At 54.0% G+C, this 265,913-nt stretch overlaps 17 protein-coding genes and 3 non-coding genes across 38 annotated transcripts; 12 read left to right on the top strand and 8 right to left on the bottom strand.

Annotated features, from left to right (window-relative positions):
- Nucleotides 1–397: 397 nt before the first annotated feature.
- LOC119150062 (GPN-loop GTPase 1-like) lies at nucleotides 398–6,399 on the bottom strand. The gene is given in 10 exon segments (XM_037392167.1): nucleotides 398–417; nucleotides 503–548; nucleotides 2,343–2,437; nucleotides 2,541–2,556; nucleotides 2,558–2,617; nucleotides 3,175–3,212; nucleotides 3,933–3,999; nucleotides 5,147–5,186; nucleotides 6,085–6,178; nucleotides 6,279–6,399. Coding segments are annotated over 10 exon segments (492 nt in total). The 5' UTR covers nucleotides 6,312–6,399; the 3' UTR covers nucleotides 398–414.
- A 267-nt stretch (nucleotides 6,400–6,666) lies between these two features.
- LOC119149881 (zinc finger protein 512-like) lies at nucleotides 6,667–33,184 on the top strand. Its single transcript, XM_037391743.1, is given in 16 exon segments — nucleotides 6,667–7,218; nucleotides 8,121–8,168; nucleotides 10,542–10,600; nucleotides 11,929–12,137; nucleotides 14,122–14,211; nucleotides 18,999–19,082; nucleotides 20,976–21,100; nucleotides 21,475–21,561; nucleotides 23,007–23,105; nucleotides 26,229–26,396; nucleotides 27,029–27,223; nucleotides 27,888–27,989; nucleotides 29,303–29,365; nucleotides 29,843–29,941; nucleotides 30,407–30,697; nucleotides 30,699–33,184. Coding segments are annotated over 16 exon segments (2,307 nt in total). The 3' UTR covers nucleotides 30,735–33,184.
- Nucleotides 33,185–43,568: 10,384 nt separating this feature from the next.
- On the top strand, nucleotides 43,569–56,102 carry FNDC4 (fibronectin type III domain containing 4). 3 transcript variants are annotated; one of them, XM_037392601.1, is made up of 6 exons: nucleotides 43,569–43,799; nucleotides 49,026–49,141; nucleotides 49,668–49,872; nucleotides 50,791–50,880; nucleotides 52,163–52,296; nucleotides 54,347–56,102. In XM_037392601.1, the coding sequence occupies exons 1-6, from the start codon at nucleotides 43,727–43,729 to the stop codon at nucleotides 54,377–54,379; spliced, it is 651 nt and encodes a 216-aa protein (XP_037248498.1). In that variant the 5' UTR covers nucleotides 43,569–43,726; the 3' UTR covers nucleotides 54,380–56,102. The 3 variants fall into 3 exon arrangements, with proteins under 3 accessions (XP_037248498.1, XP_037248497.1, XP_037248499.1); XM_037392600.1 differs by having other exon boundaries at nucleotides 54,344–56,102; XM_037392602.1 differs by lacking the exon at nucleotides 54,347–56,102 and adding an exon at nucleotides 51,457–51,544 and having other exon boundaries at nucleotides 52,163–52,290.
- A 2,668-nt stretch (nucleotides 56,103–58,770) lies between these two features.
- Nucleotides 58,771–67,084, bottom strand: LOC119150229 (low density lipoprotein receptor adapter protein 1-like). 5 transcript variants are annotated; one of them, XM_037392576.1, is made up of 9 exons: nucleotides 66,885–67,084; nucleotides 64,374–64,516; nucleotides 63,742–63,854; nucleotides 62,681–62,795; nucleotides 62,236–62,308; nucleotides 61,706–61,818; nucleotides 60,652–60,701; nucleotides 59,669–59,754; nucleotides 58,771–59,507 (listed from the first exon to the last, which is right to left on the bottom strand). In XM_037392576.1, the coding sequence occupies exons 1-9, from the start codon at nucleotides 66,967–66,969 to the stop codon at nucleotides 59,350–59,352; spliced, it is 936 nt and encodes a 311-aa protein (XP_037248473.1). In that variant the 5' UTR covers nucleotides 66,970–67,084; the 3' UTR covers nucleotides 58,771–59,349. The 5 variants fall into 5 exon arrangements, with proteins under 5 accessions (XP_037248473.1, XP_037248474.1, XP_037248475.1 ...); XM_037392577.1 differs by having other exon boundaries at nucleotides 59,669–59,751; XM_037392578.1 differs by having other exon boundaries at nucleotides 59,669–59,709.
- On the top strand, nucleotides 67,067–105,567 carry IFT172 (intraflagellar transport 172). 2 transcript variants are annotated; one of them, XM_037392573.1, is made up of 48 exons: nucleotides 67,067–67,205; nucleotides 67,297–67,440; nucleotides 67,568–67,680; nucleotides 68,183–68,222; nucleotides 70,966–71,031; nucleotides 71,421–71,500; nucleotides 72,995–73,082; nucleotides 73,930–74,144; nucleotides 74,241–74,364; nucleotides 75,463–75,558; nucleotides 76,170–76,331; nucleotides 78,036–78,089; nucleotides 78,604–78,707; nucleotides 79,369–79,454; nucleotides 79,931–80,043; nucleotides 82,801–82,968; nucleotides 83,330–83,466; nucleotides 84,302–84,409; nucleotides 84,946–85,030; nucleotides 85,367–85,459; nucleotides 85,783–85,860; nucleotides 86,251–86,499; nucleotides 88,360–88,438; nucleotides 88,837–88,957; nucleotides 89,344–89,488; nucleotides 89,563–89,652; nucleotides 90,066–90,163; nucleotides 91,046–91,181; nucleotides 91,259–91,375; nucleotides 91,983–92,125; nucleotides 92,814–92,907; nucleotides 93,160–93,224; nucleotides 93,352–93,532; nucleotides 94,126–94,235; nucleotides 94,676–94,805; nucleotides 95,419–95,517; nucleotides 95,869–95,978; nucleotides 96,487–96,550; nucleotides 96,837–96,923; nucleotides 98,837–98,953; nucleotides 99,444–99,554; nucleotides 100,337–100,456; nucleotides 101,940–102,035; nucleotides 102,703–102,762; nucleotides 103,556–103,654; nucleotides 104,058–104,211; nucleotides 105,038–105,129; nucleotides 105,401–105,567. In XM_037392573.1, the coding sequence occupies exons 1-48, from the start codon at nucleotides 67,167–67,169 to the stop codon at nucleotides 105,488–105,490; spliced, it is 5,250 nt and encodes a 1,749-aa protein (XP_037248470.1). In that variant the 5' UTR covers nucleotides 67,067–67,166; the 3' UTR covers nucleotides 105,491–105,567. The 2 variants fall into 2 exon arrangements, with proteins under 2 accessions (XP_037248470.1, XP_037248469.1); XM_037392572.1 differs by having other exon boundaries at nucleotides 96,484–96,550.
- A 270-nt stretch (nucleotides 105,568–105,837) lies between these two features.
- KRTCAP3 (keratinocyte associated protein 3) lies at nucleotides 105,838–108,429 on the bottom strand. 2 transcript variants are annotated; one of them, XR_005105070.1, is made up of 6 exons: nucleotides 108,220–108,429; nucleotides 108,085–108,144; nucleotides 107,290–107,490; nucleotides 106,935–107,148; nucleotides 106,490–106,584; nucleotides 105,838–106,296 (listed from the first exon to the last, which is right to left on the bottom strand). XR_005105070.1 is itself a non-coding variant. In XM_037393059.1 (6 exons), the coding sequence occupies exons 1-5, from the start codon at nucleotides 108,418–108,420 to the stop codon at nucleotides 106,498–106,500; spliced, it is 684 nt and encodes a 227-aa protein (XP_037248956.1). In that variant the 5' UTR covers nucleotides 108,421–108,429; the 3' UTR covers nucleotides 105,838–106,296; nucleotides 106,490–106,497. The 2 variants fall into 2 exon arrangements, 1 of the variants encoding a protein (XP_037248956.1); XM_037393059.1 differs by having other exon boundaries at nucleotides 106,935–107,069.
- A 573-nt stretch (nucleotides 108,430–109,002) lies between these two features.
- NRBP1 (nuclear receptor binding protein 1) lies at nucleotides 109,003–152,305 on the bottom strand. Of its 3 annotated transcripts, XM_037392344.1 has the most exons (19): nucleotides 152,195–152,305; nucleotides 151,762–151,984; nucleotides 134,548–134,670; nucleotides 134,045–134,146; nucleotides 133,863–133,952; nucleotides 133,311–133,351; nucleotides 131,912–132,006; nucleotides 127,823–127,846; nucleotides 116,445–116,528; nucleotides 116,111–116,169; nucleotides 114,271–114,369; nucleotides 114,064–114,196; nucleotides 113,680–113,782; nucleotides 110,628–110,678; nucleotides 110,387–110,522; nucleotides 110,243–110,296; nucleotides 109,764–109,827; nucleotides 109,631–109,686; nucleotides 109,328–109,426 (listed from the first exon to the last, which is right to left on the bottom strand). In XM_037392344.1, exons 2-19 carry the CDS (start codon nucleotides 151,966–151,968, stop codon nucleotides 109,328–109,330), a joined length of 1,620 nt encoding a protein of 539 aa, XP_037248241.1. In that variant the 5' UTR covers nucleotides 151,969–151,984; nucleotides 152,195–152,305. The 3 variants fall into 3 exon arrangements, with proteins under 3 accessions (XP_037248240.1, XP_037248242.1, XP_037248241.1); XM_037392343.1 differs by lacking the exon at nucleotides 152,195–152,305 and having other exon boundaries at nucleotides 109,003–109,426; nucleotides 151,762–151,968; XM_037392345.1 differs by lacking the exons at nucleotides 127,823–127,846; nucleotides 152,195–152,305 and having other exon boundaries at nucleotides 109,003–109,426; nucleotides 151,762–151,968.
- An 827-nt stretch (nucleotides 152,306–153,132) lies between these two features.
- On the top strand, nucleotides 153,133–181,444 carry PPM1G (protein phosphatase, Mg2+/Mn2+ dependent 1G). Of its 2 annotated transcripts, none has more exons than XM_037392030.1 (10): nucleotides 153,133–153,425; nucleotides 158,599–158,668; nucleotides 172,304–172,389; nucleotides 174,861–174,993; nucleotides 176,409–176,878; nucleotides 177,311–177,448; nucleotides 178,240–178,474; nucleotides 179,889–180,018; nucleotides 180,177–180,279; nucleotides 180,721–181,444. In XM_037392030.1, the coding sequence occupies exons 1-10, from the start codon at nucleotides 153,306–153,308 to the stop codon at nucleotides 180,913–180,915; spliced, it is 1,680 nt and encodes a 559-aa protein (XP_037247927.1). In that variant the 5' UTR covers nucleotides 153,133–153,305; the 3' UTR covers nucleotides 180,916–181,444. The 2 variants fall into 2 exon arrangements, with proteins under 2 accessions (XP_037247927.1, XP_037247928.1); XM_037392031.1 differs by lacking the exon at nucleotides 153,133–153,425 and adding an exon at nucleotides 156,554–158,433.
- A 5,964-nt stretch (nucleotides 181,445–187,408) lies between these two features.
- LOC119150557 (E3 ubiquitin-protein ligase RNF19B-like) lies at nucleotides 187,409–195,749 on the bottom strand. Its single transcript, XM_037393155.1, has 9 exons — nucleotides 194,160–195,749; nucleotides 191,267–191,883; nucleotides 190,566–190,756; nucleotides 190,090–190,240; nucleotides 189,466–189,628; nucleotides 188,903–189,017; nucleotides 188,576–188,713; nucleotides 188,052–188,265; nucleotides 187,409–187,906 (listed from the first exon to the last, which is right to left on the bottom strand). Exons 2-9 carry the CDS (start codon nucleotides 191,713–191,715, stop codon nucleotides 187,747–187,749), a joined length of 1,581 nt encoding a protein of 526 aa, XP_037249052.1. The 5' UTR covers nucleotides 191,716–191,883; nucleotides 194,160–195,749; the 3' UTR covers nucleotides 187,409–187,746.
- Nucleotides 195,750–196,636: 887 nt separating this feature from the next.
- On the top strand, nucleotides 196,637–201,333 carry ZNF513 (zinc finger protein 513). 4 transcript variants are annotated; one of them, XM_037391663.1, is made up of 4 exons: nucleotides 196,665–196,753; nucleotides 196,823–196,924; nucleotides 199,332–199,925; nucleotides 200,170–201,333. In XM_037391663.1, the coding sequence occupies exons 1-4, from the start codon at nucleotides 196,714–196,716 to the stop codon at nucleotides 200,919–200,921; spliced, it is 1,488 nt and encodes a 495-aa protein (XP_037247560.1). In that variant the 5' UTR covers nucleotides 196,665–196,713; the 3' UTR covers nucleotides 200,922–201,333. The 4 variants fall into 4 exon arrangements, with proteins under 4 accessions (XP_037247558.1, XP_037247559.1, XP_037247560.1 ...); XM_037391660.1 differs by having other exon boundaries at nucleotides 196,666–196,753; nucleotides 199,335–199,925; XM_037391661.1 differs by lacking the exon at nucleotides 196,823–196,924 and having other exon boundaries at nucleotides 196,637–196,753.
- A 105-nt stretch (nucleotides 201,334–201,438) lies between these two features.
- Nucleotides 201,439–209,899, bottom strand: SNX17 (sorting nexin 17). The gene is made up of 15 exons (XM_037391665.1): nucleotides 209,732–209,899; nucleotides 206,708–206,782; nucleotides 206,213–206,330; nucleotides 205,748–205,812; nucleotides 205,458–205,568; nucleotides 204,941–205,031; nucleotides 204,652–204,739; nucleotides 204,193–204,262; nucleotides 203,989–204,081; nucleotides 203,638–203,841; nucleotides 203,155–203,277; nucleotides 202,942–203,019; nucleotides 202,678–202,752; nucleotides 202,301–202,342; nucleotides 201,439–202,212 (listed from the first exon to the last, which is right to left on the bottom strand). Exons 1-15 carry the CDS (start codon nucleotides 209,789–209,791, stop codon nucleotides 202,093–202,095), a joined length of 1,413 nt encoding a protein of 470 aa, XP_037247562.1. The 5' UTR covers nucleotides 209,792–209,899; the 3' UTR covers nucleotides 201,439–202,092.
- Nucleotides 209,900–209,967: 68 nt separating this feature from the next.
- On the top strand, nucleotides 209,968–216,493 carry EIF2B4 (eukaryotic translation initiation factor 2B subunit delta). Of its 2 annotated transcripts, none has more exons than XM_037391659.1 (13): nucleotides 209,968–210,240; nucleotides 210,349–210,392; nucleotides 210,478–210,616; nucleotides 211,078–211,284; nucleotides 211,506–211,588; nucleotides 211,805–211,896; nucleotides 212,293–212,407; nucleotides 212,756–212,832; nucleotides 213,050–213,152; nucleotides 213,617–213,744; nucleotides 215,580–215,760; nucleotides 215,860–216,040; nucleotides 216,250–216,493. In XM_037391659.1, the coding sequence occupies exons 1-13, from the start codon at nucleotides 210,216–210,218 to the stop codon at nucleotides 216,447–216,449; spliced, it is 1,575 nt and encodes a 524-aa protein (XP_037247556.1). In that variant the 5' UTR covers nucleotides 209,968–210,215; the 3' UTR covers nucleotides 216,450–216,493. The 2 variants fall into 2 exon arrangements, with proteins under 2 accessions (XP_037247556.1, XP_037247555.1); XM_037391658.1 differs by having other exon boundaries at nucleotides 211,075–211,284.
- A 1,260-nt stretch (nucleotides 216,494–217,753) lies between these two features.
- LOC119150607 lies at nucleotides 217,754–217,917 on the top strand. The gene has a single exon (XR_005105149.1). It is a non-coding gene; the product is annotated as a U1 spliceosomal RNA (small nuclear RNA).
- A 675-nt stretch (nucleotides 217,918–218,592) lies between these two features.
- On the bottom strand, nucleotides 218,593–218,756 carry LOC119150606. The gene has a single exon (XR_005105148.1). It is a non-coding gene; the product is annotated as a U1 spliceosomal RNA (small nuclear RNA).
- Nucleotides 218,757–221,041: 2,285 nt separating this feature from the next.
- On the top strand, nucleotides 221,042–221,205 carry LOC119150605. The gene has a single exon (XR_005105147.1). It is a non-coding gene; the product is annotated as a U1 spliceosomal RNA (small nuclear RNA).
- Nucleotides 221,206–221,610: 405 nt separating this feature from the next.
- Nucleotides 221,611–233,192, top strand: GTF3C2 (general transcription factor IIIC subunit 2). 3 transcript variants are annotated; one of them, XM_037392673.1, is made up of 18 exons: nucleotides 221,611–221,832; nucleotides 222,104–222,485; nucleotides 223,372–223,678; nucleotides 224,240–224,334; nucleotides 224,597–224,674; nucleotides 225,089–225,187; nucleotides 225,487–225,714; nucleotides 225,963–226,074; nucleotides 226,222–226,339; nucleotides 228,295–228,326; nucleotides 228,560–228,689; nucleotides 229,281–229,425; nucleotides 229,707–229,868; nucleotides 230,366–230,453; nucleotides 230,789–230,917; nucleotides 231,366–231,497; nucleotides 232,189–232,296; nucleotides 232,472–233,192. In XM_037392673.1, exons 1-18 carry the CDS (start codon nucleotides 221,700–221,702, stop codon nucleotides 232,676–232,678), a joined length of 2,685 nt encoding a protein of 894 aa, XP_037248570.1. In that variant the 5' UTR covers nucleotides 221,611–221,699; the 3' UTR covers nucleotides 232,679–233,192. The 3 variants fall into 3 exon arrangements, with proteins under 3 accessions (XP_037248570.1, XP_037248571.1, XP_037248572.1); XM_037392674.1 differs by lacking the exon at nucleotides 225,089–225,187; XM_037392675.1 differs by lacking the exons at nucleotides 231,366–231,497; nucleotides 232,189–232,296; nucleotides 232,472–233,192 and adding an exon at nucleotides 231,246–231,359.
- Nucleotides 233,193–233,752: 560 nt separating this feature from the next.
- Nucleotides 233,753–237,897, bottom strand: SLC30A3 (solute carrier family 30 member 3). The gene is made up of 9 exons (XM_037391742.1): nucleotides 237,340–237,897; nucleotides 236,768–236,933; nucleotides 236,300–236,461; nucleotides 236,078–236,224; nucleotides 235,854–236,007; nucleotides 235,091–235,295; nucleotides 234,823–234,928; nucleotides 234,379–234,513; nucleotides 233,753–234,271 (listed from the first exon to the last, which is right to left on the bottom strand). The coding sequence occupies exons 1-9, from the start codon at nucleotides 237,895–237,897 to the stop codon at nucleotides 234,126–234,128; spliced, it is 1,779 nt and encodes a 592-aa protein (XP_037247639.1). The 3' UTR covers nucleotides 233,753–234,125.
- A 1,908-nt stretch (nucleotides 237,898–239,805) lies between these two features.
- Nucleotides 239,806–251,649, top strand: LOC119150063 (uridine-cytidine kinase-like 1). Of its 2 annotated transcripts, none has more exons than XM_037392168.1 (14): nucleotides 239,806–240,090; nucleotides 240,493–240,599; nucleotides 240,691–240,861; nucleotides 241,431–241,502; nucleotides 241,826–242,015; nucleotides 242,126–242,187; nucleotides 242,716–242,732; nucleotides 243,472–243,570; nucleotides 249,549–249,642; nucleotides 249,754–249,816; nucleotides 250,028–250,150; nucleotides 250,229–250,336; nucleotides 250,413–250,569; nucleotides 250,737–251,649. In XM_037392168.1, exons 1-14 carry the CDS (start codon nucleotides 239,838–239,840, stop codon nucleotides 250,808–250,810), a joined length of 1,590 nt encoding a protein of 529 aa, XP_037248065.1. In that variant the 5' UTR covers nucleotides 239,806–239,837; the 3' UTR covers nucleotides 250,811–251,649. The 2 variants fall into 2 exon arrangements, with proteins under 2 accessions (XP_037248065.1, XP_037248067.1); XM_037392170.1 differs by having other exon boundaries at nucleotides 240,691–240,816; nucleotides 250,737–250,854.
- A 376-nt stretch (nucleotides 251,650–252,025) lies between these two features.
- Nucleotides 252,026–254,137, top strand: DNAJC5G (DnaJ heat shock protein family (Hsp40) member C5 gamma). Its single transcript, XM_037392171.1, has 4 exons — nucleotides 252,026–252,236; nucleotides 252,345–252,558; nucleotides 252,686–252,839; nucleotides 253,423–254,137. Exons 1-4 carry the CDS (start codon nucleotides 252,124–252,126, stop codon nucleotides 253,503–253,505), a joined length of 564 nt encoding a protein of 187 aa, XP_037248068.1. The 5' UTR covers nucleotides 252,026–252,123; the 3' UTR covers nucleotides 253,506–254,137.
- Nucleotides 254,138–255,627: 1,490 nt separating this feature from the next.
- TRIM54 (tripartite motif containing 54) lies at nucleotides 255,628–259,294 on the top strand. The gene is made up of 10 exons (XM_037392265.1): nucleotides 255,628–255,865; nucleotides 256,351–256,523; nucleotides 256,928–257,099; nucleotides 257,198–257,293; nucleotides 257,400–257,633; nucleotides 257,920–257,942; nucleotides 258,171–258,295; nucleotides 258,532–258,633; nucleotides 258,914–258,952; nucleotides 259,167–259,294. The coding sequence occupies exons 1-10, from the start codon at nucleotides 255,698–255,700 to the stop codon at nucleotides 259,175–259,177; spliced, it is 1,143 nt and encodes a 380-aa protein (XP_037248162.1). The 5' UTR covers nucleotides 255,628–255,697; the 3' UTR covers nucleotides 259,178–259,294.
- The last annotated feature ends 6,619 nt before the right edge of the window (nucleotides 259,295–265,913 follow it).

Raw genomic sequence — 265,913 nt, 5'->3', positions numbered from 1 at the left:
GCAAACACTGGCTATTTGTAGTGACACTGATCAGGACGCCTTTTGTGAATTTTGCCTGCTACAATGCATGGGCCTCCTTCCCAAAACAGGCAGGTGTTACACAGTTCCCACTGTGAGTCATCAGCCTGCTGCTGAGTAGAAAAATTAACGATGAAGGCGATTGTTCTGAGGAAGCAGGGGACTGTAAGAGCAGATTCAGTAATGAACTTACCCTTATGTTACAAAGTTAAGTGGCCTTATAGCCTAGGGTTAAGGTGCAAAACATTTTCAAACGGTTAGGCATCTCTAGCTTGAATGTTCGGGTGTAACTGCTCATCCCTGATCCTTCTTGTGCCTTTGTACACCAGACTGAAGACCCCCTTCAGACCCGGTTTCAGCCTGCAGCTCCCTCCCCCCTCTTTTCTGGAAAACCCATTACTGTAGTGAGACAAAGACGCTACAGCAAAGCAAGCTAAGCAGAACAGTGTTCCCCTAGGGCACGGAAACCATATTTTTAACTTACTTTGTTCATGACAACAATGAAAGGTAGCTTTGTCTTGTACAGGATGCTGGAAGAAGGGGCAGGGGGAAGGGGAAGACACACACAAAACATTAAAAATTAATTTAAATCTCACTAGAATAGAAAACAAGTTACGCGTTAAGGCAGACAAGACTTGTGCAAAACTGAACACATTTGACCTTCAAAAGATCATTATTTCCCCCGCACCAATTAGAATGGAATTTTCACCCAGATCCTGCTTACCGTAGTTGAACAAAATACGCCCCTCCCCCTGCCCCCAAGATGCAAGCGCACGCCTCTAAGATGCAAAATCTCCTTCTACACACCCAGTTGATTTTGATTACTATTTTCTATGACTCTCAGATCCCAGTATTTGACTCTGTTGGCATTTTCTAGTTATTCTGACCCAAACCTTAGCTTCTGAGGTACTACTTGTGAACTGAGCAATGAATTCAAAGAACTCAAAACATCTACAAAGCAAAACTATCTCGAAACATCGCTTACGTATTAATTTCACCGTGTACACATTCTATCATTTTCTGCTCGACACCCATGTCAGAAAACGCAGCGTGCAATAAGACACATTCTGCATATTCCTATCACAGTGATACCGCTTCTGACCTTGGTAATAGGATTGATAGGTTTTTTGACAACCTTTTACCAACATTTACCATGAATTATGACAGCTCTAGATACGCTGGTCTTTACACAGGTATTTAGTCCCCGGTTTAACACGAGAGAGAGCAGATAAATCCACGTACGAGGAGGGAGACAATAAATCAAGAACGCCATGCTATGCTGAGCTCTAAACAAACCTTGAAGAACCACTGAAAGGATCAACAACATTCAAAAAGCCCCTAGAATACAATATTATGTGTTTAGAATAAGAAGGAGCTGAAGCTAGCCTATCTTGATACATCTTAGATGGATGATGTTACAAGCAACAGACAATGTGTCAGATCGAATGTAACTAGCCTTCACCACACTAAGGTCTCCTCCATCATTTCATGCTTTTGGTGGGAGTTTTGACCCAATGACCTCCAGATGTCCACTGGCACCTAAATCATATTGCGTATCCAATGGGAAAATCACTAAGACGAAGAAGAACCAAAACAGCGGATTAAGAGGATATGAGGCATCAATGTGCAACATGCAGCCCAGAAAGCCAACCGTATCCCGGGCAGCATCAAAGGAAGCGTGGCCAGCAAGTTGAGTGAGGTGATTTGTCCCTTTCTGCTCCACTCTCCTGGTGCCCTGCCTGGAGCGCTGCGTCCAGCTCTGGGGCCCGCGGAACAAGGCAGACGCGGACCTGTTGGAGCACTGCGTCCGGAGGAGGGCCAGGGAAACGATCAGAAGGCCGGAACGCCTCTCCTAGGGGGACAGGCTGGGAGAGCTGGGGCTGCTCAGCCTGGAGAAGAGAAGGCCTCGAGGACACCTTACTGCGGCCTTTCAGTACATAAAAAGGGGCTTGTGAGAGAGAGAGAGAGAGACTTTTTGACAGGGCCTGTAGCGACGGGACAAGGGTCAAACCGGAAAAGGATGGGTTTAGACTGGACAAAAGGAAGAAATGTTACGCGATGGGGGACGGCGAGGCACTGGAGCGGGTTGCCCAGGGAAAGCTGCGGGTGCCCCATTGTTGGAGGTGCTCAAGAGCAGGCTGGCCAGGGCTTCGAGCAACCTGATCTAGTGAAAGATGTGCCCGCCCATGGAAGCGGCAAGGAGGGACCAGACGGTCTTTCAAGGTCCCTCCCAACCCAAATCATCCTGTGGTTCCCCTCCAAAATTAAGGATCACAGAGATGCAACCATCAAAGCAGACGGACTGCGTTTTCAGCTTTGCTTACCTGCAGGCATACAGCATGTTGGACATAAAGGTGACAGGGTTAGTACTGCGAGAGGTGTCCATCACATAAACCACCACTGAAGGAAAAGAGGAAGCCTGGAAACACAAAAGTAAAAGGTATTTCAGTTAGAAGCCCGTGCTGTTCAACAACCACTTCCTTCACACAGCCTCACTGTCAAGTCACACAGCAAACACTTACCAAGGCCTCAGTTATGGGTTCCTGATGCTGACCAGGTGAACACCTCAATTTGCCCCGGTGTGTCAATAATGACATACCTGGCAAGAAATCACCCCCAACAAACCGTAAGGGAAAATCAGTTAAGCACAAGGGCCCATTCTCACCAGATCGCCACAAGCACACAACGGCACATCACACGATGACTCTGTTACAGATCAGAAAAGTTTTTCCCAAACAGTGACAAGATTTACAGGCACACCTGTCTATCTCCTGTGTGAATCTTGTATCTAAGAAGCACATACTCTCTTCGGATTCTACTAAAGCTGAAGGCACCCACTTGACAGACACTTACTCCTGCAAACTCTTCAGAAGAATTAACTGTCGCCTGTTCGAACGGCGCCAGGAAAAAAAAAAAAAAAACCGTCTAACGGTAGCCGTGAATAGCAGAGCTGGAATCAGCAAACATTTCTTCAATGTAGCTGAAGAATGCCTGGTTTATCTATTCTAATTCTGTGCCCTTTTCTACAAAAAAAAAAAAAAAAATCTATACCAAGGGTGAAAAACAACTAGAAAACACACAGAGAATCTTCTTAGGATTTCACATGGTTTTCCCACACTGATCCCAGAAAAGCAGGACTTGGTAGAACATACTCACTTTGATGCGTTTTGCCTTTTTTCAATAAACTTCATCACCTGATTGAAAAAGGAGGAGTACGCTTTGTATTTAGGCTCACAACAGGAAACTTTCATCCTCATTTCCTAACAGAAACTACGTCAACTTGCACAGCTGCATGCACGTATTAAAAGAGCACAGTCTCTAAGCTCTGCAGTGTGCGAAAATGCCCTACAGAGGCGCGGTGGAAAATGCTCAGACACCGCACAGGTCAGAGACAACCTTGATTTGGTCTCTGTTCCAGGACCTGACTGAAGAAACAGGGTAACAAATGCAGTTGTTCCCAACCTTTTTTTTTTGCACTGTCTCAGCACCTCGCACAGGCTCCCACTTAGGGTTTAAGGGAGCAGTCAATTATCAAATAACCCTAGGAAAACTTAACCCTTTCCCACAAGTGAGCTTCCCGACTTCAGAATCAGGGCATTTGTATGAAAGACTCGATAGAGAACACAGTGCAACAGAACAGTTACGTACAAACCACTGAAGAACGTTCTGTACACGTGGCTTCTAAATTTTATTTTTAAAAAAGCTGAAAACCTGAAATCTCCCATATGAAAGCCAGGGCGCTTTGGCTGCTTTGTAAAATACATGGTTCTGTATGGAGAATACTCTAACTCCAAAGAAGTATTAGGAGGCTAATCACACACAGTGCTCCCAGGAGACTCCAAAATACACAAAACCTCCCGCAGCCTCCCAGCACAGTATTCGCAGCACAGCATCACAGAGGAACAGCCTCGTACCTGATCAAACCTTGTAGCAAAGAGATTGAGAGAGGTCACTATTCCACCATTTGGGCCCAGCCCGTATCTAGAGGCTTCGTTTAGGAAAGCAGATGATTACGCAGAGCTCAGAGGGCTTCTTTTTCAATCCTTCTAACAGCTGGCCGTGTACAATGCACACTGGACACCTTGCAGCAAAAGACAATACCCCTAACACGCAATTCAGTCTCCCAAGCGATGCAGCAGCATAACAAATCCTAAGCGGTCCTCTCTTGCCCAAACACGCGTGACTGACAAAAGGAAAAGGGGCTGTGCCGTGGCTTCCCCTCGCCATTATTCAGGCAATACCGCTCTGGACAGAGAAAACATACGTACGTATACACATCAAAGCCATCTTTGTCTTTCCAAAAAGATTTACAACACAGCGACTCATAATTTAACAATGCCCTGGATGCGCTTAATGTGAAGAATTTACACTTCAAAAGATAATTAAAAGATTTCTTGCACAAATGCATTTTTAGCACAACTTAAACGGTAACGGGAATGGATGTTGTAAAGATGCCCCAAGCGTCAGCTTAAAGACGAAGATTTCAAAATCCTTTTCCATGCATACAGATCTGTACGCTAATTATGTTGTTTAGGGCTGCTGGAGAAAGGGGGGGGGGGGGGGCGGGGGGAGGGCTCACAACCTTATTGCTCTCCACAACTACCTGAAAGAAGGCTGCAGACAGCAAGGGTTGGTCTCTTCTCCCAGGTAACAAGCAACAGAACAAGAGGGAACGGCCTCAAGTTATGCCAGGGCAGTTTTAGGTTGGATAGTAGGAAAACATTCTTCACTACAAGGGGGTCAAGCACTGCAGTGGGCTGCCCAGGGACGCGGTGGAATCACCATCGCGTTCAAAAAGCGTGTAGATGTCGTACTTCGAGGCGTGGGTTAGTGGTGGGCTTGGCAGTGCTGGCTTAATGGTTGGACTTGATGATCTTGAAGGTCTTTCCCAGCCTAAGTGATTCTATGAGTCTGTGTCCAAAGAAACAAAGGTTTGTTGTAGAACACACGTTTCTAATCTCACATGCAAGAAGTACATAGTCAAAACCTTCCGATCACCATGCAACATTCGGCATTACCGCAAGCCCCAGCACCTCCTGCCCTCTTCAGCATAGGCGTGCAGCAGCAACAGACTACTTTCACAAAACCTGGGACTTCCAATGTCATTATTCCAACAGAAAAAGGATACTGTCTCATGACTTCTTTGTACTTCACAGTGTCCCTGATATCTAGAGGAGGAAGACATAGGAGCCGTTTTAGGACATCACTTTTAAAGCACCCTCCTCCCTCCACGTGCGGAGAGGCGAAAGCCCTTCTTTTACCAGCAAGTCTCCTTTTGTCTCGGTAACAGATCTCGCGCCAACAGGAAAAATCTCCAGAGCAGAATTAATAAATTCTAGCAGATCTGCTACGCTCTCAACACTCTTAGGAAACCCCACGCAGTTTACAGGAAACACCGCCCATTTAGGTATTGAGCAGCAGCCGCTCCTGGGTGGCATTTTTCTTCCCAGCTGATCCATGTCAGTTAACAAGCTACAATTTGTATCGGCTGTATCGTAGAGACCCAACACCGGAGCAGACCACTCCAATTACTCACCCGAGAGCAGGGAAACCAGCTTTGGTATCCACGCTGCCTTTCGACCCTCCGGAGAGGCAGGCTGGGAAGCGTTAGGAAGCTGGAGACCCAGGACCCTCACCGACCTCGCGATCGCTAAGCCCCTTGGAACAGCCCAAACATACGGTCCGGTCTGCTGTCCGGGCACGTTCTGTAAAAACCCGCGTCCTGCGGAGCGCTGGCAGGCAGCGCTTTGGGAGCACTGCGGGCTACCGCTGTTCGGCGGCGGGGACCAGACCCAAGCCGTTCAGACGTTCGCGGCCGGCAAGGCAAGAGCCCACCGGGACGGCGGCACAGCGGGCCCCGCCAGCCGACGGCAGCGGCGGACGGCGCGGCGCCCGGGCCCTCAGCGCGCGCACCTGGAGCGGCGGCAGAGGAAGGGCTCAGCAGCAGCCCAGCCCCCGCCCGGCCGAGCGGCGCTTCGGGAAGGGCAGAGAAGGAGCCCGGCCGCGCGCCCCGCGTACCCCGCCCCCCCGCCCCTCCGCCGGGCTGGCCCGGGCGGCCGCGCTCACCGATGTTGGCGGGGAAGGGCAGCCCGGGCACGGCGGGGTCCAGGTTGATCAGGTACGGCGGGCGGCGCTGCCCGTGCAGCTGGGCCGCCAGGCGCTGAGGGGACACGAGGAGGCGTCAGGCCCCGCTGGCACGGGCGCGGCGCTGGGGGAAAGGGGCCGCTGCCCGCCGCCCGCCGCCCCGCGCCGCCCCCCACCTGCACGAAGGTTGTTTTCCCGGAGCCGGCCATACCCAGCACCAGCACGCACACCGGAGCGCCCGCTGCGCCGCCGCTGCCGCCGCCATCTTCCCGGCAGCCACTTGTCCTTCCGGGGCGCGGGCAGGACGGCGCGGGGGCGGCCCGGCAGCGCCCCGCCGTGGACGCGCGCGGGGCCCGGCGGCCGCGCCGCCGCCGCCGCCAGTGCCGCTGCCGGCCGGGTACGCGTTACGGCCCTCGCCGCGCCGGGCGGGGCCCGCGGGCCGCCGGCAGCGCTCACCCGCGGGGCCCGGGGCCGGCGGCCGCCGCCAGGAGGCGGCCGGAAGCGGGAGGGCGGGACCCCGCGGCCGTGCGGGGCGCGTGCTGACGTGGCGGCGACGGCGGCACCATGCGGAGCGGCGGCGGCCGGCGGCCCGGTGAGTGCCCGGGGTGCTGCTGGCCGCCGCCGGCGGGACTGGCGCTTCGCCCCGAGGGTCTCGCTGGGCTCGGGCGCAGAGTGGGCTCGGCGCGGCCCCGAGTAGCCGAGCGGCCCCGGTCTGCGCCGCTGCCGCCCGCGGGCCGCGCCCCGTCCCGTGGCCGGGCGGCGAGCGGGGCTCGCTGCGGGCTGCCGGAGAGCCGGCGGGCGGCGTTCAGGCCCGCTTTCCGCCCGGAGAGCCGCCCGCCGAGGCTGAAGCCGGGGGGCGGGTCCGGAGCGGGGCGGCAGCCGCACGTGCTGCCCCGCACGGTCTCCGTCGCGGGAGGCGGCAGCGCGTGGGGCCGCGGCCGGGAGCCCCGCGAAGGGCGCGAAGCCGTTCCCGTGTCCCGCGGGGTCGGGACAGGCGCGGCAGCGCGGAGCACCGGGGGCTGCCGTCGACGCCGCCGCCGGGGCCGGGCTCGGCAGCCGCGGCGGCCTCCCGGCCTCGGCCGGAGCCGCCGTGCGGGGCTCGGCGCCGCCTCCGCGGTTCGCTGCGGCGGGGCAGCCCGTCTCCAGCCGCCGCCCGCGCTCGGGCCGCAGCAGCGGCCGCTCGCCGAGCGCCTGCCTGCCTTCCTCCCGCCGCGGCGGGGCGCTTGGCCGCGCCGCCGCCCGTGCGCGTCGGGCCTCTGCGTGCTGCGTGGGCAGCGCGCCGTGCGGGTGGGAACCCCGCGGGCCTCGGCGGCGCTGTCTCTGGAGGCCCCTTCGGGATTGCGGCTGTCAGCTTCCCGGAGAGGGCGCCTCGGCGGCTCATCCCTGCTCTCCCTTTTTGATTGCCTCTCCTTAACCGGGAGCGAAACGTCGTCCGACAGGTCTCCGCTTTTATGCAAAGTCTTTTACTCCTAGAAAGAAAAATCCCCACAAAAGCACCTTAAAACATGTGCCGTGTCTGTCAGCCACCCGGGTCCCGCAGGTGGCAGGGGAGGCCGGCTCACGGCAGCGGGCTGCGCCTGCCCGTCTGCTCGGTTTTCTCATTACAGCTTCGCAGGCCTGGTCTGTTACTGTAGCTGCTCCTCAGCGAGGTTTCTCCATGGTTCCGATGTAGGGGTTTCCCAGCCGCCGCTCTTGGCTGCGCATAAACTGCCTCGAAGTAATACAGGCGCAAAGATCCCATTGCCTTTCCTTCCAGAGAAGACCAAGTAGGACCGTGAAGTCATTGATTGAGCAGTTGTGGCGTTCTCTCCTGCTCCTCCCGTGAGCAGAGACTCTGGGGCTGGAGACCCAAGGACCCTCTGACGCTCTGTAGTCACGGTTTAAGGATTCATCTAGTTGATGTCGCTGCAGTCTGCTGAGTTTCTTACCTGTTGGCTGGGCTGTCTCTCACTGACTGTGGTCCTGGGAAGAGTGAACTGCTACTTGTTCTGTGTACAGATGAGATGGCGAGAGCATAAAAGACAGATCAAAGTTACATTTTTCCCAGTGCCTTTGTTTTTTTAGTGGTGAGTTTCATTTGCCTGGAAGCTGCCCATTCCCTAGTTCTGCTGCAGCACCCGCAGTTTGTCAGCATCTCCTCCTGACGAGTCATCGCAGTTCTACGATTTCTTCCGATTCTGTCATATCCCGTGTGCTGTTTTCCCCAGAAAACATGTAGCGTTTCTTTCTAACAACTAACTTCATGGCATGGTCCAGTTGATAATGTGCATTACATTTTTCTGTAAAGACGATGGGTAGTTTAGCCATGTTCTCCCTGCTGACCCGCCTCCCCCCGAAGTTTCTTAGCCAGTTCCTGTATGTGGCAAAATACTCTCTGTTCCCAGGTTACGTTCTTTGGCATTTCATATACTTCTGCTGGGCATTGATTTTTTGTGCCATGTAAACAAGTGCCTGTGTAAAAGCTAGTCAGTTGAGATCTAAACCATTTGTCATCGTGTGTGTCACGTGAAGCGTGGGGGTATGGGGGAGATTTTTCTCGACCCCTAGTGTTAGGTCAGCACCCCAGGAAAGCTGAGACCCTTGTGCCTGACCAGTCCGTCAGCATCCCGTTACAGGGACCCTTCAGCAAAGAGTCCCACTGGATCGGAGGGTGATTTGAGTGACTTGCTCAGGGGAACACGCCAGCAACAGCAGGTGGGACCCCTTGGTGGGTCTGCCCACGAATATTTTACCCGCTGCCAGTTACTGCTAGCGTCCACAAAGGATTAACGCTAACAGCTTCCGGAATACGCTCTTTACTAATATCAGATGGTGACCAGTTGGGGTTTGTGATTGCTGGTGATAGAGACTGTCTGCAAAAGTGAGCTTGGAGTCGTACACAACCAAACTATAATCACTAATAACAGCTAGCATGAGTTAGTTATTTAGCACGCATAAGGTCAAGTTCTTACTTTGTCTTATTATTGGCGTCCGCGTGGGGGAGAAGACGGGTGCAGCCTGTTGACGGATGCCAGAAGTTAGGATGAAGTCTTCCCTAACTTCTCCCCTCATCTGCCCACCTGTTTTACTTCGTAGTGTATTGCGTATTCATTTATCGTACATAGGATTGGTTACAAGCTTCTCGCTTCTAATGCAAATTAGTACGCATCCGGAGATAGCACTGCTGAAGCTCTCTACTAACTGCGTGGGCTCCTCAGGTGGGGTTTTGCCCTCTTTTGGGGGGGGGCTATTTGAGTTGGAGGTGATGATCTCCCACTACCACAATTAGCTTTTATCTTATTTTCAGCTAATTTTCTGTTGGTGTCAGTGGACTGCAACACCTTCGGGTCCTGTTTTCTCTCCTAGCGAGTACTTCCCTCATGCGAAGGCTTCCTTCTGCGTAACTTAGGTGACGGTGTTCTTTGCACTGTCTGTTCTGTGTGTCTCTTCCTCCCCAAGGCTGACTGCCTTGGTTAGAAGTCCCTTCATTCGTACCAACTTTAGGGTGAGTCGGATTGACCTAGCTTTGTGGACACTGAATCGGAGTCGGGTAATCCAGGAGTTTAGACAGCAATCCCCCCTGCCCTCCTCCTCCCCGCCTGGACTGATTTCAGTCCAGGACTAGCCCTTTTCCGTCATATTTCGGTGGAGCTTGAGCAACTCCAGGCATACACTTTGTGGTTACTAACTTGTATCGGGTGCCCAGTGAGGTGTAGTAGTTCCTTGGAGGCCGGTAACTTTGAGATGGAGGTGTGCGTTAGTATTACGATGAGATTATTTCATCTGAAGAAAGTCATTTTGCCACAGTGGTTGACTGGCCGCGGACATCTCGTGGGTTCTTCATGCAACAACTGGTACGCAGCTTATCAACTGTGTGGTGCCATCAAGTTGCTGTTCCTGCGGGATAGCACAATAGAGCCTGGCCGCGGTGTCTCTGCTCCATCCTCCGTCACTCTTATCAGCATGTGCTGAGCTGGCAGGGTGTGTTGCTTGGGGAGCTGTGGTGATGTAGATTCCGTGCATGCCAAGCATCCTGCAAGCGACAGCTGTATTTTACCCTAAAAAAGCTTTCTGGAGTATGGCGCTTCTGTCAGGACCCCATTTTCTCTAATTGCCCCCCTCAAGGTGATTTTCCCACAGCGTGGTCAAGTCTGGGACAGAATGCAGGTACCACTGGACGCATTGGAGACAAAGAACACTCCCTCGTGCCCCGTTGCAAGGGGAAGGATGGGCTTTCGTGTGGGGAGCGTAGCGAGGCGCATCCCTCTTTTGATGCCAGTCGTAATTCATCTGCGAGTTGAACAGGTTAAACGCTTCCTGGTTGCAGAAAACAGTGGTTTCCTTTTCAAAGGATGGTATGCACGTCCTCAGAGTGCAGGTGACTGTGTTTAACTGAACGGCGAAACATGCATAAAGCAGAAAAATGATGCCACTAATGTAAATTGTTCTTACTTTGTTAGGACGGCAGGCCTGGACATCACAGGCAACAGAAGGTCAAGAGGTCTCTGGGAAACAAAAGGTATGTGAATGTTTCTTGCGTGGTTTGGTGGGAGGGCAAGAAATAAGCTGAGGGATTCCTCTTGGAAAACCGTATCTGGTCTGTGCACGATATTCTGAATTTTAAGAGCTGCGATGATTTTGGTTTGTGTGATGAGCGTCTCAACTGACTTTGCTCATTGGTTTGTAGGAAAAGTGCTTTTCTGACACTTCACAAAGGGGTATGAGCTTTCATTGATTGTTTTCAAAAGGGTTTTAGCACTGGGAAGATAAATACGTTATGTTTGAGACCAAGCGGTGTTCCAAAATCTATGTATTTGGAGCGTGATTGCAACTGTGAAAGGCTTTAGTTAAGAGAATTCCTCTCCCCGTCCTTCTGCGGTACCTTCTTAAACATAGTCTATACTGATCTGACCTGGTACCATCAACGCCTCCCACCTACTGATTTTAGTACGGATGCGTTCAAACGTGTGAACTCCACAACCCGGCACGTGGGAGAGTATTGCTGGGACACCCATCACTGTCATCGTTAAGCGATCTACTTATTTCAGTTTGTGAATTGTGGCAGCACTGGGATACGTTGGCAAGTGTTTCTGTTTTCTGTTCTCTCCTCTCGCCCGTTAATGGTATTTGCCCAGAGAATAGATACTCTCTGTGTTGCTTTGACGCCTAATGGTTTTGCTGTCGTGTTACGGTAGTGTAAATGTCCAGGCATTTCAGGGCTGTTGAGAAATACTTGAGACTAGCGAAGCCAAGTTCCGTCTGATCTTGAGGAAGAAAAATCGGGGCTGCTGGCTTGTCTATCTAAATTCATCTTCATGTAGTGCGATTTGTAGGATCTACTGTAAGGCTGTCTCCATTGCTGAAAGCCCTTGCTGGTTCAGATTCTTTCTAGCATTAAGTCTTTTAATTGTGTAGTGTCAGCTCTGGCTCTGAGAATAGGTACTGAAGGAGATCTTGCCCTTTGTGGGATGGAAGAGGTCTCTTTTGTAACGCTGGGCTGCAGAAGAAGTCCTATATTCTCCTCGGGTTGCTGAAGGACAACTGTGTATTTTTAAACGGGGTTTAACTTGTGCCTGCTTCCGAAGTTGGAGGTTTGAGGCAGGATGGATTTATTTATTTTTTCTGTTCCTGTCAAAAGCTTTTTAATGTCATTCTCTAAACAGACGTCCTGAAAGATAACATTTGGGGTGGCACTTTTCAGTTCAGGAAATCGAGGCGATTCGGGGAACTGCGCGATGAATTTTAGAGCACTTGGGAAGATGCGAGGGGTGTTGTCTGTCCGGTTATTGTGGTTGTGCGTGTATGTATGCATACCTGTACACAGGATTTTGAGTTGTTGTTTTCCAGGTCTAAGCACTTTGAGGAGGTGGAAACTACTGTCCTAGGACTGAGCAGTAACTGCGATGAGACAGGCAGCAGCGTGTCTTCCGCCTCACCACAGGGTCGAGTGAATGGAAGTGCAGAGTCCAGAAGCAAGCGGGCCATTCGCAGGCCTGCTTACTGGTTGGAAACGAGAGGAGTAAAAGCCAGCATTAACAAATCTTCAGAAAATAAAGGTACTCGTGGCTCTTGGCTCGATGCAAACCTGTTTTTCTCTGTGGTTCTTTGATGAGAGCTTAGATGACTTCTGAAAGACATGCCACAGATTCCCAGCTTGGTAATGCCACTCATGCATCAGGAGAAATAGATTTCCTCCACTGCAGAAATATAGGTGAAATTCTCTGAGGTTACACGGTTCCTTTTGAGTGACTTGTCTCTTGAAATCAATGACTCTGTGACTGAACCTAGTTTTATCTGTAGAAGAGGTGTGTATGAGGGTTCTGCCAGTCGTATCAGGAATATGCTTTGAGAGCTTCAAAACCAGAACAACCATCGCTAAAGATGTAGAAGAGGGTTCATTCAGCAGTATTCTGGATTAGGCATGGGTTTTGTGGTTGGTGGTAGGTTTTTGGTTTTTTTTTTATTAAGGATGCTTTCATTTCTTTTCTCACTTTTGTCACTGACTGTTTTTGGATTTGGAGTGGTTTGGGTCCTATGCTCAGATTTCCCAGCCTGGCAGCTGTTTTCCAACCTTCTCGTGTGGCGGAGAGCCAAATCTTTGCTCTTCTTTAGTGTACTTCCTTCTCGCCTCTAAGTCAGGATGTGTATCCCATCCTGTTGTGGGGAGAGCCGAATCTGGCGCCTTGATAGAACCAAGGCTGCTGCAGCCCCACACCCCCAGGTCCAACCAGTAAGGAGGCTAAGCGCGTATTGCTGTAGGTACAAACACAGGGCTGCCACCTGTACACGCAGCCAGCCACGCGGACCAGCGCAAAGAGGCGCGCTGAGCACTCGCACAAACAGCCCCAACAGCCTCCATCCTGTTTGCCTGTCTGGCTGATCAGGATGAAGATGTGTTGGTGGGAGAAGAGAAGCATATGCAAAACGTGCTTATAAAGAAGTGCGTGTATATAGGTATGTGTATGTTTGTGTGTGCACGCACAAGTGCAATGTGGATCTCTCCTGTAGCTGGACTTAAACAGTCGCTCTGCTCTGTATCTGGCCTTTGGATCCTGGCCTACTCAGTTGCTGGTACGTGGACATACTGGCCCCTGAGGCCTGCAGAGCCACGCCAGTCGCTGGTGTAGACCTCCTTACAGACAGGCTCACATGCTCAGACACTGCTGTCCCCTGGTCCCTCTGATTTGGTGTCAGGCATGAGCAGGCTTGTGTACAGACCAACCACCTGTACAAGCAAGTGGTCCTTTTTATCCTCTTACACCTCTGCTTTCCCGCACTTGATCCTCCCCAAATCAGCTAATCCTCACCCTTTCCCTTCCTTTGATCCCACTCCTAAACATCCCAGTCCTGTGTCACCCTGACTTGTTCTTTGCTGGCATCCCGTGTGTCACCTAACCGTAGGTGTTAACACCACACTCTGCCCCTCTCCCTGCTCCCTTCCCTTCCCGCTCCCAAAGGGTGCTGCAGAGGGTGGTTCCCAGGGACTCATCCTGGTGGGTCTCCTGGGACAGACCTGGGAAGAAGGTGTCTGTTTCTTTGAGACCATCATTTGTGTTCCCCTGCCTGCCGTCGTGCTTCTGTACTTGTCTGTGGTCGTGGAGATAAGCCTTTGGTAGGCCTGGAAAGGGTGAGGGGAGGCAGGATGTTCCCTGGGGTTCCCCACCTGCCGTTGTTTCTCTGTGCTACTTTGTGTGTGCGCGCAGACGAGCTTTTTATGACATAACCTCGCACCTTCTGGCTCGCTTCCCGAGGAGTGTTATTTTCCCAGGCCGTGCTGTGACACTGTTTCTTGCATATTTGCTGTGTCCGAGGATCGCAGGCTGTGGAGTACCTAGATGTTACTGAGTCCAAAGGCTGTCTCTAGCTCACTGGTGTCCAGGTGCCTTACAAAATCTACTTTCCCGCACACACACACACCCCACCCACCCCCTTTTTTTTGGAGTATTGAATACGAGGATAAGCTGAGGCAGCAGCAGGCTCAAAGCTGTTACCCAGAGTGAATGATGAAAGTGAAGCGTTTCTGTTCTTACTCGTTAGCAGGAGAAGTACTATTGAAAGGCAAGAGGAAGTCTGAGCAAGGGGAAGGCGAAGATCTTCCGGACTCTCCCAAGAAGAAGCAGAAGATTTCGGGTAATACAAATAACTTGTAATTCCTAGTTGCAAGCCTCCAGGCGCTTCAGATTTCCTCCATGCCCAAACGCTATCCTCTGCTGTCTTCCAACTCTATTTTGGATTCTAGGTGTTTTGCTACAGGAGCCAGTTGGCTAGTTTTGATTTTACAGTGGGAGATGATTGTTGTAATTTCAGTCTCTTCAAAGTCCAGCAAAGGAGGGAGGAAAGGAAGCAGGGGAAGTACAGGCTAGTGTGCTTCATTTCAGTTTCCCCAGAGATTCTGGACTAAATAATCAGAGAACTTAGTTGTAAAGCTCTGGAGATGAATGAGTAGATGATAACAGCAATACGGGTTTGTTGAGGAGAAACCAAAGCCGACCACTTTAATGCTCTTTTACCGCAGAGACAGATGCCGGGGCAGGGGTGGTGGTGGGGGAAAGCTGGACATCATAGGTCGTTCATGCCTTCAGAGGATTGATAATCAGTGGTGAGGTGCAAGAGGAAGTGTACGAGTGGTGAAAGCAGGAGCAGGTGACGCAGGAGAAGTATACATCTGCCGTTCAACCTTGCAAGGATGAGGTTAAGGAAGCCAAGGGCAACCTGTAGTTGAATCTGGACAGGAAAGGATTCTACAAGTATGTGAACAGCAGATGGAAGGCCAGGGAAAGCATGAGTGCATTGCTGAAGAGGGCAGGGGAACTGGTGACAAATGATGTTGAAAAGGCTGAGGTACTCGGGGCTTCCTGTGCCTCAGTCTTGATGAGTTACAGGAATCCTTCAGGAATGCCGGGTGCCCGAGACCAGAGGGAGGGTCTTGAGCAAGGGAGCCTTACACTCGGTGAAGGAGGGTGAAGTTAGAGTGCTTAAACAGATGGGACATACCTAATTATTTACCAGCCGTCATCGTGGCTAACCAGGGAGGTCGCAGCTGACTGGAAGTTAGCAAATACGATGCCTACCTAGAAGAAGGGCCGGAAGAAGGATCCTGGGAACTACAGGCCGGTCGGTCTGACCTCGGGTGCCGGGGAAGGTTATGGAGCAGATCATCTTGAGTGGCATCCTGCGGCACATGCAGGACAACCAGATGATCAGGCCCAGTCAGTGTGGGTTTATGAAAGGCAGGTCCTGCTTGGCTAGCCTAGCCTAATCTCCGTCTGTGACAAGGTGACCCGCTGTAGTGGATGGGGAAAGGCTGTGGGTGTCGTCTGCCTAGACTTCAGTAAGACCTTTGACAAGGTTTCCCACAGCATTCTCCTGGAGAAAGGGGCTGCTCATGGTTTGGACAGGTGTCCTGTTCACCGGGTAAAACCTGGCTGGGTGGCCGAGCCCAAGGAGCGGTGGTGAATGGAGTCACAACCCGCCGGTGGCCAGTCACGCGTGGTGTTCCCCGGGGCTTGGTGCTGGGACCAGTCCTGTTGAGTATCTTTGTCAGTGGTCTGGATGCGGGGCCCTAGTGCTGCCTCAGTCAGTTTGCAGACAACGCCAGGTTGGGCGGGAGCGTAGATCTGCTCGAGGGCTCTGCAGAGGGACCTGGCCCGATGGGCCGAGGCCAATGGTATGAGGCTGGACACGGCTCGGTGCCGGGTCCTGCCCTTGGGTCACAACAGCCCCACGCAGCGCTACAGGCTTGGGGGAGAGTGGCTGGGAAGCTGCCCGGCGCGAAGGGCCCTGGGGGTGTTGGTCGACAGCCGGCTGATTGTGAGCCGGCAGCGTGCCCAGGGGGCCGAGAGCATCCTGGCTTGTGCCTGAAATAGTGTGGCCAGCAGGACTAGGGACGTGATTGTCACGCCGCGCCCAGCACTGGCGAGGCCGCACCTCACGTCCTGGGCTCGGTTTTGGGCCCCTCACTCCCAGACAGACACTGAGGTGCCGGAGCGTGTCCAGAGCTGGGCAGGGGGCTGGGGAAGGGTCTGGAGCACCAGTCTGATGGGGAGCGGCTGCGGGTGTTTAGTCTGGAGAGGAGGAGACTCGGGGGCGGGGGACACACACGACACCGTACTGCTCTCCACAACTACCTGAGAGGAGGCTGTAGCCAGCGGGGGTCGGTCTCTTCTCCCAGGTAACAAGTGACAGGACAAGAGGAAAGGGCCTCAGGTTGCGCTGGGGGAGGTTTAGATTGGATATTGGGAAAAGTTTCCTCATCGAACGGGTGGTCAAGTATGGAACAGGCTGCCCAGGGAGGTGGTGGAGTCCCCACCGCTGGACGGATTTGAAAGACCTGTAGATGTGGCGCTTGGGGACGTGGTTTAGCGGTGGGCTTGGTGGTGCTGGGTTAACGGTTGGACTCGATGCATCTGACAGGTCTTTTCCAACCTAAATGAGTCTGTGATTGTATGATTCGAAGTTACATGGGGCCTGACGGGTTGTACTGAGTGCTGAGAGAGCTGGCTGATGTCATTGTGAGGCCACTCTTGATTATCTTTGAAAGGTCATGGCACCTGGGAGAGGTTCCTGAAGACTGGAAGAGAGCAAATATCACTCCTGTCTTCAAGGACAGAAAGAAGGAAGAGCTGGGGAGCTACAGGCCCGTCAATCTCACCTCAGTCCCTGGGAAGGCGATGGAGAGAATCGTCCCGGAAATCATTTCCAAACATATGAAGGACAAGGTGGTGATTGGGAGTAGTCAGCATAGATTTACGAAGGGCAAATCCTGCTTCGTCAGCCTGACAGGCTTCTACAACGAGGTCACTAGCTTGGCGGATGAGGGGAGAGTCGTGGATGTTGTTCACCTCAGCTTTAGTAAGGCTTTTGGTGCTGTTTCGCACGACATCCTCGGCGGTGAACTGGCCAAGTACAGGTTAGATAGATGAACAGTCCAGTGGTTTGAACACTGGCTTAAAATCCAGGCCCAGAGGGTCGTGGTCAGCAGCACAAAGTCGAGTTGGAGGCACATCACTAGCACTGTACGCCAGGGGTAGGTGCTGGGGCCAGTGCTGTTTAAGATTTTCACTAATGACCTGGGCAGTGGGACAGCGTGCACCCTCAGCACGTACACACGTGATACGAGCGGTGGTACATGAGAGGAGTGTACTGCTGTTCACAGGGACCTGGACAGGCCGGAGACTTAAGTAGAGAGGAATCTCTTGAGGTTCATCAAGGAGAAGTGTGAAGTCCTGCAGCTGGGCAGGAGTAACCCCACATAGCAGCATATGCTGGGGGCTAACTTTGTGGAAACCAGCTCTGCAGACAGGGATGTCGGGGTCCCGAAGGACAGCGAGCTGGCCTTGAGCCAGCAAGACGCGCTGTTGTGGCAAGGGCAGCCAACAGCATTCTGGGCTGCCTTAGGAAGAGCGTTGCCAGCAGGTCAGGGGAGGTGATCCTTCCTTTCTGCTCAGCACCAGAGTACCGTGTCCAGTTCTGGGCTACCTGATACAAAAGAGAGGTTGGTGCAGGGCTGCAAAGATGATCGAGGGACTGGAATATCTTTCCTATGAGGACAGGCTGAGAGAGCTGCGACTCTTCAGTCTGGAGAAGGCTCGGGGGGAATCTTACCAGTGTGTATCAAGGCTTGGTGGGAGGGAATGAAGAGAAGGGAGCCAGACTCTTCTCTGTAGGGCTCGCTGACAGAACAAGAGGCAGCGGGCACACATGAAGACACACAAAGTTCTGCCCAAAGGCAAGGATAGACTTTTTTACTGTGAGGGTGGTCAAACCCTGGCACAGGTTGCCCAGAGAGGTTGTGGAGTCTCCATCAGTGGAGGTACTCAAATCTTGACTGGACGTGTTGTTGGGCAGCCTGCTCTAGCTGACCCTGCGTGAACAGAGGGGTTGGACTAGGTGATCTCAGGAGGTCCCTTCCAGCCATAACATCGCTGTGATTGCTGTGAAACAGAAACAAGTATAGAATGATGGTTCGCAGTCTGTCTGTCCTAGGTTCGATTCTAACCATTGTTTTTGTCACCAAGGACCTGGAAGTATATGTAGACAGCACAAAGCCGAAAGGGATGGCAAGTGCGGTGGAGAAAAGGCTGAAATTGAAAGCGGTCTTGATGTTAGAGAAGCAGTCTGAAAAACAGAATGGAATATAATATAGTGTGTAAACTTAAAGATGCTGTAGTTGGGAAGAAGTATTAGTGCAGCTGAAAGACAAAGAGCGACATCCTAGGTGTCGGTTCTTCAGAAGAGGGTTTGAGATTTATAACAGCTCAAATGTTGAATAAGGACCAAGAGCGTCATACTTGTTCCTGAAAAGGCACATGTCGTGCTGAGGTGTTTGGGCAGAGATGCAGACTGTCAGGCATGTGAAGTAATTCTTGTGCTCTAATGCAGGGTCACACTTGGAGTGCTGCTTCAGCAGTGGACACTGCAGTTCAGGAAGTGTGTGGACCAGCTGAAGAGACCAGGGAGAAGAGAGCAAAAAAACATAACCCCGTGAGAAAATCCTGAAACAATAAGAGTTGTTTAGCCTAAAGAAGACAGGAATGAGTAGAGGAATGGGACTGTCCCATTTGGTTGCCAACAAGTCGTTAGATTGGCTCAGCCGTACTGTGAACAGGGGATGTTTCAGTGTGAAGAGTTCCCATCCCCTGAGCTGTGTGTATGCACAACGGTACAGATAGCAGATATCTGGATGGGGCTAATGCCTGCAGCTGTAAGTAGCTATGGATTTTGAGAGGGAGTAGGGAACATAATCTTGACGTTCCTTCAAAGGAAAAAAAACCACCAAAAAAACCATTGAACATTTCTGAATGAGTAGCTTTGAGACAGCAGGCTGAGTAGCAGCATCCTAGCAAAAAGACTCTGCTTTTTTGTAACAAGGCTCGCGAAATTAAGTCTTCCGGTCTTTCTTGTTTGTGTTCTAACAGGAAAAAACCAGCAAGCTGGAACGCAACAGAACTCCAGAGTGAAAGGCCCCTGTGTTCAGAAAGAACCAGAAACCTATGGCCCAGGTAAGAAGCAGCAGCAGTTGCTCAGAACTGTTAATGAAGCAGCGTGTCCTGGTTTCAGCTGGGATGGAGTCACTTACCCTCTTAGGAGCCAGTACAGCGCTGTGTTTTGGCTTTGGTGAGAGAGCAATGTTGATAATGCACTGATGTTTTCAGTGGTTGCTGGGTAGTGTTTATCCCAAAGTCAAGGCCTTTTCAGTTCCTCGGGCCCTGCCAGCCAGAGGGCTGGAGGGGCACAAGGAATTGGGAAGGGACACGGCCAGGACAGCTGGCCCGCACTAGCCAACGGGATATTCCACACCGCAGAATGTCGTGCTCGGTACATAAACTGGGGGGAGTTGGCCGGGGCCTGCTCAGTGCTGCTCGGGGGCTGGCTGGGCATTCGTCAGCGGGTGGTGAGCATCGCTTGTTTGGGGGTTGTTGAGAGCTATTTCTTACTTCCCTCCCTTTGGATTTTACTCCTCTCCGCTTCTCCCTCTTTTTCCTTCCAGTAGTTGTTATGCTTATTCTAGTTTTTATTCTAATTTCTTTCAGTTACTGACTTGTTCTTATCTCAGCCCTTGAGGTTTACCCTTTTCCCGATTCCCCTCCCCAGCCCTGGGTGGGGCCGGGGCGGAAGCGAGTGGCTTGGTGGTACTTTGTCGCCGGCTGGGGTTAAACCTCGAGGCATCCGAAAGATAAACGTGATTCTTTCTAGGATTTGAATCTGAGCAACAGCTGCGCTTCGGGTGTTTCCATCTTGTTGTTCACTGTACTGTTGACAAGGAAGAACTGGCTGCTGTCCTTCTGGCGCTGTGTCAGTACTGCAGAGCAAGACTGGAGGGACTGCATACTGCCTAATAGTGTAGTTCCAGGTGGTTTTACCCCTGCACAGTGGGACGGTGAAGGGGGAATTGCTTTCTGAAGAGAGCAAAAGCCCGTTGAAATAGTTTCAACTCTACAGCTTGCAAAAATATGTATACTTTTTTACTCAGCAGAGTATGTTTGCAGGAAAAACTCCGTCGCTGTTGCTGCCAAGTCACCTCTTGTGGTAACCTGGCAGGCAGAGACTCAAGCAGTCCGTGCTAGGAGAACAGCGTTAGCCTTGGCTCAGCAGGTGGAATGACGTGGGATGTGTTGCTCACAGCACTCGTGAAATAGCCCAGTTTTCTGCCCAGTGCTGTCTGATTCACAGGCTTTTCCCGCAGCCACCTGGGGAGGGGCAGCCCCTCCCTGATACTACTGGGCCAAGGGGAAAGCCTTTAGATCTTTTGATGATAAGACTTTGGGCAGATGGCTGCTAAGCCACTTTCTTCCCAGAACCCCTTTCAGTAATTTATAACCCTTGTGGCGTATGGCCCTTCACAAACAGGCCAGGAACTGAAGACTGTGCCACACAGGGTACTTTTCCCTGGCTGTTTCTTGAGGATCTTGGCCCGGTGGTGTAGCTCTGTTCACTTTTGGTGCCAAGGTGGCTGGCTAACGTAAGTGGCGTGCTAAAGATTTGGTTAGTAGAAGCGAACCGTGGACTTTGTCTGAAACTGTTTGGTCACACCTGTGGCTGCTTCTACTGTGGAAACCCTTTTGCCAGAAGGAGAGTTTACTCTGCACGCTGAAGTAATTGTGTAAAATACAAGTGAATGGATGAAAAATCTCTGCTGCACAAGTGGAAGAACACTCCTTGCAAGGAGATGGTAGGATTAAAGAGTTTTTATTGAACGATCTCCCAAAAGGAGTGACGTGTGCCTCGTCCCATGACACACTGGAAGCTGCAAATGAGCTAAAGCTATTGAAGTGTCGCTGGACACGAGTTTGGTAGCGTGTGACCTGTTTCCTTCCAGGATTCATTGTGCAAGTGGAAGGGGAAAAAAAAGATGCTGTGTTTGCAGTTCTGTTGCAAACCTTTTGTTTTGGCAGGTAGTATGGAAGAGCGGTGGTCTTTGGAAATTCAGGACAAAGGCCGAGTTACCTGCCCAACATGCCGGGCTGTGGTGAGGAAGACTGTAGAAGGACTGAAGAAACATATGGTAAATTGCAGGCAGGTAGGAACAGGAGAGATGAGCAACGTGTTCTTTAATCCTCTTCAGCTTGCTGCCTGCACGCTGTTTTGTGTTGCATTTAGAACCGGTTTCCTCTCATCATCGCGTCTCTAAGCGAGAGTCCTTTGTACACATGTAAGAGGCTGCGCTTGGTGCTTCTGGCTTAGCCTTTTGCTGGCGGTTTGGGGTAGTGAACAAAGGTGTAGCTATTTTATTGTTCCCCTGAATGTTAGGCTCCCTAAAATCTCTTCTGTTCTTGATGGGCAGTTACCAGGCACAAACAAAATGTTCTGCTCTCCTGCTCCTTTCCCCCAAAGCGTCTCCCACTGCTTTGGTTAGCTTACAGTTGCACGCACCGTGTCCTTGTTTGTTTCTAGGAAATGTTCACATGTCATCACTGTGGGAAGCAGCTGAAGTCTTTAGGAGGGATGAAATACCATGTCATGGCAGACCATAACAATCAGGTAACATGACTGCTGTGCATCTAAAAACCCTGCAGGCAAGAGAGTTTTGGGTTCCTTCCCCGGCACACACAGTATCAGAGCATGGTGGCTTTTTCCTGTGATGTAGCTGCTCCAGTCTTCTCTGCCTGTTATTTTTCCTGTGAGATTTAACATCTGAAAAAACAGTAGAGTGTTAGGAGAGATGGTAGCCGTCCTGCATCTTAGAAAGAGGGGGTGAATTTCTGTTTAGGCTGGTTATACGGTCACAGGTAAACGGCATTCTCAATGAGAAAAAAAATGATTGCTCATTAGGCTGCGAGTTTCAGTCCTGTGCTAGAAAGCCGTTTTTCTACATCCAGAGCAGACTAGAGTTCAGGGTTTTACAAGTTGAAAGGTAAAAAAGCAGAAACAGCAGTTTAGTTCTTGTCTGTGTTTACTGTAAAGATAGGAATGCTACAGTCTGCTTTTCCTCTTTGCTGTTACTTTAAAGAGGGCGATGTCTCCTGTTGCAGTTGTGAAGAATTAGAACTTTTGAAAAGGTCACTGGGAAGTTTGGGTAGGGTTTAGATCAGGGGTCCTCAAACTTTTTAACCAGGGGGCCGGCGCGTGGATGAAGTGGCAGGAAGCCATCTGCGGCTGCTTGGTTTCCCCCCCCAACCCCGGGCGGGGGAGTTCTGTAAATACCGGGGACTGGATTGAGGACCCTGGGGGGGCGTATCCGACCCACAGGCTGTAGTTTGAGGACCCCTGGGTTAGATAATTGGTTACTGTTCTTTTTTACGTGGTTCTCAGTACTGTGGTTTCTGAACCTACAGCTGTATTAGTAAACGTAATAGGCCAGGGATCACGCTCTGACCCTGAGGAATAGGTCTGTCACTCCGTTCTAACTTTCTCTTCAGTCCAAGTGTAATATTATTATTAGGTAGTGTAGGAAATAATAAACAGTAACCATTGGAGAGAGAACAGACAAGAACTTGAGCTATAGTTTCGCACAGGTGAATAACCGTTACAGGTAGTTAGTCGGCTTAGCTTTAGTTGGGCTAAGTGGAAATGGCAGGCCCAGGAAATGTTAAAGGTGCGTGACAGAGATGAGTAAGTACTTCCCACAGGCAGAAGAGGACCAAAGTAATTATGGAAATACATACCTTTGTCCTTCCCAGCAGCTGTGGCTTGGGACCATTTCTTAGCAAGGTTTTGTTCCTAGATAGCTATCTAAATGTTAGAATGCTTATCTGCAAAGTGGTTTTCAGGCAGTTTACTCCCTTTAAAGGTAATTCGGTTGTTCTGGGATATAGACAGACCGTGATCATTGTATTAGATACACTTTTGTAAAATCTTAAGTGGCAGAGATGTAATTGTTTTGGAAGCTTTCCTTCAGTTGTGTGTTGACTAGTGAATTCCCTGTGAGAAGAGCTGTAAATGCTGAGCACCCTATGTTTTTCTTTCATCTTTCTGCTGTGCTTTAGCCAGTTGTGAAGGAGGGAGGAGAACTGGATGAGCAGCTTGAGCGAGACCGCCTTCGGAAGGTTTTGAAGCGTATGGGAAAACTCAAGTGTACGAGGGAGGTAAGCTGCATTGTGCTAAGTATCCTGAATTAAACAGCGGCAGATGCATGAATATAAAACATTAAGAGAGTTCTGCTGGGTCTGCTGTGGGGCTGGCTAAAGCTGGATTTATTTCAAGATCCTAGGTATGTTTTAAGACAGAGTATTGTAGAATGATTTGGGTTCAAAGGGACCTTTAAAGGTCATCTAGTCCAGCCCTCCTGCAGTGAGCTTCTTCAGCTAGACCACGTTGCTCAGAGCCCTGTCCAACCTGGCCTTGAATGTTTCCAGGGATGGCACACCTACCAGGTCTTTGGGAAACTTCCGCCAGTGCTTCACCAGCCTTGTAAAATTATTTTTTCCCTTCAGTCTAGTCAGAGGGCACCCTCTGAGTTCAAAGCTGTTACCCCTTGTCCTGTCGCTACAGCCTCTACAGAAAAGTCTGTCCCCATCTTTCTTGTAAGCCCCCTTTCAGTATGGAGAGGCCGCAGTAAGGTCTCCCCGGGGCCTTCCCTTCTCCAGGTGAAACAGCCCCAACTCTCTCAGCCTTCCCTCCTAGGAGAGGTGTTCCAGCCCTCTGATCATTTTTCATGGACGTCCTGTGGACCCGCTGCACCAAGTCCATGCCTTTCCTATACTGAGGACTCCAGAGCTGGACGCAGCACGCCAGGTGGGGTCTCGCCAGAGTGGAGTAGAGGGACAGAATCCCCTCCCTCGACCTGCTGACCACCCTTCTTTTGATGGCATCCAGGATACGCTTGGCTTTCTGGTCTGCAAGCACACACTGCCAGCTCGTGTCCGGTTTTTCATCCACCAGTACCCCCAAGTCCGGCTCGGCAGGGCTGCTCTCAATCCCTTCATCCCCCAGCCTGTACTGATACCGTGGGTTGCCCCAACCCAGGCGCAGGACCTTGGTCTTGGCCTTGTTGAACCTCATGAGGTTCGCAAGGGCCCACTTCTTGAGCTTGTCCAGGTCCCTCTGAATGGCATCCCATCCCTCAGGCATGTCAGCCGCGCCACTCAGCTTGGTGTCGTCTGAAAACTTGCTGAGGGTGCACTCGATCCCACTGTCTGTGTCGCTGACAAAGACATTAAACAGTAGCGGACCCAGTGCGGACCCCTGAGGGACTCCGCTCGTCACTGATCTCCGCCCAGGCACTGAGCTGTTGACCACTGCTCTCTGGATGTGAGATTCCAGCCAGTTTCTTACCCACCGAGTAGTCCACCAAGTCCGTATCTCTCCAATCTAGAGAGAAGGATGTTGTGGGGGACCGTGTCAGAGGCCTTACGGAACTCCACAGAGGTAATATCCATAGCTCTTCCTTTGTCCACTGGTGTGGTCACTCCATCACAGAAGGCCACTAGGTTGGTCAGGCAGGACTGCCCTTTGGTGAAGCCGTGCTGGCTGTCTGGAATCACCTCCCTGTCCTCCATGTGCCTTAACATAGCTTCTAGGAGGATCAGTTCCGTGATCTTGCCAGGCACAGAGGTGAGGCTGACAGGTCGGTAGTTGCCAGGGTCCTCCTTTCTACCCTTTTTAAAAATGGGGGTTTTGCCCTTCTCCACTCACCAGGGACTTCACCTGACTGCCATGCCTTTTCCGGTGTCGGGGAGAGCAGCTTGGCAACTACATCAGCCAGTTCCCTCAGGACTCTGGGCTATGTCTCATCAGGTCCCGTAGACTTAGGTACGCCGAGGTGCCTCAGGTGGCCTCAGACCTGATCTTCTCTTCCAGCGGCAGGGACTTTGCTGCGCCAGTCCTCGCCTTGAGGTCCATCCGCTCGAGAGGTGCGGCAGGAGTGAAGACTGAGAGAGAACTTGCTGAGTACCTCCGCCTTCTTGTCTGTTGTTGCCAGTTTGCCGGTCATGTTCATCGCAGGGTTACGCTTTCTTTGACCTTTGTGTTCTGGCTGACATACCTAGAGTAGCCCTTCTTCTTTTTTGTGTCCTTTGCCAAGTTCAGCTCTGGCCACATCTTTGCTTTCCTGACCCTAACCCTACACAACCAGGCACCTTACACCTGGCGATCGAGAGCTCTTGCACTCTGTGGAAGGGGTCCTCAAAGACCTGGAGCTCTGTTCTGCTGCCTTGTCTGCTTGCCTGTAAATGTAGGTTCAGCAAAGGTATGACTTTATAAATGCATTCAGTGGAATGCATCAGGGAGGAAGAAGTTAAAGGAGAACCGTGTTAACTTGCAACAGTATTATAAACTGCTGACAGCATTACGTGATCGTTAAGGCTGCAAGGGAACCGGCTGAGGTCACCTAGTTCAACCCCTGTGCTCAAGCGTGGTCAGCCGGAGCTCTTTGGGTATCTCATGTGTTGGTGTCTTCAAGGGGGATCGAGAGGACACTGCATTGTTTCTCGTGTGCACCAAACACATTTTATGAATGTGTGCTTCTGCTCTTTCCTCAGTTGTTTGTGATGGCTGGGAAGATGGTTTTACACATAATTAACTGTGTGAGCGTGTCTCTGGTTTCTGAAAGTACTGAGACTGGCTACAGCTAGAGAAGGGGATGGAGGCCTCCCTTAGATGGATACATCTAAGAATATTAAAACCTGGCTGATGCACGTTTGATTTGTTCTGTTCCCAAGCTCAGTGTCAAGTTGATCACTGGATTCAGTGTCAGGAGATCCTCTAGTAAGTGACATCCGCTGGAGCCATTGGGGGTTTTTGTTGTCCTCCACTGCAGCAGGAGGCAATAGCTGTATCCTGGGAGGAGCTGAAAGTTTTATTTACCATTACCCGAGTGTTGCTATTGCTCTAGACAGTCTGGCCGGCCAAGCAAGTGTAAAAGCTCCCTCTTTTTCTGCCCACCTCCCGCATTTGTATCTGAATTCAATCTTCCCGTTTTGTGCATCCTCATTTTACACCTTGCTTCTTCAGTCCGCATCCTGACATTTTTTGTTGCGCACTACCTACAAAGAAGCTGTAAGAAACAGTTTCTCCCATCTGAGCCAATTCTTTCTCCCAGATTTTGTCTGTCTGAACAGGTGAACGTTAAGGTTTGCTACCTCATGGTCTCTGGTGTGGCAGGAAAAGTGCCAGTACTTTGGTGAGCAAGCTGTGGATCCTATGCACAGTGGGCATGTGATCACTTGGCGAGCATTTTTCTTCCATGCCTTTTTCTTCTGCATTGGCAGGGCTGCACAGGCAGCTTCACGACCATAATGGGATACCTGTATCATGTTAAAAAATGTGGGAAGGCTGCTTCTGAGCTGGAGAAAATGGCTATGAAGTGCCATCACTGTGGAAAAGCATACAAATCAAAGGCAGGACTTGTCTACCATCTGCGATCTAAGCATGGGCCGGTAAGTGCAAATGGCCATAGTTATCCCGATAGCCTGGTGGTGCTTGAGCCATCCCGACGTGCAGCACACATAGGCGTTTGTCTGCTGGTCGGGTGGGTACTTAGGCCTGGCAAATCTTTGTGGTTTTCTGTCTCTCTGGAGTATTGTGTCCTTGACGCTTTCCTTCTAGCAGCAGCTGTTGCTGTTCCGTGACTAGGATGAAGTTTTTGATAGTGAATCACCGTGGCAGCAGTAAACTTTCCCCAGCCTGACTGTTGCTCCATGGAAGAATGGCGCCAACATGTGTAACTTGTGAGGTGCTTTTCTTTTGCTCTTGGAAGACCCAACACTGGAGCGGAGCAGGCAGTACTCTGCTTGTTGTCCATGAGGGCGTTAGAGGGAACGGTGCGATCCTTTCAAGACCAGCGGCTGCATGAAACTGTCTGCTTGAGCCTTGGTGCTGTGACCCCTCTGAGTAGATCTGGGGTTCTGTCTCGCTAGAGGGGTGCACTTCTGTCCTGTGCCTGTGAGAGCGAACCACAGCCGCAGCAGCATTTTTGTGAGGGATTTGGCAGAATATTTCTTGGCAGTCTTTAGTGTAACTGAAGTGGGAACTACCGAAGGAGGCTCACCTTCTTTGGCCCTCATTGCAGGTCCCTTTCCTCCATGAGGAGAGAAGAACAGAGAGCCTGAAGGAAATCAAAGGTGAGCCAAACAACACGGGCAGAGTTCAGAGGAGATCTGCAAAGGCGGCAATCTACTATCTCCATGAGCTAGCTGGAGAAGAGCTGGCCAGAGAGTGGCCGAAGAGAAAAGTTCTGCAGGACTTGATTCCAGATGACCGGAAGGTAGAAATGCTGTCTGGGGTCTGAGTCTTTCTTCACATCAGATGAGTCTTGCGCTGGCATCTACCCAGTGTTGCCAGTGTTCAGTGGCCCACGGAAAGCAAGTATTGAAGAAGTACTGTCTTGTGGGAGGGATCAGGTGTTGCTGTCCCTGGTCTTAGATGACAGTGTGGCTACAGCAGCAGTTGCTGTGGTGTAAGTATTTCATCCAGGCAGGCTATAATGACTTCCCAGGCGTATCGCTGTCAGTTTCAGTGGGCACAAGTAATGAAGGCAGTTGTAGGCAGTATGTTGCTGGCAAGTCATAGGCTACAGGTCGCTGCTGCCCTGCAGTGATAGTTCGTAGTTTTTCAGGCAGCAGAGTTTCCAGGAGCGTCTTTTAGGCTGTAGGAGAAACCCAAGGGTAAAGGGTGGTTCATGATTTGGGCGGGGTACGTACAGTTAGAGGGATGGTTGTAGTCAAAGTCTGGGGATTCTGGCCTTGGTGTGGGGGGTGTTCCAGGTTCAGTTATGTTTGTGGAGAGTCAGTGAGACAGGAAAGGATTGGCTGTTAGCGCAGGACAAGAAATAGCACCTCTGTCTCACAGCCTGGGAGAGAAAGGGCCATACTTGGCACTCTGCGTAGCCAACGCTGCTTCCAGCTTTCAAGTCCATCTCTTTATCTCAGCTGAAATATACTCGTCCCGGACTGCCCACCTTTAGTCAAGACGTGCTGTGCAAATGGAAAACGGAGATAAAGATGTACCGAAGAGTCCACTGCCCAAATCAGGTAATCCTGAAGTGTTTCTGAAGCCTCCAAGGGGACAGATCTCAGGTCTGTGTGAGCCAACAGCTTTCCAGAACCCTGACATTGCAGTTTGTCTCGCTGTGGGCGACAAATTCTGCTCCACGGTTGGTTAGTGTCACCAAGACGCTGTCTGGACTGTTGCTGGGGGGGTGATGCCTCTGGGGATGTGTTTGTCTGCTTCAGGGCCAGTAACTTGGTGTCAGACTGGACAGCTTTCCCATCCAGCTGGGAGCCGGCCCCTTTGGAGGTTTGAGCAGTAGCAAAATGTCAGGCCCCTGCCTGCCTAGCAGGTGCACTAAACCTAAGTACGGAAGCAGGAAGGAGTAGAGATGGAAATGTAAGAGTAGAGGAGCTGTGTCTGGCACAGCAATTAAGTTTTCTTTTGAAAGCTGGAAACGAGCTACAGAAGACTCTTGCATGGCGCTGTTGTCCTGCTCTAGGGACGCTTATGCATGTGCACTTGGTCTCTTACAATCCCACGCGCCAGCCACCAGTCAGATCCACTGAGAAGAAAAGTCCCCATTGGTGGAGACGGTGGTAGATGTGATACAGGGGACACCCGCTGCCAGGTAGCCAAGTGGTGGCTTCCATCCAGGTTTGGATGTAGAAACAATGCCGTCCCCCTGCCCTACCCCATCGCCAGCACTCTCTCCCCAATTTTCAGCCTTGTGTCATTTCCAAGTGTAAGAATTGCAACATGGTGCTGTGTATGGAGCTGTCTCCAGAAAGCAGCTGTCCTGTTTCACCGGCGGGTAACGCAGAAGCATGTCTTGCACCTCCCTCCTGTTTCAGTGCCTGGGATGTCGGCTGCATGGGACCGAGTATCCCGAGGGTGATGCCCAACGCTCCACGCGGGGCAGGCCTGCAAAGCTGCCCTTTAGCTGAGACCGCTGATGCGGATGCAGTGCCCCCAGGGACGTGAGCAGGGCAGGAGAGGTTGAAGCGTCTTGTTCTTGCCCCTGTGCTCTGCCTGAAATTAATCTCTGCTGCACTTTAGGCAGAATGCAAACTCTGTCGTTGCACTCAGGCTTTAACAGAGGGCGAAAGTAACTGTGACAGGAGTCTCTTGGAGATGTCGAAATGCGCTCAGAAACACTTCACTTGCTGAAAGCTTATGTCTCTTTTGATGGTCCTTTTAGCAGAAACATCCTGGCTTTGTAGGACTCGGTGTCTCCCTCCCCCTGCCTCTCTTATCCCTTTTGGAATTGTCTTCTGGAGAACAAGACTTTGTTGTGTGGGAAGAAGTGATTTCTTAACTTGAGTTTTGCTGACGTGCCCTTTTTTTACCGTTTCAGGGTTGTGAGTCTGTATACGGCAGCGTCTCGGGACTCAAATCTCACCTCGGCACGTGCACCTTGGTTGGTAGCCTTCCTGTCCTCACTGTCTGTTATACCGATAGCCGGACTGTCCCTGTGCTTCAGCTGTCTCCTTGTTGAAGCTGTTGCCCAGCCATCTGCTGATCCGAGTTCCTCACAGTTTGAGGGCTTTGCTGTGTGCTAACGGGGTTGCCATTGCAAGCACTGCTTGAGGCAAGGAGGAGGCATCTTAATGGGCTGCCTTTTAGTGAAACCGCAGTCCTAGCTGTAGATTCACAGCTACAAGAGCATTTTTTCCAGGTACGGTGCCAGAGACCTTGTAACATCTCACAGAGCAGTCGTACGCTTTGTGGGCATAGCCGGCGCATAAGGTCAGCGCTCCTGTAGCTAAAGCATTGTCTGGTACGAGCAAGAGTTTCTTACTACTGGGTTGTATCTGAGCAAGAGTCAAATACAATATATAGGCGCGTCAGCCTTCTTGGCAGCAAGTGGTGATGGATTTTTTTGTTTTGGTGCCAGGGAGACTTTGTGGCTGGTAAATACAAGTGTCTCCTGTGTGAGAAGGAGTTCGTTTCAGAGAGTGGGGTCAAGTATCACATCAACTCTGTGCATGCTGAGGTAAGAGGCAGAATGGAAGTCTTCCGACCCCAGGCTGTCGGAGGGGGGGAGGGTGTCTTGGGAAGGAAATGCTGGATGCTTGCCCTGTTTTATTTTTTCCTTGCTCACTGCTAGGGACAGGGTCCTAGGCTGGCGGGGCCTTTGGTTTGCTTAAACACGCATTGGTCTGGGGAACAGGCGTGTTGCTTCGCGTGTCTTGTCCCAAGCTGCTGCTGCTCGGTTCAGCTCTTCAGCCTTTTCCATGCCTTTAGCCAGGCAGTTGCCAAATCAAGCCTGAATCCTCTGAGACAGGGCAACACCTGAGGAGGAACATCGGGAAGCAGATCTTTGTTAGGCAGCTGCCTTTCCAGATCTCAGGTTTCAGGAAGCCCTTGTCCCAGGAGGCAGCTTTTGTTATAAGCTCTGATAGGCTTTATACGGTATGTTCGCCATGGGTACCAACCTGTTGCCTTCTGAACCCTCCAGGACTGGTTTGATGTGAACACAACTACCACCAAAAGCTTTGAGAAGCTAATGAAAATCCGCCAGAGAGAAGAGCAGAGGAAGCAACGGAAGAAACGTCCTTTGACCCGGGGCAAAAAGAAGAGTACTGGGACCCTGGCTGCTAAGAAGCTCCCTGTTGCTGGAGTTGAAAAAACGAGAAGTAAGAGAGGTCGTCCCCGGCGGGTGGACAATGAGAGCGTGAGCAGTGAGGAGGGGCAGCCACAAGTTTCACGGAGAGCCAAATTTCCAAAAACCAGCCGCAAGCGAGGCCGGAAGTAAAGCCCTAGAAGAAGAGCAGGAGCAATCCTAAAGCTTCTCAGTGAGAAGCCCCACTTGTGTCACGCTCATAACCCACAGCGCTAATATGAGCAACTGAATGTCTTTGGGACTGTGACTCCGTTCTGCTCAGTGACCTTGATTCTGAAACTGTTGCCTCTGGTCAGTTGTGGGAGACTTCAAACCAAAGCTGCGGTAGGGAGGCTGCCTCTCCTGGTGCAGTTCCCTTGGACGGTGGCACTAGCAGGGCAGCCGGTGTAGTTCCTGCTCTGGTTACAGTCTCAGTTTGGCTCGCATTAGTTGCTTGTTTAGTGGTTTCCAGTACAGCAGCTGTCTGTTTTGTCGTCTTCCTCTGATGGGTGAGATGAGGGTTCTTTTCTAGCAGTTCTCCCTGTAAGGGACTGGCTAGCGCACCGTTTAGGTCTCAGTAAGTGGGGAACCCTTTCTTGCACAGTACATACACAAACGAAGCAGTGCTGTGCAGAACAGAAAGGCTTTAGCTTGCCCTGGCAGTGTCCTGGCTGCTGTCAGCAAGGCTGCCCCCGAAGAGCAAAGGCCTTCCTAGCGTGTGCTCCAGTCTGTTGCGCAAGGCACCTTCTCTCCTTCCGTCGCTGGTGTTTAGGCTCAGCACCAGACAGCAGCACGTGAGCTCTGGTCTGCTTGGAAGTAGTTACCCTCATCAGGAAACCAATATTCCCCTGGCATCTGTCTTCTGTAGCACTGGGCGTTGAATGTATGTCAGGGGTCTTCAGTTCAATGAGGAATAAATAAATGCTCAGTTCAAGCAGAGTCTGCAGGGCCCAGAGCCAGGTACCGCTGCAGTTTGGCTGGGTCCAGGTCCAACAAGGGCAGGGGCAGGGCACTCAGGCTCCACTGCTCGCTGCAGCTCACCTCATCCTACCTTGCCAGCCCTTCACTGTAATCAGTAATGCAGACAGTTAAATATTGAGCTGTTGCTGTCTCCCTGTGTTCACCTGCCACACTGGGCTGCCCCAGCTTATTTGCCCAGGTCTCCAGCTTGAGAAATCTGCAAAATGCCTGTGCGCTGCCCTGGGCCCATCTCCTGGTGGAAAGAAAGACACAAACAAGTGCAGCGGGAGACCTCAGGGCTCAGTATGAGAGTTTGGCAGGGAGGAAACATGGCATGATTTGATGCCACACCTGAGTACACTGGTAGGAAACAGACATTTTGTACAAAGAGAGCACGTGCAGTGGAGAAGTGTGTTTGCAATGTCCATCGCAGGGCTGAGCTGGAAAATGCAAAGCCAGATGAAGGCTGGTGGTTGGGAGTGACCCCAAGGCTAGAGAGGCAAGTTGTGTCTTCACACCCAGACGAGAACTCTTTGAAGTTCAGTCCTGCAGCTTCTCTGTTAGCCACCTCAGTGCCAGCACCCTAGTGAAGACAGGAACAGCACATGGAAGCAGTATGGCCACCTGTAATTATGTTCTGAGCAGGTTAGTGTGATACTTCAGCTCTCCTCACTAAAGATGCCAGTCTTCCATGCAAAAAAAAAAAAGGAGAGAGGAGAGGGGAGGGGAGGTCTCCTGTCCTCAAGATAGCACCTCTTCAGGGAGGTGGTGCATAGAGGACTGGTGACACCTGAGAACAGGAGCATCTTAGTCCACTCTGCCCTCCTCCTTAAGTTTTGCAAAGCAGGGACACAAAGGGCCCAGTCCTGTGCAGCACTTGCCGCTCAAGTTGCAGCTGTGCACAGCAAATGGCTCAGCCAGGCAGCATGGGAAGGTGCACCAAGTAACTGACCTCAGCTTGTCCTGATCCCCAGCAGCTGAAGGAGAAATGTGGTTTGTGCCCTCTACTTGAAAGGGTGGGTGAGCCTAAAAGGAGAAATATAATTTTCCTGGAAAAAAAAGATAGGGGCATTGTAACCATAAAAGAAAAGCATAAAGAAAGAAAAGGCAAACTGAAAGCACACCCAAGCTTGAGCTCTTCAAGCTGCCGTTAGATTTTTCTCAGAGGCTGGTAATTCATGCCAGGAAAGGCACAGGTGCCAGGAGCCCTACTGCCAGGAGTGCTCTCCCCTGCTGCTGGTGACCTCCAGTCCCTCTCTTGGGAAGCTGCAAGAACATCCCTGCACTTATATGCATTGTGCATGTGAAAGAGTGTCTCCCTAAGTCCTTCTGCAGCCTCTCCCCCACTTCTTTCATACTGAGTAATTTGGGAAAACTTCCCGTGTCAGGAACCCTAAGCAGTTCTCAGCATTTGTGAGCATGTAAATAAAGTTTTACTGATGTTTTTTTCTGGAGCCTGGAAACCTTGAGAGAGGTTTTTGCTGTGTTGACATTGCCTGCGAGGCTCCTGTCTAGGCATTCATGCAGACTGCGGTCCCTCTGATGTCTTTCAGACACTGTGGATTGTATTGGGAGCTATTCTAAGGAGCTGCAACTTTCAATACACCTACCATGTACACAACTGTATGTCAGCCTCACAGTTCAGTACGTAATACAGAGGGACAGTGATTTGGGTGCCTGCCTTCCTCCTCATCTTTCATGCGTTTATACATCTCAGAGTGAGAGGGGGAGGTTTGGTTCCTGCCAGGATTTGCAGGTAGGATGGCCATGGCGCTGATCTGCTTTGCTTCCCTTGAATCCCAGTTAATCAGTGAAGTCCATCAACCTGGTGAGCCTTGTGCCTGAAATAATGGCAAGTCATGTGGGTGAGATGTGGTTTTGGCAAGCCAAAATGAGTTGTAAATAGCTGAAGGCATCAGTCTTTTTTTTAGGGTGGTGGGTTTATTTTCAGCAAAAGAAACGGGGCCTCCTTGGAAATCACCTGGCAGCATCCTGGGAAGCACGCACAGGCCTGGTGCATGAGGCAATCCAAGGCACCTGGAGAGAGGCTGGAAACACTGTCATGGATGTTCCTACATTGTAACTTGCAGGAAGAGGGACTTGCAGGCAGATCTTGCTGCTTCTGCCCCAATCCATCCCTGCTGCTGCGGCACCTGCAGGGCAGCAGGTGGGGAATGCTGGGGCAGAGCCTTTGCCAGACCAAGACCCTTGTGCACAGACCTGGGTGGCAGGCTTCTGTGCAGGAACTGCTACCCCAGCCACAGGCACTGCCAGCCTCCAGCCACTTGCCAGGTGCAGGTTCACATTCATCTGCTTTCTGTGTTGACCTGCAGAAGGTCTCTGATGGGATCCGAGCAGTTCCCATGGCAGGGACCCAGGGGATGCTCATGCAGAGACCACTGCTGCAGGCACCAGGCTCTGTGCTGGGGAAAATCAGCATTAGGTGCACGAATCATAGAGTATCTCAAGTTGGAAGGAGCCCATAAGGATCACTGAGTCCAACTCCCTGTCCCTTGCAGGACTACTTAAAACCAAACCATGTGACTAATGTCGTCCAGATGCTCCTTGAACTTGGGCAGGCTTGGTGCTGTGACCACTTCCCTGGGAGCCTGTTCTAGTGGCCGGCTACCCTCTCAGTGAAGAACCTTTTCCTCATGTCCAGTCTGAACTTCCCCTGACACAGCTTCATTCCATTCCCTTGTGTCTTGTCACTGTCCACCAGAGAGAGGAGATCAGCACCCCTCCCTCTGCTGCTACACCCTTGAGGAAGTTGTAGGCTGCGATGAAGTCACCCCTCAACCTTCTCTCCAAGCTGAACAGACCAAGTGACCTTAGCCACTCCTTGTCAGTCTTGTCCTTGAGACCCTTCACCACCTTGGTCACCCTCCTCTGGACACATACAGTCTGATGTCCTTCTTACACTGAGGCGCCCAAAACTGCACACCGTACTGGAGTGCACGGTGTAGAGTGGGACTTTCACCTCCCTTGACTAGCTGGCTGGGCTGGGCTTGATGAAAAATACGGGAAATCACATAATTGTAAAGAAACACCATTTTCCTTCATGTCCAGTATTTTTTGAATGTGTGCTTTCTATATTGCCATTACAGATGCAACTAGAAACCTTGTTGCATTATTTGACATGATACTTACTAAGAGTTTTAACATGCTAAGATAGACTGTCGTGCTCAATGGGGCATTGATTCAAAGAACACTTCACATGTACATTTTCAAATACTTTTAAATCACAGTTTATCTGTTACAGAATGAATAATTAACAGATTTCTGCAACTGGCCTAAAAATATTCTTTCTACAGCTGCATTTGAGGCAGCATAAGACAAAATACATTGCGTACAATTTAGAATTTGAGAAAATTAGTATTCTAAGACACAGTGGGATCTAATGCTTTTATAAAAGTCTCCCAAAGTATGCGCCCACACTGAACTTCCTAATTTGTTATACATTATTCTTCATGCAGTAATTTGTATCCTCACCAGCTTATGTCAGCTTCATTCTTCCAGTGATATTTATGATCTCTTAAAAAAGCAAATATTTTTCTTCAAATCAGTTGCCTGAGTCTGGATGTGGCAATATTTTTTTCATAAAATCAAAGATTTGGGAGATCATGTATGCCAATGAATCAAATCTCCAGGTTTTCTGCTTTGCCATTGTGTTTTGAGATACAGAAAGATTTTCAATGAAGGAGTTTGTCACCGATGCACACAGGCTCACGCCCTACCCCCAGACACAGAACAGACCATTCCAGTCTCTGCAGCAGCCTCGTATATACTTGGCAGCTGTCAGGTATATAAAAAGAAGCAGTCAGCACATCCCCCTCAGTTTCATAGTTTCTAGGCTAAACAACTCAGGCTAACTTAGACTCACCATAAGCCGCTTTGGTGGGCACGTGGCATCCAGCCAGGGTAAACCACCACAGGCTCTCAGGTGATTTTTCTCCCTCCTTGGAGCCCAAGCCCTGGCTGGACGCCAAGCCCCAGAAGAGATAACAGCACTACCAGGCAAAAGATTAGGGATCTGAGCCACATCAGGCTTCTCGCAGGCTATATTCCCATTTATACAGCTGCATGACAGCTCCTTTTGCATGGCAGCTGGTCACTAAAAAGCAGTCTTCAGCTTCAGATGCAGCATTTGCTCCTCATTCATCTTCTCACTGGGGTTAGCTTCCCTGCCCCAGCAGTGCTTTCTACATTTCTCTGCTCATCTGCACCCTCATTTGTACAACAAGCAACAACAAATAAACTTCCCCAGAGGTACCACTTGGCTTTGATAGAGGCTGATTTTATTGGCCTTAATGACCATGGTAATACTGGATGCTTTTGCTATCAACACACCTGCCACATCCCTTTTTAGCTTTACTAGGCTCTTGGCTTCGATGCATTCATGTGTTATGAATGATCTGGGAAAGGGCTGTGTGGTAACGTTATTATCAACATATTAATACACCCACATCCCAAACACCATATGCTGTCTAGTTGTCCCATCTTAAAAGGGTAGAACAGATCACCAGATGGGAAAGATGATAAGGATCTGCAGTGTCACAAGTGGTGCAGTGCATATACATAGCAGACAATTATTAACTGTTTCTTACAATAGAAACTAGGAAGTGCCAGAAGAGATAATTGGGTAGCTGGTCTAAACCCAAAAGAATAAATTACTTTTCACATTGCACATAATTACATAGCAGAACTCCTGACTTCACAATAACCTGTGATAATCAAAAGTATAAATGTCTGTTCTTGGGCGGTACTGGATTCCTCAAAACCAGTTATGCAGCAGATGGTAAAAAAATGCCATCACCAAATGAACAAAAAAGGAGGATTGGTAATAATTAATGATTAGCAGAAGGGCTTTCCACATTTCATAGTGTTCATAAAGTCTCAAAGGGTTGATATCCACAACCCGGTGATGGATCTGAGCCCTTCCTTGGCTGAAGACAATGGGGGGATTTCTGTAGTAGCTTTACAGAAAATATCTGTGATTTGCTGTACCTTTGCCCTCCGTTGTTATTATCACAAGGGATCAATGAATTAATTCCACCTCATGGGAGGGAAGTAAGATACAGCAGCCAGCACATGGACATGGCTGAATGAACGTGAATGAACCCTCACAACATACCCTGGACATTATCTTCCAGTGAATGGGGCAAAACAACAGCCAATGCAGAACAGCAGCCACAGCAGCTTTGGTGAGAGCTCATGGTAGGCAGTCATGGGACCAGTTGTGACACAGAGTCTGGGAGTGCAGGGGTAGATCTACATTTGTGCCCTCCCAGCCCTCCTCTAGGCCAGCCTGCAGCTGGCTGAAGGGTGATGCTCACCTGGAAAAGGCCATCCCGGGTCACAGCAGCAGCTGCTGGCTGTTTCCATAGGCATAATCAGGTCACAGCTGGCCGTGGGAGGCTCTACAGCAGGGATCTGGAAGAGCCAGGACTGCGATCTGGGCAGCACTATGCTGCCACTCTCTGGAACCCGACACGGGCAGAATAGGACCCGCAAAGACTTGCTACATCAGAGGGAGGATGGAGGACATGGAGACTTGCACAGATGTTCATAAACTTGGTGTTTCTTGGGGAAATAATTGCACAAGCGTGGTGTCCCAGGAAGGGAATAGTCACAGAGGTCCAGGAGCCCCAGGTCAGGAGCCAGCTATTGGAGGTCATGTCATATTAATTCCTTTCATAAATCTGTGAATGCTCACCTTGTGCTAGTTAAAAGCTGACTAAGGCTTAGGTTAGACATGCATCCATTGTGTGTTTCATTTATCAGTAACATTTACATGCTACAAAGGATGGGCAGTTTCTGCACAGGTATATGATAAATGTAAAACTTTCCCAGCTCCCAAGGGTCATGGACATAAACACACAGAGGCAAATTCCTGATGCGCTAGGAACCCTTGCTGGTGTGTTCAGTATTGGGCAGAGAAAGACGACAGCAGGGTGATGCCATGCAGGTACAGGAGACTTCTGCACCATGGTCAGGGCATTCAATTGCTGCTAGCAACTCTCCTCACATTTGCCTCAGTGACTGCCAAAACTAAAGACTAGTAATGAGTGTATTTAAAGCCTTCCAGATACCGGCAGCCTCTGGGAAATTCTCTCTGCTGAAAGAGCCTCCTACAGCCTGCATGCCTGTGCGTGAGGCAGGGTGCATGGGACACAGGAGGGAGCCAGCACAGAGGCATTGAAGCCATCTGCACCACCGCACTGAGCAGCAGTCACAGCCAATGCGACACATTGCCATAATGTGGCACATGTGCTCCTTGCCCACAAGTGGCTTTTGCTCATGGGCCAGCTGGTACTAGTGGAGAGGAGAGCAGCACAACAGCACATGCCAAAATGCAGACAGGCAGGAGGGATGGTTGGTGAGCAGAGCACTCTGTGGGGGGTGGCCAGGGGTGAGTCAGCTGGTCCAGTGGGACTTACAATGCCTCCTCTGGCAGGCAGGGAGCGAAACTGAAGGGAACTGGGGCTGTGGTGTCTGCAGCCCAGGCTGCAGAGGTGAGGAGGATGGGATCTCAAGCCTGCTTCTGGATTTCCCCACTGAATTCCAAGTACAAGGCACTGCAAGGCATATAATACAATTTGGATGTATTAGGTCTTGATTTGTGATTGCAAATTTAATTTTGCCTGGCCAAAAACCCAAACACTGAAATGATAATAAAATATGTGTGGAGAGTTTGCACTCTAAGTATTTATAATTTATAGACTAAACCCACAGATACAAATGCTCTCCTCTGCTCCCAAAGCAAACTGTGCTTCTCCCCATGCACAGTCACAGAGCCCTTCCCCAGTGCAGCACACAAGGGGATGGTGTAGCTCTGGAGAGAGATGGTTGCTACGCTCACAGAATTGCCCTGAGAGGCACGGCATGTCCTTTCCTGTGTCCAGGACAACTGGTCTGGTGGGTGTATGAAGCCTGGGAATGCCGCTCAGCCAACAGTGGTGACCAAGGATGGTCAGATATAAATTTCCACTGACCACAGCATGATTCTCCTCCTGCATGAGCAATAGAGTTGCAGCCCGGAGCATGGGGAAAGGAGACAAGAAACCTAATGCCTTGAAAGTGGCTTGGGGGGGTGGGGGGTAGGGGATGGAGGATGCAGAATAAACTGTCCCACAGTGCTAATGGACACCTGGGTCTGCTATCAAAGAACAGCATTAGCCACAGCTACCTAATGCCTACGGTGCTGAGCTTTCCAAATAATGTCTTTTAAAAGTTGCCATGTCATCTTCACCTGACCACACATATGCAGGCTAGGGTAAAGTTGGGCAAGCCAGGGAGCAAATGAGTAACTACTGCAGCTCTGCAGTCTGAACTGAAGGGATTCAAACCATGCAACTGATAAGCAACTAGACAGCATGTCAGTGTTCAAGATTGTGCTCCAAAGGCTGTGAGACATGCTGCTTATGTGTAGCAAGAACATACTGAGAAATGTCCAGTAGAGCACGTGTAGCATGTGTAGCAGGGAGCTACATGGTGCTGGTAACAATGGGAGGGGCTGATGTAACAGCTTAGTATGCATGTAAAATAACTAATCCACTAAAATGCAAATAAAACAAATAAAAGAGGTCAATTACAAATAGAAAAAATCATGGTATGAAGTTAAGCCAATGATTCAGTGTACAGGAGGATACAGGAGGAAGAGCTTGACCTAGGTTATTTGGGTTACAGCTGCAGTATGACCAGAAGCTGTTTGACATCAGTGCACACATTTATTCCAGCTACTCTCTGAGCTGCCTGAACAGAGGAACCTATGCTACAGAATAGCCAGTGACAAAGAGTCCTTGGCTTTGGTGGCAAAGACAAGCTGTGGAGTGGTCAATATTAACACCAACCATCAGGTTAACAACCAGCTCTGCAATAGCCAAGTGTGGATCAAGCCACGATGACAGTGATCAAGTGAGAACTGGTCTTGCAGAGATGAGACAACTAATCTGTTCCTCTAAAACCTCGTGCAGTCACATTCTCACAGTTGCCAGCTCTACCCTTGGCTTTCATTGAAGTTCCCTCCCCAACATACATATCGAGAGAAAAGGAGCCTTCCAGCAGGACTGTGCTGGAAAAGCAAGATCAGACTCACTGTGGCAACGTATTTGGAAGAAAAGGGACATCTGGCCTATCAAAAGTCACTGGTGCTTTAGCAGCTTGATATGATTAAAAGCTTTATCTGCTCAGCAAGGCCACAAGGTTGAGTGAGAAAGCCACCTGGAACAAATTAAACAGGATCTTTGGCAGTTAAGCAGGCAGAAAAACAGGAGCTGAGCTGGGAACTGATGACCACAAGAATGTCAACAATTTTAATGATGGGACTAACCACTTGTATGCTTTTAACCAATTAGTATCTGTATAGCAGCATGTGAACAGTGTATGAAAACAATAGAATTAATGTGACGTGTGTATGAATATTAAAATTGTATATAAGCTTGCAGAAACTTAAGTAAAGGGGCTTCAACTAGGACCATATTGATATGTCGTTGAGTCCATGATTTTTGCTCCTGCAAGACTCACCTTTGTCCTAGCCACTGTTGACTGCAGCAACAATGAAGCTCAGCATGGGAAGGAGGTAATCTCCTGATCTATCCAGAGCACCTGAAAAACAGCACTGAACAACCTAGACAGGGCCAAAACACCACCCGATATGCCATACTGATGCCACTGTATAGCTACTACCATATATGCATTTATGTCAAAGTATTCTGTCAAGGGAAGGTTGCTGGCTCAGCAAAAGGCCTTAACCTTTTGATCTGTCCCAGACTATGTTGAAAGACTTTTGCCATATAAGGGACAAGATGTCTAAACTCCCAAATTACCAAACTCTGATTTAGTGTTTAACTGTACATTAAACAAATCTGTGCACAAAGTTTAGGCCAAGCTGACTCTCTAAAGTTGTTAAAAGTGACAAATGAAGGGATTTTTAATCAAGGGAGTCAGCCTTGGGAAAGATGGGAAACAAAGAATGGATGGTGAAAAGAACATCAATAAGTTATGCAGGAAGAAGCCTCTGAGTGAGGAAGTTCTGGCCACAAAAGGAGACGAGTTGATAATGTGCTGCAACCCACAGAAAGATGGTTGAAAGTAGGACAAAGGTAACTGTGGCCGTAGGAGACCGTGACCTCCGACTCAAATAGCCCCCTCCCCGTCTGCCAAAAGAGGGCAAACCCCCACTTGGGGAGCGTGAGTAGTCAGTAAAAAACTTCGGTAGTGCTGTCTGAGGATGCGTACTAGTTTGCATTAGAAGTGAGAAACTTGTAACCAAACCTGTACGTGAATGAAAATGAATGTGAAACACACTATGAGTGTGCAAGTGCTCTGCTGTATATAATGCATACCCTTGAGTAACTTGGTGAGCACACTTGGAGGAAACATTCCCCCGTGCTCTCAGCACTGTAATAAAGAATGTCCATCTTCTCAAACTTCAAATCAAGGCTTAGAGGGTTTTTCCCTGTGACCGACTTGACAGTATCAATACAGCTGCAAAGTTAACCTAGGTTCTGCCAGGCTTCAGTTTCCACTTGGCTGGAATTTGTCCCTTGCACACTGATACTGCAGATTAAATTCTTCCCATGGCAACAGCACTACCCTGATCTTCCATAGCTCCCCCCAAAGCACAGACCAGTTCTCCTATAACTAGGAAAGATCTTCTAAAGAGACCGGGAAGGAATTTCAGGGGCCCTAGTGCATTGAAGTATGCATGCATGTGCCCACAAGTGCACACACAAGCACACATACACATCAATGTACCTTTGAGGCAGGCTGACCACATCCAGGCCTTGGTCTAGTTGCTATGAAGCTCCAGCTGTGCTCCATAGCCAGGACAACACAGGCGGCAGCAAAGGACATCAGCTGGACAGCGAGGAGCCTCAGGAGTCCCCAAGTCTGCCCAAAGTCACAGCTAGGCTGAGCCATCTTAGCAGCCCCTTGGAACCAAGGGAGCTCATAGATTCCCACTTGGCTTGACTCCTCATTCTAGTCCCTCTTGCCCACAGAATACGGTACCTTACTGCCTGTAAGGCAGTAGAGGATGGTTTGGGTCCAATTCCTTGCCTGGTGCTGCAGCAGCAAGCACCAATACCTAGCACTGAAGCCTCCAGCAACTTCAACAGCCCCAGGCTTCTCTCTGGTCTTCCAGCAGCCCCGATGTCTTGCTTTTGCCTTCTGCTGAGCAGCTCTGGCAGCCTTCCATGCTGTGCTGTGTCCTGTCATGCCATGCCATGCTGCACTATGCCATCCCTTGCTGTGTTGTTTTGTGCCCTGCCATGCCACATCTTAAGGCCCTGTCCTGCAGCGCTGTGCCCTGCTGTACCGTGATATGCCCAGTGGCCTGTGCTGTGCCATGCCATATCATGCCACACACCACCACACTCTTCCCTCCTGCACCATGTCACACCGTGCTGTGCCCTTCTGTACCATACCACGCCATATCATCCCCTGCCATGCTGAGCTATCTGTGCTATGCAATGACGGGCCATGCCATGCCCTCCCCCTCCCCTGCTGTGCCTGGCTATGCCCTGCTGTGCCATGCTTTGCTGTGCATGTCAAGCCATGCTGTGCTCAGCCTTGGCAGTTCTTGGTCATAGTGCCCCAGCAGCTCTGCATGCCTGTCAGTTTGCCCCCAGCAGCAAAGTGCTAAAGGGCAGGGAAGGTCCCACAAGTAAAACCCATTTTGCCCAGCATCCTGCAGTCCCATGCCATACCTGTTTGGTCAGACTGAAGGCAAGAAGGGGCACCTGAACATAGGCATTTACAGTTAACCACTGCCTGTGGGCTGCAGTGCAGCGCGGCTGGCCCTGCAGAAAGGACTGCGCCTAAGCCTGAGGGAGCAACAGCCTAGACTATGACAGGAGAGGATGGAGTTACCTCCCCAATAGCCAGCATCCCACAAATTAGTGAAGATTGCTCTCAGCAATACTGCAAAGTGTCACTGCTTCTAGCAGGTGAGCAAGAGCCCGTGGTTGGGTGTAGCTCTGCAGCACGGTGGGGCGGAAGGGAGGCTGTCCCAATCATCAGATATTCAGTGCCATAATGCAGGTGCATCTCCAACTGTGCACCTGGCAAGAACCCTGAGCCCAGGCACAACCCCTGGGGAGCAAGCAGAGCTCTGCTGCGGCCAGCTCTTGCCAAAGGCCCGGATAAGCTCCTGGGTGGCCACGGGTCAGGGGAATTTTGCAAGCGTAAACTCGTTAATTGATGACAACACACACAAGCAGGGACCATTAGAGCTGCACTGCAAGGATCAGGTTGGTGAGCAATCGCTCTGCATCCGCAGCTCCATGGGTCAAGGTTTTGGCCAGCACCACCTCCACCTATGCTAAATGGGTCCATGCTACAGTGTCCACATCAAGGAGCAATGAAACCCGGGGAGGATGGGACAGGTTTCTCCCATGTGCCTTTTAGGAGCCTCCTGCAGCAGAACCAAGAGGTGCGCAAGAACCCTGTGCAGGGTACGAAGGTGACTGAGGGCCCCCTCGGCCTGTCACAGCCGTGTGCAGGAGCCTGGGCAGGGGCTGCGTGGGACGGCCCTGCCCTCCGCCACGAAGCCTTCTGCTGTGAGCACCGCAAGGTGACAGCCAGCGTTGGCCCTGCCCGAGGCCCGCCTGGCACAGAAGCCCTCCAGTATCCTGGAGACTGACGCTGTCGTCGTGCGCAGTGGCCGGCCACCCTTCCACGCGCGGGTGCCATCGCTGCCGCCAGCCCCCGCAGGACACCCGAGGGAGCGCCGGGCAGCCTGAGCCAACACCCGCGGGGCGGGAGCGTGCGACGCGCCACACCGGGACCGGGCGAGGGGGGCGGCTGAGCCGGGCACGACGCGTGAGCACAGTGCGTGGGGAGAGCCGGCACCGGCGGGGGCGCGGCATGCGGTGGGGCACCCGTGCTTACCGGGGGAGGGCACCGAGAGCAGCGCCGGCGGCTGCGGGGGTACGGCAGGGTGGGGCGGGGCCGGGTACGGCTCGGGGGCGGCACCGGGGCAGGTGGGAGGCGGCGCCGGAGCCGCTGCGGTGCCGCTCGGGGGGCGGAGCAGGGCGGAGCGGGGCCGGGGGAGGGCCGGGCGGCCGTTCCACCACACACCCCCCGCCCCGGGCGCTGCGGCCGGGGCTCGGCCCCGCTCCGTCCCGCGGCGCAGGGAGCCGGGCCGGTGCCAGGGCTGCCGCCCGGGCCGGGGCCGCAGTCCGGGGGCGCCCCTGCGCCGGCCCCGCCGCCATGTCCCGCTTCTCGGCGTTCCTCAACCCCGTCCTGCTGCTCTTCAGCTGCGACCTCTGCCTCGTGCGAGCCAGTAAGTGCGGCCAGGCCGGGACCGGGGGCCGCGGTGGCCCTGCTCGCTGCCGCGGGGCCCGGCGGGTCGGCCCGCGCTGCTGCCTGCGGCGGGACCGGGCGAGGGCGCGGGGCCGGCTCTCCCCAGGCGAGGGGGCGGCGTGCCCCGCCGTGCGCCGGCCTCTTCTGCGGGCCGGGCCTCCCCCGCCGGCCGCTCCCGCCGGCCTCGCCCCGTCCCCGGCGCGGCCTCGGCCGCTGCGACCTGGGGCCCGGCCCGGCCTCCTCGGGCCCCCGGGCACCCCCCGGGGGCTGCGCCCGGCCCCCAGGCCGGCCGTGCCGCGGGACGGGGTGCCACCGTCTGGCCGTGGCTGCCGGCCGCGGAGGGCTCCCGGCTCTCCCGGGGGCACGGGCAGCCGCCCGCTTGTGCCTCCCGCCTGTGCCCTCCTTGCGCCCTCGCGGGGGGCGGCCCCCCGCTCCCGGCCTTGCCCCCCAGCAGTGAGCAGCGAGTCCTGAGAGAGTCGATGCCGCTGGGCAGGGATGCTCCCGGGCTGCGGGCTGGGCTGCAGGGGGACGCTGCCTGCCTGCCTTGCTTGCGCTGGGCTGGTGTCTGCTGAGATGCCGAGGTCTGTGGGCACGCAGGGCGCCGCCGTCCTTTCTTCCCTTGACTCGTCCGCATGGCCCTGTGTCAGCGGCAGCCTCCTGCTGTCTTACTTGGCCCTTGTCAGGTTCCCGATTAAGCCGAATTGCGATTATCAGACATTTTCTGCCGTGTTTTGGGTCTCCTTGCAAAACAGATGCTCCGGGGCTTAAAGGGTTCGGGAAGAAATGCAGTCAGGGTTGTTAAAAAGGGGCCACTTATTTTTAGCTGTGCGGCCTGGTGCTTACTTCCCTGCTGCAGGGATAAGTTGGGCAAACATCTGGGTGCCCTTGAGCAGCGGTCCCAAGGGCACAGGCCGATGTGCAGGTGGGGTCCCCTCCCCCAGAGTCACAGCAGGGTGGGGAGGGTGCCAGCGGGGCTGTGCCCTGTCCCTATGCGGCACCACATCTGCCAGCATCGCTGGTGAAGCGCACCTGCCTGGCCTCTTCTCTAACCTGGGAAGCCAGGCTGCGTGGCAGATATAGCCCAGTGCTTGGCTTCCCCACCTCGGGCTGCAACGCTGCTGGCTCCAGCACTCAGGACCAACCCTTCCCACCCCTTCAGCAGGCCTGAAAGGAACGTGCTGCTGTACTGGCAGGACAAAAGGGTGCGCCAGGCCTTGAGTAAGTGATTGCTTTCTGTGGTGGTGCTTGTGTCTTGACATGGCTTTAATAAAAAGTGAAGCTGGATAACTTACAAATGATGCAGAACCATTAGTGATTAATGCATTGGGCAGAGCTTAGCTGTGGCATGCTTTTCCCCAGAGAGTCCAGCAGGGTGTTGGAGCATCTTGGCTTTGCAGGAATGTTTTTAGTAGTTGGCTTCAGAGAGTACATTTTTTTGGAGCCCTTGCACTCACAGATCTTTATGGTGACAGCTCTGGCATGAAACCACTCTGACCTCAGCGGCAGAGCAGGCTGGAGAATGTTATGCTTAACGTGGGGATCATACGCGAAGCTGTCTATGGTGTGAGCTGTTCTTTGAAGGTCTTGCAGTAACAACTTCCAGTGAGGTCTCCTTTGGAATATCCTTGGGATTAAACATTGCCCTGTGTTTCTAGGGTGAACTTCTCTGGTTTTGACTTCTGAAACTTCTTGTCTTGTCTCTTTCTGCTAGGTGTGCAAATCCCATGTGCCCAGAAACATATTTGCTCCAGTTTGCTGAACTGCAAACTGACCAGTCATTTTTCCAACGAAGAGCTAAAGCCTGGACACCTTCAGGTCTCGCTGTCACACAGGTTCAGGTCTGCTTGCCTGGAGCTGCACAAAGTGTGTTTACGATGCATGAGGTCTGAAGCACTGACTAGCCACGCGCACTGTGCTCTTGCCCTCTCTTCTCTCCATTTGTGAAATGTCTCCAGGTGTAACAGCAGATCATGCTGGCTTTGGGTGTATGTCTTTGCAGTCTGTTACCGGGGTGGTATCCCCCCAGGGATGCCCTTCCATTGCCAGTGAGTGAAGGTCCCTGCACAGGGCCTGTGTAAGCTCTGGCTAAGTACAGTTGAAGCAATACCGTCAAGCCCTGTGCAGACCCAGCAGCATGGCTTGTGGATCAGTGCATTGCCCTTGTTCTCAAATCATAGAGTGACTCAGCCTCAGGGCCATGTCTCAGCATCCTCTGCCTGAAAACATGGGCTGGGCCAGGCTGGGGTCCCTGCAGAAGCCTAGAAAATTCTTTTGCAGAGCAAGGAGCCTGCTACAAGCTCCCTCCACAGACTCTGTGTTGCAGAGATGTCAGACCCTGCCGACCCTCCTTTAATTTCCTCACGTACACTTAAAGGTCGGAAAGTCCAGGTATCCCCTTTGGGCATGTTCAGACCTCTTCTCGCTCGGATAGCTGTAAAAAGCTACCTGATTTATTACTGTAGATGTATCCTGTGAAGCACCAGGTCCTCTTCTTGTCCTGAGGCTAGCTGGCACCATCTGGTCACGTCCATAGCACTAGGCTGATGAGTTCCAAAGCGGGGAGCACATCTGCTACCTACTAGGAATGGTTCGTGGCTCATGCTAACTCCTGAGCTGTGCCCAGGAGTGGTTTGGGCACACACTGGCTGGTTCAGACCAGAGCAGTTCCCGGGACCAGTCTCCACCACTGGATTCCCAGGCTGTTCCTGACCTCACTGCATTTGCTGACATAGTGGTAGCCTTAGGCAGTTGTTCTTCTTATGCCTGAAGGCTAACAAAAACATTGCAGCCCTTCCTCCCCACACACTTTGAAATGCTTCTGCCTGGGACAGTGCAAGGCCGTGGTTATTTGCTAGCTGATGGGGTGGTGTCTACAGCTCAACTGTTGGTTGTGCAACTAACTTGCACACTGGCCATGGCAGTAGTGGAAAACCAGACTGCATCTGCTGGGGGCTCAGCTCCTGGGTGTGCAGTATACATGTGCCCCAGTCAGTGGCCAGGTCTGGGGCTGGAGCTTTATTCAGCCCATTTTGCTCTTGGCTTGTGGGAGACCAGGGTGTGCAGATAAGGACATGGCTCAAAGACCCGCTTTCACAGGTTAGAGTGATGAACCAGTTTCCCACTGGCAAAACTCTAAGGAGACACATTCTTAATAGGATAAAGGATGTTCAGCGTACCTTTGAATACTTTCTAGTTGTCTAGCTTCTGTTCTGAAAGAGAAGGTGCAGCATCCTGTGATGTCCTTGTTCATGCTGTCTCCAGTGACTTTTATCTCCTGGTGATGCGGCAGGCTTCTGCTGAGGACACACTCAGCTCCAGTGTCTCTCTGAGAATGTATTTCCTGGGCTCTGTGGGTGACCCTTCCATCTGTCTTTATTGCCTCTGGCAAACCACAGCCCTGCATTTCTCAGAGTGGGAATCACAGCCTTTTCCTGGTTTGATCTGGACCTGGGAATATTCAAATGTGAATGCACGCATTTAAATAGCTGACCTACAGAAATTACCTTTCCCTGTCACTCTGACAGTGGTGGTTGGTAGTGTTAGAGTTGTCTTTTTGACTTGTTCTTGGGTGCCCTCTGGGGCTCTTTCTATTTGTATAAATCACAGCATCGAACTTGTGCTACACAGGTAGCCTGTAGCAGGACGCTGTCTTGTTTACAGGGAGAGAGGACACATGAACAACAGCCTCAGCGTCTGTCTTCACGCTCTTCTGTGTCTAATTTCCAGTCAAGATTTGGCTTTGTATGCAGATCTGTGTACCTGTGTAGTTTCCTGCCATGTTCTTAGTGCTGTGAAGTCTCAAAATGGTGATGATGCAGACCATGGGTCAGTCAAGCCAGCTTTCTGAAGGATAGCAATGGCTGAGTGTTGCTGCCAGCTTTGCAGCCGATGGCATTTCACTGCTGGGGAAGTCAGCTCTGCGTTCCACGTTGGGTTTTCCTCCCCGCTCTAGAGCAAGGAGTAATGCCAGGCAGATTGAGATGGCCAGATTGAGTTGCATAGTGTGTTTATTCCAAGCTGCCCCATTTTTCTGTCACAGTTGATATATAAATACTGTGTCTGGGCTGCTTCCTACACAGCTCTGGGTGGTGTGCCAGGCATTTATGATGTGCATATCCACGGGGCAGCCCCACAGCTTAGAGGAGCCTGATTTTACCATCACAGTCTTGGTTGAAGAATTGCATTAATGTAGGATGTGTTTGCACTTTCTGAACCCTACAGAAACATGGGACTTCCCTACCAAGAATCTACTCTGTGCCCAGGCTGAGCAGGAGCATGTCATGCCAGGCAGCTCTGCTACTGCTAGTGCTGGAGCTGAATGAAGTAAACTTTCCAACAGATGAACATCTGAGCAGCAGTGAAGGTCCCTCAGATCTGCAAGCAGATGCCCTTGTGAAGAACTGGTCTGAATGTCATTCTCCTCTCTGATAGCAGGGTCTCTGCAGTGCTCTGAGACAGGCTGCAGAGACTTTTCATGTGATTCTGAGCTTCAGGGACTGGTTAAATTGCCATGACAGTCTCTAACTCTTAATTCTTTTTTTTTGCTCATGACAGGCTTTCATGCATTTCCCATTTCAATGTCTGCAAGGTAGAAGGAGCCTGCTGGGGCCCCTTCATGTCTTTAGCTGGGTCTGGCAGCCTGGGCACGTGGTCAGCATTGCTAATGCCTTTTACGTGGAACATGTATTATGAGCAATGGGCTATGTCTGCCGCTGCAAGCAAGCCCTTTAGAGAAGAGCCCGGCAGATGCCTTGCAAGCTTGTCCTCCCTCCCTGCTATAGGACACTGCAGAGGGTGAGGTGTGCAGTGAGCACATTTCTCACCAACAGCCAGGCAGGGAGGAGTCCTGGCCGGTGAGCAAAGACTGCCAAAGCCATGGGATAGCTGTGCAGGCAGGGAGTAGCTCTGTGCCTGCACACCTGCCCCCACACACAGTGGGCAGCTGCCCACTAGCCCAGCAAGCACCATGCTGTCACATATGTGTTGCTGCTGGTGGGGGCTCAGCCTTGTGCACCTGCTCTGCCACTCCTCTCCTGGGGACAGATTCACTGGAGAAGCTGTTCCCTGTAGCCCTGCCCAACGTGCTGCCATGGGCAGATGTTGGAGAGGGTCCCCATCGTGGTGTGCAGGGGTGAGTGCCTGTTCTGAGACATCTTCTTTTGCCTCTTTCCTGTGCCTTGCCTCGGTCCGTCCCTGGCTCACCCAGACAGGCCACCATCCCCTGTCAACGTGACCGTGACGCAGCTGAAGGCAAACTCTGCCACCGTCTCCTGGGACGTCCCAGAAGGAGACGTGGTCATCGGCTATGCCATCCTACAGCAGGTACCCAGGCTCTGTCCCCAGGGGGCTCGGGACCTCTTTCACTGATTGCCAGTATGCTCCTATGTCAGCCCTTTTGCTGCAGTTGGGAGCTCCTCTGGCACCTGCCTGAGGACATCTCTGCTGTTGAGCTGCCCTTGCCAGGGTGCCCTGTCTGAGCCATCCATTCTGGTGGGAGGCAACGGAGCATGGGCTGTACTGGGGGTAGCTGTCCCTCCAGTGGCTTCCCTGCGATTTGTCTGGATAAGGATGGTGCTTTAACCATGGCATAACCCTTCTTTGCTTGCCTTGCTCTGCCTTCACAGCCCCAGATATGATGGTGGCTTCTCCAGGGAGGCGCCTGGCTCTCAGGCCACACAGGGATGCTGCATAGCAAAGTGCTGGCCAGCCTGGCCCACCCCAGGGGTGGATGATTGCCTGGGAAGGGAGGAGTAAGGGGAGAGTGCCCAGCACAGCCCTGCAGACAGGGGCCTGTGCCTGGTGCGGCTGGGAACAGCCTCCTGGGGATGACAACTCTTCACTCTGGCAGCGGCAAGATGGACAGATGCAGCGCTTCATCCGGGAGGTGAACACAACCAACCGGGCCTGCGTACTGTGGGACTTGGCAGAGGATGCCGATTACATCATCCAGGTGCAGAGCATCGGCCTGTATGGAGAAAGCCAGGCCAGCAAGCGTGTCCACTTCCGGACCCTGAAGGAGACCGACCGCCTCCCTTCCAACAGCTCCAACCAAGGTGAGGCAGCTCCTTCCAGCTTGCCTGGGTGCTGCTGGTGGGACCATATCTGAAGGTCTCCACAGCACACAGGCAGGGATCCAGCAGCCAGTGAGAAAGGCGCTGCCTTGAGCAGCAGGCTGCTTGGGACGCACAGGCTCATAACAGGCTGCTGTTGTGTCCACTACGGCCATGATGATGTCCCCAAGCCCCAGTTTACAGCCCTCCTGTCACCGGTCCTGGCACCCTATTCAGCTAAACAGGCTGTGGCCAGGACAACTGCTGTGGCCTGCTCAGCTGCTGCCCATAGGAAGCAGATGTTGAACAGGCTCTCAGATCTCCCATCCTGCAAGCTATCAAAGGACAAATGACAGAGCCCCCCAGCCTCTTTTCCGACTCATATCCATGCTGTGCCTTCTTGCCTTGGGGTTGCCTACATACTGCTCCATGAGGAAGAGATGATCCAAGAATCCAAGAGCAATGATGCCCAGAGGGTGTCAGCTGGGCACAGGGGTCTGTCTCCAGCACTAGCCATAAGAGGGGGACTTGAGAAGAGTGTAACAGGGCAAGCAAATGGCTTACTTACCTCAGAACTTTTGTGTTCAGCTCAGGGCCTTCCTAACTTGCCCTGGTTTCCTACATAGGAAGTAACTTCAGTGATTCCTCCCATGCATTGTGCAGTCCCTACTTGAACCCAAACAAGCAGTTAGAATCCCTGACTGCCTTTGGTGGTGAGGATGGCTTATCTGATGTGGGAAAGCCACAGGCCGCATGTCTTCTCCAGAGCCCAGATGTCATCCCACACCCATCCTTGTTTGGGAGAGGTGGGTCTCTCTTCTCTGGAGCTCCTTCTGAGATCCTCAGGTGTTGCTGGTCCTGAAGTAGGTTCTGGTGGGAGGGTATCTGCTGCCAGCCCTGCCTGGGTTCTCTTCTCTGCAGGTGACATCACCATGGAAGGGCTGGACAAAGACAGGCAGCTGCAAACGGGCGAGATCATCATCATCGTGGCTGTGCTGCTTATGTGGGCAGGTGAGTGCCACAAGCAACGTTCCAGCAGGCTGGGGCAGTGGTGCAATCCAGGGTCCATGAAGAAGATGGGGTTGAAAGAGTGCAGAGGCGTATTAGTATGTGTCTGGCATCCTTTCCTGTAAGTCCATTGAGTCTTTGTAGGAGCTCAAGCCAGTGGGGTAAAAGGAGCAACCACAGCCACTGCTCAGCAGTAGTGGCCTGAAGCGTGTGGGCTGGCCAGCCTGGCTGCTGTGCTGGAAGAGGAGGAGACAGTGTGGGACCCAAGGAATACAGAGTTACAGGGTGGGAGCATCCCAGCTGATGTTAACTGATGTGTAACTTGGTCCTTAGCTAGCTTGTCCGACATGCGGTAACATTGCTGCAAGGCCGGTAGTAGCTGTGTAAGATGGGTGATTCGCTCCTGTACGGCACCTGATTAAAGCCAGTGCTCTAGCAAACAACATGTTGCCTGGGAGCAAGGAAAACCTAGGAGGTAAGTCAGCTCCTGACTGGCCCCATGCAGCTGCTGTGAATGGCAAGTCATTTGTCCCCTACTCCCTTCCTGGTAAATGTGGATTTTCTAGTGGTACCTTGCAGGAATTGCTCCTTGCCCTGGCCTTGACCACTTTTCTAGTGCACCGGAAGAAAAGACAAGATGTCTGCTGCTAGCTTATGCTTTGTGCAGGTTGGTGTGTCAGAATGCCAGCAGGGAGAAGTCAGGTCCAGTCTGTGGGTGGCTGTGATAACGCACTGTGGTTGGAACGGGTCCAACACATCTAATGATTACGGTTCCAAGCACTGCTCCAGAGTCCTGCATCCAGGGTCCCAAGGTGTAGGATGTGTGCTGCGTGAGATGGGTGCCGTAAATCCATGACAGAGTGGCTGACCCCACAGTCAGTTGGCAAGACAGGACAAAGCCAAGGGCTAGCTTTTGTGAGGGTCACAAGCACTGGGCCAAAACCCCACTCAGCTGCTTGTGGACCTCAAGGGCTGTCCCTCTGTGAGTGCTTCAACATCTGCCTTTGGCCTCAGAGCCCTGAGCTGTAGGCACCAAGCACCTCACGTGTGCCCTGATGGCCTTAGCTGCATCCATGCCTTGTCTGCCCAAGGAGACTGGCCTGGCCACACATGCAGAGGTGCCTGAGGTGGTCCAGGCTGACACAGGTGGAGTGTGTGGGTGGCCTGCACCCCAGTGTGCCCTGGGCCTGACTGCTGTCCAGCTGGGATGCTGTGGGGAGGGAAAACAGGGGCAGACAGCATGCAGACAGCATGAAGGAGTCCTTCATCCCCTGTCTTTCTGCAGCGGTGATCGCCCTCTTCTGCAGACAGTATGACATCATCAAGGACAACGACTCCAACAACAACAAGGAAAAGACAAAGCCGTCCTCGGAGCACAGCACGCCAGAGCGACCCAGCGGAGGGCTGCTGCGGAGCAAGGTGAGTGGGGAGGGCTGGCAGGAGGGATGGCATGTGATGTCTGCTGTGCCTTGCTGCCTGGACGGTTCTGGCTCTCTCCAGAAATAGAAACATCCCAACTCATGCCCTCTCCCTAAAAAATGAGGGAGTTTAGAGTGCAGTAAGCCCTGGTCTCTCTGGGGCAGTGTGTGTGCCCCATGGATGATTGCAGGAGGAACACTGGAAGAGACAGCAGGATGTATCAGCTGAGGTGGCTCCCACATTGTGGGGTGGTGCCTGTCCTGTCACTGTAACGGCCCCTTTACCATGTCCCTCCAAGGCTGCACAGCTTTTCATCCCATACACAGATCTAGCTCCTGCCAGTTTAGGCAGGAGGTGGTCAGGCTGGGCAGCTGTTCTTGTAGTTGCTGCACTGGTCCATGGCTGCCTTTGCTCAGGCCTGCTCCAGGCCATCACTACACAAGTTGTTCATGGGAAGGACCCCAGAGCCCCTTCTCCACCCTAACAAAGGTACTGTGCTGAGCTGTGGATGGGAGGGAGCAGTACTTTCATCTCGCTCTTTCCTCAGCACCTGACACATCTCCCTTTTTTACTTGACAAAGACAGTAATTTATAACAGTGATGCACATGCTCTAACAGGACCTTGCATTAGGTTTTTCCCTTGTGTCTCTTCTGCCTCCTCTATCCATAGTGGGAACTCACTCTGTTGCCTCATTGCCCCTCTGCTTCCACATCTTGGTTTCCAGTGGATGTCAGGAGCAGAAACTTCCTATCGGGACTTCAAGGCCCCAGTTCTCCAGATTTTCCAGCTTCTTGATTACTCCTTGCCAAAAAGATCCCTCTTGGATCCCTGCTCCAAACTGACCCTGCTCATACTGGGCTGCAAAGGCAGGTGCGAAGGCCTGTTCCTGCTGCTTGTGAAGTTCGCCTGTACAGGGCTGATGCACCTCAGCTTGGTTTTTTTGCATTCACCATACTTTTGGCATCCTTGAAGGTGACAGCACTGCATTCTTGCAGTCCTTAATTACAAAGCTGGGAACGAGGCATAGGAAAGAAAAAGTTCTGCATTTGCTTCCCCTCCTGGCTTCAGGGCCAAGCTGCTGTAAAGTAGCAGGCAATGGTGCAGCTCTTCATCTGAGCCCTGTTATAAAGCGTGGTCACGGGAACACTCGCCTCCTGTGCCCTGCTTCAGTGTGCACGTGCCTTGCTCCAGTGTGAAAGGGCTGAGCTACAAAACAGATGTGCAGCAACCAGAACCCCTGCCCTTCTTTCCCAGCACCTTCTCTGAATTCACATATCTGCTGTGCTCTTCAGTGAGCACGTTGCTTTTAGTTAAAGTGCCTGCTTGTGCTTGCAATGGTTTTAAAGAAAAATTCACCTTGCCACCTGCAGCCTTTAGTTCCCTTGGCACGCTCCGGAGCTGTCATGAGGGGCATGGCAGTGAGATGTGCCTGGCACTCAGCAGGCCTTTTCTGTCCCTCCATGCTGATCATTCTGTGCTTTCTGGGTTCTCTGCCCCATGGCAGACATTCTCCTACCCCCTCACTTATCTTTTGTGTTCTGACCCTGCACCTACCTCCTGTGCAAGGGCATCAGGCGTAGCATGGCTACCTCTGGAAGTCATCACCTATCTGCAAGCCCTGGAGGCTGAAGAGTATGGGGGGGGGGGGGGGGGCGCTGGTTCACCCAGGAGCACTGAGGCACAGCAGTGGGCAGAAAGGCTTCCTGGGGAGGTGACTGGTTGAAGGGATTCACCTGGAGAGAGGCACCCAGGCGATGCAGCCGAGCTAGCTACCTGAACCTTTGTGGCAGGAGACTGCATCCATGCGAAATGCTGGGGGTGTGGGGTTAGCTCACTTGGTCTTCTGAGGGAGATGTTGAAGCCAGGTCTCTGCTGCAGCTTGCCCATACCTCAGCTCAGGGCAGAGGGCTCAGCTGCAGCTGGCAGCCGTTTTTGCAGAGGAGGACTGCTGGTCGTGGTACCTGCCGTGGGAGGCTGGGGGCTCTGCATCCCAGGGGACTTAACAAAACAAGGCCTTAAAGCAGTTGGTTTTTTTTTCTCTCATAGAAGAAGTCTCCCTCGGTCAATATAATCGAGGTGTAAGTGCAGCGCCAGCTCTGTGTCTGCGGTCCTGGGCGTCCTGCCAGAGCCAAAGCAGGCCTTGGAAGAGGAGGCAGCACCGGGTGCCCAGCCTGGAATTCTGCATGCGAAGATCCGCGTATCAGAACTTACGCTTTCCCGAGGGCACCTGTCCAGGGATATGCATGGAGCCGGCTCCCAGCCGTGCATGCAGTGCGTGGCCCTGCCCATCCCACATGCCTGGCCCTGCTCCCCTGCCACTGTGGACCACGGAGCTGAGAAAGGGTGGGGGGGGCACACCACCAGCACAGGGGGGCAAGTCTAGGGGAGCAGAGAGGCTGGTGCGCTGGCTTGTGGGGAGGCAATGTCCCTATGCGCTGGCTTGGCCAAAGGCCTGGGTACAACCACATGGTACCCGCCGCCTGCCCGGCAGCCAGCTCGGGGCAGACCTTGCTCCCAGCCGCTGGTGTCTGGGCTCAGAGGGCTGCCTGCAGGGGGTGGGAGCTGCTCCCCTTCTGGCCCTGAGACTGAGGGGATGGGGCAGTGCAGGCATTTGCCCCAGTGCTGCCAGGGAAGTCACAGCCAGGTGGTAAGAGGGTTTACCTGTGGGGCCGGGCCCAGTGAGCACAGCTGGAGTGGATCCCTGCTGCATAAGGGGGCTCTGCTGCACCCCGTCCTGGCCATGCAGGGGCTTCAAGGCCTCTCTCTGCTGCAGGGGACAAAGACACAAGTGAGCATGAGGATCTAGTGCTGCCGCGGTGTCTAGCCCGCCTGCAGAGCATGCAGCTGGGGCAGGGAGTGCTGGCTGGAGCTGTTTTATGGGCTAGCGTGAGCCCCCCAGAGCTATGGGAGCACGCGGTGCCAGGGCATGGCTGTGGCTTTGCCATTTCCATAGTAGGGCTCAGTCCTGACACATTCAAGCTGTTTGTGGGGGAGCTGCTGTGAGCACCCTGCAGGCAGCGCGATGCCTGTGCTGCCTCGAGGAGATGATGGGGTGAGGCCCAACAGGGTCTCGGTGGGCTCAGCAGGATGTGGGCTGCAGAGCTCATCACTGCTCTGGGGACAACCCTAGCTTCAATAGCAGCACATCCCACTCCTGGCTCCTTCTGTCTTGCGGGGATGTGGTCACTGCTGGTGCTCCCACTCCTGGAGCTAGTCCCATGGCCTGCACCAGGTTGGCTGATGTAGCACAGACCTGTTGGAAAAAGGCTGGTCCTGAATGCTTAGAGCTGGTGGACCACTGGCTCGCTGTTTCGTGCCCAGTCCACCTGCTCGTGTCACTGACCACCCTGGGGCTGGTGAAGTAGCGGTGCCTGGACTGTGCTTGTTTGCTCCCCAGAGCCTGCAGGCAGAGATCTCTCGCTGGGCATCTGCAGTGCTCGGTGTCCGAGGCTGAGGCCAGGCCCAGGCATGCCCTCTTGCCAGCGGCAGGGGGAAGGGGGTGATGTGAGGAGGCTTTCTGCTGCAGAGATGGCAGCTGGTGCCCTGGCTGCTGCTCTCTCTCCGTGCTCTGCTCTGCAGCCTGTCACTGAGCTAGGATGCTGGCTCTGCAGCCCTGGACTCAAGCAATCACAGGATCTAGCGTCTTCCAGGAATAAACCTCCCAGTAAAAAGCACTTTCAGGACTCATCCTTCCAGGTGCTGCTCAGCTCCTGCTGCAGGACTAGGTAGGGAAGGGACAGAACAAGTGACTCCCTGTGGCAGGGTCTTTTCAATAAAAGCATCCTGGCTCAAAGGCAGAACTGTCCCTGCAGAGTTGCAGATCTGTGTGTGTGTGTGTGCACGTGTGTACGGGTACTAGCACTTCTGGAACATGTGTGTACGGCCCTTAGAAGGGGACCTGTTGTTGCACAGTGTGCAAGAGCTGCAAGTCCTCTTAAGGCCGTCTGTCACACCTCTGGCCCTCGGGGGAGTGCCAGTGCTGCATGCTGAGCCATGTTGTGCTGCTGGACAAGCTGCAGTTAACAGACTGTCCCACTGAGGGTGGCATCACAGCTGCTTTCACTGCACAACAGGCTGCAGAGGGCAGAGACACCCTGGCAGCAGGGCCAGGAAGGAGGATGAGGCCAGATCCCAGCAGGCTGCTGGCGGGAGGGGGCTGTGCTGCTCCCTGGTCTGGTGAGGTGAGGGGTACCTGAGGAGCAAAAGCACCGTGGTGGTGGGGTGCAGGTGCTGCCGTGCTGTAACTTGGGCTGCAGGTAGCAAGGCTGTAGCTGCAGAGAGCCAAAGCACCTTGTTTTGCCAGCTAACTTTTGTATTTTAGGGAGGTATATTAAAAAGAATTAGGGCTATCAGTAAAACACAAGATTTTTTTATAAAGCTCTGGTGCCCTGGAAAATTGGAAAATGTTTGTTTAGAGGTACTATCCTGGAGGGTCAGAACAGACACATGCCTACTATTGTAAGTTCTTTAAGCAGACCTGAGGCACACACAAAGAAACCAAGGAGCATGACTGTGCAGTGGAGTCGAAGACCTGGGGTAGGCACCAAAGAAAAGAATAAAAGAAAAAAAAAGTATGTCAAAATGAAGTGGTTGTGGCCAAATAAAAAAAAAAAGAGCACAAAAGTCATTAAATGACATCTAAAATCAGGTTGTAGTGTTGATTAAAAAACCACACCCACACACACACACCCCAACCCCCCCCCACCCCTCAAAAAAACCGAAGCTACCACTCCTTTCTCAGACCATGGCAGTGCAGGAAGGCAGGGAACTGCAGAGATGGGTGCTGCACAGAAGGCAGCAGCAATGTTGAACAAAGGTATTTTCTGAGGTATGTACAAGCACACACTCCACAAATGAGTCTGGCAGCACCAGTACGGGACAGTGCAAATGCCCAGCACAGTGCCACTGAGCAAGATATGCACATGCCTACAGACACACACACACCACCCGCCCTGCAGCACTACGGGGGCACGAGGAAAGGGCTGCGTGGCCTATGCAGAGCAATTCTCATACACCAGTTTGATAGGTGCTGGACAGCATTGGCACATGTGGGTGATGAACCCACCACTAGCTTGTACATCGCTAAAACAGAAAAGGCTTGGCAAAAGCTCTCATAGACACAAGGCTGAGATGGGGGCACAGCAGGGAAGCTGTTCACACACTGCAGCAACAGCTGGTTAAAGCCAGGAATAATGGCAGAACTGGCACCCACGAGGCCCTGCAAGAAGCCATACAGGGCTGCAGCATTCAACATAGTCACGGCAAAGAGCACAACGCAGCATCATGAGTCCCAGGGAGAGGGGCTGTTAAATGGCTTGGAGCACTTCTGTCTGGAGATGTGACAGCTGCCAGGCAGCATTGTAGAGCCCACTGCCCTCCACAGCGGCAGGAGATGGTGAACAATTATTCACAGGACAAGAGGAAAGGGCAAGTGGAGCAATCAGCACATGCCAGCATCAGCAGCAGTGCTGTGCACCCCTCAGCACTACGTGCAGAACAGTGTAGATGCCCAGCATCCTGGTCCCATGCAGGAAGCCACATTATGGGCTGTTAAACCCACCCCACCAACAGCTGGGCCATCCCTCGGCACCAGAAGCCAAGGACCTGACAATGACCCGCTCACCCTCATCACCCCAGTAACACCTACAGGTTGCTCTGTGGTCTTAGCTGTGGGAGGAAAGGCATGAGACCATGACCTCAACATGTAAGACCACAAGTGAGAAAGCATGCAGCTCTTCAATGACCTGCAGGGACCCAAGCCTCTGCAAGCCTTCCCCATGGCACCTGCCTATGGCACTTGCTGCGACACCAGCTCTGCTGCCCCAGGTTGCACCCAGCAAATACTGCTCAGCCAGGGCTGTCAGTGTCACCAGCCTCAGAAGGGGAAGATGTGCTGCAACGACAGCAACCCAGCAGCAACGTCCTCAGCCAGAAAGCAGCTGCAAACTGTTACTTGCCAGCGAAACCAAACATCCTGCTTGCTGCAGCCTCTCCAGCTTTATCTGGGGAAGGAAACCAAGTGCACAGTTTGCCCACGGCTCCAGACCACAGCCAGGCATGCAGCAGGGCAAAGGCACCCCAGAGCAGAGCAGGCATTCAGGGGGATTGTGTCCTCCCTGGCCTTGGCACAGTCAGCTCTTGCCAGTGCCAATGACAGTCATAGGTGCCCAAGACACACCAGTCCAGCACAGCTTGGACCAGCTCCCCCACAGCCCAGATAAGGAGCACCCTGGGTCCTGGCAGCCCTCAGCACAGGGGGAACAGCTCCCTCGGGGCCGGCAGCTGAGGAAGACGTGGGAGCTCCAGGGCAGCTGCAGGCTCCATGAGCTCAGGCCCCAGCCCAGGCGCTCAACACAGGTGAGGAAGCCTCACAGCAGGCAGTGCAGCAGAGACACAGTACTTCACATGCTTGTGGAAGGCACCCCATCCAGCACTCAAACACAAATGACAACAGTAAAAAAAAAAAACAAACAAAAAAACAAACCAAAAATTGGTTTATTTCCCTGTAAAGACAGAGCTTTCCTTTAAAAACCAGATCATTTCACTTATGTGAGTGTGGGACTGAAACACAGGGGCAAGGCCTTTCTCACTCCTCCAAGCCAAGAGCTATCGCTCCCTGAGAGTCACATGTGCTGAGCAAGTCCTCCACCATCTCCAGGGGGCTGCTCAGCCTCATCAGGTCCCCACAGCTGCCACCATGAGCAAAGCAGGAGAAACAAGTGAGACAGGTCAGATGCAGCGCGATCTGAGGTGCACTGGCTGCACCCTGCAGGCTCAGAGCACTTGGGGTGGCTCTGCATGCACTGGGAGCGGGCGGAGCAAGGAGCACTGGTCCACCAGCCCTAGCTGGGAGCAGCTGCAGCTTGAGGCGGTTCATGCAGGCAAAGAGCAGGACAAGGAGCAGGTGTCGCAGTCTGTGCACTTCGTGGCAGCGGTGCCAGCAGACCCCATCCCTGGAATGCAGTGCCGGAGGCAGGGGCAGGCACTGTCTGGCCTGGGTGCAGGCACAGGGTGAATCCTGAGTGGCTGGTCCATTGTTGCAGAGATTTGGCTTAGCCCAGGGGAGTCTTGGGGCCAGCAGTCCTGGGGCCAGCAGTGGGGAGGTCTCCAACCCCTCCTAGCCCCTTCCAGCTGTCTGGGGGTTGCCCCAGGCGGTAGCACAGTAGCTGTGCAGTAGGAGAGCTTGCTCGGGGCACAAGAGGTGCTGACTCTGAAAAGCAAGAGGGAGACCTGGTTTACGAGGCGTGCAGTTGGGAATCCAGCACAGCCTGGGAGGGGAAGCAGACCTTCCCAGGTGATCCATCAACCCCCTCTTCCTGCAGAGGACATGCTGGGGGATGTGGTAAAACAGCACTGAAGGAAGGAACTTACCTGTTGGGCTGTGGGATCCCTTCCCCAGCTCCTCCATGCTGCTTTGGAAGAGAACAGAGCACCCATCATACCCCAAGCAAGCCCTGCTAAGAGACACAGCATGCTCATAACCCTGACAACACAGGCACAGCACAGCACTATCAGGCACTCAAAAGTGCAGAATTCCCTAGTCCGCTTGCTACCAAACCCAGGCCAGCCTTTCCTGAGACTGCAAAGCCACATCTCCTTCCCATCAGGAGCCTCCAGGCACAAAGGGCTGCCACTTCGCAGGGCCACACACATAGCTCTAGTCTGTGCACACACTGTTTCCTGGCTGACACCAGCTCAGACCAGGCTCAGCCCTGCGGTGCTGACAGACCCCAGCCAGGTGCCAGCTGCCAGGTACACAGAGAACAGCCACAATGGAACAGGCCTCTTGCAACCACCACCACAGGCACTTCTGCAAAGACCTACAGGTTGATCCTCCACTGCTGGACTGGTACCATCAGCTCCTCCAAAGCACAGGAGAGACACCAGCAAGCTCAGCCCGAGGCCCTAGTCCACGCAGAAGTCAGCATGACCAGGATTCCAACCTGGCCCCAGCCCCAGGGAAATCAGTGAGAGGAGAGGGACAACTCTGAGTCCCACCTGAGAACCATACATGGATAGGCTGGCCTCAGCACAGTGGCGGAAACAGAACAAGTAACATCTCTGGACACATCCTGAGGGTCATCATCTGCCCCTCACAGCCCCACTGCAAAAGCTGAACTGCAGTATCTGCCCCTCCACAGCTCAGCTCCCTGTTCACTCAACCTCTCAGGCACAGAGGCAGAGAAAGTAGCAGGAGGCTCCCACGTGCTGCCATGCAGATCTCCTCCACACTCCCACCACACCCCCACCACACCCCTGGCACCAGCAGTTCCGCTTGCACCGGGTGCAGAGAAGGAAACAAAACAAGGTTTGTCAGAGGGATCCCTCAACACAACCAGCAGTTCATCACCTACCCAGATAAGGTTTCAGTGATGTTATCATCTTCCTCCTCCTCTTCCTCCTCCTGGTAAACAAACAAAACAAAACCAAACCAAAAAGAAAAAAAAACCACCATGACACCTCACTGCCTGGCAAGTCTCTGCCAGGAGCAAGGCTGGGCAGCCCAGAGCCTATTCTGGAGCAGCAGGGCAGTCCCTGGTCCCTTCAGAAGACACAGTCACCCACCAGGCATGGCATAGACAAAGGGTGCCTACAGGCAGTAGGGGGAAAGGTGGCACCTGCAGCACTGGGCTGCTGAAATCTTCAGGGCTCAGGCACGCAGCCACACCAAGGGGAGACAGAGCACGGCTATTCTCACACCCCCTCCAGCCAACAGAGCACCAAACGGGCTGTGAGCAGGGAACAAGCAGAGACAGCTGCTGCACACAGCACACCTGTGCCCAGAGACAGGAGTCAGGTAAGTGCATCTTGCAGCTGGAGGGCCAGGCAGAGGAGCACCCAGGAGCAGGCTGCAAGCAAGCGTGACCCTAAGCACTGTCAGGCTGGGCCAGCACTGGAAGCATGAGGCCAAGGACCAAGCATCCAGAGGCTCCTGGGCAGGGACACAGTGAGACCGGCAACACTGGCAATGCTCTGACTGGCCCTGGCCATGCAGTAGGTGTAGTGCAGATGGACAGGGCTGAGCCTTAGCTCAGGCTGGCAAGACGACAACCAAAGGGTCCTCTCCTTCAGAGACAGCGTCTCACCCCTAGCCACGGCACCAAGTGTGCAGAGCCAGTCCCAGCTCCCTCTTTGACAGTGCCGGCAGAGCAGGGCTGAGAGCTGCAGCAATGCTGAGCCTGATAGGAGAGCTCCTGGAGCAAAGATCACCTGAGGAACCGCACCTGCCTTGTGAGCCAGACAGAGCACAGTGCCCTTTTTCACATCAGGCCACCAAGTGCAAGGGAGGCTGAGCAGGTATCGACAGGGTCCTGGCAGGCCAGAAGGAGGGAGCTGCATAAGGGTTACTCTTTTCCTGCCCTGATGTGAGACAGCCCTGGGCATGGGCCAGGCTTGCACATACTGTACCCCAAACTGGTGTCTGAAGGGAGGGCTCCCCGGGGGGGCTGGCTCACTTGGTCTGCCGGGCTCACTGCTCTCCAAGACACATGAAGGGTGAAGGGGCTGTTCCTGCCTAGAGCCTGGGACAGGGCAAAAGCAGCAGTGTTAGTGCCTGCAACCTGCAGAAGGCCCAGCAGGGGATGTACGGGCAGGACTGTGCGCTAGGGACAGATACCCCCTGCAAACAACGGTGAGAGATCACTGCTCAGGGCAGGAGCCACAGGACCCTGAGCTGTGCTACGGCTCAGCAATGCAGGAGAGTTCAGTGTAGACAGCAGGGACATCCCCCACCCCACCCCAGCCAGAGACAGAGCAAGCTCCCCGTGTGGGGCAATGGCAGAGAACACAACAGCAGGGACAACTCTCTCCCTGCCTGGTATGCTTCACCAGCCAGGCAGCAAGCCATGTCTCCTCCACAGAGCCCTAGACATGGTCCCAGACTGGAGACCCCAACCCCAGGGCTAAGCAGAGGGACGTGTCTGAGAAATTCCTCCTACCTGCATGTGCTGCTTCCCAGAGATCCAGTGCCATCTGAAAGGCTTGGGCCACAGTCAGAGTCACAGCCTGGGCCTGTGTACAAGAGAGGAAACATCTGCTTCCATGGGCCTTCAAGCTCACTGCCATGAAATACAAGTGCCCCCAGGCCTTCCCTCACTACCTTTCTCTGCAGGGCAGACACAGAGAAGGCCAGAGCTCAAGGCTGTGTCTGTCTACCCATGTGGGCCAGCTATCACTGAGAGGAGATCCCAGAGGAGCTAGGACAGAAGAATCTCCTTTTCCTCACCATCTGCCTCTGCAGTGTGTGAGCACACATGTTCCCTGGCTCCATTTCCAGATGAGGTGCACAGAGGTAAGGGCCTTCTCTCTCTAAAAAGGGGGAGAAGGAAGACCCTCGCTCCCACCCTTACCTCATGGAGCCAAGAGCAGAAGGGTAGTGCTTACGATCTTCTTCTTGGGCGAGAGGAAGGCATGGCACTCCAGTGCCCCACTCTCCTGGCTCTGGGCGACATAAGCGAAGACTTTGTTCTGCAGCTTGTCTGTTGTGCAGTAGGAGATCCTGCAGGCAGAGAGGAGCTGCTCAGGGCAGCAAGGGACTCCAGCACAGGCCTTCTGCTGTGCTCCCAGCACATGCAACAAGCAGTGCTGACAGACCGAGGCTTTCATCTGCCCCAGATGATCAGGCAGCCCAAACCCCAGCAAAGGCCAGAGGCTGCCTGGAACCTACAGCTAGTAAGAGATGGATGCATCCACAGGCATTCCCTCCTGCGCTGCCCCAGCGTGCTTCTCTGTCCTCTGATGCCCAGTTCAACCCCACGTATGAACTCAAAAACTGAGACAAAAGGAGCATTGAAGGGTGGGTGATTGCCTCCAAGGACACGACTGGAGGCCATGCAGTAGGATGGTCTGCTTGCACATCTGCTCTGGTGCCAATACCCAAATTCTGCACCGAAGAGATGTCCTGTCTCTGCTTCCCATCTAGCCACCAGCCTGCAGCCACACTCCCCTCACACCTGGCGCATGCAGACACCCACTCCAGCCAAAGCACAGCTGGCAACAGTAAAAAACCCAACACATCAGCTCTGACAGCAACTGCCTTTAGCCAGCCCAAGCTGCAGTCCATGGCACCCTCGTGCCGTTGCAGCCAGAAGGGTGGTCCTGTGTCAGCACAGAGAGACAGACATGCAGTCCTGCCCCAACTGTGGGGTGTTCCAACCATCAGCCTCCTCATCCTGCTTGAATGCCAGAAGAGACAAGCAGGGCCCAGGAAAAAGATAGATGGACTGTCCCAGAACTCAAGGCTGCCCAGCACCCTACCTGCCTTCAGCCCCAGGCAGTGCTGTGGAGCACAGCAAGGAGAAGGCACATGCCTCAGGGAGCCAAAGGAAGACCTAAGATTGAAGGTACCACTAACAGAAGGCCCAGCCCTCCCTGACTGCTCAAGATACCATCAGTCACCAGCTGGCTGCTGGGGAACACCCAGGCCTTCCACACGCCATGCCCACCTGTAGATGGAGATGTTCTCAACCATCTCCTTTGTGTCTGCATCCTGCAGCGAGATGCCCCTCGGAGACACCGTCAGAATCACCTTCTGGAACTTGCGAGCTCCCACCCGTGCCTGGCAGTGGGGAGAACCAGACACCTCTGCAAATCTGGCAAGGGTCTTCAGCCCCCCCTCACTGGCAGGAGTCCCCCAAACCGTAGGGAGTGTCACCCACTTGGACCCTTGCTGCAAAGGCTCCTGCTATAGGGATGGGAAAGGAGAGCCTGGAGCTCAGGCATGCCCTGCATGGAACACCTCTGGAATCCATTCACACCTCCCAGACAGAGGGACAGACCCCACCGCCCCCAGTACTTCACCCTCCTCTCCATGCTGTGACAGGCATAGCTCTGCTCCTAGCCATGTTCCTGGTGTGAAAGCAGGCAGCGGCAGCTGTCCTGCAGGAAGACAGCTTCCTCCACTGCACACAGGCAGAGACCAGCCAGCCTCTTGCATGCCACCCTCCTCCTGGGAACAGCACAGTCCCTCACTGGGGTTCCAGGCTGGGACATGGGACACTTCGCGGAGTCCAGGGTCTGGGCTCTGACTTGGCTCTTCTCCACTCCAGCACAGCAGGGCCCCTGGGCCAGCTCTCACCGTGGCCACGATCCTGCGGATGGCAGCAGCAGCCATGTCTTCTCCTTTGGGTTTTTCTACCAGTGTCATGCCTAGATACTTCAGTGTGAAGCACATCCCCTCAAGCAGTGGCTCCTGCATGTCAGCCCAGCTCTCAGGAAGCTCTGCAAAGACAAAATATCTTAGAAGCCAGCGGCAAAAGGGCTAATCCCAGCACAGCCACCCCACCTCGTTGCAGTTTCACTGCTCCCAGCAGCAACACTGCTGCCTGCACTGAGCTCAGCACCCTCCTGGCTCTGTGACTTCCTTGGAAGAGGAACAGGAGGACAGTTCACCCTCAAAGCTTTAGTCCTCCATCCCTAGAGGTACAGGCTCTGTCAGCATAGATAGTAAGCTCCTGCTTATCTGCACAGGGCCTCAAATGCTGCAGCATACACAGCTATCTGCGGAAACCTTGCGCTCCTGGGTCTCACCTATGTTATTACCAGCAGGATGTTCTCTGTACTGTATTCATCTCACCCATCTAAGCTGCACACCTCACGAACAGCAGCATTTGCTGCCACACTCTGTCAGATCAAAATCCCCAAGTTGTCCAAAGCGACCAAAGCCAAACCCTCTGGTAGCTATCATGTGCAGCAACAGGCTGCCAGGGAAAGGGTAGGTCATCCAGCACTGACAATCCAAACTGAGGTGACTGGGAAGCAACTGCTCCACAAAGATTCTGTGTTTAGGAAGAGCTCAGACTGGTGGTTCAAGGATGCAAACTAGCTTCCAGGAAACATGTTTTATGGATGAACGCCAACAAGCAGAGGGAAGAGAGCTCCCATGTGCATTACTTTGCAGGTCACAGAATTAAAGAGGCACTGGCTCATTTCTCATGTCCTCTCTTTTCAAACCCCTGTTGCAGTCAAGTGTGGGGGGGGGGGGGGAATGCAAAAAAACCCACACACAAATGGGCAGTGTCTGTTCACTCAGAAAGGTTCCCTAGGGACAGTCCTCTGCATCTCCAGCTTCCTTGAGAAACCAGTCTGTTTCACCAGCATGTTCTGCCACACAGCAAATGTGCTGGTGGGAGAAGGAGCCCTGGCCCTACAATTGGTCCTGACACTGCTGTTGGCAGAGGACACACAAAGCAAGCACTGCAGAAGCATCCATTTGACGTCTGCTCCCACAAGACAAAGCCATTGGCTTCAGCAGAAAGCTCGCCCTCATTGAAGGCAAAAGCTTTAGTTATCAGACTAGCGTGCCACACACAAAGAACAATCCTCTTGTGCCAAGGACTTCCTGGTGCTAATTTTCAAGGAGAGCTGAAGCAGGTATTAGCACACATTTACTTTCCTCAGATCCCAAAGAGTACAGGGATGGTGAGAGAGGAGATATGCAGAAGGGCTAAGACACAGAAAGTCAGGCTCTCTCTCCTTGGGGATGCAGTTCACAGAGGGAAGGAACAGGAACACAGAAGTTACACGCTCTGCTGCAAATACCACGTTTGTACACTTCCCTGGGAATTGCCTAGGTATCTACTGTTCACACTAAGATACTACTTTTCAGGGTTATTTTTTATCTCTTTCCTGGGATTAGCTCCCTGAACATTACTGGCACACTTGCAGAAGGCTCCGACTCATAACTGGAATAAGCTGAACCCACAGGGAAATCAGGAGACCTTATTCGCACAGCATACTCCTGCAGAAATCACAACTACCGGGGAATGCATCTGGTCCCATACAGGTGTCAGGGACCTCTACCCAGGGTAGAGGGGCACTGTCCAGCTCCCAGCTCTGAGAGCAGCCCACTCGTGCCAGGGCTGCCAGAGCAGCTCTCCTGCTCCAACAAAGCTTTCGGGCAGCCGCGACTGCGAAAGCCCAGGCACAGCCCTCCGGCTTCACAGAGCTCCCGCACTGTCTGTGGGGTCCATCACAGATCCGGCTGTGCCACAGCCAGTGGCAGTCAGCCAGTGGGCCTGCCACACTCACTGCGTGCACGCCCACACCTGCCCAGGCCCAGATGCAGTGCCTCGGGGAGGCCAGGGCCCGCGCAGGCTGGGGAGGGTGCCCAGGGATGAGGCACAGCGTGCTCCGTGGCACCGCTGGCACTGCCCTTCGCAGCCACCCAAGGCCTCGGCCCGCTGGCGTCTGTGGCCTCAGTTCAATAGCGGGGCAAGAGGCTGGCAGCCGGGGGAGCGCCAGGCAAGCGGCCTGTGCGCTGCTGCCCACCTCGGCCTGTAGTCCCACGGCCTCTCTGCGGCCTGCCCCACAGCCTGGCCTGCCAGCCCGCGGCCTGCCCATGGCCAGTGCCACGGCCTGCCCCACGGCCCGCCGCCCGGGCCCCCCGCCAGCCCGTCTCGCCCCGCGGCCCCACGGCCACAGCCGCGCCCCGCGAGCACCGCTCCCCACGGCGGGCAGCAGCCGCCCCCCGGGCCCTCCCCGACCGAGACGCGGATCCCTGCCCGGAGCGACGCGGCTCAGGGGAGCCCGAGCCCGGCCCCGATCCCGCGGCGCCCGCCCGCCCCCCGGCCCCGCGGCCTGCACTCACTGCGCCGCCGGCGGAGCCCCAGGCCGTGCCGGGCGAGGCGCGGGCTCCGCAGCACGGCGCGCCCCGCCGCCCGCAGCGCCTCCATGGCAGAGCCGAGCCCGAGCCCTGCCGGTACCGGTACCGGCACTGGGGGGGGGAGACGGGGGGGTGTCCCGGCTGCGCCCGGCGCGCTGACGTCAGTAGCGGCGGAGGCGCCGGGTTGCCGTGGCAACGGGGGGCGGAACGCGGCGGGCCCGGCGGCGGCGGCGGCACGGACCCATCCCGGTGCCGGTACTCGGCGCGATGCGGCTGCGGCATGTGCGGACCCTGCAGGCCCCGCAGGTGGGGTGGGATGGGGCAGGGCCGGGCGGGGGGCAGCGGGCCGGGCCGGGCCGGGGGGAGCGGCGGTGCTGAGGCTGCGTGTGCCCCGCAGGACGGGACGGCGCGGGTGACCTGCATGGCCTGGTCGGCCAGCAGCGCCCGGTTCGCTGTCTGCACAGCGGAGCGGGTGGTGCTGCTGTACGACGAGCAGGGCGAGAGGCGCGACAAGTTCTCCACCAAGCCCGCTGACGCCAAGGTGAGGGCCCGGGTAAGGGTGGCCGCCGGCGGGGCCTGCTGCGCCGGGGCCGGGCCGGAGCCGGGTGAGGGGCGCTGGGGGCCGGGCAGGGGCGCTGGGGGCCGCTCACCCCACGTCCTCCCCGCAGTACGGCCGGAAAAGCTACGCGGTCAGAGGCATGGCCTTCTCCCCGGACTCCACCAAAATCGCCATTGGCCAGACCGACAACATCGTCTACGTCTACAGGATCGGCGAGGAGTGGTGAGCGTGGCAGTGGCCAGCCCTGGCACCGTGCTTTCCAAGGGGGCATCGATGCCACCCCATCGCTGGCCCGGCTTGGCCCTTCACACGCCGGGACTCTTGCCTGGCTTCGATGGCAGCCCTCATGGAGCCCTGTGCCAGGGTGCACCAGCTGGGCTCCCATGGAGCCGGAGCCATGAGGCCGGTACTGCTGTCCCCTGTTCCCTGGGTGTGGAATGGTGGCACACACCTGCCGCACACGTTGCTGGCATGTGCCGTGCTGAAGGTGCTCGGGAGGGCAGGCCACCAGAATTTGGGAAGCTCAGAATTTGCTTTTGGGGGGTTTTTGGTTTTTTTTAATTATCTATCTAAAATTGGCTTGTGATAAGACAACCAGTGTGCAAAGCTTAAATGGCCTGTGTTAGGCAATACTGAACCAGGCTGAGTACAAACAGTAGGGTAACTCAAACAGGCAGTATTACTAGCTTCACTGATAGTCATTTTTGTCTACCTTTTCCTGCAGGGGTGACAAGAAGGTGATATGCAACAAGTTCATCCAAACGGTGAGACCCAGACCCTTGTTCAACTCCCATTTTTTCCAGCATGTGTAGGATTAAGACAATTAGAGGTGTCTCTGCTGATGCTCACGGGTGTACTTGGCCAAACTGTCAGTGGTACTTGATCTCCAAAAGGTGCAGGTAGATCCTGAGATCATCTCTAAATTTTGAGGCATGCATGACTCACCGAGCTTCAGAGGCCTCGTAACACAGCAATTAATCATTGAATGATCAATGCAGTCAATTAAAAAACTTTGGGGACTACTTTAGGCATCAGTAGACTTAAGGGAGTTGAACGGGAAAAAGGAGGAGAGACTCTGAGCCCAGCTATTTGTCACAGGTTGGCATGTCTAAGCCCCAAGTTTCCTTATTAGCCACAATGTGAAGTGTGCAGAATTCAGTCAAACTGCACACTTTTCACATGTTCAAAGGCCTCAGGTTTGTAGTTTCAGTTAGATTATCTCCTTGGCTGCCTTTGTGTTCTGTTGCTTTGGCTCTGCCTGCACGTGTCAGAGAGCAGTCTACTCAGTAGGTCTGTGGCAAGGATTGTCCTGAGGGTGATGTGAGTATCTGGAAAAGGCAAAGGTGTTATAAATTCCTTGCACAGAAAGCCATCCATATGTGAAAATGCAGCATACTGACTATGTCTTCTACTTTCAGAAGCAAATGTCCAGCAGCCGCCCTAGGCTTTGCAGCCAGTTGCCATCACACTGTGACCCCCACTTTCTCTGTGTCTCTAGCAAAGTTCTCTGCTCGTTTGGCCCCTGAAGTAGCCAGTACCAGTTAGGAGGAATCATCCTCCTGGGCCAAATCCCCAGAAGACGCAGGCAGAGCTGCCTCTGATGGAGTTGCTAGAGATTCTGTGTCAGGCTTTCTCAAGCTGCCTCTCAGGTGAAGGGCAGCTTCTGCCTCTGGATTGAAAGTCTGCTCCTCAGGGTTGCGTTGTGGCCCACCACTGTGACTGCTCTTAGGGCTGCTTAGGAGGGCCCTCTGGCCTTTCTGAACACTCCCTCCTGGCTGCAGGAGGGGAACCCATGTAACTATTGCTCTGGTGATAGTGAAGAAAGCTGTTCGTCAGCCTTTGTGGTTGAGCTGGTGTGCTGAGTCGTCATGACACTGGAATAGAGTGTCGTGAGGGAGAGAGAGCAAGAGGGGCTTGGTGTCCACTTATCCCTTTCCTGAACACTGTGGTTATCCCAGGTGTGGGTAACTGTAGCCTCATGGAGAGTCCTGCCTGCAGGCAGGACTAGCTTCCTGCCCCTCTGGCTCTGCTTTGCTGCAGCAGCCTGGCTAATGGCCTGGTGGGAGGCTGCTTGCCTCTCACAAGCTTAGGTGCTGTGCACAGCATGTGTACCATTCTTTGTATTTTTAATGTGGCGGTTCATTTCTCTTTTCTCTCATTCCTCATTTTTCCCACGCCTTTTCTACCATTTCTATCATAATAAATCCTTTATTTTTTCTGATACTGTATATGTGGGTTTTGACCTCTGTGTCCAATTTTCTCCTGTAGCTAAATATTGTTATTTACAAATTTTTGGTGTGTTCAGTCAGTATGAGAGATCATTTGTCAAGTCCTTTCCCTCTCCTGCCATTTGCAAAACCTGCTGGGCACTCGTACACATCTTGTGGATACAGTGACACTGTCCTGCTCTGCTGACAAGCAAGACATCCTGCTAGAGGGTCAGGATGAGTATGTGCAAGTTTGATTTCTTTGCACTAGTAGCTGAGCACGTTACTGCTTTGTGAGGCTTGTTTCTAAGCTGTCAATGGGCGGCTTGTGGTTGTGTTGAAATGAAAATAAGGGTCTGGCAGATGATGAGGGAAATAGACAGATGACTGAGAAACAAGTGTATTAAAAAATAGGTCATTGGTTGGACACAGAAATTATGAGCAGCCAAGGTATGCAAGGACAGTTTGGTATCTGATTGTATCTGTGTTTGCTGATGTGGATGGTAAGCGTGGGGGATAGAAGGGGAGATGAATAAATGAGGGTGTATATATGTCTAAAGCAGGGTCAGATGCTTAACGTGGAACAGATGAGCCAGTGAGACTAGTGCTGGTGGCACAGTGTCAGACACCAGCCTTCTTACTGACTGAAATTCTTCAGTTTAAATGTGAAGTGGTTCGTTAATTTTCTTGGCCCTGTCTTACACTTGGGTTTCATGATCAGTTTTATTCATCCTGATGCCCACCCTTAAGAATACCTTTGGTTTGGATTTAATGAACCTGTTTCTACCTGACCTTGGTAGCATCTGATAACCACCTTGCTCATAAATAAAAATTAAAGACTATTTCTGATTCATCAGATGAAGATTCAATGTACAAATATTCTCATCTCTATTACAGACGCTGGCAAGAGTTGAATTATTTTTATGTTTTATACTTGTTGCAAAAAGTCTTTTAAAACAGCCATGATTTTGTACATTCAACAGTAATATGTGGAAAACCATACATCTGATCAATAAGTAGTCCTCTCAGAAGAGCATTCAAAGTGAAGACATCTGGTATAACTTCGATGCCCTGCTTTAGCCTTTCTGAGCCTGCTATTTTACCCCAGCTCACTACTATCTAGTTCAAGCTTCAGCATGGAGGACCTTAATCCTACTTTTGAGATCTGTCCAGATGCCCGCATCTCTTCTTTTTCTTGGTCTGAGTGGTCGTATTGTTCATGAGCTGTCTTATGTAGCAATGGGGCAAGAAGCTAGATAGGGTAGATCTCTCACCTCTCTTTTTGCCTCCTCCGTGACAGAGTGCTGTGACCTGCTTGTTGTGGCCAGCAGAGAACATCATTGTCTTTGGCCTTGCCGAAGGAAAGGTAGAGAAACTTGTTATTTGCCTGATCTTCTTTTCCATGCAGGGGCTGTGAGGGCCTGCAAGCACCTGGGCTGTAGGATAGGAGCCATTCCTCTGTGGCACCGGGCACAGAATAGCGGCAATGGGATTACAGCCCTGACTTGAATTTTCTGGGTCTGGTTCCCGGTTAGCCCTTGAAGGTTTTACTGGATCTTTTGGTCATTTTCCTGACCTTTCTAGAAATGTGGAAGTGTGACTCCAACTTTGCCGCTACTCCAACCTACCAGAAAGCCATTGGCTTCCTGTAACTTCTTGTACTGGTCATGGACTGGGAGACCTCTGGGGATGTTACGCTGGGGGAAATCCACATTCTGCAGACAGAAGCAACATTGATCATGCTCTCTTTCTCAGGTTCGTTTAGCAAATACAAAGAACAACAAGTCTTCCACCATTTATGGGACAGATTCCTATGTGGTCTCGCTAACTTCCAAGTGAGTATGGCATTGCTTTAGCCTACACTGCCTTGGCTCAGTCTCCTACCTGCTTTTGGCCCTGGCATAACTGGTGGCGGTATGGGAGGTTGCCATAGTGTCTTTCTGCTGTCAGTTCCTTGTCAAGATAATATAATACTGTGCTTTCCAGAAGGAATTCCTCCCTAAAATCTGATACCTGCCTGTGCCAGCCACACTGGCCCACACAGTTTGGTTGTCCTTCGAACACATTTCAGGATCCAAGTCCCCATGACATTACTTACATACATGGATTTATTTGAATTTGTGACTTTATCAAGATTAAATTTATCAACATCATCCAGCTAATTACTAACATTGTCAAGTTTAAGGGCTAAAAAAAATCATGTAAAAATACTCTGCGAGATAAAACTGTGGCAAGGCTATAATTACGAAAATAATCATAAAGTGCAATTTTAAATTATTTTAATTAAGATTTCATTTTAACTACTTTAGTAACCTTTATCTAAAAAAATTAAGATACATCATGGTCTTAGCAGTGGGATTTTCACTAAATGGTGTCATTGGTGTCATTCTGATTTTTGAGTGCTAGAAAAATTAGAAAAACCTAAAGCTAGTCTAGGACACTGACTTCCTACTGCTGAGAAGTTCCTCCAGTCTGTCTGCCTTTGCCTCTATTCCAGAAGGCTTCTGTTTCCTCTCTCTCTCTCTTCCTATCTCTTCCTGCCCCCCTCTTCCCCTTTTTGTCCTCCTCATCCTCTCCTCTAATCCTCCCCCCACACTCTCTTCCCTTCTTCTTTTATTTCTAAGCACAGCTCATGCTGTTATTGCTATGGTATCAGTGGCAAATCTGGGACTGCAATCATTAGAGTACAGGTGTATGATTCCTGGATTGTTACAGTGTTCATAAAATGTGTATTTTGTGCTTGAATCATCATGAAAAAATGTTCTTTCTGGACACATCGTTAGGCCTATTTCTTCTTCCTTGCTCTCTTCTCCCTGCTTGTGTCAAGAAGTACACAAGACATTAATGCTACAAATAATGGACTTAGGCCTGGAGTGTTTGTCCAGATGTTTTTTTCTCTAAATTTTGTGTTGCTTTTAGGGATTCCTGGCATTATAATATCCAGCCTCACTTCTGGAACAGTTCCAGTGGAAAGGTTGTTTGATATAGCTTGCTATAAGAAATTGTGTGCACGGTCATTATTGCACTGAAGGTTACTTAGCCTCACTGTGGTTTAGTAATACAGAAAGTTGGCTATTGTGATTTTACATGGTGAAGATACTTGATTGGCTGCTCTCCACTCTCCATACTTTTGTCAGCTTTGTTTTTACAGACACCAGTACAGGTACTAGCTATTCTTGTGTTCATCACCCAGCTTGTCTTTGGAGAAGGTTCCTTTGATGTAGAGCATCCACGACGACTCTGGAACTGGCTCCCTTGGGCAGAAATGTGAAAACAGAGGTACAAGTCTTACTGTAATATTGCATCATCCTCTCTGTGTTTCTTTGCAGTGTGTCAGGGAAGGGAATCCTGTCTGGCCATGCAGATGGAACCATAGTGCGCTTCTTCTTTGATGATGAGGGCTCAGGTGAATCACAGGTATCAAAAATCCTTCTTCAGCGAGCACAATTCCTGTTTGTATAACCCAGTCCCCAGCTCAAGAGCTCTGGAAAGGGATCAGGCTATGGAGGGAGTACAAGTCTGGAGAGGAGCTACAGTCTGTGCTTGCTAGCGTAGGTTTTACAGAGCGCTGATGAAGACAGGACAGTAGTTAGATGCTTTGAAATACACTGAGTGTGGTGGTAGGAGGGGAAGTTATATTTTTGTGTATGAGACATATGGCTTTTCAGGTGTCTGGAAAGATCTGATTTTAGAGTGTCCAGGAGAATGATGCTTGAACAGCTAAGGGTTCCAGGGAACAGCTGCTGTTGTCTTCTCATTAAGCAATGCATAGCTATCCCAGTTAAACCTGAATCCCAAGTTCAGACACTGTGGAGAGGATACTGTAGGCACCCAGCATTTCTCCTGAGCCTCCCACTTCTCCCCAAAAAGAGTAGTCTCTCTGCTTCAGGCTGTGGTGAAGAGAATGCTATTCTCAGTCAGATCTTTTCTCTCCAGCTGAAGCAGTTTGAGCATGTCTACTCTCTACCATGGTACGCTGAAGGCCCATGTATACTCTGCTATGTTAAGAGTGCATCCCAGTCTAGTCAATGGTACTGGTCTTCTAACTGGCATCAGGAATCTTCTCTCCTGGTTCAGGGAGTGGAATAGTTGATACATCTCTCAGTTCAGGTTTCTATCTACCTTCCTACAGCCTGGGGCAGGCAGGCGAAGTTGGACTTTAGAGAAGGGCTCATGCTGGTCTTGTTGTGACAGTTGCATATAGACACCAGCTGGGGACTAGAGCCGGTCATGTCTTCAGGATGTTCTTTCCTGTCTATTGTAGGGTAAGTTGGTGACGCATCCCTGTCCTCCTTATGCCCTCGCCTGGGCTTCCAACAGCATTGTGGCTGCAGGTTGCGATAAGAAGATTGTAGCTTATGGGAAGGAGGGCAATGTGATTCAAACCTTTGACTATAGCCGGGACTCATCAGAGAAGGAATTCACCACAGCAGCTGCCAGTCCTGGTGGTCAGTCTGTTGTGATTGGCAGCTATGATAGGTATGGTGCCTGATGGTAAAGTCTCCCCTCTGTTGTGCTTTCTTCTTCAACCATACACATTTCTTTACTTGTCTGCTTTCTCATCTGTGCTCACAGGTTAAGGGTTTTAAACTGGAGCCCGCGCCGCAGTGCCTGGGAGGAAGGCAGACCCAAAGAAATAGCTCACCTCTACACCATCACAGCTCTAGCGTGGAAGAGGGATGGTTCACGCATCTGTGTGGTTTGTATCATCAGCCAGCAACCCTCAGCCCAGGAGTCACACACCAGGGATGGTCTTATGCGTGCTCCTGAGAACAAAGTCGTGTGATGCAGGGAAGGCTTGTGAGAGTGGTCACACCATCACCTAGCTGTGTGATGCAAGGTGCCTAGGCTGAGACCTTGTGCAAGGGACACTGCTGCAGTCAGATATGCAGCGTGCAGAGTATGGAGCTGTAAAATACCATGGATGATTGTGTAAGGGCCCATTAGCAGCAGCAGTCCTCCTTTTTTCACAGAAGCATAATAAGGTCAGCATAGCTTCTCTAGAGCAGTCTCATGAGCATTCTTTCCTCTGAGCACCGGTGAGAAGCAGTATAAAAAATAGTCTGTTATTTAGACTCTATGTTTGTGTGCTATGTTTTCAGTTCAGAGTTGTCTTCTACTTTCAGCTGTTGATCGGCCTTTCTCTGTTAAATAATTCTTCAAAACCTTTTGAATTTTTCTTCCAATCTTTCTGTGTTAAATTGAATAACTTTAAAGCATTTACATTATTTAGGAAGATTGCTATTTACAACTTTAATAGGTTTTGCATCTTTCTATGTTCAACAATCAAGAATCCTTGAAATTTTTTCAGATAGAGAATTAATTGAAATGTGAACAAACATTTGCAGAGAAGGGGAAAGGGCTAAGGGATAGGAGATCAGTGAAAGGAATGGAGGTTTTATAAAGAAAGAGATAAACGTGGAAGGATTCTGCTGGAAGGGAGGACATTGGGAGACTGGGAGAGGGAGAAGTGGGAAACTGAGAAAGATAGTGGGGAAGATGAGGATAAAGGTGATTTTTAACCCCTCTGCCCCTCTTCTTCCTCTGCTGTGTACATGCCAGTGTCTGGTAAGCTCTGTTTCTCTGTTTCTCTGAGAATCTCTCAGTCTTTCTGTTCTCTCAAGAAAGTTAAGATAGGACTGGTTCTCATGCATCTGGGGGCTTGAGCCTTCTTCCCCAGAGCAGCCAGGGCCTGTGAATTTCTGTCTCACCTCTGATCCATATCATGTAAGTAGGGGCTGGAATATCTGTCCTTAACAGAATTCACTGACTGTGTGCAATATGTTTTTTTCTTCAGGGCACTCTGTGTGGAGGAGTTGAACAATTCGACTGCTGCCTTCGCAGAAGCATTTACAAAAATAAATTTGAAATTACATATGTGGGACCAAGCCAGGTAAGAGAATATCCAATGAGGTAAAGTCTCTTGATGAAAATAGGATGTTTGCTAAAACTAGACATGTTTGGAGTTCTGCACCTACTGTTTGTTTATAGCCACTTTGTCAGAAAAGGCATAGGGGATATTCCAGAGACAGGATCAAGGCTGGGTGGAAATTGGCTAGGAACAAAGACAGTGGAATTTATTTCCTAGCTTGTGAATTTGTGTAGGGTACCTCTATGCCAAATGCAGGCTCTTTAAGTGGTTTAATTTCATCCAGTGTTACCTTGCTCAAAATCAGGTGGTAATGGTAAGCCAGCAGTCTAGGCACCCCTCTGTAGTCAGTGGAGAGAGAGCAGGACTCTCAGAGGGTGGCTCATCCTCAGGGCCTAAGTAGTCCTCCAGTTAGTCTGGAAACTTCTAAATGGCTGAAGTGAGAATCCCACACTTCTACAATAGTTGTCATCCCATACAAAAGGAATGCTAAGGTTTCTTTAAAAAGCAGAGTGAAATGAGGTGAAGGGACATCTGAATACCCAGTCCTCTGTTGCATAATCTTCCATGGGGCAAAGAAGTCTGTGTTCTTCCTGTGTGCTTGGCCTCATACTGCTTTTTCCCACTTTCTCTAGGTCATTGTGAAGAACCTCTCAACAGGAACTCGAGTTGTGTTGAAATCCCAGTATGGTTATGAGATTGACGAGGTGAAGATCTTAGGAAAAGACAGGTATCTGGTGGCCCATACCTCAGAGACGTTATTGCTGGGTGACATCAGCTCCAACAAGCTCAGTGAGGTACTGGAAAATCTGTGGCATTTCTTGAGTGTCAAACGCTTAACTTTGTAACTCAAAGGATAGGTTTTCTGCATGGGAACAATACGTCTATTTTCAAAGAATCATAGAATAATTCAGGTTGGAAGGGACTTTGTGAGGCCTCTTATCAAACTTCCTACCCAAAGGAAGGTCAATATTAAATTCAGATGTCATTGCTCAGATCCCAGTTTCTTTGGTTCCTGTTCCAATGCTTTACTGTCCTCACGGGGGAGAGCTTTTTTCCCAAGTCTCATTGTAATCTCTGTTTTAATTTATGACCATTTCTCACCCTTTCACTGTGCACCTGCCAAAAAAAGCCTGGCATCATTTTATTAGAGGTCTCTTAAGCCTTGCCTTCTCCAGGCTAAAGATGCCAGATTCCTTCAACCTCTCTTTGCAGTGCAAGTGCTTCATCCCCAGCCATCTTGATGGCATTCTAGTGAACTTGCTCCAGTTTATCAATGTCTTTGTTGTACTGGGGGGCACAAAACTGGGTGCTGTACATATGTACATTCCAGATGTGAATGTATGGATCTTAGTGCATTTAAAAAAAAACAAACCACCCCCCCCCCAAACCCCAAATTCCATTCACAACAGCAGTACCACAGCTTATGCTAGTGTCATATCTGGTACCAAACAATTCATACAAAACTGTCCACACAAAAGTGCTGAGCCTATGTGCCAAGCCTGGAGAAAGTGGGGAGTAGGTCAGTGTCTGATAAAAAAAAGATTAAATAGGCTTCAGGATGTATTTGCTTTGTTTCACACAGGTATCATATACTTTTTATCAGGCTAATGGTGTGATAATCAATCTGGTTGGGAGCACGACCTCATGACTACAGATTTGAGTTGGAGGATACTGATACTTGGTAACCCAACTGAAAATCTGGCCAGACTACATGTCCCAGGTTTCTCTACATCATACTGCACAGAGTTTTTATTTCAGTTGCACAGCTATACTCACTTCTTATAAAGAATGGGGTTGCGAGTAATCCATTTACATCTTGCTGTCTCACTGGAATTTTATTGAAGCAGTGACTTGGAGCTCTTGCTCAAGGTGGGAAGAGGACATCTGCAGCCTTAGCTTTCAGTTTTCTGCCTCTCTGACCACTTGCCTATTGGCATTACAGTAACTATTGTGTTATCCAGTGCTCTTCACAAATGCTGTATCAGTTGCTCCCCCACTGGCACTGTACTGATCAATATATTGCTAACATGACCCAAAAAAAGAAGGATTTCAGCTACATGGGAAATTTGCCTCCTACAGATGGTGGCACTGATTCTGTAGAGAAAATTTATAGAGGCAAAGGGGCTGTTGAGGCTTCTTTTTATAATAAAGTTAATCTGAGGAAGGTGAAGAAGTGCTAGTGAAAGAATTGGCTGGAGGGAGTACATTGGTCACATAAAGGCCTCTCGTCCAGAAGGCAATAAAATACTACACAAAGAAAACAGGAGCCTGAAGCAGAGGTTAAAAAAGGAAGAGGGAAATGAGGAACTTGCAGGCTGGGAATGACTAAACAATAGTGCTGACAGCTGAAGTGCTGGAACGTGATCCCTTCTGCAGTATAATTCTTGCTATCTGTTGTGGGAGTTGGGAGCTGGGCAGTGGACCTGAATGCCTGCAGTCTGGTTCCCTGCAGGAGCTGTCAGCCTGGCATTTGCTCACTCCATGCCATTGCTTTGTAGGTAGCCTGGCAAGGATCTGGAGGGAATGAGAAGTTCTTCTTTGACAATGAGAATGTAAGTTGGATGGGACAACATGCTACTACCCATGAATGTTGACAGAAAAAGCATCAACTGCACTTCTGGAAAACCCTGTTTCTCAGCAGTTTCCTGGACTTACCCTCTCCATGTAGATCCTGATCTGCTTCCTCCCCATACTTGCCTTTTCCATAGGCCAGGTACAGAGCAAACTTGGTGTGTGGACTGTCAAGTTATACAAGTCATAACCTTGTAGGAGAGAGGAGTAGTAAAAGAGCAACAGCCAGAGAGGATGTTAGAGGTACAGAATACTGCTTTCAGGGTGACAGCTTGGCTGTTACAGGACTGACAGGCCCAGAACTAAAATCCCCAGCCTTGAGGAAAAGCTGACAGTCACAACAGGTAGCCAGGGACAATTCCTTACTCATCCCAGGGGGACTGAATTTAGACTTGTGTGCAGCAGAGTTCTTTTCTGCACACCTCACTGGTAGGTAAGTATGTGTACTTACCCTGGCTTTTCTGTAAGAGTATATCCCCCTCTCACATTCATCAGGTCTGCATGATCTTTAATGCTGGAGAGCTGACACTGGTGGAATATGGAAGCAATGACATCCTGGGGTCTGTCCGCACAGAGTTCATGAACCCTCATCTTGTCAGGTAGGTGTTACAGCTGCCTGTGTGGCTAGTACAGGTATTTTGTGGGAGTGACCTCGTAGATAGATATTTGGAAATGTCCCACTCTGTAGAACGCAGCCCCAAGACACGTGGACCTGAGTAATCTGCTTCTGATAGTGACTACTGCTGGGGTTTAATTGTTCAGTTGCACTTAATGGTTGTAAAGTTTTAGAAGTACAAAAGCCCATTTTCCTCTGCTACATGGTTATTGAAGCCTGACTTGACTATTGCTGAAGAGGGACCTCCTGTGCATCTCTGCATCAGGCTGGTCCTACTACAGCATTATCAGGGACTCTAGATGCCAGCAGGACCTCCTCTTGTCCCTCTGAAATACCATACTCCATTTTCTGATTAGAGAGAAGGGAGGATTGCGGGCTGCTCAGAGACAGAAGCAGCATAACTAATTTGCTGCTGGGGACCCTGGGTACAGAGGGACAGCTTCCAGAGTGAAGCCATGAGTCAGAAAGGTTTGTTCTCACTTGAGACAGCTGTAGCTGCTGCACAAGAGTCACAGGTCAGAGAACTGCAAAAGGCTGTGCGTGCTTGGGGAAACTTCAAGTAAGTCTGAGAGGGACTATGTGATTCAGTCCTGTGGATTCTGAGAGTAGTAAAGTTAATGGTCGTCATTCCCTTCAAATAATAGTGTACGTATCAACGAGAGACGGCAGAGAGGCGTGGAGGAGAACAAGAGACTGGCTTATCTGATAGACATCAAGACTATAGCAACAGGTGAAGGCAAACCTCCCCCTCCTGTATTTTGCCAGCCTTGCTGATTCCTTTGCATTTTCTGTGTGAGGCAGCATATCCCTGAAGGCCCCCTTTGCATTCACTCTGCCTGGCAGCAGACCGCTAGAGACCAGGCTGTCTTGCTTTTGGCAGGTTGGCTGTCTGGTGTGGACATAGCTGTGGGGTGGCTGTGACTGTGTCCTGGACCTGAGATTCTGTGCGGTTCAGCATGATGATACTGCTGCCTGCGCTGCCTATGATCTGTGCATGATCACAGAAGGGTAGAGGAAGTTACTTGTTTTTGATAAGGCAGCAAGATAAAATGTCACTGCAGTCTGCTTTTCATGTCACAGTGTGTTTGCCAGGGGGTCCTGCCCTAATTAGGTCCCAGCCACCTGGTCCCCACGGGACAGTACTGAATGTTCAGCAGTTTGGGGCATGTTGGGTACTCACACACTTTCCTTTCTTTCCTTCCCAAGTGGACCTCGTTGGTGGCTACCATGCTGGCACTATCAGCCATGACAGCAAGATTGATTGGCTGGAGCTGAATGAAACAGGCCACAAACTGCTCTTCAGGGACAAGAAGATGAGGGTGAGGTGGGGGGGCATCTGGGGAGTGTGGCAAGATGGTATGCCTGGGGAGAAATAAAGACAGATATGCCGGAATGGAGGGAGGGAGGCAAGAAACTCAGCTGAATTACTCATGATTTTTTGACCACTCCTTTGAGAAAGATAGACCATGTTCAGATTGTGTGAGCTGACAGCATTGCATGTTTGGTCTTGAGTCACAGCTAATTCTGAAGTTAGTTATTAGACATCTTGCTCCGTCTCATCACACCTAAAAAGTGAAAATCACAGACTCTTCTGCTGTAAGAGTGTATTCCCCTCTCACCTTCATCAGGTGGATTAATCTTCGGATGAGGACCCTAATGTTGCTCTAAACCATGTAAATTATAAAAAGATGTTCTCTGCAACAGCTTGGCATATGTCTGTGAGATGAACGCTAATTCTCTAACGCAGCATAGTCACAACCCAATTGCTTGGATTGTGCTGATTCCCAGACCATGACTGAATGTTGCCTGGGAGAGTACTAGTAAGCCCAGGACAAAACTATGTCCAAAATCATGGTAATGGTTTCACACTACAGATTACGATGTGCGGGTACTCACCTCATGTCCTAGCCATGTTTAGTTTAATTGTGCAGATACAGCTGAAGAAGCCCACTGCAGCAGGCAAGATGTATTTGACAATTGTGTTACAGTTCCGCTCTGTTCACTATCAAGCTTTCTTCACTGTTTTGAACATAAGGCTCCTTGACTGCTTGGCTTCATTTACTCCTCTTGTCACAAGACTGCCCTGAGAAGAGTACATGACCTTCTTGACAATGGTGTAATTCACATCCAGAATTTCTATGTAGGTGTCCCAGATGCTGTGGCAGACTCCAGCTACAGTGCTGCAGCTCATCACAGGATGGTTTTAATAGCTCCAGAGATCAGGTCTCATTGGGGGCTGTTAGTCTGCAGTAGAATATTTCCATGTTGGCTATACCTCTCTCCTTAGTCCAAGGATGGGTGAAGTATTATGTTCATATATGCATATGTGTTGAAATCCCTCAGAACTTTCTCGGCCTCGTCTCAGAAGAAACTGAATTCATCCCTCACATTTCAGACAGGAACCCCAGGCTTCTTCACTGAGCTGCTCCTCCTTCGTCATTTTCAGCAGCTTGACCCCTAAGATTGCATCACAGATTGTAGGGGTTGCAAAGGTATCTTCTTGCCTGAGAATGACAGTTCTTCAATTAAATCTGTCTGCTTGTTATCCCTCACACAGACTGCTGTCTCATCATTCACATCACTTGCCCATTACTGCCAAGCTTATTGGCCAGCAACTAGAGTCTAACTTTGGAGCCAAAGATTGCAGAGCATACATCTGCCACCTCACAAACTCTTTACCCCAGATTTCTCTCACAAGAGTGTGCTGGAGATAGTCCTTCTTGCACAAAGACTGTAGTTCTGGTTCTGGGCCATCACAGAACAAGTACTTTGTGTTTCCAGAGAAACAAAAGGAGCAGCCCAATGTGGATTTGCAAAAAATGTGATGCCTGCATCTGCTTTAGGGTGCCTCTCTAATCAAGACCCTCTTCACTCTCAGAAAGAGGACTGTTTGTGTCTACAGCTCTTTAGGACGCTACTTTCACATATCCATTACTCGTATCAATAAAGACAGACCTTAACTACAAAGGAGACTGAATCACTACCAGTAGCAAGGGCTTCTGTTTGGGCTCTGCTGCACTGATGCTCTTCAGAAAGGTACAAACAGTGATTGCAGCTTGCACCAGATGAAACAGGCTTCTATTTTCTATGTGATACATACATCTCCACAAAGCTGTATAAGTCGTATCATGTGAGAACTTTCGGCAATATATATTTTTATTTTTATTTCTGCAGTCTTGTTCAGTTTATATTTGGGTCCTCTAATTCGCTGTCTTGGCAAGGGACAGTGGCATCATCGAGGTTGCTGTTACCTTTTCTGGCTCCTTTTCAGGCCTCTCAAGAGGGTGCATGGGCAGCTCCTTCATTAAATACTGCCACCAGCCTAAATCAGACAGGACTGTGATTCTTCTAAGTTACGTCTACATAGTTCTCCAACCAGTTTGGTACAGACTGAAACAGGGACTTTCTTGTTCTCTTTTGACTGGTATGTCATGAGATTAGCACGATTCTCTCTTCTTTTTCTCTTTCTCATCTTTGTTAGGTGAGGACAGTTATGATGAGCAGAAACAGCGTAGGACTTTTAAGTTACAAGGCATCATACACCTTTGTTATGTGATGTGTCAGGTTACATCTTCCAAACTGTCAGGTTTGTTTCAGGGCAGTGTATTCTACAAACTTCCTCTTACCTTATTGGCAACAATTCTTGCAGTAGGACTCTGCCTAGGATGGACAATTCAGCCCAGAACTGCAGAGGAAGACCCTTCCTGGTCCCCCAGTTTGTTTGCATGAAGGACTTAAGAGACCATTCTCCTATTCCAGCTCTGCAGCTGAGAGGGAACCAAAGTAGCACAAGGCATATTCTGGTTTATATGCGTACGTGCTTGGCTATAAGGAAGGGAGGATCTGAGCATGTAGCTTAAAATACTGCAAGGATTAAAAAAGGTCTTAAGTCTTGGACAGTAACGTGTGTAAATAACAGCATGGGAGTTTGGGCTGGATATCTTGGAAAAAGTCTGATTCCTGGTTGGGAATATCTGTTTACAACATACTTTCTCAGGTGTTCCTGCAGTGTTCACGTGAGCTAGCAGCCCAGCCATGATGCCAGCTGAGCCCTTTTCTCTTCTTCCCCTCTCTAGTTGCAGCTCTATGACATTGAAAGCAGTACCAAGACTACCATTTTGAACTATTGCTCCTACGTGCAGTGGGTCCCGGGCAGTGATGTGGTGGTGGCTCAGAACAGAAGCAGCCTCTGCATTTGGTATAACATTGATGCTCCAGAGCGAGTCACCATGTTTCCTCTGAAGGTAAAACTCTGGAGACTTTGATTTACCTCCAGCAGTTTCTGTTACTTCTTTCTCACATGTTTGGAAATAGGGTGGTATTGCAGAAAGGAACTGCTAGTTTCTTCTGGACAAAATATGACCTCATCTGTCAACTTTGTGGCAGGCATTTCTTGCAGAAGGTGAAGATAATTAATGCAGCAAGGAACTGCTTAGTGGCCTTTTCCTTTCCTCTGGTGAGACAAGGGTGATGTCTTCTCAGTGTGAGCTCATTCAGGAGAACTTTAATCAGCAGAGCTGTCGCAGTTCAGTCCTCACATCTATCCCTGCTACCCCACATACTTTAGGAGAACCTGGGGGTGTTTATAGCTGGTACTCTTTCCAGGGGGATATTGTAGACTTGGAACGGAGTGATGGAAAGACTGAAGTGATAGTATCTGAAGGGGTGAACACTGTGTCCTACACCCTGGATGAAGACCTCATAGAGTTTGGAACTGCCATTGACGATGGGGATTATCACAGGTAAGTGCTAGATACACCACGTGGTGATGGCAGATAGCACACTTCATGTAACAGGCATCTGAGAGTCAGCAATCCATGAACTACAGCAGCACAACTTCCTGTACAGAGTTGACATTTAGGCTCTGAGCGTGATGTTGGTGCTAGGTCTGGCTGTAATGCGCAGCAGAGTCCTTCATGAGTGGATATTCAGCTTTTTCATCCTCACAGCTGTGCGGTTTCAAACTCAGAGGCACAAGAGACTGGCAAGTCTGGTCCCATTGACACTAAGACATTCACTGAAGGCAGTTTTCACTTAACTGCAGTGAATAAGTGTGTCTTCTGTAGCAGCCAGATGTGAAGTACTACTTAGATGCTTTCGCTACTGCTCCTCCAGGGATGATGACAGTGTCATGGAAATATTCAGGAGCTGTGCAGAGTAAAAACTGCCTGCCTGAAACAGTCATAGTAGCCACTATGTGGACACTGCTGATTTTGTTACAGGGCTTTACAATTGACCAGGGAAGAAAATGTCATATGTTCATAGCACTGTTACCCCTTGAGAGACTTCTTTGCACCAGAGTCTTGCTTCAGACACAACACTTCAAACTTGCCCCACAGTGCTACAGCCTTCTGCTGATGGTATGCCTCTAAGGACCTTAACAGGGATCACCTCGGTCTCTGAACTCTTCCCTGATCTGTCAAGCCCTGTGTCGTACGATCTGCTTCAGAACTGGTCACACCCAGCTTGTTCTGTTTTCAGTGCAACTCTTGTTAGGAAGTTTCAGTCTCAGCCTAGGATTTTCCTCAGAGAGCTCTTCTATTCTCTTATTGAAAGTCTGCAAATCTCTGTCTCAAGGGCTACCGCATTTTTGGAGACATTGGAGATGTCCACCGAGACCGAAGCCATGTGGAAGACTCTAAGTAGACTGGCTTTGGAAGCTAGACAGTTGCACGTTGCAGAGAGGTATGGGAAGAAGCTATAAAATCTTTCTTGCTCAAACACTCTCTCGGCTGAATCCCTCACAGAAACCAGGGTCTGACTGAAAATACGGCTTTTTGTGCGGCTTGGGTAATTCACTGCATTGGAGAATTAAGTGTTCTCTATTCCAGGCAGTGACTTTGCCCTTTCCTCCTGTACAGTAATGCCTGAACTGGGAACAGGAGGACATCATTCTGTGGCATAAATTTTTGCCGATGGCAACCCAAAGCAGTCTATAGCAAGGCTTCAGGGAGCTGACAGACATGGACAAGCTCAGCACATCTCTGAAGCCTGGGGAAGTGAAGCATGAGCATGGGTCATGTCCATGGCTTCTCCCACAGAGCAAGGCTAGAGGGCACATCTGAGCATGGATCTTGGCAAAAATCTTTCTCTTGAAGCAGGGCTGCCCTACCTCTCCAGCTTGCAGAGCTGGGTCTGCTGCCCAGGTTCTGATCTTCTTTTCTTGGACCAAAAGCAGGCGGCAAAACCCAGTTAGTGACTAACTGCTTTGCTCTTTCCAGGTGCTTTGCAGCTCTGGGCAACATGGCAAAGGCTCGATTTCTGCATGAAACCAACACCATTGCTGACCAGGCAGCTCAAGTGCACGTAAGTCAAACTGTTTTTCTGCTGTGCAGGGCAGCTGCTTTCCTGTAAACGTTTGCATGCACGTTATCTTCTGTGTCTGTGCTCACCAGTATCCTCCTACTGACCAGTACCTGGTCACGTAGAAACTGCTGACATAGTCCTTCATCCGTGCCTGCCAGGTTCCTCTTCTGCTGAGCCTTTTCATATTGCTCCTGTCTTGTCACTTATGTGATTCTCTTCTGTCTTCTTTAGTTTCTGTACTGACACAGACCCCACCTGCATTCACCTCCCATATATCATTCCAGAGCCTGTTCTTTCACTCAACAAACTGATTGAGCTAACTGATGTTGTCTGCAGGGTGGGGATGGTACAGACCATTATCTGGTGCGTGCCCGCTTGGCCATGTTAGACAAGAACTACAAGCTGGCTGAGATGATCTTCCTGGAACAAGTGAGTAAAGGAACAAGGAGCAGAAAAGGTCTCATTTATTTCTGAGCAGGGAGGTTTGTGCCCTGGTGTGAAAAAGGAAGAGGTTGCTTGTTCCAGGGAGAAGAGTTTTTGCCCTGAAATAGAAGGAGATATTTCTTGTTCCAAGGTTTAGGATTGCCCTGAGACACATGAAGAGAGTGAGGGAGAATGTATATCCATGTAAAGGGGACAGTACACTTTTTCAAGTGTTTCCTGCACATCTAGCCATGCCCACTGTGAGAGCTCAATGGCAATGTGTCTGCTAAATGGAGCCTTCAAATTGACACTTTTCTCTCTTGACACAGAATGCCACAGAGGAGGCCATGGACATGTACCAGGAGCTGCACATGTGGGATGAATGCATTGCAGTTGCTGAGGCCAAGGTACAGAATATAACTGCACTGGACTGTGGGCTGGGCTTGGTTGATAAGCCTTCTTGATTGGGAGTCCATTCAAGGTCTAGGTTCTCTTCACCTGCCCTATCAGGTTCTCACTCCCACTTGGAGGGGGCTCCAAGCAGAAGGGAAGGTTGCACTGACTTAAGTATGGACCCAGGTGAATAGGAAGGGAGAAGGCCCACTAAAATTGGTCTAGGATTATCTAGGGCTTAGAAGAAGCACGGGTGATGCAGTGTTATGCAGGGCTGGCATTGTGGTTTCTACTAACTGGGCAGCAAGAAGTCTGGTGCCATGAACTAGCTGTTCAGAGCCTGCAGGATGAGCAGGACAACATCTTGCCTTACCCAGGTCAACCAATGCTGCATTTCTCAACAGGGACACCCCATGCTGGATAAGTTGCGGCGGGGTTACTACCAGTGGCTGCTGGATACCCAGCAGGAAGAGAAGGCTGGGGAGGTCCAAGAGGAACAGGGTGACTACCTAGCAGCCATCAGCTTATACCTGCGGGCAGGGCTGCCAGCCAAAGCAGCACGGCTGGCCATGAGCAGGGATGAGCTCCTGACCAATGAGGATGTCATCAATAGGGTGTCCACGGCACTGATCAGAGGGGAACTGTATGAACAGGTGAGTGCCTCCCCACCTCTGGGCTTTCTTCTTAGGGCATCAGAGCTCTTACCCTGTCCTCTGCACCTGTGAGGTACAGGGAGATAGAGACGTAAAGTAGCAAGTGTAATTCTGTGTTGGTAAATTTGCAGTTTATGTTTGGGAGGAAATCCTACTGCATCCATTATACGCAGGTGAGGTCTAGAATTACTGTTATTGGGGAAAAAGATCACAACTCTTTGGCAACTTGTGGCCAAAACATCAGGTGAGTGTTCAGTAATAGTCAGGGAGGGCTTTGGGAAGATGGGAACCAACAGGAAATGAGTTGTGAATCAAACAGAAAACTTGGTATCACTGTGAAAATGTACAGTACTTCCTCATAGTAGAATAAAAAATGATGGTACAGCTTTTGTATAAGGGTAATCTAAGTGCAAAAGCTAAGGAAGAAAAACAAAGAAGGTCATGAAGACTATCTGTAGAACCATGAATATCATAGAGAAGGAAAGTGATTATCCTCTGCATCTAATAACACAAAAAAATGGTAACTACTTATTATTAGGTGACAGTTTTAAAACAAAAGGATGTTTTTCATATAATCGTGTTATTGTAAGAAAGTAGTGCTGAATCTGACCAGTGTACAGCTCGGTAACCTGGCCAACAGTGGCCTCTTGCAGATGTTTAAGAAAAGAAAATAAAGAACAGGGCAGGCAAATATAGGGTGGTACTTCTCCTAGTGTACTTTCATGGGTTTCAGCAGTTTGCAGGGTATAGTGTGTCTGAACAGTTTTATTATTATTTTTGAGAGCTCTTGATAGATTTTAGTTCCATGAGCTTGTCAAGTTATTGTTAGAACTGTCTGTACTTTTTGATCTATAATGCTGGTTCTGAGTTACCCCATTCAGTTATGTGTTATGTGAAAAAAAGCAGCTCTTCTCACTGGCCTGTTTTATGTGCCCTGCTTAAATTACATTTCTCCAGTCTCATTTTACCTTTGGCGTTTTCCGACTGTTTCATTTTGACCCAAGAGAATTTTGTGGTTCTCCAAACCTGTCACCTTTTCTTAAGCCTTCGGTTGAAAGAGTAACTGTGGAACTCATTGCTGCCAGATGTTTCATTACCAAAAGTATAAATGGTTCAAAAGTGATTAGACAAATCATGGAGGTAGAGTCTGTCAAAAGCCATTAAATACGTTGATGTGAGGGCATCATGACACAAACTCAGGAAGCTTCCAGGATGCAGATTGTCAGAGGCAGATAGATATAATGGAGGAAAGACTGGTGTATACTTGCTCTGTTCTCATGGTCTTTCTCTAGACATGTGCTTTGCCACCATTCAGATACTGAAGGAGATGAATCTTTGCTCTGCCAGGATGGCCTTTCCTATATTATTTTCTAGGTATTACAAGCTTTGAGCCTCATCCCACCCTGTTGGCCGCCACCCTTTCCTACAGGGTAAAAACCTGCTGCAAGAAGCTGAGCTTCCCTCTTCACTGCTCATGCCCATGCTCCCGTATGACCATCTGCATAGTGGAGCTCCTAGGGGCTGTGGTCATAGAAAAGCTGTTGCTGCAGCTTTTTTTTTTTCTATGGGCACTGTGCAGAAAAGGGAGGTTGTCTCAAAAACTCTTAACTTGTCAGAAGATGGTGCCCCAGAAAAACACTTGGGGTTTGTTGATCGGCAGAGAGGACAATGGTCTCAGCACATGCAGTCTTTTCTAGAAGTTCCCTTTATCCTCATGCTTTTGGTTAGTGGGGAGGGCATAGCTGATGGAGAAGTCTGTGTGGCAAGGCTGACAAGTTTGGTACATGGGACTGGTAGGGTACGTGATGGTGTGCGGGGAGATGGTGGCTCTGGAGACTGGTAGCTTATATTTTTCATTAGGCTGGAGACCTGTTTGAGAAGGTCAGGAACCCACGGAAAGCTCTGGAGTGTTATTGCAAGGGCAGTGCCTTCCTGAAAGGTACTGTGCTAAATATGTTACTTCCCCCATCCATCCCTGGCAGGACCCTGGGTGCTCTGGCCTGGTGGCAACATGAGCTATTGCCCTGGAGCCTGGAGATGCCTAGGTGCTCTGAAGCTTCCATGTATCATCTAATTCAGTGTATGTATTTTCATATAGTTGTACCTGCACACACAGTCCCAGCATCCAGTTCCCAAGGCCTTGATCATGCTGACTGCAGCAGCATGGATTTGGTCCAGCTCTCCACAGGGTCCAGATTGCTGGGTAGCCCGTTGGAGCTGGAGTGGGTTAGACAGTCACCATTCCCGTCCCTCTGCACCCCATCCAAAGCCCATGTTCACCTCACAGTTCTGCTTCCTTACTGGATTCAGCCTAACAGTTATCATGTCCCTTTACAGCAGTGGAGCTGGCTCGCCTGGCATTTCCCGCAGAAGTTGTGAAGCTGGAGGAGGCCTGGGGAGACCATCTGGTGCAGCAGAAACAGCTGGATGCTGCTATTAACCATTATATTGAAGCCAGGTGGGTGCAGATGATGGCTGTATAGCCAGCAGCAGTATAACCTGGAAAGCCATGGAGCTGATATGGTTTGCTTAAATCAGTAGAGTTTTGCCTGCATGAGCCCCCTTGACCCCACTTCGCCAGTGCCCCTGGTGCTTATATGCAGTCTCTGCTGGCCCTGGCTGTGGATGCCTTCCCACATCTCTCCCAAGGTCTTTCAGCCCTGATCACTCTTCTGTGCTGTCCTAGTTCTTCATTCTTTCCCCTTAGCTTTGCCAGTTATTCAGATCCTTTGTGGTGCTCGAGCCCAGGAATAAGAATCAAGCAGCACTTTGGTCTCCCTAGCTTAATTCAGCTGGAGGACATGGCTGCGGGCTGGCTGTAAAGAGTTATGGTTTTGATGCTAGGTGCTCGATTAAGGCCATTGAGTCAGCCTTGGGAGCCCGGCAGTGGAAAAAGGCCATCTACATTTTGGACTTGCAGGACAAACAGACAGCAGCCAAATACTACCTCAAGATTGCCCAACACTATGCAGCTTTACAGGAGTATCGGGTGAGGCTACAGACCACAATCATTGCTGCTCTGTGTGTCGCTTGGGACTGCTGAGTTTGGTGATTTCCCTACAGGTTGCAGAGGAGCTGTACATCAAAGGAGACCAGACCAAGGATGCCATTGACATGTACACACAGGCCGGGCTCTGGGAACAGGCTCACAAGGTAAAGTCAAAAGCAAAAGCTCTGGGGAGCTCACCCCGCTTGGTGAAATGTCTTTCTTCAGGAGATGGTGGTGCCTTGTGCACCAACACTTGATCAACAAGCGCTCTTCCCAAAGGATGCGTGTAGGGCTGTCCAGTAGCCAGCAAGAAATCGGTTCCTGGTATTCATATCCTGTCTGTGCCCTTCTTTACTTTGGCAGCCCTGTGTGGGTGCACCTGTGACACAAAGAGCACTCTGCAAGGAGTGCTTTGATCACAGTGGCAAATGTCTACCCTTTCTCTGCAGAGCATTTAGCTTGTAAACCTGTTTGTAATGGGAAGGAGACTGGTTTCCCCCTTCTCCTTCAGTATCATGTGTCAAGAAACTGCTGTGCAGTGTGCTGTAGATTCTCCCGTATGTGTTTCTTTCGGCAGCTGGCGATCAAGTGTATGAGTCAGGAAGATGTGTCTGTGCTCTATATAACCCAGGCCCAAGAAATGGAGAAGCAGGGCAAGTACAAAGAAGCAGAGAGGTGAGCATCTTCCTTGGTACTAGTCCAAGACTGAGCCCTGAAAAAAAGGCTGTAGTAGTAGAAGAGCCCTTTCCTGGTGTAGGACTAGAGTCTGGGGCTAGGGTTTGGAAAGGGCAGAGGTACTCCATCCACATACAGAGACCTCAAATTGATATTTCAGAGTTCTTAGGAAGAGAAGTCACTGACTGTTAATGTATCTTTGTTCACTAGGACAGAAGGGAGGTCCAGGTGGGGTGCAGTTGTCTCATGTAGCAGAGGGGCAAGGCTTTTCCCCACTGCAGAGTGCTGCATTTGATCTGTCATCATCAGCTGAGGATAAGATATGAAAAGCAGAGTGTTTCCCATCCAGGTTACTAACGTTGTCAGTTCTAGATTAATAACAACACAACAGGGTTAGTAGGTATAGGAACAAACAGGACTGCGTGTCTGATGCCATGGTACCTGATCTCAAGGGTGCCTAGTACACGAAACGGGGCATTACAGCCGGTGAGGTCACATTGGGTTTAATCTTTTTGCCAGCCTGTATGAATAAGTTGAGCTGACGTTGTCAGTTACCATTACAACAGGACTGACAGCCTCAGGTTGGGGGGACAAGATGAGAACAGGTCACAGAAGCTCAGAGGCGCCCCCCCCAAGTCACAACTCAGCTTGACAATTGAGAATGGAGGGAATACCTTTGCCCTACTGCAGCTGATGGTGGCGTGACAGAAGGGCTCTATCTAAGCAGTGTTCAGCCTTGCAGCCCACAGCAGCCACGCTGCACACCAGTCATGCCTTTTGGCAGCATGCACAGGACCTGGCTCCAGCTGGGCAGGATGCAGAGAGACTGCGGGGACTGATCATGTCCTCAGCTGAGCCATTTGAATGTGCTTGTGTTCCCAGGCTGTATATCACTGTGAATGAACCTGATTTGGCCATCACCATGTACAAGAAGTGTAAGATGTACGATGAGATGGTTTGCCTGGTTGCCAAGTACCACAAGGACTTACTCAGCGATACCCACCTGCACCTGGGCAAGGTGAGTACATCTCATGGCAGGGGATTGACTCGGCTAAGCAGGGACAAGTGTCACTAACTCATTGCCTCTAATTGCAGGAGCTGGAGGCAGAGGGACGCTTACAGGAGGCTGAGTACCACTACCTAGAAGCTAAAGACTGGAAGGCCACAGTAAACATGTACAGAGTGAATGACATGTGGGAAGAAGCTTACAGGGTAATTATCATTTCACAGCTATCCCGCTGTGCAGGGATCCAGCTTTGACAGAACCATCCTGGTAGGAGCTGCTGTGTCTTTATTCACTGCAAAATTCGAACACTTGGCGTATACTGCCTAGCTTCAGCATGTGGCAGAGCACTGGAAGCCCTTGTGCCTACTGCTCTGCAGCATTGCACCCCAAAAGCAAGGCTTGACCCCTAGCCAGTCTGCAGTACTGCCTTCCTCCAGGCACTGCTCTGCTCTGAACCACTGCACTGTGTTGTACCTCAGAGGTATTGCTCTGCCCATAGCCACTCTGTAGCAGCCCCCCTGCAACACTGCTCCACTCCAGTGGGGACACAGATTGCCAGGGGTCACTTCTGCTGACCTAACGGTGGTGTGGGCCATGCTGAGGAGACAGCAGTCTCTTCTGTGCTCTGCCAAATACGCCTTTGTATCACTCTCCCCAGTCCAGTCATTGCTACAGAAGGGTTCCTCAGGAGAGAACAGTCGTTTTTGGTGCTCCCTCATGATGACAGGCATTATGTGAGAGGGGAGTCCTGGGTCAGCCTGCTGAAGATGAAATGGATGCATTGGGCTCTTCTGCTTTCTTTGCTTTGGATAGGTGGCCAAGGCACATGGGGGAGCAAACTCCTATAAGCACGTGGCCTATATGTGGGCAAAGAGCCTGGGTGGAGAGGCAGCTGTGAAACTCCTCAGTAAATTCGGACTTCTGGAGATGGCCATTGACCATGCAGCAGACAGCGGGTAAGCAAGGTCTATCAGCCCAGTGCTTTTCTCCCATCTGCCTGACCTGAGAAAAAAAGGGTGGCCCAAGATAATTGTATGCACGTGATAGCTGTGGGTTCAAGATATGGCGTGTCTTTCCACCCCGCCTGTACATCTTCATACAGGCGTTCGTTCCACTTTCTTGATGTAGCCCTTTTCCTGTCCACCTGTTAGTCTCTCAAATGTCAAGTGGGATCTGGGCAGGTGAAAGCAGTTTTCCCTTTAACTTTAGCGGGGGGGGGGGGGTGGGGCGGCTTGTGAGAGCCTCTGAACTTGGGAGGAGGTATTACTCATGTCACCATAGGTAACCACCCGTCAGAAGAATGTTGGCCCCACTCTGCACCTGGCCAGCCATCCAACTGCACTGCCATTCACTGCTGCTCTCCCCCAGTTCTCTCACATTGCTAGGCTCCTGGGAGTCTTGTGACTTCCCCTTAGGGTTGAACCAAGGGCCTCTGGCACTAACAGCAGGTGTGAAGGAGCTGATTTTACTTAGTGGGGGCTCTAAAAGCTCCTGTTCTCTGGTCAGGAACAGGAGGAATCGGCAGTTGGATTCCCATCTCTCCTCTCCCAGCGTCTTGTGCTGCACTTGATGTCTTGCTCTTGATGAAAGCATGCCCTCACAGCATATGGTCCTGCTCTCACCCCATTTTCTCCTTCATTGCAGGGTCTTTGAATTTGCTTTTGAACTGGCCCGCCTCTCCATGAAGCAGAAGATGCCAGAGATCCACTTAAAGTATGCCATGTTCCTTGAAGATGAGGTAATTTTACCCCCTGAAATAGGTGGGAGTTCTCTGGGCAATCAGGTAATTGAGCAGTTGTCCTTAAGGGCTGCTGCAGCAGGCACTTCTGTGGCTGCATCACTGCTCACCCAAAAGGCTCCGTGACTACAGCCCCAAGCTTCCACATTCATCTTTGTTTCATAAATCTCTCTGCCTCATGGTGAGCAGAGGAGGTCATGCAATCATATTGGGACAGGAAGGCATGCAAGCACATTCCTTCCTGTCTCCTAGGGCAAATTTGAAGAGGCTGAAGCAGAATTCATTAAAGCTGGGAAGCCCAAGGAGGCAGTGCTGATGTATGTATCATTCCTCATCCTGGCCTGCTGCATCTCCTCTCCCTGTATGATGCCATCCTGGTTGTTTCTGCAGCACTGGTCTGCTCCTCACTGTCCCTCTTGTTACATTGCATGTTGATTCCCCTAGGTTTGTGCATAACCAGAACTGGGATGCTGCACAGCGTGTGGCTGAGGCCCATGACCCAGACAGCGTGGCTGATGTGCTTGTGGGACAGGCACGTTTTGCATTTGAGCAGAGAGAGTTCCAGAAAGCGGAGGCCTTCCTCCTGCGAGCAGAGAGACCTGAGCTGGCCATAAAGTACTACAAGGTGAGCGTAGTCTGTAGCAACATCAATGCTTTCCTCCCTGGATGAGAACCCAGTTAGGACAGAGGAAGAGTGAAATCCATCTCCCAGCTCTCCCTGTCAGCTTAGTAGCCAAAGAGAAACCAGAACAAAGAGAAACTCAGGTGGTTCCTAGTAGAACTTAATTCTGGCCTGCTCTTAGAAGACTGAACTGGTAGAGATTTCACAGCATAGCTTAGCTCTCTTACAGCTCTGGGAGGAGGTGAGTGCCTGTGTGAGCCCTCAAGCAAGGGGCACAGGGGTCCTGGCTCTCTGAAGCCAGAATATTGATGGTCCTCAGAGGTAGCACAAGTTGGTGCATTTGAGGATTTAAGTGCCCATTCCACAGAGGTAGCTAGGATGGATGAGCACTTTCCCCTGAGGCACCTTGGGTGAGTGGATAGACATAGGTACTGTTTTGGGGGAGGAAAGAATTAGATGGTGCTGCTGTCGTTGTTTCTTCCAGTGGGTCCTCTGGCAAGATGACACAAGAGGCTAGATGTGTTACGTGATGCCGGGACTGTGGGGGATCCTGGTGAACTGGTGAACAATTTCTTCTCCCTGTTGTGCTTGTGCAGGAGGCTGGCATGTGGAGCGAGGCCCTGCGGATCTGCAAGGAATACGTGCCTAGTCGGCTAGAAGAGTTACAGGAGGAGTGTGGCAGGGAGGCTGCCAAGAAGGGCTCCAGGTAAGCAATGCTGTGGTCAGGCTGCAGGGAACAGGCAGGTAGCTCTTCCCCTAGGCCATTGTGCTGATGCCTTACAGAGGTAGCCTGATGGGATCCCTGACACCCAGTTGTTTCTGTCTTGAGGACCCTGAACTTCTTACTGCATAGGTTTCCTAGCAGCCATCCTCCCTGCTCTGGAAGACTCCAGGCTTATTCTTGCCATCCAAGGTCTCCCAGATGTCTTCCTGTACCATCAGTGCGTCTCCCCAGAGTCCTTAATCAATTTTCTCCTCAGCGTTGGCTGTGTGCGGCTGTGTGCATTCCTTGTTATATGCTCAGGTCCCTCTGGGGTCCCTGGTTTACCTCTGCTGTGCACCTCCCTGTCCATGCCCTACACACTGTCCACAGAGTCTCTGTGACAGCATCCCAGTCTTGGTCACAGCCTGCATTTCTCCTTACAGAGGAACAGAAGGGCTGCTGGAGCAGGCACGGGAGTGGGAGCAGGCTGGGGAACATGCCAGGGCAGTGGACTGCTATCTGAAGGTGCAGGATCCCAGCAATGATGTCCTGATGGAGAAATGCTTGCTGAAGGTACAGTCAGGGGCTATGATTCCCTTCATCTGCTCTGCTGTCTAGGAGATCCCCCACAACCTGCAGTGCATCTTAGAGATGTCTAAGTCACTGCAGGGCACAAGAGAGGACCTGCAGGTTCCAGTGACTGCAGGGGAAAGCCTTCATGGCCATTGTCTTGAGCCGTGATGGACTGTCTGCTTATCCTGCCACTACACTGATATCCTCTCTGGCACCACTTCCAGCAGCATGCCAATGTCTTTGTGCCCATATCACTCTGCACTGGAGAGCTGAACTTTATGATTTAGTGCTTGGCTAGATGAGCACCCTTCTTCTCATGGTCTGTGTCCACCAGCCTTTGGATTATGTTCTTGATCATACTTCTCACTCATACTTGGGCTCTCGTACCAACTTCAACAACAATTATGTCCTTGCCTGATCTTCTCCCATGTCTGGAAGTAGCTGGGCTTTGCTTCTCTGAATTGCTGAAGTGGGCTGTCATTTCTTCTCCCCTTCTCCAATAGTTCAAGCACTACCAACTCTCAGACTTTCAGGCTAGGACAGAGCTTTTTCCAGCTTCATCCCTCTCTCGAACAGCTTTTATCACTTGTGCACTGACAATTTCTCTTCACAGGCTGCCGAGTTGGCCATTAAATTTTTGGGCCAGTCACAGAGCATGGAGGTGACGCGGACTGTGGCTCCTCAGCTGGTGGCCATGAAGAAATACAGTGCGGTGAGGGTTGACTCCTGCTCCCAGACTACTGAAGAAGCAGTGACATAGGAAGGGAGAGCTCTATCCAAGGGAAGGAGTCAGGTCACATCCTGGGGTGATGGGTGGATGGCTGTATCCAGAGTTGGGCAGTGCAGAGTCTTCAGGGAGGAAGAGGGAGGGGAAAGGGATCAAGTCCTGGAACAGTGAGAGAGCCAGGCCTTGGGAGGAGACAGAAAGCAGAGAAAGGGGGTTATCTTTTGGGAGACTTTCTGTTGTTGCTGTGTGCTGGTCACTTCCAACAGCACCAGCTCCAGCCTGGGCTGCAGGGTGCCGTTGGGGTTTCACCTCCCATGGGACTCTCTGGCCCTGCAGGCAGCTGAACTCTACCTCAGCTTGGACCTCATCCGGGAAGCTATTGATGCCTTCATTGAAGGGGAAGAATGGAGCAAAGCCAAGCGCGTGGCCAAGGAGTTGGACCCCAGGTATACCCTGGAACTTCTCAAATTACACTCTTCCTGCTCGCACTCAGCCCCAGATGTTCTCTTGTTCTGTCCTGTCCTGCTGCCCCCAGGTTCCCTGGGTTCTCCCCACAGTGGGCTTCCCAGGCTGGACAAGACACATTCTCCACGGCTGCCCTTCCTAAGCCATTTACCGCCCTGACACTCTTCTATTGCCACACATCCCATGGAAATTGTTATCCCCTTCTGTCCCATCTCTATTGCTCTCTCCCCTTCCCTTGTCATAATCCTGTGCAGGCACTTCCTTCTGAAAATCCTGTGATCCCTTTCTCTCCTCACATATTACATTGCAAAGAGCTGCCTCGAGCCCCTTTTTTCCCCTTCTGCCTATGCTCCCAGCAGCAGGCTGGAAAGGCATAGCACAGATGCAAGTCCTCTTTTTCCCAAAGCAGACAAAGTTGAATCCACCTTCTGCACTGATGCAAGACACTTACTAGTCTTGCTGCCTGTTAAGATTCTTTCTACCCAGTAGGTCAGAGGAGTATGTGGACCAGCGTTACAAGGAGTATTTAAAGAACCAAGGAAAGGTAGATTCGGTACGTATTTGGGATCCCTACAGAGTCATGTCAGGATCTCTCCAGATCCTTGGGGCCCTTCTCATGGGGCTTTTGCCTGGATATGCCTGAGCGTGAGGAGTCTGTATGTGTCTTTGAGTCATGGTTTCTGCATACCAGATGGGTCACACTGGCTCTGTGCTTGCATACCATAGAGGGGGAGGGACAATGTGTATGTGAAGAAAAGATCCAGGTGGGCTGATGCCTGCCTTGGTGCTGGTAGCAAACCTTGCCTGCACAGCAAATTTATGGTTGTTTCCATCCCCAGCTGGTGGGAATAGATGTCATGGCTGCTTTGGATATGTATGCAGAGCAGGAGCAATGGGAGAAGTGCCTGGAGGTTGCGGCTAAACAGGTGAGTGCATGTGTGAGCACTCAGGCAAGGGACACAGGGGTCCTGGCTCTCTGAAGGAGGGACAGCAGGAATGAGTGGGCTGGGCAAAACAGCATGGGGCGTCACTGCAGCAGCTCAGAAAACACCTCTCCACTGTCCCCAGCTTGACCAGTCAGTCCTAGCAGGGAAGCCTTAGAACCCAGAAGCCCATTGGGTTTAAATTTTGTGATTAATGGCGTATTGGGAAAAGCTGAATGAGTTGTTTAGGCTGCAAGTAATTGGTACCGTGAAAATAGAGGTTTGTAAAAGCAAGCCTTCTTTACATGTTCTTTAGAGCCCTGGTGTCAGCATAAATGAGACATCCTTGTCATGAAAGCAAACTTGACATTTGTTTCATTTTTACTGACCTAAACCTAACAAAATTACCTCAACAGATTAATAAAAATGGGGAAAAGCAAAATGAAACTGATTTACAATGCTATTGCAGTGCGGTAACAGGAGGAGATAGCTCTAGATTACCAGGATCTGCTTCCAGGGTTCGTTTGCATTCAGTGGTTATGGATTGGCTGTCGGTTATTGACTGGTTATGGATTCAGTGGTTCTTGATAACCGAGCTCAGCTAAGGGCAGATGTGGGTTCTCTGAAGTGAGGTATTACTTGAGATATATTCAGAATAACAGGGGAGCCCCTGGCAGTGGAGTCTGCAGTTAGTGGAGACATCACAGCTTACCACTCAGGCAGACACCGATAACTTGGACAAGCACTGGTAGTGTGTTGTACTGTGTTTTTTTACCTCTGTTTCTAATGCAGTAACCAGTAACCCGAGTTTGGGCTTTACTACAGTAAACTTGATTTCTTTTTTGACTCGGGCTTCTGTTGTGATACAAGAGGTCTTTGTTGTAGTAGTTGTTATCTTGGAGACTTCTGTGCTCATGTTCTAATTATCAGGAGATACCAGTGTTGATCTTCTTCCATAAAGAATAACTTTGCACCCAATTTAATGATAAAGGCTTAATCAGTTTTATTGTTGGCCAGGCACAACACTACCACATCTAGTCCAAGAAGATGTTAGTCTCTTTATGCCTCTAAGAGGGCATTAGCACAGCCTTGTTCCATAGCCAGTGCAGAATTTCCTTACTTTTGACTCAGCTGTTCTGCAGTGATGACACAGGTAAAAAGTTACGTTTATCAAAAGAGGTCACATACCAGACCTAATCTTTATCCCAAACTGCCCTGTACTGAAGTGTTTCACTGGCATCCACACCTGTTCAAGTTCTAGACATATCACTGGGACACTGGTCTCTCTTCTGCTTAATAAACTTGCTTCCATTGCTCATTTTTTAACAGGATCACACATTTTGCACTGTCCTCTTCACCTCGTTATGCTCTTTAAGCCTGTGTGAAACAGGTCTCTCCTCAGCTGAATTTCTGTAAGGCCGACTACAGTCAGTCCTCAGCAAAATGTTTGTGATCAGCCCAGGTACGAGCAGTGCTCCCAGGAGGTCTGCAGTCCCAGAGGTCTGACAGAATTTGAATAAAGGACTAGAGCAGCCTTGCAAATTATGAACATCTTCAGTCCACAAAGTGTTTTGATTCATTCTTTCATTAGACTAAGGGCTGGTTTACCTGTGGTGCCACATTGTGGAGATACTGCATCCTTTAGGTATTTGGCAGTATTCCTTTGGCAAGTGGTGAACAGCTGAAAAGCAGCTTTATTTGCATGTGTGAAGGGTCAGCACGGCATCAGCTAGCCAGGATTAGAGGTGTCAAGGGGGGCTCAAATCCAAAACCAGGTCTGTTGTGCGCAGTCTGTCTCTCGCCCTTTGGGACTCGAGTGTGCGGGTGTGCATACACACATCTGAAACTGTCCCCACCGAGTGACAAGTGTTCAGTTCATGATTGTCATGCTGCTGCTTTCTGTGTGCCTTCTCCAGAACTACAAAGTCTTGCACAAGTATGTAGCTCTGTATGCAACCCACCTCATCCGGGAGGGCAGCTGGGACAAAGCCCTGAGCCTGTATGTCCACCATGGAGCACCTGCCAACCCACAGGTAATGAAGGCAGCATGATATCACAGTGTGAATTGCCAGCATGTGCTGTGATCTGCTACATGAGTCAGGCTTCCAGTCCAGAACTGGGATTACCAGGTGTTAAACAGGTCCAAGCCACTTCAACCCTACTGTGGGTTGTTCTAGAGGTTCCTCAGCTAGCGGGACTAAAGACAACCTGCTGGCATGTTCTCCAGGGAAAGGAGCAGGGGGAAGTTGAGTATCTGTGTTTGTTTTGAACACCTTAACCATCAAGTCCAGAACAAAAGGAACTGTGTTTGTCTCTTTGAGAGCGCTAGCTGCAGGAAGCATTCTTCACTGTTTCCCTGCCTTGTCTTGCAGCACTTCTTGCAACCAGCAATCTGCAGCAGGGCTGCTCCAGCCTGTGTGCCGAGCTGCCATTCCCTCAGCCTGTGCTTGACAGCAGGAGAGCTCCAGACATTTGCTGACTCCCATCTGGCTCCCTTAAGATTTCTCTCCTTTTTTGTTGCAGAATTTCAACATTTACAAGCGTCTCTTTGTGGAGATGGTGAACGCATCTGGTATGAATTGCGCCGAGGCCTACTCCAGCTGGGCTGACCTGCGTGACGTTCTCTTCAATCTGGTGAGTGTGGGCTGTGGCCACCACTGCCTCTTAAACACCAACACCCTGGTGGCTCCTAGCAGGGGAGAAAGAAGAATCAGTCTCTAACCAGGTGACACGGGCAGTATTGGTAGAACAGGAGCAGAGGGAAAAGAGCTGACGATGTGGACAGCAGAACAGGATCCTGTGAAGTGGGCATGGCTGGGCAAGAGAAGTCAGGGAAGAAAGTGACTGTGCACTCAAGGCCAAATCCTAGAAGTGGGTCTGGACATCGGCACTTTCAGGGCTACATGGGACCCTATCACAACATGTCCACTGTTCATCCTACACCCGTGTTCAGCAGCCTGGGTGGGGCAAGGACCTGGGGAAAGCACAGAACTACTGAGCCTGGAAAATAAGAGAGTCCTCCCCATCTCCCCAGAGATGCTCAGAGCCTTCTGCTCCTTCTTCCCTCTCCCAGGATACTTCAGCCAGAGCCCAGGATGGCCTTTTCTGTGTTTCTGTCCCACTAATACCCACCTCTAGCACAAATGAAATCAACAAATCCCCCTTTGTCCATCCAAACTCACTCCTGCTTCCAGTGCTGTTGGTTGTTGCAGTACTCTTGGCTCTTCCCCTTCTTCCACAGCCTCCTCCCTTCAGCACTCTGTAGGACCCAAAGCACCCAAGGCCCAGCCCTTTTCCCATCCCCAGAGGCGCCTGGATATTTCAAATCCTTCTCTCTCAGCTTTTCCCTGGGCTCAAGTGGATGAAGAGTGCCTTTGTGCTCTCATGTTCTCAGTTACTCCTTTTCTCTTCTTCAGTGTGAAAACTTAGTAAAGTCAAGTGAGGCAAACACTCCAGCACATGAGGAGTTTGAAACGATGCTGCTGATCTCTCACTACTATGCCACCCGCTCCGCTGCTCAGGGCGTGAAGCAACTGGTAAGGTTTTTGAAGTTCCTTTGCCAGGTCACCAACCTGAGTGGAGAGCCCTGTGGGGATGTGCAGGTTCAAGGCTATTCACAGTTCACTGTTCCACTTCATGGATCACACGCATGAGAATGGGACTACAGTGATCTGGGAACCCACCACTATCAGGTGGAACTGGAGATGGTCGTCTTCTTATAGTAGCACCTGCCCCCAGCCACTGCGGCTGAGATGTAAACCAGTGGGAAGCTGATCCGTGTGCTTGGCATGACTTGTGAGAGCAGACACACCAGTAGGAATTTAGGGATTGCACAAAATTGTGGACTTCCCAGGAGAGGCATTGCTTCCTCTTCAGCTGTCCTGAGCCAAGAGAGCTGCTGGGCTTCACACATGGTCTTGAGAGCAGATTGGCTTCAGGAGCTCGTGTGCCTGTGTGCTTGGCCTCTCAGGGGGCTTTGGGAGCTTGTGAGCACGGGTGCTCAGCATCACACAGGGCTTCAGCGGGTGCTGGGCCTGCTATGGGGCTTTGGGACTCATGGGCCCGGACACCAGGCCTCACAAGGCACTGCGAGTGGTTTTGAGTCTCATGTGCATTGGGATTTGTTCCGGGCCACGAGACAGAGCAGGGTCCCTGCTGAAGTCTTGATCCATATAGGATTGTGGAATTGTTCTAGAGCTCTGTATGAGTGTGGGACTGGAGCTGTGATAGAGCAGGCTGTGAAAAAGAAAGGTTGCCACATCTAGGACCCCAGTAGAAGTCATAGGGGGGACTGGGGCTTCCCCTTGGCTGCATGTGTAGGTGTTGGGGTTCCAGAGACATATCGGACAGAAAAAGCCATGTCTGATGGCTTGGAAACCTATACAGACCCATACAGTTGCGGAACGTTGAGGTGTTGGGTAGTCTATTTGGGATCGTGAAGGAGGGGTGGCCTTCTCAGTTCTGGTGTGATGATAACCTATCTGGCAAACAGAAAAGTGAAATCTCCCTTCAATTCCTCACCCCCACTCCAAAATTCTTATGTGATTGAATACAAGAAAAAACTCACTGTGACACTGGCTAAACACCAGAGCAGGATTCTTGGAGAGGTTGGAGAGTGTCCATCCCTTGAGATACCCAACCAGACGTATTCCTGAACAACCTGCTGCAGCTGACTGCTTTGAACAGGGCAGGCGCGTGGACTAGGAAATCACCAGAGATCCCTTCCAACCTCAGCTATTCTGTGACTCAAATGGTGGGGACTTGGGTGCACCTTCTGGTGAAAAATAGCAAGGTTTATAAAGCAGAACTTAATCTTCAGGTGACAGTCCTCCTGTGTCTTCACACAGTGAGGGTACTTAGGGTCATGACCGAAGTTTTAACCTTTGTTTGCTGCATGTCAGGAGTATGTAGGTGCAGAGTCCCTGCCGTGAGTCTGGGGCAGTATGATCTCATGAGATCCCTTCCGACCCGATTTTTCTGCACCGATTGTTGTGGTTTTACTGTCTTTTGTGTCTGCAGGACACTGTGGCTGCCAAGCTGTCCATTTCCCTGCTGCGCCACACTGAGCTTCTCCCTGCAGACAAGGCTTTCTATGAAGCTGGGATAGCTGCCAAGGTAAGAGCTATCTGCCACCACAGCAGCTGAGGAGGTGGGGGACCCTAGGCTCAGGGATTCTCAATTCTATCTTCCCCTGTCCTCTCCTAGCTGCACTGGTAGACCAGCAGCCAGACACTGGCACTGGAGGCCTTCCCTCAAGCAGCTTGCCAGCCTCCATACTTTGTTGTGGGCTGGCAGTAGGTGGTGGGAGGGTGGACCTCAGCCAGCAAGGGGACATGAACTGCAGACCCAGCGGGTAGACCAGAAGCCATGTTAAATTGCATGGCTGTGTTAGTGTAGGTGCAAGGCTCCTAACTGCTCTGCTTTGCTCTGGGTCACCTAAGTGAAACTCACTCCTGAGGCTACAGGCTCTGACTGCCTGCCCAGAGATAAAGATGTATAGCAAGCACAGCAGCATGTTCTCACTGTCTGATGCTGGCTGTGCAATGCCTGACTCCATCCTGTGGGACAGCCTGTGGGTAGGAGGCTGCTTGTCCCAGTGGTTGCCTGTGAAGCAGTCCTCAGGGATGGTGAGCCGGGATGTGTACTCCTCCATTACCTGTGTTGCAAGCAGGATGTTGTTGCACAAACAGAACCACATCCTCCCTACCCGTTGCTCAAGCAGGAAAGTTGTGGCTGTGAAGATAAGCTGCCTGGTCTCATTTGGGGTTCTTCTCTGTACTAGGCAGCCAGCTGGGAGAACATGGCATTCATCTTCCTGAATCGCTTCCTAGACCTCTCAGATGTACGTATATGCTGGAGGGAGGGCGATCGTACTTCAAATGGGCTGTAGGGACAAAGCAGACCTTCAGCCTAGCCCGGGTACTCCTGAGGCTTGAATGTGGCAGCACGTGTTTGAGCTGGTGCTGATAGAGGACCCTGGACGCTGCTCAGCGTGTGTGTGTGCACGGCACTGAGCACCCCAGCACCAGCTGGAAGTACTTGCCCCGACAGGCACCTGAGCAGCCCTGACCATGTCACCCTGTGTGTCCCAATGCCACCACGCATGCATGTTGCAGCAAAGAGAGAGCTGGCCCAAGAGTTTAGGCCTGTAGTCTTCACGGCTGTGAGTGCCATTACAGCTTTCAGGATGATCTCATCTGAGTTGTTCCAAGGGAAGGAAAATACCTGAGGGGTGGAGGGCATGGCCCAGTGCTTTAGCCACTGTGATACAAGACTCAGGAGCCCCCCATGCCAGTCAGCTCCTTTCTTGACTAGCAGGTTGTTCACCAGAAAACACCAAACCCTCGGATGCTGACCTTACTGTACCAGTCTTCCAAGTGCTGTCAGCAGCTGCTGGGAAGAAAACGGCTCCCCTCATTTCATCTTTCCCTTCTTTGAGGCCACCTGACAGCTTGAGTGGCACAGTATTTCAGGGGCACGCATCCTCTGACGCTGCAGAGGATGGCCACAAATGCCACCTCCCAGGAGGGCCCAGTTAATAGATAAGGGCATCAGTAATGCCCTTTGCAGGGGCATTATGTAGACTGTACCATCCAAGGATGGCATTGCCTAGTGCCCCACCTCTTCTTTCTCAGGCTATTGAAGAAGGGAACCTGGATTCTCTGGACCACTCTGATTTCCAGAATACAGACATTCCTTTTGAAGTGCCACTTCCAGCCCAACAGCACGTGCCTGTGAGTGTCATCTGCTTTCTTCAGCTACCTTGAACATCAGTGCTGCTTCAGGGCCCTCCCTGAACAGGGACTGGGGCAAGGGTGGGACAGCAGGCACTACAGCAGATGGAAATGCACTCAGCACTGCCCTGTGTCCCTTCCCCCCACACACAAACACACATGCAGCCCCTGTACATACATACAACCAGACACACACGCACATTTTCTCATGCTCCCCCCAAAAATACATGTGTACGCTCACCCCCCTGCCCCCCCAGATACACACACACGCATGTGTGTGTGCACATCCCACACGCACATTCATGTGTCCCGCTCTCCCCAGCGTGCTCGCTGGTGCTGCAGAGCAGCAGCTGGGCAGTGAACGGCATGGTGTATCAGGGGTGCGCTGGCCTCTGCCCTGCAGGAGGAGAAGCGGGAGGAGGTCAGGGACTGGGTGCTCACCATGTCCATGGACCAGCGGCTGGAGCAGGTGCTGCCACAAGATGAGCGTGACACCTATGAAGCCTCACTGGTGGCAGCAAATACAGGGTTGCGTGCCCTGCCCTGTGTGCTTACAGGTAAGCTCCAGGCCAGCTCACACGTACACAGTGGTGTACATGGTGCCATGCAGGGAGTGGGAATGTGTTGCAGGGGGTGGCCTGGGCAGGAGTTCAGGCTGCGTTGTAAGAGGAGGAGGGAGACTGTGTGGCTGTGGGGTACCAGCTGGAAGAGACAGGAGGACCCATTTTTTACTGCGAGGATGACTGAGCACTGGAACAGGTTGCACAGAAGTCATAGTATCTCCATACCTGGAGACAGTCAAAAGTCATCTGGACATGGTCCTGGGCAACCAGCTGTGAGTGGCCCCACCTGAGCAGGGAGGTTGGACCATATAGACCCCAGAGGTCCTTGCTAACCTCAGCTGTTCTGTTTCTATGATTCTGTGAGTGCTTAGTCTCACACAGCACCGCCTAGGAGACTGGCCTGGCAGGCCAGCACACAACCAGTCCCTGCTGTCTGTTCTAGCAAGTCCCTCGACTTGCAAACTTCAGTGAGGGCTTGGGGCGTAGGACTTGGAGTGGGTCAGAGAAGAGGAGAGCAGGAGCAGGCCACCAGCAATAGCACTCAGTAGCACTCTGGCTCCAGAGGTCAGGAGCAGCATGCTATCACTTGACATACTCACTTGGGTATCCTTGCGAGCAGGCAGCTCAACCTTCACCTTCCTTTGATCCTGCCGTTGTGGGAACCCCCTTCCTGAGGCATCTCAAAGCCAGAGGCAACGTTATTTCCCTGGGAACTCCCATTGCCCCCGTGGGAGCAGCCCGCCACGGCAGAGAGGGAAGGGGTGTGTGAGCAGGGGTCTCCTGTGGGTCTCTGTTTCTGAAGGTGTCATTGTACAACCAGGGTACCCTGTGCTAAGAAACAAGATAGAGTTCAAGCGGCCAGGCCGAGAAGCCAACAAGGACACATGGAACAAGTTTCTGATGGCTGTCAAGGTGAGCCAGGTGCCCCGTGGGGCAGGGAGACAGGCTGCAGGGGGTTCAGCCCCTCATGCTGACAGTGAAACAGTCCCACTGGGTGGAGATACACCGAACCAGGGCAGTTTTAATGCACCCTCCCTATGTGCTGCTGGGTGGGGATTAATCTCACAGCGCTGGGGCAGCCCCAGCCCTGCCTGTGCAGCTCTGTCAAGCCCCGGGGGTACCCTTGAGCAGGGGGTGACAGCACTGCCCCTTTGCCAGTGCCAAGGGCTCTTTCATTCTGCAGACATCCCACAGCCCTGCGTGCCAAGACGTGCTCAAGTTCCTCAGCCAGTGGTGTGGGGGACTCCCGAGCACCAGCTTCTCCTTCCAGTGAGCTGGACCATGGCAGTTTTCAATCCCGTTCTTCAGCATCCTCCACTTCTACTTGCAATAAATGTGTGTCTCAACCCTGCGCTGCTCCTGTCTGCTGACGGATGCTGAGCCCAGGAGCACCGGTCCCAGGGCACCGGGCAGTAACCCTGGACACATGCGTGTCAGCCTCAGCCTCGCTGTGCTGAACATGCGCCCTGCACCCTGAGGGGTGACTGTCACACTGGGACCATGTATCTGTCTACATCCCTGTGCCTGGTAGGGGGCGAGCACAGAGATGGGCTTACACACCAGCTGCACTGCCCTTCCACCAGTGGGCCCAGTTCCCAGATACCCACACTGGGGAGCCAGTGTGAAAAGGAAAAGTTTATTTACTCAGAAACAACAGAGGCTCATGACAAAAGGATTCTTCACCTTTCATTCCTTGCCCTGCCTGAGCACAGGCACAGCAAACTGAACCTGCCTGCTCTGCTGCAGGGCCACCAGCCAGCCCCCAGGCCAGCCCTGCCTGTTGCCAGGCCCCAGCACCTCTGCCCTCCCCCCCCCAGCACCGCATGTGGAACACCCAGTGGAGCCTTCAGTGTGCTGGGAAGGGCTTGTGTGCCTCCCCAGCCCCAGGAGAGTGTCAGGGGCTTACGGCACTTGCCTGGTGACCCTGGGTAACTTGTGCCTGGAACCTGCAGGGTTGTTGCAGGGTGGGGGGCTGCGGGGGGTGCACCCCTACCCCCTGCATCCCACCCTACCCACACCTAAACCTCGGGCAGGAGCATGGAGCAGGTGCCACTTCACCTTGTTGGATTGCAGCACCACCTGGAAGAGAAAAGCACGCATGAGTGCAGGGCGGTGCTGTAGGGCCAGGCGGCATGCTGATGCCGCTGGCCAGTAGTTTGTAGCATGTGCTTGGAAAAAGAGGTTTTCAGGCGACTGGTGTGGGCAGGGGCCCTCTTGACAGTGGAGCCTGCCCCCTCCCATCTCCCAGGCATAGCCCACGCGCTGCACACACCTCTCCAGCTAGGCACAGGAGTCAGCCAGCCTGGCCAGCAGTTGCTGCTGCATCTCATGTGGTGGCCCCTCCTTCACTGTACTTGGCTGGGCCAGCTAAAAAGGAAAAAGAAAAAGCAAAGTGGAGGGTCGCAGGGATGTGTGAAAGGCTGGACCAGGTTGGGGGGGGGGGGGGGGAGGGGCGCGGGGGTCCACATTCACTCGGGACAGCCAGGACAAACTGGCCTATCAGAGGTATGAAGAGGTGGGTCCCTCTGCAACTACCCAAGATGAAGGTCTTCCAGTCTGTCACCAAGGCTGGATAGAAGAGGTTCAGACCTGACATGCCCTGCCTCCCACTGCTGCACAGCCTGCTTGTATGGGAACAAGGGCCCAGGAGGTCTCAGCACCTTCAAAAAGGCAGCAACAGTGGGACAGGGAGACCTGTCCAGCTTGATTGGCCATACCTGCTCTTTGGCGTAGCTGCGTGCACAGGGCCCAATGCCCCGCAAGATCAGGGCCACCAAACCGCACCTGCCGGACAGCACAGCTTCTGTGGCCGCCAGCACCATGGAGGGGAACCAGAGCGCCAGGGCCGTGTCCTGCAGAGCAGAGGGTTGCAGGTTCCTCAAGGAGCAAGGTCCACTGCGCCCAGCCGACCTGCACGCAGCTGAGCGGAGGCTGTGCAGGCAAGTGGGGGAGAGAAGGGCGCAAGAGGAAGACAGGCAGAGAGAGGATGGGCAAGAGAGGGAGAAAGAAAAAGATGAGAGGAAGCAAGAGACAGAGAGTGGGAGGTGGCGTATGGCAGACCTACGCACTCACATAGATGCGCGTGGTGTTGAAAGGACAGTCGTTGGTCACTATGGCTGCACGCGCATCAGCAGGCAGCGCAGAGCTGTTGCAGCCCCTGATGAGGTGCATGCCCCGGCTGTGAACGGTGAGGGCAATGGCCAGCACCAGGCCTGCGCTGCACACTGTGGACAGGAGGCAGTTCAACAGGGACATGCTCAGCAGGGTCCAATGCTGCAGGCAGCAAAGAGAATACATGAGAGCGGGGCTGGCCAAAGCTGGGGCAATGCCGGGGCTGGGCACTGCCACTGTATGGGGCACAGCCACTCTGCAGGGTAACGGGGGTGCTGGGAACCCCACGGACCTTCATGCCAAGCAACCACGTGCAACCTCCTGCCCCTTCTGACATGGCTCAGTCCCACGCTCAGGTGAGGTTTTTGCACCTTTTACCCCCTCCCGTGAGCCCAGGGCTACCAGCCGGCCCCTTCCACAGGCTCCTGCGCCCAGAGAGCCCAGCTCCGCTGCCAGGTTAAGCCCCCACCAGCAGCAGCCTTTGTCCACCCTGCCTGTGCCAACGGAGGGATGGACGCCTGACTCCACGGAGGGAGAGATGCCTGAGCCCACGGAGGGAGGGACGGGACGCCTGAGCCCACGGAGGGAGGGACGCCTGAGCCCACGGAGGGAGGGACGCCTAACCCCGGCTGCGCTGCCCACGCCGCTGCCGGCGGCACCCACAGCCTGGCGAGCCGCCGAGGCGGAAGGAGGCACCGGGGACAAGGTCCAGGGGAGCGGCTGCCGGCGGGGGCTGGGCCCCGACCCCGCACTCACCAGGGCCGCCTGGGACAGGTTGTGCGACACCAGGATGGCGACGATACCCACGGCGATGCTCTGCGGGGAGAGATCCGCGCTCAACGCCCGCGCCGGCTGCCCCCCACCCCCCGCCACGCTCCCGCCCGCTCTCACCAGCAGCCCGGAGCCCACGGACACCACGTTGGCCACCGCGTACTCGGGGGTGACGGCGAGGCGGGCGCCGGCGACGTGCCGCAGGACCGAGCCGTGCACGATGGCGCCCAGCACCAGGCTGCCGTGGCCCAGCACGATGAGCGCCAGCCCCGCGCCCATCAGCCGCCCCGGCTCCGCCAGCGCCCGCCGCCCGCCCGCCATGGCCGCCGCCGCCCCGCCCGCCGTCCGGCACCGCCCCGGGGCACGGCCGCCCGCCCCGCCCCCCCGGAAAGAGCCAGCACTCGCGAATTTACAAAACAGCTTTATTAAAAATAGGAAATGATAGAAATGAGATGCAGGAGCGGTGCCAGGCCCGGCAGCGCGCACAACCGCGGGCTCGGCCCCGCAAAGCTTCCCGGCAGGGAAAAGGGGTCCGGGCCGCCCCCGCCAGCCCCGGGGCGCTGGCAGCGGCGGGGGACGGGGGGCCAGGGCCGCGCTGAGCACGGGGCGCAGCCCGCACCGGCGGCGCAGGGCGGAGCGCAGGGCTGCGCAAAACCAGTAAACAAAGTGCGGCCGAAGAGGGAGGGAAAGAGGCAGGCAAGGCAGCAGGCAGGTGCTGCAGGGGCCCGGCCCCCCCCCCCCCCCCCCCCCCCCCGGCTCCCTCTGCGCGGGAAGGAGGGTAGAGACTGTCACCGGAGGCAGGTGCAGAGTGGGGTGCAGGACTTACCTTTAAATTAAAAAAAAAAAAAAAAACAAACGAAAAAAAAAAACCCCAAACAAACAAAAAAATCCCAACCATTTCTGTGCTGTGCAAAAGACACTTTGTACAATTCAAACAGAACAAACTCCATGCACATGAATGGGGCTACAGAACACCCCGAAAGCCAGGACTCAGCTCCACGGCACCACCTGGCAAAATCCCAACAAAACCAGGGCTGGAAATAATACTGATGCACAAAGTCCCCTTTAATAGGCGGCCAGGGAGGACTGTTGCTGAGCCCAGCCACAGCACATGCTGGATGAGCTTCCCAAGCACTGCAGCTGGGGTCTTGCTGATGCCCTACAGTGATGGACTGACACAGGAGTCACAGGCAACAAAGCTGCACTGGCCGCCTGGAGCCGAGGGCTGCTAAGATGACACAGTCACTGCCGTAAGGGTTCCGTTCCGGGTGTAGTAGAACTTGCTGAATGCCTCTTCAAGTAAACAGGTAAGTCTGCTCTGGTCAGCCTGGGAAGAAAAAGCAACAGGGAGGGGTAAGTCCAGTCCACCCAAAACTCAGAGCTTGGCTGAAGCCTGCCAGGGCACATGGGCAGGGACACATCGTATTTCTCCTACCTCCCCAGCTAGAGAAGGACCAATCTGGCATAAACCAGTTAAGTCTGAGAAAGGAATGCAGACCTATATCCCTACCTGAGCCCCAGGCCTGCTTACCTCACTGATGAATCCAAGCTGGACTAGTTCAGCTGCCAGCTCCTGGATGTTGTCATCTGCAACACAGGGAAGGGTGTAAACCCCAGGTCTGAGTGCACTGCTGGCCTCAGTGCAAGGGAAGAAAGGTACTTACTAGGCTGCAGGTCACAGCTCAAGTGTCGATTCAACTTGTCTTCCAGTTTCAGCAGCAGTGTTAACTGCAGGGTAAAGAAGTTCTCATGAGGGACTGCAATCTTGCAAGCTGCCACAGGCTGTGGCCACCACAGCCCACCAGAAATATCCCCAGAAATCCCCCTCAGGATAGGAACCACCCCCCTCCTTGCTAGACTCCTGTGGGGCTCTGGACAACCGCATCCAGTTCCATTCCAAACCACAGCCAGCAGCACCATTGTACAGAGGAAGCCTGAACCTGGGGGTGGGCTGAAAATATTTGCTACGTGCCAAAGTCAGCCACAGGGCACAGGCCTTGACCTGGCTTCGGGCCCTGAAGAGGGCAGCTGTGACAGAAGAGGGTCACACCAGCAGCACATCAGCATGCTGGAGCCGTGAGCTCTGCACAGCTGCCCTGGCACACCCCCATAAAGCATGCTTAGCCGCCCGATGGGAACATACATGGTGCTTCACTCCCTCCTCTACCGACTCAATGTTGCACTGCATCAGTACCACCTGAAAGAAAAGCAGAGACACCCCCTGACTTACTGCTGCTCCACAGCACAGCTGCCTGGGGAGGGGAGGAATGGAGCTCCCATCTCTCACCTTGCGGGTCTCCACCTCAGCAGGCTCTGGAGTTGGGGTTTTCACTGATGGTGGAGCAATAGGAGATTTCACCACTACCTGCTGCGGCTGCTGGGGTCGCGGCATCCCAAAAGCTGTGAGTGGGTAGATACCATTCCTACAAGAGAAGAGCAGAGTCTGAGGTTATGTCTCTCCAAAATTTTTTCAGTCTCACACACAGTTAAAGTTGCCCTTTAAAAAAAAAAAAAAAAGAATCTTTTACCTTACATCCTCCAGGAACTTGTCCAGCTCCAATGCGGGAGACTGTGAGAAGCTGGAAAATAAAAGAAGGAAAAAAATTACCATGGTGAGAAGTCATCTAACAGAACCATCCACTCAAGTCTCTTTGGATGCAATTTCAAATCCTTATGTCCTAGACTATGGCTGTGCCAGTGGGCCAGATAAGTACAGACAGAGGCAGCCAGCGAAAGGCAAAAGAGACTCCAACCTTCCTGTACTGGAAGCAACTATTCATAGAAGCTAATGATGAGGCAACGTTTTAATTGTGGCAGAACAGGTATCACCTCCCTGTAGAGGGTTGTCCAATGCAAGCGATTATTTGGACACCAGCCCAATAACACCATGTTCCTAGCAAGGCTTTACAAAGAGATCTGTTATACCAGACCCATGAACCTGTGTCCCATCTCCAGAAGAGCAAGGGCACTCAGCACTGCAAAGACAAGAATCTCTGCAGCAGCTGACGGCACAGTATGACCAGCTACATCACTCCAAACCAGAAGCTTGAAACTACACCTCAGGATTTAATGCCCCACCCAAATATTTCTTACTGGAGCTTGGGATACTTTCATTCTCTCTGTAATTTCTTTCCCAGATTGCTCATTTAGGTGGCTTCTTAAATGTAGTGTCCCAGAGGAAGTTCTCCTACCAATTCATTTTTAATTCTCCATCTTCTAATTCCATTGAACATCAACATCTTCCTTGCTGGTGGCTGATGGAGGACAGTAAGCACTGTCAACCCACCCACCCCCACCCCCGCCATAACTTGCTGTATCTCCACTGTTCTTCCTCTTTCTCACCCTCAAGAACATACAGTTCCTCTGTGCGGTGACAATGATTTCCAGCCCCTTGGTGAAGTCAGCTCTGACCTGCCCCAGGACTATTCACAAAGGTTGCCACTTCGTATGCATACACTGCACAGGTAACATCTTTAGACGTTTCACCCAACCACCGTAACCTTCCCCCCGCTATGTGGCACCCTGATACCATGTTAGCTCTCGCCTACAGCTGCACAGCAGTGCGTTATCAAGAAACTGGAAAAGGTCTTTTCCTGTGGTGTTACTTCACAGCCTTCTCAGACAGAGCAGCAGTTCTTTTTTCTCTAAAGCAAGCTATTACTGTCTTTTGCATGGCACAGAGTTACCAGCACCAGAATAGTCCACAGCAAGTACCTCATTTCTTTCTGGTTTTGGCTAACAAGACAATGCAGGTTCTCCTGCTTTACCCATTCCCCAGAAAAACACTTTCCTCATCACCTTAGTCAATTCAGCTGTTTAGCCTCCACTTGAGCACATCTTCCCTTCAACTGGTTTCAACAAAAACTTTGAACAGCCAGTCTTGCCCCTTCCACTGTCTTAAGACTGCTTTGAAGAATTTCAGAGATTAGCCAGAGGCTGCAAGCTGCTTGAATCCTGCCATGATTCCCACTGCTTTGCTGTTCCATCAGATCTAGTGTAGGATGCACACCCACCTCAGTTCCCCAGACCACTCTCCAGCTCTTTCCAACACACAACATATCTGCTACTTTTCCATCCTCCAGGTGCAGCAGTAGTTTTCAGCAAAAATTTATGATTTTCTCTAGCAGCTCAGTTTGCATGGCACTCTGATAAATCATCTAGAAATTATGCTCTCTGACATTTCAAGTCATGACTATGCTTTCTTCTTCTTTTTCCAGCACCCCTGAGATACTGCACTATCAAAAAGCAAGTCCTAGGCTGGCATATGCCAGATATTTAGACTGCTGGGGATTGGCTAAGTCCAATATATGTAAAGAACTTCTCTCACAGCTTTGGCTCTTCACTCTTTATCCTCCATTTTGAACCTTTAATTAACAAAAAAAAAAACATTCCAAACAGAATTCAATACTATTATTTACTAGTGCTAGGAAGATCAGATTGTCAGGTTTTAGAAAGGTCTGTATCATAGAACCACAGAATGGTTTGGGTGGGAAGGGACCTTAAAGACCATCCAGTTCCCACCCCCCCGCCACGGGCAGGGCCCCCTCCCCCCAGCGCAGGCTGCCCCCAGCCCCGTCCAGCCTGGCCTTGAGCCCTGCCAGGGATGGGGCACCCACAGCTGCTCTGGGCAGCCTGGGCCAGCGCCTCGCCGCCCTCACAGGGAAGAATTTCTGCCTCATCTCTCATCTCCATCTCCCCTCTCTCATGTAAAGCCATTTCCCTATGCCCTGTCACTACAGGCCTTTGTACAAAGTCCCTCTCCAGCTTTCTTGTTGACCTCTTTAGGTACTGGAAGGCTCAAAGAGCTTCTCAAATGAACAGTGCTTTTTTTTTTCCTTGTCATCTTGATTACTTTTGTTCAGTAGCCTGAGCATCCCAGAATGCTGAGCTACCCTGAAAGCACCCTGGTCTTCTCTGGAAACACAGTATCCACATCTTAAGACTTTTCAGCTAATCCCTCAACTAGCTGAGGTTTCATTACCCAAAATTTCACATCACTTTTTGGCACTCTACTTGCTCCATACAGATTACTGTCACTTACTTAGAGGAAGCCAGCTCTACAGTTTAAGTGGCTGCTGTGTGTTACTGATAGCTGCCCTAAACAGCCTTTCCCTTTGCATATTGCAGAACAAGCTGCTCTGCTAAGAAAACGCTGAGGAACCATTTCTCCAACATGTCAGACTCCATTTGACAAGCCTGTGATTGGTCCGAGTCACTTCCCCAAACTGTTCAGCCAGGTTTTGCTAAGGGCTGTTCCAACTACAGTGTGTTAACTTCCCACCCCTCCATGTGGGGAACAATTTACATCTCAGCTGCATGGAATCCATTCACAGAACACGGGTGCAAGGCCTTCTTCCACCCAGGAGTTACCCTCCACAGAATTTTCTGTGCCCAGAGAGTGACTGCTTCTTCACTGATAGTGCCATCAGCTCCGTTTTGTTTCCCAGTTAGTGGCAAAATACCAACACTAACTTGTAGAGAAGTGTCCCAAGCAGATCTGTCAGTGCTTGCCCCAGTGCCCTGGCATCTGTTCCACATGCACCTGAGCACCCCCCTCCAAGTATCCCACAGGATACTCACATCATCTTGACTCCTTCCCTGTCCACATGATTAATCTCTGCCAACACTGCACTCATGTCAAGGTTTTTGGTCATTTCTTCTAAAGCATTTTCAGGAATCATATCTATTAAAAAAAAAAAGTTAGAACAACTGCAATTCCTTTCCAACCTAAGAAAAGCAATAAAACCCCAGAGGCTTCAGGCTGTTAAACTCCCGTGCCACTCAGAGCATGCAGGGCACCACAGTCCTCCAGGCTCTGCAGCAACCGCAGCTCTGTTTCACAAGGCCCTGGTCCCTGCCTGTTAAGAGCGGCATGAAGGTCTTGGTTTCCAGGATGCCAGCTGTACTGACAACTTAGCGAAGCTTTGCAGAATGCGAGGTGTGGCGCACTGACTCCATACTCACGCTGATGTCCAACGATACAGTGAGCAGCCAGCAGCTTTAGTGACGGCACCTCAAACAATGCCTGATGAAAAAGGAGCTCCCGGGCAGTAGGACGCTTGCCAGGGTCCTGTTCTAAACACTTTTGAATGAACTCCTGAAAGACAAAAATCGCATGAGACCATGTGCAAGGCCAATCGCCTGCTGGAGTGCTGATCCCTCCTCACTCACCCTCTGCAAGGGGTCCTCCAGCAGCTGGATGGCACTGTTAATGGCCTCCTGGGGCACGTAAGACGACTCTCCATTACCCTGTATTTCCAGCACTGCCATCTACAAACACAAAGCAGCGCATCAGACTTCGCTGAGAATTACTGACTACACTGAACAGAGCTCAAGGAGGCAACTGCCAAGTGTGAGATCACAACAGCCAAGTTGTTTAGTGCTACTTAAGGTCACAGTTTGTGGAGGCAGAGAGAAAATGACCACCTCATTGTAATAGCTCATTTCTAACACCCTAACAGATTGCCAGAAGACCCAAAAACTATGCCAGCATCCCCTCAGACAGTAAGTATCTCCATTCTGAATCTCATGGTCCACTGGCCTGTACTCCTGCTTGATAATTCCCATCCTCTAATGAAGTAGTAACTGGGCCACTGCCAGAATCTGACAGTGTCCCTCCTGGCTGTATGAATAGCTCTGTATTACAGGAAGAAAAGCAAGCACACAATGCTATCCAAAACTGGCTCCAGCCTGCACATACACAAATTCCCAGCTAGGAAAGGCTGGTAAAGGATTGTCGAGAACACCTTAAGAGTCAGCTCAAGCTTTGCTTCCCGAAAGTTGCATTTCCACAACTCTGTAAGTGAAGCCGGAAGAGAATGTATAGCATAGGATGAGAATTCCTTGTGTTGGCTCTTTCTGACAATTTTTCCCAGAAAATACTCCTACCAACCACTCCTATTTCCTAGACTTGGGCTTAGTGATTGCAAGGACAGAGGAACCACTAAGCTGCTAAGGTCAGGTACGTTAGACTCACACCCAACTGCAACCAGCCCCTCTATCAGGTGGAGACAGGCTGGCCCAGTGTCCTGGTTTCAGCTGGGAGAGAGTTAATTTTCTTCTCAATAGCTGGTACAGTGCTGTGTTTTGGATTTAGTATGAGAATAATGCTGATCACATACCGATGTTTTAGTTGTGGCTAAGCAGTGCTTACTCTAAATCAAGGACTTTTCAGTTTCCCATGCTCTGCCAGTGAGGAGGTGCACAAGAAGCTGGGAGGGAGCAGAGCCAGGACAGCTGACCCCAGCTAGCCAAAGGGATATTTCATACTATAGAGCGTCATGCTCAGTATATAAACTGGGGGAACTTGGCCAGGGTGGGCCAGTCACTGCTCGAGGACTGGCAGGGCATCAGTCAGCAGGTGATGAGCAATGGTACTGGGCATCTCTTGGGGTTTTTGTTTGTTTTTCCCTTTTATTTTATTCCTCTCTCTTCCCTTTTCTTTTCTCACAGTTATTCTTGTTGTTAGTATTTTTGCTTCATTTCAACTCTTAAACTGTTCTTATCTCAACCCACAGGTTTTACCTTTTTCCGATTCTCTTTCCCAAGCCAGTGGGGGTGGGGAGCAAGTGATCAGCTGCATGGTACTTAAGTTGCTGGCTAGGGTTAAACCATAGCACCCAGGAAAGTTATGAACTACATCTGTCCTCTCCTCCAGATACCAAAGAAAGAACACGTACTCCCCCTAGAAAGGGAGTTTTGTTCTCTATGTACATTAAGTACAGTTTGCAGTAGTGACTGTTCCCACCAGCCAGTGGGTCAGACTTCAGAACTGGCCAAGACCCGCAGAGTAATAAATTACACATTAGGAATTTCAGAAAGAACTATACATTACTGAGCTATTTACTTCTTAACAAGGATTCCCCAAACACCTTACTAGGGATCACTCCAAGGCAAAGTGCATTTGGTTCAGAGAAAAAAATGCACTTGTTACCAAGCTAACCCACCCATAACCACAGCATCTTCCCTCAAATTTGTCCTCTCTGTCCCATAGCCAGTGTTCCACACTCACCTCCAGTGCACACATCCCAAAGGAGTAAATGTCCACAGCAGTGGTGACATTGGCAACTTCTGTAACACAGAAATAATGCTCTGTTATCAGTCCATCCCTGCATTTAGTAGTACCAGCAGGACCACCTCTCTATTAGGCTGTGATAATCCTGCAGCCTTCTCTCCTGCCTCTACTATCAAAAGACAGAGGAGCTGAAGCATTTAAGCAGGCAAGCAACTCAAAACCACTAATGTGACATTTGTCATGAGTCTATAGCTGAAAACAAGATGCAGAACAGCTTGTAAGCATTAATAAGGCCAACAAAACCAGCCTTGCAGCTGTAGCCACACCATACCTCCATATTCCGGGGCAAAGAAGTGTAGGTTCTTCTGCTCCTCCCGACAGGTCTTCACATGGTTGTTAATTGTGTCCGGTGCCACTAGAAGAAAGTCATGAATACTCAGGATACAGGAAGCCGTAGCCCATCCCCAACCAGATCCCAGGGAACACATGCAACTCCAGGGCCCTGTGGTACCCAAAGGGGCAGCACAGCGGAGTGAAGTTGGCCCTTCATCAGTCCCTCATCTTGGGTCACCTGCCCTGATGTATTTCTCCATTGTTTCCTTGGCTGCAGATTGACTAAGGCAGCTTAGCACTACTCTCCAAGAGCAAACCTGGAGACTACAACTTCTGTCAAATGGGAAGACAAGCTGGGAAGGACTCCCTGTTGAAATGAGAGTCCTGAAAGCACCCAACTTAAATTAGATCCATAGCATTTGTCACAAAGCAAGTCAACTGTAACAGAAGCCCTAGGAACAGCCAGAGATGCCAAGACCACTGCAATTAAGTCACCACCTCAGGGCTCTAGGAGAGGGATAGACCTACAAAGCAACTCTTCCCCATACCAGCAAGGCACTGGTGTCCAACTGCCTCAAGACTGGTCAAGCAAAGCTGCTGAATGGGGAGAGACTACCCAGAGGCCTCCCAGCAGCCAGCACCTCCATAGCAACAACCACAACACACTCAAGAGCTACAGGGAGGGAATAACTCCCAGCCACAAGAACAACAAGCAGAACACAAGTATGGATGTCCCATAAAAGACGAGCCTTTGGGACAGCCACCTCTGAAAAGACTGCAAGCCACTCTCCAAAATGGAACAGCTGGCTCCACCAGGGAGAAACACAGAAGCAGGCAGGGAGAGAGCATCACCGTCCCACCTGAAGCTCTACTTCCACCCTTGAACATGCCCATTCCCACAGTCTCAGGCCCATCTCCCACTTTGGCAGCCTCCTGGACAACCACAATTGGTCCTGTACTGCTACAATGTGGACTTACATGGAACATGCCAAACGGCTTGTATTTTTCCAGCTATTCCTGGATTAGGGCAGGACACACTAAAGAAGATTCCCAGTTGAATGAGACTGAACTAGTTCTCAGCCTCAGAGAAGAGACATTCTCTGGGCTCTAGTGAGACAGGAAGGATCTTCCTTGGTAACTCAGCTCAGCCTCACTGTGTGGCGCATCCCAAGTCATATCACCATATTCAAGCATTGGAAACTGAGCTGGCTCCAGCATCTACTCTCCCAACCAACCATCCATGAGTAGTTTACTGCTTTTTGTTACTCTGCTAGCTCTTACCTTGGGAGTCCAGTAAGATAACTTCATTCCTACTGCTTACCTGTTTACAGACACCACCAGGTCCTTTCAGCTAAACAGCACAAAGCAAAGTAAGCTAAATTCTTTTCTTCCTCTTAAGGCCTGCTCTGCATTTTCCCGTAATACCAACAGTTTTAGATCACCTCTGGCCAGGGCTACACGCAGTCACACCAGTTCTCTCTGCTAGGGACCCTGCCCCAATGGATCATAACATCACACACTAGGCAAGTGCATCAAATTCCTCCCTTGAGCAGCTAGCAGACACCAGGTCCTCCTCAGCTCCCAGATGATGAGCTCTGGACTCCTGTGCAGCTTTGTATTTTGCACTACTAAGTTACTTACAACTGAAATTTGTCCAGTCCCCTAACACCTTCCTGTGCTTCTGGAGGATATCCTGACCTACCTCAATTTCACACATTCCCCATATTTCTATGATCTCATTAATGTTGAGGCTGTTAAGTGTCCGAGGGACTCCAAACCCCTCCAGTGGGGCAGCTCTTTCTGATCTTCTACCCATCCCATGCCTCCAGCCAGTGCCTGACTCTGCACACAGGGTAAATCACACAAAGTTTGTCCAGCAAAACAGGTTCTCATACTGAGCCTTCTGAAGAGGTTCCCAAATATCCACAATGAAGACATCCCGTTAACTTGCTTTTGTCTCTGGGCAGCAGCCCACTGTGTATGTCTGGTCTAGAGGTGGCTACTAAGAGAGGAGGGTCTGTGTCAGGTCTTCTCCAGCAGCTGGATTTCCTCATCATTACTGCTCTTTCCTGTTTCCTCTCTGTAGATGTTTTGGCCAAGGAACCAAGATCAGGTTTAACAGTACTGGCCCCTCCCCACTTTAAGTAATTTATTCTTTTCTACTCAAAAGAACAATTCACCACTGTAAAAACAAACAATTCAATACTGTCAAATGAGGGTTTGCCTTCTTAACAAACAAAAAAAAAACCCCAGAAACAAAAAGCCCAGACACATTCATGACTTTCAGAACTTCTTCTGGAGACTTGTAGGACCTAAAAATACTTCCTCCTAAACCTACAATATACCACCCGATAAGGACAGCTACAGCCCTATGAAGGGCCGGAGACTGTTCACATCCAGAAATGCAATATTGCTGCAGATGCACAGCCACCTGAATACTGTGAAGTTTGTGATCAAGAACAAGTTTTCCCTCAGTGTCCCATACCATTAAGGGTTTGGCATTCCCCCGAGGCCTAGGCTGTAACGCAATCACAGGATCTGGCTGATCCCAGATGTGCTTGTTTTCTGTCTACAAGAACTATTATGAACTAATACTCTGTCCCAGTTTTTGCAGAACAGGGTATTTAAGATGTCAGAAACCCTTCTGTTCTAAAGTCTAAATTTCATATTTTTTTTAATAGAATACTGAATGTCTTTGTGCAGCATATAGTGTACATGAACTATCAGATTATTTTTTTTTGTGAACCTTGCTAAACCTAACATCTATTGCATATATGACAATCTGACTACCATGAGCTAGTGAGACAATCTGGGGATGTAAAATAAAACTTACTAAATAAGTCTTCTATTTGTTCTGCCTTTCTTATCAGTACAAGAGATGGTAAGAGTAAACGGGAACCCCTCTTCAGCTACAGAGGTCTGGCAACCACCACCAAGATGCTGCGGCCAGGGTAGCACTGCTGTCCGGCCTGGGCCAGACCCCTGGAGAAGGGCAGAGGCATCACAGCCTGCCCCGAGAGAGGCACTGTGTCAACAGTGACAGCATTGCAGAAATTCAGCTCATGCCATCAAGTGCTGGATCAGTGTCCTCAGGCAGGAACTCTGGCACGGTACTACCCAGGACAATACAAATCCACCAAATACGGAGCAGAATCAGCCAAGTCAACTTCCAAATGATGTTTTGATTAGCTTAATTTTCCAATGTGTCTTTAAATACTGTGACTACCTCGTGTTGGATGGCAAGGGCCAATTCACTATCTAGCCATTCTGTCTTTTGCTCCTGGACCCTGTTTAAGAACAGGGATGAGGCAGTGTTCAATCACAAAAAGGCATTATCCAAAGAAACCTTAGCCTGTGACATAACACAGGCACTCCCACACCAGAAAGGCAAGTACAATGGCATCCTAGTCCAGTCTCCATCTGTAATGGCTGTCTGCACTTCACTGACAATATGTTTCTCTGCATCCAGGTCCTACGGACACTGTGCAGTGGCACCCACATTCCTGGAAAAAGCTGAGCTTGCACTGTCAGTGGGAACTTCCAACGCAGACACACACAAAGGCAGTTTTGAATTTGCTGTTGTAGGTCATCCAGGAACATGGCCTTTCTAATATACTGGTCCTTGTGCCTCCAAACTAGCAGAATCACACTGAAATTCCTCAACATGTTTTTCTGTCACTGTTGCAGAAGCTGGCTCTGCAGCTGGATTTATTAGCCACACTTAACAAGCCTTTTTCCTGTTCTAGCAGTTGATATCACAGCTCATGTGCAGCTTGGCTGGAAGTCACATGCATAACCTTGCTCTGTTACTGCAAAGCTGAAGCAATGCAGCAGTAGGGCAATGGCATAAGACTACCAGATTCTTCACTATATGCCTTAGAGCTAAGCAGAGACAGCCTCACCAGACACACGTCTGTTCCATTCATCACTGTGACAGCAACAACCTGCTACTGAAGGCAACTGAAAAACTCCTCGTAAGCACATTAAACAGGGCAGACAAAAACCACTGCTATACCTCATGACAATATTTTAGAAGATGCGACAAGAAACCGGGTTTGGTCTGGTCTAATCACTATTGTAGGTCTGTCACTTTGGTGTGCAAGCCACGTAGCACAGAAAGAAACTTCAGAGGAGCTTCACCTGAGCACACATTTTAAAGCAAACTCTTAACTGCACAAGATAAGAACACACACTTTAAGGTACCTCTGACACAAGCTCTTCTGACCGATTCACACATAGCTGCTACCCACCATACACATACATCTAGTGATGGCTCTTAATTCTGTGAATGCTCAGATGCATAAAGGCTAAGGACAGTTATCTTAAGCAACAAAAACAATGAAGGTCAAAAAGGAAAGCCAGATCACCAACATTAACAACAAACATGCCTTTCTCAGCCACAGAGAAGACAACAGCAAGGGGCAGACTACGAGACATAGCACGACATGACTGATCATTCTGGTAGCCGAACTCAATCTGACAATAAAAACAAAGAGAAATAATCAGCATTACTACAGGAACACGCAAAGCTTGCTAAACTTTTCAAACCCTCAAGGACATGCTAGAGCAGGAGCTCGCCAGTGTAAACTGACAACGCTGAGCATGTATTGGTCAGTGGTAGTGTCAGCCAAGAACACATTTGATGGTATTACTTCCCAACTCCCACCACTGGCAGGTTTTAGCAGAGATGCCCAATCACACAGCCACCTGCCCTTTTAAACACTACATGTTGCAGAAGACGTTTCTTCTTATCCTCCGTCTGATTCATACACACCTTTGTTCTGCATTCAACACTTCCTCCTTGCAAGTAGGAAGGACACTCTGCCCAAACATCCTTCCTTTCCTCCCAAAGTGGCCATTGAGCCACTCATCCTCTTGCAAGTGCCTAAGCTTTCTGCAAAGCAAGAGTGTATTACTCCAGCCTTCTAGTAAACTGTTCAAGTACACTGTACTCCCGATTTCAGCAGGCTTAAAAAGCAGAAGAAAGCAAGATAACAACAGGAAGGATCAGCAGCTAACCTTTAAGATTAGTCCCAGGCTTGCTACGCAAGCTAGCAACAGGGTACAATTAACCACCTTACCTATGCTGCACTGAACCAGCACTACAGGGACTCAGATATAATCAATGGAATGAAAGACCATCTGTTTGCAACCATAAAGGGATGGCCACAGGGCCAGGATAGGTATAAGGCCACGATAGGTATAAGGCCACATTATTAATTGCTTACACTCATATGCTCAAGACATTTTCACTGTTTTAAAAGAGTGTAAGACTACACAAAACCAAGACATTTCACTTTGCACACAAATAGGGTAAATGCATTTTTATGAGGGAGGACAAAGCCTAGAAAATAAGGAACTAGGAGGTTACTGGAAACAAAAAGAAACATGCAGCCGTCAAATAGAGTCAATCAGGAAAAGCAGTGGCAGGTTTAAGTTGATCAGAGAATACAAGCATCCTGCAGATCTGTATCAGGGATTGTACACAGTGTTTGCAAAGTTATTTGCAACACTGAGTCACCAGGAGCAAAAGGGTTTTATTATTTTTAACAGTTGAATATCTAATGCGATGAAGGGGCAAAGAGGTTCAGTATATGACAAGCTCACTACATACAGCTCCCAGTGCCAGGTAACAGCCCCCCAGCTGCTTACATCTATGTTCACTCTTGCCATATCCATTGACATCACTTCTGAGTAGTATACCTAATCTTGGCTTAAAACACTACCCAGATTTTACTTCAGAGAAAATACTGATGAAGCAGAACCAGTGGTACTTGCAACAGAGAGCCAATATATAAAAAATTCATGGACTTTGAGAGAGGTATCCTTCTCCACAGAAATTAATATAGAATCGTAAAATCACAGGGTGGCTCAGGTTGGAAGGGACCTCAGGAGGCCACTCTGTCCAAACCCCCTGTTCAAGCAGGGACATCCAAGGCTGGCTGCTCCACACTGCTTCTGAGTAGCTCCAAGGATGTATGCTCCATCATCTCCCTAGGCAACCTGGGCCTGTGTCACCCTCACACCAAAAATGTGTGATTTCCTGATGTTTAGAGAGACCCTCCTGGCACCCATTTAGGGTCCGTTGCCTCCGGTCCTGACACTGGGCACCGCTGGCAGAGCTGCCTGCGTCCCCTCGGCACCCTCCCGCAGGTGTTTATGGACACGGATCCAACCCCCTGAGCCTGCCCTGCGCCAGGCTGAGCAGTCCCAGCTCCCGCAGCCTTGCCCCAGAGCAGAGGGGCTCCAGTCCCACAGCATCTTGGTGGCCCCTCGCTGGACCCTCTCCAGCCTGGCCGTGCCCCTCTCGGATTGGGGAGCCCAGCACTGAGCCAGCGCTCCTGGGGTGGCCTCTCCAGGGCTGGGCAGAGGGGAAGGATCCCCTCTCTCAGTCCTGACGGAAATATTTTGCCTAATGCAGCCCAGGATATCATTAGCCTTCTCTGTGGCAAGGGCATAGAAATAAATGGAAGGAAGATAACACAGTATCACATTTCTTGTGAAGTGGTGGATGATATTTTTATGCTTAAGTAAAAAAGCATTGTTTTAAACTGACATGTTTGACCATGTCCACTACATGGAAGCAGGAAGTGTGAGTAGACAGAGCAGTAAACGCAAGACTGTAGACACAAGAACAGACAAAGAGGACCTGTAAGATAAGTACTTGTCAATCCCGGCTGCAGGCTCTTAAGCAAGGACTCAGTAGCTTATTAGCATTTTATCTGGATGAGTTCATGATACAAGCAACTTCATTCCAAACAAAGCATGTAGGAGATTTGAAATCTGCGTACAAAACCAAGTTCTAAGCTCTAGACCAGAGGAATGAAGGTTCCATGGACTGGGCAAACCCCTGCTTGGGTTGCATCATCTGACTGCAATACAGTATTTACATAAAAAATATGAAGGGGCAGCAGGATTGCCATTCTTCCTCAGTTTTCAAAACTGAAGCAGCAGATCACTAACTAACTGCAGTAGCCTCACATCACAGTGCAAGTTACATTCAAACAGAAAAACAAGAAAAGACATTCACTGAAATGCTTGGGAGCAAGCTACTCTGGGGGAGTCATTTACTCCCAAAAGACAGATGTGCACTGAAAAATATAGTCCACAAACATGACTATGAAAATTATTTCATGTTTTGAGCAGTTCTTAACAGAAATTTGGATTGAACCAGTATAAACACATATTCAAACAAAATGCAATTGGGGTCCACAAGTTTGTGTATTTCAAGTTTAACTTCCCCAAATTTCAGACTTCACATCACAGATTACCATTGTTTCACAACATGCCAAAATGAAGCTGTGCAAGGACCTTGGAAGACTTAATAAACCGAAAAGCTCACCCCATGAAAGCAGAAGCCAGAGTGAACACACTACTTGGCCCACATGCCTTAAGGCCTAAATCACAGAATTGTCTAGGCTTGAAGGGACCTCTTGAAAATACAGGTCAACCCCCCTGCTCAAGCAGGGTTAGCTAGAACAGGTCACCCAGGACCATGTGCAATTCAGTTTTGAGTATCTCCAGGGAGAAAGACTCCAGAATCTCTCTGGGCAACCTGTTTCAGTGTTTGATTACCCTCTCAGTAAAAAAAAAAAAAAAAAGTATTCTTGTTTTAGATGAAACTTCAGGTATTTCAAATTGTGCCCACTGCCTCTTGTCCTGTCAGTGGGCACTAGAGAGAAGAGACTGGCTCCCTCCACTGTCTCTCATCAGGTATGTATATTTATACATACTAAAATGATCCCCCCCCCCCGAACCTACTCCTCTCCAGGCCAAACAGTATCAACTTTTTCTGCCTCCCCTCGCATGGACAGACACTCCAGTCCCTTAACTATCTTCAAGGCCCTGTGCAGGACTTGCTCCAGTAGGTCTGTATCTTTCTTGTACTGTGGAGCTCAGATCTAGACACAGCACTCCAGACATAGTATCACCGGTGCTGAAAAGAAGGATCACGTCCCTCAGTCTGCCAGCAATGCTCTTCCCAAATAGCCTAAGATGCTGCTGGCCACCTTTGTCAGCAGGGTCCGTTGCTGGCTCATGGTCAGCTTGCTGTCCTCCAGGACCCCAAGATCCTGATCTGCAGAACTCGTTTCCAGGAGGTTAGCCCTGAGCATGTACTGGCACACAGGGATGTAAATACCTGCTAAGTTTGTATTCAAGTGATCTTTCAAGAACTGGCATGTAGGAGTCTTCAAAAATGTCAATGTTCCACATGCCGTCAGTCAAAGGACCCCAAAAGGACAGGACATATGCAACTGCCATACTAACACTAAAATGGGTAAATGAAGACCTGGATAACTATAAGACATGTCCCCTGATATATCCTGGAAATGCACACAAAGACAGAGAAAAAAACCCACAATCCAACTAAGCTAAAGCAGCAGGCTCCTTCAATGCAACAGAAAAAAAGAGTAAGTTTGACCACAGAAAATGCAAGTTCTCATAACTCGCAGCACTAAAATGGGAAATTCAAACTTTCTAACAGATCCCCTTTAATTGAAAATTACAACCAGTCTAGAAGATAGTTGTTTTCTGGTGTTTTCATGAATTATATGACTCACAGCAGCACAAAAAAGGTATACTAAGCAAGGAAAGCAAGCACATGAAGCAAGAGCCAGCTTTTAAACCTTCTGCAAAATAAAAATGAGAGTTTATTACTATCAAGGCATAGCAGCAGATAAACCTGTTAAGTATGCATTCCACTTGGTGACTTTGCAATGAGGCCACCAAAGGCACCAATTCTTATCACTAAATCTGACTTAAAAAAAACCAAAACACCACCCTACCCTCGAATGCACACATTAAATCATAACACACACACACATTCAGTCAGGTGTTAGTTGCAATTTCAAAAACTAACTACAGCAATTAGAAGCCCACTGATGGTCACTTACCTATGACTGCTCTTCCTGCCTTGAGGAGTGTGCTTATATACAAAATCAAGGCAGGTCTCTGGTAACCATTTTTGCTAATCTAGCAATCTTAACAGCAGCTAGATTGTGAGATGCCTGTCAATTTTATTACAATTAGAAATTAACCTTGTGCTATTCCATCCAGTTTGTTGAACAGTTTCTCAAGAACAATCCAGGTGTGAAGAATCTTCACTTTATGAGAGGCTTTTACACTGCTGGGAGTCTCAAAGACAATACAGACCAAGGTGAGACGAAGCCTTCAAAAAAAGAAAAAAAAAGAAAAAACCTAACCTGCATACCGCTTTGGACTTTCTGAACCATTCTGGGCAAAAAGAGTTGCACTCAAAACTACTCATCTGCTGGATCTCATTCCCAGCAGCACTGGTAGTCAGACACAAACCTTTTCCTCTGCTTGTGAAAGCCTGCCTTAGTTTTGCCAAGTTTCTAAACAACTGAAAATGCTTGGCTTGGTAGAGGACATGCTCTACACATAAAACTGTGCAACTAGAAGCTAAACTACATAAATTCCTGTTAAATCTTCCAAAAGGAATGCCAACATGGGTGAAGAAGTTTTCCATTTTTACATTAGATTTTTCTGACCACTGATTTCAGCTATCCATTATTTTTTCTCCAAACCAAACCTTAGTTAAAACACACAAACAAAAAACCCCACAAATCCAAGATACCCTAGTAACGCCTATTTTATTTCTACATCACCTACTCAGTGTCTCAGGTGTCTGTTAAGGATATGAAAACCACCATGACAAGTCTTTAAATACCAGGTAACAAAATCCAAGAGTGAAGTAATGACTAAAATAAGATCAGTTAGTTATGAAAGCATGTCACTCACAACCTTATTAGCTCAATGCTCAAGCAAAACAGAAGCCTTATACCCTATATTTAGTGTTTTCAAACCCAAATCACTGTTCAAGATCTAAGGATTAAACCATTTCCAGCTCTCATATGAACAGTAACTAGTAATACAACAGTAATGTTAAAACAAGTTCTCAAGAAACCAGCCAAGAAAGCTCAGTATTTCTAGGCCATCTGATGCTGTTTCAGCACAAGCTAGAAACCACAACATCTTCTTAAGCCTGGAGACCACTGGCTGAGGCCCTTCTTGCCTTGCTAGAATGACGGCATTTTGTTCTGCTTGCAGCAGTGACTTGATTTCTGAGGAATGGCTTGCTAATCTTAAGCCTTGTTGCCATCGGTGTGATTGAAGCCATGCTGACACCCAGGCTCAGTCACGTTCCCGCTCTCTGGGTTTGTTCCTGGACCAGTCTGGCTGCTGCTGCTGCACCTTGCCTCTTCCACCCCATAAAATCAGCCTGCTGCATGCGACTGCCACAGCCCAACTTGCAGCACTCTGATCAACAAGTTGTCACCAAGGAAATCTGTCCTCCTAATGCTACATGTCCTGACTGCACCAACTTCCCCATCAGCTGTGTAAGGTCCCAGATTTAACTTTTTAAGAGAGCCTCTGCTCTGCTGGCAACGCAGAGCAGCGTGCCACATCCTGCTCCTGCAAACACTGGGAAGGCACAGAACCCATGTGGACAGGCCCTTCCCTTTCCACCACTTCCAGCTGATGGCAGGTTCTCAACTCAGTAGAAACACACTCTAACCACGGAGAACAACCCTGATGGCAAAAAATAAAGTAATTACTTTAAATGTAAATGTGGCGTTCTATTTAATGGGCTTACAAACTGCAGCACCCAAATCCTTTTCTAGCCCCCGCCACCCCAACTCCCTCCTCATATGCACAAGTGTCCCCAAATACAGAGCTTTGACTGGGGAAACATAAACAGTAAACCTTTACTTCACAATCAGGGACTCATTTGGGTGGGATGTCCCTCTGGCCATCAGGAACCAGGCACATTCACTGAAACATTTATCTTAAAACATCTAAGGAGTTAAAACTACAAGCAAGCAATTGGATAGCCAAGCACAAAGCAAAGGCTAGTCCAGGTCTGGTGCCCAGCCAAATCTAGCAGAGCAGTAGCAGGAAAGAGTCTAATGTATATGGAAAGTTCAGCTGGGAAGAGCTCAGAACAACGCATCCGCTTGGCTTGACATGCAGGAGCCAACATGCACTAGGGTCCATGGACTAGCACACTAAGAACAAGGAGAGGAAGAGAGCTAACAACCAGGAGACTTCACAAAGGGCAGTGCTCCCTCTCTGTAAGGCTTTGGCTGACAGCACAAGGAACAGTTCACATTCCAGCACAGAACACAAGGTCTCAAAGTGGGACGCACCTAAGCCAAACAGTTTTACACACCAGCCTTATAGCAAGGGAACACTGTATAAATAAATTAAGAGAGTGTGTATGTTTGTGTGTGTTACAAATAGATATACACACACATCATATATATAAATATATATATACACACACAAAAATAAAATCATGTACGTTACATATATAGTGGTAGTCACATCACAGGAGCGGAGAAGTTTGCTCACCATTAGCAAATATCCTATGAAAGACTGTTGGTAACAGAGCAGCCCGTAAGCGGGAAGTAAAACGAGATAGAAGTCAATGAGTTGATGAAACAGCAAGCAGTTAACATCGATAAGAGACAGCTAGGTCAGAATCATGGCAAAACATGGACAAGACTGAGAATCTGGCCTGCCTCCAGCCACCTTTTTAAAATATACATAAGGAACATTAGTATTTCTAACTGAGAACCAGAGGGGGCAAGGGGGACGAGACACACACCTCTGACCAAGTAGACAATTATAGCCAACTCTGAGGTTAAGAAGCTGGAAATTCTGCTCTTTCTGCGAGTGCTCTACAGTCCCTTAGCACTCCATTCAGCAAACTACTACCTTCCCCTACATCCCAGCAGATTCTCCTGGGCACAGATCTTGGCAGCAGAACCCATACTTACATACCTAGCCACATAATTTAATAGCAGAGTTAATACCAAGTAAGACTCAGTCTCCCAGCACCTTGGCCTGGAACTGAAAAGAGACTCTGGACAGACTGCAGTTAAGCATATAAAGAATCCTAGAGGTCAGATATGTCAGAGACAGGAAAGCATATGCATCAGCCAAGTGCCTGGAGGCACTACTCAAAGATACACTACCCCAACACTAAGCTTGCCCCTATCCTCTACTGGAAGTCTCACTCGGCACATGCTAGCATGTTGCCCTGTCTCAGGGGCGCCAGAAGACACTCTACAAGACACTCCAGTATGAGGCCTCAGTTCTGTTGGGGCACTCCAAGAGCTGCCCAAAAGGATTTTCAATTCAAACCCATCAACTCTTTCCACCTGTGACTGGCTCTTATACTTCCAATGAGAATTACAAGAAACATCTCTCAACATTGCTGAACGCCAGCAAGCAGCAGCAGCAAACACCCTGTCTAAACACACAGCTCTCCTTCACACTCAGAGTACCTTCAACCTGACACAGTAAACATCTTGCAACATGCTCCCTTCGCAGGTCTACTTGTTAGACAATACAGGTACGCACATATGCAATGAGGTGTTACATGGGGATCCTGGGGAAAATTACACAGAAAACAGCTTGGACCTCTCACAAGGAATGTTTTCATCTGACCACAACTCCAGAAAGCAGCTGGAACATCTAAGTCTCTGGGAACACCAGTGGCAAGTTTAAGAACTGTAGGTGTCTTTCCTATCCTCATAACAAGTTCTCCAAAGCTCTCCATTCATGTGACACTTTTCCTCCTGAAATCTATTAACCCTGCATTTTATGGCACTGGGGAAAAAAAAAAAAAGTAAATTAATGGATTATGGATGGCTTTGGCATTTAAGCAGTATGAGAAATCCTCCCTCTTTCCCACTCCCTTTTTCTTTGACAGATGACACCCAGCAAAAAAAGATTTCATCCCTCTTCCCAAAACTCAGTGCAATAGCAACAGCAACATCCTACTACTAAATTAATCTCTCTTGTCCCTGAAGTGCACAGGTGGCTCTACAAAAAAAAAAAGAAAAAAGAAAAAAGACTGATCCAGAATTACATGCAGAACAAGAAAAACAGCAGTTAGTCCTGTCAGTGCATGTGCTTCTGCAATCTGAAGTAGCAGCAAGGAGTGATGGGCAGAAGGGTTGCTTCTACACCTAAACAGGTGTTACAGGAACAAGTACGTATCAGCCGTTTCCGATGCAACACAAGTCACAGGCACTACTCTTTCAGTACTTCCTCACTGAGCAGACAGGAGGATGTTCTGCGGAACACAGTAGCAACTTTCTGTCCCCAAATCTCTTCCACACATTCAGCAAGTATTCCCTTTTGCTTAAAGTAGAGCGAAGAGGAGCTTTTGGGAGCATAGCCCAGAATGGTGCTGGGGACAGATATGGTATCAAAGAGCAGATCATAGTGCACCGAATCATTGTTCCCCTTAAATCCATGAGAATTACTGCCCTGCTCATTTTAAGTAAACACAGGAAAGTTTTCAGATACCAGCCAGCTGTAAGAAGTAACTACATGAAGCAATAAACATGGGGGTCACTGACAATGTTAGGCCAAAGTGACTATTGCTCTGGGGCCTGAATGTGAAAATAGCCTGTCTGGCTACTGGCACAGGCAGCACTACTAGAGAACCTCAAGCTCAAATACAGCCAGCAATTCTGATGATGTAGTTTTGAGTTTCCTAGTTGGGTGGACACTAGAGCAACAAGAGTACATTCTGCAACACCAGCAGCTTTAATTCCAGCTTGCACTGGAGCCATAGCTTTCACATCTGGAGGATTCCTCTTCTAATCACAAGTCCACTTGTGCTCACTTCCCTTTTTTAAGAAAGCACCAGTTTAGTTTCCTAAATAAATCACTTCACTTCTGAACACAAGGTGAGCAAGGCAGGCTACAACTGCAAAGCAGAAGAAAGTTTTTTTCAGGAACAACTGCAATTCAGCACTGCTCCTGCACAGCCACGCTCCCAGCACATGTCCTTTTCTCACTGAGGATACAGTTGTTACAGCACATATGCACCCAGCACTCCGAAAGAGCACACCATTCTAATTGCCTCTGTCCCTCCCACCATGCCTAACAGCAGCAAAGCTCTACAGAATTGGTGCAAAGGTGTAACTCTACTTGAGGCAACTGTTTGTGACACACACTGGAAGAGCCACCTTTATTCATGACAGCCTCTGAATAGCAGTACTGGGAGTCTGAATGCTCTTGAGAATGTCACGTTTGCTCATCAGCAGAGCCTCCCTCTTGGAGAAAGCCATGGCTCTAGATATCAACTTCGAGTGGTTTGTTTCTACAGACAAAGTGCTGGCTACCAATAAGAGAGACTGCATCTCAATACTTTTAAACTAAACTAGAAAGAGAAGGATCTCTTATGTACTCGAGTCTATTATAGACCTCCTGTAAGTGGCCTGAATTCAATGCCAGGGAGCCAGTTGCGTTTGCCAGCATACAGGTATCAGATGTACACAACTCTTGGAAAATTCTTCCACCTGGACAAAGTCAACGAAAGATAATAAAGTGAACCCCATGATGTCATCAGTCTGTGTGAAGAGTAAGTCACCAAGTTTAAAGGCAGAGAACCGAGTGTTCCTTCTGTCATGCAGTCTCCCTGGGTACAAGCACATATCAGAGGTTTGTTACAGGGAATAGAGACCCCAATTCTGGAACAAAAGAGGCAACACAAGAATTCTTTGATGGAGAGGAAAGCTAGAGGTCTTCAGGTTGTGGAGAGGCTACTTTTAGATGACAGATGAAGCACAGCACTCCTTCCTGTACACTGCCAACATCAAACCAAGAATTCACACAGACAAAAGCCTACAGTACACACTCCTCAGGTTTGAGAACACCTGCACAAGTTGGAAAACACATAGCAAATCTGTCCCTTGAAAGGTTATGTCAAGGTACAATATAAAACATCCCAACTGCAGACAGATTTTGAGAGACATAGGAACAGCAAAGGTGCAAAAGAACAGAGCATGCAAGGATGTACTGCACTGCCAGAAAAATCATTTCTTACTTATGAGATAAAAGATTTCAGCACAGCATAGCTGCCTGAACAGGGCACGTCTTTGCCAAACAAACTCAAGGCAAACCAGCATCCTATAGTCCAGGCCAAAGTGAATGATGCTGGATGGGGATGCCAAGACAAGCAGCTCCCTGCAGCCAGAGACTATAAGCTTGATGATAAATGTTGGTTGCTACAAGAAACACTCACTGCCTCACTGGACACAGCTCTCAAAGCTTCACAACACTTGGAAGAGAACCATGTGTGTATTACCATGAAAAAGACTGCAGGGGAGATAAATTTAAGGATAATGTGCATACAGAACTTGAGAGTTTCAGCACCATTTCTCGGGTCAGTCCCTTGAGATCAAAAACTGATGAAGGGGCTAACAAGGGAAATAGTATCCAGTAGCAGTCTCTCCTGCACCTGAAGGTGGTCCAACCAAAAGTGAATTCAACTACCAATCTCTGGCAAAACTGATGTGGAGGTGGAGGAACATGTGTACGTACATACATGCCTAACATGACAGATAACCTTGAAAGGATTAGGTGCCTTTGTTTGCACAGTTTGTCTCATAGGCAAGTGTCACCTCCAACAAGCCTTACCTGACCCAATTTTGATCAATCCGTTGTGCTGAATGAAGATGGTGTCGCAGGTCAGGTTACCATGGATGATTGGGGGATCACAGGAGTGGAGGTAGCTAAAGATTCAGAAAAGAGCACTGGTCAGAAGACTACTGAGGCTGAGGCCAGGAATCTCCCACTCCTTCATCCCTTCCCTCTCTCAAGCAACATCAGAAGAGAACAGGAGGGTAAAGGACACATGCCAGGGATTTACAGTAGCAGGGAGGTACAATTAAGTGACTTTAACATCAGCCTCTAGGCTAGGAAAGAATCATGAAAATTAAGCAATTGTCTCTAACAGACAATCTCCAGAACATGGGGGAAAAGAAAGCTTTCTCTGATCAGTTCCCAAGAAATGCAGGATACCAAGGATAAAGAAACTATTTCATCCACCCCAATACTGCTAGATGGATGCTAACAGCCTCCAAATTTCATACCAAAAATATTACAGCCTTATTCTGACCCTACTCATAGGGCATCAAAAAGGCACTCAGTGCCGTACAAACATATCGGTCATGTTTTCCAGTAGGCACAAATAAAGCCTTTCAGTGCTAGGGTCCCAGGTATATATGAGGCTACCTGTTTTCGCACCTCACTCTGCTTGGTTTTATGTTGGCAGCCAGCACAAATAAGGACTGTCAGCTCCCAAAAGCTTATTAGAACCCCAGCTATTCATCAACAGCTACATTTAGCCAAATGGCAACAGAATTTTCTCTACGGAGTGCTCTGACATCTGGGTTATTGCTCTTCTGAGGCTATTACTAGCTACACACCAAATCTGACTCAGGTAGAGAAGAGCCTTTAAAACCAAAACAAAAAACCCAGATGCTATTCAACTGTGTCACACTAAGATGGCTGCAGAAGATCTACATCAAGAAACATATAGATCCACACAGGCTTCTAACAACAATCACACCACAATAATTATGAATTCACTGCATGCTACAGGGCTGCAGCCTGCCAAAACTAAGAAAATTTTCCTCACTTCCCTCATGTGGAATTTGATTTCTTTGAGAGTTCTTCGCAACATCCTCTTGGCCACGGTTAGATCCACATTATAAAGCTGGATACTCTGGAGAGCTCCCTGATGCTCAGCTCCCACACTCACTATGTCACAACTGCTGGGATCTAAAACATACATTGCACTGTGTCTCTATTTTAAAGGCTCCAACATTGTCTAAATGAAGACTCTGGGATTGTTATAGGAAGTGCCGCTGACACTCTGCAGACCGTGACTGGGATAAGAATCAGGCTGGGTGACTAAAAGTGCTCTCCAAGCTCCGTTCCATGAAGCTTGCTAACATTTAGCAGCATGTATGTTTACAGCTTTTAATATTCTAGCACAAAAGAGGCCACACCACAACATCAGTGACTTGCATACCTGAGAGCAGAAAGGATCTGGGTACACCATCGCTTCCAGGCCTACAGACACAGGAGCAAAAAGGATAAAAATCATTCAAGGAAGAAGAACTAATCCCTAGTTCTGCGATTCATACCCTGTTCATGTGAAGGAATATATTTTCCATTCTGTGGCATCTTAGCCTTCACCCAGTACATGTGTGTAGCAAAGTAAGAACTTAAGACAATCAGTACTCACATGCTCAGTTTAGTTTCTACATATCTGTATAGGTCAAGAAATACACCTCCCCTCCTAACTCCTCTCATGCACAGACACCTTCCCTCTTTCCTGTATGCATACATGGAAAGGGATGTGCCTGTCACATCATACATATGAAACTGCAGAACTGCTGGAAACAAACAGAACAGCTGTCCAGAAGAACCTGCAACTAAACTACTTTACAGTAATCAAAAGGAATTGCAGCCACATGTTATCACCAGGTTGCCTTCTCATCCATCAGGATCCTCTGCTGAGCTCTCCAGACACTGATGGCACTAAGCAAACACAGGCATACATGAAAAAAAAAGTAGTTACCTTTTCATTCATAGTTTTGTGGTTTTTCTTTGTCTTTTTCAGGAACTGTTTCAAGCTCCCTGAAGACATATATTCAGTGATGAAGATCACCTGTAAGAGAAGTATGAGACATTATCCTCTGCTTCACGATTACCTACAGGACATACAGTGAGAAACCCCAAAAGACCGTTTGCTTTACTTACCCTGGCCTTATTCTCCTTCACATCAGCCCAGTATTTGTGAAACTTCACAATGTTCAGATGTTCCAGCTGAATTAAGTTGTCAAACACCGCTTTGACTTTTTCCTTAACATCAGAAAGACAAAGACATGTTACATCAGGGACCACATCAGCCTGTATCTTACTTTTTTTCTTGGGTCTTGGTCCCCTTAAACACTGTACACTTCAAGCCCCTATGCTAAGAACAAACAGTATGTGATTTCATCCTACACCGCAACTTAGCTGAGCTTGGTTTGATCACCAAGACTAAATCAACACAAGAGCCCATGGAAATAGCACAACAACAGTTGTGCACTTTTTCTGTCACATTTTCTGCACAGGCCAGGCTTAAGCTGAATTTGCTACATTTGAGCAGCACAGCACTCCAAATCTAGCTGATAAACCACATGAAAGATCACCAATATCTATAATCCCACCCTGGTGCAAGGTATGTTTCCCACATCCTGCTGAGAAACAAACTGACTTACTTCCTGAAGCTTAAAGTTCTTCCGCTCAGAAAACTGAACCTCATTCCAAACAACTTCCACACCTTCCTCTGTATCCATGGCCAGGTAAGCGCTATCAATCCCTGGGACATTGCGCTGATTCACCTGTATGAGCAGGATGGAGAGAGATGTGAGTTCTAAGCCAGCAAGACCAGATCATTAGCATGCCTCCTTCATTTGATTATTATGAACTTTGCATATTAACTTTTAATTAAACAAGCATTCCAGGACAGGACTGTGCACATATATTTCAGGAATGGGACACACCCAAACATGAGTACATTGTAGGCCACATAACCAGCAAGCCCTGGGCATATCCGAGGGAAAACTACTTCTGCACAAAGGCTGTTTTATAGTAAAACATTAGATTTCTATGTTTCGTGATATCTGTAGTTAATTTAACCACAAAAAAACCCACCACCCTCCAACTGTACAAACGGGATACAACAAAAGTCAAGAGCTCAGACATAACTTTCTGGAGGAATTTTCTGAACGGTGGTAAGACATGAAACTCAAGAGGGGAAACTGATCCAAGCAGAGAGAACCAAAGGGAAAGTTGCAAGTTGGGAACACTTAGGAACTGATTATACATTGAAACTGCTACAATAATTTCTTTAGTTAATAAATGCAAAAGTTCACCCACCACAAGTACATCTGTACCTAATAAAGACATAGATGAACACTAAGAAAGCAGCAAGGGGAGAGGAGGGGACCTGACAAAGCAAGAGTTCAAAGCAGAGAACAGCTAGGGCTGTGGAAGCACTTAATGCTAAAAGACCTGCATGGGTACAAGACAAACAACACTCCCAGAAGTAGTGTTTACCATAATACTGTTTTTCCTCAGACATGTAGCAGTATCCAAAGATGTACATGTGTTCCCTTCCTCCAACATCTAGAGCATCTGTTGTTCTGCAATGCCTTTTACAGCTCTTTCACAGGCATGCAGAAGTTACAGTCATAGTTAAAGTCCTGCACCAGGCAATGCACAGTGATCAAACCAGATTCCTATCTCAAACTAATCAGAGAACACAAAGAATAGAATTTACCTTCTAAGTGTCAACCATCAACCATTGCTATTCGCCATCAGCTGGCCACATACCCAGGATCACTCCACTTTCAGCTGACCCAATTATCCCCTTGAGGTAAAAGCTAATACAAAGATTTGGCCAGCAAACCCAGACCCATCTTCCACTTGTATTACCTTGAAGTCCTGGCTTCACAGCTTTTCCTATTCGTACTGTCTCACCTACTCTTCCCTCACTAGGGACCCCATCAGCATCCCATTTGCTGGAAGCTTCTTTCCATATATAAGGGCTTCCTCAAAAATCCTTTCCCCCTTGGCAGACACTTTTACATCATCAAATTTACTCTATTTCATCTACAGTGTTATGCTAATGAGAATTGATGCAAATGTTCTGCCACCCACAACACTTAAATGAATTGAACACTATACAATAGTATTGTGTTATCAGTAATTTCCTAACTAATAAAACTAAATAAGAGAAAGAGACTAGTTTCCAATGGACAGTGCTTTTAACTCTGGCAGACTGGGTACAGACTAAAAGCATCCAGCTGACCATACTGAAATGCAAGAAAACCTAGGGCTTGTACGTATAAAGAAACTCTGCTGTAGGAGGTAGGTACCAAGAAGAACTTGAGGTGACCTCAACAATCAGCTGAACATAAGCTCCTAATACAATGCATAATAACAAGGACTAACACAGTGACAGGACATGCACACATGAGAACTGTGAGCAGAGAAAGGAGTCCACTGAGGTAATAAGGTTACTGTTGTATAATATGAACTAAAAATGTTTGCAGTATAAATACCTGTTCCTTGGACACTAAGCTGGGAACTGCTATTGACTCTCTTGATGGACAAGAGGCTTTGCAGAGGGATCTACATAGATGGACATACTGGGAAATTAAGGGCGTGAAATGGAACAAGTCCAAGTGCCAGATTCTGCATCTGGGAGGGAGTAACGCCAGGCACAAGGCTAAACTGGGAGAGGAGCAGCGGGAGAGCAGCCCTGCAGAAAGGGGCCTGGGGGTGCTGGTGGGCAGCAGCTCTCGAGGAGCTAACAGTGAGCCCTGGCAGTCCAGAGGGCAAACTGCATCCCGGGGGCATCAAACCCAGCCAGTCAGGAGAGGGGCCTGTCCCACTGTGTTCAGCGGTGGTGCGGCCTCACCCAGAGTGCTGTGTGTGGTGCTGGGCTCCACCGTTTGAGCAGGATGCAAAAGACCTTGAATGTGTTTGGAAGACGACAAGTGAGCTGGTGAAGGGCTGGAAGGCATGTTCTGAGAGGAGCGGCTGAGGACTCTGGGTTTGTCTCATTTGGAGAGAGGCAGGCTGAGGGGCGACCTCATTGCTCTCTGCAGCTTCCCGAGGAGGGGACATGGAGAAGGAGGTGCTGAGCTCTTCTCCCTGGGATCCAGGGATGGGACGCCAGGGAATGGCTCAGAGCTGTGTCAGGGGTGGTTCAGACTGTACACGAGGAAGCATTTCTTCGCCGAGAGGGCGGTCAAACCCAGGGACAGGCTTCCTGGAGAGATGGTTGATGGCCCGAGCCTGTCGGTGTTTAAGAGGTGTTTGGACAATGTCCTTAATACCGTGCTTTAGCTTTTGGTCAGGCAGTTGGACCAGATGATCCTTTTAGGTCCCTTCCAGCTGAACTATTCTATTCTACCCCATCAGTAGCCTGACAACTTAGATTGAAAGCCAATCAATATAGGTAGGACTCTTTTCTATGATCTTCCAAGGGAATTCTAGCAGGCCCAATGACATCCAATGTTCTGAAATCGCAGATGACATACTGCAGTGACAAATGACTGCAAGAACAGTACAACCAGAGTGACATAGATTGCTCAGTAAACTGAGCAGTAAATTATTATGATAAAACCAGATGCAATGGACTGACACAGGTAGGAATATAGGCCACAATTAAAGACAACCTGAGCTACAGAAAATAACTATTGAAAACAATCACAAGAGAAAAGCAGCTTAGCATGAACAATCCCATTCTCTTCCCACCCCCTGCCTCCTGCACAACTGAAGGTCGAAAGGTCTGAGATTTGATTTAAGGAGACATTAATCATATTTACCATAAGAACTTGTTTTTGGGGTTTTTATATATATATATATATATATACACACACACACACAGATATCAACATCTAAATACCAGACAAGGTCTGTTATGTTTCATCATTAAAGAAAGCTGAAAGACTGAAGATAATTAAGGACAGAACATTTACTCCTTCAAATTTCAGTATAAGAAATATCTTAGGAATGACAGTAATATAAGAACACCTCATACAACTAAAAGCTGAATGCCAAAATGCTTTAATTTAATAATAAACAAGCCAAGAGCCAACAGAAAGGCAGATGTGTTAGTATTGAGTGAGAGCCAGGATAAAAGCCATGACTACCAACACCCACTGCCCCTGCATCTATTATATTCCCTTCCTTCTGCTGACTATCCAAAGACCTTCTAGGTTTACTGGATTAATCAAGTAACAACAACTACTCAAAATCTGCCCCGATAATACAGCCAGCAGATGTGGATTTATCATCTCTTCTCCCATTTTTGGGCAAGTTTACCACAATTTCTATGACTCATAGGCAATATTCCAGGACACCACATATGACTCAAGACACTAAACCCATCTGACATTACTGACAGTAATTCTCAGCTCAAGAGGAGATTCAACAACTTGGGCAGAAGAGTAAAAGGGGAAAAATGCAAACAGACAACTGAAAATGCAACTGCAAATTACTCCTTTGTTCAGATTGCCAAATCACTGTTCCACATCCCTCTCTGTGATCAGCAAAGTGGAATCCTAAACCCTCATGAAAGCACATTCTAGCACTTGCCCTGTACCTTTCCGAGGGTTACGCCTAGCCATTGCCTCCAAGCAGCTATTGGTGACTGACGGATGGTGGCAAACTTAACAGCTCACAGTTCAGAAGCAATGAAACTTACTTAACACTATTGCAAACAGAGGTAGTTGTAGGAATATAAATTTCAACATCTCAACGAACCTTACAGAGCAAGACAAAATAAAAATATCATGTTGAAAACGCTGCCTTCCATGCTTTGCCCTGAAGGGCAAGGAGTGTAACCAGCAATGTAGGTAGCCTGGTATACCCGTGCCCTGAAGAGACGACAGCAATACTCCTCTCGCCCTGAAGAGCAGGCATGAACAGAGGATGAAGATGACACAGGTTCTCTCCTCACTTTGCCCTAACTTCCTGCAAGCTTTGTCAAGCAATTTAACACTGACTGGTTTAGCTTGTTTAATTTTCAGTAGTCTTTTATAACCCAGACTAAAAACAACAAGCTGCTCATGAACTGTTTTGATGAAATGACAAAAGATGACCAGCTCCAATAAAATACCCTGTGTTCCTAGAGATAACATTACGCTGAAGTGTTCCTTTCCTAGAAAGCCCACATGGACTAGGTAGGTTTTAAACTATGAAGGAAGAAGTTAACTGAACTCAGTTTAGCATGATTTTCTGAAGACAACAGAGAAAGTAGTTCCACAATCACAAAAAATTTATAGCAGAAACACTAATGTAGCGCTGTGTCCATATAAACAAGAGGTAAGGAAACTCAGAAAAAATTTCAAGTGAATTTAAGTAACTAAAGCGCAGTGGGGGAAATATTTAAATGTTGTTACTTCAAGGCATGACTTAGCTCTAAGGAGAAAAATATTTGAAAGATATTTCCCTTAGTCAGGTTATTTGAATTGTCCAATACATATTTTTTTCCATAGCTCTCAAACATCTGGATATCTATCACTGAAAGAACACAGACTTTTGGAGAGGCATTCTGCAGTTCACATGATCTGTCAATTAAAAGAAAAAACAAACAGCCAGCCTAAGGCACAAGTGACAGCAATTATTTACAATCAAGAAAAAATATTATAAAAATTGGAAAACCCCACAATAATTAGAATATCAGTACAGAATGAAACTGCACTTTGAAAAAAGATCAGGAATGACAGCACATTAGGCCAGACACTTACAAGAAGAGCAGAATCTCATTAAAAGTAGCACATTTATGTTAAAAAGTTACCCTGGGTGCTCCTTCAAGGCCAGAGAAAAAGATAAAAGCTCTGCTCAACCAGCTTGGCAAAAGCTTGAGAACAGAGAGAACACACCTATAGAAGACAGTAGCGGGACCACAGAGGAACATTACTTCTCACTGAGCTGCGGTGAAACAAGAAGTAGCACATTTACCAACAGAAAGAGGAAACAAAAGCATCTGTGTTGCAAATTTGAAGGTAATCTAGAATGAAACAAAATCAAAGAATGCAAGATCTGCTTGCAGGCAAAGGGGGAAAAAATTCAACAAAAAGAAGCAAGCCTACTACACACTTTAGTTAAACTGACAGCACTGGCCTTTGCAATTATATTCATGGTAGTAAAATGCTTGAAAGGTGGTTAATCAAAAAGAAAATTAAAAATAACTACTGTAATGTAACAATCTCAAGGAAAGGGAGATATCAATTACCGTGGCTATTACAAGCCAATTCATACAGCAATCGGAAGTATAAGGAAAAAGCAAATCTGACCCTCACCAATGCAACAGTTGGTTCTTCCACACAGCTATGTGCTGGAACAAGTAATAAGATAAAATACATTAGCAATAAGCTTGTCTATGTAACCAAATGAACACATTGACCATTTAAATACAGAATTAAAAGTCTCCCATGAGTTGGAGCTTGCCCTCACTTGTAATTTCACACGCAACAGCCCAGAAAATGCCATCTTGAGAAACAAACCAAAACCATAGTTTTTAAGCACACCTAGTAGTGTCCCTGCCACCTCCCAGAGATTCCTGCTCTGTGCTGACCCACGCAGCTGGACCACGAAGGGCAGAACACAGCCTGGAGCCAGGACACTGTTCAAGGAGCCCAGTTCCACCCCATCAGCGAGAATGACAACTGTTCTGCAGAGCAGCAGTGAGTTTTGAACCATACCACTGTCACACGGACTGCAGCCCAGAGGCCAATGCAGCCTGTCCAAAAGCATTTTTGACAGTTCTAGCTAAACCACATACTGAGGGGCAGGCTTCACTGAAAATTCATGTCAGATAACTCTCAAGTCAGTAGATTAGCAACAAAAAAGTATGACGAGTCAATTTGCTTTGTCCAGAAAAAGCACTGCTCTTGATATCCCACAGGGAGACATGCATCATTCCCATCCATTTAATGGATAACAGAAACAAATACGTAAATTGTCTACTAAGAGCCCAAAGGGACAAATGCTTGGTTTCATTTGGCACTTCAAAATAAATGAGCAACCCAACTGAGTCAAAGAGAGTTCAGTCTTACTGAGCTGAACTATGGAATTAGGAAGAGATGATAAATTTCCCATCCCTACCTCCCAAAGGGAAACAGAAACAGCACAGCAAAACAAATAAGGAAGCGGGGAAAAACACCCAGTATCCTACAAATATAAACCATTCAGATAGAAGTCCATCAGGAAGGTAACTCACCAGTACCTCTATATTTACTGTACTATTATCACTCCTGTACGGTTATCAAAATCCTCATCAAACATATGACACCAACAGTTCATATCCCAGAGAACAGTCAGAAATAAAACTGAGTGGAAGCTTCAGGAAGTTCCCAGTACTGAACCCAGGGGCAGTAAGCTCAGGTGAGCGCCAATAATGCGAAACACCACAAATGGGGGAAAAACAGACAAGATAAACTCCAAGTTAGCTACTTTGATGCTGCACTAGCCCATTCTGTTATGCTGTGATACTTGCACTTGTTAGAGATCTTCAAACCACTGCAGATAACTCTGAAAAACATCACATAGTCTTAGGAGGCATTAAAAGATCAATATTAGGAATTATGAGGAAAGGAATATAAAACGCCATAAAAATTGGTATAGTGCTGTAAGTACGAACCTTGAACAGGCTTGTAAAAATCGCTCACGGCACACAGAATATGAATATAAATTATTTCACATTTCTGATAATACAAGAATGAGAAAGCAACCAATGAAGCGATCAAACATCATATTTTAAAGAGAATGATGAGGAAACACTTGATCCTGACATTAATTTTTTTATATACATATAAATTAAACCATAAAGCTGACTAACACAGGATAAATATCAGAAGTAAAAATGGCTGCAAGTTGAAATTAAACTAGCTATCTGAAGCATGTGCATTTTTAACTACTGAATACAATAGTCCAAATATACTACCTGGCTCAAATTTCCTCAGCTCCTGATAGTTCCAAGAACATGTCATAGCAAAACACCTTAGTCTTTTTTTCCATTCTTCTCCTGTTCACTTTCTTATTTAGTGGCTTAACAGCAGAAGCTCTGGCTCTGCCAACTAAACATGGAAAAAGCTAGAGCAGAATTCCATGTTTTCACAAGATACTAATTTTCTATTGAGGAGACTACTGTAATTACATGTTTTCTCTTTATCCTTGCTGGAATCACAGTTTAAGAAGTTGTATTCTTCCATCTTCTGCATTGTTATTATTTGCTCGACTCCAGGCAGAGCTGCAGAAGTCTCCCTGAATTAACAGGCAAAAAATGTTTCACCAAATTGCTGTAGAAAGATATCTGGGTAAGTGCTATTCAAAGTAGAACCACGAACCACATCAGTGATGACAAAAACTACAACAGGGTGGGGAACCCAGACAGCCTAATCCATGATGGATGAAACACTTAACCAAGGACTCCCAAGGCCACAAAGATGAGCAATTAAGTCACTCTCCCTATTAGGAAAACCCACCTAGGCAATTCAACGGGAGAAGCTCCCTCAGCAATATTATGCAAGCCAAGTAGAGGTGCTGTGTAAAGGAACATAGGACTTAAAACAGGATGCTGGAGATGAGCAATTTCAGGATCAAACAAGAGTATTTGGGCACAACAACACGTTTGAGGGAAGGGCCAAAAGTGTGGAAAAAGAAGGATCAAGATGAGTTGCTAGCCCACAGCCCTGTGCCTGATCACTGTCACCTGTACTGTCTTTTTGTTAAATTATTTTTCAAACTGTTTTCTGTGCAAGCATGCTCTAGGTGACCCCATGAGAAGCTTGGTCTGGAGCAGGCTGGCTGGCAGGACTTGTGACCCCACAGGGGACCCACACTGGAGCCGGCTGTGCCTGAGGGGCTGCATCCATGGGAAGGACCCATGCTGCAGCAGTTCATAAAGGACTGCAGCTCATGGGAAGGACTCACATTGGAGAAGTTCATGAAGGACTGTCTCCTGTGGGAGGAACCCCATGCTGGAGCAGGGGAAGAGTGTGAGGAGTCCTCCCCTGGAGGAAGAAGGAGTGTTAAAGACAACATGTGATGAACTGACTGCAGCCCCCATTCCCCTGCACTGCTATGCGGGGCAGGAGGTAGAGAAATTGGGACTGAAGCCGAGTCCAGGAAGAAAGGAAGGGGAGGGCAAAGGTGGTTTTAAGTTTTGGTTTTATTTGTCATTACCCGACTGTGATTTGAATGGTAATAAATTAAACTTATTTCCAAGTCATTTTGCCCATGACAGTAATCGCTGAGCAATGTCCCTGTCCTTATCTCAACCCACGAACATTTCATTTTATTTTCTCTCCCCTGTCTAGTTGAGGAGGGGAGTGATAGAGAAGCTTTGGTAGGCACATGGCGTCCAGCCAGGGTCAAGCCAGCACATCTGTGTACGTGCACATGCAAGCACACAGATCTGCTAGTGCGCTACAGGCAGACTAGCCAGAAAGTTAGGACAAGAGGTCTTGGGGACAGATTTTACAGAGACAGAAGGCCTGGAAGACAGGTACTAGAAACACCCATGAAATGGGATTTTCCCTGAGCACTGATCCTTAGAAACAGGATATAGCTATTCATATCACCCATGTTAACACGGGATGCCTGGAAAAGCACCGTGCTCCCATTTGTGCTAACCTATTTATGGCTGGCCATGCTTTCACAGTGCCTCTGTCTATCAGGATTTGCTGCGGCCTCACGGCAGGGCAGGACCTAGAAACAGAGATGGTGAGCAGCCTCCCCCCTCTGCTGGCCCAGCAGTAAGCTCCTTCCTGAGCGTAAGCCTGACTAACACCTGACCCCCACCAAACCGGCAGCAGCAACCATGACACCATGACCACTTCCCAGGGCCTCCCAATGTGGGTCTAAAGAGACACAGGTCTAACAAGGGGAAGGCTCTGGTGCTGCTAGTAAGCTACACTGACCACGGTATTTTTAGAATGGCTCTACGAAGAATGCAGAGTAAACCCTATCCCTCAGTTACAGGCAGCTGGAGTGTAACCAGCACCTCTAACCATCCAGGAAAGCTGGAAAAGCAGCAGACAGCTGCCCTGGCTGCTCCCACTCCCCCACTGAGGCAGCACAAAGGCAGAGAAGTGATGCTGGCTGGGGCGGCACTCAACAAGCTGCCAGCTGCCTGTTACAGTCAATAAGCAAGAACATACTGGCTCTGTAGACAACGGGACCAAGACAAAGGCTCAATTCCCTCTACATCCTGCAGTGCCCCTCATCTCATTCAAGCACATATCAAAGGCTGTTCCTTCCAGGAAGCCCTCTGATGAGCCAATAAAAGTGTTAAAAGGCTGCACATATTCCTTCTTTTCAGTATCTTTCCAACAGTCAAGTAAAATCATAAAAATTACAGCATGGTGTTAGTTTTCTTCACCAGTCAGAAAAAAACCAGGTCCATTGCCAAAGCCTATCAAAAAGCTGGCAGCCCTCCTACCACTAGTTTGCACTGAGAATCTCTGCAACCTGTCCTCTCCAGCAGCAGAATCCAAAGCTCAGAGCACCTTTAATTCTTTTCCAAGGAACAATGCTTCACTTGCCCACATATAGAAACTCAGATGGGTGATAAGAAAAGACAGAGTGATGCTTATCTTTTACTGTCTCAGAAAATTTCTTTCCAGTCACAGCAGTGGCTAAGAAATCAGACTCAAGCATCACAGAATCCAAACACCCAGTCTATTGACATTTTCTCTTCAAGAATCCTGCACTCCATCTCCTTGAAGAAATATAAATACAGGGGTGCAAAATTCATCAACTGGCTCCAGATTAAAAATCATGTGAGAAACAGACGCCCATTAGGAGTTAAAATACAACAATAAGTATTTGAAAAAAAAAAAAAAAAGATGCAGTAGACCCAGCATGTAACTTCTTGTCTTTCTGGGTTCAGCTCCTCATAAACCACAGTTCTTTCCTTAAGATTTCATGGCACTAGCATGGATCAAGAGCACCTGTTAGCCTGAGCACTAAAATTCAGCTATAACATCCAGCCACCTAGCCACCAAGTGCCCCCTGAATGGCTGGGAACCATTTATCCAAATGACAGCATTTTCTTTTGTAAGAAGAAGAAAATCAAACTAATGGCAATGGTGCTGCCTATACTCAATGTTCTGAAGTTCCAGCAATGGTATACAACGAAGAACAGCAAGACAAGACTGAACACTGATACACTCACAGGCACAGCACATACTGCCTCAAATACTGCTCTTGAAGTTCCGCACTTGACCTGACACCCAAGTCCACATGGAATTTCATCATCCTATCTTGGTCTGCACACCACAGCAAAGGAAGCTACGAAGGACTGCACCTTTCATTAATTTACCTCACAGTGGAAAATACTAGAGATAGGAAAAGAAGAATTAATCAACATAGCAACCCTGTCAACATAGCAACCCTGTACGCACAGACACACTTACAAGAGATTTGTCTCCAGGGATGAGGCAAAAATGAACCTTTCAATCTCAGCAGCCACTGAAGTGGGAGTATAATGTGGAAAGTGGTCCAGAAGCTGAGCTTGCAAAAAAGTTAGTAATACATCAAGCACAGATCAACAATCAGACAAGCACAAGGTCATTTCTTTCTCCAAGGGACATTGTTGATGGCTAGCAAGAACTCAACCACCCCAGAAATCACCCCCCAAAATTTAGGATCTGTAGAAAAGTACAACCCCTATATCTGCCACCCACACAGGATGGAGCAAGTCAGCACTTGGGCAAGTTTCCAGCCAAGGGACTGGATGCAAGCAGGACTGCAAGAATGGTACAAGGTTCACCTGCTAATCTTGAGTGGCCTGACATATTCTCAGAGAAAGGACAAAGGTATATAAGCAGAGACCAGTACTCTTTCTTTCATTATCTCTCTTTTCTCCTTTAAGTGCCAGGCTATACATCCTTACAAAGCCTTCTGTTAACCATGGAATGAAGCAGCATTTGGCAAATGCTGTACCACAACTGACTGTACCTCACAAGGTGCCTGCAGAAGAGGAAACCTAGCATACCCAAGTGTGCCCGGTCCTTTTCTCTTTCTTAACCATGATAGAGATGCTCATATATATACCTACAAGGGAACCTGCTTGTACCCCCATCCACAATATGATACAGATTCACTCAATAGTACTAAATGGCTTAGTAAATAAGCACGTTACAAAGATGTCAACAAAGTATTATTATGAAGTCTTGGCTTATGCAATCACACTTTTCCTACCCATAAAAGGTATAGAAAGAAATATCGTTAATAAATAGCTCAAACACATGACAAACTACAGGGCTGTCTAAGTCTGTGAATGGTTAAGTCTCTCCCACTAATAAGAGCTTGCCAAGCCCAACACAGTAACACTGGGCTAAAAACTAAAAAGATTCTGCTGCATCAGAGCACAAGCTCTCCTACAGTTATGTTTAAGCTAGTTTTCTGTTCCATCTGTGTAGCTCTCAGGAACAGGCACTGAGCCCAAGCCCTCAGTTTCAGGTTTAATACCAGCCAGTGGCAGGAGTCTAAAAATGAACTCCAAGCGTGTCGCTGCAATCCATCTATTAAGAAGTTTCTATTCCTAGGAGGCATAGTAGGTAATTCTGAAGGTACTCGGACAATTGAAGGAAAATAAATTATACATGCATACTGGCTGAAAGAAGAAAATAGAATGTCACCTGGGGAAAGTAGGTTTCTATCAGGAATAAAAGCCAAAAGGGACCGAGGTAAGCACAAGCTTGGAGAGCTTGCCAGTGACTCCCCTAACCTCATGCTGTGGGTCCTTTATGCCTCTGCCACAAGACAAGATTCCCCTGTTAAAAGTTTATCTTCAGCTCCTTGCAGAGGCTAAACCCTCACCTTTGTGCATGTCAGGAAAGTAAGCAGGGGCGTGGTTACAATTGTAGAGAGGGATTCAGCTCAGGTAGGAAAGCAATCCAGTTTGCAACACACCAGGAGATCCACACTTGTAATGCATACCCAGCAGCAGCATAAGAAAGCAGATTGCCACGGTTTCTGCAGCGCTTAAGGACAGGAGATAGACACTGGAAAATGCCTATACTGGTAATACAGTGCAGGAAAGAGCAGAGTGATACTAAGTCTCTTGTATAAGTTGTTCAACCAACAGAAAATAAGTATCCTAATGGGACATGCCACATTTACCCTCAACCCTCCCCTCCCAGCATCTCACCCTGGTCGCACCTTCACCCTTCAGGTATACAAAAACATGACTACATGCACTATTCATTGAATGTTCTACAGAGACATGAACTTTGGGGAAGGTCAACATTCTCTGACTAGTTAAAATAGGTTCTTAGTTCAAAATTTCACAGCAGCATTTAATTGCAAAAGACTAAGCTGTCACAGCAATTGCACACTTTACACTACAGAAGCTCCCTACCTCTGAGAAAAATTACAATCAATGAACTCAACCCTTTTTTACATTTGAAGTTTAAGCAGGAATCGCGTAGAATATAGAATAGTTCAGCTAGAAGGGACCTAGAAGGATCATCTGGTCCAACTGCCTGACCAAAAGCTAAAGCACGGTATTAAGGACATTGTCCAAACACCTCTTAAACACCGACAGGCTCGGGCCATCAACCATCTCTCCAGGAAGCCTGTCCCTGGGTTTGACCGCCCTCTCGGCGAAGAAATGCTTCCTTGTGTACAGTCTGAACCACCCCTGACACAGCTCTGAGCCATTCCCAGGCGTCCCATCCCTGGATCCCAGGGAGAAGAGCTCAGCACCTCCTTCTCCATGTCCCCTCCTCGGGAAGCTGCAGAGAGCAATGAGGTCGCCCCTCAGCCTGCCTCTCTCCAAATGAGACAAACCCAGAGTCCTCAGCCGCTCCTCTCAGAACATGCCTTCCAGCCCTTCACCAGCTCACTTGTCCTCTTCCGAACACATTCAAGGTCTTTTGCATCCTGCTCAAACGGTGGAGCCCAGCACCACACACAGCACTCTGGGTGAGGCCGCACCACCGCTGAACACAGTGGGACAGGCCCCTCTCCTGACTGGCTGGGTTTGATGCCCGCGGGATGCAGTTTGCCCTCTGGACTGCCAGGGCTCACTGTTAGCTCCTCGAGAGCTGCTGCCCACCAGCACCCCCAGGCCCCTTTCTGCAGGGCTGCTCTCCCGCTGCTCCTCTCCCAGTTTAGCCTTGTGCCCAGCATTATTCACCCCTTGGGAACCAATATATTTTAAGTTATATTAGTCAATACAGATTAGCCTAGGCTGCTGTAGCTAAAATATGGCCAAGTAATTCACAATCACAGAATCACAGAATGGCTTGTGTTGGAAGGGACCCCTGGAGGTCACTTAGTTCAACCCCCTGCTCAAGCAGGCTCTCCTACAGCAGCTGCACAGGATCATGTCCAGGTGGGCTCTGGACGTCCCCAGAGAAGGAGACTGCACAGCCTCTCTGGGCAGCCTGTCCCCGTGCTCCGGCACCCTCAAGGGAAAGAAGTTTTTCCTGCTCTCCCCACGGAGCTCCCTGTGCTGCAGTTTGTGCCCGTTGCCCCTTGTCCTGTCGCTGGGCACCGCTGACAAGAGCCCGGCCCCGGCCCCCTGACACCGGCCCTTAAGGTACTTGTGTGCATCGCTCAGGTCCCCTCTCAGCCTTCTCCTGCCCAGGCTGAACAGGCCCAGCTCCCGCAGCCTTTCCTCACAAGGGAGGTGCTCCAGCCCCTCATCATCCAGTCCCACCAACTCGATGGTGCTAACAGCCAAAACCTCCCCCCGCCCAAGACAGCCCCTGCTGACTTGCTGCCTCACCCTGCACACACACCGAGCGCACTGAGCCCGATGCGCGCGGGCAGGCCCCGGGTACCAGAGAACCCGGGCACGGGTCGGGGCTGCTGCGTGACTCGGATCACTGCGGCGGAACTAGGAGGGCGCAGAGCAGGCAGCGGGAGGTGGGGGAGGGAGGGAGGGAGGGAGGGGGGCAGGGGCGGGCAGCGGGGGGCGCTCTGCCCTCACCGGGAGCACAACGCCGCCGGAGCTAAGGCGGTGCTGGGCGTGGCCAGGGCGGTGAGCAGCCTATGGCAGCCGACGCTGGTGATGTAACGCTTCTCGGCCCCTGCCATTGGCTGGAGCACCCGTACTTCGAGAGACGCCCCGCCCCGCCCCACCGCTGCCGCGGCCCGCCCCAGCCCCGCTAAGAGCCAGCGGGGGAAGGGCGCGTTCGGCGAGGGGGGGGGGGTGCCGGGACGGCTGCCCCCGGTGGAGAAACGCGTCTGTGCGCCCGGCGGAAGGCGGCGGGTCAGCAGGGGAGCTGCCACAGCCACCGCAGGCCGTTCCACCGCCCCACGATCATTTTGTACCCAGAACCTGCCGCGGAGGCACCGGCGAGAGGCAGAGATGCGCAAGGACCCCCCGCGGCTCGTTCCCCTGAAATCTGCTGCCTCACGGTGAACAGCCTGAGCACGTACGCCCCTCCCGTCCATAGAGACAGAGCCTGCTCCCTCGGGTTCACGGGGCCCCTCTCCACACAGTCCCTTTCACCGGCTTAGGTGCCAGCTGGAGTTAAACCACAACGAGGACATCACCTCTGCTCTAGGAAGTGGGTTATGAGGAGCCTATAGCTATTCAAAAATAATAAATATAAAAGATAAAGTGAGGTTATTGCATTTCCAAATGTACATCCACATACACAACTCAAAGGAAGCAGTAAAGAACATAACACCCAGACTACACGCAGTGCACACAATCCTACTCCTCCTGCGATCACATGTGCCGTTTTCTCCCCAGGTCATCTCATGTTGCTTCCAAGGTGGCTGCCTAATTCAGTATCCAAAGATATTGCTGAGATTAAGAATCAGGATTGCATCACTGCAGCAGAGGGCAGCACATCCTTTTCCGTGGGGTAACACCTCCTCACTGCTGAGGGGGAGCAAGTATGAGCCTGTCCCTGCGGCTGCACTGACCGGAATAACCAGTGATGACTGGGCCCTGATGCTGACAGCCCTTTACAGTGACTCCACTAGCGCAAGAGACAGTTCAGTATGCCAAGATGCTCAGAAAGCAAAGCTGTTATTCCAAAATAAATTTCATGCTGGAACAACTGCAGTGGGAAAGTTAACTCCAGGGAATGGATCAGTCCAAAAGCTGAAGACAGCAAAAAGAGTGTGAGATCATACACTTAAAATGAATGAATGTCACTCCACACAAGCTCAGGTCTAATCAAGCCACAAATTTACATGCAAAATTAAGATATAAAACATAATCTAACTGCCTGATCACTAGAAGCTGCGTGTTTTTCATATGCACAAGTCATAAGGCCCCCATGCAGGCAACTGCGGCTGGTATCAGTTAGACACCAAATCAGCAGTTCCTGTGAGGAGGTGGTGCAACCTTGACGGATGAAGGCTTGAGAATCAGAGGCCCCAGGTTTACCCCAGGTCAGTCAATTTCTTTTGTGGCCTTGAACAGTCATTCCTCTACCTATAAGGTGGAACAAAGCTCAGACATCTAACATATAGAGGCAGTTTGCCTTCAAACCAACCAGCCACTCTCATTCTGAAGCCAGAAGACAGTAACTTAGCCGTGCCAAAATGTTAGGGAACTTATGTTTGGGCCTTAGTTTGTCTGCAGATGGGGAAACTGAAATCCAAAGAAAATACTAGAGCCTACCAAATCCTACTTTTTATGTAGGAGAGTACAGAAAAGCCTGGAAGCAAATTTTATCTTTCTGTGTCAGAATGATCAGTATTAAAACATACTGAAAAGAATACACAAACTGAACATCAGTTTTGTTCCCCAACGTCAGGTTATCGTAAGCAATATGTTGTGGAGGACAGAATTAAAGCTTCATACAGGTACCCTCCCCCACTGCAACCCCAACCACATAGCTTCACCAAAGAAAGTACATTGTTACTACACCATGCTAGAATTCAGCTTACATTAACAAAATCAAGACAGCTTCCAAGCAAGCAAAGGTAAGGAACAGCAGGGAATCCTTGACCTTACTTTGACCTCCAAATTTACATCAGAATAAATGATTCTTTCACCACCATCAGAGCCTGAACTACTCTGTGACTACAATAAAGGGTAAAATAGACAAACCTCTATGCTCAGCCCTAACTTGGCTGAGAAAAGCAGCATCAGCATTTGTGCCACAGTACTGGAGTGAACATTTTCTGTCTTTCAGCAACTACCACAGCTATAGAGCTTGCCCAGCCAGAACAGGTTTCACTAAGCCAACATGAAGCAGAAACCAGTTTGGGGAGACAGCCCCCAACAAGATAAACAGCGCACAGCAATGAGTGGAAAAAGGGATAGGTCCAAACAATAAGATCTAACCTACTTGTGTTTTCATAAAGGGCAATTCCAATACATGTACTGAGAATTGGATGTGAATAGGAGAAGCCAAGAAAGAAGTCTGCACAAACTGGCTACGCTTTATCCTAATTGAAGATTTCAAAGCAAACCAAAACTAAGGAATAATATAAAAGCTGACAACAGTGGGTAACTAGCTGCCTCCGCAGCAGGTACTGTTCAACCCCATGCTCCCGAGCAACCACCATGGGCTATCTAGTCGCCACTCTTCTTTATCTCCAGAGCAAAAGATCTGCAAGACAAGGTGCATGTAGGAGTGCTGGAGACACTCCCTGCTCAACACAGCAGCAACAGCTGGCCCTGACACCACCCGTACAGATGAGCCTGTAGCATTGTGAATGTGCAGGGAGAAAAGCAGGCCGCACTCCAGTCTCGACATTCCCAAGTCCGAGGAACGATGGCCACGCAGCTTGCAAAGGGCCATTCATCTCCTTCCCACCCCGGGAGCAAGATGGGCCCTCACCACCCAGGCCCGGGCTGGCCCGGGGACGAGTGGAAAGAGGACAGCCGGTGGGGCGGGACAAGAGGCCGCGTAGGTCCCACACTCGGCCCGGCTTGGTCAGGGCTCCCCTGCGCACCCGAGCCCCGGGAACGGGCCCCCTGCACCCACCTCCTCACGCCGCTTTTGCCAGCGGCCGCACGGCGACTCCTCGAGGATCTCAGACTCATCCTCACTTTCCTCCTCCTCCTCCTCCTCCGGCGGCGCGGCAGAAGTCACCGGCGCAGACACCGAGGTCAGTCCTGGGCCAGATGACGAAGACTCCGGCTTCGAGTCGGAGCCGCTACTCGGCACCTGCTTGGAATCACCCTCCGACATTCTGACGTCGCAGAACCTGCGGGCCAGAGGCGCGGGCCGTGAGGCGAGGCGGCTATGAGACCAGGCCAGGCCCGGTGGGCCAGGCCGGACCGGGCCGGGCCGCGCCCCGGGCCTGCTGGCAGCGCGCAACCAAGCCAGTTCCGGCCCGAGGCAGAAGGCAATGCAGGGACGCAGTGGGAACCGGGAGGGGAGGGGGGGGGAGAAGGAACGCGAGCCGCGCACTTACCGGGCTCGCCCGGCACCTCCCAGTCCCCAAACGCGTCGCTACTCCACCGACAGGCCGCCGCCGCCAACCGCCGCGCTACGTAACGCGCCGTCCGGGGCGGGGCCTCCCGCGGGACGGCCAATAAAAGCCCGGGAGCGTGCCGCCAGCCTTCGCGAATTGGCCGGTGGGCGGAGCCCCGACGCATAAAGGAAGATAGGGGGCGCCCGCGTGCTCACTGCGTGAAGGACTGTGAAGCGGGCGGGGAGGGCGAGGTGGCCTAGCCCCGGTCGGTAGCCAATGAGAGCCCAGGAGAAGGGCCGTCAGCCTCTGCTGATTGGTCGGTGGGTGGGGCTAAGTTTATATAAGGCAGTGGGGGCGCACCAGGTTCCGGGGGGGTGGGGGGGAGTGACGGCGGGAGGCACACCTGGCAGCGTGGTGTGAGGGTTCGCCGTCTCAGCGGGGCGAGTGATTGGGGCCGCCCCCCGCCACAGGCAGGCGGTGGTACCGCCGATCCCGAGTTCCCTGTTCCCCCTCCCCGCTATACGATGAGCCTGCTCGAAGCGCGGCTGCCTGGGGCGGCCTCCGTCTCCCCCGAGTCGGCAGGGCGAGCAGGCCCCCGAAGGGTTACCGCAGTCCCTGGAGCGCGGCTCGGCCGGCCCGGGGGAACCTGTGGCGCTGGGAGGAGGGGGCCGCGGGGCAGCTCGCAGCCAGTGCGCAGTCCCGCGTGGGGCCCCGCCGCGCTGACAGGCCGGGGCGGAGGCGGGGGGGCGCGCCCGAGCCCCGCGGGCCTGAGGCCGCCGAGCGGAGCGCGCTGTCAGTCCTGCGCCGCGCTAGCCGCCGCTCGTCTCTATGGTAGGCGCTTCCGGCCCCTGTGCCGCGGCCGCGCGGGCTGAGCGCTGTTCCCCCTTGGCGACTCTATAGCCCGCGCTTCCGGCCGCGCGACTTCCGCTCGGCGGTTCGCTGGTGGGTGGTTCCGCCGCCCTCGCTGCCTTGCCGCCCGCGCTGGGCCGCTCGCGCCCTCCGGTGCCGCCCAGTCCGGTCGCGCGTGGCCCGGCCGCCCCCGCCGCCCCCCTCCGCGCAGGGCCGCCGTGCGCCGGGGGCCGGGTCCGCTGGCGGAGGCCGCCGCGGCGCCATGGGCGCCTACTTGTCGCAGCCCAACACGGTGAAGAGCTCCGGGGACGGGGCTGGCCTTGGGCCGCGCCCGCTGCACTTCGGCTTCAGCGCCATGCAGGGCTGGCGCGTCTCCATGGAGGTGAGCGGGGCAGCGGGTGGGGGCGGCCCACTGGGCCCCCGGCGCTGCGAGCCCGGCGGGGAGGCTTCCTTCTCCCCCGGCCCTTGCTCGGCGTCCTGCGCCGGGAGGCGGACGGCGCGGCGGCCCCGCCGGCGCCCACCGGTGGGACGGGGAGGCGGCCGGTCTCTCCCGCCGGCGCCAGGCGCTGAGGCCGCGGTGTCCGTCGGTAGCGGGGAAGGGCTGCCGCTCCCGGTGCTACCATGGCCTTGCCGGAACGCCGCTGGGCTGGCGCTTGTCCCGGCTCCCGCGGTGAGCTGCCGGGGAGACACCCCGCTGCGTGGGGCGCGGCGCGGTTCCTCGGCGGGGGCGCGCCTGGCACAGGCAGTCCGGAGAAATCCCGGCAGGGAAGGAGAGATTTGGGTTAAAAAGTGGAGGAAAGGGCAGTTTAGTGCTTGGGATGAAGCACTGAATGAAAGCAAATGAAAAATCCACTGGGAAAATCTCTGCTTTTCTTTCCAGGCAGAAATGAAGTGTCAGTCTCTGTTCTCTCTCTCCCTGGTTTTTGTTTTTTTTTTCCTTAGGTGAATTTATTGGAGGAATTCTCATTGCTGCTCTCAGCCTCCTGTAGCCAGTCCTGGCTTTCCCATCCTACTAGCTAGGCTAATTATGGGGCAAATGAATTACCACAAGATAGAAATCTGACTGCAGGAGCCAGATGTTTGCCCACGCTCCTGCCGGTGAGGGAGTCTGTTGGAACTACTTTGTAAAGCTGCTTGTATAAGGGCAATGTCAAGCTGCTGGGACTCCTCAGCCTTGCAAGCAGTTACTCGTTCTTTGAATTTAACACCCTCTGAGTGCCATTAATGTGCTGCTTTATTTTCCCTTCCAGGCAACCAGCAAACAGGCTAAATTAAATAGGATTAGTATTGGTCCCTACAGCCCCTCCCAGGGTACTACTTCTCTGAACACGGTAAAGCAGCCTTCTTGTTTGTAGCCCTTTGGCTAGTTTGGAGAGGATGTTCCATTCAGACTGCTGGGGACTGAGGTTTTGCAAATAGTTTCATGAGCAATGCTATCAGATACTTTATTGCTACTGAAATGTTACAGTGGTCTTAACTGGTGACAAAACGGTGACCAGGTGTTTCCTCTTTTCTGTGTGCATCAGAGCTTTGTGAAAGTGTGGGCTCACATTTCCACGGTAGAAGAGGCAGGAGAGTGCTCTTAAGATATGTGTGTACTCAGCTGACCATGACTGCTGGTGTCTCAGCTCGTCCATCACAGTGACGTCTGGAGGGGTGAAATGGTGGCACAGAGACATTACTGGAGCACAGAGGTGATACGCAGTATAATCTCTGCGAGGGGATTAGCTCGTGTAAGAGGCTGAATGCAGACATCGTTCTGGCATCCTTGGTGCACAGAGGTTGGAAGTGTGTGTTTTAAGGAGGCAGGCTTGGATGAGGGTGAGTAGAGAGTTGCCCCTGTTTATAGTGGTGGTGGGCTAAAGTAGCCCTCCCACAGGTGGAGCATTGGCTTGTAATTTCACTTATTTGAGGTCTGTTCTTACTGCTGTTGACCTTTATGGAAATTGGATGAGGCCCAGAGCTTGCAGCTGTGTTTTCTGCACTAGCCAACATCTCCCAGGCTTATCTCCCTGTTGGTAGAAGCAATACTGAGGCCATTGGTGTAGACATGGTTTTGTTATCACGAGAAATGAGAAAAGATGGCATGAGTGCTTGCGTTACAAGTTGAACCTGCTGTAAATTGCTTTGAAGTCTGTAACGGGAGAGAAACATGTTTCACATACAGCTGAGCAACAGTTCTGTTACAGTTTCTGGCATTCCAGTGCTATGTGCTCTTCTCTGTGTCTTGGTTTGTGTTTTTTCCTTTTCTTCATGTTTAATTGTACTTTTGCTCATGTAAGGCTTGGAGAAAGTTCTGGGCAAATGTTTATGCTTAAGGTTTTGGTTATGTGTTGTGTTAGTGAAACCAGTCAGGGCGTGTACAAGTGGTACGACACAGGCATTTTTGGGTAGTAGAAATTTGTATAAAGGAGTTATCTGTTGCCTTTAAGTCATGTTTTAGGAGCCCTCAGGTGACGCGTATACAGGACTCTGAAGAAATACTATAATAAAAATCCATTCTTAGTCCAGAGAGGTTGCTTTGTGAGTATGGAAACATTTTGGGCAGATGAGGGACCCAGAAGATAAGGATACCAACAAAAATTAGTGTTAGGTACTATGAGTGAATAAGAAAAGGAAAAAAGCTGAAGACAGCTTTATGGTTCAGGGGGGAGAGCTCTGGGATACAAAGGTGCATGAAGCACTTTGGAGGTAGTGGAATGGGGCCTCTCGGAGCTCTTTGCTGTTGTTCTGACTGTATCTCCAAGATGAGACACCAACAACTCCTGTGTGCAGCTTCATTTCACTCCAGGGCTCAGGAAAAAAGGCCCTTGCTTCAAAAAGTGCAAGAATTTGGTTCAAAATATGAAGATTTATCAAACTGAATTTGATGTTTCTCAGTACTGCTGTAGAACAGCTGAGGTAGCTGGGGGAGACCTAGAATCCCTTGAGGGGAAGGCTAGATAGCAGAAAGCTGGCACCCGGGTTTTGTGATCTGTTGCTCAGTCTGAAGAGCATGAGGTGATGGCTAGCTTGGAAGGCAGTCACTGCAGTGAGCTTACCAGACCTGGGAGCAAGGATGGAGACTGGTAACTGGCAGCCCCTTGTGCTGGCAGCAGAGGTGGTCTGAGTGGTGGTCGATCGGGTGCTCTCTGAACTGCTTGTACCATTGAAGTTGCCGGGGCTGGTGTGCAGCCCAGCTTGAGGAGCCAGTGGCCCTCCTGTCCAGAGCAGTGTAGAGCAAGCCCTGTGCACAGCGCAGGAGCTGAACCCACTCCTACCAACACGTGCTGGCCGTGTCTGTCTGCCCTCCTTGACTGTAGCACCCTGGTTCGGGGTCAGGATGAGTTGCGGTGAGTGCTCTACAAATGGAGTAGAGAAACGTTTTTTGCTGCCAGTACTGGGTCTCCTCCCTAGCAGCATCTGCATTACTTGCTCTAATTAAACTGCTGTTTAGTCACCTGGGACTTAGCCCAGTTAGTTTGTTGTGGTTTTGCTGTCTCACTAGCTTCTGTAAATGCTCTGAAAAGTGAGCATTAAAATGCTGATTCTTTGTTTATTCTTATTTTCATTTGCTATCTCCAGTGAGCTGTCTGGTTAAATTTCCTACATTATAATTCTGAGTAATTTTTTTCATTTTGAACTAAGATTGTAATTTCAGACACTTATTTTCATCACAGTGTCAGGAGTTTCATTGCACTAAGTACTGCATAAACCCTGAGCCTCTCTTTTTCCTGTTTTCTTTAGCACTTGATAGAAATTGCAGGGGAATAGAGTTTTTGTCTTATAAGATTGTGGGACTCCAGAGGGCAAAGAGCTCTTATCCAAGGACTCCTACAACAAAAATGAAGAGTTCAACAGTTGCTTGGCTGCACAGCAATTGTAGCATACTCTGTGTGTGTGTATGTATATAGAAATTCTGTGTTATGGCTGGCATTGTGAACACATCCAAATCTTTGAGCCAGCTGTCTTGGATTAAGCACAGTGGTTTTGGGGCAACTGTAGCACATTTAACTTCAAGGTGGTGAACTTGAACCACAGCAGAGACTAGATCAAGTCGTTTGAAGTATCACATGATTGTTCTTGAACAAAAGCATGTGGGGTGTGGTCTGCCAACAGTAAGTTGGTAGGTTAGGGCTTGAACTTTAAGGAATGTCAGGAGATTAGTTGGGCAGGGGGAAGGTTTAAGAGAAAGATTCAGTCCATCCATCAGTTCTAGGCCTTGCATTGGAACAGCCAGGTTTGGTTTGCTTACCTATAGGGCAAAAGAGGTCAGGCACCTGGCTGTAAAATTTGGGTGGTGCCTTCCTCAAAGTCTGATGTTCTTGAGAGACCTTGTGGAGGGGAAGGTTGCTCAGTGTATGTAGCTTGTATGTTGTTTATCTTTGTAGTTTGGGGACATGCATGGGGAAAGGTTGGATGCAGTTTGATATTTAAGCCCAAAATGCCCCTGGGACACACCTTTCCGCTGGTTTGCCCCTGGACCTTCTCAGAGTTTCTGCATAGTTGCCAGAACCAAGATGTATGTCTTACCTTAGGAAGTGATATCTGGGTTTGTACTTTGGGTTTTGCACTATTAGTTGATTAGTTGCTTGTCCTTTGCTCAGCTGCTTAAAAGATGCTTGAGAGAGGCCGGGCTTTTTGTCTTGCTTGTCAGGTAGTGGCACCTGAGGCCAGCAGTGCCTTCATGGAGCATCGCACATGGCAAGAAAAGCAGAAAAGAGCCTTTGTCCCAAGAGAAGGTTTTCCAGACTGGTTTGTTTCTTCTCACTGGATGTGGTGGTAATCCTAGGTCCTGCAGGGCTGCCTCTTTTTTGGGCTGTTTGGGTAGACAACTGCTGCTGTCTGTGACCATATTCACCAGGATAAGTAAAGGCAAAGCTATATTTGCTTCAAGGCGTGAGGTCAGGAGGCTCCATATGTGACCTTCTAGCTTTGTCAGTGCATCAACGTGGCTCTTCAGTTTGCATGGCTCTTGTTTGGCAAGAACTGGAGAAGAGAGCATCTATGGGAACAGCCAGACTCCACAGGTGACCCTAAGCCAGTTGCATTCGTCTGTGTGTGGGAGGTTGCCAGTATATTGGTACCAGCATAACTTGTATTTCTGTAGTTATGCTCAGCTGGACAGCCCTCACCTCTGTACCAGTTTGTGCAGTAGAGCATGGCTTGCTGCCTCATGTTCTTTAAGAACTGTGAGCTACTACAGTAATGCAGGCCTTGCGAGTACTGGGAGCAGAGGAGTTTGATTCTGGCTTGAGCTTGGCCATACCTAGAGTTGTTGTACTGAGGATCTGAAGGGGTTTCCGGTACAATCGCATGGTGTCAAGGCTGCGTTACTGCTCTAGTGCAGAGAGCACCGTAACATTAAAGATCTGTGCCCCTCCCCCCCTTTGGAGACAAGTGCTTGTCAGGTAAGCTTTTGAGAATGTGAGAGGAGGCTTTCTTACTGTTCTTGCTCTCCCTCCAGATTTGAGAATCCCTGTGTTAGTGCTCGTAGCCTCGCTGTGCCTTCTACCCACTTCTCTATGGGGACTAGTGCAATCCACATCATTCCAGACTTTTGCTCTCTCTTTCAGGATGCGCACAACTGCATACCCGAGCTGGACAGTGAAACAGCCATGTTCTCAGTCTACGATGGACACGGAGGTAACTGCATCCACTGTGTTCTCTCCAGAGCCCTTCAGTGTGGCTCTTCTAGGCTGCTCAGTGGCTGATGGGGCAAACATCTGTCTATCACTAAAAATCCTGCTCCTTCTTGGGAAACTTTTTTTTTATATCATCGACTGAGGTTCTGAAAGTTCCTTAGGGTTTCTAGAAGGAAGAGCATGGGTTGATATGAAATTGAAATGAGATTTGCATTCCATCTTCTAAAACTTTTAAGAATGGTTATTTTCTTGGTGGATCAGCCAGAGAGGATAGTCACAGAAGAGTGTCAGTAAGAAAAACTACATGAGATTGGACCAAAGGTCTGACTCTAGTCAGTATGTTCTGCTGGTTGCCAGTACTGGTTGCCCAAGACGAGTGAAAAAACAGAACAGGCAGATCCATTCCCTGACACACTTTCCCAGCTTCCATCCCCCACGTAAGGGCTCCTTGAGCTACAGGTTGCAGCCATTTTATCTTATAGACGTGCTTCTGTCGTCTTGGTGAGCTAATTCTTCATGAATTTGTCTAATTGCATTTTAAACCAGGTTTATATGTTTGGTGATTGTTTGTATGGGATGTTTTGCTTAGAATTGTATTATTTGAAAGAAGAATTTGATCTAAATCTGCTGCCTGATAATTTCTTCCAGTCAGAAGACTCCTAGACTTTTCTCTGGTTGTACACAGCTGTACTATTAAATAACAGCAGCACCATTTTCTGGCCCTGAGGTCAATTGGCACAGTCTGGCCACACTGATGCTGTTAAGCTGTCTTAACATTTAGCCTAGTGTGGCTGCATTCAAACTAGCTCTTGGTTCCTGGTTCCAACTACATGCTGAACTGTGTCCAGAGATTACGAGAGTGCTAACTAGCTTATGCCATGGATCATTCTAGTAATTCTAATAAATTTTAACACAGGTGATGAAATGCCTGAGCCGCGGAACTTACTAGGCTACTGATGCTGGACAGAGCCACAGATTCCAAACATTGTACCACAGCTGTGATTATATTTGTCCTTTATTTTTTGGGCATGGTCTAGCTCTGCAACATGCTTTTAGTTAGGCTGACTAGAACTGCCTGTACCTTTCAAGTTACAGATATACTGTGAATTTATCATGACGTTAAGTGTTTTCTGCTTTGTTCACAGTTCCTTTCCTAACAGCATGTTGGATGTTTTGATACAAATAAACTGTAAGATGACATTTTCAGAACTCTGTCCTCAGTTTCCTCCAGATCTTTCCTTAAGTAGTAATAGATGAGTTTGAGTCCATCCAATGTATGTTTGGAGGTTGGTTGTCTTTTATGGTTTTTTCTTGTCTTTGTCAGTGAGGAGTTTTATCTGCCAATATCATGTAAAAGCGCAAGATCCTACTGTTAAATTTTGCAAATTATTTTACTTTTGATCATCCTGAATTTGATCATCACTTCTTACTGACCTCTCTTCCAAATTATTTATGTAGATGTTGAACCACATAAGTCTTAAGGGACTCTGCCAGTGGCCCTCCTCCATTTTGAGAGCTGTCTGCTTCTATCAAACCTTACTTCTTTTCCCATGGCAGCTTAGTATTTGAAACATTTGATGATTTATAGGAAAGCGTTTTGCAAATCTATATGAAGTAGATCAACTAAACTGCCTGTTCTCTCCTGCTCGTTGACTCTTTGAAAGAACATTTACCAGTTCGTTACATTCTCTGCTGTATAGTTAACCCCTGCCCATCCTATATGTATCCGTATATCTGCTTATTCTATTTATTACCATTTCTACTGTTTTCTGTACTCACATACTGGATATGCTGGTACGTAGTGTTGTGAACCCAGTTTCCACCACTCTCCAGCTCTTACATTAATTCTTTTTTTGGTATGGTATGTATGTCTTTCATTTTGCTGATAATGGAGCAGATTCAAGTGGAAGGTTACATACCACAGTTCATAACTGCTCGCTTTCCTTTGGAACTGAGTTACCTAATTCTGCCAATTTGTAAGTAAGAGTTTAAGACCTTTTTTTGCAATAGTCCTTATTAAAATGGTCAGGCTGAGTACGTAGATGACAAGTAGCTCTTCAAAAGATGTCATCTCAGTGTGAAGCATTTGTATTTAATGTTTTGAAAATATTTTCCACCTGAACTTCATCTTGGAGTGTGCAGAGACCTGGATGGAGCAACTGCTGATATCCTGAAAATTATCTTTTGAGAACACTGGGATAATGGGTTGGTTCTGAAAGGCAGGGGAAGGACAAAGGAAAAAACATCTAGGGATTTAGCAACTACAACTTAATGTTATTTTTTGCAGAAGCTCAGAAACCATTTGTAAGCATCTAGCACATATAAAGATAAGTAGCATCTAGCAAAAACTGGTCAAGAATGAATAATATCAAACCGATCTTCTTCAAGATCGGTGTGCTAGACCTCCCTGTTAGCTGAGAAACTATTTCATGTGTTGGGTTTTAGGAAGACTTTGAACACTTACAACATTGCTGTTAGTGTAGGACATGAAGCAGTATGTTGTTTGCGGGTTTTTTAGTACAGTAGGAGAGATTCAAGATAGACATTAGGGATTAGGCATTAATCAGAATGGCAAAGCACTGGCATGGTTTTCTAAAACTTGTTTTCTGTCTTGTGTTTTAGACTTGCAGTGGCTGAATCTCTGCAGCTCTTCCTAGTCAAACCTTATCAGGAAGTATAGTGATATGGTTGAACCTGACTCTGAAGAACAACTTTTGCTCATCCCTACTTTTGTATGATTTTATTGATGCACTAGTTCTTCAGTTTGAAATTATTGCAGTTCTGTCCCATGTAAAAGAAGGTTTTAGAGTGGGAACCTGTCCAAGCTGTATTAGCTGACACTGCAAAAAATTAATTTAGCTTTTCTTTTATACCTTGCTCATCTGTCAGCCTTAAACAATCCAGTAAGCTTCCTGCTCCAGACAGGTTGGCAAAATATTTTATTATTGTGTTAATTGAAAAAGCAGGGGCGGTGTTGTTGTTGGGGGTTTTTTTCTTATGGTTGGGGGGGGGGTTTCCTATTTACCTTTACATTTCACTCATCAGTTTTTCTTTTGTATTTTCCCCCTGTGGACGAGACTTCCAGTTTTTAAATGATGCTGCTGGTTTTTTGCTTTCTCCAGTTTGTTTTTTACTTGCCCTGGCATCCCTATCCTCAAAGCTTGGAGAATGATATATGGGTACTGTGCACCTCCAGTATGGTGTTTCTTATCAGGCTCCGTATCTATCTACACATGCTTTATCCTTTTAGCTCTTTTTTTTATTATTATTTCCTTTTGGTAAGTGTCTTCATTGACACATAGTTCCTCCTTTTTGGAGGTCAACATTATCATAGTGAGGTTTTCTTTTTGCTCCTACCAGGGTTTTCATTTGAATACAGCAAGCCAAGCCCTGTTGTAATTTTTTCCCAGTTTATATGCAGAGCAATGGATTTCTCTTGCCTTGTTCTTGGTCATAGTGCTGGTTTTGGCCGGGGTTGAGTTAATTTTCTTCACAGTAGCTGGTATGGGGCTGTGCTTTGGAGTTGTGCTGAAAAGTGTTGGTAATTCAGGGATGTTTTCGTTAGTGCCGAGCAGCACTTACACAGAGCCAAGGCCTTTTCTGCGCCTCACCCTACCTGCCAGTGAGCAGGCTGGGGGTGAACCAGAAGTTGGGAGGGGGGGACACAAGTTGGGACCCCAGTTGACCCAAGGGATATTCCATGCCATATGGCATCATGCTCAGCAAGAAAACTGGAGGGGAATGTTGGCAGAGGGGTGCTGCTGCTCTGACTGGGCATCAGTCCATTGGTGGTGAGCAATTCTTTTCATTTGCAGTGCTTGTCTGTCTTGGGTTTTGTTTATCTCTGTTACTTTCCTTTTTGTGACAATTTTGTTAATATTATTATTGTTGTTGCTATTTTTATTTCAATTATTAAACTGTTCTTATCCCAACCCACAAGTTTTCTCACTTTAACCCTTCCAGTTCTCTTCCCCTCATCCTGCTGGGGGGAGTGAGCAAGCAGTTGCATGGTGCTTAGCTGCTGGCTGGGGTTAAACCACAACAGTCCTTTTTGTAGTGCCCAACATGGGGCCTGAAGGGTTTGAGGTAATAACAGATTGAGCAGAGCATATTAGAATGGGTTTTATCTGTTAAAACAGTTGCAGGTCACAGTATTGATTTATGTTCTTGGTATTACTTTATCTGATCTATGCCATGGTCTCCTTTTTCTTTTTTTTTTTTTTTTTTTTTTCCTCCATATACGTTAAAGATTGATGTTGGCTTTGCAGCTTGCTGTGCTTTGTAGTGATTAGTTATGCTTTGCCTGGGAGATTTGTTATTAAAGCACTGACCTTGAGCTGGTGTTTGGGCTCTGTACTGAAGCCATTACTGTACTGTGGGTACCATCTCACAGAGACAATTAACAATTACACTTCTTCCTCCGAGAGGATTTTTTGTGGAAGTAGTACAGAATGGCACCTTCACTACCTCCTTCTGTGATGTTTTCTCCCTTGTTACAATAACTTCTCAGTATCTTGAATATCCTTGGGTAGTTAAAATACATCTATTTGTATTTCTTAGGAATATTGCTTTGGTTTTGTCTAAGGTTAACAAGCAATTTAGGAATATGACCCAGGCTCCGCAAGAGTATTGTCATGGGTGGCATAGCATATGGGAGAATATGAGCAGGTATCTAAAGAACATCTGGCGTCCAGTGGTCTGGAACTTCATTCCTGAACAACTACAGGATCCTGATGAAGTGATAGAATGTTTGAGGGGGAAAAAAAATGGCTGTGGCTATTCCAAAGAGGCACAACTTGCCACACTGTGCTGGGCCCTGGCCAGCACCTGCCAAACACTGCTCAATATTATGCAGCACCCTCAGGAAGAAGAGAGGGAAAGCACACCAACAGACATTATGGCTAAACCAGACATTATATCAGTTGCCCATATAACTAAAAAGAAACAATGGAAGTGGAAGTCAGTATGTTTTAGTAAGAGATGAGGAAGCTTCTAAGAAGGAGGAGGAGAAAGAGGCAGAACAGGTGTTCTGCAGCACAGCAGTCAAGAACAGGAGGAGGAAGAGGCTGAAATCGTAAATGAGACAGAAACCACCTGATCCCTATCCCTAAGTGAGCTGCAACATATGTGAAAAGATTTTAGCCATTAACCAGGTGAGCTAATTCTCAACTGATTACTCTGATGCTGGGACAGTGGGATCAGCAGTTGGGAATTAAAGGGTAAGGAAGCCCAGTAGCTGGGATCCCTTGCTAAGGATAAGGCTATTGACAAAGGGATTAGAAAAAGGGCAGGAGTCCTCAGTCTTTGGTGGTGACTCTTGTCAAGCATAAGGACAGGTGTCCCTTCAAGGAAGAACTTGCAAATTCCCAAAGCAGATGGACCAACATTGAGGGAGGTATCCAGTGTCTGAGGGAACAAGCAGTGTTGGAGATGATCTATAGCAACCTGGGTGACAATTAGGCATCCAGAGACCGGGGTGAAATCCAGTGCATGCAGTCCGTGTGACAAAAGTTTGTATGAAATGAACTGACAATATATGCCCACACCCTGGCAATAACAAGCTGGGCAGATAGGGAGGCACCAAGGATAGATGGCCTGGCCAGGCAATTCCAAGAATACAAAGATAATCTCACTTGCTCTATGTGGGCCTGTGTCTCAGCTGTGGACAGACTGACCCAAAAAATGTCTGAGTAAGCAGAGAAGGGTAGGTCTTCCTCATGTGTTCCAACCAAGGCCTCAGCTATTAACCTCTTAATTAATGAAAAATTAATTATCTTTATTAATATCTTAATAAAGAGTCAGCCTTTTTCTGTTCAGGGGAGAGAGTACCAGTGGCACACATCATGTGCAACCCCCATGGTTCTTCCTGCATGACCAAGGGAGGACATAAGGAAGTGGGACAGTGAACCTGGAGACTAGAAGCTCAGGTACAGGAGCTGCAAGGGAAAACAACAGCTGAAAAGCATCTATCCAGAAAAATTACTGCTCTGATATCTGCTGGGCAGAGCAGAAGGGCTGGTTGTACTTTTGACCCTGGTGAAGGGACTTCTGTTTTGCAGTAATAAAAATCAAGTAATGAAGATTCCAGTCAGGACTAGAGGGACCTTGCCTTTGGCCACATGGAGGAAAAGGGACAACTGCTTTTTCTGGGCCCTGTGGATTCAGTGACCTGGCATATCGGCCCCAGGGAGGTATAAAGCTGTAGCGGACACTGGTGCACAGTGTGCTCTAGTACCATGAGATTACGAAGGGTCAGAATCCCTCTGTATTTCTGGAATGACAGGAGGATCCAAAGAACTGCCTGTGTTGGAGGCTGAGGTAAGCCGAACTGGGAGCAAGTGGCAAAAGCATCCTGTTGTGACTGGTCTGGAGGCTCCATGTATACTTGTCATAGACTACCTCAGGAAGAGGGTACTTCAAAGACCCAAAAAGGGTACCAATGGGGTTTCGGTATAGCTGTCTTGAGTATGGCAAAGATTAAACAGCTGTCTAGTTTGCCTGGTCTCTCAGAGGACCCATCTGTGGTGGGCTTTGCTGCAGGTGCCAATTGTTACCATGACAGTGCACCAGCAACAATATCACACCAATCGAGACTCCCTGGTTCCCATACATAAGCTGATCTGGCGACTGGAGAGTCAAGGAGTGGTCAGTAAGCGCTTTCACCCTTTAATAGTCTCATAAGGCCAGTGCAAAAATCTCATGGCGAGTGGAAGGTAACAGCGGACTGTCAAGGCTGAACAAAGTCATGCTGCCACTGAGCACTGCCATACCAACCTCAGACTCCAAGTATGAACTGGAGTCAAAGGCTGCCAAACAGTACGCAGCAACTGATAGCACCAGCACGTTTTTCTCAACCCCTTTGGCAGCAGAGCGCAGGCCACAGTTCATTTTCACTTGGAGGGGTGTCCAGTACACCTGGAATCAACTGCCCCAGGGTGGAAATAGCCCTGCCATCTGCTATGGACTGATACAGACTGCAGTGGAACGAGGTGAAGCTCTGGAAAACACCTCCAAGACACTGATGCCATCTTTGTGTGGGGCAACACAGCAGAGGAAGTGTTTCAGAACGGGATAATAATCCAGATTCTTTTGAAAGCTGGTTTTTGCTATGAAACAAAGGTCAAAGGAGCTGCACAGGAAATCCAGTTCTTAGGAATAAAATGGCAAGATGGTGTCATGATATCCCAATGGATGTGTTCAATAAAATAATGGCTGTGTCTCCACCAACTAACAAAAAAGAAACACAAATGTTCTTAGGTGTCGTGGGTTTTTGGAGAATGCATATTCCAGGTTATAGTCTGATTCTAAGCCCTCTCTATCAAATGACTTGGAAGAACAACAACTTTGAATAGGGCCCTGAGCAGCAGCAAGCCTTTGAACAAATTAAACAGGAGATAGTTCATGCAGTAGCATTTGGGCCAGTCTGGGCACGGCAAAAAAAAATACATGCTTTATACTTCTGCCAGGGATAACAGCCCCACCTGCCAGAGCGTCTGGCAGAAAGTGCCTGGAGAGACTCAAGGTTCACCGTAGGGTTTTGGAGCTGGGGGTATAGGGGATCTGAAGCCCATCACACTCCAACTGAAAAAAGAAACAGCAGCATATGAAGGAATTGGTGCTGCTTCAGAAGTAGTTGGTACTGAAGCATAGCTCTTTTTGGCACCTTGATTGCCTATGCTGGGCTGGATGTTCAAAGGGGACGTCCCCTCTGCATATCTAGGCATCAGCAGGTCACACTGATCACACAGCAGCTCAAATGGGAAGCACTGACTGTCCGGGAGTCCTGGAAGTGATCATGGACTGGCCAGAGGGCTGAAACTTCAGAGTGTTGCCAGAGGAGGGGACTCATGCTGAAGAGGTCCCTCTGTATAATAAATTACCAGGAAATGAAGAGCAATATGCCCTGTTCACAGATGGATCCTGCCATGTTGTGGGAAAGCATTGAAGGTGGAAAGCTGCTGTGTAGAGTCCTATGCGCTGTCACAGAAACTGCCAAAGGAAAAGGTGGATGGAGTCAGTTTGCAGAGGTGAAAGCCATCTAGCTGGCTTTAGATATTGCTGAAACCACAACAGTCGTCTTGCCTTCTGATCTACCTTAACATTCTGCCTCTCTGTCATTGTCTCGGGGTGGGAGTTAATACTCTGAGTTTAATTTTTTTCTTTTCCTGTTTTGGCATAGTACTCCAATCCATAGGGATTCTGTGATACTTGTTGTTAACTAGTTTGTTACTTGACTCTTAAGCTTTCTTTATTTTATGTTCATATGGTGTTTATGTGTCTAAATACAGATCAAATCTTGGAGTGGGATCTACTTTCAGCCTTGTGAAGATGAGATAGGATGAGTTTGTGCATGTACATGCCCTGAAAAAGATTTGATCTAGGAACCTGTATCTCTGGAGGCCTTTTTCTTCCCTAGGTTTCTGCCCTGAAGCTGCTGCCAGTTCTAGTCTTCACATGTCATATTCAAGCCTGTGCTCCTGGAGATAGAGAAATACTGCAGTAAGATTCCAGCTGGGTCTGAGGTAGTCTGGAGCCAGCCTTGCCTGAAGCGCCAAGATAAATTGACTTTGTTCCATATTTAATCTGAATGTGACTCCTGCTTCTAAAACTGAATCAGATGTATTTTTTGGCAGTGGCATCCAGCCATGCAGAAATATACTCTCAGACCTGAACTTTCCCATGTATGCTTCCACCTTTCTGCATGGTCATTCAGGTATCCTGAATGCTCCACACGCTTTTTTGCAAACAGAAGTGATCTCTTGTTATAATTCTGTAGGAACGTAAAAGTACGCACTCTGGAGAATCCTCCACGTATTTTTCACTGAAATCAGTGCTACACATTATGTATTTTACTTTAGCCTCCTGAAGACCTTCCTACTACTGCATCTGTGTCACATTAAGCAGAAAGTGCAGCTGAGGCTTTGGCATTACTTAGCTGGATGCTGCTCCTCTAAAAAAAACATTAATAAAATAATTCATAGAGACTTTGAGACTCAGTTTTACAGTGGGTTGCACACTGGAGATGTGGCAGAGTTGATCCTGGATTTGTTGTTGGTTATGTGTTATGGTTCTAGGTGAGTAATTATTTTTTCTAAGTGTTCTGCCCCTGAAGGCATTTCACACCCATAGGTACCAAGGCCTGGTATCCTCTGAGCAAGGGAGATGGGGTACTGCCACGACCAGCTGTGCGCATAGAGGGTGGCCTGCTTTGAGGGTGAGCTGCAGCCGATGGGGAGAGGATTCTAGGAGACTGACGAAAGGTTCCTGTGTGAAGCTTCATCAGTTTGCAGTAGAAATGTCTGTTGTGACATCTGTGCTGGAGCTGCATGGGAAGCAGCAAAGCTTTCTTTCCTTCTGTGGCACTGTCATAGTTTAACCCCAGCCGGCAACTCAGCCCCATGCAGCTGCTTGCTCGTTCTCCCCCGTGGGATGGGGGAGAGAATCAGAAGGGTAAAAGTGAGAAAACTTGTGGGTTGAGATAAAGACGGTTTAATAAATAAAGCAACAGCTGCGTGCACAAGCAAAGCAAAAAAAGTTCATTCACCGCTTCCCATAGCAGGTGGGGGCTCAGCCATTCCCAGGAAAGCGGGGCTCCATCGTGTGTAACGGTTACTTGAGGAGACAAACACAATCACTGCAAACATCTTCCTCCTCCTCCTTCCCCCAGCTTTATATGCTGAGTATGATGTCATATGGCATGGAATATCCCTTGGGTCAGTTGGGGTCAGCTGTCCCAGCTTGTGTCCTGTCCCAGCTGCCCCCGTGCCCCCAGCCTGCTCACTGGTGGGGTGGGGTGAGGAGCAGAAAAGGCCTTGGCTCTGCATAAGCGCTGCTTGGCACTTACAAAACTATCCCTGAATTACCAGTGCTGTTTTCAGCACAACTCCATACCAGCTACTGTGAAGAAAATTAACTCTTTCCCAGCCAAAACCAGTATGGGACCTATGAATTCTCTTGCAGTAGTTTGTCTTTGGGTAGGCACAGTCAGGCATGTTGGATGTTCCCGGATTGCTATTGAATCTCAGTGTCCCTGTTTCAAAGAAATGGTTTAACTGTTAAAGCTTTTCATACTGGGGCTGTCTTCCTGCTCGGTGGCGACAGAGCAAGATCTTTATTGCGTTGCTTTGCACACTGCTGCCAGCCTTGTGGAAAGCATCTTCCTGCAGGCTGTGCTCCAGCCCCATGCCCTCCTTGCTTACAGGGTACGTACCAGGGCCAGGGCTGCAAAGCTGTTGGTGGCTTTCTTAGATCAAGCTACTTGTTGCTATGAAGAAAATCCCCCATCCCTAGTTGTGGCAGAAAGATTGCGATGTTCAGTCATCTTTTCCATCTGGTGGGTGATCAGGTGTCCACTCTGGTATTATTAGATCTGTCAGCTGCTTCCAGTAGCACAGATTGCACAGAGCTGCTGCCTCATCTGCAGACCCTGCTGGGCAGGGATGAGGGTGCCCTTCAGTCACTCTCTTCTCCCTTTCTGGTCTTCAGCAGGCAGCTGTGGCTGGTTGTCTTCCTCCAGAATAATTAAGTGGTACAAGCGATGCAGGCTTTTACCCACCCCATTCCTGCTTAGCGTTTGGGTAAGACCATTGTCGAAGCCTCTGAAGCGCTGCAGGGCACAGCATGGCTTGTGTGCAGGTGACCCACCTGCATGTCTGTCACTCTGGATGATGCAGTTCAGTGCCCCAGAGAGTGTCAAAATGAGATGCGTGGCAGATGTCAGCACCATCATGCTGGTGCAGATTGAGCAGGCAGGAATGATTGCAAGTTGGAAGAGAAACCGGAGGAGATTGCAGCTGCTCCCTGCGATGACCAGCAGTCATGTTGGCAGCCCATGGGGCCTGTTTCCTGTCCTTTAGTTCCTGATTTGGGATTAGATTTTCCTGCAGTTTTCCTAGTTTTTCTCCTCCTTGGACTGCTGAGGCATGCTCAGTGTACCACCTTGCTTGCTGGTCAAGCCTTTATGTGGGAGTACATCACTATCACATCTAGCTCTCAGCCAAGGTGCCGGCCAAGTCCTGGAACAGGTCTACCCATGGCAGAGCCTTGTGTCCCCGCAGCAAACTGCCCCAGCCACCTTTGGGCCAGGCTGATCCACTCAATCCCTGTCTCTGCAAGTGCTACTGTTCTATGGCCTGCTAATTTATGCTTTAAAAGCAGCCTAAATGAAAGGAAACATGTAGCATGCTCCTGGCCTCTTCTAGGACCATCTTGCAGAGCATCTGGAGCCGCTGGCTGGTTTCCTGCCATGGTCCAAAACTATGCACGTTCTCCTTGGAGGCCATACCTCTTTGAGCAGCCTGTGCTCACTTCCCCCAGCTCATCAAGTGACTTGGAAGACCTGTCATTGTCATTATTCACTACTCTGTCTATAGTTTACTCAGAAATTTTGCTTCATTTTGGCTCTCTGATAAAAACGTTACAGTATCATCTGGAAGCCAGTCCATCAAAACTGCATATAAACACATCTTCCCATTTGATTTGTTCAGTTTAATCTCACAACTGGGAGCTAGCAGTTCCTTAACCTATTCTGCATGTGCTGGCTTGAAAGTTTAACTTTTTAAGCAAAGTGCTGTCTTATATACATATGTGTATATTTAAGTTATGTATTATATACATACACATTATAGACCCTACCTAAATCAGCCATAATCCTGGTTATCTTTAAAAGTAGATGTTGAGTTGGATTGGCAAGATCTGGTTCCATAATCCCATGTCAATGGACATTAATTGTCCGTCTTTTTCATTTGAGATCCTGTAAGGTCTGGCCAGTTTTTTATTCTTCTGACAGGTCTGTGGTTGTCAGGTCACCTTGGTATTCACTTTTAAGTTCTCATTAAAATGCTGGAGTCACTCCTATTTCTCTCTTGGGTCACTTATTTTTCTGTGATCTTCTTTTTTTGTTTTTCACCCACTCTTCCTCCCATTCTGCATTTTTGAGAGCACGGTCAGAATAGAGCTCAGTCTCTTTGTATTGAACTTTTTGCAGCGCTATTTCAACAACGACCATTTTGCAAGGTTTCTGTTCTTTGTCAATGGCCACTTGATCCCTTTTCTGCAGGCACATTTGGGAAAGTCCCTTGTCTGCTGTTTCTTTCTTTCTCTCAAATCTTAACTGCCTCTTTGCTTCCTGCTATGTTCCCTCTACCTCTCCCTTTGCTAAGCTGATGGCTAGCTACTTCTCACCCTTCTCATACGTTCCCCTCAATTCCCCTGCTCCCTGTAGCTTCGCAGAGCTTTGCTCCTGTGTGTGTTACTACTCATCATGGCCACCTGCCTGCACAGCCTCTCTTTGGCTGGAAGAAAGGGGGGGAAGCTGGGATGTGCTAGCAGGGAGATCAAGAGACTGAGTGGCTGTTACAGCTCTTCTGTAAAAACTGGCCTTCTCTAGCTAGCTCTGCTGTAAAAACCGTCTTTCTGTAGCCTTCTGTACTCACCCTCCGGGAGGGAAGGAGCACTCTCTCACCTTACCTATAGCCATAGGAAAGCTGGCAGTGTGCAGAGAGGCTCTGAGCGCTATGTTCAGCTCAGTCATACTACTCCTTCTTTGCCCTGTGGTAGAGAATGGCTCATCCAACACAATCTTAAGCATCTTCTTGGGCCCTGTGGCTGGACCCTTCCACCTGCTTGCAATCTGCCCTGCTCCTCTCCCTGCCACCCTTCTGTGACTGTCATTTAGTTTGTTTCTAGCTCTAGTTTTTCTTTCTTGTGACTTGCGAGCCAGGTTCCTATGTCCTACTTTGTTCTTTGCCTCTCACATAAAAACCTAAATTACCAGACTGATCTCTTACAAGTTGCACTGTTCTTTCTGGTCCCTCTTGCTGAGCTGAACTACAGAAATTCACAATCCCTCACTCTGTTTAATCTTCCTCTCTAATAGCACCGTCATGATCACACAAAATGTCTCCTCTGCACAGTTGCATACTTGACAGTATTAATTACTGAGCTGCTGGGGTGTTTGTGGCTTTGACAAATCTTTCAGCTCTTGGTTTGACTTGTTGACCATCAATCCAAGTTACCCTCTATGCTCTTGGCAGCCTGGTGTTCTGGCCACCATTTACTCATGCTGTGCACTCACACACCCCATCCTGTGCCAAGGTGACTGCTCTGCCGATCAGGACACCCGTCTTCCCAAAGGGCTTATTTCAAGGCTGTGGCATTGTCTTCTCGTTGGTCTAGAACATATGCTCGAGTACATAAAGTTTTTTGTGCTGCTCGTCATGTGTTGGTAATGCTCTGAGAAAGAGTTTACATTAACCAAAAGCTTCCCTTTTTCTCTGCTTGTTTATCCCTGTGCTTACATGAGAAAATTGAGCTTTCTAGGTAGGATGGGCCTAAACAGCCTAAGTGCCAAAGTGGGCCTAAACTCCCTTTCAGGAAGCTTATAGCATTGGCCAAACGTAATGGGCAAGAGCTCATTGAGGTTTGCCAGGGATCGTCAGCAAATCCTGCTGTTCTGGAGATGCAGCCTCCTGAGGGGTGTGAGTGCAATCCCCAGCAGTCTGTTGCTGCGTGACTTTTCCATGCCTGGAGTAGTTCTGGTTTGTGTCCCAAGATTTGCCTCAGGAATTCAGTTGCTCAAGATGCATTTTGCTTCTGGGAGGACCAGCCTCTTTAAATGACTTCTGCTCTCTTTCAGGAGAAGAAGTTGCCCTTTACTGTGCCAAGTATCTTCCTGAGATAATCAAAGACCAGAAGGCCTATAAGGAAGGCAAATTGCAAAAGGTAAGAATCTAGCTCTGCCCTGAAACAAGTAAGCACCAATGCAGAGGAAAACCTGTGTTTAGGTACCTAGTACTTATGTGCAGGGCCCTGTCCCTCTAAGGTCTGTCTGCCATGTCTTCTATTTTAATTTCCCTTCCTTGTTTCTAGGAGTGTACACCAGGTATTCATTGTTTTTTCAAAGATAAACCTTCTGTTTTCCAGCTTAGCTTTCTTTTTTTTTCTTTTTTTTTTTTTTTAATTTTCAGACTCATTCCAGTCACATGTGTGAGCTGGTTCTTTGACTGGTTGTCGTGGTTTAACCCCGGGCAGCAACCCAGCACCACTCTGCCGCTTGCTCACTACCCCTCACCCAGAGGGATGGGGAGGAGGATTGGAAGGGAATGTAAAACTCAAGGGTTGAGATAAGAACAATTTAATAGGTAAAGCAAAAGCTGCGCACACAAGCAAAGCAAAGCAGGGAATTCATTCCCCACTTCCCACGGGCAGGCAGGTGCTCGGCCATCCCCAGGGAAGCAGGGCTCCATCACGCGTAACGGTTACTCACGAAGACAAGCGCCGTAATGCCAAATGTCCCGCCCTTCCTTCTTCTTCCCCCAGTTTATATACCCAGCATGATGTCATATGGTGTGGAATACCTCTTTGACTAGCTTGGGTCACCTGTCCTGGCTGTGTCCCCTCCCAGTTTTCCCTGCCCCTCCAGCCCTCTCACTGGCAGGGCCCAAGGAATCGAAAAGTCCTTGATTTAGTATAAACATCACCCAGCAACAACTAAAACCATCAGTGTGCTATCAACATTGTTCTCACACCAAATCCAAAACACAGCACTGCACCTACTACTAAGAAGAAAGTTAACTCCATCCCAGCCGAAACCAGGACACTGGTTTTGGTAGGTTGTTTTTTAGGGGGCAGTGGTAGCTTTTGTCAGAGGTGGGAGGTTAGTTCATGTCTTCCTTCCACCAAGTGGTCCTTCTGATGTAATTTTCCCTTGTAGTATTAATGCATGATCTGACATCAGGTGTCCTGTGGGCTGGAGCTGGGATCTGTAGCTGTGTGGGTGAGGGGAAGGCAGTCCCTCCAGAAACTCTGTTTACATCTAGGCTGAGGATAGTCTACAACACAGACTTGAATCAGTTTGTGGCTCTTGCTCTAGGCTGAAATGCCCAAGTATTGTGCTTTGCTGATCCCAAGCTGGCTGTGCTTGCTGACTGCAATGAGCCTGTCTGCTGAGTCGAGGAGTCTTCATGCTGAGCCATTCCGCAGTGGCTTTGATTGCTATCCTGTCCCCAGGCCCCCCATGGACTCCAACAAGGCTTGTGACTCAGTGTCCCACAAGCTCCTCCTAGGGAAGCTGTGGAAGCATGGGCTGCATGAGCAGGCAGGCCCAGCCAGGGGGTTGATGATCAGTGGCACAAAGTCTGGTTGGAGGCCAGTAACAACCAGTGTGTCCCACGGGGCAATACTGGGTCCGGTCCTCTTTAACGTCTTCATTAACGATCTGGAGGATGGGGCCGAGCGTACCCTCGGCAAGTCTGTGGGTGACACCGAGCCGGGAGAGCAGCTGCACGCCAGGGGGACCTGGACAGGCTGGAGAAACGGGCTGGCAGGAACCTTGTGAGGTTCAGCAAGGGGACGTGCAAAGTCCTGTGCCCGGGAGGAACAGTCCCGTAGCACCAGGATGTGCTGGGGCAGCCCAGCGGGAAAGCGGCTCGGCAGAAACGGCTCCGGGGTCCTGGTGGACACCAAGTTGACCGTGAAGCAGCAACGTGCCCTTGCTGCAAAGGCGGCGAACGGTGTCCTGGGCTGCCTTAGGCAAAGCATTGCCAGCTGGGGGAGGTGATGATCCTTGCCCTCTGCCCAGCCCTGGAGAGGCCACCCCAGGAGCGCTGGCTCAGTGCTGGGCTTCCCAGCCCGAGAGGGGCATGGCCAGGCTGGAGAGGGTCCAGTGAGGGGCCACCAAGATGCTGTGGGACTGGAGCCCCTCTGCTCTGGGGCAAGGCTGCGGGAGCTGGGACTGCTCAGCCTGGCGCAGGGCAGGCTCAGGGGGTTGGATCCGTGTCCATAAACACCTGCGGGAGGGTGCCGAGGGGACGCAGGCAGCTCTGCCAGCGGTGCCCAGTGCCAGGACCGGAGGTGACGGACCCTAAATGGGTGCCAGGAGGGTCTCTCTAAACATCAGGAAACACTTTTCAGTGCAAGAGTGACCAAGCACAGGTGCAGGTTGCCCAGGGAGCGTACATCCTTGGAGCTGTTCAGAAGCTGTCTGGACATGGGCCTGGGCAGACAGCTCAGCATGTCCCTGCTGCACCGGGGTGTTAGGTCAGGTGGACCCCAGAGGTCCCTGCCAGCCTCAGCCATTCTGTGGTTCTGTATGGTGTGTGTTGTAGGAGAGACTTGATTGCACAGCATGACACACAGGCATTCTGTAATGAAGTTGAAAGTGTGCACACCCTCATGTCTGTGTTCATGCACAGGCCCTGGAAGATGCTTTCTTAGCCATAGATGCCAAGCTCACTACTGAGGAGGTGATTAAAGAGCTCTCTCAGATGGCAGGACGGCCCCAAGATGATGAAGATGAGAAGGAGAAAGTTGCTGACGAAGATGATGGTAAGTCAGATGCCACTGAATAAACAAGTGCAGCTCCAGGACAGGGACTGAGAGCAGTTGGGTCAGGTCTCCTTTAGCAGAAGGTTTTCTGTGCAAATTTCTCAGTTAAATTTCAGCTGGAGTTGAACTGCCACCCCTCAGCACTCTTTATTGCTTCGGGCAGATGCTAGGCAAATTCTGATTCATTTGGTAGCTTAATCCTATGAATAACTAACAATTCTGTCAGTTTTCTGTAGAGCTTTCTCCATGGGTTGCAGAGTTCTGGGATGTGTCAGAAATCTCTGAGGTGTGAGGCGGGCTAAGTTGTGAAAGTGGAACAATATGATGTTCCAAGCTGGTGACAGACACCAGCTGCAGATAGGATTGAAGCAGATTCTGATCTCTTCAGTGGTTCTCAACAAAGAAACAAGTGTTCATTTTCACCAGCAAGTAGTTGCCAGACCATGAACCCAGTTAGAATGTAAATGCCAGGGTAGAGTCCGATGCTGCTCTCAGCTGAATATCTTGTAACTAGCCTTGAAGCAGATGCAAAGTGATACAGTCACCTTGAACACTATGTATTGGTCTGAAAACGCTAAATTTGTTGGCCCTCATTCTCCAGCTGACAGTAGAGGTTTTGTTTGCTTGGTTGTTGGGTTTTTTTCTTTTATGTTCTGTATTTTGAGGAGTGTTTAGGATATGGGTGTTCCTTTTCCTTTTGGGATTAAATAACAAGGAAAATTATAACCAGGGGGATGTCAATAGGGAAGCAGTGGTCACTGGCTCATAATTTAGGGAAAGTCATCCTATTTTCTGTCTAGTGTCCTGCTTGGGAGGAGGTGCTGCATTCATTGCCTAAAGCTATTCTATCATCTGTTTGTAAGTGTCTAGATTACAGCTGGTTGGGATCCCTGTGGTGCTTAAGGCCCATGGAGCAACTGCTATAACAAAAACTTCTTGTTCCTGGTTGTAGTATTAATAAACAAATCTGCACATGAAAGTGGTCTGCCTGCTTCCCCCGCAGCTTCAGATGAGCTGCACCCAAGAAATACGGGGCTCTTTACCCTCCAATCTTACATCTAATTTAAATGCTCTGTGCTGCCTACCAGTCAGCCAGATAGCATCGGAGGCTGGAGTCACGAGGGTAACTTGCAGACTGCGTGCTTTGGCTGTGGTTAGAAGCCGTTGCCCTGCGATTTGTATATTGTTCATCTGCAGCACTTGGAAGCTGTGGGATGGCACGGGCCTGGCTGCATTTGCCTGCGCCTGCTGGGGATCAACCTGTTGAGCATTGCTGAAACCTGTCTGCAATAGCAGCATCCAGGCAGGGCAGCTCACTGCTGAACCCAGTGTGTGCTACACAGCTGCTGCTGTGGTGATGTATCCTGCTTTCTGACCCTCTTTGTCCTCACCCCCCTCCCCCTTTCCGTTTTTAGTGGATAATGAGGAAGCTGCTCTTCTGCATGAAGAAGCCACAATGACCATTGAGGAGCTTCTCACACGCTACGGACAAAACTGCACCAAGAACCTCAAAAACAAGTCTTTAGCTCCAGCTGGGGAGAACGCTGCAGAGGGGACAGGCAAGCAGCATGATGGGGAGTCAAATATGAATGGAGAGGCTGACCCAGGGGAGCTTACCGACCACAAGGAGAGGAAGAATGGGAAGCCAGATGAAGAAATCACGGGTATTTCCTCCACCTCAGACAAAGCCAGCGCTGGAGGCAACAGCCCTGCTCTGCAGAAGCCTGAACTAGGCAAAGGTGACGAGGCCGTCACCTCTTCTACTGGGGAGGCAGGGCCCTCCTGCTCCTCTACGGGAAAGCCCCAGCGCACAACCAAATCCAAATTTTTTGAGGACAGTGAGGATGAGTCAGATGAGGTTGAGGAAGAGGAGGAAGACAGTGAGGTAGGAAACAGCACTGGGACAGAGTGGCCTTCTGGCTGGGCAGAATGCATTGCTTACTGTGGTACTTGAGCTATGAGCCTCTGGCTCATCCTAGGTGTGTCCTAGGAGTAGGTTTTTTCAGGCTGATACTTTGAAGACCATCTCATGGGAGTGTTGGGGATTGTTTTGACAACCCTGACAGAAACATACCCCCATTTGTGCAGTGGCCGTAATGGATAGCCGTCTTGCTGCATGCACCATCCCTTCATTCACTGTGGTAGCTGAAACTAGCTGCTCTGATTGTAGACATCAGGTGTGGGGGAAACGTACCAGGTCATCTCACTCTTCTGGGGCAAACTTGTCATCTGTCCCCAGAATGGAGGGACCAGCTGTCTGGGGAGGGCACTGAGGGCGTCCTGTGTGACTCCTGGTGGTATCTCTCGTTTCTTGTAGGAATGCAGTGAAGATGAGGATGGTTACAGTAGTGAAGAGGCAGAGAATGAAGATGATGAAGATGACACTGAAGAAGCAGAGGAGGATGAGGATGAAGAGGAGGAAATGTTGTTACCAGGCATGGAGGGGAAAGAGGAGGTGCACACCCTGTTCTTGTGTTCTGCAGTGTAGTGTGGAGCCAAGGGCACTTGGGGGGCACTCAGCAAGGAGTTATTTCCATTCAGATGGGGATAAAACATCCCTTTTGTTCTCCTGAGGCTGAACACAGCTGCTGACAGCCTGACTTTATGCAAAAAGCTGAGGAACAAGGCATGGGTCTGGGCAGCAGGCTGGGATCAGAAGAGGCTGACCTGGCTGCTGGGTTTGCTGTGCATAGAATCCACTGTGGAGGTTGGCATGGAAGGAGAGTACAGGACAGGAGTAGGTCAGCTCTGCTGGCACTGCTGCTCCTGGGTAGAGCATTGCTCTCTGCCGGGCCAAGTCAGTGGCCCCTCAGCCCGTGGCAGTGCTGGCAGGTGGGCCAGGGACCCAGGGCATCAGGAAAAGGGGACTACAGCTTCAAAGGTGCCAACCTTCTCTCTTCAGAGAGATGTCCTGGCTTGCAGTGAGGCTTCTGCTTTGAGCTGGAATCAACATGTTCGAGCTGAGGGTATATAGTGAGATATACCGAACACTGGAGAACCCTGAACCACTGGCGGTTTGTGAGGCTGGAGCGGAGGTATTGCTTGACCATGCCTCTCATTGAACCCACTCCTGCTGTGTTTCATGCTTCTCTCAGTCTTTTCTCCATTGTTCTGTGTGTGCCTATGGGAAGAAGGGGTAAGACACAGCATGTCAGGGTTTGGGACACGGCTGGGACCATCGTTCATTTATTGACCTGATACGGAGCAAGAGAAAGGAGTCTCAGCAAAATCATTTGTCTCTTGCAGCCTGGCTCTGACAGTGGGACAACTGCTGTTGTGGCGCTTATCCGGGGCAAGCAGCTGATTGTGGCTAATGCTGGAGACTCTCGCTGCGTGGTGTCAGAAGGTGGCAAAGCTGTCGACATGTCATATGACCACAAACCGGAGGATGAGGTGGAGCTGGCCAGGATAAAGAACGCTGGCGGCAAGGTCACCATGGATGGAAGAGTGAACGGTGGTCTCAACCTCTCCAGAGCAATCGGTGAGTAAGACGGGGGTGAATGTTGGCTTGCTTGGCCTCAGAGTACTGTGCTTAGAACATCTGTGCTTCCAGCACTTGCCAGCTGATAAGTTTAAAACAGTTTTTTACCGGATGATGAGTAGAACGTATTCAATATTTGATGTGGTAAGATTTGAGTCTAGTTAGAGAAAATAGCCATGAAACTGGCAGATGTTGATAGAAAGCAACACCTAGCACCTACCAGGCTCCAGCGCAGGACAGAGTGTGTGAAGCCTCCAAGGCTATTGTGCCAGCAGCTGGGTTGTCAGAAACCACCTCATACAAACTGTCTCATAACCAGACTGTTGACTTTTGAACAGGTTTTTTTTCTGTTAGCAGGGTGCTGGAGGATCTTGGTATGTTGCTTCCTGGAGACCTAATTTTATACCAGTTTGAGCTCATTTGTTCCTGAGCCAGCCTTGCCTTTTAATTGCACAAACTCCACCCTCACTTGCTGCAGTGCTTTAGGCAGCACGTGGATGGTGTTTGTACTCATCTCTTGGTCTCTTATGAACAGTGTTGGGGTTAATGGCTCGGGAGGCTGGGCACATCTATTAGTAGCCAAACAAGGTCTTGGCCCAGTCGATGGCTATAGTTTGAGCGGATGAGATAGATACTGGGAGGCATTAGGGAAAGGGTAGTGAATAACACTGAGAATGTACTGGAAAATACACAGAGAAGCAGCTATGGGTGTGAGTGGAGAGTACTTGTGCAGAAGGACCAAGACTATTGAAATTATCCTAGGGTGAAGAGATAAAAATACGTTTAGGACAGAAACGAGGAGTTTGTTTATCTAGGTAGGCACCAACATTTCCACCTACTATTTTGCGGTGGCCCTAGAAATCCCTTCCTAGGAGGTAACTCCAGGCAAGCCTGGTAGTCACAGCTGAGGATCGGTTTTCTCAAGTGAGCTTTGGCTACTGAAGGTTTGGGAAGACCTGAACCCAACAGTGTGCTGTGGACATTGCACTGAAATAACTGGCCCAGGACAGCCTGAGCTTCTGGAAAATGAGCAAAGCCAAGCTAGTGCTGGGGTGAGTTGCAAATTCTGCTCCTAGACACACTCATTTCATGAGCACAGCTGCAGGGTCTCAGCTGGTGTTGTCAGACAGTGTGTGCTGTTGGCCTGGCATTGGCCCAGGAAGGCTGAACTGGCAAAAGCGCCTCTTTCCCATTGTATGGTAACAGCATGTTGGGCTTGCCAAAGCTAATACCTGGAACATGTGGCAGATTTCTCTCTCTGATGTGCCCACAGCCTGATCTGCTCTGGTTGTGGGAGCACTGGCTTCAATTCTGCTGAGGTTGCCCTTTCGGCAGTAGTGTTTCTCACTCTTCAGGAGTAGGCAGCATTGCCAGGGCCCAACCACAGAAAAAGTGATCCTCTTCTCTGCTACAGGTGATCACTTCTACAAGCGGAACAGGAATCTGCCTCCAGAAGAACAGATGATCTCTGCCTTCCCTGACATCAAAGTGCTGACAATAAATGATGACCACGACTTCATGGTCATTGCCTGTGATGGAATCTGGTGAGTAGTGAGGGAACTGTTGTGCCTCTCGGGCATCACTACACTGATCTTTCTCTGGAGCTGGGCCTCAGGAACACCCAATGGCCCTGGGTGCTAGTCAGACACTATGGCATGACTGCTCCCTTCGCTAGCCCTTCTGAGCTCTTCGCTCTCTGCAGGAATGTGATGAGCAGCCAGGAAGTGGTGGATTTCATCCAGTCCAAGATCACTCAAAAGGATGAGAATGGAGTCCTGAGGCCACTCTCCTCCATTGTAGAAGAGGTAAGGTCCAGAGCTTCGGTATCCCTTCAGCCCACAGTGTTTCTGCATCCCAGCTTGGTGCCTGACTCTGCCCTCCCTCTCCATCAGACTGGTTTGTTCAGCACTTGGGGTATCTGGGAGCGTATGGCCTGCAACACTGGTTGGAACAGGAGCAGAGATGCCTCTGAATTGGGACCCAGTTCCTGTGGCACCCTGGCCAGTGTTTCTGACTTCTAGGTTGCTGTCAAACCAAAGAAGTTTCTGTCCACTTCCAGAAAACCAGAGCTGCTGAGGCTGTTCTGTCCCTTGTCTGGTGGCAAACAGCATTTGACCCCAGCCCGCACTGTTCTGGCCTGGCAGCCCCTAAGCTGCTCTCGTTTGCTAGAATGGGCCTGGTGTCTCAGGTGATTCACAGTGCTGTCTGTGCTTTCCGCTAACCTGTCCTGTCCTGTCCCTCTGCAGCTGCTGGATCAGTGTTTGGCTCCAGACACCTCAGGGGATGGCACCGGCTGTGATAACATGACCTGCATTATTATCAGTTTCAAACCCCGTAATACACACCCACCTGCTGAAAGTGGGAAGCGGAAACTGGAGGATGTGGCAGCACCAGCAGAAGAGAATGGCGGGGATAACAACAAGAAGGCCAAGCTGGAATAGCAGGCCTCGCACAGGGACTTTGCTGTGCACTCACCAGACTCGTTTCTTAAACATGCTGAACTCAAGACTCCAAAGTCTTGTCCTTTTTTTAGCCTTAGCAGAGGCCTTGTTTGTTCGTGTCCTGGTTGGGGGGTGGGGGGGCGGGTCTGGTTAGCAAGGGCATGTCGCACTGTTCATCTGTAACCATTCCAAAGAGGGAGCCAAGGGCAGAGCTGCACGCGGGAGCAGCCACCAGCCACAGCGCAGGAGCTGGCCACAGCTGGCAGCCTGTGAGCACAGAGCCCTGTGGTTAGAAGAAGGATTTCCCCCCATTGCCTCCATGTGGTTGTTACCATTTCTGTGCCTGTGAATTTCTGTTCGGAGGGAAGAACTTTTTCACTGTTGAGATTTTTTTAATCTGTACCCAATTATTTAAGGCCCTTTCTGTTTTTATTTGTGAAACAATCTGGCTGTGGTGCTGCTGCCACACTTTGTTCTGTTGTACACTTTCAATCAATACTTTTTTCAAACTAAAAGCCCACAAAACGTAGCTGTACTTTTGGTCCTTGGTTCTTTCCTGGAGGTGGGGAGAGAGGAAGGTGGGATGGGGAGGACAATGTCTCTGGCATCTTAGAGGCACCGTAGGGGATGTGTCTGCAGCTCGCAAGAAGCAGCTGGCTTCTGCTGTGTGGTAGCAGAGCGCCAGCCCCTGCTGCAGTGCTTGGGCCTGCTGCCTTTCTGTTACCCACCCTAAGGTGGCCCAACTGAGGTCAGTCTGTGGCACACGGAGCAGGAGACAAGGCTCTGGAGACAGTTTGTGTCTGCTGAGGTACAGGGGTACCAGTCACCCTCCTGACCAAACCTGCCCGCAGCATGCTGCACCCCGTCTAGCTGCGTGCTCTTCAAGGTGCAACAAAGAAGCGGCTCCAGCCTGGTGTGCCGGATGGTGTAAAGCTTGTACAGCGTGTGTCGGTACTGCCGTTGCTCCCACAGGAGCAAAGTCCCTGGGCTATAAACCACTGATGGAAAGGTCAGCTGCTACTCCCTGCTGCTGTGCCCCTTCACCTTCCACCTGGCATGGTGTGGGAGCACAGGGAAGCGCAGGTGAGGTTTGCCAGCCAGTTCATCTCTAACTCCAGCTGCTCTGGCGTTCCTGTGTCATGGGGGAGCTCCCTTGGCAACGCCTCGCACTGCAAGCCTTCCCTCTTTGAAAACGAAGTCCACCCTCCTAGTCCTGGACTGTTGTCTCGGCTTCTGCAGTTCAGTCAGCCCATGCCTCACCAGCCAGGATGGGTGCATCTCATGTCATCTTTGAGCCCCTTCCCTCATGGCCCTGATATGCCCCTCTGTCTAGTGGCTTTCCAGTGATCGTGTGTCCAGACCCGAAATGTTTTGGCCGCTGGATCATCCAGGCTGGGCTCCTGCAGCCCTGCTCAGGCTTGGGAGTTCAGAGTTACAAACACCCATAGGCGCCGCCGTCCAACTTGCTGCTCAGGCTGTTTCTGTGCTCAGAAACTCCAGATGAGCTGACATGTTCCCCTAGAATGGTGCTGCCTGAGTAAAGCACCCAAGGAGAGGATTTTTAACTTTGCAGAAGTGGGTTTCTTCTCAGGGCATCTTTCGTTTGCTGCCAGATGGGTTTGTCTCAGGATCATTCCAGCTAAGGGACAGCTCAGTACCTGCTGTTTCCTCCCTGCTGTGAATGTGCTGGCCAAGCTGCCCCCAAATTCTGTATAAACAGCCTGAATTGTCACAGGAACGAGCAGAATTATTTCATCTGGTCCTAAAAGCATTTGTTATTTCTGAAGTCCCTCTAGTTTCCACACATCTTTTTTAGAACACAGATGGTAGCAATGCTGTAGAGCCTTGTGCAGACAGGTAAATCCCAACCCTGGATGGAGTGCCCAGAGCTGCAGTGCCCTGGGAAACTGAATCCAGAGGCAGTTCCGCTCAGTGGAGTTAAAAACATTGAATTGTCATGTGCCTCCAGTTTCATTCCTGCTGTGAGGCATCAGCCTCAAGAGGGTTTGGTTTTAAACTTTCTTCCTAGTCATTAAAGTTTTTAGTACAGGAGTTAACACCTGTCTCTGCAGTGGCAGCTCCCTAAAATGACTCTGGTTAGTGGTGATGTCACATTAGTAAATTGTATTGAGGTGTAGCTGGGTTTAGACCATTCACTGTGCGCTCTATTGATGTTCCATCATGCTAGTTTTTAATCAAAATGCTCTGTGGTATGTCATGTGGCTTATTGAGGGCCCTTATATCCACAGGTATTTTCATTAACCTACTGAAGCTGTTTAAAGAGCAGAATCAGGAGTTTTGCTAAGACCAGCTGGCAGGTTATGTGTCAACAAGTCATCTCCAGAATGCCAAGGAGCCATGCCAGGGAGGGGTCCTGGTGACCTCTTTGGAGCCAGCAGAAGCCCCCAGCCCCGTTGCCACAGGGCCCCCCAGAAGGACAGAGGGACCCAGGGCTGCCCAATGTCCACATGGGTGCATGGGCGGGAGACACCCCTGCTGTGGGATCCTGGGGCACGCAGTCCTGTGGGCTGTTTGGGAGAAGGGAGGGACTGAGGAGGGAGGAATGAGCATGGGAAATGGGCATAAAAGGGGCCAGTTGTGGGTGGGAGGAAAAAATAAATAATAATAATAATAATGGATCACCACAGTGATCTTATTTTCTAGCTGTTTTCCCAGGTGCATGGGCTCTTTCTACTGCACACAGGGGGTGTGGAGGCCAGTGCCAGCAAAGGGAGAGTCCAGCATGCTGGGGAGGGACACGTACCTTAGCATGTAGTCGGCAGCAAACATTGCGCTGGATTTGCTGGTACACAGGCAAAGAGGTCTGGGGGCTAGGTTTTGGTGTAGCCTGGGACAGAGCCCAGAGAGACCAGAGTCTGAGAGTTGGCTGCTGAAGGCAGCGGGAAGCCCAGGCCGTTAGGTGACGCAGTAAGATCAGCCACAGGCACAAAAGAGGCACAAAGAAACAATGGCAAGTGGAGTAATTTGATTGATAAACTGACCCAGCTACTCTCAGGCCCATCAGAAGAGAAGCACCAGCGCCTCAAAGGCCAATGTCCAAAAATCTAGCAGGACAAAGCGGTACAAGAGCAGGTGGGGGGACCGAAATCACAGACACACACCCCTGGGCCCCTCCCAGAGCTGTCCCAGGAGAACCATCAGCCCCATGGTCCAGGTGGCCTCATCTACGTCATCCAGAGTCCTCTGGAACACCTTGCGAGCACAGGCTGGGAGTCTGGCTCCCTAGGGGTATGGAACACATCATGGGATGCAAGGAAAGAGCATTTGGGGATAGCACAGGGTTTATTATGGGATGTTTAGGGGAGGAACCCAAAGTGGGAAAAGGGAGAGATTCAGGAGGTTTGGGGAGGAACACGTGTGGGCAATAGAGGCTTAAGGGAGTAAAAGGGTCTATTGCAGGTGAGCAGAGACCAGGCAGTACACAACTCTGGCCATGCCCTACACCTGCTCATCCTAGTCTGTCCTATCACCTTCTTAAACTACACGTCCAACCAACTTTCCTCCATGTGAGTGCGGGGAGCATCTGTGGTGCCAACAATGTGCGCACACATGCATGAACACCAGCAAAGAGCAGCCGCACCAGCTGGGCAGCAGGTGATGGGGCCTGGGAGCAAGGGAGCGAGTGGGTCCCTAAGGGCAGCTCGGGCAGGGTGTGGCTATGGGACCACAGGAGTCGTGGTTGACTCTGGGTGTGAGCACTCCTGTGCATCTCGAGGGTAAAAGCACCTGGGGGGTGTCAGCTATGGGACCAGGAAGGGGACCTGATGACTTCTGGGTGAGAGACAGGCACCGCAGCAGCTGCACGTGGCTGGGGTCAGGGATCAGCGAATCACAACAGCATGGAGTGCGTGACCCACCATGGCTGGGGAAGGGCAAAGGCGCAGGCAGCACTCACCCCAATCAGTACCAGTCCCTGCAACCATGCTCTAAGATGCTGCCAGACTCTGCTAAACATCAAGTAGCTAAATGTTCAGAAGCAGCTTTTTCTCCTGTGGGAAAATCACTTTGAGGAGGGAAATTAGAGAAAAATTGGGTCCTAATAGAAGCATAGTATTACAGAAAGCTTTTTAGGCTAAAATACAGCTATCACCTTCAGGACGGTTGGCATGCACGGAATCTGCATCACCTAAGGCACACAACCTGCTATCCTGGAGGAGCAGTGGAGGACGGAGCAGAGTGGAGACACAACGGCCAGGCTCTGCTGTGCTCCCTGCAGGATTGGGAATGCGATAGTACCACACAGCCAATAAGCTGCATAGCGGCTGCAAAATATATGAGAAGGTGTCTGTTGCTGGGCCAACAACCACGGCGAAGACCAAGCAAGAGCCTCATCTGCAAGAGAAGGTCGGGAACTAGGCCCCTCAGCACTTCAGAGCCTTCTGACGAGAACGTGCTGAGTGCTAAAAGAAAAAAAACTGCTAAAAAGATAAAATTCAAGGATCCTAGGGTAAAAGAATTGTGGTAGTAGTAGATCGAGCTCTCCTACTCAAATGGGTCCCCCGAAGAGGGTGGATCCCCCACTCGGGGAGCATGCATAGTAAATTTAAAATGAAATGTATCTTTAAATGAAAGCGAGGGAACTTCACATCAGCATAATGAAGGAATGTATGACTAGGGTCACTCAAGCTCCACCTGAGAGTAAAGAGAAGTATAAAAAGTGAACGAATGAGGGGACAAGGGGGGAAGACACCACCAAGAACAAGTGAAGGGAAGACACCACCGAGACGGACTCCTGGGACCAGCTGATGGGCTGAGCCTTGCTTCTCCCCCCTTTGGGATGCCTTGGGTGAGACTGAAACTAAGTGCTTCTGCAGGAGACTCAGAAATATCTCTAGAGAGTTACTTTTTAATATTTGTAGCCAGGCTGTATTGTTTGTAACGTTTTTGCGCATTTCATACTTTATAACATTTTATTTGCACATGCCTTTTTGCAAACAGTCACTATCACTGGCAATCCAAGAACCTGTATCTCTGTTGCACAAATAAAACTGCACTGTTAAGTAGCTGGTTGTTGCAGTTTCTCATTGAACGTGACCAAACCCTAGAGTGTGGCCATGCTAGCTCATGTGTATGACTGCTCTGGTGGTGCAGACTGCTATTAGTGTATCCAGACCCGTGGTAGTTTAATATACGTATTAAACACAACTGGGCTGATAGTGGTAAATTGGACATCACTTAGAACTTAAACCTAGCTGCACCTAACCTGCCACCTCGGTGAGGAGAGTTGGAAGGCAGGGGGGGTAGTATTTTCTGCTAAATTACTCCATCCCCTTCAACGCAACATCTCCCAAGGATGCTGCAGCGGACTGGTCGTAGGCAGGACCCCACTTGCCTGCCCAGTTCAGGGTACCCATGCACAGCCTGTGGCATTCCCACACAGTTCCTCCAAACCGGCCTGGCTGCAGGATGGATCCTTGGTGGGAGTCAGGACCCACAACTTTGAGCTGCTTGGCCCGAGGAGCTTGGGAGTCAGGGGGCAGCTGCCCCCACCCCAGCCCATCCAGGGCATTCCTCAGGGGCACCCCTGTTGCCTGCGGGCAGGGCGATAGGCCACAACCAGCCCTGCATGTGGAGGGACCAGGATGGCCACCACTGCCTTGTCCTCATCCATATGCAGAAATGGGTGCCCTGCAGCCCATGCCAGCATCCCATGGGGAGTGGAGGGAAGCCAATGTAAGATGTGGAGCACCACAGCTCTGCCAGTGGCTGGGGGATAACCTGGCCCCCAGGCAGGGGCCACCCCACACAGGAGTGCAGGGCTGTGTGGGGGCCCTTAATCCCAGTGCCACCATGGAAGGGAGCAGCTGTGGGCACCCTTACTACTGATGCCCCTTCCACCTGGGAGAAGCCATAGATCCTTCAGCACCACTTTCTCCCCTGCTTTGGAGTGGGTGCCTGTCACAAGGATCCAGGTAGGTCCCCATGCTGTGGCACCCCACATGCTAAAGCATCACCCACAGCTGGCCCAAGGGCACAGGCCTCCTCTCCAGCAGCGCTGGGACCACTCCACACACTGCTGGGGCAGGTAGGGTGCAGATACATGGGTACGGGTCAGCATAGTGAGACCTGTGTGTTCCCCAGCTCTGCCCCAGCCCAGTGCATGGCCTCCCACCCTCAGGGCTGCTTTGGGCCCCCGCTGCAGCTGTCCCGCACCACACTCGAGCTCTGTCTGCCAGCAGCCACGTGCTGCCCCCAGGAAGGCAGCTGGGGCACACAGGTCCCATGGGTGCCACACACTGTGCACCAGGGGCCGGCCCAGCTGGGGCAGTGCTCAACCCCTACCCAAGTTGCTCAGTTTGCTGGTGCCAGCTGAAGTTCTACAGCAACACATCCCACCCTCCCAGCTGTATGCCATGCTGGTCCTGCACCCGCAGCACTCAGCTGGGGTGTTTGCCTAAGGGAATATACCCGATCTTCCCCTGCTCCCTGGCCCTGCTTGTCCCCTCTGCCTGTGCCTGTGTGGGGCTGGGCCCACTCTACTGCAGAGGAACACACCATGGACCAAAGCCTGCTGTGATGGGGGCTGTGCTGTCGGGGAGGGGGGCTGTGCCGCAGGAGACAGACAGACCCTTGGACAGTAGTTTTATTTCCCAGTGGTGCCAGTGCTTGAGCCTGCCTTCAGGGAAGGGGTGCACAGGGTGCTGGCAGCATTGAGCACAGTCAGTACCCACCCAGCCTGGGGACGGCCAGGACCCAGTCCATGGGGCTGGTGGTGCCCCACAGACAGTGACCAGGGCACGGATCTTTGTGCCAGTGGCAGATGAGAGCTCTGTGGATTGAGGGTCTCCCTGCTCAGTGCTGCAGTCCCCCTCACTCTGCAGGGATGCCCATGGTGCTGCACTTGTCACTGGTGCCTCCCAGGGAGTCCCCAGAGAGACTCTGCCCTGACAGCACGCTGCACGGGCTCTGCTGCCGGGCAGGGTGCGGCACTGCTTCAGTTGACACCTCCACCTCGATGTTGACACCTTCCCTGCAGACAAACACAGGGCCTGAGGGTAGCAGCCCGAAGTGGGATGTTGCCACACCTCTGCCCACTACAGCAGATATGGGGAAAGCTGTTAAGAAGGAGACACGCCAGTCCCCTCTGCCTCCCCAGCACAGCAGCCCCAGCTCACCTGTAGGACATATCCTGGCCCTCGCTCAGCATGCTCCCTGCAAGGGCCACTGTGCTGGCTGACTGGCTGTCCCGCTCCTTCCATGCCACCCCGGGGTGCGGGCTATGGCTGCTGCTGGGAAAGGAGGCAGTTGTGTCTGGGGCTCCGTCCTCACCTGTCCTGGGGCTGGGCAGCACCGACCACAGCTCATTCATCGGTGGAGGGAGAGATGGTGCTGAGGACCCTGTTCACAACAACTGCTCCCCATCCATGGCAGGGAGCAGAAAGGCCCTCCAGGCTCTCAGCAGGGACAAGCTGGTCCCAGACTGCTCTGAGCAGCACCCGCTTTCTCCAGGACACCAGCCTGCAGCCTCCCCACAGGGACAGAGGTGTGCAAGGTACTGGCCAGGCCAGAACCGGCACAAGTCCACAGGGAGCCCCTGGCTCTGGAGATGTCCCAGCCACAGAGGCCAGAGGCAGAACCAGGGCCTGTGCAGCTCAACGGAGGGCACAGGCCAGCAAACAGACAGTAGCACAGGACTCACGCTTGGTCAGGTTCTCCAGCTCCACCACACCGAGATCCCCAGGTGGGCTGCGGCCACCCCCACACCCCCAGCGGCTCCGAAACAGTGACAGCACCACCACCCCATAGACATAGGTGAGCACCAGGGGCACACCAACACCTGTGGGCAGACAGGCAGCTACCGCCCAGCCCCCAGCAACAGCCCCAGCTGGCCTGCCCCCCTGGGCAAAACGCTGGTGCCCCAGGTCTCAGACATCCCCCCCCCAGAGACACTCCACTGCAGCGGCCCCCAGGCCCCAGTCCCACTGTCCCCAGCATGTGGGCAGTGCCCTCAGCCCTGGCCACTTACCCACAGTGACTGCTGTTATGATGGGAGACACAAAGAGAGAGAGGAGGACACTGCTAGTGACAGAGAGGCACTGCTGGCACCCCGACAAGCTGCTCCTCTGGCTCTGGCCCAGCACCTCAAGGAGAAGCGAGACAGGTGAAGGGCTCTGCAGAGATCTCAGCACACAGCCCCCAGGGATGGGGTCTCTTCCTGGCGCTGGCAGAGCTCTAGCCACAGCTGCCTGGACACCCCCTTCACCTCCTCAGGGACAAGCAGCCACCATAGTGCCACCACCACAGCCCAGGTGTTCCTGGAAAACAGCCCTGGACCCCTGAGACCCCTTCCTCCTTTCGCCCACCCCAACCCCCACCTCTCCAGGCTGAGAGAACCCTCACTGGCTACGGGTGCTGGGGTAGGCAGCAGAGAGGGTTCCCACCAGGAGGGACTGTGGGGGAGGCAGGGGGGGCACAGACACACGCTGTGGGCAGTGGCGAGCACTGCATGTCTGTCTGGCCCGGAGGCCATGGGCTGCCAGGCTCGGTGGGGAGTGCGACCATGGGGACTCCAGGGCCCCCTGCCAGTACCTTCCTACCCATGTAGATGGGGATCCCAATGGTAATGACAGGGACAGCGATGCCTGCGATGAGGGAGATCACCATAGGCGCCCCCAGCACCACACCCAGCTGCCACAGGATCTTCTGGGTCAGTGACCAAGGCCTCTTCCCCCAGAAGGTGCAGCCAGAGGGGCTGCGAGGACAGAGTGGGGCTGGGACAATGGTTCCTGCGCAGGGGCAGGCAGACACCAGCACAGCCCATCCTCACGCTGGGGGGAGCCCCACGGGCCCACCGGGGAAGCAGAAAGCCAGATTTCTCCACCCCAACCCTGAGCTCCAGCTGCCACCTGGAACCCCGCTGTGGGGTGCTGACAGCCGGCCCCAGGCCCCCAGCCTGGCCAGACCCAGCAGCCCTCTGCTCCCACCCCACCATCAGCCCCACAGCCCAGCCAGTCCCAAGCCTGGCTGTGCATGGACGTGGCTCTCAGCAGGGTCCCACTGCCACCCATCCTAAACCCATAGCTCCTGGCAGGGCCCCTGGCCCAGCACTGCAGCACCTCCAGCTCAGCACCGGGCAGCTTCTGCAACCACCCCTTAAGCTCCTGTCAGTTCCTCCGCCCCAGCCCCCCAGCGGCCCCCCAACCCAGCACTGACCTCAGGAAGTGCACACCAGAGATCTCCTGCAGACAGAGCCAGCAGAAGAGGCAGCCACAGACCGTGCAGTTCATGCAGTTGCAGCTCCCGTCATTGATCTTCATGATGAACGCACTGCAGCGTGGACAGACCTTGACATCCTCAGCCTCATCTGGCGGGGGAGAAGATGAGACGAGATGGATGGGATGGGGGGGGCAAGCGAGACATGACAGTGCAGGTCCACCCCCACACCCTGTCCCAGCATCACAGCCTGTCCTGTAGGTGTCACGGTGAGCCAGGCACAGCAAGGTCTCACTACACACCCCAGCTTGACTGGCACAAGGGCCACATGCCTCCACACACAGGCAGTCAACAGGGACCACTGGGTCCTGGCTCCAGCATCCCCACAGGCAGGAAGGTACAAAGGCATCCAGCTGTGCTGCTCAGTCATGCCAAATCCCTGCCCTCCTTGTTCCCACCCTGGGCCAGAGTCTCACCATGCGCCAAGTCCTCTGGGTGGACTAGCTGTGCTGAGGGGCTGGTCAGGCGGGGGGCTGGCAGCACTGGCGCACAAGGGCCATCAGGGTGCCAGGGCTGCCGGCAGTGGTAGCAGAACTCAGTACCACAGCCCTCATGCTCGCAGGTGAGGCGGGGACACTCGGCACAGCCATAGGCAATGACAGCATAGCTGTGGGAAGAAGAAAGTCCGTGTTAGGGGCTGAGGGGGCAGCGGTGCCCATGGCCATCCCTGCATCCCCTCCATGGCACAGCCAGGCCATGCAGTGGCAGGTGCCAGCTCCACACTGAGCCAGAGCTGCAGCCCCTGTAGCCAGGAGAGCCAGGAGACACTGTCACCAGGTCAGACTGCAGCACAGCCTTCCTCACCCAGCACCCACACAGTTCCCTTGGGGCCTCCTAGGCTGGCCCAGCATGGCCAAGAGCACCAACCCCAGCAGGCACACAGCTGCCTGGGCTCTGCAGCCAGGACAGGGACCAGGACATCTCTCTGAGCAGGCCCAACCCCACACGGGACCAAGCCACAAGGGGATTCAGCCTAAAAACAGCTCACGGGACACGGGCACAGTCTGCTGGGCACCAGTTCCCAGCTGGGGAAGCCCTTTGCCTCCACCGCGGGAAGAGGTGGGGGACCCACATGGCTCCCCTGCTCCCGGCTCTGTGCAGGGGGCCAGCCAGTCACCTGCAGTCAGGCGCAGGGCACCAGCAGGTGCTGGGGTCAGCCACCAGCAGCTGTCGCAGGAGGAACTCCTCATACTTGTCACGGAGGGCAGGCTCAGCCAGGAGGTGGTGGACATCGGTGGGCTGCAGCACGGCAGGGCAGTGCGGGCAGGCCACCTGCACACGGCTCTCGCTGACAGCGATGCGCAGGTACTGCTCCAGGCAAGCCCGGCATGAACGGTGGTCGCAGGAGGCCAGTGTGGGAAAGGCCTCGGGAGGCTGGGGCAGCAGGCACAGGGGACATTCCACCAGCTCCTCACCCTCACCCAGGGGCAGCATGATATGCATCTCCTCAGGTTCCTTAGGCTCTGGCTCCTGTTCTGGTGACATCTCCCCTCCAGCAGCCTGTGGCTTCCACCCAAAGAAGCCCAGGAGGCGGAGGGGTCCATGCACCCACGTGGGCCGCTCCATGGTGGCCCATCAGGGTGGCAGCCAGCTGCTGTTGGGCTACAGAGGGCAGCAGGGAGGTGCCAACCCCCGCGTGGCCGCCACGGCTGAGCTCCTACCTGGGCCTCAGAGCCAGCAACCTCCTCACAGACAAGAGCTGAACCATCTCCAGCTGCAGTTGGTGCACTCAGCCTGCAAAGGAACCACATGTGAGAGCAAGCTCTGGGCCCTGGCTGTGGGAATGGGCCCCCAGTACCCATGAGACCCCACTACCGCCCTGCCGGACCCCAGAGCCATCCACCGGCTGCACCACGGAAAGCATCCCAGCAGCTCTGGGACAAGCCAAGACCCGCAGTGCTCCTCGCAGCCCCTAGGCCAGCCCAGTCCCAGCCATTCATCCCTGTTGGGTCCAGGACAGTGGAGCCAACCCTGCCAGCAGTGCCCTGGCCCCAGCACAAGCCCTTCAGCATGGGGACCTGGCCCCTGGCCCCAGCTGGGGCTGTTCCAGATCCTCCCTCCTCTGGTGGGTCACAGCCCACAGCCCAGACCCGAGAGCTTGCCTCTCTCTGCTCCTGCATCCGCCTCCTCCTACACCTGGAACAGCTCCCACATGCTGCGCACCAGCCCGGCATGGGCAGCAGCCCACCCTGAAACGGCAAGCAATCTCCATCCAGGCACAGCTGCCGGCAGAGCCCTGTCAGGGCCCAGGACATTGCTCACCTCCTGCACCCCCCAGCACAGCCACCCTTGAACTCAGCACATGGCCCAGGGGTCCTTGCTTGATGTCTCCAGCTGACATGCTCCCTCCCACCAGGCTGCAGGCAAGAACAAAAGCACCCAGCCTTGCGGTCCCACAATCACATCCTGCCTGGTCAGTGCGACCATGGTCACCCCCAGCCCCACGTTGGCCCAAAGGCCCCAGGTGGCAGTGCCAAAGCTGACCAGTCTCATGCTGAGCTTGGGCAATGCAGCCACAGCCTGTCTCCAGCCATCCACATGCCCCTGAGCCAGCTTTGTTCTGTCCCACCCTGTCTCCTTCAGTTCAGCATCAAAATTCAAAGACACAGGACCTCCCAAATGCCCTGAGGCAGGGAAGACAGTGGTCTTTGCAAGGAAGGCAGTGGCAAACACTATGACAACTGGTTTGGCACTACAATAATCACACCCCTCACCTCCCCCACCCCAAGTCTGTGTGGCTCTGCTCTCCAAGAAAAGACATGACTGAAGCTCTGACTTTGCAGGAGTTCGAGTGCCCAAGAGCCACAGTCTCAGCACAGCCGGACACCAGTGCTTACCACTGCAGACACAAGCTCCTTAGACCAGCCTGCACTGGGAAGCTCCTAGCCACTGCTAGCTGGAGGAAGCCCACAGGAAAAGTCGGGGCAAATCAAAACTGCCATCACTACTCCTCTCAGGGTTAGCTCACAGGAGAGCACAGAATGTCTCACTGCCACAGAGAAAGCACTTCCTCCACAAAGGTTGGATCCTGAACTGTCCCAGGAGGAGAGAGCTCCTCCACCTGCCCTGCAACCCAGGGCAGCAGCACCTGAAGCCTCGTGAGGAGTGGTCACTTCTGACGAATGTTTCCTCACATCCCAAGTGCTGCATTAAAACCTGCATCGCCCAAGCTGCTGCTGAATTTGTAGAAGAGACAACCAAGCCAAGGGACCCAAGAGTCCGTTAATTAAGTGACCAGAAGCCAGGTGATTACAGGAGAGAGGAGGTAAATCTGTCAGTTTTCCCTTACTTAGAGCTTACAAGTCCTAGCCATGCCATAATCTCTTCTGACAGAAGAACCAGTCCCTCCACTGGTGTCCTTGGTCTTTGCTTATCTATACCCCAGAAAGTTGCACCCTACACTTTACACCTCCATAGCATCGCTGCACCCCTCCACTCCAACAGCCTCTACTGTTTTTTGCGTTTCAGCACAACTAAACCAGGAGAAGCACTGGCATGGGAGGAGGTAGATATTAGTGACAGCTCAGGTAAGACGGAGGAGTCTGATTACATCTCCTTTGCTGGGAACTAGTAAAGTCCTGCACCATGTCACCCCAGGTGATAAGCACTTTCTGGTGAGGTGACAACTGAGGAGCTGATGGAAACCAGGCTGAGATTGAATTTAAATTGTTGTTAGAGAATGGGAGGTACCGCAGGAGGAAAGCAGGGAAGGAATGTGCTCAAACACAGAGGAGGGCAATGGGACCACTGTCTCAGGTGACTGATGGCGTCACCACAGACTCTGCTCAGCAGAACAGCAGGAGCCCCTGCCGAAGCAGCAAGAGCTGCACCGACACTGTGGACATCAGCTGTCTGACCAGCGGGGCCAGCCCGTGGTCACAGACACCCCAGGCCTGCGCAGGTCCTGCACTGGGACTACGACACCTTGACTAAATGGTCCGGGCTGCACAACACAAGCGAAGAAGCACTGGCAGGGATCTAAGCAACCCCATCCTCTGGCCCCGAGGTACCTGTCAGCAGGGAATCGTTGCTGATGACACAGCATGGCCATGGCTCCCCTGGGACTGCCACAAAGCCCAACACATTCGACTGCCTCAGGGACCTGCAAATAAACAAAACCTATCCATGAACAGGATCAGCAGCAGCAGCTCGCACAGCCAGAGTCACTTGGACACATCAGACAGCTCTTCTAATGGAGCCACAGAGAAGGCAGAACGAGTCCCATAGGTGGGGACCACATCCAGGGCACAGGTCTAGGCATCAGAGCAGATGAATATGAGATACGGCTAAGCCAGAGCAGGGCTGCTGCCCCCAACACACAGAGTTGCACAACAGCCAGCCCTGGAAATGGGCCAAACCACAGTGTGGCCGAACAAGCCCTGAGGCAGGGTAACCAGGGGCCCTTCTCCCCAAGAAGTAGGACACAAAGCCCTAGGTGTCCCCAGCCTGCACAATGCCAGGACACGGGAGACAGAAGCTGCAGGAAACCAACCAAAGCAAAGGCAAATGTGACAGCATGAGACGGCTGAGCTCCCCCAGGGGCTGCAGTGTGACTGCGCTGCATGAGGAGCTGTCACAGCTACCCTGGGGCCCAGCAGACTCCTTGCCTAGCAGGGTCAGAGCATTTCTGAGCGTCCAGGAGCTGAGCCACACAAACCGGGGGAGATTTTCTGAGAAGGGGGGGTTATGAAGCACAGGGACCTGCCAGATGAGATCAGGAGCTCCACCACGTGGGGGCCCATCACCCGCACGTGCTCCTGGCAGAACCAGGCAACAGGGCTCAGGTCTGTGGTCCTTGAATGAGCTGTGATTATGCGGGTATGACTGGCAGAGGTAACAGCCACAGAGGAGCCACTGCACGGTCATGGTGCCCCAACTGAGTTTGTCCTGCATCTGCCTCTCCTCCCATGCCTGGCTGTGGGGAGTTGGGCTACCCTTCCTCTACAGCCAGTTCCCACAGGGGTCACCACAATCACAGAATAATTCAAGGTGGAAAGGGACCTCAAGAGGTTTCCAGTACACCTTCCTGCCCAAAACGGGGTCAGCACTGGGGTTAAGGACTTTATGCCAGTTGGGTCTTGAAAACCTCCAAGGACAAAGACTGCATAACCTCTCTGGGCAACCTGATCCGTGACTGGACTTGTTCCCACTTCCCAGGACAGTACAAGGGAGCAAGACCCCGGCTGGGTGTCTCCAAAGGACGGTTTCAGTTGCCTCTGGAGATCAGACCACAGGCAGGACTGCGAGTCCCTCTCTGCGCTGCCAAGAGCTCCAGATCCCTCATACAGGCTGAAAGGATCTCAGCACCGAAGGACCAAGATGGTGAAAGACTCGAACGCTGCCAGTCATCGCTACTCATGTGTCCTGCTTCATGTCAGTTCTCCATCCTGCCTGGCCACCCTGCCCTCTTGTGGCAACGTGGGCTCTGGACCACCCACCCCCACTCTGCTGGGATCCCCAGAGCCTCTGGAGCTCTGTAAGCCCACCGGTGCCACAGGCAGAAAAGCTGTCTCAACCTTCCACCCGCAGTGGTGCGTCTCCATCGCCCTCCCGGGAACCCCGCTCCTTCAACCCTCTCCTCTGCACGAGGCGGCCCGGGGGGGCAGCTGTATGGCCCGGGGGGGTATATAGGGTGGGGGCAGGGCTATATGGCCCGGGGGGGCAGCTATATGGCCCGGGGGGGTGTATATAGGGTGGGGGCAGGGCTATATGGCCCAGGGGGGCGAGGCAGCTATAGTGTCGGGGGGGGGGTATATGGGGTGGGGGCAGGGCTATATGGCCGGGGGGGGGCACCTATAGGGTCCGGGAGGTGTATAAAGGGTGCAGGCGGGGCTATATGGCCCAGGACGAAGCAGCTATAGGGTCCGGGGGGGGTATATAGGGTGAGGGCGGGGCTATATGGCCCGGGGGGGCAGCTATATGGCCCCGGGGGGTATATAGGGTGGGGGCGGGGCTATATGGCCCGGGAGGGCAGCTATATGGCCCCGGGGGGTATATAGGGTGGAGGCGGGGCTATATGGCCCGGGGTGGGTATATAGGGTGGGGGCGGGGCTATATGGCCCAGGGGGGGCACCACTAGACGGGCGGCGGCCCCGGCGGGCGGCACAGCGGGCGCTGCCGGCCCCCTGGGAGCGGGGCACCAGGGCGGAGGGCTGGCGGTGTTTGTGCCTCACCGGGCGCGGCTGCGTTAACCTGCGCCGCCCTGCCCCGGAGCCGCTGTCCCACCGGCGCCCGCTACCGCACCCGAGACTCCGCCCCTCCCGAGGGGACCCGGCCGTGCCCATCCCCCGCCTGCCTCCCCAGCGGCGCGGCCTGGCCCCCCCGCCGCATGCCAGAGACGCCGGCGCGGTGCCGGGAGGGAAGAGGTTGGCAGCGGACCCGCTCCTGCTTCCGGTGCCCGGTCCGCTTCCGGGGCGCCACCGTCCGCTTCCGGCGCTTGCCCCACCCCGCTGCGGCCGGAAACGGAAGTGCCCGGTCGAGGCGGGGCGGCGGCGGCCGCCCCGGGCTGGCGGGGGCGGCTGGCGGGCCGCGGGCGGGCGGGCGGTGGGGCCGGGGCCGGCCACGATGCCCCGGCGGAAGCAAAGCCACCCGCAGCCGGTGAAGGGTGAGTGCGCAGCGGGGCAGGGGGGCGGCGGAGGCCCGGCGGTGACCCGCGGCGCTCGGTGTGTTGCAGCGGACGCCGAGGACGGCCCCGAGGAGACGGCGGGAGCGGCGCTGGTGCTGCCCGGCGACTTGCTGCTGGGCCGCGGCCTGGCCTTCGAGAAGGGACCGCCAGGTGCGTGCCGCTCTCCGGGCCCGGCAGCGGCGCCCCGCGGGAACGGCCGGCCTGGGCCCCCCCGCTCCAGGAGCGCCGCCGGGCGGGGACGCGGCCCGGCCTTGCCGGTACCGGTTCCCCGCGCATGGCCCCATCCGGCAGCCGCCTTGCCCGGGAACGGTCCCGCCCGGTGGCTGCTCCGCCGCCGGGGGCGTTTCCCTCTCCCGGATCCCGCGGGGTAAGACCCCGACCCCCGGCAGGGGCCCGCGCCGGTGGTATCTGCCTGCCCGGCACCGATCCCCGGCGCAGACCCCCACTGAGCGCTCCCTCCCGTCAAGCCTTCCCACCCCACCCCCTGTGCGTTGTGCCCCCAGGGTTGTCCTGGGGCTGCGGGTACACCGGAGCTGGCAGCCGCCTCGCCGCATGCCGTGGCCGCCACCGGGCTCATCCCCATAGCTGCAGGGGCACGACTTTGCAGCCCACCGGGGCCTCGTCCCCATGGGGTCCTGCCCCACCGCTGCCCCTTGGCAGTGCGTGGTGTGGGGAGCTGGGCCGGGGCTGTCTCTCCACCAGCCTCTGCTTGCAGGCCCTGTGGCAAGGCCAGCCAGCACCTGCCCAGCTGGCAGCATGCTGGGCTCCAGGTCAGCTAGAGCCACAAGGCAGCCAGAGGAGCAGACGCTGCTTTGGCTCCATTAAGGTACCTCACAAGGACCAGTGGGTGCATCACTCGCTGCCCTCAATGGTGAGTGGTGAACAGAATAACATAGAAACAGAATGGCGAGATGAGGAGGGCACAGAGCCTGTGGCTCTGTCCCCTTGCTGTCTGCAAGGGCTGTGCTCCGGTGCGTGTGCTTGGCAGCCGTGCTGGGCTGTGCCCGCAGCTCCCACTCTCATGCCGAGGCACGGTCCCAGCTGCCTGGCAGATGGGGTTCTGCTCTGAGGGCTGCACTTCCCCACAGCCTGTGGCAGGGCCCAGTGGTGGGACAAAGCTCACTCGGCAGCTCTCGGAGCCAGACACGGTGAGGGCTGAAAGATGCTCTTTGCTGTCTGAAATACCTTCTTCCTTCCCGATCACAGCTGCTAGCCCCAGCCGGGGAGAAGGACCAGGCACTTCAGGGCCCACTGAGTAGGTCAGGAGAGCCATCACTGGCCATGTGCTCATCCTCACCCCGTGAGCCACACTGTCCCATGAGGGGAGCACAGACACAGCCAGACTGAGGGGACTGCTCTAGGGATGCTGTGGCACTGCTGGACTGTGGGCCCAAGCTGAGGAGGCCGGGGAGTCCCTTGGTGTGGGGCTTGAGGCAGGGTCGAGAGTTCCCCTGGCAATAGCCAGGCCCTCACAGGATGCCCCATTCTGGTGTCTATGCTTCAGGCAGTGCTTGTGAAGGGGTACCGGGGGCTGGGAGGCCACCCTGTCCCACCACATGGGAGCAGCCTCAATCCTGCACCTGCCTGGGGTTCTGGGAGCTGGGCAGTAGTGAAGGGGTGAATCGGCCCAGGCAGCTTTCTGGGGCAGGGGGCATGTGTTGGGTCTCACAGGCCCCGGGGCTCCAGGTCAGGCACAGCACGGGGACAGCTGGGCACAGCTTGAGACTGGTGGTGGCAAGGCTTTGGCTATATGTCGCTGCCATTCTGGCCCCAAGCACCAGCCTGGGGACACATCTGGGGTGTGGGGCCCACAGGCCAGCCTGAAGCAGCTGCAGGGCAGCAGGCTCTGCTCTTGTCATCCCTCCCTGGGGCACAGGCACTGCCTCAGGGGCTGCGGAAGGATGGGTCTGTGCCCAACCAGGAAGCAGAAGTGCCCTCAGAGCCTGGCCCAGACTTCCTCCCACTGCCACGGGACAGTGGTGCCGCGTGGGGCTGGGGAAGGTCTGTTTCCCAGTGTGATGGAGCGGGGCTGGTGCTGAGGCCCCATGGGGAGCAGGACCCAGGGCTGGGGCAGCAGAACAGCAACAGGGGGCCCGGAGCGAGCTTTATGGGCTCCCAGCTTTCCTGCCCGGGTCAGGCTGCACTCAACACCCTCCCACCGTCACTGCTTCCCACCGGCCAGGCCCACCAGTAACAGTGGGTGCCTGCCCCGCTCCTGTGCCCCTCGCCACCTGCCCTCCTTGTGCTGGGGGTATGGCCGCAGGCTGACCGCCCAGCTCGGCCAGCTGCAGGGCAGAGATGACAGTGTTACCCAAGGGGCCCAGGACAGGCCCTGCAGCAGGCTGTCAGGGCAGCTTACGGCCATGAAGCTCCTCACCCCTCTGTGGGTGGTGTGGTGGACCCCTGCAGGGTGCTGCCAGGGTGGGCACAGCTGCCTGGCCCCCCCTTCCTGTGGTCCCTTCCTTGAGGTGGACCCTGCGGGGATTGGTGGCACAAGCAGAGGGGCTGTGCCTAAGCCAGCAAGGCTGACACCGTCCCATCCCCATGGTCTTCTCAGCAGATACCCTGGTGGGAAAGATTGCCATCCCAGCATATGCGCTGAGCGACGACGACTGCTCCTCCGGGTACCAGCAGCTGAGCGTGGAGAGTGACCCTGAGGAGGGTGGGGAGCCCGGCCCTGCAGCGCTGCCCTGCCGCCAGTGTGGGCTGCAGCTGGCTGCCAGCCTAGGCCAGAGCTGCCTGCAGTGTGCCGGCACGGAAGGGGGCCGCAGCCAGCGCATCGTGTACTCCTGCCAGCTCTGCCCCTTCGCCTCCCACTACTCCAGCCACCTCAAGCGCCACATGAAGACGCACAACGGGGAGAAGCCGTTTGCGTGCCCGCAGTGTGCCTACGCCTCTGCCCAGCTGGTGAACCTGACCCGACACCTGCGCACACACACAGGGGAGAAGCCGTACCGCTGCACGTGCTGCAGCTTCGCCTGCAGCAGTCTGGGGAACCTCAAACGTCATGAACGAGTCCACAGCCAGGACAAGCCCTTCCAGTGTGCTGCCTGCGACTATCGCTGCAACCAGAGCCGCAACCTGAAGCGGCACATGCTCAGCCACCGCCTGCCCGAAGGCGAGGGGCCGCACCGGCGGGACAAGGACCCAGGTAAAGAGAGGGGGTGTGGGGGGGAGGGGAGAGCTGCTGGGGGGCTCTCTCCCATGGCACAGCCCCAGGGCTGGCGAAGGGCCAGGATGCGCATCCTGCCATTAACCTGTGCCCAGCGTGGCACCATGTGCCACCAGCCTCAGCCAGGGCACTGTCACCCCAGAGCCCACAGCTTGTCACAGAGCTGAGCCCTGCCAGCACTGCCTCATCCCGCTCACAGCCCTGTTTTGTGTTTTTCCCGCAGAACCGCTGCTGCCAGAGCTGAGCCTGCACGTGGGCAGCAGCAGCGGCCCCTTCCTGCCTGGCTGCACTCGGCTGCGGGGCGAGGAGGCAGCCGCGCTGCCCGAGCTGCTCTTCCCCTTCACATGCCGCATGTGTGGGCTGGTGCTGGACGACGGGTTCGCCCAGGATGAGGGCCTGGCTGAGCAGGTCTGCGGGCGCTGCAGCCTGGCGGTGCTGGGCACCGAGCCGGGCGCCAGCCCTCGCAAGGGCACTGGGGACAAAGGCTTTGCCTGCAGCCTCTGCCCCTTCGTCACCCACTACCCCAACCACTTGGCACGGCACATGAAGACACACAGTGGGGAGAAGCCATTTGCCTGCCCGCTCTGCCCCTACGCCTCTGCCCACCTCGACAACCTGAAGCGGCACCAGCGAGTGCACACGGGCGAGAAGCCCTACAAGTGCCAGCTCTGCGACTACGCCTGTGGCAACCTGGCCAACCTCAAGCGTCACGGGCGCATCCACTCGGGTGACAAGCCCTTCCAGTGCAGCCTCTGCAACTACAGCTGCAACCAGAGCATGAACCTGAAGCGGCATATGCTGCGGCACACGGGTGAGAAGCCCTTCCAGTGCCGGGACTGCCCCTACACCACTGGCCACTGGGACAACTACAAGCGCCACCAGAAGATCCATGGCCACACAGCCGAGAGCTGGGTAAACCCACGCAATGCCAAAGCCCTCCTGGCCCCTCCAGCCGTGGGCACGGCCCTGCCCTGAGACAGCACTTAGCCCAGCTGCAGGGGTGCCCAGCCCTGCATCAGGCCCGGGGTGCCTCGGCCCCCGCCCTCCCTGGGGGAGGGATGGGCAGCAGACTCCAGGGGGGCTCGGGGCTGCCTTATGTGGGTGCACCGGGGTCTCCAGCAGCCCTCGCCTGCCTGAGCAGCATGAAGCCACAACCAGCAGCTTGGGTTCCAGGCTCAGGTGCCTGGCCCAATGGCGGTGGTGCCATGTCCCCAGGCACCCGCGGGGTGTGGTACCTGCCTGTTCCTGCCTGTTGGAGCCTTCCTCTGCCAGAGTCTGGGGAAAAGGGGGGAGGGGGGAACAGGACTGGTTCCATGGCTGTTTCCATGCTGGTCAGTGTAATTTATATTGTGTATAAATGCATTAAACGGTCAGTTTTGTTATCTGCTATTCTCCCTGGGGCCCTTGTTCTGCTTCAGGAGAGGACAGTGTGGGGCTGGCAAGGTGTGCAGGGAGAAGAGGGATAGTGACCACCTCCCAACAGACAGCCCAGTACCAATCAGGATCCATTTTAATCATCATTGGTGTGTAAACATCGGTTACTGTCCATTAATGCTCGGTCGGTCTGAGCAGCAGGAGATACGTGGTTACAAGCCTAGATTACGCTGGAGTCTATGAGCGGGTTAGAGAAGGGGCTCTGCGCAGAGCCCCCTGGAGACAGTGTACTGCAGTCTGTCCCTTGAGCAGAAACCTAAACGCTAATTTGGCATTACAGAGCCTCACAAGAGCTGCTCAGTGCCACCAGGCTGCTGCTGCCAAGCCGCTGGCCCAGCCACCCGGGGCAGCTGCCCCCCTGCGCAGCTGGGCACTCAAGCCAGGCCATCCCAGCTGGGGAAGGGGCAGCTCTGCCCCCACGCTGGGCCAGGCTCCGCGACACTGCTCCAGGGCTCAGCCTGGGCACGCTGCTCGCTGCTCGGGTTGGGCTGTTGCAGCCCTGGGAACGAGCCCTCTCCCAGCTGGAGCCAGCAGCAGGAGTTCAGCTGCCCCCACCCCAAAGGCAGCAGTGGGCTGGGGGTGAGCTCCCCAGCCCAGGGGAGCAGGGGAAGGTGGATGTAGCAGGTGAGAGGCACGTTGATTGCAACCTGGCTGCAGGTCGTACATTCCTCAGCGAAGGCCCTCGGCTGTTGCTGTCTTAGGAAGGGGGGCACTACAGATCTTCATCACCAATGCCCTCAAAGGCGTAATTGCCATGGAAGTTGTTAGCGCCCACATCGTTAGCAGAGCTGGAGTGGCTGATCCCTCGAAGGCTGACAGAGGTGAGCTTGCTCTGTGGAGAGGGAAGGCATTAGGGAGGATCCCACTCCCCCCTGCTTTGTACGAGGGTGATGGCGACAGTGCACCCACACACAACTCACCGAGAGTTTGGCCATCGGCTCCCGGGAGGCGTCAGGCGAGTCCTGTGGGGATGGCACAGTCAGGCAGCACTGGGGTGGTGGGACATGCCAACCACCCTACCCACCATTAGCCACCACTCGCCCTCCTGGGACAAGGCCAGGCTACCCTCTCTTCCCTCCCCCGGGGAGTCTGGCTCCTGGAGACTGGTCCATGGTTCTTTCTCTTCCCATGGCTATGGGAATGGGGCACAGCAGCCCTGCTGTCCTCTGGGCTTGCCCCAGCCCTGCCAAGGGGACAGTGGCACCTCTGGGGGCGGTAGGCTCTGGTACCCAATACAGCAAAGCCAGCCCACAGTCGCACTGGTCTCCCCCTGCCAGGGCCACAGGGTCCCACTCACCAGCAGTGGGGGCGATTTCACAGCCTGCTGGCTGTCTGAGCGCCGCAGGGTCCCATTCACCCGCCGGCGAAACATCTGCAAGGGGAGAAGCTCAGCTCAGCCGCAGGGTCCCCAAGGGCAACTCCAGAGGTTAAGATGGCCCCTGGGGATCCTTGAGCCGGCCCCATCCTGAGAAGAGCAAGCAGGGCCCAGCCTAGACCCCAAGGAGTCGCAGGGGCAAGATGGGATCCCACCCCAGAGACAACATCCAGCCCCAGCTGTCACCTTGCGGATGCTGCCTCCAGACTTCTTCACCATCAGCTCGTCCACCATGGACTGAAGGCAGATGCTCAGCATGATCGCCTGCAAGGGAGAGGTGTCATGAGGCTCCACGCACCGCACAGCCTTCCCAACACACCACGCCAAGCCCTTTCCTGCACAGCCACTCCCTCGCTCCCATCCTTGTCCGCTGCCAGCCTGGCACGCAGGCAGCCCTACCTGCGGGCTGGTGATGGTGACCCACTGCAGCCGGTCCTTGCTCATTAGATACTCGAAAGCCAACTCCAGCTTCACCTCAGACTTCCCCGGGCTGCTCCCCGAGGGACCATTGCTCATTGGCACCTGCAAGGGCACGTGCTAAGGCTGGGAGCCTCCAGAGGGAAAGACACCAGCTTCCCACGACCCTCTGCCAAAAGGGTAGCCCCAGCTGGCTGCTGGACACCCTGCCCAGCTCCCACTGGCCTTCCAGCACCGTCAGGTCCCCCTCACAGCGGCAGGCCCCTCAAATGTCCTCACACCGATGACCCCCTCAACCCCAAATCACGACTCGGACCTTCCCCAGGCCAGCTGGGCTGGAAGCAGGCAACACATCCAGCACCTTTCCCAGGGACAGCTGCTGGACCGGCCCAGCACAGCCAGGTCCCACCAGACCCCCACGAGCCTTCCCTGCTCTCCAGGGCCCCACAGGCAAGTGGCACTCACCGAGGATGTGACCCGCCAGCACCGCATGCGTGTGACCTTGAAGCTGCCTTCCTTGATCTGCTCGCTCGGCAGCCGCACCTGGAAGTTGAGCTCATTGTTGCCAGCACTAACGACGACATGGCATCCCTTCTCAGGGAAGTCAGTGACGCAGGGGTCAAACTTGAGATAACCGTAGTACTTCAGGGTCTGCGCCAGGCGGATGAACTGTGGACAGAGCCAGGGAAGTTCAGCACAGACACCACAACTCCTGAGCCAGGAACAGGCAACGAACTCAGCACCACGCGTTCACACAGGACTGGTGCCAGGCCAGTGCCTGGACTGCTCCAGTCACAGCATCCTGCCCTCCCCTACCTCCTTCTTAGAGACTTTTTCCTGCAGGGACTTCAGCTGCCGGTGCTGTTCCTTGTTGACAAGGATCCATCCATGCTCGATGTCTGACACCGTCTACCAAGAAGCAGAGGCTGGTGAGCAGTGGGGCCCACCTGAGACCCCGCACAGCCATAACCGAGGGGTGCAGTGCCCCTCCTCACCCAGCTGGGCCACACAGACCCTCACCTGAGCATACAGCAAGTTCAGCCCCACACGATGCTCCATTACATCATCATCATAGGAGGAGTCCCAGTAGCTAGAAGGGAACCACATGGGTCAACTTATTCCCCAGCTCCAAACAGCAATGGGGAGAAATACATCTCCCATGCTGGGGCAAGGCGCCGAGCCAGGTCTCTGGCCAGCTCCCCTGGTAGCCCATCAGTTGCCACACCCCAACTCCCCCTCTCAAGCCGATGCCAGAGGCAGCAAGGGTCGTGTCTGGGAAAACAGAAACAGGGACCAAATCCAGCAGGGCAGCCTGGCCCCCGGTGTCACGGCCTGGGACACCTGGGTGTGTTGCTGGGAGCCAAAGCACCCTGCAGACAGCAATGGTGAGGCAGGGGGTGGCCCCTGTGCAGAGCAGGGCGCCCCAGACACTACCCCACTGCTTTGGCAGTCACTGCCCCCTCCAGCCCTGCCACTCACCTCTTGCGCAGGATGATCCTGAACTCAGGGTTATGCAGGCTGGTGACGGACACATACGGCAGCTCAAACTCCTGCAGCTTCCGCACGACTGCAGGGAAACAGCAGCTCAGCAGCAGCTTGGGGCAGCAGGAGCCCACCAGACCCCCACCAGCCAGGACACCCCAGGGGAACACGCTGGATCCCCCCACCCAGGACCGTCTGGTCCAAGCACACAGCTCTCACTCCAGGGCAGGGTGCAGGGTAGACATCCCACCGCAGCCCTTGTGGGTCTCCAGTGCGCTCTACTCACAGGAGAAAGCTCCATCCTTGGTCTCTCTCACTAGGAAAAGGCTGAAGTAGCCAACCAGGTCATCTGGCAGATCCAGCTTGGAGGCCACAGCCTGGGAGCAAGAGCAGGAGGTCACCACTTCCTGCAGAGAGGCAGCACTTCTACATCCTTACCCCGTGGCAGGATCCAGCCTGCACGCATGCTCTGGGGCCTCCCAACAGCAGGAAGGCAGCACCTCTGCTGGGCTGGGGGCCAGGGCAGGACAGGCAAGTGGGGCCCAGGGGATCACTGCCACCATGATAGAGCTGGGAGCCTCCTGACATCAGTCTGGACCCAGAAAGGGTCACGAGCACATCGGCATGCTCTTCCCAGCTCCACCGCTCTTCAGCCCCTCTGGACAACCCTGCTCTGTGGGGTGGGTAGGGATGCGGCAGGGAGGGCTGAATGGCTGCCAGGCTGAGGGAACCCCTGCAACATGTGGGAAACCACAGAACTCAGCAGGAAGAGCTGGTCCCACCCAACACAAGAACTTTCACACCTCAAGGACATCCTCTGTCTGGTCCGAGGTAAGGATGGTGACCTTAACCTTCTGGCCATTGGAGAGCAGCACTTCCAGCACCACCTCCTCTGTGGGTATCTGCTGCGTCTCCTGGAGAGAGAAACTGGACTGGCACCCTGGCCCCTCCACTGCAGACCACCCTCGCACCACTCAGACTGCCCCACAGTCCAAGGGCCCCAGCACGCACTGCCCAGTCCCAGTGGTCAGCACTCACCCCCACACAGGCTGCCCCAGCAGCCCACCACATCCAGCGGCTCCTGCCCCCTCACCTGCTGGGCCTTGCGCAGAAAGCTGTTGAAGGTCTCACTGCCTCCCAGCGTCGGGTCCTGCCGCACTGGGGGTGGAAGATGAGCAAGGAGTCAGACGTTAAGATGTGGGAAGGGGCGGGGACCCAAGCCAATGCCCATCCACTCGGTGGCCCCTCAGAGCCTGCATCCAGACTAAGCATGCACTGCATGTAGGGGGTACACATTGGCAGCCACGGACTCCCCACAGGTGGAGGCACTAGTGGGTCTCACCTCTGCCAGTGCAGGGAAGGGGAAGGGGCTGGGACAGACGAGCTGACACCCAGTGGACAAGGCCAGCTAACGCCAGAGCAAGACTGAGAATACCAACATGAGACACAGTAAACGTAAAAGTGTGGGAAGGAAGATGCGGGCAGTGCCCCAGTGCCCTGAGCAACCAAGAAGGGGACAGCTGGCCCTGAGCTGCAGCACAGGGCAGACCCAGCTTACCAGCCTGCATGTATTTCTCCAGCTGTTCCCGTCGTTGCTCTACTTCTGCCGGGGTGAGTGTGAAGATCTTCTTTGGGGGAAAGGCTGGGACCACATTAGCACCATACTCTTTCCTTAACTGGAAAGAGAGCAGAGTGCTGCCAGTGCCTCCAGGGAGATAGTGGCTGCTCTGACCCCCCACCCCAGCTGATTTCCAGGGGCCTGGCAAGGGGACCAGAAGGCTCAACAGCCTTCCTCATCCAAATGGACAGCCAGCAGTTTGCAAGAAGGTGGGATGTCACAGAGCAGGAGGAGGCCTGTACCCTGTGCCAAGGAACAGAAACCAACACCCTGCCCACAGCCAGCGCAGCAGCCAGCATGCCAGCTCTCCAGCAGCGCTCAGTGCCTCCCCACAGCACCCAGCGGGCCACGAGCACAGCAGACCCCACAGCGCTGCCCTGCAGGAGTGGGGTCAGTCAGCAGCAGCTCCCACCGCTGCTGGGGACATCTCCCTACCTGCTCATGCAGCCCCAGGAGCTGGCTGTAACGCACTCGGCAGTGCAACACCCCATTCACGTGGATGTTGTAGGCCTGCAGGGAGAGACACCAGTCAGATCCCAGCACCTGCCCAATGGAGGGGCCCCAGGGCCTGCCCAGCTTGGGGCACACAGGCCACCCCAAGGAGAAGCCTCTGCAGGGACCGGCCCAGGAAGATGTGACACCCCTGAGGACCGTGCCGAAGGGCAGATAGGGCACCCCCAGCCATCCCTTCCTGTCAGCAGAGGTCAGCTCCTGGACCCACCAGGTCCGGAGGAAGCACCAGGACCCACCTGGAACCCTCACGTGCCCATGCCAGGCCAGGCACCACCACAGCAGCTGGGTTTGCTTTGCAGGCACCAGCCCGGTCACAGCAGCTGGGTTTGCTTTGCAGGCACCAGCCCGGTCACAGCGGCATGCCACCCGCTGCCTGGACCCCCTCCATGTGCTGCCCTGGAGCACACAGCTCCGCAGCACTTCCCTCACAGGGCCGGAGATTTCTCCGGCTCTCAGGGGCAGCACCCTCAGCAGCCGGAAGAAGAGCAGGGCCCTCACACTCCAAAGCTGCCCGTGGACACCGATGCATGCAACCAGCAGCCCCAGGCAGGCACAGCCACAGCCCTCAGCCCAGCCAGGACCAGGAGGGGCTGCTGTCAGCAGTCAAGGGCTACGCATTAGCAAGCACAGACTGATCAAATGCCCAGGACTTGCACAGGTGAGTATAAGAACAGCACTGGAAGGTTTCTGTGTGCTGCTCCTCTGAAGACACATCAGCGTCAGCACAGACCTGCAGCCCAGTGGATATGGTCAAAACTGCTCAGGAAGTACAAGTGCATCCAAGAGGTGTGTCTGATGAACACCAGGAAGACATAACCCTGCAGCTGCCCAGCCACTGGGAGAGAGTATGGAGCCATATTGCAGCCCCAGGGATGCGGGTGTCCCCAAGTCAGCAAGTAAGGAGACCCCTCCCCACTCCCTGCGGCAAGAAGTGGCAGCCAGCAGCTGCTCTCCATTCTGCAGGCCCACAACATTTGGAGGAGCGAGCACAGCAACGCAGTGGCGAGCACAGCAACCTGGGCTGTGCTCAGGCCAGCAAAGCAGGAGCCTGGCATCCAGTCAGAGAGCTGCACAGCTGGGATGTCCACGCCACCAAAGGCTGTGGGCCTGGGCTCTCTCCACCACCTCCTGGGATGCACAGCCACTGCCAGCCCTCACCACAGAGCAGGGGATTCCTTCCTCATGTGCTGCCTGCCTGCCCACCCCTGGGCCACCACAACATGCCCCGGCAGTACCGGGGTGCTGAAAGTGTAAGGGTTGCTGCAGAGAGCCCAGCAGGACGTGCCTCCCACCCCAGCCCCAGGACATGCCCCCTGAGCCAGGGGAGAGGCTGGAAACCCTCTGGGACACCTCTGCCCCAGGCAGCACCAGCCCAGCCAGGGCTCGTCTGTCCCACAGCTTGGAGGGAGCCCTACAGAGTTGGGGAGGCAACTGCCCCTGCTGCAGGGGATCCCACAGAGCTGGGCCCTGGCTGCTGCCCCCTCTGCCCTGCACCCCTGCCCCAGCTCAGGTCTCCACTGATGCCACAGGCACAGGGCCGCACAGCACACAAGCCCCAGCCACTCCATGCCCCAACCACCGATCCTCTCAGGGGACAATGCTATCCCCTCTGTGCCGGAGCAGGTCCTGCTGTCCCCAGAACGGTGTTTGGGAGGGCAGGAGGGGTGCACTGCAGGGGCTGCAAATGTGCCTGCAGGCAGCGATCACAGCCCAGCCAGGTATCACCAACTGCTCTTTCGCTCACTGGAAGCCCCAAGCGTCCTGCCCCTGCAAGCTGGGGCTGCCCCAGGGTCAGCAGAGGCACCTGGGCAGGCCACGCTGGAGCTCAGCTGCCTTCTCACACCATCCTCCAAGCCAAAGGTCTTGCCAAGGGTCAAGCCAAAGGACCCTGCTGCGCAGGGTCCCTGTCGAGGGCCCAGGAGACCGGTGCGGGGCAGGGGTGGCCAGGTGGCGCAGGCAGCACTCACGCCTGCCCAGCATCAGCTCGGGGGCTGGCACCGGCAAGGCTCTCTGCAGGGCCACCAGCTCCTGCTCACAGCTGGGGCTGCAGAGGAGCAGTCCTCTGATGCTGGGGATGCTGGGGACACGGCCCTCCCCCACCCAAGGGGCCATCGCGACACCTGAGGCCAAAGTGCAGGGGGAGGCACAGGGCCGAACCTCGTGGATCACCAGGGCCCTTCGCCGCCCTTCCTGCAGCCCACGATGACGGCCGCCCCTGTCCCCCACGCACCGCGCATCCCAGACGGTTGAGACCGCCCCAGAGAGGGATGTCGGCAGAAGCGGGGGGCTCGGGGTCCCCGCGGCACGGCCGCGAGGCCCGGAGCTGGTGGGCACGGGCCAGGCCCCGGCCCTGCGGCCGCACCCAGGGGGCTCTGCCCACCACAGCCCGCGCCGAGGCCTCGGGGAGCCGCTCCCGGAGGTGCTCGGCAGCCGCAGGGCGGGCACGGCCAGCCCAGCAAAACAGGAAGCCGGGAGGAACGGACGGGCCGCCGGGCCAGGATGAGCCGGGCCCCCCCGGGCCGCAGCGCACCGGGCGAGCCGCTCCCCCCACCCCCGCGCAGGGCACGGCCCCAGCACCCCCAGTGGGGTCGCAGCCCAGGGACACTCTCCCGAACCCGCCGGGATCTGGCTTGAACCGCAGGGCCCGGCCCCGGGGCGCAGGGGCGGCGCGGCCCGACGCCCGCCCGGCCGTCTGGGGGGTGGCGGCCGGCCACGGGGGAGGGCTGGCCACCTCCCCCGGCCCCCGGCCCGCACAGGCCACCCGCCACAGGGCCCGCGGGCTCACACGGCTCCAACCAGGCAGGGCGCGGGCAGCGTCCGCCCCGGGACAGCGGACTCGCACCCGGCCCCACCGGGCGCTGTCCCCGCCGCCGCGGGGCCCCGCCGCAACCGGGCCGCATCGCCCCGCTCCGCCCCGCGGGACAGCGCCGCTCCGGCCCCGCTCACCACGTAGGCGGTGCCGCCGTCGCCGGCGCGGGTCTCGGTCTCGGGGATGGAGAAGTGCATTGCGGGGCCGGGGCCGGGACGCGCGCCCCCGCTACCTGCCGCGCGCCGCCATGTCGGGCCGGTCGCTCCCCGGCGCCGCCCCGCGGGGGCCCCCGCGATGGCGAGGCCGGTGGAACCGCCCGCCGGGGCCGGCCCGCCCCGGCCGCCCGCCCCGCCCCGCCCCGCGGGAGCCTGCCGCAGCCCCGGGCCCGCTGCCCGGCACCGTCCGGCAGGGGCCGCGGCTCTGCCCTGCCGCGCTCGGTGCTGGGCGCCGGCCACGGGGAGGGACGGCCCGGGAAAGGGAACAGCCCCCCCCGCCCGCGCCTTGGCTGCGGGGTGGCGTCATCGCGCGTCACGCGGAGGGCCGCCGACGTCACGGCAGGTGGTGCAGAGACGGCGGGCGGCAGCGGCCTCCGGGCGGCAGGGGGCGCTGCGGCAGGGCGCCATGGCGGAGCGGGCCGCGCCGGACGGTGAGTGCGGAGCCGGCGGGGGCACCCCGGGACCCCGCCGCTCGGCACCCACCCAGCTGCCCCCGCCAGCCTCTCCCCGGCCCCTCTCACCCTTTCCCCTCGTTCCAGGTGCGGGCCCCGAAGCAGCCGCGCCGGTGCCGGTGGGACCGCAGGTGAGCTGCGCCGAGGACCGGCGTGGGGCTGGGGGCCGGGGGCCTGCATGGGGGCCGGGGGCTGCCTGACGGTCTGTGCCCGCAGGACCCAGAGCTCTCCCGGGAGGAGAAGCTGCAGCTGCGGAAGGAGAAGAAGCAGCAGAAGAAGAAAAAGAGGAGCGAGAAGGGGCCGGCAGCTGAGCCCCCGGAGCAGGGGACGCCCTCCGACCCAGGGCAGCCGCGGGGTGAGGACCCCCTTCCCCCGAAGCAGCCAACAGCCGGGGAGCCCCGCCGCTGACCACCCTGAGCTGGGACAGCCCTGCGGCAGGGCCCTGGTGGTCTCTCGGCTGGGAATGCCCCCAGGCTGGAACAGCCCTGCTTAGGGGAGGCTGCAGCAGCACCTCCAGCATATCCCACTTCTCTGCACCCAAGCCCTGGGCCTCGCTGCCCCAGACCCTGCATTCTTGCGGGGCTGAGATACAGGGAGGCCGTTCCCCTCCCCACCTGGCTGGCCTGCTGGTTCCATGTCAGCCGCGCGGGGTTGTCAAGGTGCTGGAGAATGAGGGGTTTAGTCCCACCTGCCCCTCCAAAGGCAGACCCTTGCACAGAGGAGGGCCTCCCTGCCATGGGCTGCTCCACGTGCTGGGCTACATCTCCTGGTGGTAGAGGCTGGGCACAGACTTCCCTCTTCTGTCTCCTGCAGTAGCTGCTCACCCCACGTTCCCGCCAGCCTTGGCCGATGGCCCCAACGATGGCAAGAGGCCCCCAGCGGGCAAGAGCAAAGCTGAGCTGCGAGCAGAACGCCGGGCCAAGCAGGAGGCTGAGCGGGCCCAGAAGCAGGCCAAGAAAGCAGAGCTGAGCCAGGCAGCCACAGTAGCCAAGCCCAGGCTGACCCCCACCGAGCCTCAGTCCGGTAAAGCTATCATCACCACAGGGTGCAGAGGGTGGGTGGGTGGGTGAGCAGGGAGGGAGGGGTCTGGGGTGAACACCTGCAGGGTCTGCCCATCTGATTCTTCCCTGGTGTCCTAGGCACTGCCCTGCCGCGTATTTCCCACATCTGGGGGCAGCGTGACTGGGCTGGGGGCTGCACAAGGGCAGTAACACCCCACACTGCCCTCCCCACTATCTTCACAGTGGTAAAGCGGCTGCCAGAGCACGTACAGGTGGATGACCCTGCTGCCCAGAGGAAACTGGCCAAAAAGCTGGAGCGGCAGCAGGTAGGAGGAGGGCTGGGTAACAGGCTGCATGCTTCAAGGCAGTCATGCTGTAGGTGTGTGGTGGCGGTCAGGTTGCAGGTGTGGTGGGACTGGGGCCTGCTCTCTGCTGGGCGGGGGGGACCTCTGGTGTTGCTACGAGTGAGCGCTGGGTGTGGCTGGTGGCACTGGAGTGAGCAAGGTGCTGTGGTGGCCATCATCAACACTGTGCGGCTACAGGTACCTCTGAGACAGGACTACGGCACCAAGGTCAACCTGTTCTCCCACTTGCACCAGTACAGCCGGAAGAAGCCGCTGACGCAGCAGATGAGGTATGTGGCCTCTCAGCCCAAGCCATTAGCAAATGTTTGGCTCTTTGGCTGGCCTGGCTACAAAACAGCTGTAGTGAAGGGGTACCCTGGTCCTGTGTGTGGGCTGGCCTTGATGGGGTGGCAGGGGACACCTTCGCTTGCTTTGGGGAGCAGTGGCACCGGCAGCTGGGTGTCCTGCCCATGGGATGAGGAGAGCTGCCCTCGGGGAGGGCAGGGCCACAGGAGAAGGGTCTGAGGGGTTAGCCTGACTCCAGCTCACAGAGTAAGTAGGGGCTGACTGACAGCTCCCTTCTTGGGCTGTCCCTCAGGTGGTTTGGCTGCGGGCCTAGCAATGGGTTCTTGTTCCTAGGCTGTAGAGGGCCAGTGCTGACAGCTCTCTCATATTTGTCCCTGCAGCATCCCCTCCACTGTAATTCACCCAGCTGTGGTGCGCCTAGGCCTCCAGTACTCCCAGGGCATCATCAATGGTTCCAATGCCCGTTGCATCGCCCTGCTGGAAGTCTTCAAACAGGTATGTGAGCAGCTACCCATGCCCACCAGGCAGCAGGGGCATTGCACCAGGCACAGGCAGCTCTTCCCGTTCCCTGACTGCTGAGGCTATATCTGTGCTCAGTCATCCTCAGCCTCTTCCTTCTGACCATACCCAGGTCTAGGCCCTGCTGGTATCCTGTTTCAGTGCTGCCACTGCAGATTTAAGTTCCTGGAGCACCCCTTTGCCCCCTGCCACATGAAAGCATGTCAAGCTGTACAGTACTCACTTGTGCCTGGTCTGCAGCCTCTTGGGCAAGGGTGGTTGTGTGCCCTGCCTGGTCAGAAAGGGCAGGTGCCCTAAGCTCAGCTCTCTTCCTTCTTGTCTCAGCTGATCCGGGATTACTCAACTCCCCCAAATGAGGAGCTGTCACGGGACCTGGTGGCCAAGCTGAAGCCACACATCAGGTGAGGGCTCCCAGTGCCAGCGCAGAGGGACTGAAACTCCTCTGAGGGTGGTCCATTGGTCACCTCTCTGGGTTGGTGTCCACCCAAATCTGGGCTGACTTCCCTGGGGCTCTGGGTTCTGCCTCCCTGTGCACCATCCTTAGCTCAGCTGTACCCTCTCCTTTGCTTCTCCAGCCCTCCAGGCTGCTCTGGAGCTAAACCTGTTTCCTCTCTGCAGCTTCCTGAACCAGTGCCGGCCCCTATCAGCCAGCATGGGCAACGCCATTAAGTTCCTCAAGAAGGAGATTTCATGCCTACCCGACACCCTGAGAGACGAGGAGGTGAGTGGCCTCACCCGAGCAGCAGGCTCCAGCCCTCTGGATGCAGGTGCCATGTGGTGGTGGTACGTGTCAGGAGACCCCTGAGGCCACATGGCTAGTGGGCTGAGAGGAGTTGGCTGGTGAGTCTGAGCAGTAAATCTCCATGGGATGACCAGAGCAACTGACCCAGGAGGTGCAGGGGAGACAACAGGCAGAGCTGGGAGGGCCTAATGGCAACATCAAACGCATAGTCAGGCACCACAGTCTGCTAGGAGGCTTGTGCTGGGACAGGAGTGGCCCTGCATGTCCTGCAGAGCCCCTGTCCCAGGGGAAGGTGCCATTCAGTAAACGGACTGGTTAGAAGCAGGGCCAGGCTCTCCACTTGCAGGCAGAGCTGAGCCTGCTGTCCTGCCAGGCTGCAAGGGACCACAGAGTGTCCATGGTGTGGCAAGGCCATGCTGTACATGATCGTTGTATCTCCCTAGGCGAAGGAGAAGCTGCAGAACACTATTGACAAATACCTGCGGGAGAAGATTCTTCTAGCAGCTGAAGCCATTTCAAGGTCTGCCTTTGAGAAGATAAATGACAATGACGTGATCCTGGTGTACGGATGGTAAGAGGAGAGCCAGGGCAGCAGGTGGAAAAGGGAAACAGAACAGCTGAGTGAGCATGGGAAGCTCTTGCAAAAGCAGTTTTTCAAGGGTGGGAAGGTCAGTGTTGCCCAAGGGTGAGGCAGGAGTTGTGTTCTGGGGAGGGGGCAGTTGGAGGTGCCAGCCAGAACATGGCTGTGGTGGGAAGCTGGTAAATGAAAGGCACAAGGGAGAAGTTTATGACCAGTGGGGCAGGATACAGCAGTGGATGAATGAGGGTGTCAGTACAAAGCAGAGCATGGCCCTGGGATCAGCACTTGCCAGCTGGCTGTGGATGTATTGTTAGTGCTTTAGAAAAAGCAGAGAGCTCATTAGGACTCTTGTCCCGTCCTGGGAGATGGGCAGGCTGATGAGCTCGCATCACGAGGTGGTGACAGAGCGCTTTCTGCCTGGCAGCTGCCAAGGGGAATGCTAAACCATGTTTGTGGAGCACAACGGACAGTGTTGGCAGGCTCGGCTGCAAGCAGGCATCCTTGGAGGGCCCCACCGCAGGGGGACTGTGTCCTGCTGATGTTTCAAATTTTTCCGCACACAGGGACAGGCTAGATGCTGGAAGCAGTGGAGCCCTCAGGCTCATTAGAGGAACAAGTAGGAGGGTCTGATCAGGTAGCCTTATACCAGCCTATACTGATTAATGTTGTTGCGTTAGCACCTCAAACTCAGTTTGCGAGTGCCCGCATTTGCAGTGCCTGCCATTTCAACTAACCCAGGCTCCGAGACCCGCCACCCTGTCGTGTTGCAGTGGTGGGCCACACTTGACTGGGCCAAGAAGTGCCTGATGGAGGCCCAAAGCCATTGCCGCCAGCAAAGCCTGTACTGAAGGCTCGTCCATATGACTTTGCTGTTCTTGTTCAGTGCTTGGCACTGTCCTCTGCACCTGTCCAGAGTTAAGTGTTTCAAGAAACCCAGATTCACCAGTTCTTCAATACAAGACATTTACAGAGTAGCCATGGCTGTTTACTGGCATTTTAAACAAACTGCAGCAAAGTAAAATGTCTAGAAGCAAAAATACAGAAGCTCGTTCTTCCTTTGAGGGACTGTGTCCCAGGAATTAGAGGTGGGAAAAGGAGTCAGAGACTGCTGTGACAAGAGAGTCCAGATGTGTGCCTCCTGTGTGGCTGGAGGAGGAGGGAGCAGGGGCAGGAGGCCAGTGCAGACCTGGAGTGTTAGGAGAGGGAAACTTGGAGAGGGTTTGGAGGGGGAGTCCCTCGCTGTGGTCACGGACAGCTGGAGGCCAGTGCTGCTTCCAGGGAGGGCTGACACATCACTTTTCCTGGGGGCTGATTCTCTGTGCAAAGACAGGGAGAGGGGGGCCCTGGAAGTGAGCGCAGCAAGAGGGTGTCTGGAAGGGGCAGCATTTGTAACGGCAAGGGTGGGCGTCAGCTCTGGCTGGACTCATCTCCAGGCAGCGCTAGCCCGTCAGGGTCTGGGTGGGAGCCCAGCTCCCGCCCTGGGTAAGGGAGACGTTGCCCTTTTTCGGCTGGATATGCCTGGGGACCCACCATGGCAGCTGGCACCTGGCAGCGCCTGCTCTGCTGTGGCTGCTGGCAGCCAGCTCCTGCTGTGGGGCACCTGTCAGAGCTGCCCCCTGGGCAAGACCCCATGCTAGGGCTCAGGAAACCTCCCCGGCCAGCACCTGATGAGTCCTGCACCAGAGCCAGCACCAAGGAAGGTGTCCTGGCACTGGGCATCTCTGGGCAATGCTGGCAGCATGCAGCATCACCACGGGGCAGCTGGGGCAGCCAGGTGAGAGCCTGGCTTGGTTGGATGGGGCAGCCTCCTAACTGGTGTCCCTCAGCTCTTCCCTCGTGAACCGCACACTGTGCGATGCCCACGTGAAGAAGGGCCGGGCCTTCCGTGTGATTGTGGTGGATAGCCGGCCACGGCTGGAAGGCCGGGAGACACTGCGCCGGCTGGTGCGTAAGGGCATTCACTGTACCTATGTGATGATCAACGCCATTTCTTATGTGCTGCCTGAGGTGAGGAGCAGAACGGGGCTGTGCCAAACATGGAGGTGGGCATGAGGGAGGCTGCAGAATGATAAAAGGTGCTAACAGATCCTTGTGCTTTCCTGACAGGTGTCCAAAGTGCTGCTGGGAGCCCATGCACTCCTGGCCAATGGCTCTGTCATGTCCCGGGTGGGGACGTCCCAGATAGCGCTAGTCTCCAAGGCCTACAACGTGCCCATCCTGGTGTGCTGCGAGACCTACAAGTTCTGTGAGCGAGTGCAGACAGACTCTTTTGTCTCCAACGAGCTGGGTATGTCTTCTGTCCCCTTCCTCCCATCTGAGACCTGCTCCCTCTTCCCGCTGCTGGCCAGGATGGGCCACTCTGCCCTGCTGTTTTCCTTCCCTTCCCCTGCTCACAGGAGGGGTGGCCTGGCAGGCAGCAGCGGTTTGTGCTCCCAGGGCAGGATGGAGAGGTGCTGTGCCTCCCCCTGATCCTGCCGTCTGCCGCTCTTTCCACAGATGACCCCGATGACCTGATCGTGCTCCGGAAGGGCCAGGCCCAGCTGGGTGGCTGGGCAGAGAACAAGTCCTTACGCCTCCTCAACCTGGTCTATGATGTGACACCACCTGACCTGGTAGATCTGGTCATCACAGACTTGGGCATGATCCCCTGCACCTCAGTGCCTGTAGTTCTGCGTGTCAAGAATGTGGACCAGTAGTAGGGACAGCTGCATGGACACTAATAAACCAGGCCCTCTATACACCTTGTCTGCCTTCTGTGATGTGGTACTGGCACCCTATGTCACCATAGGCTTAGCTCTGCACTTTTCTTGGGCATTCTGACACTCCTGCCCAGCTCAGCCCAGCCCCTCTCCTCCTGCTCCAGGCTGCAGTGGGGATCTTCCCTGTCCCTAGGCCCCTTCTCTGGGACCTGGCGGAAACGATGATGAGGATGCTATGGTGACAGCCCCTGGCTCACACCTGCTCTGGCTTCGGTTCTGGCAGCTACTAGAGTTTATGTGGGAGAGCCTGGCACCTCGGACCCTGCAGCACCCCAGGGGTGCCAAGGCTGCTCCTGCAAGAAGGGCCTAGTGCAGGGTCCAGCCTGAGCAGAGGCTGGGGACTCTGGTATGGGAAGGGAGTGGCTGCAGCATTCCCATCCCTTTCTGCAGCAGTAGAACCGGTGCTCATCCCAGCTCTAGGGCAGGCATTGCTGTGGGCTGTCTGTGCTTCCGCCCCTGGAGCCTGTCGCTGCTGGTGCCCTGCACGTTCCCAGCTCTGGGGCGCGGGGGGGAGTGCAAGAGATCGGGGGTGCTGGTTATCCTGGCCTCTTCCAAAAAAGGCGGGGGTCTGCAAACACAGGTCTGCAATCCTGGCCACGGTGGTGGGCAGCAGCATGCTCTGTGTTCCCAGCCGAGAGCGGGGTGAGGAAGGCCGGGTACTGACAGGGCTCGAGGGCCGGCGCCAGGCCGTGGGTCCCTGAGACCCCCTACGGCTAGCTGAGCTGCCGGGTGATGCCCCCCGGCTGCGTTATTAGGCGCAGGGGGCAGGCACAGCAGCAACGGGCCGAGCCTTTCCCGCCTGGGGACGGGGGCGGCGGCGGGCGGGGCCCCGCGTATGGGGCTCACGGCTCCGCCAGGTGCGGGGTGGCCCGTGGGGAACGGAAGTCCCGCTGCTCCACAGCCAGGCCACCGCGATCCGCCGGGACGGGGAGGTGGGGCCGGCAGCCCAGCTCGCTCCTGCGGAACCTCATCGCCTACCGCGGGCGGCGGGGCGGGGCCGGCGGGGCGTGGGCGTGCCCATGCAGATGAGGCGCCGCGCGGGCTCCTGGGGGCCCGTTCCCTGTCGGGGTCGGCAGCGGCCACGGGCGTCCGCGGCGTCGTGCGGGCGCGTGGCGTCGGGCAGGCGCGGGGCGCGTGTCGGGGCGTGTTCCGTGCTCGTGTTCCGCGCGCGTGTTCCGCGGTGGCCGCGTCGTGGGTGCGCGTGCGTTGTTGTGCGGTGTTGTGTTGCGGAGTCGGTGCTCATACTTACCTGGCAGGGGAGACACCATGATCAGGCAGGTGGTTTTCCCAGGGCGAGGCTCATCCCCTGCACTCCGGGTGTGCTGACCCCTGCGATTTCCCCAAATGCGGGAAACTCGACTGCATAATTTGTGGTAGTGGGGGACTGCGTTCGCGCTCTCCCCTGGCTCGCATGGTTAATAACAGACCCTGCACTTTTACAGCAGTTTCCCGGGCAGGAGCGCCCTATCCCCCCCCCGGAAGTCGCCTCGCGCGCACCGGGTCGGGTTCGCTCCACCCGGCTCTGCATTATCCGTCCGCGGGGCCCTGAGGCGCCGCGGGAGCTGGTGCAGGATTTTCCTTTGACGAAACGTGCGAGGGGCTGCAATGACGGACGAGAAGGGCTTTAAACCCCGCAGGATGTTCAGCCGTCAGCCCCTGCAAACGGCCACCCACGGCCCCGGGGAGGTGCCGACGCCATCGCGCCGCTGCCCATCACCAGGTCAGCTCGCTGGGAAGCGGACGAGCGCGCACGGAAAGTGGCTTCAGCCGCGTGAACTGTCCTCGGGCAACTCGAGACCCTCCCCCGAGCAATGCCCCCTCCTCACAGAGGGCGCCCCCCCGACAGCACGCGAGCGGGTAGGAAGACGAGCGCTGTGCAGGGAGCCCAGGCGCGCACGAACGGCGATTGAAAATGACGATCGCGTGACTGGGGCCGGGCCACTGTCGCTTGGCGCGTGCGAAGTTTGCCCTCCGCTGGCAGCCCCGGGGTTGTGCGCAGGTAACGACCGCACCCAACCGTGCTTGCAGCAGGGCTGGAGGCGCTGCCCGGGCTGGTTTATCTGTTTTTCAACCACCGAGCCAGGGGAGAGCGCGAACGCAGTCCCCCACTACCACAAATTATGCAGTCGAGTTTCCCGCATTTGGGGAAATCGCAGGGGTCAGCACACCCGGAGTGCAGGGGATGAGCCTCGCCCTGGGAAAACCACCTGCCTGATCATGGTGTCTCCCCTGCCAGGTAAGTATGAGCACCGACTCCGCAACACAACACCGCACAACAACGCACGCGCACCCACGACGCGGCCACCGCGGAACACGAGCACGGAACACGCCCCGACACGCGCCCCGCGCCTGCCCGACGCCACGCGCCCGCACGACGCCGCAGACGCCCGTGGCCGCTGCCGGCCCCGACAGGGAACGGGCCCCCAGGAGCCCGCGCGGCGCCTCATCTGCATGGGCACGCCCACTCCCGGCCGGCCCCGCCCCGCCTCGCTCCGCCCCGGCCGCGGAAGGACGCTCCTGCCGGGGCCGGGGCCGGGCCGCGGGGCACCGCCGCCGGTAACGTCCGGTCCCACCGCCTGCCGCGGGCGCCTCTGCCGGGCCGGCTCCAGCCGCCGCCGCCTCTCGCCACAGACACCCCCCGCCCCCTTCCCGCGGCCCCTGGGACACCGGCACCGCCCGGTGCTGCGCGGGGCTCGGCCGGCCGGAGCCTCCGAGGGCCGGGCAGCCGGTGGAAGGGCCGCAGGTGCTCTGGGAGCGCGGGGGCTTCCAGCGCTGGGCCCTGCCACCCCATCGCCCATCCCGGCCGCTGGGCTGTATGAGCCTTCGCAGCTGTCAGTCCCAGCCCTGCTGCCTGCCCCTCTCTTTCCGCCAGCCCCGGGGCAGGTGGCGCCGCTCCTCTGGCCTCCGCTCGTGCTGCCCGGGCCTCGTTCCAGTGTACCCGTTGGCCTCAAGGCAGTGTCAGCTGAGCCCTCTCCTGCACCACTACCGCCGTCAATACGCCCAGCTGTGCCCGGTGCTGTCCTAAGCAGTTCCTCATCCACCCCCCATGCCTGGGGGCTGTTCCCACTGGCTCAAAGATTTTCTCATGGTGCCTCAATCAGTATCTGACGTTCACCTCAAATGTTATGTGCAGCCGCTTCTGTCCTTGGCCTGGGCTCTGCATGCGCACAGCATGTGCTGTTGTCCAACCGGCCCCAGCCCACGAGCAGCTGCTCCGGTCTGTGGGCACCAAAGTTCGTGTCACTGTGTCCGTGAAGCTGGACCAGCAGCGCCAGCAGCACCCCCACCATGGCAGGGCCTCGGCGGCAGGTCCTGCCCCAGCCAGTGCTCCATGCGGGGGGATGGCTTGTGCGGGCAGGGGAAGTAGCACGTGTGGGGCATTTGCCATGTTGTTTGGTGACATGTAACCGGCCGGTGGGTGTGTGAAGCACAAGCAGGGACAGTTTTGATCCAGAGGCAGCCGGGATAAACCCCGAGAGCCCCAGCAGTTCCCATGGCAGGATGAGGTTTAGGAGCACAACCAGCAGCACCCAGACACCGGGAGGGGGGCGAGGGGGTGGGTTTGCATTTGCCAAGGGAGCACAAGGGCGCACGGGGTGCTGGAGCTGGCAGGTGTGGGGCACTGTGACTGCGGGTGTTGACCGGCCCCTTGCCTTCACCGTGGAGGGCACAGAGGCTTTCAGGGCACCACGTGCTTGTCCCCTCCACGGGCACCTGCTCTTGCTGTGCCGCTGTCAGTGCCCAGACCCCACGGTCCTGGCACTGGGGTCCCTGGGCTGCATGCGCTGTCGTCACAGACTGTGTAGGTGCTGTTGTGTTGAGCCGTAGCAGAGCCCAGCACGAGCCAGTACCGCCCAGTGGGATCCGGCCCAGCTACTGGAGCCCAGCGCCGTGGCCAGGGCTCCGTGGCCTCTGCCCAAACTGGGGCTGCAGCTCCCGCCTTCCCCTCTGCGGGCTCAGCCGGCTGCGGAGCACAGCCCGTGTCCCCGAGACACCCCCGGCCCCCTCGAGCACCCCCGGGCGCCCCCACGGTCCCGGCCACAGGCCCTGGCGCTGCCCCACGGGTCCCCTCCCGCTGCTGGCCCCGCTGCGGCTCCGGCTCCACGCAGCACCGGGAGGAGTCCCAGGGGCCGCGGGGCCGGTCGGGCCGCCGTGAAGGGGGCGGGGGGTGTCTGTGGCGAGAGGCGGAGGCGGCGGACGGTGGGACCGGACGTTACCGGCGGCGGTGCCCCGCGGCCCGGCCCCGGCCCCGGCAGGAGCGTCCTTCCGCGGCCGGGGCGGAGCGAGGCGGGGCGGGGCCGGCCGGGAGTGGGCGTGCCCATGCAGATGAGGCGCCGCGCGGGCTCCTGGGGGCCCGTTCCCGGTCGGGGCCGGCGGCGGCCACGGGCGTCCGCGGCGTCGTGCGGGCGCGCGGCGTCGGGCAGGCGCGGGGCGCGTGTCGGGGCGTGTTCCGCGCGCGTGTTCCGCGGTGGCCGCGTCGTGGGTGCGCGTGCGTTGTTGTGCGGTGTTGTGTTGCGGGGTGCGTGTTCATACTTACCTGGCAGGGGAGACACCATGATCAGGCAGGTGGTTTTCCCAGGGCGAGGCTCATCCCCTGCACTCCGGGTGTGCTGACCCCTGCGATTTCCCCAAATGCGGGAAACTCGACTGCATAATTTGTGGTAGTGGGGGACTGCGTTCGCGCTCTCCCCTGGCTTACATGGTTAAAAAACAGTCGTGGACTATTTATAATGAGGAGTCGGTCAGTTTTGTTCGATAATTTTAGCGGCGGGTGCGCAGTGTTTTCTCCACGCCCATTAACGGCGTTATTCCAGTGCTACTCTCTGCTTCATCACCGTGCAAATCCTGGGCCCGTTCCGTTATGGCCACGCGCGCACCCCGTCGGCGGGGGGTCCCGCGGACCCCGCGCTTTCCCGTCCACGCGCCTTTATGTTCACTCCTGGAGCGGTGCCGTTTCCCCGCGCGGCCCCGGAGGCTCGGCTTCGATGAGCGTGGGGCTGTGCGCCCCCGCGGCGCTGTCACGCGATGGGGGAGGGCGCGGAGCCTTTCGGTAATGACGTTGCCGGCGTGACGCGATCCCTCCGCGCCACCGCCGCGCTTCGGCTTCCGGATCCGGTTCCGTGCTGGCTGCGCGGCCCGCGACGGGGCGGCGGCGGCGGCTCCGGGAGCCCGTGGGGACCCGCCCGGATGGCGTCCAGCGCCGCCCGCGGGCCGCGCTGCCGGGAGCGGAGCCGCCGGGGCCGCTCGGGACGGGAATCGGCTGCCGCCGGCCGCAGCCGCAGCCGCAGCCGGGCGCGAGAGGGCGAGCCCCGGCCGCTCCGTACGTACCGGGGTGGGGGGTGCCTGGGGCCGCGTCTGCTGCTGCGAGGGTGCCCGGGGGGGCGCGGGCGGGGGCGGCTCCCTGGGTACCGTGCGGTGCCGCGGCCGGCCCAGAGGTGAGCCGCACCAGCGCTCCTGGGAACGTGTTTGGTCGCGCCCGGGCCCCGTGTGCTTCGACCGGGCGCGGCTGCAGCCCGGCGGTCTCGGTGCCCAGGGCGGTGGCACAGCCCCGCTGTGCTTTCGTGCTAAGTCCAGCTGTTATTTTTGGGCAGGGGAATTGTCACCGTTCAGAGATGTGGATGCTTCGGCCCACTCTGAGAAGGGAGTAGAAGCTGCCAAGTCCCAGAAAAAAACTGTCCAAAACAAAAAAACAAAAAGTCATCCTAGTGACCCCAGTGACCCAGCCCCTGCGGAGGCCGAGGACTGTGGTGAGCCCTCGAGGACCTCTGAGAACGGGGCCGTGCCACCTCCAAAGGCACCGAGGAAGCGCGGGCGAAAGTCCAAGACGGAGATGCTGCTGCTAAAACTGTCTCAGGACCTGGAGTGCCCGACCCCGGAGCCCATCTGCGTGCAGAAGATGCTGGGGAGCAGCGAGGCAGCGGAGGGCCTGGAGACACCCCGCGGCGGGCGCCCCAAGAGGCGAGCAGCCAAAGTGTAAGCGGGGGCAGTGGATGCGGGCGTCCAGGGGTGGGGGCGAGGGGAAGGGTGGAAGGACAGGGGGACACTGCATTCAGAGTGGTTCATCAAGACCTCCGCCTTGCTTTGGGGGTCTTGGTGTCTTCCCTGAAGGACTTTGTCCCACGTTGGTGGGACAGACTGATTCCCCATAGAACAGTCCTTTCCTGCTCTAGAATGATGTGTTTGGATCCAGGAGCAGGGGCTGTAGATGAGCTTGCATGCAGTGGGTCTTTGATGGCATTGGGCCATCTGCGGTGGGGAATAGGTTTCCTTCATTCCTGACAAAGCCAGGACAGGCTTGTTTGGGGTTGGGGGGGAGCAGAGCAAGCTGTGCAAGCAATGTGCTGCTTAAAGGAGAGTCCTGGGGGGAGCCAGTGTGCTCTGTGGTCTGTGAAGGCAGCTCAGGCAATGCCTTTGCCCTCCAAGTGCCTGTGCAGCCCTGGGTTTGCACAGCAGAGCTGGCAGGTTGCAGTGCCCCAGTCCCCTCACTCTGCTGAGCAGAGGGAGGGTGCAGTAGCTGATACGGGAACTCCCTTGGCTGAGGGCACTTGCAGGAGGAGCTCTGGCTTTCCTGCCTTCTGGCTGGCAAAGGGACATATGCTGCTTTTTTGATTGCTGGATGCGTTCCTCTGCCTACTGCCAGAGACCCAAGGAGTCTGGTGTTCCCTGGGGAGGTTGCAGGGGATGCTGGTTGCCTGAGTGGCCAGCTGGGAGGCTGGCAGTGCATCCAGACAGGCTCTGCTGAAGCCTGGCTAGGCAGGGCTGGAGCAAATTTCTTGCCCAGACCCACATGGTCCTGGAGGGAGGGCTGGCTGGTCCCTGTGTGGTCCCTCTGCTCACCTTTGTGTCTTTGGTGTCCCAGGGCTTTGCTGTACCTGCAAGAGCTGGCAGAGGAGCTGACATCTGTGTACCAGCCTCCAGCTCCCACTGAGGGTGCCCAAGAGCCGGAGCCAGAGGTTGAGCATGTGCAGAAAAAGCGTCGGAGCCGGAGGAGGAAGGAGGAGGAAACAGATAGTGATGATCCTGCACAAGATTCTGACTTTGTGCCCTCGAAGGAGGTGTTGCTACAGGCAGAGGAGGAGGAGGGGAGTGATGCACCACTCAGTGAGGTGTCGGAGCCAGAGCTGGAGGTGCTCCGAGGACATGGTGGGAAGGTGTCGTCTGCAGGGGTAAGGGCAGGGTTAAGGGCAAGGTCTTTGCCCTGGCCACTTCTTACCTTTGGCCTGGCATGAACAACACAAAGTGTCTGAACTGTCGTGTGGTGCCCCCACACCGGCTGTTTGGGGCAGGACAGCTCTGAAACAGGACTCAGGGATGGCACAGTGTCCTTCAGCTGTGAGTCCAGGCATGAGCTCTTTGGGCTTAATTGTGGGCAGAGGCAGCTCCAAGTGAGGGTGAATGGGGACAGGGCGATAGGTACTCCTGGGAGAGGGTGCAGGTTCTTGGGCTCCTGCTGAAGCTGATGGGGAGGTAAAGGCAGGATCCTGGGGGCTGTCCTGTAGTTCGTGGAAGTCCCCAGAATGGCACTTTGTGTCTTCAGCCCAGTGTGACATGGTCTTGGTGACTGCTGCTGCTGTGGCTGTGGGAGAGCTCAGTGTTTGTGGGCTGCATTGTTGCTGTTTAGGGTGGGCAGGTCCCCCCAGGAGCTCGTGGGAACATTTGGGCAGGTAGAGGCAGTCCGGGCCAGGCCCTTTGGCTAGGTCCTGCTCTGAGTCTTCTCTTGTGCCCAGAGATCCAAGCCCCAGTGCCGAGGCCTTGCTCCCAATGGCTTCCACAACTCCATCATGGCCCCAGTGGAGAAGTGCTCCAGCCTCACCTGCAGCCTGTGAGTAGGAGCATTGGCGTGCTGGGGTGTTTGGGTGGGCTATGGGGGGAGCAGTGGCTGTTGGTGCCCTGGGTAGCATCGCTATCACAGGCATGAGAGCAAAGGAGCATGTGCTGTTGGGATTGTCGGCGTTCTGCTGGCAGCCACTAGGGATGGGACACCTGTGCTGCAGGCAGGGTGTGGGCAGGGGGGCTGCCTGTGCCCGAGGCAGGGATTGGGCTGGGCAACAGGGCTGTGCTGACGTCTGGTGTATCTGCTGCAGGCGAGATCAGAAGTACTCGCAGTGGGAATTCCCCGACTGGATCCCTTTGGTGCATAAGTGGACATGTCTCTCTGAAAGGTACCATCGGAGCAGTGCAGGAGGGGAGAGGGGCTGGGAAGGACATGTGGCACAGGCGCTGCCTGCACTCAGGCTGTGTGATGGGCAGGTTCTGGCAATGTTTGGGGTGAACTGGTGTGGGAACGGTGGGTGGTCCCAGCTATCAGGGCTAGGAGAAAACAAGGGCACAGTGAGCATTGTACTCCCCCACTCCTCTGGCAGGATTAGGCCCCAGCAGAAAGGGTGGAGCTTTCGGTCGTGGGCTTTGAGGGTCTCGTGGATTTGGCCATGGAGTTTGAGTAGTCCTGAGGGTGGCCAGCAGTAGGATACACCGGACTGTGTGGAGGCTGGGATGGGTGCCAGGGCATGCTGGGGCATGACTGGGTGAGGGGCAGGGGTGGGGAGACATCCTCTCACCTTCTTCTGCCTCCCCAGCGAAGCTGCCCCGTACCTGCCAGCAGAGGACAGGTCTCCCCTCTTCTCCATCCAGCGGGAGGGCATCGAAGACGAAGGTGTCTTGTACAGGGTAAACAGGTCCGTGACAGGGTGCCCCGGGGCACTGCCAGGGTGGTGGCTGTTGTGTTTAGGGCAGGCAGTAACCCCCAGGGCTTCGGTTCCAGCAGGTCCAAGGGCCAGGTGGCTGCCCTGGGACAGGAGGAGCAGCTGTTGGCTGATCAGCCAGGCCATGCAGCGTGCCTTGGGGTCCTACTGCTCCCCAGCCCCGTGCCAGGGCTCTGCACCAGCTGGGTGCTGCTCTGCCCAGCCCACACACTCCCACCCCACAGCAGCACTGCTCTTGCCCCCTGTGCCCTTACATGCCTCCTTGCTGGCAGGTTCAACTCCCTGCAGCCCCACAAGGAACGCCTGGATGTGTCTTTCTTCGTGGGTGGCCCTGTGTGGGCAATGGAGTGGTGCCCGTCCCCGGAGGGCTCGGCGGCCTCTCAATACGTGGCTGTCTACTGCCATGGGAGCATGGAGGAGACACACAGCGTGGCTGGGCTCCACAGGGGCCCCGCGCTCCTGCAGCTCTGGGGCCTGGGCACGCTGCAGCAGGAGCAGGGGTGAGTGGCCTCGCCTGGGGAACAGACCCCTGGGGAAGGGGCCAGGGGCTGCCTGGCTCCGGGGGATGAGACAGGGCCTGTATCCCTTGTCCCTCTGTGGCTGAGTGTGTGGTGAGGTTCATCCTCTCCCAGAGCCGCCAGCCTGAACCCCATGGGGGCTGTACTGGCAGCCACCTTCGCTGCTGGTGTATACTGGAGCTGCTGGGCACAAGCTGCAGCATTCTTTATGGCTCAACCCATGCCTGCAGCACTGCTGACAAAGCCAGGCTGGCCTATGCCATTGCTGCTGATCACGGCTGCGTCTGGGACATGAAGTTCTGCCCCAGTGGTGCCTGGGAGCCACCCACTGCTGCCAGGAAGGTGAGTGCGCTGCTAGAAGGGCTGTCTGGGCGCTGGGGGCCACCTTTGGTTTCCCCCAGGGCTCCTAAGTCCGTGCCCTCGCTAAAGCCTTGCTTTCCAAGGTAGGGGATGGTGACCCAGGGGCTGAGCCCGTGTGTCATTCCACAGCACCCACAGATGAGCCGGCTGGGCCTGCTGGCTGTGGCCTTCTCGGTTGGCAAGGTGCTGCTGTACTCCCTCCCGCACCCCAGCGCCCTGCAGCACTCCAAGAGAACCCAGGTAAAAGGTAGGAAGAGCTGCGCCGCCAGGCAGGGGCGTCCTGGCCCTTGTCCCACTGTGCCGGGGTGGGCAGCGTGCGAGCCCTGGAAGCCTGCTGTGCCAGGATGGGGGGGCTGTGCTGGGGCACAGCTGTGGGGCAAGTCCCGCTCACCAGATGCAGCAGGACTGTGCCCAGAGCAGTGAGCCCTGGCACACACACCTCCAGTCTTGGGACTAGCAGCTGTTGCCACCTGCAGCGTGGCTTCTGACAGCGAGGCACTGTGGCAGGGGGAGTAAGGTGGCTTTTTGGTGTCGGAGGATGTCAAAGCACCACTGGCCCAAAGGCAGGGTCAAGTCTCAGGGGGCTGCTGGGACAGCCCAGCCAGGCCATGGCTCCCAAGCCAGCCCTACCTGCAGCTGGGTGCATCGGGAGGGAGCTCTTGGCAACGATGATGTGACTGGAGTGGGGTTGCAGGGTGAGAGATAGCTGCACGAGTGTGTTCCCGAATCTTCCCCCATCTCCCCACTTGCTGCTGCGAGCGTGTCCTGTTATGGCAGAGCTGCTTATTCCAGCCTGGCTTAGAGCTGTTTGTCATAGCAGAGACCTGGAGCTCTGAGCACTTGGCTGGCTCAGGCTAATGGTGCTTGTAATAGTCTCATCTGCTGGGAGCCAAGGGAGATTGATGACCTGCACGTGCTGCTCGTGGTTGCTCAGCCGTGGCTGACAGCCCGCGCGTCTGTGGCTGACAATGGGAAATAGGTTTCCTGCACTCGAGCATGGCTACCGACCCCCTCAGCACGTTGCACTGCTGCCTGCGCCGGCCCCGCACTGCCTTTCCCGCCCCCCTTTCCCGTGCCGGCTCCGGGTGGTTTGTGCTGGCTGCCGCAGGCCCCACGTGGGGAGCTTGCGGCAGGCGTGTGTTCTTCCCCAGCCTGCAAAGCTCCTGCGGACGGGCCGGTCCTGTCACGTAGCGTCAGCCTGGCTGCGGCGGCACGTACTGTCCTTGTGCCTCACAGCCGGGCTGGGGGTGCTGGTTTGCAGCCGTGGGATCAGTGCCAGCCTGCGGTGCGCTGGGGCTCTGCCGGCAGCTCCCGGGTCGGTGTGGCTGTGCTGGCTTTCCCTGGGGCTCCAGGTACCTGCACCTACCTAGTGCCTCCATGTGACAGAGCCTGGGGCTGCTCTCTGCATGTGCCCTGGCTGTCACGGAGGTGCCAGAGAAGACGTGTGGCTCCTCTGTATCTCTGCAAGACGCTGCCTCTGTCTGCAGCTGTCACGCTCCGGGGTGCGGATGTGCTTGTCTGGTGCTCGCTGTGCCCAAGAACGGCCCCGTGCTGCTGGGGGGGGCCCTTCCAGCCCAAGATGTGCATGAGAGAGGACCTGCAGCACCTTGTCTGTCTCTGGCGGACAAAGCTGGTGCATGGGGGGTCCTGCAGGTGCCTCGTCCTGAGCTGTTTGGCGCAGAGGTCTCTGCGCAGTCTGCCCTCCCCAGGAGTGGCTGCCTGCGCTGCTCCAGCCCCCATCACCAGCTGCCTTTGCCTGGCAGAGCAGTCTGTCCCACGCAGCTCCTTTTTTCCTCCCTCGAGTGGTCACGGTCTGGTCTGGTCCCTATATGTCACTGGATCCCTTCAAGTTTCTGAATGTGTCTTCTATCAAGGCAGGCAGCTGGTCATGGTGGGGGGAAGATTGCTGGGGTGAGGGGAACGTCAGCCCTGCCTTCTCTCTGCCTGTGGTGCCTTTCAGGATGCTGCTTCCTCCAGTGCAGGCAGGTCTGGCTCCTAGAGGTCCTGCTAGTGCCTGGTATTTGCTCCTATGTGCGCTCTGTTTGCTGCTGCTGGGTGTGCTTGCGTGCCATGGGGACACTGGTCCTGATGGGTGACAGGACAGGGACTGAGAGCCCTGCTCAGGGCTGCTGAGCAGCTTGTGCCACAGGGAGCTTCTAGGAGAGCTGGTGCCTGTCCTGACCCTCCTCTGCTCTTTTCTAGATGGGTCCTTCCACAAACACATTATCTGCAAGGTCAGTGTCCTCTACCACCGCGGTCCCCCATCAGGGCTGGCACTCAGTGAGCCTCCTGGCTGCTGCAGGTGGGAGAGCTGGGGAGGGAGTCGGGATGCCTGCAGAGCTTGTTGGCCTGGGCTGTTTGCAGTGGCAGAGCAAAGCTGTGCTCACAGACCTGGGTGTCCCTGGCTCTTGGGATGCAGATGAGACCAGCGTGGAGCTGTGACTGATGTCTGTCCTTTGGCTTTCAGGTGCAGTGTATTGCCACGCTCCAGGTGGGCTCCGTCCAGGCAGGGAATGCGTCCGAGTGTGGCCAGTGCTTTAGCCTCTCCTGGATGCCATCCAAGCCCCATCATCACCTTGCAGCTGGCTTTTATGATGGTGAGTCCTGCTCCTGCACAAGAAGGGCCTGCATCCTGTGGCAGAGCCCTGGGGGAGCAGCCCTTGCCCTGTAGCAGGCAGAGACATGTGGAGCTTCCTGCTCCTCTGGCCTCAGCCTGGGGCAGGTAATGGGGGAGCCTGAGGGTGAGGTATGGGGTCAGCATTGGGCTGAGCAGCAGCAAGCGGCAGGCACCGTGCAGGATCCTGTCGGCCTGTCCCTGGCATGGGGGGAAGGCTTATCATGGGCTGGCCGCCGGCACCTGTCAGCTCCAGGATGTGGCTCTGACTTAATCCACATCTGTCTGACTTGCCTGGATGCAGTTTTGTGCCTGGCTTCAGGCAATCCACAGCTCTGTGCTGTGCTGCCAGGACCTGCGGTACCCAAGCTGTCTTGTCCTGCTCTAAGCCCCAGCTGTGGCTCCAGCCTTGGCTCAACTGCTCTGCCTCGCAGCTCCTGCAGCCCCTGCCTGGGCTGTTGCCTGTTCTGCAGCTATGCACTGTCTTGGGTCCCATGCTGCAGTGCTGGGTGTCCTCTGCAGCACTGGTGCAGTTGCGGGGCAGCTCATCACAAGCACAGGTTTTGTCCTACAGGCACTGTGGCTGTCTGGAACCTGCTCACCAAGTCCCTGCTGCAGTGTGTGCGCCAGCCCGATGGCTCCCTCAAGCTCTACCCTTTCCGGTGCTTTCTAGCCCATGACCACGCAGTCCGGAGCATAGAGTGGTGCAAGGCTGACAGGTGAGGGCAGGAGAGCTGTTGCAGGTGCTGCCTGGGAGAACACGCTTGCTCCTGCGGATGAGGCTCCTTTGCCAAGATGGGCTTAAGAGGACTCTGTGCTGGTGGCCCTTGGCCCTCTGGAGCACCAGAGAGGCTGGGTTGGGTGTTAGAGGAAGAGGGCTTGAGCCACTGCCTGCGGGAGCAGTGCTGTGCTGCCAAGCCAGGACCACCTCATCCCTGCAGCAGGGACAGGGCACAGCCCTGCGCTGGGATCTCAGTGCTGCCTTTCTCCTGGTTCTCAGCAACTTCCTGGTCACGGCAGGGAGCGACCGTAAGATCAAGTTCTGGGACCTGCGGCGGCTCTATGAGCCCATCAACAGCATCAAGCGGTTCCTCAGCACTGAGGTGGCCTGGCTGCTGCCCTACAATGGGGTCACCGTGGCCCAGGACAACTGCTATGCCTCGTGAGTTCTGGGGCTGTTGCAGTGACTGGTCTGCTTGGAGGCCAGCCTTGCTGCTGGGGTCTGGCCTTACTCCCCAGGGGCCCCTCTGGTCTCTCCCTGCCTGGGAGCATCCATCTATGCCATGGCAGGAGCAGGCTGTGCTTGTGCCGGGCAACACCACAGCTGCGCAGTGCTGGCATCCCTTCAGCTGGGCCACCCTGGGGCATGAGCAAGCTGGGTGAGGGGAAGGATGAGGCCCCCAAGCTGGGCTGGGCAGTGGGGCTCCTGTGTGGCTCCAGGCTGACACAAGTTGGCAGAAGGATTCTGGGGTCTTGGTGTGTTCTCAGCCTCCAGGAACTGCCCTGAGCTGCCTTGTCATGTGCTGCTAGAGCAAGGACACCCCCTCTCCAATCCGCCTGGGTCCTGGGGTCTCTGGGGAGGTGGGCTGCTGCCTGGCTTTTGCCGTGTCAGGGTGGCAGTGCAGAGCTCTGTCCTCATCCATCCCCTTTCTGTTGCAGTTATGGTCTCTGTGGGATCCACTACATTGACGCTGGGTACTTGGGCTTCAAGGCTTATTTTGTGGCCCCTCGCAAGGGGACTGTGTGGGTAAGAGGCTGGTGCAGGGCAGTTCTGTCCTGGGGCCATGTCGGAGGCGGGGTGGGCATCTGCCCCAAACTCGGTACCAGCTGGGTCCCATGGCTCATGGATGGGGGGTGACTGCCTGGCCATGCGAGACCCTGGCCCTGGGGGTCACCCTCTGCCCTTTGGATGAGGAACCATGGCAGCCACACGAGGTGGTGTCTCTGCCTGTGTCCAAGCTGGCTGCACTTCTGAGCCCATCCCTCCCCAGGGGGTGGAAGGTGGTACCTGGGGGTTGGCATTTGTGGTGCTGGTGGGGAGCCTGTTGAAACCGTGTGCCTTAGAGCTGTATGTTCCTGCAGAGCATATCTGGCTCGGACTGGCTGAACACAGTGGCTGCGGGAGACATCACTGGCGAGCTGGTGGCTGCGGTGCTGCCTGACCTGGCCATCAACCCCCTCAACGTCAAGCGGTCCTCAGACCGCAGATTTGTAAGAGGCTGTCGTGCTCAGCCGGGCCCATCTGTGACGTGTGGGGCTGGGCAGGGTGGGAGTTGTGTTCCTGGGTCGCTGGAAGAGCATCCTGAGCTGGTGTCAGGGTCTCTGCTTCCTTAAGGACATGCCTGCATGTCTGCCTGACAGGCATGTGTGTGTTGTGCCCTTCCCACCCAGGCAGGGGCTGCCTGGTGGGGAAGGGTGGTGGTGACAGCAGCCTTGGCCCTGGGGATGGGACCTTTGGGGTTCAGCTCATGCATGGGGCAGGCCTGGCCCTGTTTGCCCCCGCTGTTATGGCAGCACCTCCTTCCTCTCTCTGCCCCAGACCCACCGTGCTGCGGCGCAGGGATCCCAGGGCCTCCAGGCCTGCTCAGTGTCTGGTGGTCCTGTGTGCGGGGAAGCAGATGGACCCTCTGCTCTGCCCTGAGCCCAATCTCCCTAACAGCCCATCTACAAAGCTGATCTGCTGCCCTGCAGCACCGCTGGGTCGGAGGGTGGTGAGCAGGCACTGCCGAAGACCAGGCTCTACAGCGAGATGGTGACCAAGAGCTACATCCGATTCTGGGACACAGACCTGGTAGGAGGGGGCAGGGGCAGGGCTGGGTGGTCCTGACTGTGAGCAGGGCCTATGGGGTTGTGCCTGGGCAGTGGGAGCGGCAGGGCAAGGAGACACAGCTCAGATGTTGTGGCAGCCCCTCACCTCTGGCAGAGCCCAGGCTGGCTGCCCTGAGAGCAAGGGGATGGGCTGCCCTGCCACCTGCCCTCTGTAAAGCCTTGGCTGCCTTGCCAGCCTGGGCTGGGGTCCCCCAGGCAAGGGAGCTCCTGGCTGCCTGGTCACAGGGTGGTGGGGAGCATGGCTTGGTGTCCTGGCTGTGGCAGCAGTCAAGTCCCCAGCCCTGGGGAGGAGCCTAGAAGGTCACAGGCTGCCAGGACCCCCGCTCCCCAGTGCGCCAGCCCGTGTTCAGAGGTGTTGGCATGGGGCAGCAGGGCCAGGCTGTGCCCAAGGGCCCCCTGGAGAGAGGGAGTGAGTCTGTGGATCAGAGGCGCTGGTGGGGGTATGCCGTGCTCCAGCCACCCTGCCCAGGCCCACCCTGTGGTCTGGCTCCAGCTGCCCTTTGCTGTGGCTTTTTGGTGGGTGACCCTGAGGGCAAGCTGTGTTCCCTGGCCAAGCAGCACCTGCCCCTGCTGCGGTCCTGGTGCTGCCAGGACCTCTGCGTGCAGTGCTCCTGCCCCGGCACGCAGCCCATGGCGGTGCCGCCACTTCACAGCGCAGCTTCAAGAACTTCCCCAGCCGGGAGCCCATGCGCAGGATGCACACACAGGAGGTGAAGGCAGAGCTGAGCCTCGACCGGCTGCAGCTGGAGTCCCTGCACAAGGTGAGAGGGGCTGCACCAAGCCCACAGCCCTGCTTGTAGCCTGGGAGACCACAGGCAGGAGGCTGTGGCTGCTGCAGGCAGCATCTGCTTCTGCCCTGCTATCCATGCCACTTTCTGGGTGCAGGGGTCCCAGCACCTTGGACCCTTTCCTCCTGACCTCCTTCTGCTCCTGCAGGTGCGCTTCAGCCCCAACCTGGACTCGCACGGCTGGCTGGTGTCGGGTGGGCAGGCGGGCATCGTGCGGGCACACTGCCTGTCAGGGCTGACCTCCAGTGTGGGCTGCCAGCTGCTCCTGGAACGGCGTGCCCGCTTCAGTTCCCTCTTTGGGGACAAGCCTGGCAGCCCCAGCCCTGCCGAGCACTCCCCACTGCCGGCAGAGTAATGCAGTGGGTCCCTCATGCTGCTGCCACATGTGCTTGCTCCGGGCTGGAGCTGTGCTGTCCAGGAGGGGCTGTGTGCCTCCTCTTGGTGCTTCTTACCCTCTGGGCCCTCACCTCGGGGAAGGGATGGCTGCTCCTGGCCATCACCTGGGATGCTCAGGACACTTGTCCTTGTGCTCTGGATTTGTGCTGTTTGGTCTGAGCTGGTGGGGCAGGGGAGGGGGGCGGTGGGCAGTGGGAACTGTGTGAGTCCCTGGGTTGAGCTGTGGATCTTGGGGCCTGACGCTGGAGCAGCACCTGTAAGCTCCCCACCTGCGTGGGGCTGTGCTTGCTCTTGCTTCCTGCTCCCCCATTGCTGGTTGACCCCCTGTCCCATGCAGGTGTAGGGAGGAGGCCGGGGGGGGCCAGCCTTGGCCTGGGCAGGGCAGATGGGGCTGGCAGGGTTGCCAGGAGCTCTGAAGTTGCTCACATTGAGCCTGTGTTCAGCTGTGCAGTAAACGTGGTTTGTTTTGTAAAGGCTGGTTCTGGTGCTGGCACGGGGCCCCCTGCAGCAGGCTGGTGTCTGGGGTGGCCATGTCTGCGGTGCTGTACCCCAGCCACACTGCCCCTCACAGGGGGGCTGGGGCCATCCTCCCTCCCCAGTCCCCTTCTGGCTGCCTGTGCCACCGCTGCTGCTCTCCAACAAGTTTATTGGCAGCTGTGGACTCTGCCACTGCCCGCTGGGCTCCTTGCACAAAGAGATAGACAGACACTTCACAAGTGCAACAGACACAGACTCACAAGGGTGGGAATGGATCAGGCCAAGGCACAGCAGGATCCAGCCTTGGCTGGGCAGCAGGGAGCAAGCCAGGGGGGCTAGCATGCCGGTTGAGCTGCAGGCTCTGGCGGCCCTGTCTCTCTGTGCCCACATGGGTGCAACAGCAGCAGCCACCCCGGACCCCCCCTGCAGCCCGGGTAGCACAAGCCTACAGGTGTGGGGGTGGTGGGGCAGCCCCTCTGGCCATGGGCCCAAGGCTGGGTCTGAGCTCTGCTTTCCCCCTCAGGGGTGTCCCTTCCCTGGGCCCTTCAGCAGCTGCAGTGGCTCCCTCCTGTCCCCTTTTGCAGGGGACAACAGGGCTCCCCGGGAGCGGGGGTCAACATGCAGTGGGGCAGGATCTTCCCCCCTTTGGGGCTGGTCCCAGTAGGCCTGGGCACCCTCCTGGCACAGGAGGTCCTGAGGGGAGCCCCTGTGCTGGGGAGCCAGGCTGCACGTGTTCCCCCCCCCAGACCCTATGCGCTCAGGGGCACTGTCCCACCCTGGGGCTCAGTGGCAGCACAGTGGGTACAGCGCAGGGACAGGAGTCCAAGCACTGTCCCCACTCCTGCACTGCATCTGTGCTCCAGAGGCAGCTCCCACTTGCCCATGGGGTGGGGGCCAGGCCTGACCCAGCACCGCAGCGTGTGAGGGTCTCAGGTGCAGGGGTCCTGGCAGTGCTGGCAGGCTGCCATCTCCTCCCGGTACCGTTCCACCTGCACCGTGCATGAGGCAAAGCCAAACCTGCTCTGCAGCTGGGTGGTGGCTTCCTGCAGCACCATCTCGGGGTCGGCGCTGGTCTCTGGGGACAGCAAGGCAGTGCGGCTCAGCCCCAAGTACATGGGCAGCTGGTGGACCCCTCGCCCGGGGGCTGCGTGAGCCAGCTGGGCTGTGCACGGGGGCACTTACCGGCAGCCACGTGCACTGACACAGCATGGTGGCTCAGTGTCAGGGCCCAGAGGTGCAGGTCATGGACACCCTTCACCCCGCTCACCCGCAGCAGTGCCTCCTTCACCACATCAAAATCGAGGCCCCGCGGTGTCCCTGCCAGCAACGCCTGGTCACAGAGGGGCCAGCCCCAGCCCTTGCCAGGGTGGGGGCTTCCCCAGGCAGTGACCAGGCAGGGGATGGTGGCTCTAGGGTGAAGCAGGCTCTCACCACAGGGCTGTTTGCCTGGGGTGGAGGAGATGGGCTGCAGGGGCAAGGGAAGGGCAAAGGGGTGGGCTGGGTTGTGCCTGCATGGGGAGCAGAGGTTGCAAGGGGGTGAGCTGCCATGTGGGGAAGGGGCTGTGGCAGCTGCAGCCCGCCACTCCCTGTACCCATGGCCCTGCACCCTCCTCACTTGCTGCTCACCTTCCATGAGGACTCTGAAGACGTCCCTGAGGATGGTGAAGGTGGAGCCAAGGACAAAGACCGAGAAGAAGAGGGTGCTGATGGGGTCTGCAATCTTGCACTGGGGCTGCAGAGAGCAGAGTCTGTGTGAGGCTGGAGGGGGCCAGAGCTGAGCTGGGCACCTAGGTGTGGGGGGGTCCATGACCCCAGTGCCCCACAGCACCCTGCCTGGGGCTGAGGGAGTCATTCTCGCTGGCAGCGGGGGGCGGGGGGAGTCCAGCCCAGGCACCTTGAAGTAGATGATGGTGGCAGCCACAAGAACACCGACGCTTTGCAGCAGGTCACCCACCACGTGGACAAAGGCTGCACGGACACTGGTGCTGCCGGGCAGGGGGGCATGGCTGGGCAGGCAGCCCCTGGAGCTCTCCAGCTGCTCGTAGCCCCCTGTGCCGTGGCAGTGGCCGGTGGGGGACTGGTGCAGGATGTAGGCCATGCTGGGGAAAGCAGGGAGGGCTTAGCACTGTGCTGGGCAGGATGCGGGGGCCTCACTGACCCTCCCTGGACCTGCATGCAGGCGACGGTGCCTGGCATCGCAGGCAAAGGGAGCATGGGCAGGTGCACCTAGGCCCCAGGAGGGTGGAGAAGTATGGGGCAGGGCTGGAGGTGCAGCAGGCATAGGGCACCCGCAACACTGCAGGGACGTGCATGGGGCCAGGGCAGGGGTTCAGGCCCGGGGCGTATGCCAGGTCTCAGGCTGGGCATGGGGGCAGGACTGAGGGGGTGCTGCTGTTGGGGAGGGCAGGGGATGTGGGGCCAGAGGGTGTACATACAGGGGCTGGAAGCCAGGAGCGTATTAGGGCCGGGGATCAGGAGGAGGCAGCACTTGGGGATACAATGCTGGTGCACAGGGACAGAAGGTGACCCAGGGGCCAGGGCTGGGGTTCTCTGGGTACTAGGGGCATGCATGGGGCAGGGATGTGGGAGGGGAGGCCAGGGCTCAGGCTGGGGGGGTGTGGGGGATGCAGGGATGTGCAGCCCTGCGTGGGACGTACACCAGGTTGACTGCGATGGCGCTGGCAGCTGTAGCCAGCATGGCTTGTGCCTCAATCTCGTAGTCATTGCTGATGATGCGGGCGGCCGCCAGGTACACGAGGGCCCCAGTCACGACCCAGATGGAGAGGACAGAGGCCAGTGCACCCAGCGTCTCTGTGGGATGAGAGCCATCAGCACCTACCCTGGCTGTGGGGCTCCCGTGGAGTTGTGCCCCCCAGGTCACCTGAGCGGTGCCAGCCGAAGCTCATGGTCTTGCTGGGTGGGCGGGTAGAGACCCAGAGGGAGAAGAGGCTGACGGACATGCTGCCCACGTCTGTCAGCAGGTGGGCTGCATCCGTCATGATGGCCAGGCTGTGTGCCAGGTACCCACCTGTGGGCGCAGAGCAGCTGACACCCCATGCCCTAGCAGGGCAGCCCCCCATCCCCATCCCCATCCCACCATTACCTATCACCTCCCCGACCATGAAGAAACAGCAGACGGTGCAGGCGATGCTCAGCTGCCGACGGGCCTGGAGCCTGCCCCGGCCGGGGCTGGGGCTGGGGGGGCTGCAGCAGCACCGGGGAGCCGGAGCCAGGGGGGCCGGTGGTGGCAGGGGATTCTGGGCGCCTGCAAACAGACTGGGAGCAGGGGTCACTGCCGGCCACACTGGCTCCCCGCGCCCCGGCCCGGGACCCCCGGGGCTCCCAGTAGCCCAGTCCATCCCAGCTGCCCGGGGCTTCTGCTGGCCGGGCCGTCCGCCTAGTAACGAAGCCGGCGGCTGCGGTCCCCAACCCGCCGGCCGGTCCCGCTGCCGCACCGGGGTCCGCGGCTGGGCCACCGGCAGGGTACGGGCGCCACCGTCGGGCCAGGCAGCCACGGTGTGCCACGGACCACCCAGCCCCGGCCCCGCACGGCCGGAGCTGTCCGCCTCACCTCGGCTGAGCGGCGGGGCGGAGGGGAGCCCGGCGGGGGCGGGAGCCGGTGCCTGCGGCGGAGGTGCCGGTGGGACCGAGGTGTCGTGCCTGGGGCCGGGCTGCTGGCCGGGGCGCCGGGGTGGGGAGGTGAGTCGGGGTGCGCGGCGGGGGCCGGGGCGCAGGGGCTGATGCGCAAGGCACCAGTTCGGGAGGGGGGATGGATGGACCCGGGGCGGGTGGGTGACGGATGGACGGTGCCGGCGCCAGTGGGTGATGTCTGGGCACCGGGAGCAGCGGGACGGATGCCCGAGGGGGGAGCGGGGCTGGCGCACGGATGGGGGCGCCCGTTCCGCTTGAATGGAGCCGCCGGTACCAGGGAGGAGATGGGTGCCGGTGTCAGGGGTGCGGGTGCCGCTGTGGGCTGGAGGGAGGTGCCGGTGCACGAACGGTCAGGGCCGTCTCGAGGTCTGCGGGAACGCTGATGTCCGTGTCGGATGAAGGCGCGGGGGTTGGAGGGGGGGTATGGACGTGCCAGGGGGTTGCCGGTGTCGGGGGGTGGGAGGCGTGGGAACTGGACAATACTGGACGTACCGGGGGCTTCCGGATCTCAGGGAGCTGGAGCTGGCGCTGCCGGGGGGTGCCGGGGGGTGCGGGTGCCAGGGAGGCCGGGGGAGCTGAGGGTGAGGGGGGAGCCGGTGCTGGCAGTGCGGGGGGGATCGGGGGTTGCAGACTCAGGAGTTGATGAAGGTGGCGGTGCCAGGGTTTGCCGTGGGCACTAGGAGGTAACGCTAGCAGGGGGTGGTGGGGTGCCGGGGGTGATGGGTGTGCCAGAGAGCTGGGGTGGTGGAGGTGCTGGTGCCAGGGTGATGGGGGTGCCGGGGCGATGGAGGTGCCGGTGATGGAGATGCTGGAGGTGCTGGGGTGCCAGGGTGCTGGAGGTGCCGGTGGTGGAGATGCTGGTCTCGGGGTGATGGGGGTGCCAGTGATGGAGGTGCCGGTGATGGAGATGCTGGTGCCGGGATGATGGGGGTGCGGGGGCGATGGGGTGCCGGGGTGCCGGCGGTACCTCTTGAGGCGCAGGCTGCCGTCGGCGCGGCCGTCCCGCGGGCTGACCAGGTGGGCGCTCTCGGTGCCGGTCGGGGGCTCCATACCGAGGTCGAGCAACACCGCGGGCACCCGCCGCTGGGACGACTGCAGCCCCGCCCCCCGCCTCCCCCCCACCTCCCGCCTCGGCCCCGCCCCCCCGGCCCCACTCAGGACCGTGGCTGGGGCGAGGGGGGGGGAGCGGGGCCGGCCCAGGGGGGTAGGCAGGTGCCGACACCCCCCGGAGGAGCGCGGGAAGCCCAGCCCGCGGCCCCACTGAGACACCAGCCAAAGGCACGGCGGGGGGGGTGGGGGTGTGTGTGTGGGGGTGAGCTGCGGGTCCCACCGACACTGCGTGGGGCCACAGGCCACTGTGCCACGAGGCCTGGGGGAGGTACTGGGCAGCAGCACCAGCTCTGCTGCGAGTGCTGGGCAGTGTGGGGTGCTCTGGCTCGCTTGTACCGGGGGGCTGCTTGGGTGTGGGGGGAGCTGCCTGGGTACGTGGGAACTGTTGGTTGTAAGGGGGCAGCTTTCATACAGGGGGACTGTTTGGGTCCAGGGGGCCAGCCTCACCTCTGTTCCTGGGAAGGTGATGAGACAACTAATACTGGGAACCATTTCTGAGTGCACAAAGGACAAGAAAGTCATCAGGAGAAGATGGCATGGCTTCACCAAGGGGAGGTTGTGCCTGACCAACCTGATCACCTTCTGCCATGAGATGATGGGCCTGGTAGATGAGGGGAGTGCTGTGGACATTGCCTGCCCAGGCTCCAGCAAGGCTTGTGACTCAGTGTCCCACAAGCTCCTCCTAGGGAAGCTGTGGAAGCATGGGCTGCATGAGCAGGCAGGCCCAGCCAGGGGGTTGATGATCAGTGGCACAAAGTCTGGTTGGAGGCCAGTAACAACCAGTGTGTCCCACGGGGCAATACTGGGTCCGGTCCTCTTTAACGTCTTCATTAACGATCTGGAGGATGGGGCCGAGCGTACCCTCGGCAAGTCTGTGGGTGACACCGAGCCGGGAGAGCAGCTGCACGCCAGGGGGACCTGGACAGGCTGGAGAAACGGGCTGGCAGGAACCTTGTGAGGTTCAGCAAGGGGACGTGCAAAGTCCTGCGCCCAGGAGGAACAGTCCCGTAGCACCAGGATGTGCTGGGGCAGCCCAGCGGGAAAGCGGCTCGGCAGAAACGGCTCCGGGGTCCTGGTGGACACCAAGTTGACCGTGAAGCAGCAACGTGCCCTTGCTGCAAAGGCGGCGAACAGTGTCCTGGGCTGCCTTAGGCAAAGCATTGCCAGCTGGGGGAGGTGATGATCCTTGCCCTCTGCCCAGCCCTGGAGAGGCCACCCCAGGAGCGCTGGCTCAGTGCTGGGCTCCCCAACCCGAGAGGGGCATGGCCAGGCTGGAGAGGGTCCAGCGAGGGGCCACCAAGATGCTGTGGGACTGGAGCCCCTCTGCTCTGGGGCAAGGCTGCGGGAGCTGGGACTGCTCAGCCTGGCGCAGGGCAGGCTCAGGGGGTTGGATCCGTGTCCATAAACACCTGCGGGAGGGTGCCGAGGGGACGCAGGCAGCTCTGCCAGCGGTGCCCAGTGCCAGGACCGGAGGTGACGGACTCTAAACGGGTGCCCGGAGGGTCCCTTTGGACCCCAGGACACACTCCTCGGTGTGGGGGTGACACGGGCCCAGGCTGCCCAGGGCGGTGGGGGTTGTGTGTCTCGGTCCCTGGTTGTGGCTCCGGAAGGAGCAGGGGGGCTGGACGGGGGCTCCCAGCGGGGCCGGCCCCGCCGGTCCGTGGATGCTGGGCATGGCGCGGCGGGAGGGGCAGCGCCGGGGCGGGGGAACGGTGCCCTGACTGGAGCCGGCAGAGGGAGCGCCCAGGTGGTCCTGGCCCCGGGGCCAGTGCGCGCCACCGCCGCAGCCCGAGGGGCGGGACCGCGGGGGCTGCCGGGACGGGCTCCCGGCAGCCCCCGCGGCCCGTCCCGACCGGCGCGGCGCGCGGCGGCGCGGGGAGATGGCGGCGGCGGGCGCGGAGGAGCGGTGCGGTGCGTGGGGCGCGGCGGGCCCCGAGCGCGGCCCCGGTCCCGGCCCGCTGGGCTCGCTGCTCAGCCGGCTGCCGCTTGCGCCGTCTCCGCGGCGGCGGACCGCCAGCCAGTGCAAGCCGGAGCCGCCACTGCTGCGCACCAGCAAGCGGACCATCTACACGGCCGGGCGGCCGCCGTGGTACAGCGAGACCGGCGCGCCCGTGGATGAGGCCTTCGTCATCGGTGAGCGGCCGAACGGGGCCGGGACCGGGCTGGGACGGGGATGGAGCCGGGACCGGGATGGAGCCTGGACAGGGGCCAGGCTGGGACGAGGGCGGGCATGGAGCCAGGACCGGAGCCAGGATGGGCGGGAATGAGGCCGGGACAGGGACCGGGACCGGGCTGGGTCGGATGAAGCCGTGACCAGGATCGGGACCGTGCTGGGGCAAGGATGGAGCTGGGACCGGGACCAGACTGGGGCGGGGACGGAGCCGGAACTAGGTTTGCGCCGGGACAGGGATGGAGTTGTAATTACGGCTGGAGCTGGGACCAGGGAAATGATGTAGCCAGGCCCTGAGCCATGGCAGTGGTGGGACTGGGACTAGGACTGGACCGGGGAAACGATCGAGCCGGGCTCGCCTGCAGGCCTGTGCGGCGGCAGTGCCTCAGGCAAAACAACGGTGGCAACACGGATCATAGAGGCGCTGGATGTGCCCTGGGTCGTGCTGCTGTCCATGGATTCCTTCTACAAGGTGAGAGCTGGGGTCTAGGGGGCCGGCACAGTGCTGGTGCCCCTGGGTCCAGGGGGGCTGGTGTGGTGCTGAGCAGTGGCAGTGCCTGCAGGTGCTGGACGAGGGGCAGCAGGCGCTGGCGGCCCGCAGTGACTACAACTTTGATCACCCCGATGCCTTCGACTTTGAGCTGCTCATCAGCGTCCTCCGCAAGCTCAAGAAGGGCAAGAGCGTGAAGGTGCCAGTCTACGACTTCACCTCGCACAGCCGCCGCCGCGAGTGGGTGGGTGCTGCAGGGGAGCTGGGCCGGGCCCCAGGAGGGCAGGCAGGCTGGACACTGTGGGGAGAGCCCCCTGGAAGGGGGACGTACTTGTGGGACAGGGTTAGGGAGTGGGTGCGGGGGCTGTGGGGCCTGGCAGGGCAAAGGGAGGGGGACTGGGGTCAGTCATGTGCAGGAGGGTCATTCTGGGGGGATTGGGGGTGTAGAGGCAGGGAAGTAGCACAGAGGCATGGAGATGGATGTGGAAGCAGTGCAGAGTTCGGGGAGAGGCTGTAGTGCAGAGTGTGAAGGAGTACAGGGGGTACAGGAACTGTGGGAGGGAAGGTGTTGGGCAGAGGTTTGGGGTTCTGGAGCAGGGTTCTGGGTCAGTGCAGGCCTGGGGCGTTGAGTGTGGCGCTGAGAGTAAGGGCCCTTAAAGGTTAGGTGATGTGGGATGATTGTGGGAAGTCCTACCCATGGGTGGCAAGAGCCTGGTGTGGGTCAGGGGCTGAGGTGCCATCTGTGCCCAGCGTTGGCAATGCTGCAGTGTGTGTGAGGAGGGCAGGATGAGTACGGCTCTTATCTGCCCACAGAAAACTGTGTACGGGGCCAACGTCATCGTGTTCGAAGGGATATTGGCTTTTGCGAACAAGGAGTTGCTGAAGGTATTGCTGCCTGATGCAGCTGGTGGCCCATCTTGGTGCGTGGTGTGGGAGGAGATGTGCAGTGGTGTGCTGCAGGTGGGGTGGATGCTGTCTTGGCCCAGTCCGTGGTGCCACTGGGGCAGGGTGATGGCTGGGTGCTGCGGAGGGAGAGGCCACCCACCGCTTGCTGGCAGAGCATCTCTGTGTCAGAGGCTTCAGGGGAGGCAGCTCTGGGTGCCATTGCTGGGTGGGGGAGTCAGACCTGGCTGGGCCATGGGCAAGCGGAACAAGGCAGGTCTGATAGGGGGCTGCTTAGGGGGTGCTCACCCCTCCCAGTTTTCCAGCTCCTGGACATGAAAGTGTTTGTGGACACGGACTCTGACATCCGACTGGTGCGGCGGCTGCAACGTGACATCATGGAACGGGGGCGTGACGTTGCAGGTGTCATCAAGCAATACAACAAGTTTGTGAAGCCAGCCTTTGAGCAATACATCGAGCCCACCGTGCAGGTTGCCGACATCGTGGTGCCCAGGGGTGAGACATGCACTCTGTTTGCCAGACCTGATCTGAGTGTCGGGAGTGGATGTTCTGGGGTTGGGTTGGGTCAGTGTGCATCTGACCTGGCTTCTTTGCTCTCCTGTCAGGTGGGGAGAACTTTGTGGCCCTGGACCTCATTGTGCAGCATGTGCACAGCCAGCTTGAGAAGGTGAGGTGTGGGCTGATCGATTGCTGCTAGCGCAGGCGAGGAGAAGGAAGATTCTGCACACAAAGGGGAGGATGTGGCTGCTCACAGCCCTGTGCCCCTGGAGCACCCAGAGGGTCTCAGTGTCACCTCTCTTTACAGAAGGTCTTGGTGCAGCTCTTGGGGCAGACAGAGCTGCGGCACGGGGGCGGGGGAAATTGAGATGGGTTTGGGTGCAGTGCCCGCCCCGGCAGTGACACCTGGCGCTTGCGGTCTGGCCTGGCCTTGTTCACCTGCTGTCCCCCTTGGTCCCAGTCAGCTCTCCTGATCTCGGCTGTCCCCACCTCACTCACACATGGCTGTGCCCCAGCAGCCCACTGCAGCCTCCTGGCTGGGCCCAGCGGTGGTTTTCCTGCTCTCGGTTTAGCCCCAGGAGAAGGGGTGGGAGCTGTACTGGGACTGCTCTTGGGTGCCTGTGCCTGGCTGATGCAGTGACTGGGTGTCCTCTCTTTCCCCTTTTGCCATGCTGGATGACTCTGCTCTACCACCCAGCGCGAGATCACTGTCAGGTACGTGGGGGCTCTGCCAGCTGCAGAGGGGCTGGTTCTTAGGCTGGGGGTGGGTGGAGGGCTGCCAGCACCCACTCTTCTCAAGAGTCCTGCCTCTTTCCTGTCCCTGCTGGCCAAAGCTTTGCTGAGGTGCCTGAGCATAACTGCTCTTCAACTGCCGCGGTGGCTGCCCTGCATGTAGCTTCCTGGGGGCTGTCTCACTGTGGCTGTAGGTTCCTGTATGACCTGTCCCGCAGCTACGTTTGCCTTGAGTGACTGGTTCCCTGCCCTGCTCCTGTCCCTTTCTGGAACATGGTTCATGCCCTGAGTGTTGGATTGCCCCAGGCTGCTCCCTTCTATGGGAGAAGTGCCCTGGACAATCCCTGTTCTGTGGGATTTTATGTAGTCAGCCTCAATGGGACAGTCCTCATACCTCAGTGCAACCCGGGCAGCCCAGTCCTGGGATACATAGTAAGGTCTTGCCCGTACAGAGCTGCTACTCCTGCTCCCCAGGTGCTGGCAGAGGCTCATGAGTGCAGAGGCTGCTGACAGCTGGATTTGTGCTCATGGGAGGTTTGCCCGGTTTTACGGGGTGGTACTGCTTTGAGATCTTGTACCTGGGACCAGACCTGAGGCTTTCCTAGGGATCAGGGCAGGAAGGCCAAGTGTGTTCTGGTGTCCAGCCTGTGCGGTAGGTTCTTTGGGAGGTGGCTCTGTCTGCATGTGCTGTGCAGCACTGATCACTGCTTCTGTGTTGCAGGGCAGCTCTGGCCTCTGCCCACCAAGACCAGCCCCTGCCAAAGACACTGAGTGTCCTGGAGAACACACCGCAGGTGCGAGGCATGCACACCATCATCAGGTAGGTCCCTGACTCCTTTGGGATTTCCTTCTCACAGAAGGGCTGCTCTGTAGGATCACACTACAAAACCTGGTGTGAGTTTTCCCTCCTCTGCCTCAGGGCTTCAGATGTAGGTGTGTTCTTGTAACAGAACTGCTGAACAGAGCTGGCTCTGGCCTACAGACACTTTTTTGGTGAAAAGACCTTGGCACATCTGCTCTGGGGTAACTTTTGAGCCATAGGCAGGCATTTCCTAGGGTAGGAGGAGACTGGTTAGCTCTTTCCTAGCTGGAGCACAGGCACAGTAGCTGGTGGCATGGGGTGAGGTGCCCCTCTCCTGAGGTGCTTGGTTTTAGAGCCAGCTTACAGAACGGACCCAGGTTGCTCCTTCCATGACTTTGCTGCTCATTTGATCTTTTCATTCCCCTTTGATGCACTTTTTTTTCCAGGTGACAGTAGTGTTAGTGTAGGGTCAAGAGCAGAAGCTTGCAGCCTCTTTGTGTGTCTCAGTCACTGGGTTGTAAAACAGAAAGGAGATGCTGAGCTCATCAGGACTCTTCTGCACCTGCTGCTACTGTGGCTGGCTACCAGCACCTGTGTGTTGGTTTGGAGAATGTAACCTTGTGACCACACGCAGGCTGTGCACGTCCTTGTAGGAAGCAAGGTGTTCCTTCTCCAGGCTCCTCCTGTGACTCCTCCCTGTCAAAGTGCAGGCTCCAAAGGCAGTTCACAGCAGTCAAAAGCCAGGTGATCTGGCACCTTGTGTGCACTGGGCAGATATGTGTACTGGTGTCTGAAGGCTGTGTACCTCACTGCTAGGCTGTGGGCTTCTAGTAGTTCCGAGTTCAGGTCCAGCTAAGGGAACTTAGGAGCAGATATGTCCCTCCAGTGTCTTCTTGCTCCAGTGCTCTGGCAGTGGCTTCTTCATGGCCTGAGCTGATTTCTCTAGCTCATCTGCTGTCTGAGTGTGCAATGGTAGATGGGGGGTGGGTGGGGAGATCCTGGGGAACAACACCTCTGGAGGCTGAATGTTGTTTGCCTTCAAAGGAGCAGTTTTTCCTTACCTAGGGTTATGCAGGGAGAGGCGAATGCAAGTCTCTGTGTGGCAGCCTGCCCTGTCTCTAGCCTTCGTTCACAGGCTCTGGCATGGACCTTTTGCCTACGGCTCCTGCTTCCTTAGGAGAGCCAGCAGCATGACACTGGTGCATGCTGCTCTTGGATGAATGAGCCTGAGCTGACCCATTAGCAGTACTGAGGGCCAGGTTTGAAGGGACAGCAGTATGGGCAGGTGCTGAATTCTCTCTCATCTGTTGCTGCTGTTCCCTTCTTCCTCCATGAAGTCTGCATCCTTTTGCCTTGCCGGGAATGGCCTCTTGTGCCTCCGCCTTTATGCCATGAGTTTCTAATAACCAGAATCTCCTATGACTTAGGAGTTTGTTCAGCTGCCCTGGGGAGGGAGGGGATCAAACCCATGCAGGTTGTGGTCGGAGTCCAGCAGTGCCCCTGATCTCCAGTTACTGTAACAACACTGTGCTGGAGCTGGCCAGCATGAGCGGCAGGGCTGTGGGAAGGCGGACTTTGGCTCTCCCAGATGGTAAATGAAGAATGCCATGTTTATGAGGGGCGTTGACTTGGCCTGTCAGCCACCCCCTCAAATCCTGCTGCAGCCCAGGAAAACAAGGAAAGCTGAAGCAATGCTGTTACTAAGATCTCTAAGCTGAGAAAGTCCTTTGGTAAAAAGTTTCTGTATTTGGTGACAGCAAGGCAGCTTGTGTTTCTGGTGCTTGTAGGTGATACTTGGCAGCGCTCATTTGATTCTGCATGACTTCAGCAAGGTGTGGAACTGTGAGTAGTCCTTGTGCGTGACCCTCTGGGCTTCCCTGTGCTCCAGAGGTGCTGCTCCCTGCCTGCTGACGTTCTCCTGGGCTCCCTGGATTGGGCCAGACTGGTGGGGGATCAAAGACATGCCTTTTGCCAAGCTTCTCGCACCTCTGTGTGTGAAGTTATTGTGTCTTGGCAAGTCTGATATCTCATCTTTATTCCAGCTGCTGCAATGCTGTCAGCCCTGTTCCACAGTGACAGCCCTCATGGAGCTCTGGTGCTCCCACCAGTACTTCCTTTTGGAGTGCCTTGGCACACCAAACCTGGCATCTGTGGATCCACCAAAGAGCTATGAACTAGAATTTCCCTCCAAACTCCCTTTTCCCATACTGCCTTTCCCAATGCAGCTCCCTTGGAGACAGCCTGTTGATCTCTGCTTACCAGGCTGTTGCCATCCAATGTCATTTCCCTGTTGTTCAACACTGGAGGCTCTTGTGTGCTTCAGCCTTCTGTTGCTGAGGGCCCTCCTGGAATATTATGTTGTGGCAGGCAGCAGATGAGCATCTCACTGAGTATAGTCATGGCAAACTGAGGTTTGGGATCTCAGGGAGAAGTGGTTTCCAGAGTGATTTTCTGTTACTGTGGGAAGGCAGAAACTGAAAAATAATCCTGTGCTGGAATAGCTGAATGATTTTATTTAAGAACAAGCTGAGGATGGACAGTGTAATAAGCTGAGTCATGTCTTCCAACTTACAAGATACTTTGGTATTAGGCCCAGGTGGCTGGAGTCAATAGGAGCATTTCATGCCACACACCAGGATTCCGCAGTGCCTGCACGGTCCTTTCTGCCACCCAAGAGCCCTGAAGCATCTCAGGCTCTCTGCTGCAGGAGAACGTTTCCTTTCCACCACTTGCACCTTGGTGCTCACAGGCTCATGGAAGGGCTCCAGGACATCCCCAGCAGCACAGCCGGTGGGTGGCGTGGGTCACCTGCTGCTTTTAGCAAGTTTGCTCTAGCCTGAGCCTTTGGACTTTGTGCTCTGGCAGGACATGTTGTCCTGTGCCAGAGCCACCCTTGAGAAGCGTGTGGCTGTTGGTGCTTCAGGGAGGGGCAGAGCGAGGCGCTCCCTGTGTGCCGGGAAGTTGCCAGCACCAGAGAAGGTGGTTCAGACATTAAACCTGTCCACACTCAAGTTTCCCAGGGGCCTGAATGTAATGGCTGGCTTTCAGCTACAGACACTGCTGTTCATGAGCTAAGCCGACACCGTGTTCAGGCTCCCAGCCAGATACTTGCTGATCCCTGTCATGCCACCCAGTTCCTGCTCTCTCCTGCTGAGAGTGCCAGGGAAGACTGAGGTCCTCAGGAGGTGCTGGCTGCAGTGCTCAGCTGTGGGCTCGAGGCCTGCCGGGGTGTGCAGGCTGCCCGTGGTTCGGCTGCTCCCTCCACTGGAGGGGATGGGCAGTGCCTGGAGCTGTGCGTGGCCTCGGGCTTCACCTGGACCATGCCAGGAGGGTCGGAGGTGGGGTGAGCGGTCCTGGTCTTCAGATGGCAGTGTCCCTTTTGGGAGTGCCTTCAGCACAGAGGCACTGCTGGAGCAATCCTGTTCTCTGACCGCTGCAGGGAGGGTTTTCTGCTGCTGCCAGGTGATGTCAGTGCTGCCCTCCCTTGCAGCACCCCTTCCCCTTTGCATTGTGATGGTTGCGTGTACCCTGGGTGAGAAGTTTCTTGGTTGTCTTTACCTCTGCATGAAAGGGGAGGCACGCTGGGGTCTTTGTGGCATGGGGACTGAGGATGCCTTTCCATCCCTGGGATGCTTTTTGGAAGCTGCGGAGGAACCTGCCTCTGCGGGATCACTGACAGGCCTGTCCCACGCAGCTCAGGGGCTGGCTGGCGTGGCTGACTGCCCCCGTCCATGGCAGAGCAGCCCCAGTGCTGGCAGCACCAGTGTGGGGCTTGTCAGGGGCGGCTGGCTGGGGGAGGCTGCCTGTGGAGGCAGGGCTGCTGCCGGGCTCATGTGCCTGGAGCTCGGGTGGCGCTTCCAAAGCTGCTGTGGGTGAGGGTGTGGGTGAAGCCCACTTGTGGGGAAGTGTGCGTGCTGATGGCCCACACTGAAGAGCTGTAGGCAGGGTGCCTGTTTCTTCCAGACCAGAACTGATTTTCTGACTTCTCTGGGAGTGCCCTGTTGGCCCCAGGCTTGTTGGAAGTGTCCATGTTAGTTGGGTTTTCTGGTCATTGCAGAGCTTGTGGGTGTGAGCTGCCCATGTGTGGCTGCAAAAATATCTCGGGGATAGTAGCAACAGTTTATCCTTCTCCTGAGTACTGTTGGCTGGGCTGTCTGTCATCGTGGTGAGATGTGAGAAGTGGCAGATGATGTCTTAAAATACAGAGCAAAAATATCCAATGTCCTTCTGCCTCTTCTGGACTGTTGCCAGTTACACCTCTTCCATCTGGAAAATGGTGAATGTCTGTAGTGTTCCTTACATTCTCCAGAAAGTACCAGGGGTATATGCAGGCTGTGCTGCTTTAGACACAGGTCACGGAAAGATATCAGCTGCATCGTTAACCGCAGTCCTTTGGTGTCAGTCTGCTTCTTGGTTATTGTTCTGCCAGGGAGCCAGAAGCTTGTTCTTGATGGTTCTCCAATAAAATGGCACTTACATTACAGCCTGCTACTTACTTTTTTGCTGAAGCAGCCATGGACTGCAAGAGGTATGAGTGGACATTGGTGGATTCCTTATAGCCATATTTTAAACGACAAGCAAATCTCAGTTTCTTTTCCTTTTCCTGCCAAGTGACCTCTTGCTGTAGGTACTTTGCCTTCAGGCACTTGACATCGACAGTGCTGGTGGAGGTGCTGTTCTGCTCACCAGAAAATACCCTCTTAGGAACATGGGACTAGAACAGCCCTGCCTATCATTAAGTGCTGCACACACTTGTGTTGCTGTGCTGTGAGAGCCATGCGTTGCAGGAAATGCAAGGTTTTGTGCAGTGATTTCTTTTGTGTGATGAATGAATTAGACTACAACATATACATGGTGGTGACAATGTTCCGAATAAGAAAAGCCAGCCTCTTTCCCCCTCTGCCCCTGGCACTGGGATGAGCGCACGTGCACATACAGTTGGATTTACTGCTCCTGAGGGAGAACAAGAGGTTTCATGTGAATTACAGTCCTACTGTGATTTTACTATCTATTTTTATTTATTTTATTTCTTGCTGCCCTCAGCACTTCAGTGTTGTGATGAGGTATCACCAGGTATTTCAAAATCCATCTGGTTCCTGCCAGTAGTTTATCTGTAACTCAGTGCATAAACAGAGAGGAGCTGAGAATGTCAGATGTTTTCCCATTACCTGTGTCGGGTAACCTTGTTGTTCTTGGCTGTAGTGCAGTCTGGTCTTTTCCACATTGAGATGCTCCCGCAGCCAGCTGTCCTGCCATGCCATGATCCATCCTGGGTGGTCTCCTGTGCTCCCCTGACAGGGCCTGTGCAAAACAGTGGCCACTCACTCCTGAGTTTCTGTTGCTCCAAGATCCGGTGTTGCTGCCTGGCATTCTGCTGCTTCCACCCCCTGTTTTTTTCCCTGCCTCTTTCCATGTAGTCAGCAGTTATGTCCAAAATCTCCAGCCCTGCAAATCCTCCCACAGAGATTCAGCAGCAGTTGGAGGTCATGCTCGGAGTGAGTAATGCTGTGCCTCTACACTTGCTTCTGGGGCACCTGCCTCACCTCTGTTAGGGTCAGGATGTACGTCTGCACCAGGCTGCTGATGTTATGCTCGCTTATCCCTCCTTTTGGTGGTTGGCTTTATTCACTTGCTAGTAGAGCTAGCCCACCATGCAGAGTCAGCTCTGGACTGTCCTCTGTGTCCCAAAGAGGACTGAACAGCATCATGTGGCATCCTTTCACTTTGTCCCATCTGAATGATCTGCTGCAGCCTTTGTGCCCCTCTTTCAGGGGAACCAAACATGTTTCTTGATCATGTACTCCTTTCTAGACAACACCCTAGGTCTTCAGCAAGCCCTGAAACACTGATGCTTCCCAACTGTGTTGTCCTCCCCAAGAGTGTCCAGGTTCCCGTGAGCTGCTCGGTTTGTGCCAGGCTTCCTCTGGAGCCCTGTTGCCGTCTGTGGGGTGGAGCAGGGACTGCTCTCATCTCATGCGGGTGTCCTCCCTTAACAGGAACAAGGACACAACCAGGGACGAGTTCATCTTCTACTCCAAGCGCCTGATGAGGCTGTTGATTGAACATGCCCTCTCCTTCCTGCCACTGAAGGTAAGTGACTGCTCCCCAGGTGCAGCCACAGCCACGTCTTCCCCTCCTGAACGCCTGGGTTATCTGGGGACCCAGCTTCATCCTCACTCCTTTCTCTTCCCCTTCCTGCAGTCGGTCACTGTGGAGACGCCCCAGGGGACAACATATGAAGGAAAGCGGTTCCACAGACAGAGGGTGAGATGTCCCAGCACCTTCCCATGAGCACGCGGCCGCCCTGTCTTGGGTCGGCACAGACTGGGAAAACCTGGTGGTTCGCAGGGTCCGTCCCTGTGCAGACAAACCGCTCAGCAGGGCTTGTCCCTGCTCCCACAGTGCTGGAGCCTCAGGAGCTCACCGGAGCAGCTGCTTCCCCTGTGCAGCACCGTGTTCCTTTTTCTTTCCCCAGATCACAGGTGTGTCCATCCTGCGAGCAGGGGAGACCATGGAGCAGGCCCTGACCGCTGTGTGCAAGGACATCCGCCTGGGCAAGATCCTGATCCAGACCAACCATGACACAGGGGAGCCTGAGGTGAGCGGTGCCTGCTGGCGCAGTGCAGAGCCCCCCCTGCACCGTGGGATGGCTGACCGCCTCTCCTGTCCTCCTCAGCTCCACTACCTGCGCCTTCCCAAGGAGATCAGTGAGGACTACGTCATCCTCATGGACAGCACTGTGTCCACGGGAGCCGCAGCCATGATGGCAGTGCGAGTCCTGCTGGTGAGGGGCCGGGGGCAGCAGTGGGCGGGGTGGGGGCTGCACACCAGCTGGGCTCTCACCACTCCGTGTGCTGCAGGATCACGACGTGCAGGAGGACAGGATCTTCCTGCTGTCGCTGCTGATGGCGGAGATGGGGGTGCACTCTGTGGCTTACGCCTTTCCCTGTGTCCGCATCATCACCACTGCCGTGGACAAGAGGATCAACGAGGAGTTCCATATCATCCCAGGCATTGGTGAGGGTGGACATGGGTGCGCTGTGCCTCACGGGCCAGGCCCCTAGCCCCTCACCCCAACAGCCTAGTGAGGTGCCCTGCGGCCACGCTGAGGGAGCTCCAGGGTGGGGGGAATTGCAGGCGGGGCTGCCGCTGCTGTCCCCTCACTCTGTCCCCTCATCCTCCAGGTAACTTTGGGGACAGATACTTTGGCACTGATGGCCCCTCTGCCTGGTGTGAGAGCGACGGCATGGACTGCTGAGCTGGCTGGCCATGAGACCACCAGCCAGGCTGGCTACAGGGCTGGCCCCCACCTCCGCCCCCAGGAGGGGCTCTGAGCTGCCAGCCTGTGCCCACCCAGCCGCAGCACAGCCTTGCCAGCCCCTGGCTCTCCTGCTCCACTGGACGAGCACCCCTCTCTGCCAGCTGCCCTCCATGCCACAGAGGCAGCCCTGGGGGGAGCGATGGCCTCTCCCTCAGCCCCTGGCCGTGCCTGTGGCAGGGAGAGGTGGTCTCCTGCAGCCTGTGCCTGAGGGGCCGGTCACCCTCTTCCCTGGAGTGGAGTGGGACAGGGTCCAGACCCCTCAAGGCTTCATTGGGCTGGGGGCCAGGCAAGCTCCCTTGCCTGGAATCTGTATTTATTTGTATTTATTTTGAGCGGCTGCCCACCTGGTGCTCCGGTGGGGCCGGCCAGCTACTTGAAAAACATCAGGGAGTGGGGATCTCCTCAAGGAGCCGCCTTGTCCCCACCGATCTGACACTCCATCCCCTCAGCTGGGCCCTCCAGGGGCTTGGGGGGCTGCCAGCAGCAGCGGGAGGGCAGGGGCTGCCTTCCCAGGAGGGTTTGATACTCGGACACTCTGGGGGGGACAGGACCACTCCCCAGGGACCATCCCAGCGTGGTGGGCCCCTGGTGCTGCTGCCCTTGCTCAGGTCCTTCATTGCAGAGTGGGAGTGGGGAGGGTGGGGGGCAGGGCCGGGCGCCCCCCTTTTGCTGGCTGAAGAGGCCGTGCTGCACCCCCAACCCCGGGCGCTGCCCCCTCCTCGCTGCCCCGGCTGCCTTTGTTTTGTACCCAATAAAGGAGCAGCGCGACCTCCGGGCTGCCGCCTCCTGCCACTGCATCACGCTGCCAGGGGGCTGTCAGCGTGGGGGTGCCTGTGATAGGGGTGTCCCCGTGTGTGATAGGGGTGTCACCGTATGGGGGGGCTGTGATAGAGGAGCCCCGTGTGCAGGGGGTTGGCACTGCAGTGGGAGTGTCGCCACACACTGGGGATACTGGGGCCGTTACCATGTGCATGGGAGGTGTCGCTGTGTGCTGCGGCGTGTCCCGGGTTTGTCACCATGTGTGGGGCTGGATGCCGGGGTGTCACGGTGTGGGGGCAGGGGCGACAGTGCCGGGCTGTCACGGTGTGGGGGGAGGGGGGGTGGTGCCGGGCTGTCACGGGACGCGGGGCCGTCGCGCCTGCGCAGAGCGGCGGCGGGCGCGGGCGGAAGCGGCGGCGGGCGCGGGGCAGGGCCGGGCCGGGGCGGTTGGTGCCGGGTCCCCGCCGTGCCCGCCGCGGGGCGCGGGCGCCATGGCAGAGGCTGGGCGGCCGCAGCGGAAGCTGTCCCGGGTCGGGGAGAGCCTGTACCGCGTCCTGGGCCTGCAGAAGGGCAGCTCGCCCGAGGAGATCAAGAAGGCCTACCGGTACGGCGGGGCTCGGCGGGGGGGCGGGGAGCTGGGAGCCGGGAGCCGGGGCGAGGGGGCCGTCCCGGGGGTCCCGCCCCGTGCCCACCCTCCCACCGTGCCCCGCAGGAAGCTGGCGCTCAAGTACCACCCAGACAAGAACCCCGATGACCCAGCTGCAGCCGAGCGCTTCAAGGAGATCAACAGTGCCCACGCCACGCTGAGCGATGAGGACAAGCGTCGCCTCTACGACCAGTACGGCTCCCTGGGCCTCTACGTGGCTGAGCAGTTCGGCGACGATGCCGTCAAGCACTACTTCCTCATGTCCAAGTGGTGGTTCCAGGTGAGGCCTGGCCCGACGCCATGGCGGCCCTGCGCGGCCTGGCCTCCGTGCGGGGCGGCCGTGGTGGGGGCTGGCTGCTGGCACAGCTCGGGTGGGCTTATGGGGGCTGTCGGCTCTTCCTCTGCAGGCCCTGGCTCTGTGCTGCGGCGCACTCACCTGCTGCTGCTGCTGCTGTTGCTGCTTCTTCTGCTGCGGGACGTGCTGCCCACCAAAGGAGGACGAGTCCTACAAGTATGTCGACCCCAAGGATCTGGAGGAGCAGATGCGTGCAGAGGACAGCGGTGAGTTGGGCTGTCTGTGTCTGTCTTACGCCCCGGCGGATGAGACCACCTGGCGTTGTCTTGTGTGGGGCTCTGGGGGAGCTCCCCATCTCACCTCATGGCAGGGATGGAGCTCTAGCTGGAGGCTCAGATCAGACTTCGCTGCAGCCCTTGTTTAACAGCCAGCCTTCGGTGTTTTCTGTCCAGACTGGGGCTGGTGATAGTGATAGAGGGAACCACCACACAGGCCATGGGGATGCCTTCTCCTTCCTCTTTTGCCTCTGGGCGAGGGCCCCCCAAAGCCCCTGCGCAGGTCTGCGGCTTAAACACACTTGGGCCTGTCCCCTCCAGGGGTACGGAGCATGGGGAATGCAGCTGTGCTCCAGTCTGGCTTCATTCCCTGGGCACTGGCCATACTGATGTCTACAGGAACTGCCACTGGGTGACTTTTGCAGGTTTCCATGGGGCAGGGGGCACTGCTGCAGGGCTGCGCGCTGGCTAGAGGTGTGGGAGCCTTCCTGGGGGTGATGGGACATCTCAGATACCTGCTCACCACCACCACAGGACAAGGCTGAGCCACTGATATGCAGCTTTTCTTTTCCAGATCCGTGGATACCTGTTGTGGAACAGCCCCTGCCTGCCAGCACAGAGCCCTTGCCAGCTGTCAGCACCAGGACCGATGCCTGAGGCTGGCCTCAGTCCTGCCAGCTTACCCAGGACTCAGGGCAGAGATCTTCTTTTGGGACTGTCACTTTCCGGGACCCCGGTCATGCCACTCAGGGTGGCTAGAATCTCAGGTTAATTTGGCCAGCATCGATGCAGAGGCTCTTCTGCCCCTGCTCAAGCTGTGGGGCGATGCCCCTGTCTCCCAGCACTGGTGGTGGACGTGGCCTGGACCCTGTGCTGCTGCACCCCGTGCCCATTGCACAGCCTGCTGCTGTGCCCTGGCCTGGCACCAGGCATTGGAGCCGGTGTAGGCAGTCACGAGCAGAGACCTCTCTGGGCCAGGCTCTGTCTTACTAGAGGTAGCTGAGCCTGTCCAAGACCGTTAGCACTGTAACCTCTGGGGCTGGGCTGAGCCCACTACCTGCCCTCACAGGGACCCTCCTGATGGGTGCTGGGTGCCAAACGCTGCTTGTGGGGTGGGGGTGCTGCCTGCTGCACCCCCTTCCTTTCTGCCCAGCCCCAGCTCTGGGGCACTGGCTACACCCCATGCCCACTGCTGCTGGCAGGCTCCCTGCAGGGCTGGGCCCAGTACAGGCACTTTCCTTGGGTTTGTATAGGTTTTCTGGGCACCATTAAAGGATGCTAGGAGGGGAGCATGCTGCTGTGTGGTCTCTTGTTTCCCACCTGAACGCTCTGCAGTGGGATGGGCCTCTGCCTCGCCCTGCCCTGCGCTGGGGGGCTGTGGCTGTGGGTCCACGGGATGGTGTGCTGAGCAGGGTACGGAGTAGGTGGGGCATGTCCCAAGTGCGGCTGGAGGGGGTGCTTTCTCGCAGGGGTGAATGTTGCTCTGTCTTCTGTCACCTTCCTGGACAGCTTTGTGTCCCATGTCTCCCATCCAGTGCTGGCTCACAGGGGGCGGTGCTTTTCCCCCTCCTCGCTGCTGTGGGGCATAGGGCAGGAGATGCCTGGCGAGGTCCCACTGAGGCGTCTGTAGTGACTGTCCCTGTTCCTCGCGCTGCTGACGTGCTGTGTGGTGCCGTGTGATCCCCATCTCCCTGCAGCCCCACGGGAGATACCCACTCTGGGCAGGAGCAGTGGTGCCGTGGTGGTGTGGCTCAGGCAGCTTCTCCAGCCCTGGGGCTCTTCCCACCGTGTGTGGCAGCTGACAGCTCAGTGCCTACCTGGGTCCTGCCACGCTGTGCTGCCCCGGGGCCCTGCTCCCCACTTGGCCAGGGCTGCCGGCTGCCCCGCCAGGCTGCCCGGCTCCTGCCCTGCTCTCTCAGGAGCTGTGGCCCTGCTGAGGGCCAGGGCTGGACGGTGCCACCCCATCCTAGGGGAGTGAGGGGCCAGGGGGACGCAGTGAGAGCTTCACCCTTAAGCAGCCTCTGCCCAGAGCTGTCTCACCCCCTAAATATAGCCAGAGTGTCAGGGCGAGGGGTGGTACGGGGGTGTTCCTGGCACAGGTCCCCCTGCATGCCCTTCCAGGCTGATATTCAGGAGTGGCTGGTTGGTGCTGGATAGGGTCTGTGGGGCCTGGGGCACCCCAGCCTCCACGCAGCCCCGCTGCCTGCGGGGGTGGGCATGCACGTCCCAGTGGGAGCCTGGCAGCCCTGCTCTGCCCGGGCCCTGCTCCCTCCCGCCTCTGCGGATCCTGTGCCGGTGTGCCCCAGCTGCCCGGGACCCCCGCCCCTGTACTCCCTGGGCAGGAGGTGGTGGAGGAGCCCTGGGAAGCGCCTGGGGAGCAGCATTGCTCGTCCGGTGGGAGCGGGGCTCTGCCCAAGCCGAGGGCTGCGGGCTGAGCTGGGGTGGGACGGGCACGGCAGGGAGGTCTGCCCGGGGATGGGGGCGGCGTGCGGCTCAGCCCCTGCTGCCCCTGCCGCCTCCACCAGGCTGCCCGGGCTGCTGGTCCCGGTGGGCTAGCCAGTCCCCAAGGGATCAGCTGGTCCTGGTGTGCCAGACGGTCCCTGGTGGGTCAGCCGGTGCCGGGGGTCAGCCGGGCTGGGGGCGCCGGTGGGGCCCCGCGCGGCCGTGACTCAGTGTCACCCGACGCTGCCGACAGCTGCGGCGGCCCCGGCGGGGCGGGGGCGGCTAAAATTAGCGCCGTGCTCAGCGGGGCCGGGGCCGGGGCAGAGCGGGCAGCGGGCGGCCGGGGCCGGAGCCGGAGCGGGGCCGTGGTGGGCAGAGCCGGGCCGGGCCGGGCCGGGAACGCGGCAATGAACTTCGCAGTGGGGCTGAAGCCGCTGTTGGCGGAGGCACGGAGCATGGAGAGCCTGGAGAAGCAGCTCATCTGCCCCATCTGCCTGGAGATGTTCACCAAGCCTGTGGTGATCCTGCCATGCCAGCACAACCTCTGCCGCAAATGTGCCAATGATGTCTTCCAGGTGCGTCCCCCTCGACCCTGACCCATGGAGGGTGCTGGATCTGGGCTGATCCCAGGGTGCGCCACCGGGACCCCTGGCTGGGCCATGTTGGTGCACAGGGGGGATCATGTCTGTGCCCACATCCACATCTGTACCCATGTCTGTGTCTGTGTTCGTGTCCATGATCATGTCTGTGTCTGTCTATGCTCATGCCTGTGGCTGTGTCCATGTCCACACCCATGCCCATACCTGTGTCCATGCCCGCACCCATGCCCATGTCCATGCCTGTGCCTGTGTCCACGCCCATGCCTATGTCTGTGTCCATGGCCTCACCCATGCCCATGTCTCTGCTTGCGCCAGTGCCTGTGTCTGTTCCGTGCCTCTGTTTGCACTGGGCGCACAGCCAGGGGGGTCCCAGGCACCGCGGGGTCTCCCTGCCGGCGGCAGAACCTGGGGTAGAGGCTGCCCAGGGGTGCCACAGCCGTGACCCCCCGCCGCCCCCCCAGGCCTCCAACCCGCTGTGGCAGTCGCGGGGCTCCAGCGCGGTGCCGTCGGGCGGCCGGTTCCGGTGCCCGTCGTGCCGCCACGAGGTGGTGCTGGACCGGCACGGGGTGTACGGGCTGCAGCGGAACCTGCTGGTGGAGAACATCATCGACATCTACAAGCAGGAGTCGGCCAGGTGCGGGGACCCCACGGGGGCACGGGGGACCTCACGAGGAAGTGAGCCCCACGGGTGAAAGGGAGCCCACGGGGGAGGGGGAGGTGCAGGTGCAGGGCTGGGGCCGGGGGTGTTCCTTGGGCGGGATGTGCCTGCAGGATTAGGGGTGTCCCTGAGTGTCCCTGAGACCAGAAGGTGTCTCTGGGGGCTGGGGGTGTCCCTGGGGCCAGGTGTACCTGTGAGGCTGGATGTGTCCATGGGTGTCCCTGGGTCTGGGGGTGTCCTGGGGTCTGGGGGTGTCCCTGGGGCTGGGGACATCCCCTGGGGCTAGGTGTGCCTGTGGGGCTGGGGGTGTCCCTGGGTCTGGGGGTTTCTCTGGGGCCAGGGTCTACCTGTGGGCAGCAGTGCCCGGGTCCCACCCATAGGCCCCTGCACGCCAAGGCCGAGCAGCACCTCATGTGTGAGGAGCATGAGGACGAGCGGATCAACATCTACTGCCTGCGCTGCGAGGCACCCACCTGCTCCCTCTGCAAGGTCTTCGGGGCGCACAAAGACTGCGAGGTTGCACCGCTGCCTGCTGTCTACCAGCGCCAGAAGGTTGGTGGCCCTGAAGGGGACAGCAGGGCCCCGGGGATGGCAGGGGCCTGGGGGCTGCCTGTCGAGACAGCCTTCACACCCCTCTTGTCCTCTCCCAGAGTGAGCTCAGCGATGGCATCGCCATGCTGGTGGCAGGGAACGACCGCATCCAGGCCATCATCACGCAGATGGAGGAGATCTGCCACACCATCGAGGTGGGGGCTGGGGGGTGTCCCTGGGTACCATGCACAGCCCTGGGGCCATGCCAGTGGTGGGGACATGGGGGGGCCAGGGCAGCCCCTGAGCCCCACAGTCCTGCAGGAGAATGGCCGGCGGCAGAAGCAGCACCTGGGGCTGCGCTTTGACTCGCTGTACAGCATCCTGGAGGAGCGGAAGAAGGAGCTGCTGCAGAGCATCGCGCGGGAGCAGGAGGCAAAGCTGCAGCGTGTGCGGGGTCTTATCCGCCAGTACGGTGACCACCTGGAGGCCTCCTCCAAGCTGGTGGAGTCGGCCATCCAGGCCATGGAGGAGCCTCAAATGGCCGTGTACCTGCAGGTCTGTGTGGGCAGGGGCTGCAGGGCTGCTGGGGAACTGGGGGTGGGCAGGTCCCTCCAGGGGGTCTGGAGCTGCCCCAGGGCTGGGGGTGGGGGCAGTGGTCCCTGTGGGGGGCTGGGGATGCCCCACAGGGCTGTGCAGGGGGAACTGTGGTCACCCCAAAGGGTCTGGGGCTGTCCCTGGGATATGCTGTGGTGGGGGTGATGTCTGGCTCCTGGGGTCCTGGGCCCCATTACTCCAGAGAGATACTGACCCCCTCCCCTCCCTCCCCCACTTTGTTCCATAGCACTCCAAGGAACTCCTGAAAAAGTGAGTGGGGATGAGGGGCACAGGGATGGGGGCATGGCAGGCATGGGCAGGGGGTGGTCATAGAGCTGGGGGCATGGGCAGGGTGGAGGGCACAGAGCTGGGGACATGGGCAGCATGGGCAGGGTGTGGGGCACAGCTGTGGCTGGTCTTGCTGGGCCATGGCTGGGGACAAGGGGCCCCCATGGGTGCTGGAGCCCAGCAGCTCCTGGGGGTCTGCCTGCCCTGCAGGATCATGGACATGTCCAAGGTATCAATGAGCAGCCGCCCAGAGCCTGGCTACGAGAACATGGACCACTTCTCCATCAACGTGGACTATGTGGCAGAGATGCTGAGGACCATTGAGTTCCAGACAGGTGCCAGCACCGGGACGAGTGCTGCTGTGCCCAGGGCCTTGGATGGGCAGAGCCCCCCATCACCTTGTGCCCTGCGTGGGGAGGTGTGGCCCCTCAGCCCCATGCTCCTTCCTGGCTTGTGGGCTGCTGTGTCCTACAGACCAGCCTGGCTCCCACACGTCTCGCCTGGGGTGTCCCTGGCCTGCCCAGGCCATGGAGAGGGAGAGCCCTGGCTGACCTGTCCCTCTGTCCCACAGAGCCACTGGGCGAGGATGAGGCAGACGGACCTGGGGACAGCAATGAGGCCACAGCAGATGAGGACCGGCTGGACAGCCTGGAGGCACCTGAAGCCATGGAGGGTGAGTCCCTGCTGTGCCATGCTGTGCCATGCCATGCTGTGCTGTGCTGCGCCATGCCATGTTGTGCTGTGCCAAGCCGCTTTGTGCTGTGCCATGCCTGGCTGCTGCTCTTGCCCCCAGGGCTGCAGGGTCGGCTGGGGACAGCAGGACCCATGGGACGGGGGCTGCCATGCCATGGAGGTGGGGGGATGTGCCATGCCATGCCCAGTGCCACGTCTGTGTGGCTGCACCATGCCAGGGTATCCCTATCTCCATCTTGTCACCTGCTTTCCCTCTGCAGATGTGGGGCCGAGGCAGAAGCCAGCAAGCTCTCCCCATGGTGAGACCCTCACTGGGACTGAGACGGGGAGTGGGGGGAATGCAAATGGGCCCAGGCCGTGGGGTGCTGTGGGGCAGAGGAGGCACCCCGTGAGGAGAGATGGGGATGGGGGTTCATACCTTGGGGCCCCCCAAGCTGTCCCTGTCTCCCTGCCTGCTGGGGCGGGGGTCCCAGCAAGCCCATCACACGGTGCTGAGGCCAGTTTCTCACACAGGTCAGCACTGAGCCGTTGCTGTGGGACAGCATCGGCACCTGCCGGCTCATCATGGCCCTGGCACTTGTCTGTGAGCTCCAGCCCTGCTGCTGCAATTCCCCAAATGCTGGAGCTGCCCCTCTCTGACATTAAACCCTGTGTGAGGATGTTGTCTCCAGTGTGGTGTGTGGGCCAGGCTGAGCATGGGGGCTGCCCCCCACACCGCTCCACACCAGCTCCACAGGGACCAGCCCAGGCACAGCCCCTGCCCCACTGAGCTGGGCCCCTGCCCCACCACCCCAGTGGTAAACTCAGGACCCCACACGAGGGACTGAGTCCCCAGAAACCCCTGGTGCAGCTTGGCTTCAGCAACCCAGGGCAGGATTGCGGCTTTGCACCTCGGACCCTGTGAGTGGGGCTGCTGACCCCTGCCTGCAGCCCCTGCCTGGCAGTGAGGAATGGCCCCCAGCCCCCAGCCCCACCAGCCTGCCTGCTGGACTGGATGCCGGCTTGGCAGCACCGTCCCCTGGGTGCACTGAGCAAACAGTGCTGGGATGAGCTGGCTGAGTACACAGCTGGGAACGCCACGACCAGCACCGGGCTGGGGCCTGCACCCCCCGCCCCGCCAGCCAGGCCCCCCGGGAGGGCTGTGGCAGCACTGGCTGCGTCACCTGTCTTGTCCCCACACTGCCCTGGCGTCATGGCTGATGCAGCAGATGATGCACATGGCGAGGGGCTCCTTGTGGGGGCAAGGCTGGGACTGGGCAGGTCCCCTGGGGCTGGGGCACCACGGGGGTGTCCCCTGCAGCCAACCCCCACCCTGGTGGGCAGCAGGGGCTGCATGCTGGGCCTGTTTCCACCCCCAGTGCTCAGCATACCAGCACACCCCACAGCAAGCCCAGGGACCACCAGGCTGGCCTGGGGCTGGGGTGCAGGACCCTGGAGGACAGGCCCATGGGAGAGGGGGAAGTGAAATGCTGGAGCATGGCAGGTCCCAGTGAACCTGGGGCTGGGAGAGGAGCTGAGCCCCAGTGGGGAGGCCAGGGATGCCCTGGCAGCAGAGGAGACCCCAGTGCTGGGCTGTGCCAGCAGGACCCTTCCCCTGCTGCTGGCTGGTTTCTGGCCTAGTCTGGAGCCCCTGGGAGCAAACAGGCAAGGACACACGGCCAGACAGGGGAGCACAGTGGGGACAGGAGCCGGACTTGTGCAGCTGGGGCAGAGAAGACCCCTCAGCTGCCTCCTGGGGTGCAGGGACGTGAAGCAAGACCCCCCTGGGGGCAAAGGGACAGTGCAGGAGCTGGTGACACAAGCTGGGACAGAGAAAATGCCCATTGGATATCAGGAAAAACTCCTTCTCCCAAGAGCCCAACCTTTAAAACAGGGCTGGGGAGTCCAGAGCGTCTCCATCCATCCCCAGCAGGGACCCTGCTTGGCACAGGGAGGTAGGCAAGAGGGACCAGTTCTGGAGCTGAGCCCACCATGAGGCATGGCCCGGCACATCTCCCTTCTCACAGCCTGTGCTGAACTTACTCCTGCTGTAGCTGTGGGCTCCAACTACATGGCTGCCAGGGGTGCTGCTGCCCACCCAGAGCAGCGATTTGCCTTTGTCCTTGTAAGGTCCCTGCTGGCCCCCTCCTCCAGCCTGGCTCAGTCCTGCTGGTGGCAGCTCTGCCTTCAAGCAGAGTGACTAGTCCCTGAGGGCTTGGTGTTACCTGCCATCCAAGTGAGGGACCCTGGCACAATGCCCTGCGGCACCTGCTCACTGCCAGCCGCTGGCAGAGTGTGGCTTGCCCATGTCCACCCACCAGACCCCGTGTCCCAGCACTGGCAGACACACTCAGTCCTGGCCAGGGACAGGCTGAGGGCTGTCTCTGCTCTGCTGCATCTTCAAGCTGTTGTTCATGCCAGAGGCAATGTGGCTGGGGGGCAATCTACCCCGCAGCCCAGCCTAGCTGCTCCTTGGTCACTGTCTGCTCCTTCACACACCAGAAACATGCCCCAGGAGGGCTTGTGTGGTCCCTGGGGACTGAGGTGAGGCCGGGTGGCCTCTCCATTCCTGCACTGTCTATTTAGGGCCTTTTGGGCACGTGAGATTTGCTTTCTCCACCCCTCAGAAATGTCCCCGTCACCTTCCAGAGATGAGAGTGGCAGCTCCTGTGCACCCTTGGGTGCCACCTCTAGGGACTGAGGTGTCTCAGCAGAGTCCCAGCTTGGTTCTCCTCTATTTCTGGTAGTTTTCTTCTTTGAGGCCCAGCTCAGGGTGTTTTCCACCCATCTCTGCCCTCCCCAGCCTCAGCCTGTCCCTTGGGCAGCCCCTGACTGCCCATAGTGAAGTGGCTGCTCTCCTTGACCTTGCACATCCCAGCTCTGCTGGTCTTTGGTCACCTGACACCCTCTCTGTGCACCCAGGCAAGGTTTTAAAAATCCCTCCTTTGATGTCTGTCCCCCAGCGTATGTTTGTGCCTCCACCCCTTCCCTGTCCCAGATCTCCACCCTGGGTTCCCAGCATCTCCAGACCAACCCTCTGCTACTTCCATACCTCTCCCTGGTCCCAGTGGGCAGCTCTGCTGTGCATCCCTGTGGTCATGAACTGGGGAGCAAGGAGGACGTGACCCCTGGAGTCCAGGGAATGGCCACAGCGATGCTGAAGGGACTGCAGCTACATGAGGAGAAGCTGAGACTGTTCTGCCTGGAACAGAGAAGGCTCAGGGGATTGAACTGATGTGTATACATGCCTGAATGGGAGGAGGGAAGGAAAACAGAGCCAGGCTCTTCCCAGTGGTGCCCAGTGACAGGACCAGAGGCAATGAGCACAAACTGGAGTACAGGAGATACCACTGAAACTTTTTTCCAAAGTTTGGTAGGTTTTTTTATCCCCCCAAAAAACCACCCTTTTTTTTACAGTGAGGCTGATCAAACAGGTTGCCTGGAACAGGCTGCCCAGAGAGGCTGTGGCCCCTCCAGCTGTGAAGCTACTCACAGACCCAGGTTGTCCAGGTCTGTGTCCAGTCTTGAATATCTTCAAGGAGGGAAATGCTCTGGGCAACCTGTTTCAGTACAGTCTTTCTTGCCAGTACAGTCTTCCAGGTTTCTCACAGCCACATGGAATTTCCTCTTTCAAAGCCTGGATGCACATGGCCTTGAGCAACAAGCTTTGGCTGCTGCTCCCTGGAGCAGGGGGTTGGAGTGGGAGATCTCCCAAGATTCCTTCCAGCTTCAGCCATCCTGGCATCCTGTGATCACTCTTGCTTTCCTCAGCTCCTTCATCCTTCAGAGCTGCCTCCTGCCAGAGCCTACCTAACCAAGTCACTGCAATTGGCTCATCTGAAGTCCAGGGGCTGCACCCTGCTGCCTGCATTCCTGCCTGCCCCCACGTGCTGACCTCCACCACCTCATGGCTGCCACCGTCACAGCCCCAAGCAGTTTTTTCCAAGCACCCTCCAGAAAACTTCACTGCTCCAGTCCTGCCATCCTGCCCTTCGAGCAGGTATCATGGAGTTTATCATCAAATAATTGCATCATAGAATGGTTAAGGTTGGAAGGGGCCCCCTGCAGCAAGCAGGGACACCTTCAGCTACACCAGGTGAAGGCCCCTGTGAGGACCGGGGCCACCCATGAGGAGGCTGAATCTCTCCCAGATGTCTCAGGGAGGCTTCATCCATGTCCTTCTCTTGATCGGGGGTCTGAAACACACCCTGCCACAGGGCCCCCCTCCCTGCCCTCTGCTTCAGTCCTGATCCACCCGCACTCAGCAGCACCGTGTGTCCCACCGAGGAGCCCTCCACCCCTGGCGCTCCTGCACAGGGTGGCCGTGCCCCTCCTGAAGACCCTGTGCCCGCCCCCCACCCCTCCCAGCCCCACAAGCCATCCCACCCTGCTGCCTGGCTCTTACAGCAGCTCCGAGGGGGCTGCCACATGCAGAGCTGGATCCCCCTACTCACGTCCCCGGCTGCCCGTATGTGGGTGCAGCACCCCTTTGCCCTGCTCCTCGGTAGAGAGGCACCCGTTGTTCTATTCGCCCTGTGCCATTTGCTTCCCACCACACCCACGGCTGCCTCGCCTCCGGGGCCTGGAGCTGCTTCCCCTCCCCCGACACCACGGTACGGTCCTCCCAGCCCAGGGACACAGGCAGCCCCGGCCCCAGTGCCGGTATGCCCGGTGCTGCCCGGCCAGCGGCCCCCGCGCGGACCCGTCCCAGCTCTGCTCCGCCCGTTCCCGGTGAGCCCCGACAGCTCCCCCACCCCCGCCCCGCACTCGGTCACGTCTCGGGTTTCCACCACGTTTTATTAAAAAATCGGTGCGGGCCCGTCCCGGGGCCGTCGCGGGGCCGGTTACGGTGCCCACTTGCCTCAGCGCCGAGGGTGAGGCGGGTGCAGCAGGCGCAGCCCGGTGCCGGTGCGTTTGCCAGTGCGGCCCCGGGCAGGGAGGCGGAGGTGGTGGCCGGACCCCGGCGCAGCCCCGGCGGGTCCCGGGACGGGGCTCAGCGCCCCACGGCGTCGAGGATGAGGCGGTTGCTGTCGGCACGGGCGCGCTGGCTCTGGGCGCGGGCGAGCAGCAGGAGATGCCGCAGGAGGTGGAAGGTGAGGTCGATGGAGAGCGGCGGCTCGTCCCGCCGCGCCCGCCACGGCTCCGGCGACGGCGGCACCAGCGGCGGCCAGAGCGGGCGGGCCCGAGCCTCGGCCGTGGCCGCCGGGACGGAGCCGTCGGGGCGGGCGGCGGCGGGCGGCGGGCGGGCGAGCAGCAGCAGGAGGGTGAGCAGCGCCCGCCGCATCCTCAGCTCCGTCCGCACCTGCGGAGCCGGGGGCTCAGAGCAACGGGGAAGGAGCGGGGACCCCGCGGGGGATCGCGCACCCGGCAGTGCGGGGCCGTCCCGGGCGCGGTGCCCCCTCCCCGCCCGCCCGTCCAGTCCCGTACGCGCTGCGCCCTCCCCGCTCCCCTGCCCCGGCGCCTGCCCGGTGCGCTGCCCCCGTTCCATACCCACGCACCATCCCGTACCCGGTGCGCTGTGCCCTTCCCCTGCCGGTGCGCTGCCGGTGGAGCGGAGCGCGGTCCGTCCCGCCGGAGCTGAGCCGGCGGCGCGGCCGGTGGTTATATAGGTCCGGGAGCTCCGGCTGACGTCAGCGCCGGGCACGCACCGACCGGCGGGGGGCGGGGGCGGGAGGGGCACCGGCACGGCGGCGGAGTGCGGGACTGCGGGGCGGCGGGGGCCGTGACCCCGGTTCCGTTCTGGAGCCCAGCCGGAGGGGTGCGGCGGGGCCGGGGCCGGCAGGTCCCCTGGGCCAGGAGCCGCCGGGAGTGCAGCTTCCCGGTCACCCGGCTGCTCCCGGCACCCCCAGCCCCACCTCCCGCCGCTGCCCGGCCCGCGCCCTGTCCCCGGCCCCTTCATCGAGCGCCGGCGGCGCCCGGCTCCGTTGCCGGCGGTGCCGCTGTCCGCGGTGCTGAAGGGCCGGGAGGGGCCGGGGCCGCGGGGGCGGGCAGGGCCCCGGGGCCGGTGGACTGTGCCGGGCCGGTGGGGCGGCCTGACCCGCGGCTCCTCGGCGTGGGACCCCCCGGGTGGGCCGGGCCAAGCGACCGCATCGGGCAGCCACGTCTGGGGCAGTCACCGCGTGGCGGCGGCGGACGGGACCTCGGTTACTAGCACCCAGCGGCACAGGACGGGCGCGGGGAGGGGGGGCGTGCACGACCCGGCCGTGGCGGGGCCCGGAGGCATCGTGCCCCGGGCAGAACTCGTGGTGCTGAGGTCAAACCGCCGCGTGTGCCTGGCGCTGCAGACAGCCCCGAGCGAGGCACCGCTAGCCAAATTCTGTGACTCATAGAGCGAAGGCACCGGAGCCGAGAGCGCTGTGCTGCATGCAGGATGTTCCAGCCCGGGGCACCGGCCGCTGCTGCCAAAAGGTGAGGTAGCTGCTGGTGCACCGCATCCCTGCCGGCAGACCCCCGGCGGCACTGCAGCCCTGCCTGGCAGCCCCATGCCACTGCCTGGGGGTGGAGTGGAACCGAGCTGACACCCAGCACCAATGCTGGTGCAGGTGCCAAAATGGGCCTGGCACAGGCTCTTTCCACGGTGCCAGTGTTAGCGAGAGCCTGGGGACAGAGGCACAGCCTGGCCCCTCACACAGCACATCCCACACTGGGCTGCACAGGGGTGGTGGGACACAGCCCTGCCCACAGTGAGGCAGCACACGGTGCCATGCACCTGTGATGTGGATCTGGTGTGAAGGCTGGCACCTGGCACCACCTCCCTGCAGCTCCAGGGCAGAGCCCTCAGCAGGGGCTGGGCTCAATCCCCCATGCCCTGGCAGCCCCCATGCAATGTGGCTGGCTGCTCCTGGGGACAAGTTCATGCCATGCTTGCAGCTCACTCACTGCCAACACATCAAGGCCTCCTGCACCCCTGGATGGAGCTGCCTAGTGCATCAGGGCTGCAAACTCCTGCCATTCACAGCCTCTGGCCAACAGCGCCCACCCTGCAGGATGGGGAGAGCCTGGGCTGAGCCCCACAGCCCAACATGGTGCCTGAGGCACAAGCCTCCCACAGCCCCAGTGCTGTCTGGCACAGGCCCAGTGCATGGCCAAGCCGCACAGCCCAGAGCTGCTCCACCGCGCTGTCAGGTTGGCTGAAGCTGTAGCCCCTTCCTGAGGGCTTCCATCCTTGGCACAGTGCACCAGGGTCCTGCACAAGTTTTGGTTCCTCTGTGCTTTGGGTTGCACCCATATGCCTGGAACTGCACCCACAGCCACAGCAGGGCCAGCCCCTGCCCAGCTGGT

This window comes from Falco rusticolus, chromosome 6 (genome assembly GCF_015220075.1).
Source record: "Falco rusticolus isolate bFalRus1 chromosome 6, bFalRus1.pri, whole genome shotgun sequence".
NCBI classification, from domain to species: domain Eukaryota; kingdom Metazoa; phylum Chordata; class Aves; order Falconiformes; family Falconidae; genus Falco; species Falco rusticolus.
Note: the sequence above shows the minus strand (reverse complement) of the source record. Positions and strands in the feature narration are given on the sequence as shown.

Bases quoted from the DNA above. Each gene is read 5' to 3' on its own strand.
- FNDC4 (XM_037392600.1), top strand. From the start codon at position 43,727: ATGTCCCGCTTCTCGGCGTTCCTCAACCCCGTCCTGCTGCTCTTCAGC. The intron at 43,800-49,025 runs GTAAGTGCGGCC...TGGCTCACCCAG, and splicing joins CCTCTGCCTCGTGCGAGCCA to ACAGGCCACCATCCCCTGTC. The intron at 50,881-52,162 runs GTGAGTGCCACA...GTCTTTCTGCAG, and splicing joins TGTGCTGCTTATGTGGGCAG to CGGTGATCGCCCTCTTCTGC.
- PPM1G (XM_037392030.1), top strand. From the start codon at position 153,306: ATGGGCGCCTACTTGTCGCAGCCCAACACGGTGAAGAGCTCCGGGGAC. The intron at 176,879-177,310 runs GTAGGAAACAGC...CGTTTCTTGTAG, and splicing joins AAGAGGAGGAAGACAGTGAG to GAATGCAGTGAAGATGAGGA. The intron at 177,449-178,239 runs GTGCACACCCTG...TGTCTCTTGCAG, and splicing joins GCATGGAGGGGAAAGAGGAG to CCTGGCTCTGACAGTGGGAC.
- SNX17 (XM_037391665.1), bottom strand. From the start codon at position 209,791: ATGCACTTCTCCATCCCCGAGACCGAGACCCGCGCCGGCGACGGCGGC. The intron at 204,082-204,192 runs GTGAGGGTCTGT...GCTTCTTGGTAG, and splicing joins TGAACTTGCTGTATGCTCAG to ACGGTGTCAGACATCGAGCA. The intron at 203,278-203,637 runs GTGAGTGCCACT...GTGCCCTTGCAG, and splicing joins GCTGGCGGGTCACATCCTCG to GTGCCAATGAGCAATGGTCC.
- TRIM54 (XM_037392265.1), top strand. From the start codon at position 255,698: ATGAACTTCGCAGTGGGGCTGAAGCCGCTGTTGGCGGAGGCACGGAGC. The intron at 257,100-257,197 runs GTTGGTGGCCCT...GTCCTCTCCCAG, and splicing joins CTGTCTACCAGCGCCAGAAG to AGTGAGCTCAGCGATGGCAT. The intron at 257,294-257,399 runs GTGGGGGCTGGG...ACAGTCCTGCAG, and splicing joins AGATCTGCCACACCATCGAG to GAGAATGGCCGGCGGCAGAA.
- SLC30A3 (XM_037391742.1), bottom strand. From the start codon at position 237,897: ATGGAGCCCCCGACCGGCACCGAGAGCGCCCACCTGGTCAGCCCGCGG. The intron at 236,462-236,767 runs GTGAGGCGGACA...GTCTGTTTGCAG, and splicing joins CGCCCCGCCGCTCAGCCGAG to GCGCCCAGAATCCCCTGCCA. The intron at 234,514-234,822 runs GTGAGCAGCAAG...CGTTGCTGGCAG, and splicing joins CTTCAGAGTCCTCATGGAAG to GGACACCGCGGGGCCTCGAT.
- DNAJC5G (XM_037392171.1), top strand. From the start codon at position 252,124: ATGGCAGAGGCTGGGCGGCCGCAGCGGAAGCTGTCCCGGGTCGGGGAG. The intron at 252,237-252,344 runs GTACGGCGGGGC...CGTGCCCCGCAG, and splicing joins GAGATCAAGAAGGCCTACCG to GAAGCTGGCGCTCAAGTACC. The intron at 252,559-252,685 runs GTGAGGCCTGGC...CTTCCTCTGCAG, and splicing joins TGTCCAAGTGGTGGTTCCAG to GCCCTGGCTCTGTGCTGCGG.
- GTF3C2 (XM_037392673.1), top strand. From the start codon at position 221,700: ATGGCGTCCAGCGCCGCCCGCGGGCCGCGCTGCCGGGAGCGGAGCCGC. The intron at 223,679-224,239 runs GTAAGGGCAGGG...TCTTGTGCCCAG, and splicing joins GGAAGGTGTCGTCTGCAGGG to AGATCCAAGCCCCAGTGCCG. The intron at 226,340-228,294 runs GTAGGAAGAGCT...GCTCTTTTCTAG, and splicing joins CAAGAGAACCCAGGTAAAAG to ATGGGTCCTTCCACAAACAC.
- EIF2B4 (XM_037391658.1), top strand. From the start codon at position 210,216: ATGGCGGAGCGGGCCGCGCCGGACG. The intron at 210,241-210,348 runs GTGAGTGCGGAG...CCCTCGTTCCAG, and splicing joins GGAGCGGGCCGCGCCGGACG to GTGCGGGCCCCGAAGCAGCC. The intron at 215,761-215,859 runs GTGAGGAGCAGA...CTTTCCTGACAG, and splicing joins TTTCTTATGTGCTGCCTGAG to GTGTCCAAAGTGCTGCTGGG.
- KRTCAP3 (XM_037393059.1), bottom strand. From the start codon at position 108,420: ATGGCGGGCGGGCGGCGGGCGCTGGCGGAGCCGGGGCGGCTGATGGGC. The intron at 107,491-108,084 runs GTGAGTGCGGGG...TGCTGCCTGCAG, and splicing joins ACCTGTCCCAGGCGGCCCTG to CATTGGACCCTGCTGAGCAT. The intron at 106,585-106,934 runs GTATGGCCAATC...TTTCCTTTTTAG, and splicing joins GCAGCTACGCCAAAGAGCAG to CTGGCCCAGCCAAGTACAGT.
- LOC119150229 (XM_037392575.1), bottom strand. From the start codon at position 66,969: ATGGAGGCGCTGCGGGCGGCGGGGCGCGCCGTGCTGCGGAGCCCGCGC. The intron at 63,855-64,373 runs GTGAGAGCTGGC...CCCCACTGCCAG, and splicing joins TCCGCAGGATCGTGGCCACG to GCACGGGTGGGAGCTCGCAA. The intron at 62,796-63,741 runs GTGGGCATGGCG...CTCTGCCTGCAG, and splicing joins GAGAACATCTCCATCTACAG to GATCTCCTACTGCACAACAG.
- LOC119150063 (XM_037392168.1), top strand. From the start codon at position 239,838: ATGGCGGCGGCGGGCGCGGAGGAGCGGTGCGGTGCGTGGGGCGCGGCG. The intron at 240,600-240,690 runs GTGAGAGCTGGG...CAGTGCCTGCAG, and splicing joins CCATGGATTCCTTCTACAAG to GTGCTGGACGAGGGGCAGCA. The intron at 241,503-241,825 runs GTATTGCTGCCT...CCAGTTTTCCAG, and splicing joins CGAACAAGGAGTTGCTGAAG to CTCCTGGACATGAAAGTGTT.
- ZNF513 (XM_037391663.1), top strand. From the start codon at position 196,714: ATGCCCCGGCGGAAGCAAAGCCACCCGCAGCCGGTGAAGG. The intron at 196,754-196,822 runs GTGAGTGCGCAG...GGTGTGTTGCAG, and splicing joins CCACCCGCAGCCGGTGAAGG to CGGACGCCGAGGACGGCCCC. The intron at 199,926-200,169 runs GTAAAGAGAGGG...TTTTTCCCGCAG, and splicing joins CCGGCGGGACAAGGACCCAG to AACCGCTGCTGCCAGAGCTG.
- LOC119150557 (XM_037393155.1), bottom strand. From the start codon at position 191,715: ATGGAGCGGCCCACGTGGGTGCATGGACCCCTCCGCCTCCTGGGCTTC. The intron at 189,629-190,089 runs GTCAGTGCTGGG...CTGTCCTCGCAG, and splicing joins TCTGGTGTGCACTTCCTGAG to CCCCTCTGGCTGCACCTTCT. The intron at 188,714-188,902 runs GTAAGTGGCCAG...GTCTGCCCACAG, and splicing joins CATAACAGCAGTCACTGTGG to GTGTTGGTGTGCCCCTGGTG.
- IFT172 (XM_037392572.1), top strand. From the start codon at position 67,167: ATGCGGCTGCGGCATGTGCGGACCCTGCAGGCCCCGCAG. The intron at 71,501-72,994 runs GTGAGTATGGCA...GTTTCTTTGCAG, and splicing joins GTGGTCTCGCTAACTTCCAA to TGTGTCAGGGAAGGGAATCC. The intron at 76,332-78,035 runs GTACTGGAAAAT...ATTGCTTTGTAG, and splicing joins GCTCCAACAAGCTCAGTGAG to GTAGCCTGGCAAGGATCTGG.
- NRBP1 (XM_037392344.1), bottom strand. From the start codon at position 151,968: ATGTCGGAGGGTGATTCCAAGCAGGTGCCGAGTAGCGGCTCCGACTCG. The intron at 132,007-133,310 runs GTATGCAAGTCA...CTGAATCTTTAG, and splicing joins CAGATCCTTTCTGCTCTCAG to CTACCTCCACTCCTGTGATC. The intron at 109,687-109,763 runs GTAAGTACCTTT...CCTGTGTTGCAG, and splicing joins GAGCTGTGACCTGCAGCCTA to ATGACAACATCCAGGAGCTG.